This window comes from Lonchura striata, chromosome 15 (genome assembly GCF_050655825.1).
Source record: "Lonchura striata isolate lonStrDom1 chromosome 15, ASM5065582v1, whole genome shotgun sequence".
In the NCBI taxonomy this organism is placed as follows: Eukaryota; Metazoa; Chordata; class Aves; order Passeriformes; family Estrildidae; genus Lonchura; species Lonchura striata.
The window spans coordinates 10,926,126-11,166,896 of record NC_140717.1 but is presented as its reverse complement, the minus strand read 5'-3'; the positions used below and the strand labels follow the sequence as shown (position 1 = coordinate 11,166,896).

The window sequence follows — 240,771 nt, the reverse complement described above, 5'->3', positions numbered from 1 at the left end:
AGATTGTTTGTTTGTTTGTTTAGATTTCTGTTTGATTTTTGAACTTTCAGCTTACTGCATGGAACATTTTGGGATCATCTGAGGTTCTATGTGGTCTTATCTCCAAAGCACACTGCTGAAAGCCATCAGAGAGTGGGTCTGGTTTAAGCAGGAATTAAGTGGCTCTCTGGATTTTGAGATAGAAAAAGCACAGCGGCCTGCTGCTTGCATATATCATTTGCTTTGTCCAAAAGTTGCTTCAGTCTAGTCCAGGGAAAAGAGAAATTCATCTGCTTCATTCAAAAGTTTTCCATGTAGCCCAGATATTTGCTGTGTGCAGTGACACCCTGCATCCATATGCTTGCTCAACAATTGCTATTATTATTATTATTATTATTATTATTATTATTAATAATAATAATAATAATAATAATAATAATAATAATAATAATAATTCTGCCAGCCTTTACAGAAGAAGGGGGGGTAATCAGAGGAAATGCAGACACTGGTTTGCCCAGGTCAGGACCCTCACTTCTTCTCACATTTTTGGTGGGAATCAGTGGTGGCTGACAGTGCTCCTCATGGTGGTTTTTCCTGTGTGAGCAGAGGAGGAGGAAGAGGAGGAAGAGGAGGGCAGAAGCCCTGTTTGCCCCAGTGCTGAGGATGTGAACAGTGAGTCAGCCCCTGCTCACACAGAGGAGCTCAGGGAAGAGCTCAGGGCTGTGGGGCTCACAGGGAGCCCCTCTGTTGGAATCCTGGGTGCTGAGAATTTTAAATTTTCTGTGCTGAAAGGTACAGACTTGGAAGAAAGCACTGCATTTGACCTGAGGCTGTGGAGAAGACTTCCAAAATTGATTAATAGCACTGGGATTATGGGTGTGTAGTTGGTTAGAAGCATGTGATATTACAGGGTGGAAAACTTAGAGTTTAGGTTTTTAGAATAAATAAATAAATAAGAAGGAAGATGGAGATTTTAGGGTGATGGCAAGTTGTCCTTTTTCACCTTAGTCTTCCTTCTTATTCATAGGTTTGTGTGATATTTTATAATTGGACAGAGAAGTCTGCATTGCAGGCTTCAAGAGATCAGTTATTGTGTTAGAAGGGAAAATAATCTAAGTGTAATTTCTTAATTGGTACTTTAGTTTTAGTTCAGCCTTAAAAGACCTTAAAACTGCACATCTGGGGTTATTTTTGTGCTATTTTCCTGCATGCAAGGTACAGGAAAGCCCTCAGAGAGAGGCCCAAGGTGGGGCAAAGAAACCAATCCCCCTCTGTTCAGAGCCATTTCTTGGGTTTCTGGGTTAGGTGACAGGGGGAAGGTGACTCAGGTGGGTGTAAAGCAGCTCACAGGAGCAGGGGAAGGGACAAGGACATCTGTTGGGAAGGGTAATGGACTTTTGGGAGCATCATGTGGGGATCTGTGTGTAAAAGCTGCTGCTTTGCCTCAGATTAACTTCACTTGTGCTTGCAGAACTGAACTGAGCTGGGTTTTCTGCCTCATTTTGCCCTTGAAATGCTGATCCAGGGAGGAAATGTGCCTGCTCCACACCTTGGGCCATGCTCTGCTCCCAGAGGTTCCTCATTCCTGGCACCAGCTCTCCATCACCCCACAGGACCCTTTCACTTTTCCCCTCTCTTTCCCTCCTTCTATTTGTTTTCAGAAAGGAGTATTCCAGTAATAGCTAAATCACACACCAGAGAAGTTTATCAGTAGTTTAGAAGAGATATCAGTCACATATTTGCTAAAAAGTCAGTGAGGAGAAGTATATTAGCTCATGGATGAAAGTCTGTATTTTTTTCCTTTTGCTGCCTAGTTAGCTCTTAAATTTCTCTTAAAATTGACATGGAACATCAGATACCCAGTTTCTTTCTTTTTTTTTTGTCTCTTTCCCTTTATTATATATATAAAATTTATATATATAAAAATATAAAGTAGATATTAAATTATGTAGCATTTTTATTAAACATACATAGGTGATATTTATATAGAGATTTAATTTATATAATAATACAATACAATAATATAAATATACAAATATTAATATAATAGATAATAACACAATATATATGAAGAATAAGACCAAAATTATCATCTTATTCTAATCAAAAATCATTTTCCAAGGAAATGCTGCAGTTTTATCCTAGGAGTGTAAATCCAAAGACCAGCACAGAAGCAGAGGTAACAGAAAAAAAATATATAGCATATTGGGGTTTTGTTGTTGGGGTTTTTTTTTTAGCAGGACAGTAGTATTTGCATTTAATGTTTCTGCTATGAACATTTGGACTTGTCACTATTTAACCAGATTATTAGCAATGAAAAATGTGAATAAAAAAGAAATATACAAAGCAACCACACTGCAATTATCCCATTCTCTCTGTAATGATATGGCCTGAGGAGCTCCCCATGCAGTGCTCATTTCACAAACTAATTATAGCAGCTGCATTCCAAACTGCACTGTTGGTATCTGCTGGAGCAGATGAGTGCAATTGTTCCATCCTGGAGCTGCTCTGGGAGAGAGCTGCATTAGTGGGGGAGAGGAGCAGTCACAGAGGCAGTGAGGGCTGCTCCTGTGGCAGATAATTTTCAAGAGAATTGTCATGACAACTGAGCCAAGGAATTCCTTTTCCTGCCTTTGTTGCAGCCGTTGTTAGGTGAGGATGGAACCGTGGCACTCAGTTTTCTGTTTAATTTCTGTCCCTGCTCCATTTCATGCCCTGCACTTGGTACAGGCGCTGTCAGTGTGAGCTCTTGGCATCTTCCTGTGTCTGAGCAGGTTCCTCCAAACAATTTGGAGGGAAGAATCAGCTTGCCTGTTGTTGTTTTATTTTTGATGGGTTTTTTTCCTCCCCACAGAGGTGTCCTGGCACAGCTGGGATGGGCAGGGCTGTGCTGAGGGTGGTGCTGGAGCAGGGACAGGGACAAACACAGCCTGCCTGTCACTTACAGGGCCAGGGAAGCACCCTGGCACCTGTGCTAAGTAATCCTGTGGCTGGAAAGGAGATGTCCAGACTGATTTGAGAGCTGGGAAGGAAGGGCAAAGACACAGCTTTCATTTGAATAAATAAAACAACATGCCCCTGTGTCAGCACTCTGTAGCATCATCCTTGTCCACAGGCAGTCTGTGTGTCTCTTTTTTAAGGTGTTTGCTTATTTGTTTATTTAAATTTCATCTGAGGCTTCATTCTGCTCAGCTGGCAGGGCAGGGCAGGGCAGCCTGTGCTCCCCAGTGATCTTGCTGACGTATGTTGGGCTGTTCTTGGCTCACAAGCATCCCAGTGACCACAGCAACCACTGGAGCATCTGCTGTGCCAGCTGCACTGCCAGCTCTGCATGGCACTGAGCTGGCTGCCTCAGCTTCACTGTGCAATAAAAAATGGTCATTTACAGAAAGGGACTTTGCTTACAAAAGGAAAAAACAAGGTGGACATAGCAGTTGATCTCCCCAGACTCAGAATTCGGAAATCAGGAGCAGGAGATGCTTGCAGCTCATGTTGCTTTGGTGGCTGGGGGAGGCACCTCTTCAGATCTCTGCTCCTTGCTGCTACATCAGGATCTTTTGTTCTCCAGGTGCTTTGAAGCTCTCCAGAGTTTGTTTGCACTGAGCATTTTGCTCCAACCCTCAGAGGGATCAGGAGCCTTCAATGTCTGCAGGGACCAACAGGGTTCCACACTGTTCACAGCCTTGGAAAGGCAAGGAAAAATGAGGCAGAAAATGTCTTTCTTAGCCTGGAAAAAAATGACTGGATGGCTGAAAGTGTAGAGCATGATCTCGGGCACAAAGCAGAGGCAGGACAGAGAAGGAGCAGCCTGTGCCCACGGGGCTGCTGTTGGGTGATGTCCCTGGGAGCACGTTTGACCCAGGAGCCCTGAGCCAAACACCCCCAAAGGCACCCTGGCCTCCTCAGCCCCGGGGAGGATTTGTCAGAGCTCATGTGTGCAGCCAGATTAAGGGTAAAGCCAAAGAAACAGGTGACAGAAGCACAGAGCTCCAGCTCCTGCCCTTTGGTGAGCTGCTCTTCAGGCTGTGCTGCTTTCATCCTGCTGCCACTGCTGTAAATAACCTCGAGCTCCTTCCAGGCTGTGCCTCACCTCTGGCTACATCCTCCTGGGAAAATCCAGAATCACTGCAGCTCCTCTTCCCCTGAAATGTCTCCATGCTCCCAGTCTCATACACAATGGTCTAATTTTACTCTTTTAAAACTTATCTTCTTTGTTTTTAAAATAAGAATTAACTTGCTGCTCATCTTTCATTTCCTTTCCATGCTCTGAGCAGTGAGTAATTAGAGCTGCATCACACTGGAGAAATTACAACAATATGATGTTTCTGCAGTTAAATCTGCATAAGTATAATATCTTTGAAAAATAACAAGCTGCTCTAAGGGAAATTAATTATCCCATTGGGACGGTCATTATTCTGAAACAAAAGCTCTCAGTTTTCCTTGCCCACTTTCCTTTTGGGCATTTCTTTAATTTTAAGTTCTGGCCACATATTCCATCCCTTTTCACTGTGGCTGGAACATAAATAACAACATGTTTAAAGCAGTGTAAAGTCTGTCTTGGAACCCATTACAGATAGCACAAGAATATTAAGCGACTTTAAAGTTAAGTCAAAGTGCATTTTGCAAATCTGTATTGGTGGCTATATATCATTACTGTTCATCAAGCCAGTTCAGCCTCATTTTCCTTGGCTATTTTTTTTGTGAGTTGCTGCTTCTTTGAGGAACATGGCTCCATTTATCATAATAAGCATTTATTATCATCATATTGTCTACCCAGGCACAAGCATTGCATTTAAGAGAGAATTTTTTTTTTCCAAAGGGGATGGTACTGCTGTACATGGTGCATTCCTGTATTTGAGAATCCCCCTCTCCCCAACACCCAAAACCTATTATCAAGTTTTGCATGTGACTGCAACAGCTTTTGCAGTCAAGGTGAATTACAAGGATTCTTGCTGAATCCCTGACAGATACAAATACCTAGTTATCCTTGGCTTTCCTGCTGAACCTAATCAAATATATTGTTTATTAAAATCCTATTGTCTCCGCAGTGAGGAACAAGGACAAGTTGCTCTGGAGTGATTTAATACTTCCAGCAGTTCTGTGTAAAGATTTATTATGGTCAGGAGAAAGAGCAAACAAAAAATGCCTGAGTCATTACTTTTAATTTGCCACTTCTTTAAAAATATGTATACACAAAGCTAAAACCTTCTCTACAGCTCAGTGTGATCTCTTATCAGCCAGGGGAACAGGCCAAAGCACAAACCATCACCCTTCTCTTCAAACAGAGGGAGGACATAAAGATTTAGCCTTGGATTTGAAAGCAGAGCATCATGCTTCTGCTTAGACTGGTGGTTTTTAGAGTTTTGAGACTTTATAAAAAAATTAATCAATTTTAATGATTCAAACTACCAGTTCAAACTATCCAGGTGTGCCTGTGATTCTCTCTGAGGTGATCCATGCTCCTACAGAGGGGCTCAGCCCTGCAGTCAGCTCCTTGCCCCACACCCTTTGTGCAGGGTCACAGAAACTGAACTCATTAAAAGTAAAAAACTCATTTTTTTCCAAGTAATGAGCTTTTCTTTATGATTCAGTTTTATTAAGGTTTCTGGGGCCGCATCATAAGTAAAGCACAAAGATAAATGAGTGAGCACAATTAATATATGCTCACAATTAATTCAGCTCTCTGAGCTTTTAAACTGCTTATCTAATCATATGTAATCTTTATTCCCAGTGTTAGAACTACCACATTGCAACAGTTGTAATCAATTAGGAAAATGGCTTTGATGGTTTAAAGAAGGTAAAAGGCAAGGTGTGCTTTTCCAAACTGCCCGTGCTCAGGTGAGGGGAACTCTGAAAGTGATCCATGAAGGGAAGCTGCTGCCCTGTGATATGGGAGCCCAAGTGCAGCAGAGAGATGGGAGGAGAGAGCACATCACACTGTTCCACAAGAATCCAGTGGGATTTCACTGCCTTCCATGGCTGCCTTTTCTGCAGCCTGTTAAAGCACAGCAGTCAGATCACAACCCAAAACCTTCTTATCCTTCATTATCCCACAAGTCCAAGTTGGAACAGCTTCTTATTATGTGAAAGGAGTTTTCTCTCTGACATTTTAATATTTCCAACCACTGTTCCCAGCTCCTTTCTTTCTCACTGCTAAAGCCATGAAATTTACATTAAATTAAAAATAGCCAATTTTGTAATCAGATGTGTTCTGGCAGGTTTGGTCACACACCCTACACTCTGCTGAGTGCCAGGGCAGGACAATATTGATCTGAAGGAAGTTCCAAGCCTCCTCTCACATCAGGACCCCAGTGATCCTGGCTCTGGCTGCACCCAGGACACCCAACCATTCCTGGTGCTGCCTCTTGACTTCGAGCCTGAAGTTCCCTCTCTTCACTGACTTTTAATTTGCACATAACTCTTGTGGTGAGATGCTTCTGGTTTAGGTTTCATGTGTCTGCTTATTGGATTTGACAGTGTTTCCCCAGCTAATTTTCACCAGCAAGCTGTACAGGGCTGGCTTCTGCTTGACTCATTCCCAGCTGCCAATCCCCTACTCCAGGCCTGCACTGAAAGTAAAAATGAAGGCAAAGCCCCACTTTGCCTTCCTGCCTTCTCTGCCTTCCAGCAGCTACTTCTCCATTCAACAATTCACAGATTTCTCTGAGCACATGGATTTTTATTTGCCCCAGGCTTTCAGCTGCAAGAGAAGCTCTCTTTTGGTATTGGAAAAACAAAAAGACTGGTTTAAATATAAAAAAACCCAATGTAACAAGGACCACACTCTCTGTCCCAAGCTGCTTCTCTCCTTCCCATGGGTGAGGGGTCTGGAGCTGTCACAGGTGGCTGACCAGTGATGCTCTGCTGGCCTCTCCCTCAATCCTCCTAAAGGCTGAAATTTTACATGGCCTTTCAGGTGAAGGAAAAGGAAACTTGTTGCTTTGATTATGTTTTATCTTTTTGTCCCGAAAAGTTGCTTTGAAAGCAGCTTGCACAGCTGATCTATGGACACCTTTCTCCTGTAATTCTGCTGTGACCTTTTCACCATCCTTCTACAAGTAACTGAAAAAAAAAAAAAAAAAAAAAAGAAGAAAAACCCCCAAAGGGTTATAAACAGATATTTTCTTTCTTCTGCTTTCAGAGAGTGTAGGGTTTTTTTCCCCTCACAAAACATATTCTTGCTTTACAGGCTTCAAATCTGAAGAAATCAGAACAAATGGTCAGTCATGACAGCAGAAAGCTTTGGACTGAGTACCAGAGAGGTGCAGTCTCAAACCAGTTTGCACTAATGAGCAATACATTTTTTACCTGTGGAAAAGGTTACACTTGAATTTCCATTTGGTGTTGATATCCCCTGGAGAAGTGACAGATATCTGTTGGGACAGGAGTTGAAGGGAGAATATGAATATGAGTAGGAAAACTGAAAAAAACCCCGAACAATCCAAGCCTGAAAATGAAGTGGATTTTTTTTGCCAAATAGAAATGTTTTAAAATCTTCACTGCTGATGAAATTTTGAACACAAGCATACAAGGGGTTTAAGGACACTTTCCAAATATGACTGAACTATATAATATCTTTTTGGTCAGATCTGGAGGCTTTGAAATACCTTGGAAAAAGAGAGCTTGTGAATGGCATTTAATTTTCCTAAAAAATGAAAAAGTTGTATAATAAAAGCTTCCTAATATCACCTACTTTTGTAAGAGCACTTTTTTCCCTCATAGGGGGTATTTTCACATGCCATGTAAAAGCACTCCAGTTCCAAGATATTTATGTTTTTGCAGAAACACAAATCTGACCTGTATTCCATGCTTTTTAAGAGTTCAGTGTCCCAAATCTATTATGTGCCTCTAAGCCAAGCTCCAAGCTCTGGAGATGACACAGTCACTGGTATGGATAATTTGGCTTCTAAATGTTTGCTTTGTGCCTTGAAAAAACATCTTTGAGTGGTTTCTTAAATGTCATTCCTTGCAGTACACAGAGCAGGCAATAAACAATAAAATTATTCACCTTGAAGAAACCATCTGCAGTCTTTAGGGACATCACCAGGTTTTTTGTTGCTTTGAATGGTCCTCTGGGATGCTGTAAGTGTCATTTCAACACTGTTTTCCCATCATCTCCGTGCCAGCTTCATTTTGCTTCAGAAACAAAAGTGACGATGGGCAAATTAAGAAGAAATTCCACTCTCTATTAGTTCCTATATTTCATTTATTTTTTTGTAACTGCCTAATATAACTCTTGGCATTTGGAATTCTTATTTGGAGGCAGCATGAGGAGGGTGCAGTGGGTGCAGCAGGGTGACCCAGCTCTGCTGCCCATGGTGATCCTGGCTCAGCTCAGGAGAGCTGAGCTGCAGCAAGGAGAGGTTACACTTAATCCAGGCACATCTGTCACCATTTTTCTCCTGTTTTTCTCAGGGGTGGAGCAGATGTTGCCATTTTCAGTGGAAGCCCAGCTCCCTTCATCCCCTTCCTGCAAAATTTGTGCTGCCTGCTCTGATCTGCTCCTCTGCAGGGGTGACACCCCTGAGAGCAGCAGTGTGCTCCTGTGCATGGGGACATCCTTCACAGCCTAAAGAGGATTTGTCTCTGGCTCCCTCTGAGAGCCATCCTCAGGGAAAGGCAGGCAGAGTTGCTCCTGCACAAAGTCGATGTTCTTTTACTGAGTTTAAAACAAAATGCCCCTTAAAACTCCAGCCCCACTTCATAGGAGGAACCTGAGGCTTGAGATACAAGTTATGGGAAAAAACTGCAGGAATGTCCATCTCAAAAAAGGCTCTCGCTCTCAGGACATAGATTATGGGAGATAAAATCCACCTGCATCCACCTCCAGGCTGAGCCCACCCCTGGCAGAGCCCTTGGCATGGCAGGTTCCAGACAGGGTGATGCTGCTGGGCTGGGGGATGGAGCCCAGTTAAAGGTCAGACAAGAGGCTGCTTTTCTGAGAGAGCAAAGGCTGAGAGCTGCATTTGGAATGGGCTGGGAGAAATATTTTTTTTTGTTGTTGTTTTTTTTTGTTTGTTTGTTTTTTTTTTAAATAAGGCTCCATTGTTTTAAATGCTGTATTTTTCAGGATGTGCCAGCTTTCTCCTAATAAAAGCCTTCAAGAGGCATCACTGATGTAATGGTCTCTGCCTTGCAGGGTTCAACCTTAGTTAAAAGGTTGTGAGGTTTATTTCTAGAGGCTGAATTTACTGTATAAAATCTTTCCAAAAGCCAGCTAGCTAATGTAATGAAAAAGCAATCAAACTCTAAGAAAGAGCCATTGCAGCAGAGACAACCCACCATTATTAATCCAGCTAAAACCAAAGGCTAAGGTCTGTCAGCCTTAAAAATGAAATTAATTCCTTCTTAGCTCTACAACCTTTAATTATTTTCACTAATCGATGAGTTATAAAAATATAAAGAAGAAATTTCAAGCTAAACCAGGCCTTCTTCTAAAATGAAATTAAATATAAGAACAGTAGAAGCAGCCCAAGGTTGGAGTGGCACTGGTTTTGCTGTTGTGCTTTCTGATTTCAGAGCACCCTGTGATGGGATTATTTCTCTGTGCCTCACGATCCATCCATTATAGTGCCCAGATTGTAGACTTCATGTCACAGTCAACAATAAAAAACACCCTTGGCAACCTCCATTACATCCTGCAGTTAATTTGTGTTCTCACAAAGTGCTTATATTTACTATGAGTGATAATCATAAATATGCATGAGACCTTAAGTGAGGGAGAATGTGCTTAGGAGCTAATACAGCAGGAGGTTTGCCTAGAAGAGATGTCAAAATCAGTTCACTTTTGTTATATATGAGTAATTTAATTTCCTCTACAGTGTTATTAGGGCAAGAATGAAGTAACATTCTTTGGTGTAATTGAAGCAAATCCTGGCAAGACAAGAGGATAACAAAGCTTTTCCATCTCGTCATGTCAAACTCTTACCTTCTATTCAGAGCACACAGACGGGTCCTTTGTGCTGAATTAAATTATCCTGTTGAGTTTATTAACTTGTGATGTCCCATGACCTTCAGCATATTTACTGCTGGATCTTTAAAATTGTCTTTAATTTACTCCTTCACAACCAACCTCGTTTTTGTGTCAGATCAGAAATACTGGTGGCATTCAATCCTTTCTCAGCTCTTGATTTTCAGCAGCAGCATCCCTTGTTGAACCCTACAACATGGAGCATTTCCAGTGCTCCCAGACAGATTATAAACCCATCAGCCAAGGATTCCTGGGACTGGGGAGGAGATGTGAGAAGCTGTTTCTATCCTTTCCTCACATTTCCTGTAGCAGGGTGATGCTCAAAGGCATTGTGGCTGTAGCCCAGGGAGACCAGAGCCATGGAGAGCTGTGGGACAAACCTGCTGCTGGTGCCCCTCAGGAATGGTGATTTCAGTCAAATTTAATTGATTTCAAGCTGTCATAGTCTCCAAAGGATAAACTGGGGCTTTTTCAAAAGAACACGTGGATCACAGGAAAATCAGTTATCTGTAGGTGAGCCAGGCCATGGTGGCTGAACCCCTCCAAGCCAGAATTTCCAACCCTGCACTGCAACTCAGAGCAAATCCTCTGACTCCAGAGCTTGGTGGCCAAGTACCAGGGCTTGGGTTTCACAGCCCTGCACTGCAGGCACTGACTGATGGCCACTCAGCGAGATCTGCCTTTGATATTTATTTGGTACTCACCAAAATCTCAGCACTGATCCAGCCTGGCAAAGGCACATCTCACTCCTGCTGAGTGACACTTGCCTCTCCTGCTGCTGCCATCCCTCTTACCTCATCCCTAAGACAGGAATAAATGCTATTTATGCAGCTGGGTAAAGCACGTGAGAGCATCAGAGGTGAGGCACTGCGCCTGTGGCTGTGTTATTAGCTCTATTCATACAAGGAAAAGTAAAATGACAACACATAAGCAATTTGCAACACCTCCTTTTAGCACTGCTCAGCCTGGGAAGGTCATTATGCACAGTTGCTGGAGAGAGAGAAAACTCCCCAGCTCTGAGCAGAGCTTTCCTGAAGGAGGAATATTCCATACACCAGGCTCAGGCAAGCCTCAGCTCACACATCAGCTTATCTTGGCCATGCACAAGTTACCCTTTCTTCACACGACACTTAAAACTCTTCAGCTTGTACATTCCTGAATATGTGAGATAAAAACAAGTCATTGCAGGATGAACCTTGGCTCCCTAAACCTCCCCAAACAAGAATGGAATGGATAGAAGCAAAAAGAAGGAGATATTTCCCAGGTGTATTGGGTGGAGCCACATATTTGTTGCAGATGCTGTATGTCTCATTTATCACATTGTTCTACTCTTGGCTTGTTTTTAATTGTTCTCTTGAAATATTATTGCTACATACCTGAATTGTAGGACTGTTTAATTGAGAAAGGTGGTAAATGGCAGTAATTTCTGGAAGAGAGTAGTAGATAAAATAGCAAAATAAAATAGCAGCAAAAATAAAACAAAATTGAATATCAGCAAGTAAAATGAGGTTTTCTGAAATTTCTTACAGTGATAAATCAATGACAAACTCCTTCACATCAAAAGAAGGGTAAATCATGGAAATTAGGAGTAGCCTGTTACCTTTTCTTGGACTTAATGGATGGTCTACCTTTAGGTATTAGACATTTTCCAGGTGTTCAGGATAATTCAATCCTTTAGCCTTTGGACAGAGACAGTCTGCTGTCCCCTCACCCTCAGCACGGAGAGAGGGATCACTGCCCTAGAGGATATTGAAATGAGCCAGGGAGCTCATCCCACATTTAGCAAGGGAGAGTCAGGACGTGCCTGCAGCCACCTGGGTCCATCAATAATGCCTCAGTTTAAAACATACTCCTTGGTGAGCTAAAAAAAAAATAAAAATTAATTCTACCCTGTCTGCTGTCTCTACATCAGTGCCAAAACTGCTGCGCCCTCACTGTGCTCCACAAATCCAACCTGAAACACACCTCCAGGGAAATGGTGGGTATGTGTTTAGAGCACAGCCAGAGCTTCTTGGTGGGCTTAATTGAGATGGGAGAGCACTTCATGATGTGCCTATAAATTGATGCAGTGATTCTGAGCTTTTAAAGGCTAGAAGAAAATACAATCATCTAATGAGAGCTCCTGGACCACATGAGATCACCCACAGGTCAGGGTTGCTGCCTGGTGTTGGAGGAGTGTAGCAAAGGCTCCATCTGTGATTTTACCCCACTCCAGACCACTTTGGTAGAAAAGAAATGGAAGCCCTTGAACTCTGTCAGATGTGGAATAGAAAACTGTCTCCTGGCTGGTGTAGGCAAAACTGCATTAAGATAAGCTACAGATGAAATTATTGTTATATTCATTGTGAGGGCTGCTATGACAACAGATGAATGCTGCAGGTAATTTAATCACATTTCTGTCAGCCCCTGTGCCTTTCAGGAGACAATGCAAAAGTCAGCAGCATTTTCTTTTAATATTGCAGGTGGCACAGAAAATGCCAAATTCTCTTCCAGAGGGCCTAATGAGAGCATTTCACTCGAGTCACAAAATATTATTTAGGCATCTTGAAGGATCACTCACAGTTTTTTCCCAGCATTTCTGACTCCATGAGCTTCACTCTGCTCTCAGGGCTGTACCAACACCTAGAGCAGAATTCTGACACAAGCTTTCTGCACATCTGCTCACCCCACCAGAAAACCAGAATTGTGCACCCTGAGCTGACCCTCCATATCCCCTTCCTGCTTCTCTGCCTTCCCTGGGTGTTTTTGGGAACCACCACTCACTTGGCTGCATTAGTGGGAAAGAGCATCAAGGGATGGAGGTGAGAAAATTCCCTTTTTCCTCTGATCACGAGCTGTGCGGCAGAGAGAGGGAAACAACTGTTTTAAAGACAAGGTATTGACTTACAGAGCAGAGGGAAATTAATAGATATTGATTCCCACTTGTTTCAAGTAGGTCACACAGTACAGGATTGTGTTGCACGGCCTTTGAGGGTTGAGGCTAGGGAATTCTTGCCACAAGGAGCAAAGTTTTAAATATTGTTGCGTGTGTGTCATTCCCTCACACTGAGGGACAGCATTTTCCTATGCAAAAGTCCTATTTTGTGTAGAGCTGGGTGAAAACCTGCTCGGATGGACTGCATTGACTTCAATGGGTGCTGTGGGAGCTCAGCATGACTGGAGAAGTAATCTGTGTCTTACCAAGGCTGGACCCAAGATCATTCAAATAATCTTATAATTTGCATTATATTAAAGTAGGAGCATGGCAATTATCTATTGTTTATCTGAGGAAACCATCTGAGGAGCAATTCTGCCATACCAGGGTATAAACTCAGTTGCCATGTAATTAAGTCATGGCTACAGAAGCACTGAACAAATGTGCAACAAGATTCAGATAATACCTTAATGTGATAAGAAATACCCAGGCATTTAGCTGGCATTGAGGAAATTAGCCACACCAAATTAGATATCAATGAACACATTTGCTACCATGTCAGTTACCATTCTGAGCATAAATTGAAACCTAATCAATTATTTCTACAGAGCTCTTGCATAAACTCAGATTAGGAATTGAAAAAATACTGTTATTTTATAATTTTATAAATATTGTTCTATAAGTATGTGTTTTATAACACTGACAAAGATGGTGTGACATTGCTGCCTTCTCTCCTGTACTTCCCTGGAATGAAGAAAGATGAAATTACAGCAAGACAGAGTTTAAAGTCAACACTGAAGGTAGTTGACAAAACACTGAAGTCTTGGGACACCAAGACTTTTTCTCATCTCCTGAACACCTTTGTGCCTTGATTTCTCCTTTGGCATGTGGAGGTTATGATATTTCCATTGTAAGGAGCTCTGAAATGCCTCCTGATGGAAAACTCTACCAAATGACAAGGATGCACCCAAAGCTGCCCACAGCCTTTCCTCATCACCTTCCTCTCGACATACTCAAGGAAGAATTTCTTGGGAATTCTAATAAAAGCTGGTGCCTCCCTCCTGAGGCAAAGAGGGGACTCTCCTAAGGGACACACTCCAGGATCATAAGCTCAATTCCATGTGTGTTGCAGTCCTTTACACTTAAACTTACACTTAGAAGCATCTAACCCACTAGATTTTTCCATATGCATCTTCCCCCAAACACAGCATGCTCCATGTCCATATGATTATCTCCTAGCATCCCTACAAGATCAGGACCCATTTCCAGACAAGAGTCTCAAAAAATGCAAAAATTGCCCTTTAGCATCCTACCACCACCTCCCTCTCTCTGTGAGGCACAGCCTCGCACTCTGACTGTCAGTATTTACATGATTATTCATAGTGCCTTGATTCATCCTTCAGAGCTAACTGTCTGGCATCTTCCAAACACCAATTTCTCTCAGGGTCTGTCTTTTTCTCCGATGAAAAGGAAATATTTTGGTATGTGCATCCAGCCTTGCTGCTCAGACAGTTTAATGAATACATCAATAAAGCATGGACCAGAGAAGGAGAGGGAGGTGCACAGTCATTAGGATCCATCATTAGCATTTTGCACACCACCACAAGCTTTTGTGCATGAGCAATTAATACAGCAATAAATACCACAATGAGCTGCAGAAACCTCATTGAGGCTGGGAAGTGTAAACAGTGCCCTCCACTTAAAATAATTGTGAGAAGCATTTAAGAACTTTCACATAATGGAATGGCTGAAGCTTCTGCTGAAGGCACAAAAATCCACCTCCAGACATTATGGAGAAACCTTCCATCATCTTAAAAAGAAGCCATCTTAGGGATTCAGAATAAATGCTGGCCACTTATCAGCTACTGAATCAAATATCTGGAATATCTTTCCAGATCTCCATAAGCTGCCAGCCTACCTAAGTGTGAACATCAGTTTTAGAAAAGTGTAAACAGGGAGTTTACTCCAGTCAGTTTATCCCCAGACATGATTTACAGCGTCAATTGGTTTATTCTGCATGAAAAAGGACACCAAGAATTTTTGAACACTCTTGAACAATGGGTTCGAGAGTTTTTGCAAGAAAAATGTTTCTGTCTGTATTTTTGACTTGGCATTACAAATGCTATTGCTGGATTTACTGTCCTGTAAGACTCTGGCTGGAGATAAGTGTGACAGTAATATGGGAATGCCCTGTATGGCTCTGCAAGATCTGTCCCACATGGAGTCAGAATCCTTGCACTCATTTCAAACCTTTGCCTTGGGTCAATTTTTCACCCATCCATCTAAAACACCTCACAAGGTTAAGTTTGCCCAAGGAAAGCACAGGCAGAAAGAATCCTCTCCCTCAGTTTGCTTGTACACACCAGTTACCAACAACTTTGTTAATGACACATTGCCCATGCAAATTAATTCAGCTTAGAGAAACGAGTCTTGATGATTATAAAATGCTGCAATCACAGTATTGCTTCCGGCCAGCTGAGAGTAAATTCATCAAGCATTTGTTATTTAAAGCTGCTGTGGTGATAAATGCTTGCCTTCACTTATGATTGTACACCAAGACAGAGAGAAAATGGAATACATAAAAATGACTGCATGATGGGAATCCCAACAGAAACCACCCGAAACAAAGGCGGGGAGATGGAATCTCTCTCACCAGCTGATATTGAGCCACTCATCCTCCTGTAACGAGGGTCTGCTGGAACAAAAGCAGCAGCAAACACCAGTTTTGTTCAGACAGAAGTACTGAGTGTGCTCTTGTTGGCTGCATCTGATAAAAGCCTTATCATGCCAAGGTCAAGGACGGGGGACAGTGGTGTCTCTCCTGCCCAGCACTGCACACACAGCAGCTGTTATGATTATGGATGCTCCCTCCATGTGTGCAGAGCATATAAAGAGGAGGATAAACTCCTCTGAGTTTTTGATAACAGCCCTGCTGCTGCTGTGGACCTTTGCTCTGTATATGACATTACAATAAAAACAAAAGGAAAATGAATCCAACAGTAAATACCCACAATTACACTGCACTAATTGTTTTAATGCGTTTATGTGGAGTCAACGTTTCAGGCAGTGCTGCCCATACAGAGCAAGTAATTAACTCCACTGGTATTCAGAGTAATGGCAATTAAATACAATGAGCTGTTCTACTAATGAATGTGGTGAGAGCAGTGCAAGGCAGGGGGAGTTAGCTGTAACTTTTAATTCGATGAGCTCTGCCCAGCTGCCTCCTGGCAAGTAGCTGATGGCAAGTCGATCAAGCTGATGATCATGGCCAGTCCCAAGAGCATCTGAGGGTGGGGGGATTCCAGGAGATGGCCAGTGGCTGTTTTTCCACATTTGCTATCAGGACTGACTTTGTCCTGTGGCAGCCACAGGGTATCTCAGCAGGAGGATGCTGGCAGCAGCAGCACTGACCTGTGGCTGCTTGGCTTTGTGAGAGTCTTTCCAATATACGAGACAGGAAACGTCCTTGTGCAGCGTGGGGATGTTCAGCATCCTCCAACAGGTCCCATGGGCAATGCTTTATAAATTCCACCTGTGCTGTCCCTGGGCAGGGAGGAAATGCTCCTCTGGAGTGGGCTGGCACATCAGAGTCCTGGTCCCAGGTGGAGAGAAAAAAGATCTAAGGACAAGAGGAAGCAGAAAACCCTTGGACATAAATCTCTTGGCAAACTGTGTTTGCCAAACCACAGTTGTCATTTATTCTAGGATAACATCTTAGAAAAAAGAGCTGAGTTCCCATCTACGGCTCTATAAGGAAATTATAAAGCAGCTATCTACTTTTTCATTAAAATTAAATAATTGAATCTGTCCAGATTCATGTACTTTCCCCCCATGAGATATCCAGGAGAATTAAGTTTCAATTGACTTTCCAGACCTTGGTTATCATAGGAAGCTTTTAAAAAATCGGGACATTTGGCAATTTGAAATTCAAATAGGTTTCAGTCAATATGTTTACTATTGCTAGACAGGCATCTTTGTCCCCTGGGTGTTTAATGCCTCAATAAGTAATTGGTCCTTTCATCTTTTATAGGCACAGAGTGAAGAGTTTATGGCTCATACAGTGAATTGTCAATACAAAGGATCTTTGCACCAGTTTTAAATAACCCAGCTCCCAGCTCCATTAAATCCTGTTTAAAATTCCCCCCTCCCTCCACACACCCACTACTAGCCTTGAAGCACTTCTTCCCTCCCCTGATTTTCAGTGGCATCCTTAAAGTAGCTCTGCTTCACTCCCCAAGCCCAGACACAGGAAAAAAAGGAGGTGAACATAAAGAATAAGAATTTGCTTCCAATAGACTGAAATACCAAGATTTCCAGGAAAATTCTTGTTATGCCTTTATCCATTAGGTCTGAAACTCAAAGTAGCCAATGCAGTGCTGTCTAAACGGAAATCAGAATTTCTGTTTTCCATGAAACTGTCACATGATTTTTTTGTGCTCATTTTTTTTGTTTTACTGTAAGTTAAAATACTTGAGACTAATTTTCAGACCACCAAAACATTGTGTTTCAATCAAGAAAGAAATCTGTCATTGAAACTGGACAACACTTTTGTACATTGTGCACTATATACACATTCATCCCAAGTGCAAGTATTAAACCCCGAGAAAATGTTTGTTTTTTTCCTGAAGAAAAAATTGTTGTGTTAATTTCCAAGAAGCTCAGAACTGAAGGTTATCTCATTTCTTCAAAACAGGCAGTTTCATAATGTGCTTTTCTTTCAGCGAGCCAGGATTTTGCCAGAGGAGCTGTTTCCCTTGGCCAGTTTCCAGTGAGGCAGGACACCAGGGGAGGCTGTTCTGCTCTGTGGAGCCCAGGCTCTGAGAAGCACAACCAACCTTCTATATTTTCCTTTTAGAATATGGTACTACCTGCCAGTTGAGGATGTGGAGGAAGCCTAATATCAAAACTTGCATCTGGGTTTTGGGCTGTGAAGAGTTATGGGATGTGCAGAGTTTGATTTAACTTTCTGTAATGATGGGAATAATTTCTCTTCTTGTGTGCAGTTTTTGTTTGTTCGTTGGAGGTTTTTAAGTCAACCAACAAAAAATATCTTTTTCAGGCTAAGCTTCTAACTCAGACAGGTCTAAAGAGGTTTGGGTAGTCCAGTTTCTTGAGGCTTTCACCCCAAAGGGCTGCCACATGATTCTGGTCAGCCAATGCTGCTTCTGAACCACAGAGATTTTTCCCTGACTCAGTGCACAAGAAAATATTGAGTCTCTTCACAATGGATTTCCTCCATTACCCCTGTCCTGGCCCTCAGCTGGGGATTAGTAAAGAGGCTGTACTGATTGATACCACGTCTGGCAAACTGCTTGCAGAAACAGATTTGTGTTCTGTGAATGGAGGAATAACTCAGCATTACTTTTCCTTATCGGAGTGGCAGCATGTCCTCGTGGCAATGAGAGATCAAATGCATCTACAAGTAGCAACTATCTTATCCCTTAGCCTGTAAAGCCAGTCAAAATCAGAGCTCAAGTTGATCAGAATGAAAAAAGCCTTCTCTTGAGTTAGTCATTTTTTTCAGTCCATGTTTGCTCAGCCCTCAGAGGAATGAATAGAATATAAAACAACTTCCAAAGGAGCAGTCCTTGTATCAGCTAAAATATTACAAGAAACTTTGCTGGGTATTTTACCAGTATTTGACCCTGCTCTGGGACTGTGGCAGCTCTTGGCCTCTGCTGTCTGAGCAGCCACATTGTGTTTATCCTCACAGGCTGCTCGTGGTACTGCAATTCTGCATCAGCTTACCATGGTTTGGCATGAGAAATGTCTTCTCCTAGGATCAGACAAGGCAAAATTAATTAATAGATAAGGGTCCTCACAGTGGGGACTAATTTGCTTTCTTATCCAAAAAGCATTGCAGATTAAAAACTGGAGCTGAACAACTCACAGAAAAGTGGAACTGCTGGAGAAGTGGGTGCTTTCATCCTTTGCACATTAGGGAGACCCTCACCTGCAATCAGGATTGCAAAATTCCCCAGTCCAGCCTGGCCACGAATCATTCCCTTTGCTTCATTCAGAGGAGCACAAAGGGAAATTTCCTTCCCTGATCAGGAATGTGGAGAAGGCAATCACTGCCATTTGCATTCAATCAGATGTTTGTTCCCAGTGATAGAAGAGCATGAAGACTACTTGAAAGGCACTGAGAAAGTGCTATGCCATTTCACTAATTAAACCCACCATTCTGCTCTAAAATTGATGAATAACGACACAACTTGACTCATAATCCCTTTGTCTTTTATTATTTACTCTTTTTTAACAGTGATTTAGGGGAAGGTAGTGCTTTCATTATTCTTGTTAATTACCTCTGTTCTCTCCTTCAGCTTGTAGAATGTAATTGCATGAAACATAAATCTAGTCTTGCCACCTATGCTCACACATCATTAATATTATTCTGGCCATTCCTATAAAATCTTTATAAAACATAATTTTATCTGTGCCACTCAGTGCCATGTTGTGTTGAAGATGCACTAAGCATTTCCTGAGGACTAAACTGCTCTGTGTATTAAACTTCCCCATTCGTGCTACGTGTTTAAGTTTCCCTAAGGACAAAAAACCCAAACAGCATTAATTGGTCAGTGACTATAGATCCAATTAACAGCCCTCCATAAGCCCAAGCCCTGCTAAGTGGTTGCTGACATTTCTGCACAGGGAAGCAGAGGCAGCTCCATGAGCAATGAGCTCTCCTTCACTCCCCACCCCTGGAAACGATAATTTCATTGCATTCAACAATTACTAGTCAGGAGGGTAGCAGACAAATACAGCAGCTACTCACTCCAATGATTATCAAGTTTCTTTCTGTAGGTAATCCCCAAACAAATTATTTTCATTCTCTCTGCACTTGATACCTCGAGTCAGACAAACTGTGAATCACAGAGAGCAGACACCTTCCAGAGGCATTTTTTCCCCCACTGTAATTTTTTTAGTATTGCTTATGATAATATAAGGAAAGGAAAATATTGCTTATGATTATATAAGGTAAGGAAAAATCTATTAGAAGGAGAGGAAAGGCATTATCCCCAGCTTGTTGTTGACATGATATTAGCTCAGTGTTTGTCAGGTTTCTGGTAGTGAACAAGTTTATACACAGCACTTATTTCTCCAACAAAACACTTGGCTATATGAACAGCAGTAATATCCCAGCTGAGCCTGCTGAGGAACATCTTTATTATCTCTCTCAATGACAAAACCAACCAAAAACCCCCCAATTCATTTCTTGCAGATTCATCTACTGCATTATTACCTAAATGTGCATTTGGAGGTACTGGATCAGCTAATGGGAGCCCTTCAGCCAACAACTATTATCAAGTGTATTTCCATTAACTTCCATTCCCCACAATCGTAGAAAGGACAGCCTATAATACACTGCAATTGCATTTACAATTGTTAATTACTGTAAATTCAGTGTTTGAGATAAGAGCATTTGCTCTCTCCAGGTTTTCTACCTGATGGATGGTGACTATTACAGCTTTTAGCTGGATTTGCAGTGACGAGGTCCTGCCTGGGGGGCTTCTCCTGCCTTACACCAGTGTGCAAGATCCAAATCAAACCTTCCCAGCACTTTGAAAACTCAAACAACAATGCAGATCTGAGAGGCAACAGGGTGAAGTCTGCTAAATGAAGTCAAGACATTTCTCTTTTTCTATTTTTCACTGGCTGCAAGGAAAAATATTTCCTGCCCGAGCCCACCTGGGGTGATGGCATTCTCAATAATGCATTTTATCTGAGGAAAGCTTTGTAACTTGGCTACTTTGGGGGTGGAAGGGGTAGTGGAGAGTGGGGAAGCATAGAACAGCATAAAGAATATTAGTCTTTAAATCAGTTTTGTAAATCTATGCCAGACTGGGGCAGGGAGCATGAAAGAGGTAAGTCATAGGCCATGCTCACCAACAATTAGAGTTCCCAGAATAAGAAGGCAGCTTAATTTTTTTTTCCTCAAAGAAACATTTATTTCTTAAAATCAAGTCTGATATAAGCCACAAGTCCTGGGACTTCTCAATGCAGATGCACTACAGAGGTGCATGTGCCTTCTGGAGATTTCAGGCTCAAAAGGAGTGGATAAATTTCATTCCAGTCCTAATTTAAACTGCTAGAAGTGACTCCCCAGCCTAAAGTAGTAACCCAATAGGGTCAACTCTGAGACATCCAATTCCATTTTAGGCTGGTTTTGTAGGAAAGGTTGACTGGCTTGCTTCTTGGCAGCCTGTTTTTTTACATTTAGCCATCTGAGATGTCTGCTGAAAGCTAAAATTCTGCCCTGGTGGTTGAAGCCCTTCACTTGGGAATTCCATCCCTGCCTCCTGACCTCCCCACAAATGCTGCATCCAGTGTGGATGGTCAGCAAGGAAGGTTTCACCACCAGGGGCTTCTTACAGTCAGACAATGAATATATTTTCCTGCCAAGCAGGTCCCTCTGCAAGTGATTTAATTAAAACTTCTGAATTAATAAGCTTATCCTTCATTAGTAGTCAGAGTAATAAAAGCAGCATGAACTTCTCTTTAATGAAACAAAACATATCTAAAAAGCAGGAAAAGAACGTGAGGAAGCAGCTGTAACTCTGTGAGCTGCTTTTGCTGCCACTAGTGCATTAATAGAATGGTTATCAGGGAACTTCTGGGTGTGTTCTGGGGAAGGAAGAAGGACTGAACAAAGGAATGTGTGTCAGAAATAATGGAATCAGCTTTGGAGGTTAAAACCACAGGGATGACAGGAGAACTCTGAGGTCTGGTGCTGCTCAGTGTTCTTATAAAGCAAAGCACCTCAGGAGTGCAGAGGTGGTTGGTGTCAGGCACCTGATCCTGCCCAGGAGTGCAGTGGAGCAGATTAGCTAAAATCTCTTCTCCCTTTGTCCTTGTGAGGAAAAGTCATAAAAACATGGCAGATACTGAGGCCAGATCACAAGGCTGTGCAAATTTGAGAGCAAAATGCAAAGATCAGGAAATTCCATTTAGGAGGGAAAGGGGATAAAGTTTTCCCTGACAATAGAGATTTTTGACCTTTTTCAATCTATTTATTAGAAATATTTTTCTAGACTGATGAAGATTACTGTGACACTGTTTAGACAAGATGGCTGCAAGGTTGTCTTTCCTTTCTGCCTTTGTAGACAGCTCACAGATCATATAGTGAGGTACACATTAATTTTTCATAATTTTTGTTAATACACACCTCTCCCATTTCAGTTTGTGAAGCCCAAACAGACAACTTGGGAAGCAAAGCAATCTCTTCTCCCTTTGTCCTTGTGAGGAAAAGTCATAAAAACATGGAGATCCCAGACATGGCAGATACTGTGCATCCGGGGCTCATCTTTAATTCTGGGTGCATCACACATCACTTAATGCCTTTTGTCTTTTCTTAAAGTTTTCTGTTGTTTCATAGTTCTGCCCAGGTTTTACAATCTTCTGTTACAAACCCAATGTGATTGTATCTCCTGCACAGCTGGGGGTTCCCGAAGCCAGATTTCTAAAGAAAATGTGCTTTTTATCCATTGCTTCCATGAGCCTCCCTACTGAGAAGAGTTTATGCTTAGCTACTCTAAGGACATAATAAATGCAAAAGAAAAGGAGGCAAAGTGAGGATTTAAAGACCTGTATCAAATTTTATCACTGGAAGGCCTGGCAATGAACAAAATCCTATTTTTTTTCCTGTTTAATGCATTTTGGAGTTCATTTTTTTCGCAGACACCTCCACATCCACCTAAGGGATATTTTTTGTTTTTATTTCAAGTACCTAAATGGGTGAACTGGTCAGGCTCTAATTGTGTCTGAAAGGCTGCAGCTGACACACACTGGAGACTTAATTATGTAGTGTGTGGCTCCATCTGTCAGCTGCAATATCTTTTGTTACCAAGAATCAGGCTGCCATAGAAGATGACTTGACAGATTCAATTTACTTTCACAGGGATAAGAGTTATGTGGGCATTTGAATGATGCTGGAAATGAGAAGTACATTTACACTCCTTGTGTAGAAATTCAAACACTATTTACAGCAGAGTTTGTCCAAAAGATGAAGCCAAGATTGAATGGGTGGCAGTCAATGTGAAGCTGAAAACCAGGAAACAATTAATTAAAATATCATTAAATGGAGGATAGACTTCAACAAAACTGCCTGAGTAAGAATCCACATGCAGAAGAATGCTGAAGAGTGCTTTTGTGTAAAATTACTGTAAACAGCAATTGTACTAAAATTCAAGCACTTCTACAGGAAATTTGAGAGCAAAATGCAAAGATCAGGAAACTCCATTTGGGAGGGAGAGGGGATAAAGTTTTCCCTTACAATAGAGATTTTTGACCTTTTTCAACCTATTTATTAGAAATATTTTTCTACGCTGATGTAGATTACTGGGAAACTCTTTAGACATGATGGCTGCAAGGTTGTCTTTCTGCCTTTGTAGACAGCTCACAGATCATATAGTGAGGTACAGATTAATTTTTCATAATTTTTGTTAATACACACCTCTCCCATTTCAGTTTGTGAAGCTCAAACAGACAACTTGGGAAGCAACCAATGATGGCATATTTACAAAGAGAAAATACAGAAGAGTGAAAAGAATACTGTAAGGGATTTTGTTATTTGCTCTAAAATGAAGCCTTGTAATTAGGAAATGCTTTTCACAACTGATTTAATTTGAAATTGGAGAGGACCCTTTTCATTTGCTTATAGGCTGTCATATATTTCAACTGATGAACAACAACATTATTTTTAGCAAGGCTATACATTAATCACAGAGAGATGCATCTGGCAGTCTAACCTGCCATTAAATCAGTAGGCAATAAACAGTTTTGAAAAACTCCCTATATTTATCAGCTTTTGCATTCAACGGTTGTCCAATTACCCCTAAAATTGTTATAATCTTAGTTTTAGGTGAAAAGCTTTTATTGAAAATTTACTAGTTATCTTCCATAAATGTTAGTCATAAACAACTCCACTAAATCATGAAAATATAACAGCTTGTGATTAATCTGGAAAGAGACTTGTATTCAGTTCTAAATGTTCTCTCATCCCAGCACCCTACCAGGACTGATAAATTGAATTAGCTTACTTAGTGTGAGGTTTGCTGTGAGCTTCCTTGCAAACCTCCCTGGATTTTCTATTTTAGCATGCTGGCAGAAGTGTGAAAATTCAAACTCCAAACCAGATTTTCTGAAAATGGGTGAGGATCTTGCAGAATCCTCTATCTGCACTCTCCTGAACACGCCCCTAGCACTCATTTTGGACTCTGTGTCTGTACAGGTTTTACTTCCCAAAGGCCAAAGTCACCTGAAGCCAAGCAAACCATGATTTCTCCATCAAGCCCACCCTTTCTGATCAAACTGAACCCTCACCCTACTCTGAGTTTAAGTTTTCAGTGTGAGCAGTGAGACAAACTGGAGATATGAGCACAAGGGGTGGGCACAAGGACAATGTTCTGGGCTGGTCACAGCTGCAGCTCAGAGCCAGGATTAATAAAACCATGACTTTATGGACTCCACCAAGTATATGAGGATGCATTTTCCACACTAATTTGTGCTTTGCAACTACTGAAGTACATCCCTTCCTCTGCAGCAACTCATTCACATCCACTCCCTGTTGGACAAACAGTAACTGGAGCTGAAGCTGAGCAAGAACTAATTCTGGTTAATGAGAATTCACTAAACACTGCTTGGAATATTGCTCTTGTTTGCAGCCTAACTTGAGAGCTGCTGAAGGAAATCTAAGCCATAAAAGCAGTGCTGCAGGCTAAGGAAGGCATGGCTGAAGGGAGGATGCTGCTGGAGCAGCTGCACAGATCTGCTCTCCAGGGCCCTGGCAGGGAGGTGCCCAAAGGGACAGAGCCCAGGGGGCTGCCCATGGCCCTGGGCTGCTCCCAGCTCCTCCTGGCATCCTCTGAGCTGTGCTGGGGATGAGCCATTCCCTGCCAGCTGACAGAGCCAGCCTGTGAACTGACTCCTGCCAGCTGGCTGCAGCCCTGGCATGAAGGTGCTTTTTTTCATCCCCATATTTATCTTCTCAAACGCCTCCCCTTTGCCTTCTTGCCAGCAGAACCCCCCTGAGGAACCCCAGGATTGGGGGGACAGAGCAGTGGGGGATGCTGGAGCATCCCAATGGGAAAAGTGGTACCTGCTCTGCAGAGAGTTTTGTTTGGGCACCTCATACCTTCCACATGCAGATAATGTTCCTCGCTTCCCAAATGTGCAAATCAAACAGAAAAAACCTCCAGACCTTTCAATGAAATCCCATCTAACTGACACTACAGGAAGCTTTTGACCAATGCAGAGAACTGAGATATGTTTCACTTCAGTAAAATGGGTAAATAGTTTCTGCTGCACACCAGAAAAATGTAGAAGACATACAAACTTTAAACAGCCATTTGGCATTAAATACTTGTAAAAGCCTTTTTTCCTTAGATTAATATCTCACATTTATCTGCACTATACATTTTGGAGACATGGTGAAAATTGCTTATTTCTAATAAAATGCAGCAACAGTACCCTGAGGAAAAATTACTGTGTTATGAGATATTTTTCCCCTCTACCACAGCCAATTTAGTTTTCATTTAAAATTCAATAACTGCATCATACTCAGAATCTTCCATGACTGTCATAATGACTTCGAACAAAAAGTGTGCTGTAAACAAGGAAGATTAGAAAGACATTATTGAGGTAATTTCTCCCCAAGTTTCTCTCACACAGTCAGGGATGCAGAAAACGGATGCAACAGTTAGTGGGGATAGGATTTATAAATAAGTAGAAGAAAGTAAGCACTTTGTTCTGCAGATACTTTGGTAATAAAAGCATTACTGGCCCCATTTTATTTGAGATATATTTTACGGCTAGGTGGAAGGAAACACTTTGTTGTTTTCTCACTGAAATGTTGATGTAAGTGAAGAAGACAAACAATATAATATCCTTAGGAAAATGCTGCCTGCTTGCTGTAACATCTTCTTTCCTTGTTTCTCCATAGGGGCTCTGACAGCAGCACTGGGATGGATCTGCTGGGCAGGGGCGCAGCTCCAGCCTGCATCCTGCACCCTGCTGCTCTGTCAGAAGCACCATTGCAGGAGAAAAGGGGAAGATTGTTTTCCTTCTGCCCTTTCTCTTTGCCTGGTGAGTGGCTTGTACAGTCCCTTTACGTTTTAAGAAACTGCTCTTCCCTGCTCTCTCCAGGGATGCACAAAAAAAGACACCCAAGTAGCTGCTTTCTCCCCAGAGAAGGACTGAGTGCTCTTATTTAACAGAAGCATGCAAAGCAAATTAAAAAAAAAAAAAAATCTGGTCAGATTCTTTGCCTCTTGACTGATCTAATCAATGCATTTTAAAATGCTGATAGCAAATTTCTGGGGTTTGCCAGGCAATTAAACCAGAGGAGGTCTCTGTAGGCCAAACCCTGATCACATTTATACCAGACAGTCTTGCTGGTGTTCTATAGACACAGGATCATGTTAACAACATTGACTTTCTCCCCTTTTCATTCATCAACATTTATATCCCAGGAACTGATAGGCCACCTGCAAGCAGAGGTAGCTTTTTACATAGCTATGGCATAGATGTCTTAAAAAGTCCAGGAATCTTTGGACAAATGAACTATGAAGAGCAAACAAAAGTTTCAAAAATTAAAGCAAACTCATGTAAGTGAGCAAGAAAGTCCTGGTGTGCTCTCTGACACACACAGAGTAAGAACCAGTCTCATTGCACAGGGCTGTCCTCAAAAGATAATCTACTTTATGGGTTTTCTACATCTCTGGTGGGGTGGTCTTTATCAGTCACAAAGAATTGGGTGCTCTGGTTCACTCTCTGTTCAATGCTGGATCTGTGATTTGCTATAAACCCTTGTCCCTAGTCCTCAGTTTTGAGAAAGGTGAGAAACCAAATGATGGATTCTGCTTCTTCCTCATGCCATGCTTTTGTGCAAGAGCAAAACAATTGCGTGGATAATTTCCTACAGCCTGGCCATGCCACGCTGATTCAACAGTTGGGATTATGAGATAAAAGGATGCTGTTCAGACTGATTAATCAAACCCCCTTATGCTTGCCAAAGCCTAATTATTCTTTGATCTACATTAATGACTTCAGAAAGCATAGCACACCTGGTGGGAGTTCTCAATGGGGAACATTTTAGGCTAAAAAGAAAACTCCTCCCTGTGTCACAAAAACCTAATTTGCTTATATCAGTAGAATCAATTGTTTTATACAGAACTGTGTCTCCCACAGGTACTGTTGCTTGTGTGGAAAGATAACTTAGGCAGCTTTTACTTCTATTTTATCAAAATGGTATTGTTTGACAAATAGCAAATTCCATCTCGGGGTGACTTGAAAAACCGCATTGTTATCACAAACTGTGGCTATCTGCAGATTTTTATTGAACAGCCTGGCTGTAACTCACATGAAAACAGAGGTCTTATCTCATGATTTCTGTATTCTCTGGGAGATGAGTGACTGGCTCATACTCCAATTTAAAACTCAGCAAGAGATTAATTTACAATCCAGATCCAGAAGTATTCACATGGATAAGGATGACACAGCATCACAAAAGGAAAAACATATTTCTGAATAAAGCAATTCACCCCAGCTCTACTTGATTTAAAAAAATCCCAACATTGAGACAACTGAAATGTTGAAAGCATGAGGTCTGTGCTTGTGCACTGGGAATTTACTGTATCAAATGGCTCTTTATGATCATCAGACCGAAACACCTAAATAAAACAGTTTTCTCTGGTAAATCTACCTGGAACTGCATCAATATCTAACAGAAATTTTAAGATTTGCATGAATGACAGACAAACAAAGAGGTGTAGGTGAGCACCACAGACAATAATAGAACAAAGGCTTAAAGAACAGCATTTGCAACAGAACAAGTTGTGATAAACTGATAATGCCCTTAGGGATCTTGTTTTGGTCTCCTCTATGCTGCTGAGGATAACCTTGGGAAGAAGATATAATTTCCTTTACAAGGAATATATGCTCAAATCCCAAAGCCAGGAGTACAATTTCCTGAGCTTTTGTGGTTGACACTACCTTGACCACCCTCTACATTTTGAGAAGCTGATACTCCTTACAGAAAAATTTAACAAAGGAAATAAAAAAACCAAAGTTTTCATATCAGAAAGAAGGGCATCAAAACAGGTGTTGTCTATGCAGAACTCAGAGGAAACAAAGAAACCAACAATCTGGTGTTTCCCTGGCTACAGGAATATTTGAGAAGCCTGGAATAAATCACTGCTGGAGTTTTGCAACAAAATGACAGGCATGAGTTTTGTTTGCCAGATAATCTTGGAATGTATCAGTTTCACAGCATCACAGGGAGAAGAGGGGCAAATCTGTGTGGCACCAACTCTCTGCCAAACCTGAACATATCCCCCAAGGCTCCTGCACCTTATTTTAGCCCTTTGAATTTTAATGTCCTGGGCACAACCTGTTCAAGGTACACGTGTATTGTAAATGCAGGTGAACCCAATGGGAAGAAATGACCATGCCTGACTCAATTCAGAAGGCTGAATTATTTCTTTATTATAACTATGCTAAAATACATTAATATCCTATATAAAAGGAGGATACTAAAACTACATACTACTTTCTCTGACTCTCTCTCACAACTCGTGACCCTCTCCCTATAGTCCAGCCCCAGGTAGGTTGGATTGGCCACCAGGCTCAAACAATCCTCACCAGAATCCAACCAAGCAAACCACCCCAGGTAAACAATTCTCCAAACACATTCCACATAGGAAAAACACAAAGCAGAAATAGAAATGGTTTTCTCTTTCATTTCTCTCTGTGCACCTCTAGGAAAATCCTGAGAGGGAGAGAAATGTGCTTGCCACACCCGTGGACCACACTCTATGGCTGTAGGGCAGCCCTGGGAGAGATGTTTGCTATAAACCAACATTTTCCATCCACAGCCAGCAGGTTTCTAAGGACCTGCACAAACCATAGTGCATGGAAGAGGCAGGAGCCTCATCCTGGGACCAGGGCTTTAGCTGATCTCCATCTGTCAACAGGACTTCACTTGTAAGAGCAGACATTCCTGCCCTGTTATGTTTGCCTTGTGCTATCATTTTCTTCTCATCAAGAAACAAACTCAATTATACTTTCCTCTGCTCCAGGCATAACTAATCAGCGGGCAACTCCCTCAGTAAGCCCAGCCATTTCAAACACCTCCTCACACACAGATATCTCAAATAAGAAGTGTTACTTCTATACCCCTCAAGGGGTGCAGGCACAGTCATTAATCTTTCTTTCATCTCACAGAATGCTAATAAAACAATCACCTCCCTATTTCTGAATTGGGTAGGTCCTAATTAACATGCTAATTGGGCAGATCTTCCCTAATGACTCCCAAACCTCAGCAGTAATATGTTATTTAGATAGAAAAGAGTTATCTAAAAGATAGGTAGAATTAAAAAACTGGCAAGACAGAACAGAGTTTGGGTAGGCAAAATAGTGAAATGGATATTTCTGCTGTGAAAATTAAAATTCTCCACCTGTCTATGCACCTTGCAACATCAAGAGCAAGAATTATTTTGGAGGTAATATACAGCCGTAATAAAGAATATTATTTATGCAGAGAGAAGAACCATAGGGGTAACAGTGACATTTTAAAATATATAATTAAATTTGTTCATTTTAACATCTAAATAAATATGGCTTTTATTATCTGACACATAAATGTACAAGTTGCTTTGCAAACCCAGCAATGCCAGCAGCTCTGGCACTTTGTATTCATGAGCAACTTCAAGGTGGATAGTTCAAGTCTTAATGGAAGTAGTCCACTGGGGCTGGTATTGTGTTTATTCAGTTAGAGGCTCAATATAATCAAATTTCTCAAAGAGAGCATTTGCTCTTTTCAGAAAATAGGACTCAATAATAATTTAAATCCCCCGTTAAGCTAGAATGAAAATATTGGCAGATGCCATAAAAGTAATTGTTCTGAAGTTTTCTTTCATGCACACCTCATAGGTAAAAGCTGAGTTCTTCCAGTAAGAAATTAGGTTTGAATCTTAGAAAAGAAAATCTTTGATGTGTATTGCTTGAAACATCCACTGCAGGAGTCCCTGCAAACCTGGCCTTGCCCTGCTCAGCTGTGCACGTGCAGCTCCAGTGAACACCAAAATGCTCTGAAAAGCAGAATTTCTGTACATACCACACGTGCAGCCAGGACAGCCTCAGACCCCAGGCCAGGCAACTGAGACAAACCTGAAACTTGGGCCCTGAACTGTAAAACCTCAGAGGAAAAACAGAGGGATTTTTCCCTTTATGCTTTTGAAGCACCAAAATTAAGAAATACTGGCACTGGGACACCACGGTGTTATTTTGTATAACTGTCTGGACTTTAGCTCTGTTTAAAAAGCCATGAAAAGCAGTCAAAACATTTCACTGAGTTATTTTGTTTTCTCATGCAGAACAGTTTTTCATTAAAAGTTTTTTTTTTACAAACTGCCAGAAGCTAAAATGAAATGTTTTTGTCTTGTGTTCTGCTATTCTTTCCAGTTTTGATTTTTATGACCCTTGTTCATAAAACCAAGATTTTTTCCTCTCCCCACTCCTCATTTTACAATGTCTAGAAGTAAAAAATAATATCTGCAACTATTCATATGTTTTTCTTGCATATGAGATAGGGACAGGCAATGTAATTGTCATTACCCATGGCTGGTACAGATCAAGAAAAAATAAGTACAGCTGAGCTTTTAAGAGTTCAGGTCCTGTTTTTCATCATTGCAAATCTCCTCTCACTTCTGAAGGCCCATTTGACAGAGAATTTGCTGGTTTCATTTACTGGCAACTGCAGTACAAATAGTGGCTTCAGATGTATCATCAAAAGCCCTGTTAGGGGGTCAACACCCTGCTCCACTAAAGTCAACAAAGCATTGATTTAAGCAAAGCCCCTGAGCCCCTCTGGCACCTCACTGCTGCTCTTGCCTCCACATAGGCAGTTTATAACATACATTTAGATAAAATACAGAACAAGAGGCATCAGTCTGAACAGATACGACAGCCTCAGTAATATAAAATAGAGCCTAAAAGAAATCTATCCCTTTTTTATGCATGCAGTACTGAAGTGCACGGGATCACAAAGACACATCACTTTCCATATCCATTGTTTTGAGCAATATCAGGTGTTTTTTTAGGAGCTGCTGACAGAAAACAGCATTACAGTGGAATTACTGCAGCGTGTCTGGGGCTCACCTGTGTTTCTTGTTGGTGAGATGTGGCATCAGGGGGCTGGACAGTCCTTGGGTCAGCACTGCAGAGATCCAGAGCAGCCTCTCATTCCACAGCAAGCTCTTATGGAGCATTCTCAGCCCTGCCTGACCAATATCTGAGCACCCAGAACACTTTTACAGCACCACTAAAAAGCACCTGCTTATGGTGTCTTCATTCACCAGCAGATAAGGGGCCTGCCACTGATGGCAATCCCAGATGGTATTTACAATAAGTCTTCTGCCTAGTTGAATTTATAAAGCTGATTTATGCTCCACACAGGCAATCAGACATTGGGTATTTTGCCATGTGCTTTGTACCTTTATTTATTTATCTAAAAATACCTGTAAATGCATAGATACATTTTTTTTTCCTGCTATAGAACCTATTCAGAAGACAGCATCAATATTTTTGTGGCAATGGGCTGCAAAAGCTGGGCTTGAAGGAAAGGCAGACATGGAAAAAGCTCTCAGTCAGAGGCTCAAAAATAATGTAGCCAAAGAGCTTTAGGGTGAGGTATCTTGCAGGGTGTGTTTTTCTGACAGAAACACATTTCCCTCAGCTGCATTCACATCTTCTGCACACTCACATCATGGTTCAGTGATATAATTTATCCATCTTAGACCAAACCTGCTGCAGCTGTTAGACACAGAGCACTGACCCACTATGAATTTGCTCTGCTGATTCAAATTTTTTAGAGTTGACAGGTTCAGTTTTCACTGTCAGGATCATGTACCAGCTGTCTGAAGCACTTTAACATTTTCTGAGATCCTATACCCTCTTCAGCTATCAGAAAATAAACAGCAGCTCCTAGTTTTACATTTTACCTAATCCACTAGAGATGAAATTGCATGCTTGATCTGGCTCCAATCCATGTGGCTAGATGGCCCCACAGGAGCATGAATTTGGTATAAAGAATGGAGAATAACCCCCTCATCCTCTGCTGGAACAATTCCAGGGTGTATGGCCCCAGGGCAAAGCCTCTGCTCTAAGCAGGGGAGTGCTCAGGGTGGCAGCAAAAGCTCCTCTTTGAGATGTGGAGCCAAAATCATGGTGAACAGACCTGATCTGAAACCCAAAGCTGCTGCAGGCTTTGCTAAGGTGGGACCAGTTACATGAATACACTTGAGGTAATGTGGACTGTGAAGCTGTTGAAAGGCTCTTTTTGAAAACATATCCTTTTGCTCTTTGTTTCAGAATTGCTTTTCTCCCTTTTGTCTTCTTCTGGTGTTTTTCAGAAACCAGCTTTAACAGAAAGAACTTCCAGCTGCCTGGAAAGAACAAAACAAAGAGAGGAAACCTTTGATTTATAACCTTTTCTAAACAACAACAAAAAAAAAACCCATGTAAAACATCCCCTGATGAGACCTGGGTCATGATGCCACCCCTGCTCAACTGAAGGTGAAATGCTTCTAAGTGAGCTCAAAGAGAGCTCAAAGGAGAAAAGACTGTTGAACCAGCTGAGGGTCTAACCTAGGTCTAACCTAGGTCTTTCTGAGATGACCTGCTGGTTGAAGTTGCTGTGTGGAGTGTAATAGATCAGTGGGTTTTGAAAATTCACTAAAGGATGTGTGGGGTGAAAGCATTATGGCTATGTAAATGGAAATTTTCTTTCTAAAGAGTGAAATATGCAGATTTTGCTCATTGCTTCTACATAAGCAAGTGACCAAATGAAGAGAAAACTGATCAAGAAAAATGTGTGCATAATAAAAATGTGTACATGCTTCATCTAAAATTCATTGCCTCCAAAGCTTCACCATATAATTACTTAATCTTGAGCAGCTGCATGCACAATAAAATTTGCTTGCACTAGGTCTGAACAGAATTAATTTTTCCTCAGGATTGTAACATAACCAATACCCTCCAACTGTTCAGCAAGAGGCAACTGAAAACACCACTGAAGTAACTTGAATTAAAAAGAACCTGCTCAAACCAGATTGATTCTGAGCTGACATTTTCCTGGGTTTAATCATGTACTTCATTGTATAGCAGCAAGAGCCTGAAGAAAAAACAGAGCTACTGCACACAAAAGTTTATTAATGAATCAGATCTGATCCCTGCCTTGCTCTGCTCAACAAACATGAGAGGCTTTATGTCACAGCTGAAATATTTCATTCCTGCTGTGAGCTCAGGAAATTTGGGCCCTGGGCAGGAGATTTTAGATATTGTGCCTACTGCCATGTCTTAGTTTCTTCAGGTTCCCAGAAATGCTGCAGGTAGGACAAAGGGCTGGGGTCTGAGGGGGGTTTGGGGGCACTGTGCCTCGGTGTGGAAGGAAAGGGAGAGCCTCAAGAATCTTGTCTGAGCAGAACTTGAAAGGAAAGATTCTCTCCACCCTGCCCTTTCAATAAAATCACTCATGTGCTGGCAGCAGGATTTGTTTCAAAGTGCCTCATCTTTACAATATCTGTTCCCATCAAATTCCCTTGAAAAATGTTTATTGCTGGGTCACCTGCCTTGAGATGGGAGCTGCAGGCAGACAAGTGACCAGGCTGAAAAGCTGATTGCTGTCCTGGAGCACTGCTGTCCTTCAGCTGTGTCCTCACCATTCCTGCACTGCTGCTGCTGTCAGGAATTCCCTGGGAGCAGGGAATTATTCCAGCAGCCCTGTGCTTGCTGCCTGTCCAAACCACACAGGACGTGACTGACCTGGCTACACTGGAGTTAAGAGAATGTCTCCCACTGGCTGCACCAGACACCAGGCAGGTGTGCAGAAAATTCAAAGTTCCAGTCTCGTCAATATAAAGTTTAAATTCATGAATTTAAAAATTTACTCCAGTAAGAGGAGCTGCTTGACAGAGATTCAGCTCCTACAGCGAACAAGGGGCTGAGGGATATCCTGAATTTATCAGGGGTAGCTCTTCCTTACACAACCAGGCTGCCCACTGCCATGCTCAGCTGTGAAATAAAATAAATTCTACACTAATCACAGGACCAAAATCTGCCTTTCCCCTCCCCAAAATCCAAGTGAGTTCAAAATGCTTGGGATGACAGCTGACAACAGCCATAGCCAGACAAGGAGGGTAGTGGCCCGTGTAGTTTTGTAATTAAGCTAGGTTTGCAAAGTTTTTATTTTGGAGAAAAAAAAAACCTCATCAGGATCTCTTAAAATTGGAAATGAAACTAAATGAATGCCACTGCTTTTATTCTGACAGCTGAATTCCAGTAATGCTTAGCAATTGCTGTGTTTGTAATGTAAATTTACTACTGTCGCTGCACTGAAATAGATTTCTTCTTTTTCCCTACTCATCAAAGTAAAAAATTTGCTCCAGCTGCTGCTGATGAAGAACTTGGAGAACATTACTCAGACTATTAGTATTCAGCACACACTGCCAGGTGCACAAATAACTCACTAGAATCTGTCTCAACCTAGTTAATTGAATCATGTCTTGATTAGGTTCAACACACAATACAAAATATTTCCCAAGTTTGAAAAGTTTGACCTACCTTGAATGAGTAAAGGGTGATAATGGACACATCCACAAGAAAAACCAGCTCTTCCTGTCTCATCTAAATCCGTGTTCAATTTTCTGAGCTCTCTGGTTTTAATTTGCTTCCTTCCTCCTATTTCTGTTAGTGCTGGAAGACAAATGAGCTACCAGGTATCACAAAAGGTCAAAAGACAGAGAAATTTCAACATAGCTAGATTTTCTCACCCATTGCATGATTCTGCTGCACACAGATGGGATTTCTGCTCTGGCTGTGCTCTCACCCAGGGCTGCCACAGCTCCATTTGGCAGAGGAGAAGGGATGCTGAGGAAGGTATGAGCTCTGGTCCATCGAGCTGAGTGTCCTGCCTCCCCCAGGAGAGCACCAAGCACTCCTCCAGGCTGAAGTGTCTCAGCCTACAAAGCAGTGCTGTGGCTTAGAATAAGCACAGGTACTCCCAAAGACAGGGAGAGATGTTGGTTTGCCTGCTGAATTCACCTGGAAAGGAAAAAATTGCAAGGGTGTGGCAAGCACATTTCTCTCCCTCACAGGATTCTTTATAGAGGTGCACAGAGAGAAATGAAAGAGAAACCAATTTCCATTTCTGCTCCTTGTTTTTCCTATGTGGAATGTGTTTGGAGAATTGTTTACCTGGAGTGAGTGCTTGATTGGATTCTGGTGAGGATTGTTTGAGCCTGGTGGCCAATCCAACCTACCTGGGGCTGGACTATAGGGAGAGGGTCACGAGTTGTGGGAGAGAGTCAGAGAAAGTAGTATGTAGTTTTAGTATCCTCCTTTTATATAGGATATTAATGTATTTTAGCATAGTTATAATAAAGAAATAATTCAGCCTTCTGAATTGAGTCAGGCATGGTCATTTCTTCCCACTGGGTTCGCCTGCATTTACAATACAAGGGAAATGAGGGGAAGTTACAGATGAGAGAACCTTTGCTGTTGTGCAGAAAGGCCAGACCTTTTCTCAATGGAAACCCCCTTTTTAGTGGGAACAGAAGGTCTTGTGCTCCTAATTGTCCAAAGGGTTTGTGCATTTGCCAGAAGGAGCATGTAAATCAGCTGTGCCAGAAGAACACACTCTCCTGCTGTGTCTCCTGCTTTTCTTTTGCCTCATCTGACAATTCCCAAACTCCCTGTTTGCCGTGCTGGGCTGTCCCAGACCTCTCCCAGCCCAAATCTTGGGATTTAGTTTCACCTCCAGCACAGCCACAACACGGAGCACTGAAGGGAGATGTGCAGAACCCCTGCAATCTCAGCCAGATCTGGGAGTTTGAGAAGCATTGCCTGGGAAGGAGCAGGAGGTGCCAGGGCACAGAGCAGGGCTGCTCTGTCAGCACCTCAGCCCTGACAACTTCCCAATTTCTCGGTGACCTGGCACCTAACAGTGGGGATGAAGGCACCTGTGAGGGTTGGTTTTGGGCCAATGCTGGCATTTACTGCCTGCTTTGTGCTCATGTTTGACCCTTCAGACCTTTCACCACTGCATATTTTCCCACCTATCACCCCTTGTCCCTTTTCTGGGTTGCAACAGGACAAGAGTCACAGTGGCTGTAAATCACAGCACAGCTCCAGCAGAACTCACAGGGCTCTGCACAACCAATCTCTCATTCAGAAGGACCCACAGATTTTATTATTTTGTGAAATATTAGGCATTACAGATCAGGGATGAATGGGTAATTCTGACAGAGTTTGGGTAATTCTGACAGAGTTGAAGTTCCATTCATTAGCATCTGTATAATATTTTCAATTCCCTTGTTTATTGAAAATGGGGATTTCCTACATATCCCCCAAGGGTACTTTTTAAATAGATATCAGCCTCAAATAGCTGGCAATCCACCGAAACTCTATTTAATAAGCTCTGGAGTAGAGATTTCTCTTCCAAATCTTGTTCTGTTTTGGGCAAACTTCAGTGAAGAACAGGCCAGCTTTCAGCATCTAGCTTTGTTGTGTTAACAGCCATGTGGAAAAAGAAAAGGCCCATCCCATAAAAAAACAAAATACAAATCAAGAATTAAGAGCTTTCAGCTGCATTCAGTTGTCAAACAGGCTCTGGAGTATTAACAGATGGAAACAGTACATATTTTGGTGGATAAACACAGAAGAGTGATGGTGCAGAATTAAGCATCAGCTTCTGAATTAAATCCAGGTTTTATCTGCTTGACAGAGGAGTGGTTTATTTCAGCATGACTCTCACCTGCACTGCCACAGTTCAGGGTCTGTCAGCATTTTGCAGTCCCTGTTCCAGAGGGGGAGGAGGCCTGGGCTGTACCCAGCTGTCCCCATCCTTTCCAGCCACACAAGGTCTCCTCTGGGAACAGCAGGGTTTGTTCTGCTAATTATTTTTCCAACTTGTTTAACTTCCTTTTTTATTTTAAAGGAGGGTTTGAAAGGAAAAGTGTGTGCAGGTCAAATTGTGTTTTCCACAATTTCAGGCAACTTTTTACAGCTTGAGATATTTTTTTTTAGCAAAAAAAAAAAGTGTTTCAGTAAGCACAGAACACAAATGAGCTGCTAAATACTGAATATGCCCCTTCAGGTAATTGATTCTAACTCTTCCCAGAAAAGACCTTTAGGTTGTAGGCTACAAAGTAAGGACTAATTAGGATTCCTTCAGATCCCAAAGATGTCAGTGTGCGCCAGTTTTATTTGGATGGCTGTTGACTCAAAGTCAGAGCATCTTTGCAAACAGCACACTCTTTTTCAGTGTTTTTCAGGCAGGCTGGCAGCAAGGCAGTAAATAAATATAAAGTTTCTATCAGCAACATTACTCCTGCAAATTTTTGAAATGAATATGGTAATTGGAAATTGTTAAAAATTGATAAACACATGTGGATGAAAAGGAATTGCTGTGAGGCAATTTAAACAGAGAAACCATGGAACAAAGAAAAAGAAACAATAGAAATTTTTTTGGCACATAAGCAAGTTTTTCTTCTTAAAAAGTTGGAAAATTTTTCCACGAAGGGACATGTAAGATTCATCCAGCCATGCCTTTGGAATCAGAAGATAAGGAATGGGTATTAAATAAGCACTAGCAGGGAACTGGTTTTGACTCCATCAGTTATGCTTATGCTGAACTTGGAAGAAATTTTGATGGAAAACTTTAGCTTGAATTATCAGGAACCTCAGACTAAGAGGCCTGATCTGAGAACATCTGAGAGTTTGCCTGAGTGAGAGTCGTACAAAAACATCCAGATTAAGAATCTGCTTTATAAAGGGTGCTTATTTTTGACATCTTGCCCTCAGAATCAGAAAGTGAAGCCAAAAAGCTGGCATGTCAAACTCTAGAGTATCTGGAGATAATAATAAAATGAGATAATCAATAGTTAAGATAATGTATAAAATTCTTTTAACACATGAGATTAAACTGGGTATAAGGATTTAAAGAAAACCCTGCTGACTGCAGTGCATAGAGATCTTATAAAGAAAAACCTGTCCTAATTGTGGATTCAGAATGTTGGTGAGAAACTGGCACTAATCTTATGCCATGAATTTGGCAGGCTCAGACAAAAGAAAGAAAGAGAGGACATAGCTAAAGAGAAAACAGAACCATCCCTGTCACCTACAGTAATAAAAGTCAGGTGAATCTGATTTTCCCTGAGAACCAAATATTTCTGGCAAGTGGGAAGTGGCTTGGAGCAGCCTGAACCCACAGTAAATGTTGTTGTGTGCCATGAAACCCTGGAGAATCCTTCTCTAGACACTGATGGGGTGAGGGGACATCCATTTAACCATGACTCTCCTTAGGGGACTGAGGTCCAAGGACCCCAAACTGCAGGCAGATATGGATATTCATCTCTTGAAAGCTGGAGGTTTACAAACACTTAGCAGCCCTTCTGGGTAGATGCCATTTTTCATCTTCTTTGACTGTCATGAGGTCCTACAATATTTACAGCAGCTCTGCAATGTCTCAGTAACTTATCCAAGATCCAGCAACTTTCCCCATCTGTCACACTTTATGTATCCAGAAGGAGTCTCCTAAAGAAAAGATGCTCTTGAATTTTTCTGCTCAAACCACTCTGACTTAAAGACCAAACACACCCTTCAGAAATGGCACAAACCCAATTGTTTACACTTGTAAGGATATATTTATGCCAGAAGTTACTTTGGATTCTCATTCCATGTGTGATTGTGCTCATCCTTGAACAACATTTTTAGACTTTAAATCAAATTTGTTTAATCCATTTAGAAGAGGGTTTTATTCAGAAAAGGCACTCCACTTCCAAAATGAGAGAAAACAACTCACAGAGCCAATTGGGAGCCAATTATGGCTTGACATTCAAATGTAGCATCTTATTCTACACTTTCTTGAGAATAAATCTTGGCTCACCTCTTTCTCCTTCCCTTAGAGCCATCCCCTACCCAAGGCCATTTGAGAGAGATAATTCAATGAGGGGTGAGATATCACTTGCCTGAATAAAGACACTGTTAAGCCTGCTGCAGGTGCACATGGAGAGCTTTCATCCCAGCCCCTCTCTCCTGTGCTGCCACAGCTCCTCCATCAGATGTTGTCACTTTGCTAAGGCACACAAAGCTGGAGCCATCTGCTTGCTTCAATTAATTACAACTTGCTCCTGAGATTTCTGCTGGGACTTTCCTTTTGCAGGCGTGCTGAAATGAGAGCTGCAAGCATTAGGGGAATTGACCATGCTGTCCCACCTTTTAAATGAGAATAAAAACAGATGCCCTCACTAAATAAGAAAAATGTATCATTTCAGCTCCCTCAGAAGTGTCTGGAGATGTCTTTCTCTGCAAATGACTTTACCACTTGCACAAATAAGGCTGGGAAAGGCTGCAGTGTCAAGAATAGTTGAATTTTCAGCTACTTGCTCTTTAATAAATAATGACAGGCTGCACTTGGAGTTCAGCAAAGAAACTCCATTGCCTTTCTCCTGCCAGGACATCTAATGCATAATTACAGGATAGGACACAAAGTTTCCTGACACAGCAAGGTTAGTGCAGTCATGCACTTGAAAAGAAGACCCAGTGAAATTCAGGGTCGAGAGCTGATAAGTATTAAACTGCTCAGGTGTTATGCACTTGGTTTTTGACCTGCTCCATTTGCATGCTTGCTGGAGATGTGTTATGGGGAAGCTGGCCATGAACACAGTGACTTTGGGGGCTCACTGTAAAAGAGAAATGTTCATAACTCTGATAGGGACATTTTTCTAAATACCTAAGTTGAACAATAGTACTATAATTTGCCAACACTGAAGCAAAACTTCTGGCTCACAGCCTAAAAAATACCATGGTGATTTTCCTCTCCTCATACATGATTAAGGAAGGTCACAAAGCAAAAATACCCCTCACCCTTACATGAATGCTCATGTAAGCATATGATGTTACAGCTTCTATCACAAAAGTATTGAGTCATCTGCCTAATTATTTCCAAATCATTGAAGTAAAATTTCCATCATCTACTTGATCTGAACTGCTCTGTGATCAGATCTTGGAGAATAATTAGCTTGTCACCAGCATTATGACCTGTTCCAAGCACAGTTTGACATTGCAGCATAAAAAACAAACCAGAATTTTGCTGGATTATTCCCGAATTCACTGAAACCTCCTCATCATCCACTGCAATGTGAGGCTGAACATAAAAAAGAGGCTAAATCTAAGTGCTCTGGTGCTGCTCAGAGTGAGCCAGCCAACAGCTCCTTAGGGTTCCTAGCAGATTCACCCTTCCTTCCCAGGAGAATTCAGAGCACTTACGTTAGACTAGCATCTGCTGGCTCATCCCAAACCAAAGAGAATTCTAAAAGGCAAAGCAAGTTTTCAGTGTTTCAGATTTGTGTCTCTCCCTGGTTTCCAGCCCCTGCCACAGAAGAAATGAGTTACAATGCCCTGAGCTCGAGGGGAGCACAGGGGCTGCAAGGTGAAGTGAGAGCAGCTTCATTAGCAGCTCTGCTGCTGGCAGGAAAAGTGCTGGCAGTGTCTCTCTCAGTTTAGTCTGCATGGGAGAAGAGACCAGAATGGAAATCAGTGTAACCTGCTCCTTTCACACTGCCTTTGAGAGAGCCACAGCCTCCTCCACCAGCAAAACCTGGCAACTTGCTCTGAAATGCAGAGCTAGGAAATTTGGAAACTTCTGAGGAGGACTGGCACAGTTTATTAGTTTCTGCCTTTTGTTCAAAATATATACAGGCATCTGAAGTCTAAAGGGTCATAAAAGTCACTGAACAAGTGCCACTTTAAGAGATCAACTGCAAATAAAGGAACATATATCCAGCTGTTAAAATGATGCAGCCCATAAATGCCAAGAAAGAGTGAGTGTTTATAAGAGCTGTACATCTGCTGCTTCTCCCTCTCCTTCCTAGTCTTTCTGGATGCCCTTCAGAGTCTTCCTTTTTGTAAAAACAAGAAGAAGGGAATGGGGGAAAAGATGTGAAGGAAGAGCTTTAAATCAGAAACCCAGGTTCTGAACTCCCTTTTGATAGAGAACTGTGAGTCTGACAGTTCACCAGCCTGAATCCTGACTTCTCTCTCCCACTCCCAGCACAAAATGAAGGAGATGGCAGGTTGCAGCAGTAGCTCATTGAAGTCCCTTCTTAATCTATTCTTGCCAAGCAGCTGATTTTGGGTGAACTTGCTGACAGCTCTGTAAACCTTTCTAGACTAATCTGTGCCAGTGACTGACATTCACAAGAGTTAGATGGACAGATTACAACCTTGGGCTGGAACTCCTTTACAGACTCTCAAATTCAATAATCTACTGTGAACAATTTAATTAGAGAATCATCTCCAGTCAGTTTAACAAGAATGTTCTTCACTCTATGTTCTAGAATTCACTTTTCTTCAATAAATCAGGGAATTTATTCTCCCTGTCACACATCGTCTACTTGTTATTGCTTGGCTTAAATATTTCAGCAAGTGCTTTAAGAATGCTTGCTGTTAAAAAATTTAGGTGGTGAATAAATATGTCAGTTTCTTATTTCTTAAGCCCCACTGATGCCAGGGACCAGATATTAAAGGCAACACTTCTGCTGAGATCTCACCACCAGAATTATCCATTCACAGTGTTGTCAGAGGGCTTAGCACTGGATTGAATCAGTTCAGTGCTCTTAGCACATCATCCCTTTAAACATCTGTAAATGAATAAAGCATATTTAATGAAAATCTGTCATGCACTAGTCATCTGCATTAGCAGGTTTTAGAATTTTAATGAGAATTATGTTAGGCCTTAATAATAATAAAGAGCCCAACTTTGCCCACATGGAACATAGGGGAGTTTTAAATATATGAACTAGACAGCAGAACTTAGATCAGGGATGGTGATGAAAAACATCCATGGTCTAGAAATTATTCACAAAAAACATAAGGATCAAGCAAGGAGAACTAATTAAAAATATGTACAAGGAAATGTATGTACACTGGATTTATTCATATTCATATTGAAAAGAGAAGAAGTAGCAATCTTTATTTTACCTCTCATTAAAGTCCCATGTACCTAAAGTTGGGTACACCTGGACATTTGATTAGCGCTCAGTTCAGCCAAAGTAGAAATGTGAGAATTACTTCTTGGGAAAGGGCAACTCTGTTGTGGCCAAGGAATTATCCTCACTTTAGAATGGGACTTGTTGATTTTCTTCCCAGCCTCTTGGGATTTATTTCCTGATAATTTTCTAGGTCCGAGAAAAATCCCCCTCATTTGTAGTAACAGCTTAATGAGTCAGATTCTGGGGAAAAAAAAAAAACTAAACCAGAGTTTAGTTTTGAGATTTTCTCAAGAACACAAGGTGAATATTAGTGATATTATAATGAGATTTTATCAAGAACACAATGAGATTTTCTCAAGAACACAAGGTGAATATTAGTGACTTCTGCCCTCTTTACCCAATCACAAACTATCCATGGGCTGCAGCAGTGGGCCAAACCAGAACCACAAACATCTCAGAAGTCAGTTAAGCAGGGGGATGCCTTTGATGTTCTCCTTTCCTGTGGGATCAGGCAGAAGGACAGAGAGCAGCTCACTGCTGGCAGAAGATGCCCAGGCTGCCAGAGCTCTGCCCAGCACGAGCCTTTGCACAGGATGTGTCAGCCACCTTCTGAATTCTGAATTCCTGCTTCCACATGTGCAAAACAGCACTGAAAGGTTTGCTTCACTACAGAGCAGACAATGAACAGTAATTTAAGAGCCTGTCTGCCTAAACAAGACTTGCAAGAAATGAAAAATGACATTCCTGATATAAGGTAATTACTGTAGTTCCAGCCATCCAGTTAGGGGCAAGGTACAAGGGAATTCTTCCTGCATTTCATTTCCTACAAAATCACAGGTATTAATTAACTTGACTTTTCAGAAAGGTGCTGTCTTTGACATTTGAACACATGCAGATTTTACAGAGGTTTGTAACCATCTGTTTTTTGAAAATTTACCCTGGTTTCTGTGACCTGACTGAATGGCCATGCAGAGCAGCATTTAACAGCTGAGAAACAGATTTTTTTTTCCTTGCTTTATCCCAGATATTTAGCAGCTGTACTAATAGAACAAACTCTGGTTCAGATAAGTCTGCTGACTTTTCAGCAGCAGTAACAATTTCTGTGGACATTAGCCAGGGGAAGTAAATAAGGTGCACATTCAGAGCTCATGACCATGCTGGTTTTCTGATTACGAAGTAGAGGAGGTGAGTTAAATGACCAGATTTAGGTGAGTCTTTGTTTGAATAATGAAGCACTAGGGAAACTGTGATGCCATACAAAATTGGCAAACCATAGATATTTTTTCCTCCTCAAATCCTAACACTTTTTCCAAAACAAAAGCCTCTCCCAGAGTGAGAGTGAGGCTGCTAAGTCTGGCTGAGGGTTCTGCTCTTCCCAGAATCTGTAAGGCAGCATCTTTCTAAGAGCCTTGAGATCTATAAAATGAAAAAATAAAGTCTCTTATTTCAGCTGATGTCACATCCCAAGCCAAATTTTCATTTAATTATCATTACACAAAAGCAGCTTGGTCCTTCCCATGGGGTCAGGGCAGTAACTTTGCCACATCCCCATGGGCAGCAGATGTCACCCCTCTCTGAACATCCCCCCCCACATCAGCTGCTGCATCTCTGCTTAAAATTCTCTGCTTTCTGTAAGCAGGAAAATGCCTTTATGTGTCCCAGGCATCCCTGGATGAGATGGCACATTTAAAATCTGTGTTGTGGCAGCCTTAACCCGTGGCTGGCACAAGGCTTCCAGAGATGCCCTGTGAGTTGATGCAGTGCCACAGCTGCTGACAGATGTCAGAGGCAGCAGCCAGGTACCCACACACTGGAAGTTGTCACTGCACAGAACTGAATACTCCCCTGTCACTCATTAGTGTTCCTCATACTTCTCATTTATGATCTTTCCACCATACTTACAAGTGGCTGACTGTTAATAAGCACTGTCACTCCAGCTATTATGTTTCAGATAAATACATTGCAGTAATTAACAGAGAGTAACAATTTGATTTTTAAGATATTGACTATACCCCAGTATGAAAAATGACTTGACTGTCACTGCAAGCTCAGCCAGTCCTCCATTAGATTGAACGTGCAGTTCGTATGGGGAATCATACAGAAATCTCTCATCAGTAAAATTATATTCATTAGCCTGCAGTTTAGAAATGAAGCTGGTAAACCAACTTTATCTGCTCTCTGTGGGGTTGAAGAGACTTTTGATAACAGCTTTTTAATTAGATGAGGCTCCTTAGCATCAGCATGCAGATAAGTGGAACTGCATGAATTACCTATACTTTGTAGAAGTAGATCTTTTGATTTGGAATACAACAACAACAAAAAGATTTTAACATCAAAAGTACTGGGGACAAGACTGCTTGTGAGTAATAGCATCTGTATAAATTATAGCAGGAGCAGCTGCAGCAGAGATGAATGCCTGTAAAAATGAGCCTGCTAGAAGAAGCCTGTTCACATCAAAACTCAGAAAAATCCAATGCCAAGTGAATATTAAAACTTCCAGCCAGTCCCCACTTGGATGAGAGCTGCCTAACACTCACTTTTGCTTGTGGGACCTTGATTATAAAACATTTATCACATTTTCATCCCTTGTTAAATGATTTCTTCCAGGGGAGTTCTTCATTGGCAAGCATATCTAGTGATTCCATATGCCAGGCAGGCAGGAAAAACTGCAGGAGAATGGAAAGGCTGAATATTTTATTCAGTCCCTGGTTGCACAGGTTTATGGTTCTGGAGCACTCAGTACAAGAGACAAGGTTTAAATAAAGCTATTTCCAAGGAAATGGCTGCTAAGCTTCACCCTTTGCAGCAGCAAGTCACACGACCTCTCAGGTGGGAAGGAGCCCAAAGCAAACTCAGTGGTTCCCACTGGAGCACTGAAACTGGACTCCTGAGAAAACTCACTTCCTCACACTCCACGCTTTCCCAGACACCCCACATTCTCCCTTTGCTGCTCTCTGTGTAAAGACAGGAGGAAAAAACAAGATATTGGCCAACAAGATGCCTGCAAAGGCACCTGTGGAAGGAGGAAAGGATCCTGCTCTTTGCCTCTTTTGATGGAAGATTGCTTTCCATGCTGGCTTGGAGCCTCCTGTTTGCTCACTCATGGAGCTTGTCAGGCTCTGGGCACTCAGAATTAGGAAATTGCTGCATTTGTCTGTGTTTTGAAGATTTTGATGGGCACCTCTCTTTCTCCACAAGGTGAGCCTACACACTCTGAATAATGAACCTGATGTGTATTTCCCTTCAGCAGTTACTGGGCACCCCAAGCTTCCCCTAAACTTCTTCTCATCATGCCCATGCTTAGGTGCAGAGACAAAGTGCTGGGGACACTCAGGCTCAGAGCTGCCACTTCCATGGTGAGTGGCATTTCCATTTCTCATCAGTCACTCCTCTTTCCCCTGTCACACTCTTCCTGGCAGGAGGTATCCTTAAATATATGTTACCTAAGTGCTTGGGTTCTGAAGGCAAAATGTTACACCCCAGCAGCCACAAACTGGCACAAACCCTGTGCCCAGAGAGACTGGAATCTTCCTGGGTAAAGGTTGACCACCAGGTTTTCCAAGACATAACACTGAGGTGTTTTACAGGGACAGAGCTTGCACGGGGAAGCAGAGCAGCAAAGCTAAGCCATAGGCTCTATTCTCCTTTCCACGTGGTTTGCAGCATCCAACCTGGCCCAGAAACCACCCCAGGGTGCTACACGTGGCAATTGCAGCTATTTCTTACCATACTGTGTAAGAGAAAGATTATTGTCATCTAAGGAAATGGCAGAAAATGCATTTTCTAGAGGCTCCAGGAACTGCAGGGTTTCTAAGGTCCAGGTCAGGATGAGACAGGTTCTCCCCTCCTTAATGTGAGTTAGGAAGCACAAACATCCTCCTGAGCAATCACTTTTAACAGCAGGATGCTGGATAGGAAAATACCTGAGCTGTGTTTGAGCTGTGTGCAGTCCCATGGGAGAAGGGATGAGTGGGATACCTCGGATCTGATCCTCACCTTGCTGTTCCAGAGTTGCACTGTGGAGACCTGCTGCAGGAAAAAATCAAGTGTGCCAATTTCCCAGGAGCTTTTTGTGTCCTCCCAGCAGAACCCCAGGTGCAGGATCCCTCTCCTGGCCTTCCAGCCCTTCCTCCTGCTGAGGTTCAGCTCCATGAAGTTGCTGACTCCCAAGGATTTGTCCTCTCCCAGTGCACATCTTTGTTCCCCCTGAGGCAGAGAAATCCTCCTGCCACACAGCTCTTCACTGAGGCTGTTCCTGTTATCACCAAGTCCTTCTGAAAATTCTGTAATATTCCCCTGTCTGCTCAACACTGAATTTTGTGGGGAAAGGTCTTGCATGGGTTTTAAATAATTGCAGGTGAGCAGAGAAGCACACACACCTTGCTGAACAAAGACAGTTATTTTACATACCACACAGCACCACTGTAATTTAAATGATGTCAAATGTAGCTCTTAGGAACTCTCTGCTCCAAGAAATAAACTTGCAGACAGTTTTAATACCATTCAGTTGTCAAACAAAGTAGTGATTTACATAATAGCACACTTCTGTGTCTGAAAGTCCCAACTCTTCCATAAGGCTCCTTGGCATAACACTTCTGCCTCCAGGAATATTTACATTATTTTATTCAGCACAATTCAGCTCTGGGGGTCCCAGTGGATCGAGCTGTACCAAATGTATTTTCCTTGAAAATATGGAAGTCTTTTGTGCTTTTTTGACAGAAGAAACTCGATCACCTGGTCTCAGAAGATTTGCAGAAGCTCACTCTTGGCTCCAGCACACACCAAAGCTCCTGCCTGCCAGCTCAGTTATGGAAATGCCTCTCATGCATCCTCCAGCTTCTCAGCAAAGGAGAGGTAATGAGCAGAGATGGGAATAATTAAAGCCCAAATTTGATTCCTATTTCACACAGTAATTCTGCTTTGTAATCCACATCCCCTTGTGCCTCCAAATCACTGTGGCTACAGAGGTTTTGTTCAAGCAGTCAATAGGGAGGTGACAGCACTGACCACATCAGCCCCAGCTGGTAGGGGCACAGCAGGGCAGCCACACCCCAAACAGCTGGCTTGCATTACACTATCATGTAATCTGATTAATATCTGCGTTCTAAACATCCATCATCTTTTCTCAGGCTTTTTTTTTACCCCAGAAGCATAATGTGAAGAAAAATAGTAATTAAAAAAAAACAATGCCTGGAAGAGAGCTGAAATCCCCCTTGTTTTGGGAAGTAGGATTTGTGCCCACACTGTTTTTGCTGGCTCAAAGGAGCAGCTTTGTGCACACACTCTGGGAGAACTCTGCTGCTCTGAACAAGAATCACTGGGAGAGATTTCCAACAGATGATGGAAGTCAGGGGCAAGAGGAAATTGTAGGACCTGTAGTGGCTTTCTGAAGGGCACACATTCTGTTTGCACAAATTTTAAGAGTCCTGTCATCCCAGCCCATTTTAAGCAAAATTATATTTTTTCACTTTGAGTGAAGTTTTCCACCATGATATTTTGTATCTGAACCTACATTTTCCTCACAAAACCAATGACGTTCCTGTGAGCAAAGCCAATTTGAGAGATGTCTATTTTGGTGGTCTGGAGTTTTGCAAGAGAATCTTCTGTTTTGGCAGGTATATGATCTCCAAGCTGCTCTGGACACTGCAATTTCCAGGAACCTCAACTAACCTGAGTTTGAAGGACAGGCTGCTGCATTTGCCACTTCTGCAGTGTATAATGTCAGGAAAAATACAGATATTCTAATCACAGCTTTGCTTCACACAGGGCAGAACAAGGGGGATATAAACCAAAATGCTTTACCATGCAGAATGGATTTTGAATACATATATTGAATAGTATAGCAATGCCAATAACATCAGTGACTGATCTTAAGGTTAAAAAGTGTAGGACACCACCCTTATAAGGTAGAGCAGCTTTACCAAACATATTCAAGTTTATTGTATGTCAGCCACTTTTTCTCTTGGTTGCAAGTTCTGAATTGTGGGATCATCCAGCCAGTCCCAGAGCTTCTCTTTTCACTTGAATATTACATTAGGACAACTCCCTCCCAACACCCCCAACCCCCAAAGCTACATTTCAGCTTGTGAAAAATCATCTAGAATACTTCTCCAATGGTGTGTTAGCCAGCTCCACTGTAGAATTACAGCTCAGCTATCTCAGTGTTTACTTTGATGAAAATCTAAGCTTTGTTCTTGCCTCATCAGGGCTGTCTTGGCTCAGTCTCTCTGCTCTGATAACCTTGCTCAGCACACAAGTAGCTGCAGCTCACAACTTCCCAGTGTGTGTGTGTGTTGTTTTGTTAGGTGTATGCTGAGCATTTTAAAAAGTGCTGCAGTCATTAATGAACAGAATTTCAATTTACTATCATCTAGCCATTTAAATGTGGGGGCTTTTTAATTCTCTGCTGTTAAAACCCTCACGCCTCATGTTTCATGTTGGCTTCCAGGTATTATAAGTGCTGGTCTTGCATGTAGAATATTATTTTACAGTATTACATCTTGCTCAAGTCAGTCTTCAGCTGAAGAAGCTGAAGTTAATGTCCTCAGTCTGAAGTTAAATGAAGCCATATTTTAATTTTCTTCACTGCATAGACATATAACCAACTTCAAAAAAAGACATCTTAAAATGCCCAAAGGTTTTCAAAACCAGGATAAATAAAGCCAAGAAGACAAAGCCTCAAACAACCCTAAACACTAGGAATATGAAAATATTTCAGCCCCTGTCCCTTCAATTCCTCCATTACCATCAGAGCAGTGCTCTAAATAGTTGAAGTATTTATTTCTCATTTTGATAACTCCAACAGAGTTCATTGCATTTAGCACTGAAGAAACACAAAGATCCCTTGAAAGTGAACTGAACTCATGTCTCCAGTAGCTGAATCTCTCCTGTATCCCAACATGGGTTATCCATGCAGGTAAGCAGCCAAAATCCACAGCTAAGTCAATCATTTTGGGTAAAATGTTCTCTTTGCCAGGGGAGCAGGAGTATTTATTTTAGTATGACACAACTTCTTTCCATCCTTTCTGCTCTGTTTTCCTCAGAAAGGTGGGAGGTCACAATGGCACCCAGATTCCATTTTCCTGGATAAGCTTATGCATATGAAAAACAGACATTCAGAGTTCAGTCTTACTACATCAGAATGTCAGTGTTAGAGTAGTCTGCAGGGAAAAAACTCTCTAACTGTACTTCAAGGTTTTTAGCACTTTCTTACATATCTACTCTATATACTGTAGTAATGTTCATTTTTACTTTTCTTTTCTTTTCTTTTTTTTTTTTTTTTTTTTTGTCTCTCACTGTTTGTGGACATGGCAAAGGTGAAACTGATGCAATTATCAAATAAAAATTGTGGTTTAGATATTTTGCAAGGTCACCTAAACCTTGCAATAGCTGATGCTTTGGTAGAGACAGAAACAGATGAATCAACATGCAGTCATTTTTCAGAGTGTTCAGCTATGAATTGGTGATTAACCTTTGGAACATATCATGAGGGAAAGAGGCTGATTCTCCCTCTCATTGCCTTCAAATCAAAGCTGCTCATCTTCCATAGCCCAGACCAAGCTACTGTGTCCAGCACAGGACTATCTGTCTGAATTCTTCACCCCATTCTTTGTAGCAGAAGAAACCACATAAGCATATAATATTTTCCAGCTGAAACTCTGCCTACTATAGAATATCATTTCCAGTCCCCACAAGCCACTGTTTTAGTGTCCAGCTCACAACCTCATTTTATCTTTCTTTAATACTGTGTGGAGAAATATGCAGTGTGTTGGTATTGTCACATTCTAAACTCTTGAAACCAGTGCACTTGTCCTGAGTTCTGAAATTTCCTAATGCTTTTTTGTCAAATTAGATAGATATCACCTTCTCCTGGCTGGGAATCACTGCTATGGGCAATGGGTAAAAGAGAACCAGAACTGAGCAGGCATAGAACAGAACAGTGGGAGCAGCATCCAACATGGGCAGAAATCACTGTCCATGCCCTGTAAGTGGAGAGAACATTATTTATGAGTGACAAATGAATCCTATTCCTTACTGGCATTTTTTTGATTTTTGGTGTGCTTGGTCTTCATGGAAATGCAGCTAAGACTTCAGTTGAAATGAATTATGAGGACTTTCCCTTTATACTGTGAATTTTATAAGAGGGAAAAGCAAATTTGATGTCAAAATAATTCTCAATTAAGATTGTTCACTCCTCCTGAAACAAAGTTTAAAACTGTAGAAATCTTTATTAGATGACTAACCACAATATGCGGTCATGTGAGCCTATCCAGAGATGCACTAGCATCTTGCTCTAGGCTGTGCTATTGTTTATTTTGGAAGAAAAGAAGATACAGCAAATACTCCTGGCACACCTTCTTCAAACTCAGTCTTCTGGGACAGAAGTCAGTGAAGGACTTGCTTTGTGGTTGACCTCAAAGAAGGACATTTGACTTGTAACCATACTAGAAAACCAGGTTAAGAGAAGAACTTTAATGAGAACCAGATGCTGCATCTGAACTGAATTTTCATGAGTTCATGAATTATAGAAACCCCAGGGGCAGAGGTGGTATCAAACTTATAATTCAATTTCAGTTGCTATTTCAAAGTCCTATTCCAGCATATAGAGATCCAGGGGGAATCTGAACAACTTTTGTGAGGAGTTCTTTTTGTTACATTTGAATACCAAGTAATTCACTGATTTGCTTCACACCTCAGATAAGAAACCTCTAGTTCTGATTCTTCTTCAGCTATCACAGCAGGCACTTTCATACCCAAACACCCTTAATCTAGGTAGATGTCACGTTTCAGAAGTGTACACATGGTTAAAGAATTTGCAGGGCAGCTGAAAAACAGCTTGTCTTGGAAATCATGCTTAGCCTTGCTTGCAACTTCTCCCAGCCTTGCTGGAAGCTTTAAAAAAATGCAGTCAACCTACAAAATATTAAATAAAGGCAGGCACTAACAGCCTTCTCATATTTCTGTAGAAGATTTTAAAAAACCATTGCACTCCCATTATTTTAAAGATGCTGTTCATAACCACAGCAGGTGGAAAAGGCTTTTTCTGCCTGTGAAATTTGTGCTATGTAGTTTCGCTTCACTTAAACATGAGTGTGTGCACATGGAAACAAAATGTAAAGTTCTGAGCTTGTTTATCTTTCCTCTTCCTGGTGAACTGATACTGAAAGTGGCTGTTTGAAGTCAGCCCTTTTATTCACAAGCCAGGAAGGCATTGGATAAAGCAGGACCCTGTCTGACAGCAGCATTTTGCTGCTGCTCTGCCTCAGGGGCTGCTGGTGGAGAAGCAAAGGCAGCAGCGTGGAGCAGATGGCTCAATGTGCTTCAATAAACTCATGGAACACACAGTGCTCTGCATCTGCACAGAGCTCCACTTCCAACCTCAGGCCTCTCAAGCCCGGGTTTGTCTCCTAAATTATTTATTTCTCAGATCAAGCTTAACAAGAATGTGGGGAAGAATTTGGTTTTGTGGTGAAGAGCGGTTTAATAAAGCTAACAGTGTGCCTACTGTCAGAATCTGAGGTATTGATGATTCTGAGATTGTAGAAAGTCTCTGTCTTTCTGCCCCGCTGCCAAAGCAGAAGCCATAATTGGTCTGTGCTGGTTTCCAGGTTGTTTATTCTGTTTATCTCTAACATGTTCTGCTGCCCTGCCCAGCTCTGTCCTGCAGGGCAGCGTGTGGGGCTCTGCCCTCAGTGGGATGTGACAAACATTAAATACCAGAAACTCCCTGGGCTGGATTTACAATAACGTGCCAATATCTGTCACCTACGTTGGACAGTGTGTCCCCAGCCTGAACCAACAGAAAAATGCCAACACCACAGTGAAACATGGAGGGCATGAAGAAGGAGAAAAAGGACAAGACACACCCAATTTCCTCCATCTTGTCCCCTTTGAACCCCTCATCTAGAATCCTAAAATTTTACTTTTGCATCCGTGCCACATTGAATTATTACTTACATCAAACACTCAGAGCTTGTAATTCATCCTGTGAGATAGAAAACTCTTTTCCATGGGCAGAGATCACAGACAGTGCCTCTGGGGGCTCTGTCCAGGGGGGTTCCTGACCCCTGCCAGGGTCCCAGGCCTTCCAGGGCAGAGAGAGAAACTCTGGATTCCCACACCTACAAGCTTTGCTGAGGCACAGAGGTGAATGTTCTGCTGCTCTGTAAATGGTTATGAGTAGTTACTCATCAGGCATTAACCAGCTGTCATGAATAAAATCTCTGCAATCTACCAATTTCCAGACATATAATCTGGGCTATGGACAGAGGCACTACCTTCTGGACCAGGTGGTAGGAGCACAAGATGTTGCAGTTTACTTAGGTTTTGTTTTGCTGAGAAACTGGCATTCTTTTTGTTTGGATCAACCCTAATGAAACATCTGCTAGGTTTTAATTAAAATAAAATGGAATGCAGTTTCCTGAACAGGTGGAAGCAGGAGATGATATAGCACGGAGCTGAAATCCCTCCATGTGTTCAGAGACTTTGCAGAGTCCCAGCTATTGCATCCATAAACCAGTGATGGAGAGTGTCAAGAACATTTTGATTGTGCACACGAGTCTGCTTAAAAAGGCATCTACTTAGTCAGGGAACAGCAGAAAGATAATATTCCAGCAGCCCTGCATCACACCCAGGTAATGATTTCTTGCTTCTGATATACTACATGGTGATATTTTCCAGTTGTGAGAATTTGGGCTACTCAAATCACTCACAAGGAAACCTTAGACATCAAAACATCAGCCAGATATCAAAATACATAAAACACATAATGGATACCATATAAAAAAAATTGCAAACCTACCAAAATCTTGATTACTGCTCCCATCCTGTCCCCACCCTTTGCTGCAAAGAGCCACCCCAAGAGTTTGTGCACCTCAGGCCAGCTGCCAAACAGAGTGAGGCAGGATCAGCTGCTTCAGTTCATATTTTGTTTAGGCATAGAAGAGAGGTGGTGCTCTTCAATTGTCTGTTCCCCCCTGAATTTAGCATGAGGGTAGGACCTGCATGTGGAAGGAAAGGGAAGGTAATGAAGAGTCAGATTCATGCTCCACACAATCCTGGCCTGGCATAAGAGGAAAGGAGGTGATTCTGAGACATGCCTGGTAAGTGCCCAGTGGAAGAGACAGTCCTGGTGCTATCATTTATGGACAATTTAAGTTTTCAATGACATAAGAGCTTAGTGAGCTAGAAAACCTGGCCCTTTGCCAAGGAATGCTTAAAACTGATTGCTTTAAATTAGGTCTGTCCTTTAATGCTTTTATGCATCTACTGTCAGGGAGCCTGCAAATGTTCATCTATTACTAGTTTGGTGGGTACTTCCTTCTAAAACTGTAGTTCCAGAACTAATTATATAACTAACTAAAAATCACACATGAACTCTGCAAACATCTCTCATTTCCTGCTGACGAAACATGTAATGAACTTTTCCTGTTGCAAATAAACTACTGCAGAGATCCTTAGTGTGCACCATGTTAATCAGCAGACAAAATCTATTTAGTGCATGGGGTATTTAGCTTTAATAAACTTTTTAGTCTATCAGGTTGAAACGGGTCAATGGTATAAAATAATCATGCAAGAGTTGTTTTCCATACACAAACATCCACTAGTTCTTGAGACATAATACATAAAGCTTTTCTGATTTTTGCTTTCAAGATATGAAAATACTTCTAAGGACCAATGGTTTGTAAATTTTCAGTTCAATATCAAAGAATAGGGGAAAGCACATAGCATGCTGCATTTGAAGGAGCTCTTCATTTCAAATAACTGCCAGGATTGTAATTGTGTACAATGAAAGGTAACATACGGAGTTGGAAGTTTGACCTGCAAGCCCCCTGCTAGTTCTGCTTGCTCTATGTTTTGTACAGTGGGTGGATTACTGGTTATCTCCCGTGAAACAAGGACTTGTCTGACATGCTCAACTCTGTAATTTGTAAAATGTGCTTTGATTTAGAAAATAAAACAGCAGCAGTATAAAAACACAAAAGAACTTGAGTAAAGTTTTGTTTTCCAAGGGATGCCATCCAGGCCACTGCTCCCAGGCAAGGGGTCGTGAAGCCCAATGAGGCACAAGCCTGACAGAAGCTGGTGATTGAAACAATTCCAGAACTGTAAGAATGGTCTGGAGACAGCAGAGCACTCAGAAGGAAGGATGGCCTTGATATGAGCCAGGTCCTTACCTAACCCAAACACATGCTGTCTTACCCAAGGGCAAGGAAGTCACCAGACCTAATTAATTATAACAGATAATTGAGCATGTTCAAAAACATGTCTGTGAAGTTTCAGTCCATAATTCAGAAACACTTGGAAGGGGGGGTGGTTCTGACCTCCCATATTGAGGGCTATTCCCATAACTTTTCTTGCAACAACTTCATGTCCCAGATGGAGTTTCGGGTTGAGCCAGGATTTTTGGACATCCCTCCCACAAAGCAGGCTGCTCTAGCAAAGTGTTTGCATAGTTTAAAGCCATGTTTTCTTTCACTATCTCTCTGCCATCTACATTTGTAGATCACAGCTTCCCTGGCAGCTAGGGATTGATTTTCTACTGGTTCAGATGCACAAAGTAACACTTGATATGGAAAATCCATTTAACAAGTTTGTTTATTTTTTAAAATCAGTTTCTGCTGTCCTCAAATGCAAGTGATACACATTTGAACATGTCACAGTTTATTTTTGAGTGTGAATCCCATTCCACATTAAACAAGAGAAATCTCTCAAGGAAACCTTACAGGCAGTGATGAAGTATAGGCATAAAATTGCACATTTTGATAGGAATATAGTTCCTAGATAAGGATATTTAAAGCTCTGGGCCTATGTGATCCAGGTCCCTTGATACCCTGCCCCACTTGCCTTTGCTACACTCCTCTGTGCTTTGTACAACCACCGTGTTAAACCTTTGCTACGACACAGACAAAAATGCAGGAAGATATTTTTGTCCCTTTGTGGTCATTTGCTATGCCAGTTTGTGAAGCCAAATTCTCAAGAACACAGAGAATCAGGTAAAATAATAATCATGGGGCAAGAGAGGAAAGGCAGGGAGGTCCAGCAAATAATTAGACTTTTTGTGATGTGATAGCTGACTCAGAGTTCTTGTAGAAGTGAAAGCAAACACACCTGATATTGCACAGGAACAGCCACAGGTCTGGTTCATATTAGATAAGAAATTGGCCAAGGTATACAACAATGGGTAGAAATAGGAGCAAAGATGGAAAAAAGTTGAATATTGGGTCTGAATTCATTTTTATGGCAGTTGCATGATCCAAGTTCTCCAGGTAACACCTATAAAGTAGAATCAAGACCTGGGGCTTGCAAAGCAGCCTGAATTTTGGATTTTATTATGTACCATTAAAGTGGATAAACCATTTAATCACAAAGGCACCCACTGTTCTGGTCCAGAAAAAGAAGTAATTGCTACCTCTCATAACACATTAGCATGCAAGCTAATCCTGTGTGGGGTTTCAATCAGCAACCAAAAATGCTTCAAAGAAACCCAGAGAAACTCCACAGCAGACAATTATACAACACTCCAGTGGAGATAAAAGTACTTTCTAGCACAGTTAATGCCTTTTTTGCCCAGAAGCCTGATAATCTGTTTTGCACCAAACCAATTTTCTATGCAACTGAAGAAGGATTTGGCATTTAAATGTGAAAACATAAGGCAAGTTGTGTCATCAATGCTGCAGATAAAAGTCTTGTGCATTTGCACAGGTTGCATCTCTCCAAGCTCTACAGGAGATTACAGGGATAGCAAATCCAACTGGCACCATTCTCTGTGTAAGAAGAGATTTATCTGGAAGACCACTGAGCCTGGCTTTCTTGTTTAGGGTTTACAGATAAAACTATACTTGCATCATGAATTTAAATATTTATATTATTTGTAACACAGGCAAGCAGATGTCTCTGACTTCTTTGCTATATGAACTCTGTCAAGGCAGTAACTTCTCAAGCATCTTCTAAAATAGATTAATTCCTTTGCTTGGACACATGGAAAGCAGCAAGGAACACTGAATTTACCAGAACTTTTAGCAACAGGGTATGCTTCTGAATGCACATTGCTTCCATTCTGTAATTTGGTCTCCCAAGTACTTTGGATTAAAGCTCTTACCAGATTAAAAAAGAAAAAAACTTCTGACTCTCTGGTGCTGTGGAGGAAGTAAAGCACCATCTTTGGACTCTATTTGAACACAAAGTGTTTCTCTATGGGCAAGATGTGGGATTTGTGGGAAGCATGAATGGCTGGGAATATTTCACAAGTCAGGGATTATGTAAGACTGAAGTATTTTAGGATACTGTCTCAGTGAAGATTTGATTCTCCTTTCTCACCAGCTTTAATAATGACAGTAAAATGAATCCCCAATGTGCCTTGTCACTGACCTATCCTCTTAAATATTATATTGCACAGGGCCTTGAGATGTCTTTTCCTATTTATAACCTATCCCAGTCTGGGCTAACCCTTTTAAGCTTTTCCAGTCCCATTCTTTTCTTTCCAGAGATACAAACTTGGAATCTGGAACTCAAGAGCACAGGTAGCTCCTGCCTTCCCCAGTGAGCTCAGCCTGAGCTTTACTTACACCACTGCTTCCCAGCTGCATAAAAATTAAAAAAAAAAACCCCACCAAAATCTCTTCAGCACTTACAATACCCAAGCCTAGCACTTAATTTTATTAAACCAGAACAGATTGCCCTACTTTTCTTACATCCTAATAATTGTCCATTAATAAATCCTACTCCTTCTCAGCCTTATCCTGTAGTTACCCAGCACCAGCAAGATTAAATCTGAAATTGTTCCCAGGGGGACAATAAGAAGGAAGGGAACTTTTGCCTTTGGCAGATGTCAGTGGTAATGGTGAGTGGTGGGTGCTGACCTACATCCCTCTCACAAACACAGGAGCTAAAGAAAGCCTTGAATGGCAGCACTTTGATCTGCCTCTCTGCCCCAGTCTGTTCACAGGTATTGCAGTATCACAGGTTTGGAATTAGAGGGGTTTTTAGTGCCAAAAAGTGGGAGAGCCAGGGATATTTTGCTGTGTAAGTAAACAAGCCAACAGCTCCTGGGTGTCCAGTCACTGACCATTTGTGGCTGTCGAGAGGACCCAGGGTGAGGAAGGAGAGCACACCAGCATTACACCTGGAGCAAAAAAATCCCTTCACTCTAAGCCATGGAATTGTTCCCAAGCCATGGAATTGTTCCCAAGCCCTCTCGTGGTGCTCCCTGCCAGCTGCACTCCAGAGGTGTCGAGTCACTGCAAAGATGCTCAACACAAGCTCTGCCTACAGAACAGCAGCTCAGGGAAAACAGCACTTGGTTTGATCTAACCCAGAGCCTCTGTGCCCTTCTCATCTGTGGTGTTGGGAGAACAAAAGTCACAGGAGTAGCATGGCCTTGTCCCCATCCTAACCCTGAGCACCCTGCTCTCCAAGGGATGAGGCAGTCCTCTTTTAAAATTATTGTCCAACAGCTATTTAAAATTTGCTTTGCTTACAACTCTCTTCTCTTTCCTTGCCCTCCCCTGAGCAAACAATTTCTTTCTCTTCATTTGATTTCACCAGCTTCCAAAACAAAACCTTTAAAAGATCACCTCAACCTCCACATTTGTGGTGGCTTTTTCAAATACATTTTGAAAAAAAACTCATTCCAGGTTCTGTGAGGACAAATCAATTTTAGTCAACAGACAACTTAATTTTAGACTGAATTTATGAAGAAGACCCAGAATAACCCCAATTTAAAATAAATCATTTTTCCCTGAGATAGTAGAGAGCTAGGATGAAAATGGTTAAATACCACACATTCACAAAGGCAAAGTCTCCATCCCATTCTCAGTATGCCACTAGAATTTCTATCTAAATTGCTGAGAGTCCAGAAGAAAAGTTACAAATCAAGGTCCAACTGGGAAAGTTTAGCTCTTTTTATTTCCAAGCTGGAAGATGGTAATAAAGAGATAACATTTGCTTCAGGGAAAAAGCTTTGGAACAAGTGTCGCCCATTTGATCAACGTGCTGTCTGCTTTGTCTGCCTCTCCTCCTTTAAAAGGCTAATAAAAATTATTTCTTTAGAGACTGCACACCATGATAAGTGCCACAGAGCTGCAGACCTCTAGTGAATGTTCTTATCAGCCACTTACAAAAGGGCATGGAAGTGAACAACTCCTGACTTCATCAGCAAATTGGGAAAAATTCAAGCACTGAACGTGCCAGGTATTGCCACCAGCAGAGCTGAGTGTCTGTCTGAAGGCTCCCACTGCACCACTATTCCAGCCAGGGACATGCAGGGCAGAAACATTTAGATTAGCTTCTAAATTTAGCTCCCTCCACTTCCAAACAGATTTTGCAGCTCCTGCCTGCTCATGTGAGTGCACCCAGCAAGAGCAGCTGGTTCCTGGCACGAGGTTTGTCCTTCTTGGGTTGTGCTCTCTGTCTCCAGCTCACAACTGCATTTTCCAGGCATTTTTTATTATTTTACCCTGCAGCATCTACAATCATTGTCTCACATTTATATCCAGGGAGGAGGCAAAGAAACCCCTGGAAAATTAAAGTGTCTGATGCTCCCAAAGATGATCTTAAATTTTGAAGCTTTCCCAGAGCAAGCACCATAATTGCTGTGGCACTGGAGCTCACAGGACACTTTCCCTAGAAAATAGCACACAACATTCATTTAAACTAAAGATCATGCTGAACTAAATAAGAAAAATAAGCAAAGGTGATCAGTGGGAAAGTGGTACAGAGAGCAGTATTCTGGTCATCACACAAAGCTGAAGGCTGCTGTATTTATCTGCTTCTTTTCTCACTACTGAACGTCACCATTTCTAAGCAGAGCACCTTAGCAGCAAGCTCCAGGCACACATTTCCATTTAATGGTTGGAGGAGAGAAGGAAGAGGCAGAAAAATAAAAGACAATGAAAAAGTAGGAAGTGATTGTTTCTCAAAAATCAAGGTACAAGAGGGCAATCAAACCCTACAAACACAGTCATGCTGCTGTCAGCCCCACAGCTGCTGCTTTTGGTACCTCATGCTCTCAATCATCCTCTGCACATGTTCTCTAAAAAACATAACTCTGCTTCACATTTGTGTTTATTTTTCAACTCTATTTGCCTTAAATGACTTCTAGCAAGCTGATCTTGGGATCAAACAATAACTAGGCTAGGACTCATAAAACAGGTTTATGATTTATTAACCACTGGTCATGCCCCCTCAGCTTCACTGCTGACATGTCCCTCATCCTAGAATTATTCTGTGGTGTCAGTCAGGACACTCCTCAAGGGCTCTGTGAAGAAGAGTGATGTTGAAGGAGAACAAGTGATGTTGAAAGAGAACAAGTAGCAATGATGGACACAGTCTGTCTTTGTCATCCATCAGCAGAATGCTGTGCTGGGAGTCCTGTCCATGCATTTCACCCACTGCAGTTTGCAGTGCTGTGCTCTTCCCTGGACCCCAATAAAACCCAGCAATGAGAAGCCCCAGCCACACACCTCAGCTGCAAAACCAAACCTCCCTCCATTTAATTTCAGCCCTAGCCAGTAAACTTGGCTCCTTTTTCAGTGCTAAAACATGACTTTCAGGGCTTAACCTGACATTGCCTGCATTTTAAAGGGTCTGCCTGCCTCCCTTTGTATAAAATAAAACTGTCAGTCCTTCAGCTCACGGTTAATTGAAATGGCTTAGGCTTTGCAGGGCTCTGCTGAGGCAGAGTCAGCTGTGCTTTAACCACTGCAGGGAGCAGGGCAAGGCTGGCAGAGGATGTTTTATGGGGCAGTGCTAATGGATTGACACCGACCTTGCTGAGCCCAGCTCTTGCACAGCTGCTCGTGGGATTGCTGTAACCCTGGGGTAGCTGTTCCTGCTCCCAGCGTTGCCTCACACACTGCCTCAGAACTCAATTTACTGAAATAGAAAACTGTTCACCAAGCCATCACATTCTTCTTTGGGGAATTTACAGGGCTTTGGATTTTTATTTTTATTTTTTTTATGATTCAGAAGACCACAGAGCCTCAATGGACAAGAATTCCTGCCTGCAAAGGCTCTGTAAGGAAACAATGGCACTTAAAGATGTGCCTGGATAAATGTTTCACGGATTAACTCTTTTTGTTGATATTTTCTATCCAGCTCTCCACAAATGACCTGCAACTGCCCTGAAGCAGCGTGTTTTGGAAGTGCTGTGTTATTACAGGAGCTTGATTATGGCTTATTGAAACTAATGGAAAAGTTGTCACTGACAGCTTCTTTTTGCTAGGTCAGTTTTAAATGTTTTCACAATAAAACCTGCCCATTTACATAGCCTAGTGTCTAATTTTGGAAGATTGCTTTTGGGGCAAGCAATAATCAGCCAACCTCAATATTTCACAAAATCCAGTGAGTAAAACTGGTAGTTAATGCCTTTACAAACAGCTCCTAGTGCCATTTAGCTCTTACAATGGGGAAATCGGTTCTTTCTTGGCAATGAAAAGCAGAAGAGAAAAAGATCTTATAAGGCTACAATCAAAAATACAAAACACACCCTTGGCAGGAGCTGCAAAGCAGACAGTTTTTCAGGCAATGAATATAAGCCCCAGCTCAGAATGCAAGGAGCTGCAGAAAAATCAATGCAAGGGCTAAACATTTCTCCTGACACCTTCCCTTTTCTGAATGGCTCTCATAAATTAGTTTTTTAGCTTCTTGGAGTGCTTTGCTTCATAAAAGATTTAGCACTATCTGCATCCAGCATTCTAGTCACTCCCCAAAACATAATGTACTTGCTCATCCCAAAAAAAGAATTATATAGAAAGCAAATTAAAAACCGCAAGATATATCAAATCAAGCAGAGTTGGTCTCAAATATTAATGCCTCAGGTCAACAAGGTATAAAATTATAAAAACACTCCTTATGGGCAATTGAAAAAGCAGCTTGGCAAGCAATCAAGAAGACTGAGGCCATGGTATATAGGTCTGCTTGAAGTGGTTCAGTAGAAAAATGAGGCTTCTATTCCTTGGAGTACATAAAAGGGTGCATAAATCCCATGGTTTCTAACTGGATTCTGCCCTTGCTCATATGTGTTGAATCACAAGGGTGTCAGGGAGGTGAACAAGAATTTTCAAGTAGGGGCTCCAGTTTTACAGATCATTAATCTGGATTAGAGCAAAACTTTCATGTTTAAAGCAAATTCATTAGTGGGGAGCCTCGGAAATGTCACATTTTCAGTTCTACTTACTGTGTCTCATTATAAGTACAACACAGGCACAGGTTTTTATTCTGTTACTCCTTCAGTGGACAAGTGAATTCTGTTGATTTAAATCTAAGTCAAAACTGTTTTGACAGGCCACAGTGTCTTAAAGGCTTGAAGAGAGAGGCAAAAATCTGTATAACAACATGTTCCAATTGGCAATTATGCTCAACTTTAACAATAAAAGTATAAATACCCACCTAAAATGTATCTGGATTTCTTCTTCAGCTCTTTGGCCTTTCAAGTTCACTTGAAGTGAATGAAATCTATCCAAAAACCAGGAAAAATGTCAAAGTTTTGGTACCCACTCTTGGGAGATCATAATAGTGGGACGCTTCTGGGCAATGACAGTGGTCTTGGTTCCCTTTTTTGTAGTCAGCAGCAATTTGTAAAACTCATCAGGGACTGCAAGCAACACATCTGCTGAGTAAGGCTTCCTAAAATACCTTTTACCTGCTGGAGCCCTTCCAGGAAGTTGTCAGAACAAGTCTGCTACTCATTGCCATACCACCACTGACCTCAAAGTAAATTCACTTCTTCCCCCCTCAGTCAACAGTGCTGGATGAACACAGCAAGGGATTCTGGCTTGCACAATATAATGCAAATAAACAACTTCGTTTTACCCAGGGCTGAGCTGCCCATGCTCCTCCCTTCTCCTGTTTGTTCTTTATCATGGCTGAAGTTTTTTTATCTTGCCATGGATAAGTGTTCTCTGCTTTTACAAGCACCTCTCATTTTAAAAGATTGTGGTTTCACAGAGTACTTAAAAAAAAAAAAAAAAAAACAACAAAACCAACAACGAAACCATAGTGCAGTGTGCCAGTCAATAGTGAAATTATGAGAAGTGTAATCTACTCTTCCCACCCTAATGAGCTGATGAGTAAATAACTGTCAGGCCATTGCTCTGAGCTATTGATCAGGGCTTCCCACAGAGCTGATGCACTGCAGAGGTACCTGCTGCTATCCAGCAGGGATCGATACAGGAAACTTCCAAAAACAATAATGAAAGGTTTCAGGCTCTTTCCACGTGTGCTGGGGCAGCAGATGTTCATTGCAGGATCAATTCTCTCTGTTAGATCACACCTCCCACGCTGCTCCCTGCCTTTCACCTTGCAGGGTGAGACTTGTTCTGTAAATGCTCACCAAAGCATTATGGCAGGGAGTGAGGCTGAGGAGCTTCCCCTGCAGTGGGGGCTCAAGAGGGATTTCCTGAGACCCCAGCCTTGCCTTCTCTCCCCTGCCCAGCTCAGCCACCACACCACACATTGGCTTCCAGCTCTGCCAGGAGCCAAGGATTCACATTTTTACCTCCAAAAGCTTTGCAGGGACTCCTCCACTGGATATCATCCTGTGTCACTCCTGCATTTTCCACACTCCCTTCCTTCAGTATTACATTCCAGAGCAAGACTCTTAAATTCTGCTGCATTTTTCCTTTTTTTTTTTACCCTTTTGTTACAGAATTTCTGAGAGACAGAGAGTGTGATTTATGTCTGGAGTGAGATTGAGCTGCCCCTCAGACTGGGCCTGATGAGCGGCCCTGGTGGGGCCTGGGAGCCTTTGATGCAGTGACAATTCAGCTGTGGTGCAGTTAAAAATTATGTTAAGGTGACTACAAAGTAATGAGCTATCCGAGCATGAATTAGGGTAGAGCTGCAGTGTGAAAATCTGACCACCTTAAGGCAAAGGTAAACAATGTTAGCGTGCCAATCAGAGTGCCTTTGTAAACTGTAAACTATATGGAAGTGTATATAAACTGTCATCTTCTCACTAATAAATGGGAGAATGTTGCATTAATGATATTGATTGGATGTGCATTCTGTCCTGTCCAGTGTTCCTGATTTATGAGGTCCCTGGCTTTGCCCTTTCTTTTCAAGTATCAGTGGAAAATTTTCTCCCCTTCTCAACCTCAAGGTATAAAATAATGTGGCCTCTGATATTATTCCCTTGAATGGTCCAATTTTCTCAAGATTTATCAGAGCTTTTGTCTTCATCTTTTCTCTTTGAAACCAGGTGCAGATGTCAGACTTAAATGTTAATTTTCAAGTTTCCTTTTTATCTTTTTACAAAATTACATTTAACTTGAACTCTTATAATATTTATTCAAGCCCACTTACAAACACTAAAATGAGAAGGTAACATTTACTTTTTTAATGAAAAAATTTCAATTTACATAGCTCTTGTTTTAAAGCACTAGAAGGTCTGAACAATTGCAAAGACTTTATTTCATTTGGTCATTTGAAAAGCAGTCCAATCCTGCAAAGCTTTTATAAGCTGTAAAAATAATCACATGACATTCAAATCTCTCATGATTAATTCACAAACAGGTCTAACTCAAACTCCAAGTGGAGTGAACCAGATACTATGTCTAGATCAACAACATATGGAAGCCAGTTTCTCCTACCCACAGAGCAGAGAGTCTGTAAACACAAACCATAAGCTTTGTCTTTTATTTATGTATTGTGTCTCAATGACAGAAATCCTGAAATAAACCTACTGTCTTCTTTCTATGCACTGCTATCATCAATCTATATAATAGCAAACTGACCACAAAAAACAGCAAGCTTTCCTATTAGAAAATGGGGCATGTACTATTTTTAAATACTTTTGGATAGTATTTTTCAAATAGGAAAATTCAAGGAAACATTTGTGTCTTTCCAAACAAAAAACATGGAATTTTAGTAGCATGGAAAAAATTCCTTGCATAGGGAGCCCTGATGCACAGCATGTTTTCAAAAGATTAGGTACTAAGTTTTCAAAATCAGCACAAGTTTTCACCCTGACATTTTTCTGTGACAGAAAAAAGTTTCAGATCATCAGAGTTTGCTGCAGGACCAAAGTTGCATTTGGTGATTTGTTGTAACAATTCTTTGAGGCATGCACTTCTTCACCAGTAGTTCCCTTTTTCCCCAGCATTGTTTGTATGCTCTGAATATTTGGCTTCCTCACATACCCCAGAAGGACAAAATTGCAACAGTTATTTTAAGTAATGTCACCTTTTCCTGCTCAAACTCCATAATTAAAGCTAAAAACGGAAAGTGGATTGAACAAGACACTGTATCCCTTCCTTTTACAGTGCCCCAGATCATTTTATCTCAGGAAGATCCTGCAGCAGATAGGTACCTGTCTCCATTAAAATGCAGCAGAGGAAAATCTAAGAATGATCAAGGGGACACATTGGAGTCTTCATGTTAAATAAACAAGAGAATTTGATGTATAACTGTGAAAACAGGGAGTGAGAAGAAAGCTTAGAAAAGAGATCACAGAGGATAAGTTATCAAACATAAGACCTTGAAGCAAAGAATATTTTGTTCATTTCAATAAAGAACAGAAGATTATACACAAGAAGATGGAAGAAGATTATTACTTTCTCCTCTGACAGATTCATGGTTGTATCTTTTTTAAAATTTATTTTTATAGAGCTGTACTATAATCAATTCCCTTTTTAGTCTCCACTCCCAGGTTGTAGATCTCAAGTCCCAAAAGCTGGAGTGCAGTTGAAGTTACTCAGTCAAGAGATACTGGCAGCTATGACATTAAGGAAAAAAAAAAAGAAAATAAGAAACCTGGAAACTACAAGGTCTTTAAAATGAACAATGGACTACGGAGCAGGATGCACTGAAGGCTATTGCATGCAGTAGTATCTAGACTGTTAAACTTGATATAAATAACTTGCAAAAAGTAAAAAGAAAATGTATTTCTTCTTAAAAAACAATTTATTGCAATCTAGACTCCCGACCTTATTTGAGCCCTAAGTAAAGAGACATAAAATACCGTGGTATAGATCCTAGTAACATTCAGCATTGGCTGTAAGGGCTCATTTCTAAGATTTTGGTTCGTGGACTAAATGGAAAGATCCAATCATGCAGAGTGTGAACTGTGCATCTACTAATTGAGGAGAAACACACCCACACTTCAGTGAAAACAAAGATGATATATGAGCAGAGAGGATGGGAGGGACCATGAAAAATGCCAGCCTCTCCTCTGATATATAAAAAAAACAAAAAAGGCAGCTAGTGACCAACCTGGACCTTGCTCAACATTAGAATCCCACCAGGTTTCTCCTTTCTTTCCTTTGTGAGGGTCACCTTCCCCACAAAGCAAATCTCAAAGTCCCTGTGAAAGTGATAATCAATAATTCCAGGATGAAAGATGGAAAATGGTAAAGTTCTCTTCCCACCACCTTGGGAAATGGTGCTAATAGACAAAGAAGAGCTGTGATAAGTCTGCAATCACAAAAGGATAATCTCCCTGTCAAACAGAATGCCAGCAGACATCAGAATACTAATCAAGGAAAAGCTTTTCTGGTGCTCCTGGATGTGACTGGCATTATGCTGTTGATGTCTGGAGTACAATGGTTTTACTGCCATAAATCTGGAGGTGCCATGTGTTTTCATGCAGTTAGGATCCAGCACAGGTTGGATTTTGCTTGAGAGCTCATGCATAGCATCATAAGTGCATTTCCAAAAATTGGATATGCAGGATAGAACAAGAGACCCCTCTGTATATGAGGCTTGGGCTGCCATATGCCAATGCTATAGTGGTGGTAGCCAACACTCATCAGAGCTACAGGATGGCAGATTAGGGAAAAAAAAAAAAACCTACACTATGCAGGCACTTCATCTGACAACGTGAAATTAGGCTGAGAAATTCATTGGCCACTGGATGCTCATTAAGGCTGAAACCATCCATCAAAGTTGAAGGGGGAGTGGGGTGTCAGGCAATTATGCAATGTGGGCAGATGACCCCAAATCATCAAGGTCCAGTAAATCTCCACTTCCTGGTCTTAAGCCATGTGAGGCTTTTTTTAAATTTTTTTTTTAATTTTTTTTTTAATTTTTGTGACGGCACAGGTTATTCCTCCTCCTAGCTTTGTTCTGGACTCCCATGTTACAGGTCAGGAGATGAGTCCAGTAGGTATCCAGCAGGATGTACTAACTAGTTGGAGGCACAACCTGGCCATTGAAACATCCACAAATGATTCCCAGAGATCCCTGCTGACATGCTGTGCCATTGTTCCTGGCATGCCCAGGCACAGGAACAGCCCATGTCCTGCACTCCCAGTGTGACAGGCAGGCATTTTAACACAGCTGCTGCCTTCCCATGCACAGCACAAGAGCTCCCAGTGTCTTTTGCAGCCTCCATCACCCCATTCAGGCACTGCAAGCTCAGCCTGTGCTGAACCAAAGCTGGGAATCGAGGTAATGAGGTCTCTTCCTTTCCCCAGGCACTCTTGTAGGCTCCTTTCCAGCTGGAGGGATCACAGGAGAGGAAAGGTTGGTGGGCTTCTTTCTTGCAGAACTGGCTGCAGTCCACACCCAGGCATCTGCTAGAGAGCTCACTAATGCTCTTTTATAGGAGATTTGGCCAGTAAACCTGGGAACAGCTGCACGAGCTGTGCCTGTGATCCATACAATTAATTTGCAAGCCTGTCATTGTTCATCACTAGATGACAGCAATGCACTTCTGAGCATGCCTCGAGCTGCTTCTGGGGGCACGACTCCAAGTGTTGTTTCCCTGCAGTAATCACAGCTCCACCAGGAAATGCAGTGGAGAGGATGCACTTGGGGAGATAACTCTGCATGGATGAGGTGCCACAATCCCAAAGGGAGAAGACGCATCAGTTCAGGGAATAAAATAAACAGTGGAGCTCAGGATTTATCCCAAAGAAGAGGCTGAAATATTGGCTCTCCTTTCATCACCACAGGGACAGAGGAACATGTCATGCACCACTTTCCCACATCCACAGCACCAGTGCTGCTGCAATAGAGGGCAGAGACATGGAAAGAGAAGCTTCTCACCATTCCATGTAACTCCCCCTGCCTGAGATATCCATGCTGGCTGCAGAAAACAGGTACCACAGGAGGAGTGAAACCATGGAGATGGGGATGGAGGAATTAGGAAAAAAAGTAAAAAAACCCAAACAAATCAAACAGAGTGGATGCATCACCAATTCACAACCAAACACTGCTTCATCTGGAGCAAGTATCATTTAATCCTCCAATCTCCATAGGAAGGCAGCCTATAAATTTAGTTGCATACATATAGATGTACACCCACATTCACATAAATCCTTGTGTGAGAATGAGGAGCATGAATATCTGCAGCTTCAGTAATTCCTTGCCCTTCTGGCAAGAGAAGAATAATTTTTTGTTTTTTATGTCTATGACAAGCCATTTATTTACACACAGTTTTTTCATACTGCCCTTTTTCCTCCTCACCTGAAATGTTGCCTTTGCTGTATAGTTTTTACACTTATGATAATTTTTTAATTCTAAAGTTAGCTTTAGGGTAGACAGTCTTACAGAATATAAATGAAGCCCTTGGCCACTTGAGGTCATTAGATCCTCCATGACAAGAAAATTATTTATGAGCAAGAAAACTTAGTTTTCTGTACCTGTAAAGAATAACTTGATCCCTGGTAAGGCGAAAAAACCCCACAGAAACCAACTAAACATAAAAATTTTACCAAAATCTCCCCCAACAACCCCTCAAACAAATACAAAGAAATACCACCCCCTTCCAAACCAAAACAGTAATAAACAAAACAAAACAAACAAAAAAACCTCCAAAAAATAATCCCCAGCCTAGCTATAAAAGTACAGGGATAGGTTCAACTGAGAAAAAGGAAAGACTTGTGTTTGAATTTCTTCTGAAATAAAATTTTTCTGGATTTCCCACTCACAGCTGTCAGGGAACCAAGCCTTTTTTCTCTCTCACTTTAGCATAATAATCTATGGTTATTTCCTTCTAGAGTGGGATCATCAACTAACAAGCTGGTCATTTTGTCCTAGTGGAAGCCATCAGCCGGAATTGCTCATCCCGCATAAAATATCTTTATAGAGTTCTCATTACTACAAGAAGAAAATCTTCTTAAAAGAGCTTATTAAAGGAAACTGCCAGTTCAGACATTCACCTTCATGACTCTCATAAAAGTCCCTTTTTTTTTTTTTTACAGAAGTGAGGGAAGTGGAGAAGGCAATAAACATACAAGCAATATTAATGTAATGAGTATTGATGACTGACTGAGAAGAAAAAAAATTAACAAATTTCAGCCCCACAGTTCATTGTAAGGTCTAAGAGGACCCAGTCTGACTTCCCACTAGGCAAGGTCCAGAGATCAGAAGGCAAAATGGAAAACAACAGTGCCTGCTCCAGTAGAGAAATGCCCTATGTTATTTTGGCTTTAATTTCTCTAGCTAGGCAAAAAAGAAGTGGGCTGTTTTCTTCAAGAGAAATAAAATGGGTTTCCAGAAGTTGAATCCTTGAATTCTTTCCAAAGCAGTGAAAATTATTTTCTGTAGGATTAGAAGATCTTAAAATTAATGTCATCCTAGAATAGCCCTGCCCTCTTCAAAATGAACCTAATTAGTTCTTCAGTAAATGAACACAGGTAGCTTTCTGTTGGAACTCAAAATGTCCCTCAGACATTTTTGGATGTTCCAGGCTCAGGTCAGAAGCATTTGAGACCCTGGCAGGCAGCTGGAAACAGCTGTGATTTTGGATTTGAACCATGGAACAATTTACCTACCTTGCAGGAAGAACAAGAAGTCACAAAAGCTTAGATATTATGGTAGAAGTAGTCACAAAGTAAAGGGAAGTATTTTTGAGTGCTGTACAGGGGGGTTTTTGGTTTTGTACGTGGGGGTCAGAAATTTTAAGATGGAGGGATTTGGGCCTGCCCTGTTCTCCCTCTTTCTCCTTCCTTACCTCCATGTTCTTGGTGATGTTGGCACTCACAGATTGGTTTAGAGTAGAAAATCACCATTTAATATAGGTAATATGCATGGGGAAAAACTGTAACCATGTAACACGTAGTGTACCATATAAAAGATAGAAAATCACCATTTAATATAGGTAATAGGCATTGGGAAAAACTGTAACCATGTAACACGTAATGTACCATATAAAAGATAGAAAAGCACCATTTAATATAGGTAATAGGCATTGGGGAAAAACTGTAAATATGTAACACGTAATGTCCCATATAAAAAACAGCAGCAGCCCTGGGCGGGGAGAGAAGAAGCAGTCGGGAGTCGGAGAGGATGTCAGGGTGTGTGTGTGCCTCTGCCTGAGCTGTGAGCAAACCACAGCAGCCCGAGAAGAAAATCTTTTAGATAACTTGGAATAAACTGCCTCAAAACCAGACAACAGAAGAAAACTGAGCCTTTTTTGGAAGCTCAGCTTGGAGGAGAGACTTTTCCACCACATGGAGCCACCCCTGACCTGGGGTGAGCTCTGGAAGCTTTCAAGTCATGATATCTTTTCACACTGAGCACTCTCCTCTGATATATGATTGTGCACAACTTGTGTTGCTTTATCCATCAGTGCAACACATGATCCTGCAGCCCAGTACTCCACTGCAGAGCTGCCTCATGCTTTCTGTGCACTTCCATTCTCCCTCCTCGTGTGAAATTCTCTGCCTCTCCCCACCAGCAGCTGCATTTGCCCCTTAGCCCAGCTGCTGGTCTGCAGGAAATCTCTTTTCCAGCAACTTGCTCCCACAGCCCATTCAGCACCTTGAACCTTGGAAAATGAAGTTCCTTGAGAAAACAGGAGACAGTGTCACTATGCTTAAAGGATGCTAATGACTGGTAAGGGACTGACTGCTCCCTGTAATGAAAGGCAATGTGGAACCAGCCTCAGCTTTTGCAGCTCTGCAGGGAAGGGTTGTTGTTTTCCCTCTTTAAATAAATTTTGAGCAGACGACAGGTGAACTCTAACTGCAACTCCCTCTGTAGGTAATAAAGCATCTGATGGAATTTCTGCACATCTGTGAGTGAAGTGATATGGATTAATCAACATATATCATCATCTACATGGAATGTATTAAAGCCTCCCCTGGTCTGCTGTGCAAGTACATCCTCTTGACATTATTTTGATATTCATATCTCAGCCTTTATTTGTTCCTCATCTTTTGGGGTGATGGATGAAGATTAGAAAAAACAAATCTCAGGGAAGAGTTTTCATTTGAAAACTATTTGCTCCAACCTTGCACACTGTATGGCAGGGCTGATAAAACCAGATTAATTTTCTCCATTGGTTTTCATTCAGGGGATGGTAGGAAAAACTGGCTGGTCATTTCTTGACATTTTCCATCTCCACACCTCCAATTGGAAAACAGGTAAAAGTGACATTTCTTTTCAGAGAAAAGGTTTGATTTACCATAAAAATCTCCAATAAGAGCATTGCAATTAGTAGAAAGTTCCTTTTTACTTACAGTGGGAATTTGGAAAAATGTTACTGCAAGTTAATTTTGCTAATGTGAAAATGAGATCCTCTGAAATGGTATAAATTTACAAAACAGTGCCTTCCAAACTTCATTGGGGTGGGAAATTCAGCAAACATCAGGTTGTGGTTTGTAAATTTGAAAAGATATAGTTTTTAATCCAGTAGAATACATTTAAATAAAAACTTATCAAAGATCACAGAACTATAGAGGAAATATCAATAGAGAAATATTGATCTTTCCAGTTTCCCTATGTTTAATCAAATTATGTCTCAACACAGACATAATTTGATTAAACATAGGGATACTGGAAATATCAATGTTGATTTATGCATTACTCTTTAAAATTTTGGCTTTAACAGCATCTCCCACTGAGTCTTGAGACAGTCTTGCAAGTTTTGGAGGACTAGCTTCAAAGAATAGCAGCCTGTTCTTTGATGTCACATGGGCTTTTCTGTCTCAGACTGATTTCAGCCAACTTTCTCTAAAATTCAGTTTTGTCAAAAAAAACTAGCCAAACTGAAACACTCAATTTAAACAATGGTATAATAGTAAGTCTTCAAATTTCAGTCTAAATTTATCCAGAGCCAGTTTTCACATGATTTATTGTTTTCTCATCAACACAATTGTCCAGCTCAAATAGCTATGTCTTGTATTTGTAGTTCCTCCTAGATGAATCTTCTGCACCTTAAAACTACTTTTCAGCCAACCTGGCTAAACAAATGGGCCTATTTATCAACTTATCCTCCAAAATGTTCCCAATTATGAACGTGGTTCAAATGCCAGATCAAATCTTTCTAAATAAACCTCCTCATCAATCTTTGTGAGTAAACATCTGTCACACACCTAAGTAAACTGAAGGGAAAAGGAGATTTGTGGCCAGACAGGTCCTTGCTGTTCTCAATTTCTCTTCCTTGGTTCATCCCTCTGGTTTCCTGCAGCTTGGCATTGGCATGAAACACGCTTGTAGCAGCCACCTCTGCATTTGGGAAGGTTTGCTAATGCCCTTTTTATGGCTGCACGAGGACACAAAGTCACAAGGGAGGTGTTTTGAGACAGAAAAGTCAAATGCCACCAGCAGCAGGACACGCTGGATAACGAGGATGCCCAAGTGAGAAGAATGCCCAAACCTAGCCATGATTAGAGCAACTCAAAGAGCTGGTGAAGGTGTTTAGCCCTGTCACAGAGCAGCAGCCAAGCCCTAACAGAGAGCTCAGAGTTTAATTTCTGCAGGTATTGCACTGCACCAAGGGCTGCAGGTACCAGAGCAGGTGGTGCTACCAGTGCTGGAGAGAAGCCACTGGATGCAGCAAACTGATCTTTGACATGACAAGCTCTTACACAACTCCCTCAGCCACTTCTCACATGTACTTTCCTGCTAAAATCAATGGCACAATGAGGAAGGACTTGCCTTGTGGTAGGATTGTGGTTCACTGGTATCATCTGAGAGAGAAGAAGAAAGGAAGGGGCATTAAAGCATCTTAAAGGCCACCAAAAACCTGCAGCTCCACCTCAGCAGCTTGCTTCCTTTACACTGGCAATTCACATTTCTACCACTTGTCAGCTACAGAATGAAACAGGGCATCTTTAGCAGCAACAATGTACCCTAATTAGAATTTTAAAAGAAATTACTTGCTTAAGAGCTCACTCAACACTATTAGGAAGACACATTACTTTTTGTTATAGAATAGGAGTGTTTTGGTAGTGACAGCCTCTTTTGACTAAATTTCTCTCTGCATCCTGACAGTGTAATGTTGATTTAGCACTTTGCCTGTCAGTTATCTTAGCATGATAATTCTGTCTTCCAGCTGGGGAATAAAGCTTTAATAAAAATATTTATGGAACATAGATTTTTCTTAATGATGCCTAACTTGGGCAGGCTCAACTTACAATAGCTAGACAAAATGCCACCCAAAACAATTACAATCAATTCTTTTCAATCTATCAGCAGTTACACTTGAAGCATTAACAAATGCCAAATTGGGAGCACTTAGAGCAAAGTCAGTGAAATTAAACCAGTATCAGGGAAAAAATGTACTAATCAGCAATCTGAAAGGACTATTCTGCAACTGCTTGGACATCTGCACCCTTAATGCCTTATGCTGCTTTGGTTGGGTCTTTTTGAATCAAATGCTCAAAAAGTCACTGCTTGGCAGTTCCCAGAAAATGACATTTAAAAGTGTGGTCAGGGGAAATAAAGTGAAATACAACAGACAAGGCTCAGCAGAAAAGCCCATTCATCTTTCACAAATGAGCAGGTGGAGGAAGCAGGGCAGACTTACAGCACAGAGAAAGGAGGAACCAACTGAGCAAACCAAGAACATATGGTCCAGAGTTGCCACTGCACCATCTGCCTCCATTTGTGATGGAAATGCCAGAGATGGGAGTAAATCCATCTTTTGAGCAGTGGCTGGGCAGCCCCTCATTCCACAGGGAATGCAGCTCCCTGAAACAAGACATTCCAGGAAGAACTATTCTTGTTTACTTATGAAAAGCTTATGTTTTAACTTTTGGCTGCTCTTAAGACTTTCTATCTTGCTTCCATCCAAATTGTGCATCTCACAAAACATAACTGGCAGCCCTAAAATCATGAATAGTTGCTGGAACAACTGAAGTAATCTTTGTAGTTGGTTGAAAGTCATCTGAGACTTTTTACAATATTCACAGAAAGGTCGACTAAACAAACCCAAAACAAACTAAAAATCAGTTTCATCAGCAGTAACATATTTACAACTTAAATGTTTTTATTTATCCAGGAACCAGTGAAGAAAATCAGTGAAAAGGATGAAATGAAGGCTGTTCCCCCAGGGCTGAGGCTATTTTAGAGGTAGATTATCCAACTTTCTCCATAGCAGAAACTAAAGATGATAGCCAAGTGTGATACCACAATCCTGTTTTGCAAAGTGGAAATACTCATCAAAAAACTTTTGAAAAAGAACAGCATTTTCCTGGCAGCTAATCAAGCAAGAACTACTGTTTTTCTCTAGGAATGACCAATTCATTGTTTCAATGTCAGCTTTTATTTGGGGAATAACCACAGTACATCAATGAAGATGTGCAGGCATGCAAACTATTCTTTCTGACAACTGTCATCTTCAATTACTGTTTTCCTGCCTACCTCAGTCTTCTTGTCTTAACCTGTTGTATTGAATTCCAAAATCCCCCTTGGGACCCTGCCATCATGCAATAGTTCCTGGCAAAAAGGGATTCCAGCCTGTCTCAATTAGATCTGTGACTTGATGCAGTCATTACACAATTGCACAGGAGCAGCTGGAAAGAGTGAAAGTAGTATAAAACACACATGCACAAGTGCAGCCCAGAGACACATTTCTGTGCATTTGTAAGCTGTATTCCTGTAAATTAAAAATTATGTTTAAAATTACTCCTGAGTTTTTAGCCAGCAAGCAAATTCAGCACAATCTCACCCAGAGATATTAAAAGAGGCAGCAGTGGTTCCACTGGTGGAAACCAAATGAGGGCTAAGTTTTGATACAATAGGAGCACACATGGACTAGAAGCAGAGACCAGGCAGCTACTATAGCACTGAACTAACCTCAAATTCCTGTGAAAAACCCACTGGGAATGAAACAACATTAATCCATTTTCAAGTGCTTGGAAATCAATCAATAGATTTGTACTATTGGCAAGGCTCAGCCCACACCTTCTGAAAGAGCTGCTGATCTGCTTTGGAGAATAGCAGCTTTGTCTTTTCAGGAGAAAATTTTGTTTAGCTGCAAGTCCAAGGAATTCCCTCTGAGAAAAGAGATCAGCTTGATCTTCAGCCAGATGTCTGCCATTAAAAGACAAACAGGCACTTCCTCTCTATGGAGGTCATTGGTACACCCAGAGGCTCAGAAGGGTTTCCACAGCAAGGCAGCTCAGTTTTAGTTCTTCAGGTGATGCAATTCTTGTGCTTCTTGCAGTGTAACCTTGAGGAGTCAGAGCACTTTTGTTGGAAGAATTTTAATACCCTTAAGTATTATTATTATTATATAATAATTATTCCAAATACGAGCCTGCAAGCTGCTGTATAAACATCCCCCAAAGCCAGTGGGACAATATGTGATATACTAAGTTGTCTTGAATCCCAGAACACAGGAAAATGCAAGAACTTTTAAGCAGCATTTAATTATCTTTCCTTCACACCTAAATTGCCTATTCTGTTTGAGAACAGATTGCTACTTTCCCAGTTTCTTCACAATAAATCTTCATTACAATCTGATCAATGCATGACCCTTGTCCCCTTGCAATCAACTTTGCCAATAGTTCCAGATGTATGATCAATACCTGTATTTAAGCCTTTCCCACTTTGATGTAAGTTACATTTGTAGCACACCTATTCACTCATGTTTACAGTACAATAAACAAGTTACTGATGTAAACTTCACACACATCCTTCCCTACAGGATCTCATTTTTCCCTGGGAAAGGTGATGGCTTTATAACTGAGGAATTCTTGAGAATATTATTGTCTTCACAACCATCAAAACAAGTAGATTCCATGAAAATATAGCTCCGTATGATTTTATTTAAAAATTAAATAAGAAAATCAGGAAAATTGTGAGACTGTACAGTAATTAAAGTAATGAAAAGCTTTCATATTCTTATTTGTTACTTTCCTAGCTTGCCTTGGTCACTAGGAAGTTGTAGTTACACTGCTTTGAGTGGCAGCTTCCAGTACTCATTTATTTATACACTGTGCACTGACACACTCACAGGTGTGATACTCTCTGCCTCTACCAGCTGCCTTTTTTTGACTCAATAAACCCCACCATAAATGGACCTATTCTGTCTTAGTTAAGGCAAATCTCCTGCCTTACGGTTATCACAGGCAGCAACGTTTAATTACCCACCTGAATTGATTCATTTTCATTTAGACCTACTGCACCTCCAGCATGCTGTGACTGATGTGGTCTAGGAAGTAATTTGCTCTAAAGAAGAGAAAGAGTCCTTGGCTTTTGTAAGGCAGTTATCACCATCAGGTGCTTTCACTGAAATCACAGGGCAAACTGCTCATTACAACTGCAATTCATACCGAGCCTAATTTCCAACATGATGTAAATTCAATGTATCATGTTGGACTGTAGAAGAATACATTTGCCTGCCTGGTTTCAAGGTTCATCTTCGTTAGGACTTAAGCTCCACAATAAATCAGCTCTACTAAAAAAAGGTTCTGGTAGCAGCAGGTTTCCAGTCTTTGTTTCAAATCATCCCTACCTGTAATTAATGCTTCATCATTGTCCTTGAGGGAGAGCATCTGTTTTCACAGATCATGCTAATGCTTGGTTAAATACAACCGTCTTTACTGTTCCCCAAAACATATTTGTCAGATCTTAAAAACAGATTGTATCAGCTTTTTCAGGAGGTTTTTACAACTGCTTTCCTAGACACTTTATCATTCCCTTTGCAGTCTCAAGCAGTGATTTTTTCTTTTCATTAACTGACAAGGAATTCCATCCTCCTTCCACTGCCTGGAGTCAGAGCTGCAGTACAGACCAATATCATTATTATGTTATCATTATTCTCAATTACAGTAAGCCACAGTCACAAACAGTGCAGGATATGACCATTAGCAGCTATTAGTCCTGGGGAACATAAAGGGTGAAGATAATTAGTAAAGGGATACCAAAACTCACAGCAAACACACATTCCTAACACACATTCCTCAGTGTAAATATTTCAAGCTCATTCTGTCCTTGGAGAGACCTCTGCCTGCAGACACAATGCAGAAAAGGCAGTAACTCCAACCACACTTTGCTTAACTCCTTCTATCCCTTACCAGCCCAGCTCAGCAGCAGAGACAAAACTCATGGTCAGGGATCACATGTGATAAGAGATCTCAGTGCCTTTCTTTTTTTTTTTTTGTAGTTGTGTCTACTGCTTCACCACAAAGCACAAAAGACACACCATGGTCTAACAGGGCAACTCTATGCAACAACAGCAAAAAACAGATTATTTTCCCACTGCTGTGTGGGAAAACAGCAGCTGGGACACTCCAAGCTTATGGCACATGGCTGAGCTCTCATGAGCCTGAGGTAGGAGCACAAATGCAGGGCAGGCTCTGACACCCTCTGCAGGAACAGCTGCCTGGGCTTCAGTGGCTCACACCACCTTTCTGCTTTCCCCATACTGCAGGCAGAATGGGGATAAACAACAGGGATGTAACAGCTGTGGGGATGCAACTCCTGCATCCAGCCTAAGCCTGTGCAATGCTGTGAACACATCATAAAAATCTCATTCATTAACACAAATTGCAAGTATTTGCTTGGCCCACTGTAGGTAGAATAAGGCTGGCTCAGAATTTCATTCCTCTAATGGTTAAGAACCACTGTTTTGTTGTACATTACTAAGAGAAGCACTGGGACTGTTACAGATCTGCTGAAATAAAAGAAGATATTTAACAGCCAATGTCCCATGTTTCTGGGAGATGCTTAACACTCACTTCCCATCATTTCACTCTACAAGCTGTGGTACTTTGAAGTAAGGTCACAGCACCAGCGCCTTCAGAAAACTCCCAGCTTAGACAGATCATAAGAATGCAATATGCTTGAGATGTTTTAGTCTCACATAGGATTAAAAAGAGCATAGACTCCAGGAACTGTTAGTTAGGGCATTGGGGTTGAGCCAACACAAATCCATTGTCAAGACAGAAATTATGTTCTAACTGCAAAGTGAAAGAGGATAATTCTAATGATCAAAGATTACAAAGGCAACAGTCTTAGAATCAAATAATCGTCTTGCCAGCAGAACCATTTTATGGAAAGTATAGCTCATGATAGAGTTTGATAAATAGCACCTCATTAGCAGAGACTCAAGGAGCCAGAGGTTAGTGGGAGTTAGAGTCCAGCCAGATTTGTAACATCGTTTTCAAATTAAACCATTCATTTAAAAAAGCCAGGCAAGGTAAAAGCTGAGTTCTACAGTTCCTGTACATTTGTTACCCTAATCAGGTACCAGCCATCATTTTCTCCCCAGTATACTGCAAAAAGAATGATTTTCCCATTCCCCCTTTTACATTGGTACAATTGCCTGGTGTTTTCAGGTAAAAGCTTTAATTGTCAGTACGTGGCAAGTGTAACAATGGGCGAATTTGCACATCTGATGTTCCTCAAACAGGAAGAAGGCCTCCCAATCCAATTAGCTGCCTTTATGGTAGCTTTAATTTCTAACCTTGGGTAAAGCTCTTTCATGTAAACCACTTTGTGCTCTGATCTCCCAATGTGCCTGGCATTTATTTGTCACTGCCAAAAAAAAATATAATACCATAAATATATTTTAACTCTGAAAGTTAAAAAGTAAGAGTATTACAAATGCAGCTGATAACAGCATTCACAATCCCATTCCAAGCTTCTATTGGATTAGCCATTGTACAGAAAAGAATAATTGAGCAATCATATGACAGGGATTTCTGTTAGGGGAGAGTCTGTTATGAATTCAGACACCCAAAAAAGAGCAGGAGTGAGCTAAGAAGATTCTGAGTCATCCCAGTAAGAAAGCAAAATAAGCACCAAGTGATCTCCCACCAGTGGTCCAGCTCCAGCAGACAGAAAGACAAGTTCATGCTCTGGAGCCTCAAACTTTTGTCCAACCCATTGAGCAGAAAGTGACAGCATTTAACTGTAAGAGCATAGAGGAAGGAGAAAATTAAGCTGTTGTCTCCTTCTAACAATGACATTCAATTGATTATTACTTCAGAAATTGTGAAGGCAATTTCTGTTTAATTCTTTCAGAAATTCCCATCTGGCTCTGAGTTACACCTGCAGGTGAACTCGTCTGAAACCTCTGAGGCAGAGAAAAGAGACTGCACAGACACCAGATCCTGGAGCTACAAAGCTCCTCAGTTTTTTCCTGAAAGGCTTCACATGACAAGGATCATATTCAGCACTCACACATCAAAGACTGCCCCAGCACCAGGCACAAGTTTTAAAGCTTACTGCAGCACATAAATACCACCTACCTCCCATCCTGGCATCTTAACTTTGTCTTGAGGCTTTGAATCCACTCAGGAGTTTCCTCTTACTTTGATTCAAACAAAGCAGTAAGGGCATATGTACTTTGCTACATGAAATAATCCTTAGCCTTTTATCAAATTAGGCTTGTTTTATTGTAAGACTCAGTGATCCTTAAAGAATGAATAAGCTTTTTTCCTCCCCTCATAGACAGATGATACATCAGGTTAATATTTGGTGCAGAATTTGGTCCTAAAGCAACGAATTGCAAAAGCTATCAAATAAAAAATAAAATAAACAAAATAAAAGACCAGGCAAAAAAAATTATAAGGGAAAACAAAATGCTCATAGCCCTTATGAACTCACCAGTACAAGTTCCCATGTAATAGAAGGATAATTCAGTCCTCTGCACAGCTGACAAGAGTTGCCTCAAAAGCAGTCAGCAACTCTCAATGTTTTTTATTCCTGGAAGTTCTTCCTATTAAAGTATTTTACTTGTAAAATAAAAAACTTGTAAACAAAGTCAAGAGCACTCTTACATACAACAAGAAAAGAACAAAAATAATTTCCCTTTCTCTATAATTTCAGAAGACTTCTCTAAGCTCTTAACAGACTTGAAAAACAGAGCAGCTCAACCACAATCCTTTTGTATTGCTAAAGGCACCTGTTTACCAAACGCTAATTGAGGTTAATCAGACATCAGTAAGGAGAGGAGGCATTTTCACCTTTTCAGATCAAAATCCCCAGCAGCTCTGGCTTGTCCAATTACCCTGCTCTAACTAGAGAAGAAGCTGCCTGTCACTGCCTTGCTGACCATTTCAATTCGTGGCACAGAGTTGGCAGCCTGTAGTTTTTGACTTGTCTGTTGCAGTTACAGAATTATCTGTGTACAGTTTCTCTAGCAAATTCCTCCTGGTTAGTATTTTATGAGTAAAACAAACATATTTTTGAAGTAGCACATAATTTTACTAAAATATTCAGTTAAATCAAATGTAATTTTTCTAATTAAAATGCTTTTTTAGTGAGGATAATTCCTCTTTGTAGGCAAGTCCTTCTTTTTAACCATGAAAGGGAGTTCTTAACAGTGTGTATGCTCTCATAAATATTCTTATATTCCTTCTCAGATATTTAGCAGCATTCTTGTTCACACTTCATTTGTTTGCACTTTATCAAAACTGCAGTGGAAGCTGGCCTGCTGCTATGATCCATATCCTTCCTGGTCTTTCTCGTCTGATAAAACATTAAATAATATTAAAAAAGAAGAGAAAACAAAAGGAAGGTTTCGTTTTATGAAGCCATCCAAACTTTAAATTTTCAATTTTCACAAATAAAAAGACATCCAATTCTGGAATAAATAAATATTAGCTCATTATTATAAAGATAAATTAACTGTAAGTGAATAATGTTGATATCATGTGTGCCTGATTTGCAATAATTTACTCATTGAAGAACTGTAAGCCAGACAATTTGCATTAGCATGGTTAAGTACCTTAATTCAATTATGGAATTACTATTGGGTGATTAAAGACTGAGAACAAATAACAAATAAGTCTGAGTTCATTTTATTTATCTACTAGCTGCTAACTACATGACTTAGCAAGCAGTTTAATTAAACTTGTCCCTATGGGAATTTATCTGGTATTGCTAAAAGTAAATATGTACAGGAATTCACCAAGGAATGACCTTTCCTTCCTAGGAATGGTTTGGGATTGGGAAGCAAGAACTTGTCTTTTTTTCAAAACCATTGGGACAAAAATCTTTCATGAACTTCAGGTTATAAAACCAAGAAGAAATATCCCCACACTCTCACTTGGGACTTCTATAAATAAATCCCTACAAAACTGGATGGAACATAGAAGAAAATAAAAATTGAACCATAAATCTGTGGCTGGCTTCTCACTCAACATGGATTTACAAAGGAAGAACAAATGCCTTGCTCGTGTGCAAGGATTTAGATCAAAGTGAAAAGTCTTTGCTATCTGTTGGGAACCTGGCTTAGTTAATAGGTATTTAGTGAGGTTGCAGGTTCCTCTTCTGGAAAAAGAGGATTTCCTTGCAGTTAGACACCCAGCTTCATGAACAAGCAACTCATGCTCCTTTGGGCTCCTCCTGGGCCCTTAACACTCCCTGGCTGTGCTCACTCTTGGAGAAATGAAAACTGGAAGTTGCTGTATTCTACAAAGAGGCCAAATTGTAAAAATCTCTTTATTTAATATACTCATCCTCTCATTTGTCCCTTTGGCACTCCAAGGTGATTGTTAATGAAAGTCACAATTCTGCAAAGTATTATTCAATCTGCTTAATGGGCAGCAATTTGCATTGAATGTGTGTGTGTGGTGTGAACACTCACATAAATCCTCCAACACCAGCAAGTTATTGTTCAAGTCTTGGATTACAGTTGTGCTTTTTGGCATGCTGAAGACCACTTGGTAATGGCTGGGAAGCTGGAGTGTTTTGATCACTAATTATAACTCTGTCATAATGGCATTACCGGGTTATTGACTTCTCTCTCACCCCATCTCTTTAAATGAGTCTGTCATTACAGCCCTGATAGATTTTAACAATTTTTTGGGGCATCTGCCTTTCTATAAATGCTCTGTACAGCACAGGCTATGATGGGCCTGACTCCTCTAGTCACACAACAGACCAAAAAATAAAAAGCCCAGAATTTTAATATCAGTAATCATTAGCATACAGTTGTATCCCAAGGATAAAATATGGTCCAATGTATATGTGCATTCAAACCTGGCATTCACAGTATTTTCCATTAAAAGATGTTGGCAATTTAAATATTTCTGGTCATTTGCTCTTATTGTACCAATCACATTTCTAATTTTTCCCAGGCTCTTCCAAGAAAATGATTTAACACACAGTGCAGATCTTCCATGTAAAAAAGACCAGAATTTTTTAATTACAGTAGTTTCAAAGGATCTAATAGCAATAAGGTTCCCATAAATGTGCAGAATCTAACAAGCTTCATAGCACTTTGCAAGGAGAAGCAATCATTCAGCAGAAATGTTAGAATGCCCTTTATTCCCTTTCTCTATTTCCCAGCAAGTATCCCAGGAGAATCATGAGGTTTAAATTTGCTCAGGCATGAAGGGATTGTGCTCCCCTTGAGCCCTTGTATTATGATAATGCATACATAAAGGTAAGTTTTATTAATTGGAGATCTATCCACAGGGGTTACTGCAACAAAGGAGGCAGGGGAAAGAGAACAGAATGGAAGAAGGAATGACCCTACTGTGCAATGATTCCAAGATCCAAAATTCAATCCTGATACACTCCCCTTTGAGCCTGCACCTCTTTACTTGTGCACTGATTTAATGTGAACTGTTCCAGGCAGCACTAACTTTTTACAACTCACTCCAATTTATCATCTTAAAAAAAAAAAAAATCAATACTCCAAACTCACCTTTCTACTTATCTTAAGAATTGCTCCCAGGCAAGATTGGAATTCATTACTGTAGCCTTTGCATAAAAGTACTGTGAGTTCATGCTCTGTGCCTCCCTAACAGCTCTCTCTGCCTTCTTAACACCAGGAGCACAGATGTGATAGATTTCTCAGTATTTTCCTCATTGCTGTCAAATTACATTATATTTCACTCTTTCTTATTTGTGTCATATCTGTGACTCCTCTCATTATTACTTTCTTCTTATTTCTTTCCACATTTTAATAGCTGAGGGATACCAGGAAGTTTTGGTGGTGCCAGACTCCTTCTCCCATGCACAAACATGAGTAACCTGTTGCAGATTTTTCCCCCCATCCCCAAAGACTGAGCTGTAGGGGTGAGCTTCTGCACTTTGGGAAACAAAAGCCTCCATGACAAATGCCTTCTTGCTTTCCTATCAGCTAACCAGGCTTTAGAGGGAAGGAAGAAAATAAAACATGGTGTCAAAGCTGCTCTCCTGCTCCATCACTCAGCGGCTCCAAGAGCCAACAAACTTGTGCTGTGAAGAGAATCTGTGAGCTCTGATTTGGTAGTGGGAATGTCATTGTGAAAATGCTCCATATTCACCAGAGTAAATTAAAAAGGCACCTGCATCCAGCAGATTGCCCCAATTATGCTCTCATAGATTTTTAGTGGTTTCAAGTGAGAACCCCTCAGGGCAGAGGCTGGTCCAAAGACAATAAATACTACAAAGAGCTCTGTCATGTATCAGTGCACTTGAAGAGGGGACAGGAAACAACTGGCATAGGTTGAGGGCATACAAATAAGCCTTCAGACATATTTGGACAAGAGATGTTCTTTAGGTAGCAGAAGACATTGTACTTTAGGGGAAATAAGCAGGTTTTAAAATTTTTAATAGCTAAATTCAGTGTTATGTTGAGAAATCACATCAATAACAAAATTCCTTCTAAATCAAGAATACTTGTGTCAGATTTTAGCTTGGTATGAAAAGCTAAAGTGTGGCATTCAGGCAAAGCTGAAAGAAAATTTGTTTCCAGTTTTAGCCACCAAACATACAAACCCCCATTATTTGCTTGGATCTTCTACAGAAGTCAAGATATCAAATATTCTACAAAGATCTCTTTATACCTTATTTCATATCAGTTCAATGGAACAGCAAATAGTATGATCAATAAAACCGAATGCTTTAAAGTGTCTGCAGCTTTTTGGGTTGTTGCTTCTGTCTGTGATGCTTAAGCAGAGTCTTTTCACAGTTAAAAATTAAAACACTTGAGGGGCTCTTTCCTCTGTTTTCTGCTGGAGACTCATTCTCTTTTGAGCTAAAGGGCACAAGCAGCATGCAGCTAAAATAAACTTTGTAGGATCTTATAGCTGACAGCTGCAGTTTTTAAGATGAGGTTTGACAGGCATTTGGAAAGGCATACAATGACTTGAGGAAATTCAAGCAGAATCAAAGAAGGCACGAAATGGGCCTCGCTCTTCCATCCTGCTCTGTGGCTGGCCCATATGTTCTGGGTATTCCCAAAGCTGGCTCTCAGCAGAGGATGCCCTGAACAGCCAGCAATGTTTGTGCATCAAGCTACAGCAAAGGCAGCTGGGCACTTTTCAGATCCCTGCTTTGCAGGAATTGAGCAGGCTTTGTCCCCTCCCTCCATTATGTTCTTAGGGCATTCTGTGCCTTGGAAATAAACTCCATGTTGTACAGCATATGAGGGCTGGGAAATAAATCTGACAGCACCAAGTAGAGCTTGAATCAGGGATGTCTGTCTCATTCCACTATCAGCCTGGCAAAGATGTTGTTTTTCATATCATGCTCCCACACATTTGTCTCAATGGCATCTGAGCATCCTTGTCTCCTCTGCATTCACCTGTGCACAAAGCAAAGTATTTAACCTCATGTCTCCATTTAGCAACACCCTGACAATCCAGCTGGAATGGAATCATCACAAGTTTTCATTGAGCCCTCCCACACCTGCCACACATCAGAAAAATAATAACTTATTAACAAAGGCCTTGCATAATTGTTATCTCCTCAGGTAACTCCAACCCCACTGGCCCTCTGAGTTACCTCAGTGCTCCAGCAGAAAACAATAAGCAACATTCCATTTCTTAACCTGGCAAGTAAGGACAAATTGACTTAGAAAGTTTAATTACTTACAAAAACCCCCCAAAAACGTATGGCATTGGTTGCCACGGCAACACATTCTCATTAGGTGGCTCAGAAATGGCAGTACTGAAGAAACAGACTGTAACTGCTAGTCCCACAATAAAATATGATTATTAACTGTAAATGCTTTTTTTCCTGTTTAGAACTGCAAATGCAACAGCCAGGGATTGCTTTTGCAGGTAGTGCTACAGAAATTTGTGTGCCTATAGCCCTGTGAGCTGCTGCTGAGGCACTGGGAAAGAACAAACTCTGTTTGTGTAGCATATGACAAAAAGGATGGGTGGGTTTGGAGAATTGGGAACAGCTCACCATAGTACAAAGTTTGATTATGCAGAAAAATATTCATATGAATGTCTTGGTCTTAGTCTTTCCTTAAATCTTGCTTAAAACATCCGGGGACTGCCAATGCTTTAGGGAGAAAAGTAGTAAAGCAAACCAATGAATAGGGAGCCTGGAGCACAGATTGTTGCCAAAGGGGAAGGCAAGGTCCAATCTTCTGCTCTCATGAATGTGGAATCCTCACTTCCTTCCCCAAGTTTTCCTCATTTTCTGGCTCTTCACACTCTTTCTGTCATTTTCTCTCAGGATTAAAGCTTAGGTTAAAAAATGTATCCTGGAATAATCATCTTGGGAACCACTGACAAAGTGATGCACTGTCTTAACATAAGCACTTCCTTTTTGTTTAAATATTTTATCATTTAATTATTAATACAATTTTTTAGAGTAGAAAAACCCTACAGTTCTTCTTGCACCATCTCAGCTCTGCCCTTTAATAAACTTGATAGGTATACATGAAACATAACTCAATTCTCAATTTTCCCTTTTCTACTCTTCTTTCCTTTTCATCCCCCCTCCCTGTCTCTCAGTACCCAGCTGGTATATTTTTGCTGGCTCAAATTTGGTTTTATTTCATGCTACCTAACCCTTGTTTATTCCAGAATATTTAATTTTGAGGGAACTTTCCAGGTCATAATAACCAAGGTGAGCAATGAGTTCTTTAATAGCATATGTGCTACTTTTTCTTATAACATTTGCAAAAGAAAACCAAGAATAAATCTGAGCTGCAAAAACCAAAAAACCAAAACAGAGGTTCTCTCAGTAAATATATATTGTGCAAAACAGTTTCAGAAGGAAAGAAATATTTATGTGAAGTGAAATAAAAGATAATTTTAACCTTCTAAATTATGTATGCGTTACATGGCATAACAAGGAAGCAGAATTTTCTTCCTTAGTCTTGATAAGATAAAAAGATACAAACTAACCCAAGTTTTATATTACCATCCTCTCTTTTAGCTAACATTTCCCAAAATGACATTTTGCTGTTAAAAATTCATCTAGTAATGCTGAAACCTTGCCCTTATCAAACAACACATTGGGATTTAACACAGCTGAAAGATTTTTCCCTTGCTGTTATCCCTGGATATTTGTATTGTAATAACCAAATGAAAGAACATATGTATAATGAATATATGGCACAAGCTTCCCCCCAGCCTCCAAAAGTGCAAAACACAGCACTTTATGAGGCTTTTTTTTTAGCTTCTACATTCCAAAGTCTTGAAATTCACAAATTATATGCATTTCCCCCACTTTATTATTGACATACACCAGGAAAAATTTGTAGGAAAAGGTTATGGAGTAGTTTTCCACAGGACTTAGTAATTTGAGCCTGTCATAAACAACGTGATGGGTGGATTGAAATTTCTAGAACCCAGCATGTAGCTTCTGCAGCACAGAGCAGCTGCAATTCATGCTTGGCTTGTGCCAGCTGCTGCTCCTCATGAGGGGCTGCAGTCACTGCTGCACCAAATCAGCACCTCCAAGCAGCCAACCTGCACCAGTGGGGAAAGGCTCCCAAGATTTCTGTATTGTTAACATTCAGCTACAATGAGCATAAAGAAAGATTGATGCACCAACTACATTTTGGGCTGATTTGATAGGAATAAATAATCTCTTATCAGCTGGACCAGTGCCAGCAGACCACAGCAAAGCACAGTACCACCTGCCCACGACTCCTCAGCAGCTTCCCATTAACTAATACCTATTTAAATGCTCTTTAACACATTTTAAATGTTTTTTAAACAGCTTTTTAATTTCATTTAGGTTAGTTAAGTAGGGTTTGATAATTGTTGTCTGTCCTGGGGAAAGAGCAGGTGCCAGGTGTGGTGTGGTGCTGTCACACTGCTCCTCACCTCTGTTGTTCTGTTGGGCTGACCAGTGCTAGATCACAGTGACAAACAGACCATGCCTGACATTTATCTCCTGGAAATCAATATGGTTTTAAGATCCTATCCAGAACAGCATAATAACATGCAGAGCAACTCAGGAGATGGAAAGGATGAAAGGAAAATAAGTGGGGTCACAGCTGGGTATTGGAGCTGGGCCACCCAGAGGTCAATCAGGTCCCTTGCCCAAAGGAGTCCATGAGTCAAAATTTACAAGCAGAGTTCAAACACAATGAAGAAAGCAATGGAACTGTGGGATGGGGGTTTCAGCAGAAACCTGTCAGGACCCTATTTCTTTTCAGCTGTTAATGCTTTGAGGTGTGGAAATAATTGAGAAATTTTATGTCATATTGTTTAAATATAAAATCTGGATTGCTCATAACAATTTGTAAAATTACAGAGCAGAAGAAAACAATATTTGTTTTAAGATTGAACAGATGGAAGGAAAAAAACTCCCTAAATTTTATCGTATTGATTTTGCTTATTGAGATCATCAAGATCCTTTATCTTTTTCTAAAGGAAATAAAACCACTATTTGCAGCTGAGTACTGGGGTTTGGAAAGGACAAGTTTTGCTTTTGTTCTGTCAATATATTTCTGAGAAGCTCTAAGAGAGTCTGCCTGTAGGTGATGATTTTGCAAGCAAACAAAATAAACATTTCCAAGTGTCTTTCAAAAGCTGACCTGGAATCCTAATGGTAAGTACACATTCAAGGTATAAAGTTATCCTCCATATAAATGGCTCTGAAATATTCTCCACTATCAATTTTGAAAAAAAAAATCTCAACAGCGTATATAACAGCAACATGATATTTCCTGTGGAAGGCATTACTCTCCTATTTGTCATCCAGCATTCAGAAGAAACCTCACTGGGTTTTGCTTTATATGAAGACTAGGAAAGAGCTTGTCATGCTAGCACAGTGTGGAAAACACAAATGGATATTGGATTGTTCCTTTAATGCAAAGGATGAGCAGATAGTCATGCAATATTTATCACTGAAGGGCAGAAGGGCAATCGATAATGGTTTCCCATGTGGGCCATTTTTCTCATCACTTTATAGAACAAATCCAGGTCTCCAAACATGTGAAGCATGGAAAAAACTCCCCCCTGCAGTCAAGGCCATTGTTTAGACTCATGTGTTTCTACTGCCCTGACTTGCAGTCTGAACTCTTGCACTGGTTTCTGTTTTGCCCAGCAGGTATCAATTACCCTGAAGCAGAGCCATGTACAAGCTTCTGAATTTCACCAGTAAAAAGGCTTATGTAGAAAAAGATATCAACGCTCAGTGGCTTGGGTTAAAAAAAGAGAAAACCAAACCTGAACATACAAAAATACCCCACCTACACCTTGACTTGCAAGTTGGGAATAGTCAGTCTTTCTTACCTGCATTAATCTCCTTACCTCCTACTTCTCATTCTTTCCCTTCTTCCCTTCCTCCTCAAATCCAGGTAGAGTTATTCTTGGTGCTAACAAAATTCACCAGATTCACCTAATTATTCCAAATATAAAACAGGGGAAGGAAGGTCTAGGAAAAGAGATGAAAACACCTAAACAGGAACAATAAGAAATAATTATCCTTCATATTTTTTTAATGGCTAGGATTCTTAAAGAGCCAGAATTGATTTGTATGGGTTTCATAGCATGCACTGTACTTAAAAAAAAAAATCAAATAAAGAAGTTATCACATAATTTGAATTTATGTCTTAATGATAAGTCATTAAGAAAAATTATTTGACAGCTATAGGAAAGGAGAGATAAATTCAGGCTGCCTGCAGTTCAGCAAACAGTTGTTCTCACCCTCAGAATGTATATTGAACCACACCCCCGAGATTCAGAGTTTAGCAAAATCTCCAGCTTTTCTTAACACATGAAAAATAACATTTGCAAAATGTCATAAGCTCACTTTATATTGCTGTTTTGAGGATTGCAACAATAAAGGTATTTTCTTGAAGTGTCAATTTAATTAGTTTCACAGTTCTTCTCATACCTTCCCCTATTGCCAGCAGCCTTCGTTCTTGAGCAAGCAGTGAACTCCTAGAATGGAAAAACTGTTAATTTTTCTAGTTTTTAAAGAAGCAAGCAAGAAAACTTTAATTTCAAATGCTTAAAAAAAAGCCTGGCATTATTTTTCACTCACGTGCATGAGCCTAATCTGGTTTGATCACAGCTTTAGGAATGTTCAGGTTTGAACATTACATTTTACACCTTGACTCAGAAAAGATCTTCTTGTCACGTTTTCTTTTGTTTGCAAGGTCAAGGTGAGGACATAGCCTGTTTCCCTGTTTAAAATCCTTTCCTGTGATTAAAAGCAACACGACAGAGCAAGGAAATGGAGTGGAAAGAGCAGATACCCAGCCACACATCATTACATTACCCAGCCCTTTCAGGAGGCAGGCAATGACCAGCAGTCACCCCTCCAAAGGGAGCATCCCGAGCTTTGATTCTGCTGCTCCAGAGCCCACGAGACTCCAAAGCCACCCAGCCACTCCTGAGCAAACCCATTGCTCCTTCCTGCAGCTCCAGCACACCCCGGAAAAACCCAGCCTGCAACCTTGCTACAACTGGAATTACCTTTAGCACAGCAAGCTGAAATCATTATTTATTTATTCCCCGGCAGTGTAGATGGATAATTAGCACATAATTTGACGTTTCCTAGGCATGACAGCCTGCTCTGATAGCTGCCCCTAGCCCTGATTAAATCTCGACCTCAGATCTCCCAGCAGCACCTCATATGAAAAAATTCCAGTCTGTCAGAATCAGGTTGCTGTCTCAAAGTTTGAAACCATCATGAATGTTTGGAGAGAGGGAAGAATTTTAGGAACAATTTAATTTTATTTTATTTTATGAAGATTTCTGTCACTAAAGGTTGCTTGGCATTCAAAGAACCTGTAAGAACACGGATCTGACTGGGGAGCCAAAGGGATATTAAACCTGAGACCTTAAAATAGCTTTGGGAACAGAGACATGCACATGGAATTGGAAAGGAAAACAAGTTTATCTGAGTGCTAGAAAAGCTAATTCAGTGCATTAAGTGCATTAAGGCTGCTCTAGCCCACACCCTATGGAGAATACACAGGAGCTGTTATGATCTGTGGACACATTTTGTGCCTCCTGCACTGCAGTGCTCACCTTCCCAAGTGTCCTGGACTGAGCAGAGGCCATTGTCTGGCTCGGTGGTGCTGGTTCTGCCTCCAGGGATGGAGAGGATGGGCAGGATCCTTCAGTTTTCCCAGAAAGCAGCTCAGAGCTCCTCATGGCCACCACAGGGTGTTGGCCACAGCTGACACACATTAATGCTGACCCTTTTTGAGGTGCACGTGGGACTGTTCCTCCAGCCCCTGAGGAAAAGACTTTTATCCCATCCCTCTGAGGCCTGAGGTGGCTGGGAGCTCCTGGCCCTGCTCCAAAAGTGTCCTGGTGGGATCTGTTCCACCTCCATGTCTGCAGGCAGCAGCCATCGGGGAGGACAGCTGCAGCACACCAAGCTGCCCCTGACAGGGACACGCACAGGGACACACAGGGACACACACAGGGACACACAGGGACACACACAGGGACAAAGGGACAGTGGCAGTGTCCCATCTAAGGGCTGTTCCCAGGCAGGACACAGCCCCTCCATAGCAGGAGAGGGCCTCAGCAGCCATTTGCTTGAAGCCTGGTCACTGAGGGCTTGTGCTGTGCCATGTCCCCAAACCTTGGGGTACAGCTCTGTGTGCCCACTGTCCCCTCACCCCAGGGCAGCAGGATGGCAGCTGTGCCTGGGGTGAATAAGGTGACACTTCTGCAGATGGTGGCAGTGCCAGTCTCTGTCTGCAGCGCCCTATTGTAAATGCAGGCAAACCCAATGGGAAGAAATGATGATGTCTGACTTAATTCAGAGGCTGAATTATTTCTTTATTATAACTATGCTAAAATACATTAATATCCTATATAAAAGGAGGATACTATACTACATACTACTTTCTCTGACCCTCTCCCACAACTCGTGACCCTCTCCCTATGGTCCAGCCCCAGGTAGGTTGGATTGGCCATCAGCTCAAACAATCCTCACCAGAATCCAATCAAGCACTCACTCCAGGTAAACAATTCTCCAAACACATTCCACATAGGAAAAACACAGAGCAGAAATATAAATTGTTTTCTTTTTCATTTCTCTCTGTGCACCTCTATGAAAAATCCTGAGAGGAGGAGAAATGTGCTTGCCACAGTGGCCAGATTTGTTCCCTCCTTGGGAGATCAGCAGCTTTTCTCCGTGGGGCTGGAAAGGTCACGGCTCTCTGGAGTCCTCAGGCTGCTCTGCTGTCCCCTTCATCCCTGAGCCACTAAATGCCACTTAGCTCAGCGGCCTCAGGCAGCAAATTAAAACCAGTGGGATAAAATGGACCAGCATCTCAGATGTATGAGTAGGGTTCTGTGCAGATATTTACTTAAGGCTGTTCTGCTCCCATGAAATACCTGAGTTCTTACTGATTTTTTTCTCCGTGCTGCTGCTCCTTTTTTGTTCTTGTTTTTTTACTGATGGTGCTCTGCCTGAGAGCGCAGGAATAAAAGATGGCAGAGCCCAGCCCAGGGGCTGCCTGGGTCCCCAATTTTCTGTGGCTCACCAAGTCAAAATTCCAGCCCTGTGAGCCTTTCTGAGTTCCAGGTGATGAGCATTCCAGGGGAGAGAGAATCTGACCCCCGTTTCATGCTCAAAACAAGGAAGAAAGGCAGTGTCCAGCCACTGCTCATGCCATTAGGCTCCAGGGGAGATTATTACTATTTTTTTGACATTCACAATCTCTTCTGAGTGTATTTGGACATGTCCAGAAGTGGTAGTGGAAGGTAGTTGTGTTATTGATCTGAGATCTCCCAGGTTTCACACAGAGGTCTTTCCTGAGCATCTTCACAGCACAGGAGATGCAGAACAGCTGTTCTCACCTTCTCTGTAACCCAGTCTTGCTCATACGGGGACCAAAGATCTTCCCTTGGGTACATAAGGATTCTGGCAAGTACATTGCCTAAATCCTTCTGTGGATATTGATTTGATAAAGGCACCCTTGACAAAATTGGTTTCTGGAGGCCAGTCCAACACCTCAATCCGTACATGTTGAATAGATGTCACCCCAAACTCCCATCCCAAAATATTACCTCTCAACATCTTAATAAACACACTTTTTTTCTTTTCTTGGACAGACCCTTTATTACATTTCAGGGGCTAGCTTGCAGAGGACAGGTTCATTTGCTAATACATGAATCATTATTGCTTTGAGCCTCTGAGCTAGCATTTTTATGAGCATATTTCAAAATGTATTTGATTGCTGTTAGAAATCATTTCAGTTCACGCTCGACAACCAGGCCAGCCTAAGCCAATATGCTCTGCCTGGCACTGTGGAAGGATGTTGTGAGAATTTAATTACTAACTGAAAGTTACTGTGCATATGGCAAATTTTTAATGTAGTAGGGTTTTGTTTGTTTGGTTTTTTTTTTTTTTTGCCTCCAAGATAAAACCAACCAGTTGTTTAACTCCAGCTTATTAAGATTTTTATCTAGCATTTCTGATAAAATTGTTTCAGATTGTACACCCTACAGAGAACAGCATGCTGCCTTTTCCTGTCCATGAGCTGCTTGCTGGCCATAAATGTCATCCAAGCCAAAGTGAGTCCTCTTTGCCCTTCTGTAAGCCTGATTTGAGCGTTAGAGATTAGATTTACTTCATTGTCTTCATGTGAGAAAGCTTTTGGAAAAACATTTGTTTTATGTGATAAGGTACAACAAAACATCACTAGAACAGAACTTCTTAGTTCTGGCAGCAAGAGATTCACCTTGGGGAATGAGAGGAGGGAGGGAGGGAGGGAGGGAGGGAGGGATGATGGAGGTGTAGACTGTAAAAACACATTTAAAATAGTTTTTACTTGTCATCTCCTTTTCCACTATTATGATGCTGTTGATGCTCTTCTACTGTTTGGCCTCTGTGTGCCATAAGAGCTCTGTAATATATGTCACACTGATATTTACAGACTAAGTGAGTCAGAACCTTATCTTGAATCAGACTTTATCAGCACATTATCAAGAGGAGAAGTAGTTTTTAGAGTGTTATTTATTTTAGAGTGTTTAGAATATTAATATATAGATGATATGTATATATGGCACATTAAACCCACTGGTTTTTATGAAGACCTCAGGCCTGGCACAAATTAACTGATTAGGAGCCTCATTTTTCTAAGCAGCCAGCATTTTTCTATTTAAGCTGAATTTTCAGAGGCTGTATCAAAGAACATTTCTGCGAGACATAATGCTGTGTGCATTTGCCTCAGACTAAATTTATCACCCATGCATTTATCAATGCATTTCAAAGGAAAAGAAAGAAAGACAACCTAAAGGTCCACTGTTTTGACTTGTGCTCAGGCAAAGAACTTAAAAATTTACTTCAAAAACCACTAGAATTGTAAGGTCTTGAATAGGTTTAATAGTTACACAGAGTCATAAAGAGGAAGAAAAGCCTTGTGTCACCCTGGCCTGATGGCTAGAAAAAAGGGTCTCTGATTCAGACTTAAGAAAGATGATTTGGCTCCAGGATCAAAACATGAAGTAGGCCCCTAAGAGATGAAAAGTTCATGACTTTTTTCCAATAAGGCTGAACACAACACAAATCCCTCACTGCCCCTCACTGAAGCTTTGAAATTCCTTTCTTTTCAGAAAAAGAAGGCACAATGCAGTATCCTGGGCCTCAGTATTATGATAGCTTGAGACTGTGAAGAAAAAACATGGCTTTGACATGCTAGGATGTATTCTGAGTAATTGAAACAAAATTTCCAACGGGGTTATCATTCCAAATGTACCTTTTCAAAGAAGGAAAAACATTTTCAAAATACCTGTGCCACTTTACTGAACCCACACTCTGCTCTCAAGAGTGACTCAAAATGACTTGTACCATCTAAAAAGAGAAAAAGTGGAGCAAAAGGTTATTTAGGTCCAGATTCACAAAAACATTTAACTACTTAATTGTGATGAGTTTGGACCTCAACTGATCTGTTGGACTTGCATTTGCATCCTTGATGGAGATTGTAATTTCATAACTCTCCTTTGGTCAGCAAGACCAGAACATCCAGGATCTGCCTAGCCTTGACCTCCTCTGCAGGGTGAGAGTGGCCAGGTCAGCACCTCACTCAGAATCACCCTGAGCAGCCCCAACATCTTGCTAATTGCCATTTTTAATATAAAACAATCAGCTTTGCAATGAAAATAGAAGTTTCGCCAGTTTGAACACTTCACTTTGGTATTTAATTTCCTCCTTTTTGATGATAGGTGGCACCAGCTTCTCCTCAAAATGCCAGTGTTTGAAGTACACAGAAAATTTCAATAGGTTTTGGCAAATGTTTCACTGCTAACACATCACAGCACTGACCTGTGTGTTTTGGAGCTCTATCAACAGATTAGGCAGATTTCGCTGTAATAAACTGAAAAAGCAGAAAAGTCTTTCCTGAATCCTGATTAAAATCTCTTTATTAAAGCTCAGTTATTCATGTAAAGAACCCAGGGCCTTATCTCGAATTGCTGTGTGTCAGTTCATGCTTTCCAAGTTGGACAGTGTAGCTCAGTCTTGCTTTAACTCCCATTTTTCCAGTTCAAGGGAATCCTGATGTGCCTTGTCCTTCCCTTCCCATCCCATTACTGGAACTCTGAGCTCCTCAAGAATTTTTTCTGCCAGCTGGGGCCACCCAAAGAGTCATCTTACAGCCTCCACTGTCTGCTTGGCTTTTTAAAAAATAATTAATGTTGCACACATAGTCCAATGAATGCCACATCACTTTGCCGGTTGCAGCCTTACCCCTGAGTTCTGAAAATGACAGAATTTTGTTAGTAAGAAGGCTCTCTTTTTTTTTTTTTTTTTTTTTTTTCCCCAGTGCAGATTGTCTACATCAGTAACACACCTGAAAGAATGATAGAAAATGTTGAATCCTAAAAGGAAAATTGTAGGATTTGGTTAAGGAGTAAAAGTGGGCTAATGGTAAGAAGAACAAAGTCCAGAAAAACCTTGCACTAAATTTGCATGAGTTTTGTTTGCTGGTTCTTAGGATTTCAGTTAATTTTAAACACTGAAATAAACTCTTGGATTAATTCACAAGTTAGGAATGTTTCATAAATTCTAGAATAAAGAAAGGGGGCTTTGTTTGTTTGTTTGCTTTTACCTCAGCATAACAAACAGGAAAATACCTGTCCTTGTTTCCTTTCTTTAAATTCCAGATAATGAGTCAGGATGCAAAAGCAAAGCTAACTAATAAAGGTGCTCAACTACATTACAGTAACAATAGACAGCCAAAACAAAACAAAACACAACCAAGCCATTATAGGCTGAAAAATCATTATCACTTCCAGTCAGTGCTCAGTTACAGGCACATATTAATGATTCACAGTCAATTCATGAAGATTTATTGAACAAAAGGGTGGCTACATCCACGGAATACATTCTTCACAGTGAAAAATCTGATGCTTAGAATAACTTCTGCAGTATGAATGTTGTCAGATGCAGCACTGCTGACAAAATATTTATACAAACCTAATATTGCCGGATATTATTCACAAAACATTCATTCTAGCAAGCATATGGTACCTTCAAAGGTGATGTTTCTCTTTCCAAGAAATGCTGGCTTGATTACAATAGGAAGTTTGGTCTACAGAATGCCTTGGCTTGAAGCAGAGCAGTGTTTCTACAGAGTCCTCAGTGTGGAGTTACAACAAAATGGGAAAGAACGCAAAGACTGATCCTGGGGATGGAGGTAAATTTGCCAAGGCTGTATCAGGTCATTCCTTCTGAGCCTGGTGGTATTGCCCCCACCTGAAGACTACAGCCAGCCCTACCTGCTCTGGGAAAACCAAGGAATCAACAGCTGCTCCTCAGTGACTTAGGCAGTCACTGTCCTTGCAGAAATTGGGAAGAAAAAAGCTTGGGCATTCAGGTGTCACCCAGCTGATTCAGCTGAACCAGAGGGGTGTAAGAGAGTCAGGAACATGGGCACATGTCCCATCCTGGTCCCTCAGCTGTAATCCTGGGTGCTCCACAGCCTCCTGACAGCAGCAGCAGCAGGGCAGGGAAGAATGAAAGAAGGACTTGGATCCTTTCTCAGATGCTCTATTCTCCTTGATCACAAATTGCAAACTTTGTCATACACACTGGAGAAACAGCCTGGCTGAGATCCAATATCAATGTTAAAACCAGCAATGTATGGTTTTCCCACTAAGCAGCTCTGGAACCCGATGGGTTCTCACCCTGCTATCACCCAGCACAAGAGATGACACAGACCATCTGCTTGTGCAGTTACAAAGTTGTTTGCTGGTGACACCCACACAAAAAAAAGACAGTTCAGAAATATATTTTAAAACAGGATGACAGAGGTCAAAGTAAGAAGGGTGTTAAAAAAGAGTTGGCAGCAGTTATTCACAGCTTTTCACCATAAGAGACCTACAGGGCATCCTATGGAATGAGAGGCTGTGGTGCTGACTTACAGCAACTGTGCTATTCATTACAGCACGATGTTGTGATATCCAGAGCTCTGAGTGGATTGGATACAGACAGGTCCAGTGTGCTAAATCTAATGGTTGGGTTGGTGTGTAGAGCCTCTGGCTTGGGAAGGCCTTCCCCTGAGAAATTAGGGGGAGATATATGGTGAAAGAATCATTTTACATTTTCCCTGCATCCTATTTCATTCTTCTAAACACCAATTATTGGCTGTTTGCAGTGGTGAGATGCTGGGATGTGTAGATGACAGTTGTCTGCACTGTTATCAGTCCACTTTTGGATGTGCACCCCCAGGGCCAAGTCTCTTACAAGTGTGTGGTGACTGCCTTTCAGAACACAATATGTACAATTTAAATTTTAAAATGCCCATATGCTTTGCTATTCTAGTTTTCCTTTGTGTGAATCTTTGAATTTTAATACATGTGTCCAAATGTACAATGATAAAACATGCAGCTCATGTCAGCAGTAAAATGCATAGTAATTTATTAACTTTTTCAGTGTGAATACAAATTGATTTGTTGATGTGCCACATAATGAAAAAATATTTGCAGTCACAATTTGCATTCTAGTTGCTGCATTTTTAAAAATTAAACATTACAGAGAGTTTGAAAACTGCACAACACTTGTTAATGGCCAATAGGAAACACTAATACTATGAGAAGTAATCAAAGCTTCTACATGTCTTTGAAGATACACTTGATTCAGAAGTTGTTTTTCAAAATAAGATTGCCATATATCGTTTCACTGGGTACTTGTAAATATTCTTGGCCAAAACCCATTGTTTTTATTTAGGACAACCACTGAACTCAATACCTTTTAGTTACATGCCATTAATGCTTTTGTAATGTAAGTCACTGTGTTTTATGAAGCCATTCTGAAATCCATTATAGTGTACTAAAGAGGTAACTGTAGTTTGGGATTCTTTCCAAAGATAATTTTTGGGTATTAATTTTCCTGTGGTGGCATCTAGATCTAGAGACATATGAAGATCTGATCATTCCTTGGTTTCTCTCCAGCCTGTTAGCTAGATTTTCTAATTTGCAATATCATCTTTTATCTGTGGTATGACCTCTACCATTGACTTTGATCAACACTAAGAAGGAGGTGGTCAAAATAGCAGCAGGAAAAAACAGAACATCATTGTTAAAAACGCCTTCAATTGAGTGAATTCTTGCAGTTGTTCTTCCTCCCAAAGCCTCTCATGAAAAAAAAAAAGGTATTTGTGCTCTAACTGAATACAAACATGCTAAACTCCCTCTGAACTACAATATCTATTGCAGTTCTTCCTATAGCCCAACTCCCTGGATCCTGAAATGGCCCATAATGCACTTTTGTATGGCTGGTAATGAACCATTCCAAATGAATACTGGATACTGAAGGAATTACATGCTGTGTAATTGATCTAAAGAACAGATTAGGACTGGGGCTATTTCATTAAATCTCACTAGCTCCGATTTAAATACTTAAAATTGCAGCTATCCTGTGTCAGATAGGTTACACTCCTTGTCACATGGCAAGTGAGGTTTTCATCTACTAGATCCCAGTTTTTTAAAAGGGACATGCCAATGAAAAGGACTATAAATGAAGGACCATGAAGGCTTCCTCTTCAGACACATTGAGTCCCAAATTATTCATTCAGCTGAGAGAAATACTTCAACACTTTCAAAATACGTATGAAAACCTGTTCTATGTTTCCATATTTTGGTCTTAGATCATTTCTATGGAACACGAGTTTGGTTTTTTGCATGTGGAACTGCCCCAAAGAGTTCTGGTGGGTGAGCACAATAAAGATCTTACATGATTGCAGGGGAATCCAGTGGGTCCTTCCAAAGCATCAACTTTTCTCTTGTTTCCTTCCCACTGGAGCTTAGCATGCCTCAGGAACCTGCAAGCCAGTAAGGTTAGAGGACAGTTCTGGCTGAGGAACAAATATATTCAACCAAACCAAAATAAAATTCAGCTTGGAAAATAGTTTGTAGCTCTCAAAAAAGAAAGAGCTTTTATTACCTTAGGACTACGGCTAATTTTTAGGTGCCCTAACATGCATAGAAAAGAATATTTTTTCCTGGCTTGGCTTTCACAACAGTGCTAGTCTTTCTTACCTTCAATTCTTTTGTCCTATGACCTAGTATTTAGCTCCATAATCCCCTAAATCAAACAAAATAGCATAGAAAGCCTTTGATCTGAATTTTCTCCACAAGGCATATTATACTACATTGAATATTTTTCATGAGATCTAGAATGCTGCACTGTGGGAAACAAGACTGAAAATTTGAACACCATTAAGCAGGATTTCAGATAATACTAAGGGGTGAAATACTGACAAAAGAACCATAGACTTTGGTTAAAACAGATAATACTCAAGGCTTTTTTTATTATTATTCCTTTGACGAGAGAATATTTAAGACCCTCTCAACATGCAGAGTCACCATGTTAGTACCACAGCCAAAGCAGTGGTTCATACAGATAAATAATAAAGTAAAATTAATCCAACAGATGTGTTTTGCAAATATAAGAAATTGTTCCAGCAAGTCTTAAAAAATGACAATCACATAAAATACCAACTCCACCTTTTAAGAGTTATTTGAATTCTTTTATATTTCTTTTATATTGTTATGTAAATCTCAAAGCCACTTATCTACCATAAAAACCTGTTTACCTTCTTATACCCTAAATCTGGTTCTTGCAAGCCCCTGCAGCTGGTGGCCTTGGCACTCAAACCTGCCAGGACTGACCACTGTCAGACAAATGCTCTGCACTGAGGGGCCAAATCCCAAAACACCCAATTCTTATTTTTCATGGTGGTGTCAGAGTGAAGGTTTGAAATCTCCTTTGAAATCTCTGCCAATAAACACAGATCTATCTGGTCCTCTCAGCTTCAAAGCTCCTAAACTGCCCATGCAAGACTCCTTTTAGCAGAGTAGATTTAAACTCTGATATTCTCCTAAATATTCATCTTTCCTTTTTCATTTACCCAGGGTTTGAAAGGCTCACTTGCCCCACTGCTAACCAAGGATCAACTGTAGATTGCTAATTCAAGACAAGGAAAAAATAAAGGGGAAAAAGAAAGCACATGGCATATTTGCTTCTGTTCAGTACTGTGACTTTTTACTCTAATAGGTATTTACTAATCACACTGATATATAATTAATTTCTACTTCCTGCCATGTTCACATAAAACAGTTAGCACTTATTGGAAAGACTAAAAATGGGTGTGAATGACCTGTTACTCCCCCAAAATCTCACCTGGCAAAACCATCTTTTCCTTCTTTTGCTTTCCCATCTCCCTCAAGGAGTAAAACTCCATCAGAGCAAACAAAAAGAGAATACAGCTTTCATACAGTTTAAAAGGTGGAAATTGTATTAGGAGAGAAGATGAAAACTCACTTACAAACTCATTCCTGTACAAAGCCTTCAACACCTGATGCATAGATGGTAAATATAATTTTAAATTGTCTGGTAGTTTAAGATAAGGAGGTTAAATGGAGGGTAGCTGTTCTCAATCTATATTTAGCCTGAAGTTTCCTACCTCTTTTGGACCTGCAGGAAGACTTAAATACTGAGATTGTCCATGATTTTATACAGTATTGCTTGATTTATTAAAGATGCTATTCTCCCTGCAGGTCTTATTACACTGTTCAAAAGGTTGTGTACAACTTACCATAAACACAGAATTTTAAGTATTTTTGTACCTAGAATCTCACCAGAATTATTCTTTTGTTTATGTTCATGTGCAACCTGGTCCATGAGACATGAATAAAGATCAGCAATTAGCCACAAGTAAACTCCAGGAGAATTGGCCTTGTATTGCATCTTGCACACTCTATTTCAAGAATAAAATTGGGGCAAAACACAGTGTTATGCTTTCTAGATACTAACCAAGCCTTGACAAGACCTGATGGATTTTGCATGTTAAAAGTAAAAATTTTATTACATATCATGCCCTTGAAAAATTAACTTTGTTTCCATTAAATTCTGTTCAGCATGCCTTGAAATAGGAATGGCTAAAGTTATTCAAGGAACAGACCACCAAGATTCACAGCACTACAGTGACTGCAATTACCTATTTTCCTGGCTCAGTAAAACAAAACATTTTTTTTTTTTAACTATAAAATATTAAACTGTGAAATTAACAGATACCATCTCTGTCTCTCCTTCAGTATGACTGAAATAATCTGTACAGAAAAGCTGTGTGCCATGGACCCACATCCAAAAACAGTGGTCATCAGTTTTGACTGCCTTTTGGATAAGGTCTTGTCACTGCTCTGTCCATATGCACTGACCCTCCATGAACTACCGGACACATTATTAAATTCAGGTTTACAAAGATGCTGCCAATGGGTCAACCACAGTAAATTATTTATATTTCAGAGTAACAGTATTTATATATGCTCCCTACCTCCTGCTCTAATTTGCCTTCTTATCACCAGGCTTGTTTTTCAAATGCTGAAAAGACTTTGTTGGTTTGTTCAGGAAATTTGTCTAGACAGTGCTCACACAGCATATTTGCTCACATTTGACATTTTCACAGGATGAGAAACAAAATGGAAGATCAGAGTTTTTAAGCTCCACAGATGGCATCTAAGCCAGTCATCTTGTTATTTCCAGAATAAGGAGGATTTGCAGTATTCTTGTTCCAGGCAGTCTCTGAAACAACACAACAGTGCCCTGCAGGACAGGACACACACTCAGGGCTTTGAGACCAGTCGAGGCCTCCTGAAATCCATCCATCCATCCATCCATCCATCCATCCATCCATCCATCCATCCATCCATCCATCCATCCATCCATCCATCATCCATCCATCCATCCATCCATCCATCCATCCATCCATCCATCCATCCATCCACCAAGTACATTTACTGCCTCAGAAGAGCCAAATATCCAAGTGCTAAATTGTGATGTCTCTACACACAACAAATGTAAAATGTGGCAATGTAACAGAACATGTGGCTATTTTACCTATTCAACATTTATCTGTGTCTAATTAGAAGAGGTCTCTAAAATGCTGCTTGCCAGCAGCTCAAAGGTTGAGAACCACCTGTAAACATTTGCAGAACAGTCTCTTTCTAGAAACAGAGACTCCTAAACAATCAACCTTGAAATGTACCATATATTATAATATATTTCCAATGTTATTTACAGATCTTGTTTAGTACAACGAACCAGACATGCTGAAAAGGTAGGATTTTTCTAGTCCTCTTTTATACGAAGTACAATAAAAAAGGCACATAATTATTCACCGTAGGAGTTGTGCACCAGTCCAAAACTTAAAGCTAAAAAGCTACCCATCAGAGAACTCTCTTTATGAGGCAGTATTAGGATGTCTCCTTTGAACTCAGCCTAGAAAGATCTGTGTGTCAATTCCTCTAGGAGAGCTTAAGGAATCCACTTTCCTGTTGTGTTCTGATCTTCACAAGATTTCCAAATCAACAGAAAACTCTCCTTAAGCTTCCCACATCATCTGCTGGAGCAAGGAAGAGTCAAACAGGGCATGTGTGTGTCTGCTTTCCTTTTTCTTCTTTCTTTCCTTGGAATGCCCAATGATGGAGGACTCTTGAGAGCCAAGACCTCTTCAAACTAATTTGCTTTAAGACAAATGCCTCAGGAGCTATGGCACACTGAGCAATGGGCACCAGCAGGAGAGGCAGCTCAGCCCCACAGTCAGTGCCGACCGTGTTTGATCCAGTTTCTGATCATCCATTTCTGCCCCGAGCACCTTTGTACAACTAATCTGAGCCCAAAATTTGCATCCTTGGACATTTCCACTTCTAGACAACGGCCTGTGTCTCTGCTGATGATAGGACCATTCTGGGAAAAAAAAAAAAAAAAAAAAGTAGGGGAAAAAAGGATTAGAGAAAGGAACACAAAAAGAACAGACTAAAAAAAAAACAGCGCTAGATCTGTAAATCCTTAAAAACCATTATAAAATGTATTTCTGTATATATCAAGTAATAAATGCCTCAGAATGTGCTAGAAATTCTTAGGAAAAGCTAGCTAATACATAGAAAGTACCGAAACAATTCCTTGATAGTTGTACATTTAAGAATTGCTGGGAAAATCCCCCCAAATCACAAGAAAATCTCTAAAAAGCACTAGTGAATCCCTACAGAGCCCAAGAAATAGGAAATCCCAGAGAGTGTAATAATGCTTTTGAAAGTCTTAAAAATGAAGATTCTAGACCTTAAAAAATGCCTGTAAAGGTACTAGGAAAAAAATCCAGAAAGTTCTAAATGCAAAAACTCCTGGACAGTAAACAATTACAAGCATGTTCTTGACAATCAGGCCAGAAATTGAGACTATTCAAAGACAGGATAAGTAAAAATTCTTAGAAATCGTACCCCAAGATTTCTAGTAATAATGAAAGAATATTCCTGGGTAGCACACAATCTGTGGAAAACACATCTGACTATTTCAAAAAAGTACTGGGGGAAATTCCTAGTATAACCCTTCAAAGACCACCTTGGCATCATTCCTTTCTAATGCATCTCTTTAAGGTTTCCTCAGCTTTTCCACACCTGTGTGAAATCCCAGAACCTCTGCGCTGGCCTCAGGACATCTTCACACTTCTTGAGGGTGGGTGTCCTGCCCTTGCCATCGTCCACCAGGCATTTGGAGTCGGGCAGGAAGGCGGTGGAGCCCAGCGGCCCCAGCTGCAGGACACCTTCCGAGCTGTAGCGGACGAGCTGGGGAGAAAGGAGAGTTCTGAGCCCTTTGTGCTGCTGCACGCTGCTCAAGGGCAAAGCTTGGCACTGCTGGTGTTGGAACTCAAAATGTCTCTCAGACATTTCTAGAGGTTCCAGGCCTTGGAAGCATTTTAGACCCCGGCAGGCAGCTGCAAACAGCTGTGATTTTGAGTTTGAGCCATGGAATGAGTTACCAACTTTGGAGGTGGAACAAGCAGTCACAAAGGGTTAGATAGTATAGTAGAGGGGAGAATTTTTTAGTATTGTACAGGGGGGTTTTAGCACCTGTACAGGGGGGTTTTTACTTTGTACATGGGGGTCAGAAGTTCTAAGATGGAGGAAAGTGGGCTGATCCTGTTCTTCCTTCTTCTTCTTCCTTGCCTCCATATTCTTGGTGATGCTGGCACTTGTGGATTGGTTTAGAGTAGAAAAGCACTTTGTAATATAGGTAGTAGGTATTGGGGAAAAACTGTAAAAATATAATACGTAATATATCATATAAAAGAGAGCAGCAGCCCTGGGCAGAGAGGGAGAAGAAGAAGGCACCAGACAGTGAGGGTGTCAGGTGTGTGTGTCAGCGCAGCCTGAGAAGAAAATCTTTTAGATAATTAGGAATAAACTGCCTTGAGACAGGACACCAAGAGGCTGAGGAGTTTTTCTTTGGAAGCACGGGTTGGAGGAGAGACTTTTCCACCACACGAGACCCCTGACCAAACCCGGGGTTCTCACAGTTGGTAAAACCTAGAACACAACATTCCCTTCTCCCACACTTCTGCTCCCCACCCACAATGTCCCTGCAAAAAGGGCAATCAAGGAAGTGAAGTAATCCATATGTAAATCGTGCCCACTCAGCAGGAGTTGATTTAACAAGGACACGATGTCAATTTTGTCATGCAGTTTGTTCTTAAGAGCTCTGGTAGAGGCTATTGATAGCAACAAGTCTAATTAGTTTTTGTAAATAAACATTACTGAAAAAAAAAATCCAACCATGCAAACAGTATCCAAAAATATGAGAGGAAAAAAAGAAACCATGAGGGAAATGGCAGTAAATTTGCTAACATATGCTTCAGGCCTACATAATAAAGAATGACACTGTGGTATTTCAGTTTTGTGTAAAGCACATTAAAGTGAAAATGCACAATGCTAATTTGGCAGCAGGCCAACACATCAAATCAGACTTATCTACTTCTCACTTCTGTGCTTAAACCCAGAGTCATTAAACCAGCATAATATTTTGCCCTTCTTACTCTGAAAGTGCAACACCCAGGTGCCAAAAGACTGCAGAGTGGAGCCAGCTACGTGGCTTGTGTGCTGTCAGACTGGATGCTGCAGGGTGAGGATCTGAGCCACCAAAGAAATGCAATTACCACCCAGGAAATTCACTGCCTGTCTGGTCCTGTTGCTGTTATATGGCTGAAATTACTTAACAAGAAAGAGAAGGAAGGTCAGAAGTGCCTGCCATTTACTGGATGCCACTGACCAGTGTGTGAGATATCATTAAGAGTCAATCAAAAAAACTCAAATTAGAGTCTGGCTTTCTACTGCCATCCTTATTAACCTCAGAAGAATCATGCTGTGAATAATCATTTCTTGCTGGTGGCAAAAAGAACATGGTCTACTTGCTCCCAGACCAGATGCTCTTTGACATAGTATGTGTTCATTTTCCCACCTGCCACTTCTGTTCAGAGCAGCCATGTGAAGCACAGAGGTAGAGGAGAGCCTACATCAGAGAGATAACCACATGAGGATGCTCTGGATATTAATGGTGTCTTTGTCATGGGCCAGTCTGTAAACACTTAATCAAGACACTTTTGGGATTTTTTTCCACTCTGAGGTTAGGAGTGACATATGTAAAATAAACTCAAGCAAGCAAAGTAATTCAAAATATGAAGGGACTGCCAGGTCAGACAAATTAACTTTGTTTTTTCACATAAAAAGGAGCTGGGGAAAAAAAAATACAAATCAAACATAACACTTCATCTTTTTTTTTTTTTTTTTTTAATAAAATCAGTCTGTATATTTCACACTTCTATTTAATGGATTTTCAGCAGAATCCAAATTAACTTCAAGTATGGCTGAAACACTGATCAGAAAATGTATTCATCTTGCATTCTTTATTATCTCTCTGTAGTCCCAAAATACTGCCCCACAAGCTTGTTGGCTTTGCCTGAGGTAGATAATCAGAAGCACTGTTTATAGTGGGCTATGTGCTCTGTAGGATAGGATTGATTTTCTTTTTTGAGATGAGCAGCATTTTCTGTACTGGTATTAAAATGGTCTAAAACATTCTTTATCATCAGTAGGCAGAGTTATATGTGCTCTGTAGCACAGTGGCCATGCACTTGGTCACAGAGCAGCCTGTCAAAGCAGAAAGTACCAGTCCAGCTTAGGCTTTAGAGGTGGAAGATACATTAACTCTATTCTAAACTATCTGCAGTATTGAAAGTGGCAGTTTGTGTCACAGCTCAACAGGGTCAGGGATGGCTCGGTGCAGGAAATTGTTATCTATACAATCTTGAGACAAATGGAACAGCATGGGCCTAATTTCCTGAATTTGCACTTTCTGTCAAGTTTTTATGGCTGTTCCAAACTGAACTTAGGCTTATTCCACAATAAAATAGAAATCTAAAAAACCCACCCACAAAGAATTATCTCAGTTCAGACCATATTACATAGGAAAGCTGTAGAGCCTGCTTCTGCGAAATCAGACCAGAAATTAAGGTTCAAGAAACTACTATATTATTAATAACATCTCTCTCCAAAGAATTCATATCTTAAATTCCTAGAGACAATATAAGCTGTGAAAATAAAATTAGCATTAAAATAAGTTGCTTATTACTATAGGCTAGAAAGCAGGAACTGGGATACAGCCAATTAAAATTGTACCTCTTGTGTTCAAACTTGATCTTAAGTGTCACTAACATATCCACAAAGAAATAATTCCTATTTATTTTAGGACTGTGAACATGAGACACCATGTCAAATCCATTGCCAGTGCCAACCAGCCAAAATCAAATTACAAAGTTCCCTTTGTTACGAAATATGAAATCTTATGAATTAAAAAAAAAAAAAAATCTGTGCAGGCTTTGATGGGCTGAGATCCTTAGATATCCACACACTCCAAATTGCCAGCTGCAGTACAGAAGCACACTTTTATACATCACATTGGGATGGACCTTCACTCAGCTTTTCTCTTTCATCTAGGAAGAGCTGGAGGATTCAAATGACACTGAAACTAAGAGCTTAAATACTCAAGATCTAATCCTGATACCATCTGCTATACTGATGTATAGGAAAGTTTTCCCTTCAACATTCAGAAATCTGAGCAGAAAGCAAAAGATGCAAAAGGTTGTTTATCAAAGCCACCACACCTGAATCAAAAATAGTCAGTGCTGCTGCCTATGGAATATGATCCTCCAGGAATATTAATGTGGTAAGAAAATGGCAGCTTTAAACTGGAGGGTTTGACTTCAAAAACATTTATTCCTGCTAATTTCCAGTCCAGTGAAAAAAAGCACCAAATGATTGCAGGTAATTTTTTGTAGGAAACAGTTTCTAGGATGGGCCTGGTAGCTTTGACACTAAATTTAACCTCTCTCTCTTACTCTTGTTCTCCAGGCAAAAGGAAATCTTTAGTGGTTCCTCAGTCCTGCAGTTAAGGCAAGCTGTCAGCTCACACAGGAACAGCGAGTGATGCAGGAATCCCAAACACCCTACATCTCCAGAATACCTGTCCCCTCAAGGCAAACAAAGATCACAGCTTATCAAACTTCCATGATTGTTCCAGAATCCCACCCACTGCTTCCTGCAAGTGGAGAAACCACCTGTGCATCCACCCTGCTGCCCTGCACACAAATCTGGGCAGCCACAGCTCTACCCAGCAAAATGTGAAATACCTGCCCTCTAGCAACAGTTTAAGCAGAGCCTTTCATCCTCTCTCACTCTATTTGTGTAGCTGCAGCCCCAGGAATGCGAGCAGGGAGCTCTCCCCACCTCTGGCTGTTCTCAATGCAGAGGGAATTCTCTCTCTGACAGCTGCAGGGCTTCTCCTCTCTCTGCTGTGAGAGGGAAGGGAGGGTGGACAAGGAGGCTGCTCACCATTCTACCCCAGGAAGCCATTCCATTACTTTCCCCTCTCTTTCACACACCATATAATCAGCCCCACATTATGGCATTCAAGGCAGACTCAGACAGGGAATATTTCCCCTGGGGCTGTGTAGTGTTCTCAGAGGGCTCAAAATCTGCATGTCCTATAACCATTCTATGAAGCTTCCAGAACAACATGTTCTACTTTTGGGGGCATAGTATCTGTCCTCACAACCCCACTTTTTTTTTTTTTTTTTTTTAATTTTTTTTACAACAAATGTGTATAGAATCACTGGGCTTTACAGCTGATTGTACAACGGAGGCCACACACAGAGGCAGAGCAGTTCAAGACTCCAAATATATTCCTTTATTTACAAATCTTCTGTAGCACTCGACTGTTTCTCCCAGTAGTATTTGCAAACATTTTTCCCTGAAAGCCATTAGACTCAAACTCCAGATCCAATGAACACATATAAAAAAGACAGTGCTGTAAAATGGGTTTTGAAATCAGCTCAGACTGATGCAAAACCTTGTCTGGATATTCTTAGCTGTTAGCTTACAATGACTTAGTTCAAGTCAAACTCATTAAACTAAATTGATGTAAACTCAGGCGAAATGCATTCCAGAGCATCCATAAAAGAGCTTGTCCCTGTTTGAATAAAGAAATTTAAAAGCTGATATCATTAGAAAGATCTGATTTATCATGGTGAAAACTGATCTTGAAAATACACATAGGGAAAGGCAGTCACAGTGGAGTGATTTTATTTTGCCACTGTAATGCAGGACAACAATATCCAAGGGAAACAGAAGAGTAAGACATAGAGAAAAGAACATTTTATCATAGATTAACAGTAATCTTATTCCTAATTCAGCTTTCTTTAAACACCTGCCTGACTTGGGTGGGTTTCAGGGGAACCACGTGTACACTAAAATGACTGGCAATGTGTTTGTCAGAATTGAAGAGTATGAAAAACAAATAAGGCTGTAGCTAAACAGGGAGAGGCCTTCACACTGGTAGGACATATGAACACCAGTGATAACCCTACTGGGGAAAGGGAGCTCCATATTTATATGAATTTATATTCAGTAGGCATGTACAAATAATCTAAATCTCGGCTCAGTAGGGGTATTTTATGTTCTATGCTTGAGATGAAAAATGTCAGAAATGGAAAGCTAAATGCAGCAGACAACTATGCTCACCCAGGCTGATTCAAAGAGGGGCTTTAAAAATGTTTATTTAATATATTAAAACTCTTGCTGTCAACACCTTTCATGCTATGTGCTTGAATATCCTTGATTACGGTTTGTGCAGCTGTGGTTCTCTCACTGAATTAATTTTGTAAATTGTGGTGAGATTATAGAAGTTTTCCAGCTGTGTAATCATTAATTAACTTGGCTGCATTTGAGTGGCTCCAACTCATGCTTGTCTGTGAAATATTCAACTTAGATAAAACATCACCTCTGCCTTCACTTGGTGTTTCTTGCAGAATGAAAATTCTTTTCCAGTTTTTTTGTTGGTTTGTTTGTTTTAAATTCACTGTAACTTATGCCCCCCTCTATTTTCTTCCTGCGAAGCCTACTCTGTGAAACAGGAATAATGGAGGCAAACAAGTAGGTTAAGGACTTAAATTGCAAAATAAATTACAGTCAGAACCATTTATTTCATTACTCTTCTAAGTGCTGGCACACTATGATAGAGATTAGATGTTGCTAAGGGACTTTCAGGAAGGACTTAAATTTGCAACTTTCTGTTCCGATTAGGATGGAGCAGGAGAGCCTTGACATCTCTAATGAGAGTCTTCTTGAGAAGCTAATTTACATCTATTTAAGCAATGCTATTTTGTTACCTTATTCACAGGCTGCTCCTTCCACCTCTACTAGGAGAGTGTCAGTCAAATACTCCATAATGACCCTGCCAAAGGTGGACATTGTGGCAGTAGGAATTCCTGTCTGTCTCACTTTGCCTCCATGGTGAAGCACAAGCCAGGGCTCCCAATCAATATATCCATGACTGAACCTCAGATAATTGTTAAGCCTGATAAGGTCAGAGTTTATTTACATGTGAGAATGTTCATTAATATTGTTTTGATTCAGATGCTACTTCAAGAGAAACAAGAATTGCATTTCAGAAAAAGCTCAAGTCCTGGATTTAAAAAATAGTCAACTTGTGTAAGTAAAATCACTATGAGCATGGGAAGAAGAAATGTCATTTTTAAATCTTCAGACATCTGAAAGAAAATAATAATATGCACAGTGACTGACAAAAAAAAGAGAAGTCTTCTATTTTAGAAAAGTCTTGGAGGATATTCTTAATTCCCTTTGAAGTTGATGTTAAATATGTGCTTAACTTTTATGCCTACTTGGGGCATCAAATCAGCAGCTTGATAAATAATTTCTGCCCAGGAGCCTGTTGGACCTAGGAACAGTTAAATTAAAGAGGTACCATGAATAACTCATGTCATAGCAAGAACTGCTCACTCACACAGACTAACTAAATTAATTAATCTTCAGTGGATCCCTGTTATTTAAACAAAGTAACGTGATACTTCTGATTTCCTAACCGGCAACTTCCAAGTATGGATTCACATGATGGACAATCTTGGAAAAGGCACCTGACAAGACTGGAGTAAGCCAGACAATTTCCTTGCAGCTCAGGAATTATACTGGCAAACTCAACCAAATACATCCACTTACTTAATTTCTTCTGAATATTCTCTAAATTCAAGGTTTCTCACTCATGATGGGATTTTCACCATTTACCTGGGAGGACATTCCATGGCATGGATAAAGGATGGCTTTGTCATCCTCTTCAGCCCCCTGGTCCAGGCAGTAGCCACTGGCTTTGCTGTTCCGCACCTGTAACCAGATCAGAATGAAAACACTTCAACTGGAAATAAATCCCTATTTTAGCTCAGTCCAGCTAAATCTCAGCTGTGCTGCAGCTCCTGAGAAAAGTACTATGTAAAACTGCTCTCTGAGAGACACATTCTTCTCCTTCAGCTGTGACAGGGTGCCAGCAGTGAATCTGCTCCAGGAAAAGACATTATTTGGACAACCTGCTGTCTTTACACATCTTGGGTCACAGGTCCATTTTTGGCAATTACTCAAGGATTAGAACTTCCTAAAATTCACCCTAAGAAAGCCAGGCCAAGTTTTGCTCCAAATTGCCAATGTACAAACATAAATTTTGACCCTGTATATTGAGAATGTGGCTTTATAAACAGAATAGGAGCTTCCCAGGACTGGTGTTGGATGTGACATGCTTTTGTTTCTTCCTATTGCCGATATAAAAAAAAAAAAAGCATGTGAAAATTTTTATCTGAACTGAAAATATAGTACATTGTTATGTACAGAAGTGACATAAAGCACATTTTATGAAAGGGCACAGGTTCAGAGATCCAAGGAAGTAAAAAATTTCTGTGCCTCCCTAGACAAGAAGAATTTACAAGTCTATAAAAACTGTGATAGAGCTCTTGTGCTCTTGTGAAAACCCTTCCAGCCTTCCTCTTGAGGCTGGAAGCATTACACGCATATTTTGAACATAGAAAAGCTTTAGAGATATCATAAACAAGAAGTTATTTAGACAGACACCTCAAAAGACTCAGCAGGTCAATTTTGGTTTAGACTGTAAAGTACCTGTCTGGCCACCCCCATAATCTAGAAACAGCAGCAGCATAAGGTGTCAGAAAAAAAAAAATCAGTATCTATTCCTTCATATTATCATGTACAAACATAACAGGAAATCCAATTGGATAAGGGGGCCCACTAACAACTAAATTTCAGGAGGTTTATTTTATTGCTTGGGTGCTATAAAGGCTAAAGAAGATGAAGACAGCTTTATGAGATGGCTTTTAAAAAATGGGAATTGAGTCACTAGGAAATATATTTTTACTACTGTTTCAATCTGTTTCACATCTACTCAATACATTTATTTTCCTTGAAACTCACAAAGATCCAGACATCCTTTCCTCCAGGAAAATAACCAGAAGAGAAAGTACTTTACAACAAGCTTGATGTCATTAGAATGAAGCCTAAAACCTAGGTTGGTTAATAAAAGGTAAATACCTTGTGTGGCTCTATTCTATTAAAAATGTTAAAGAATTTGGTATTTGCATCACTGAACTTCCTGTTTGACTCAAGAACTTTCTATGTGGCAGTTCAAGAGGAACAAAATTTATTTTAGAGCCCAGATTGCTCAGGGTCTGGTAGAATTGACACAACATTGGCATTTCTGCCAACGTTTTTCACTGTTAATGACCTTCTCAGAGCTGACAGATACCAACAGCTCCTCTTGAACTTACTCAATGTCTTTTCTCAGTTCCTGATGGGGATAGTTACATTAGGATGCAAAGTGATATTATGGAATAAAACTTGCACTTTGTATCAATGTCTCAAGTGCCTGACTTATTTTTATATGAAGTCAATCAAATGGAAGAGAAAGGAACAGTCTCCATTTAGTTGTCTTATGGGAAAATACATTGCCTTCGTATTTAATTATAGTGCATGTAGACAATTATTTGAGCTCTGCTGACCACTGAGGCTTTCTTTATGATGTCTGTGGCATCTTGTTTGTGGAAATGATTGCCTCAAACTTATGTCTCAGTGTTTATTATGAGAGCCAAGGAGGTTGTGTGTAATTGTCAGTAAGGACAACTTCATCTGTGCCACAGCACATATCGTAGTTGAGATGGCCACGATACACAGTCACTATACAATTTCAGAAGGCTTTTCGCATTTGCCCAGAGTAACATCATATTACTTGAGAAGTCTGCAAGCATCTGCCCTTCTTGTTCTTTAGCCCAACCTTTTATAGCCTCATGTTCATGTTTTACACCTGTGTGCCCTCTGCTCCCTTTGGTCAGCACACCTGGGCACCCCATGGCTCACAGCTGTGCCCACTGGGGGTGAGGCTGGGCTGCAGCCCCGCTCCCACTCACCACAAACTCTGTGCCTACAACCTGCTGTCCTCCCACAAAAGGAATGAGGCTTCTCAAAGCTCCTTAGTGTTGATTACAAGGAGAGGAGAGCATTTTTGTTGCCACTGCTGTGCTGATGTGTAATTGCTCTGCACACCCTGATGGGCAGCTCTGAAGGCAGAGTGCAGCTGGGATGTGTTTCCAAAGGCATGCTGTACCTCTCCGTAAGTGACTGTGTTATTGTAAACCCTCATCTCAGGGTACACGTTCTCCAAGTACCACTTAAAGCTCCGGCACTGCAGTCGCTGTCGCAGAGCGATTCTTTCAGAAACATCTCCAAAGTCAACTCCAGGGTTCTGCAAAATAAAAAAAGAACTCTCACTGCACTGGCTTTATGGTTGCTATCTTTACTGAAATCAAACTGGAGTTAATTTTGTATACCCAGCTGTATACAGCTTGTATAATTTTGTATACCAAGCTGTATTTTCCTCTTTTTCTTCTTTTGTTGTAAGCAGCAGCTCATGAAACAGCTGCTGTTGAGTGCAGACAATAAATATTAATGAAAGCCAGTGGAAAAAAGGAGCATAAAGAACAAGCAAAACCCCAAAATAAATCAAAATAATAAGAATACAATAAGAATGTTGTTACTTACAGCAGTTCTAAGTGTTTGCAATCAATCCTGAAGCCTTTGCTTTCAGATTCATTTAGAATTTAGGCAGTAATTCTGATCTAAAATATGGCAGCTTGGTCATGCTTTACTCCAGTAAGAGATTTGAGTATTCAGTAAAGTAAATGATGTCAGAACAGATCTGTTAAAACTTCAAAGCAAAGCTGCTTAAAAATCATTAAGCTCCACTAAGCATTCATATAGCCCAGCATTCAGTTTTCACTAGAACTGGAGCTCATTTGCAGACTTGAGCTACAGAATGCCATTAAACTCAAAACCTTTATAATTCTTCTTCAGAATTTAATTCATATTTAAATACAAATCCCATGAAAGACACAAACTGGAAGATTCAAGTTAATATGAGCAAAATCAGCCATTTAAAACTGGTGGGTCCTGAGTTAGAGTCTGTTGATTTAAAGAGTTATAAATCATCACAGTTCAACATTAAGACAGTAAGAGTTACCTCATGCAAAAACCTTTTCTGACACTATATTAATCAAATGGACTGCAACTGGGGAGTTTTGCATGAGATCTCTCTGAAGTGCCTTGTGCTTTTCCTCCAGAAGAATATCTGTACATTTTACAGATTGTTTCTAATGCAGGGTTCCAAGACAGCAGCAAATCTTAGCTCAGGGTTTATTAAGATCTCCAACAGATGCCTGGTTTTCAGGAGAGAATACAAGTGTAATACTGAACAGGTTTTCCTATTTGCCACATAAAGAGTTCGCTGTGCTCACTGCTGCTTGCTGATGCAGGCTCTGTCAGGGGCCCTCAGTGCAGCATCCATTCAAATGAATGTTAATTTACGTAGTACTTGAGGCTGCGTGGAAGCAGAGCAATCCTCTGAGGCACTCAGTGCAATAAATCATCCAATGTAAGATTCCTTTATCACTAAAATTGTCGAGGAATAAATCATAAGTGGGGATGTACCAAGTATTTGGTTAACTGGAATAAAGCTGTGCTGACCCGCTGCTGAAGGTTATAGGAACATGATCTTGCAGGTGTGCCCAAGACCATCTGCTGATCTAGAAAAACATTATGCTCACATTCTCAATTACCTGTGAGTTGTGAAAAAGATGGTGGGGAAGAAGAGTTTATGTGGAGAAGAATATAAGTTACAGAAGAGTTAATCTGGTTTTGTGGTATGGGAAAATGCATATGTTTTACCTGTCTCTTTTCTGCCCCATTTTGAAATGAGGCAATACAGTGCCTTTTTTGCAGTGCTGTTTCTACAAAGCACAAGAGCAGCAATGAAAACAAATTGAGCTGTGCTCACCCTCTGTGCCAGCTGCAGTCACCATGGAGAGGTTACAATGTGATGGCACAAGAATGAGGTGTCCACAGGATTTACTTTGTGGACATATTCTCTTTAACCAGCTAGCAAGGTTTCTAGTTCCCCTGCAGAAGGCTTTTGTGATGGCTTATGCCAAAAGTACAGTACTTTTGTCATCTGTATTGAATACTACAGTGAATAATGTAATGAACACTAACAGCAGCTTCCTTTTCCTGAGAGCTAATAGGCTTTTTTTATGATGCACATTTTATCAATCAATCAATTTATTTTATGAAAAAAATTTTTTAATGTTCAGTACTTCTGCTGATTTTATGTCTTTTATTGTAGATATGCCTGTTTTTTTTTAAAACCTCTGCTGCATAGCTCAGTGCAGAAAACTGCATCAATAAGTAATCTCAGAGAGATTAAAGGAAATCATGTTTTGGTGTAAATGCTTATTTAAATATCATCTTTTCCCAGAATTCATTTGCACATGTCATAAGACAAGCAATTTTACAGAGGATAGTTTTTCATCTCCTAATTGAAAACTGACCATTTTAGCAAGTGTATTTTATGTGTGCAGACAGGGCCAAAATGCCCATAAATTTTTAATGGACACTGCTCTGTCTTCCTCCTACCGTCACAGAAATCTTGTGTGGGAAAAGTGATGCAGTATTGCCTTTTCTTAAGGCAAAATAATTCTCTGCAATTACCTCTTGTGCCAAAAGAAGTCACCAAAAACACATTTCAGAAACCTTACACAGTGTGTCCAATATTGAACAGCAGCGAGTGAATTTAGAGCTGTGAAAATATCTGGCATATTCAGACATCAAACGGACAAGGAGGAAATGCTGCTCCTCCAGGTATGTGTATTCTAAAAACTGTAAGAGGAAAGAACAAAAATGGGGTTTCATGTATTAACTAGGTACCAAAATACGAGTAGATGGTTAGGACAGATTAAATCTAATGAAGCCTTTAACAAGACTCCATGACTTTGATGAACTCCAGGTCATAGCTGAATATTCCCAGACACATCTGGGTTTGTGTATTTTCCTGTTCTGGTAAGAACATTCCTGTTCCTGTTTGCTTCAGCTCTGGGCAAACTCCTGCTGTAAGGGTTAACTAAACCATCCTTACCTACAGATCAGTGTATGTTACCCCTCAGCTGCTCTCCCTGTGCCCCTTCAGGTGAATAATTTGGATGCAAACACAGCCAAGGAACACAGCAACAGCCAGCTTCCACCTGGCTGGGATAGAACATAAAACTCTTTCCTTCAAGAATTATTCTCACTGCAGATGTAGCATGTGGTATACTTATAGAACAAAGTGACAAATGGAACCTATAGTTTATCTAATATTTATATGACATGGATTCCTAGAGGCCCCCACACAGCATCTACAATTTGTATGCACAGTGAGAAGCAGAACGTGCCCACATTGCACCTCTCAGCCTGTGGACAATAAAGCTATTTAATGTCTGATTTTTTTATTGCATACTTCGTTTTTTATGCTGGTAAGGTCTACTGAGTCCCACTATGAATGATGATATTTATTTATGGACATTTCTGTTGTCCCCACCGTTGTGGCATATGAACACCTCAGAGTTTAACGGCGCCCCAAATTAACGACTTCTGGGGGAGCACATAAACCTGAGACATTTTGCTCTGGTTAAATGATAAATCTGTGTCACTGCATACAACAGTCAGGACTGAGTGCACAACTCAACTTAGACTGAGGATGGCAGATGGCAGAACTCTCCACACTGAGCGTGCAACAAAGCGCTTTCCCTGAGCTTAGCCCACTTCGTGCAGCTGTCGGAACACCCTTCACCTCCAAGAGCTAATTAGGAACAGCTTCGTGTTTCTGCCTCTGCTCAGGACAGAGTGTGAGCTGTACTTACTGCCATGGGGATGTTCCAGGCCATGTAGACGTGGGACTTGAAGTCGTCCATCCAGACCTCGGCGGCGCGCAGGGCGTTGCGCTTTGCATAGTAGTCGATGTCGTTGTTGTAGGGCTTCTTGGTGCGCTCGATGTGCGCCACGCGGGAGCAGGGCAGCACCTCCATGCTGCCCCCGCACTGCCACACCTGGGGGAGGCACAGAAAACAGCCCCGTGGATTCTTTTGCCCCTCCAGAAGCAATACAAGTGTCTCTTTGGAGGTGTTGAGTGCAGGGTGTTTGCTAGTGGGAGGTGAGGGCTGTTGAGCAGTTCAAAAGGAGCGCCCAGTGCTCCTCTTGCTGCACGTGGCAGGTGGGTCTCAGGGCATGCAGATGGCTACATTAGGTACATAAGTTTAGAAGCCATAAAGAGACAATCCTTCACCATAATATCTCTGTTTTCAGGCCAGGGACAAATTGTGAGGTATCAACCTCTGCCATGGGTGCTATTTTAATCTAATGTTTGTTATTGAAATTTCAACAAAAATCAGCTGTGCCATCTGGCTGTGTTTGACACATGAGTGGGGTAGTGGAAAGAGCTCTAAGGTCACCCCAGAGCCTTCTCTTCTCCAGACTAAACATCTCCAACTCTCTCAGACTGTCTCCACAGAAGAGGTGCTCCAGACCTCTCATCATCTTATCTCTGTACCCCTGAGCTGATGAAGAGGGCTAAAAGGGGCTGAGTGCAGACTGTCACCCAGCCTGCCCAGACACCGTGGAACCCACACTGTGCCATTTTCTCCCTGCCAGTTGTTTACTGTCTGAACTCCACGGCAGGGGACAGTGAGGACTTGTCTCTTTGCATCAGCCAGATCTGGAGTGATGCAGGGTGAGGGAGGCTTATGGATTCAGCTCCCTCAGGTCTGCACCTAGTACTAGAGTCTGAAAATGAAAGATATTAAAATATAAGCAATAATTCAGTACTTTCCAAGGTTGCCTTTTACTGAGAATAAAAACACATTTCCATACAAGATGCATTCCAGAACTATACTGGGGCAGTTCTCCACCTAACCTGCCTTCTCAAGGACAAAGATAAAGTGCTTGGGAAGTGGAAAATAAAATCTCTGCTCTAGCTTTTCTTTTTTTAATACTTTGTTAGGTAATATTTACTTGCTGCTTTCCAAACAGCTCTGTAGTAAATCACTGGCCACTGAAATTTACATGTGATAAATGGAATACCCCGAAAAACACACTGCTCATAAATCTGGACTGACGTGTGCTGAGGGTTTCCAATGCAAAGAGGAAGTGCTACTAAAAAAAAAAAAAAAAAAAAATTAATTGATTTTCACAATCAGAAGGAGAAATGAGCAGTGAACTTTAGTATACTGCTATTTGCCCAACCCAGCCTGGAAGTCAGCTATTTAATGCATAGCACATTTTTCTTTCTATTGATATGCCTAATGACCTTGTAACTCTTATGTAAGTATTTTGGTACCAAGGGCAAGTACATTATCTGAGCGACAGATTTATTTCCTTTGAATGCCAGTGCTCACACAAACGTGAAAACTAAAAGGTACTAAACTGCAACATCAAAGAAAACAGTTTAGCTCATCTGTAAATTCAACACAAATAGTTATTTATCAGTGATAACTTCTCCACAGATGAAATCCACAGGGAACACAGACGCCTGGCTTTGAAGGAAGCACAATAAAAAAGGCAGCAGCAGCCTCAGGCCAGGTAACTCTGCCTGATCCTGAGGCTCAGCTCTCAGTAGGGTCTGCCTGTGGGTCACACCATAATCCCTTGGACTGCTTTCCACTGACACTCAGTCACTTCTTCCCTTTCCCCTGAGCCCGATTTTGCTCTTTAAAGAACCAACATCTGCTGAAGAGGAGGAAAGAAGGATGGAAACAGCCAGAAAATACTCAAGGAAATTTTTCTTTCTTAGAAGATGCTGAAATTTACCCCAAATTACTTGGTTTTTTTCCTGGAATTATGTAATTTTTAACACCAGAAGGGGCTGTTTCCCTGGATAAAAATGGTATTTCCAATCCCAAAGAAACAGAACTGGATGTAGAGCACAGGGAGCAAGTGTCGGAGTCCAGAGCATCCCTCCGGCTGCCCTGGATGACTCGAGCCCCTGACAGGCAAAGAGTCAGATATCTGTGTATCACCAGGTGAACATCATCATGCCACCGTTTCTCCACCTCCCAGACAAATGTCACAGCTCCTCAGCTGTGGTGATTTCTTTCCAGGCCACACAAGGTCTCCTGTTTCACTTCATGAGGATCAGGTGCTGTTCAGTGGAGCACAGACACAACTCAGTATCCTCACACCCTTTCAGCACATGGCAAAGTGCAGGGTGAAGATCTTGTATCCTTCCCTTCCAGCCCAATAATTACTTAAACTTAGACTAAACAGAAGAGTTTCTGTAGTGGAATCAAACATGTGCATCCAAAACTGGGCAAGATCCCAGCAGCTGAGAGCCATCATGTGAGATTTGGATGAATACTCGAGACTTGTGCTTGAAGGAGGAGGATGGGATGTTCTCACCTTCTCTCTGGACACAGACTTGAAAGGCAGAAAACCATTCCCTGTCTGCTTCTAACAAAGGGTGAAAGATTGAGAGAATTTTACTGTATGAGTCAGGTGAGAGAGAGGTGACTCGGGCTGATCCTGAAACGGGTTGATTCTCCTCCTCTTTTCATTCTCAAAACTGCACTTAATGACCCATTCTAACAGTAGCAGACAACACATTTATTTCCACATCAAACTATGAAATTATGCCAGGAAAATAATTACATGCCTCTATAAAGCATTTATCAAGCAGGATCCTTAAAGTACCTTACTGGGGAAGCAAACTATTTCTAACTGTGAACATAAAATGATGCCCGAGGCCCTCCAAAAAGACACATTACAGGCAATCAGAGAAAACTGCCTTCCATATCTGTGGCTCATCTTCTGGGATAACAACACATTTCCAGCCAAGTTACTCCTCTCATATGGAGCTGCCAACAGTAAATGTGTGTCTTAAGGTCCATTTGCTGAGCTGGTGGAAGTGTTACAGCCTCTGAGCTGCTGCCCACAGGGCTGCACATTGCTGAAAATCCCACTCCACCTTCTTTTCCCACGTGGAGAGACAAATCCCTTAGAGCAAATTTTTTTTTCTTTGGCTTCACAGCATGAACTTATCAAACCTGTACTGTGGGGCAACAGCCCAGGCTCCACGGAAGGCCAGGAGCAGCAGCAAAGCAAAGCGTGTCCTCCTTGACTGGTACAGCTGAGCAGCCCAGGGACTCAGCTTTGCCTCCATGAGCATCACACTGTGCAACATTTTAAGACATGATCAAGTAATTCCAAGAGACACTCAATTTATTTGCTAATTGTAGCTAATTTCTAATTTCAGCACTGCTCTTTAGGCTGCTATAAACAAAATTGATGGCAATTTAAATGTTACCATAGCCGTGTTACCTTAGCATTTTTACTGCTAATTATCTCAATCAACTTTTCTATAAACAGACATATTAAGTATTGAGAAGAACAAGTACCCCCATCAGGAGTAAATTACAAACTGAGTGATTATGTTTGTGGCTTGCACTATAATGATTTACTGACACCAATTATCAGCTATTCCTGTACACCTGAGGTGTGGCTGTCCTACAGGAAAATGTTTATTTATGCAGCAGCCAGCTGGACATCACCTTTTATGCATCAGAGAAAATCTGACATGAGGCTGTGTCTTGTCTACCATGGCCTCAACTGTGCATCAGCAAAGTTCTCTGAAAGTAGGTTGGGTACATTATTTAGAAAAGCTAATAAGGTGCTGAGCTTTAATTCTTGCCAAACAAGAATAAATTTTCCAAGGAAACACATTTTCCCACAAGTACCTTCTGCTGAAGATTGAAACCATCTTTATCAGGATTTTAAAAAATTAAAGGTAAAAAGAGCTAAACAAACCTGGCCGCCACTCAGTAGGAAGCAGAGCTGGCCAGAGTGCTGGACTTATCAATTCCTAAATCTTGGCAATATACATAGAGAGAACATTGCTGATGTGTTCTCCTGCCCTGCAGGTGAGACCTGCTTCCAACAGCATCATGTCCTGCAGAGAGAATGTCAGAGCTCAGAAATATCCTGGGATTTAATATTTGCCATTTTTAGCATTTTAAAGATTATTCCTGGGATTTAATATTTGCCATTGGCAGGAGAGTGGCTGCAGCTCCCAAGAGGCTCTTCCCTCTCTATGGACTTGCTGCTCTGTAAATTGAATATCACATTATTGTGTACACTGAAGTGGCTGCACAGGGTTATTTAATTTGGTACAGATGATCTCACTACAAACAAAATCAATAGGTAAAAATAAAAAAAGGCATCAGTATGAAGGAACAGCTGGCGAGACAGTTTGAACTTTGAAAACCTAGACTGGAAGTAAAGATTGTGGTCCTTAAGAACTTTGTACCTCGCTGTGAATTTTGCAGTTTAAGCACCCTGGAGCTCAGTAAAAGAGAAAAAGAAAAGTCTCAGATTCTCTGTTACAACTCTTTTTCCATCAGACAGACCTTTGATTTAAGCAGCTGGAGAGATGAGGTATCCCAGACTGTGTAATAGTGGAAAGGACACTCCAGTGTGTGGGGGATTTGCCTCCAAATAAAGACTCTTGCCCAACACTTTTGTGCTGTCTTCATAGACACACCAGTTCCAAACATTCCTCTCAACACCACAGGTTTAGAGATGCCAAAGCAATTCCAATAGAGTGTGACCCAGGCATTTACAATATGTTGGTCTCCACCTTTCTTAAAACCTGACTTTTCCAAGAGAGCTGGGGTTAGTCCACTTTTCTAATAATACAGAACATTGAGGAATTAATGAAATTTTCAGTACCCTGAGGCTTTGAGCCCGTTTTTTATAGGTAGCGATCTCTCTGAAGGTGTCACTGCACAATGTGCATGGGTGCTGTAGCAGCTTTGTGCTTTCTCTGCTTCCAACAACTTTGGACATTTCAGTGACCCTTTCCTGAAAGGAATAATCACAGTCTGCATCTTCCAGCTGGAACAAAATGGAAGGAACCAGCTTCAAAACACACACATGGCAGCAGGGTGCCTCATTCCTGCTATACCCAGCAGAGGATGGCACCTGGCACTCGTGCCATGGCCCTGCCAGAGGCAGCATTTCAGATGTGGATGTTGTTCTGCACATCCTGAAACAAAACCCTGGTGCTGGAACAGGGCTCTGATGTTTTGTGGAGCAGTCCTGAACTCCGCCTGAGCAGCACTTCACAGAAGTAGCCCTTCAGATTTCAAACTTTCTTTTCTGAGTGAAAGCAGCAGAAGAGTTGGAGGAGTTTTAAAAGCAGCTCAGATATCCCTGTTTTATGATATTCCACTGTGGGAATTCTAAAAAGTCAGGGATCTCAGGCTTTCTTTGATTTACAAGGTAAAGACTACCAGAAACAGATTTCTTCTAGACTGCCTACACACACCTACAGCAGGATTGGAAAGATTTTTCTATGATGAAAGAATTTCCACATGTTTCAGAAATTTTGTTGGCCTAGTTTTCAAGAATAACATCAATTTAAAATGTTTTAACTAACTGAAACACAAGCTCTTTGTTATATCTACCTGTGTTCCCCACAAAGGTTTTTCTGAAACTGAGTAACTGATGATTTTCAGAATATCTGCTTGGTGTTAAAAGCTTTTTCAATGTAAGATTTTATATATATATATATATATATATATATATATATATATATATATAAATCTGAAAGGTCAGTTTAAACTGAAAACACAAGCCTTTGTTATAAAAATAGAACAACACAATCTTTTGATAACATTAAAACCAGTATTTGTTGTCTAGAAATTTTGCCAAAGCACAGAGTGTTCAAAAGGAATATTTTTGGATCTGACAGAGGGATCAGATTGTGGTTCCTCGAGGTGACAAAAGTCTGATTTCTGACAGAGGTTGCAATACCTGAAGGGCAGGAGGACACGTAGTAAATTCACAACAGCAGGCACCACTGAGCCCTCTCCAGCCCCTGTAACAGCACAGTGTAAAATAAAACCCACGTGTACTGCAGGTACAGGAGAATTCCTACTCTGCTGAAGTCAAACAGAAAGGTAACTTAATTCTTAAAAACCTGCAGTTGTTTCAGTCTCTCTCTCCAGCCAGCCATGAACCAACAAGGTCTAAATCAGAAGCAACTCTTCAAAGTATATTTGAAAGATGACAATAAAATCCTTTCCCCTCTGAAGCATGGGAGCTCTGCACTTATCCTCCAGTCCTTAAGAGATGTGCCAGCTCTTCTAGTGCCCACATTAGAAATTGAAAATTAATAGGAATATAGTACATTTAGTGTTCTTGCATGTCTGATATTGATAGTTTATGTAGTTCACTGAAAACTGATCTTTCAAAGTAATTTACAGCCTGACATTTTCTTGTTTTCTAATGGAGTCTTATGGATATTCTCTCCTGCACATATTCTCAGAGCTGCCTAGAGAGTCATATTTAATCAGCTGGGCTAGATAAAGTGCTCTCTCTCTGTTTTTCACTTCACATAGGAAGCTGTTAGAGACTGGGGAGCTGTCATAATCAAACACATCATATGGAAAAATTAATCACATGGTCTCGTTTTGTTCATCAACTGCATTTTTATCACCATCTTTAAAGGCAGCCATAATTATGGTTTCAAAAAGTCCCAACTGTCATTTCTCAAAATAGCCAGTGCTAGTTAATGGTGCACTTCTAGAGCAAAAATCTTTCCATGCTGGGACAAACCAGCTTACATCAGAGAAACTTTTAGCTGCCAAAAAGAGACTTGAACAAAGGAAGAAATCACATCTCAAGACCCACAGATCTTTGTTTTGTCAGATGTTTCAGGATAAACTTCTGACCTACGCTTTCAAATTACAGGACCCAAAAGGGTCCTTGGTTGACTGATCCTGACATTGACTCAGTGACAATCCTTCCTTTTTGCTCTCAGCTGCTGCTCAAAGAAGTTTGCAGATAACCTGCTCATAGCAGATGCAGAGGGAGTGTGACAAAACCTCAAATATGAAAGCTGATTCTGTTATTAGGAGTCAGTACCCATCCTTTACTCCTGCTGCCCTGGAAGGCTGGAAACACAGAGCAGTGATTTTGGATTAATGATTTTTGGAGGGTTGAATTTCACCTGGGGCTCTCCTCATGGTTTTTTTTTTTTTTTTTTTTTTTTTTTTTTTTTTTCCCCTGCTCAAACAGCAAGAACTTAATTTGAAGAGAGAAGAGATATGAAGGATAGAGAAGTGTAGCCATACAAATCTTCAGGATATGTCTGGCTCTAGCATTACTGCTTTATGATTATTATTTTTATCAATATTTCAGTAGTCCCATTGAGGAATACTTGGAAGCTTGCTGCTTTTCCCACAACTATTATAATAGAGTTCAAGGGTGTGCTACAAAATCCTCCTGCAGAGTTGTTTAATGTGAATTTCATGGCAGACTCAAAATGATACCTTTTCTTTATAGAAAAGTAAAAGAATTTTTTTATAGGTACTTGATTAGCCTTTAAAATTTGTTAGCATTTTTTGGAGTTTGACCTCTCAGCTTTGATCCCTTGGGGTTTTCTGGTATTTACAGATGATTTGCTTTCAGAAAGAAAAAAAAAGGCAGTGGAACAATAACATTCTTGCAATGACATTCTCAACACATGCATGTTTTATATTTGTCTGGTGGCTCTTCAGTAACAAATTTAGAGGCTGTCCTTCACATGTTTCCTAGAGGTTATGCAGAACCTCAAGCCAGTTAAGATCTCGGATGTGACAACAGCAAGAAGATAAAACTCCTCTGTTAACCCTCCTAGAGAGGGAAAATAGATAAGCAAGAAGAAATTGAAACATGTTCTAGAGAAACTCACAGTCAGCAACTGTTATCTTGCTGTAAAGATAAACTTTGTGTGTAAAGAACTAGGGTTGATAAATTAATAGACTGGCTGCTATGCAAAGGACGAGGTAGGATTTAAAATGATATTAAAGATGCCCCATATGCTTTAACCACTAATCCCATCTCCATAAACCACTAATCCCATCCCATATTTTGCACAACTTTTGCAAAGGGTACTGCACTTCTGAAAAGAGCATGTCTGGGGAAAAAGCAAATCTCTCTTCTGCAAGGAAAATTCCAGACTCTCTGAAATGCCTTGCTGGTGAGGGATGGAAATTACAAACCCCTTCAAGGTGAGAAGGGCAGCCTGACCCTGCACAGGTAAGATGTCCCATGCCACACTGGGCTTTGCACATGGACTTCAGATGGCAAAGAATAAAATATCTTAAGCTCCAAAAGGTGGTGGTGGGTTCAGGAATTCTTGTTTCCTGCTAGAGAAGCTCAGTCAGTGCAGTGATGCTGGACAAACTCCCCCTGCTCCAGTCTCCCTGACATCACTGCTCAGGGTCTCACAGGCAAGCAAGCACTGAGGAATGGGAGAAGGGAGAAAGGACAGTCAAAGAGAAAGGTTTTCATTTTCAAAGGCTTGTTTTTCTTAGCAAATTAATGAATGCTGGCACCTCAAAATGCTCCAGGAGATGTTAACAGCTCCTATCATGTAAATGACAGGCGTAGGAAAGAGACTGCTTTGAGGCAAACCCTCAAACTTCATAGACTAGAGATAATAACTCTATTTTCTCTGAATTCTCCTCAAGTCTAATCTTTTAGATTAGGCTGATTTAGATTTAGATCTCTTCTGGTCTAGTACCACCCATATATGTTGTGTTTTGCAAGCACAAATCATTTTTCCGCTATAAAGTAAATGAAATTTGGTATCTCTAATGTAGTTTGCTAATTGTCCCAGGCAGATGCTTCTCATAATGTATTCTTTCAGAATGCATTTGATGAGAATCATTTTCTGCTTTCTTACAAATGTACTCAACTTTTTCCCAAATCAATAGGATCGCTGTCAGTTATTTCTGTAAATATGCCAGCACAGATTCTGTTTGTACTATAACAGTTAAAATTTAACAAATTTACCTTGGAAAAATACAATCTATGTGGGATATATGAAACAGCATTAAAGACCAGTCTGTTGTTCTTCACATCTCCTTCATGTGATTGCTTTAGGTTGTTTCTCCTCACTTATCCCAAAAGACCATGGAGAAAATCTCCCTCTAAGTTCAAACCCCAGCAAGGGATAAAGACTTATATACACTAAGCTTACATGAGAAAATCTGCAGCTGAGCTCCTGCAACATTTAAGTTCTCAGGAAAATACCCCTTTTTGCCAGAGAGTGCTTTATTAACCTGCACAAAGCACCAGGCAATGCTGACTGGTCAGCTCAGCAGCCGGAACACAAGAACAGGACACTCACTGCCACAGTCCAGTCCACAGAAAATGCCCAAGATCAGATCAGCTGAGCGTGGCAGCAATCTCCAAACCACCTTTAATCTCTGGCAGATGCCAGGGGAAGATCAGCAAGAATACCTTAGGTCAGAGTAGGGATGCCTTGCTTGATATAGAGGTGTTCCCATGACCACAGAAATTTCTTGAAGAGCACAAAATTCACCCTGCAACAGCATCTCCCTTCAATTGTCACCTAAGCTAAGCCAGAGGGAAAATAAAAAATTGAAACTCGTTAAACTTTTTCTTTTTTCCACCAAAGTGAGTTCCCAACTTTCTTGTGCAGTACCAGTAGTTCACACTTTCAGCCTTTTGCTAATGAAATAGTACTTACTGTGTGCTCAGCCTTCAGGAAGAAGGCTGAAAAATGATAAAATGCTTCCTGACATTTTAGCTGAGACCACAGGGAGGAAGAATAAAGAGTGGAATTTATTGATGCTTCAATTAGAATAAAGTCATTCTTGAATGAGAAAATATTGAAACAGACTGACTAATGAAGTGATCACAAAGGGTCTTTTCAAAGGACCCTAAGTGGAGTCATCCTCATTTGTTTTCTCTTTCCACAGCAGACCCTTAAATGATCTTTGCATATTGTCTATACTAAATCCTGCAGGGTTGCTATTTCATTTTAAAGAAAAAAGCTTTTAGGCTGCAAGGGATTCATTCAGTGAGAGCTATTATGCTTATTGTGGCTTTGCTGCAGAGCCAAGGGATTTACTATATGCTCATTAGATCCTGCTTTGTTCCAAAACAATCTTTTACGATGCAAATTTCAGCATGCTGATCTACTTAAAATAACATTTTCAAAAAAAAGAAAAAAAAAGAAAAAAAAGGCTATTAAAGTAAAAGCTTCTTTCAAGGCAGGAAGACTACAAATTCAGATTAATTACTAATATTTTAGTCCATGAAAACATCTGATGTCTCAGCTTAAATTCAGCTGTGAACATGGTTACAAGAAGTCCCAAGAAGTTGGTGTTAGGGGCACAAAGCAGTGACATGGATGATCAAACAGAGCTCAGAGGCCACATTATGAAGCCATCACAGATGAGGCACATTTGTCACTTGGCTGCTTGGTGGCTGAAGCACAAAGGTTTGATTTATTCAAGCTTTGGCACCCAAAGCGTGCACCAGCAGAGATGTTCACTCACCAAGACCCCTAAGGAAGACACACAAAATGAGAGCTGGGAGTTCTCCACAGCCCTGCTCCATAATGATCTCCAGGACAGTGCTGACACAAAAAAAGGAAAGAAAGTGAGGCAAAAATGGGGAAAATGGCAGAAGTGAGGAAACCCACTGTCCTCAAGCTGGATGTGTGGCACTCAGGGAGCTGTGGCAGTTTCCATCTCTTGTCAATGCTCTTTAAACTCACCTGCAGATGCACTGAGAGTGAGGGGGGCACTCCTGTTCTTCAAAGCATTAATTCCACCCTGTTCCCCCTCTGTGACCTTCCTGAAGGAGCGGTTGTACGAACACAATGATGAATATAATCATCCAGGAGATCTACCTGATAGCTCATCCTTAATAGTTCTATAAATCTTGCTAAGTCTTAGTGCTTTAGGTGTACAGCACAGATAATCCTGCTGTAAGGAACTGTGTGAACTCATCCCTCCCATGCACAGAGCCCAGCCAGGCTAGTGACACCACATTAAAGCATTCTCCCCTCTGCCCTGAGCAGCAGAACTCAAACTGGAGCTAGAATTTACACTGATCTCTGTGAGGAAAATTAGTAAAATATCTAAGATGAGCAATAAGAAAAAGATCAGTTTGCCAGTAGGAATACTAACAAATCATTACAGTAATTCCAGGCAGCCCTTTCCACACTCCCATCCTAAATTAGATCAGCAGATTAAACATGCAATTTATACTTAAAAAACTCACAAATCATCACATGCTTATAATGGACAGGTTCAGCTAGAGCACCTGCTCTAAAGCAACACATGATTACTAAATTCAGCTGATGTCCTGTTTTACACAGGAAGTGCCAAATCCTTAATAAACATTAGATGCAGATGTGTGTGAGCATGGCTTTCACTGGGAATGCTTATTTACCTGGGATGGCAAACCCATGATTAATATTCTCCTGCCAGGGCTATGGGAAAGTGCCAGAGGAGGGGCAATACCCATAAATGACTGGAATAGGATATTTGAAACATGTCTGAAACCTGGAAAATGCCTCTGCCTACACTGCACTCTACCCAGGCCCCACCAGCCTTGGCAGGTACCTGAGCTGCAAAAAGAACATGAGAAAATGCAAAAATCCCCCTCTGGTGAGTCTGTTACAATATGCTTTGACTTTACTTTCCTATCAGACAGCAGATGTCTGCAATGGCTTTTGGATACCTCAGAGAAAATGCAAAATGGCACAGAAAAGGAACTTTTAGAGAAGAAAGTGCCATTATCTCCTAGTGATTCACTCTGCTTAAATGCTTTATTGCTGCTATCAATGGGCAGATATTAACATTAATCACAGGCTGTGAAATGAGTGACAAACGAAGCTGTTTCGTACATCACCTAAAGAGCTGGTAAGGGGATGCAATTTGGGTAAAACACTAAGGAAAAAGGCTGCTTGTGATTTTGATGGACAGCTCCCTAAAGAGTCTCCAAATTCCAGGACTGCAAAGTAGGCTGTCACATTTTCAGATCTGTAACCTCTCCAGGGAAATTTGAAGTGAGGTGTATCACCAGACAGAGCCTTTTACTTGTTATTTAAACTTCATTTCTTCAAGACCAGTTATTCCCATTTACAAAGATTTAGATTAGGGTTTGCTTTAGCTGACAAATTGTTTTGTTTGGTGGATTTTCTTTTTGGTTGTATGTTGTATTGTACAATGAAACCAACAGAAGTTTATGAATGGTGACATGTAAAAGACTCTGCTAGGCATGTTTTTATTCTTTAAGTCACCGAGGCCACATTCCATCGAGCATAAGGATGTGAAAGTACACACACACATCTGGCAGTATTTTTCCCAAGAGTCAGAAGTGTCCTCACAATTGAACTCTGCAAATATTAGCTTCAGCTTATTGGGAAGATAGTGTCCCATATTATAAAAGTGCTGAGCAAATAAGGGATGTTCTTTGTTTGCCAGAAATTTCTAGAAGTTAAATATATAGAGATACCAGATATGGTTTCCAACTGAACCAAAATGGTGCTTGACATTTCAAGGTGTTTGACAACTCAAAGTATGGAATGAAAGTTCATTTCAGATCCGGCAAAATATTTTGTTTCAACAACTTCTGCAAGTAACCTTTTTGAGGATGTATTATAATGGTTTCTCCTTTCTCAACACATGCATTTAGATACACTTCCTTGCCAAATCTATATTCTTTCTCAGATAAATTATTTGGCAAATTAATGTCCCATTATAGACAAAAATATCATTAGTTGATTACAAAAAAGGCATTAACATTTACCTTTTACCTTTTCACAGCTTCCCTAATTAAGTCATTCATCACCATTCTTCACTTGTATCAGCACAAAACTTACCCTAAAAGCACATCAGATGTGACCAGAAAAATCCTGCATTAGAATAAATACAAAGCTTACATGGTGACCCACAGCATTTTATGTTCTCAGTCAGTGCCTGTACTTTTACATCAGAATATACACTTCAGCTTGGCTAAAATAAATAACTAAAAATCCACTCCTCTGTTGCTCCAGTAATTTTTTGTTTCTGTAGAATGGCAGTAACCATTAAATGCTACTTTGCCTCATTAAAGTCTGAATTTCCAAGAACTGAAAGAGAGTGTGCCACAGGGTTAAGCAATTCTTTCATCACATGGCTGATGTGTTTTATCCCTGCTGGGTCACAAGTCCTCTTCATTTACTGAGCTCCAGGTTTCATCCAACTATTTATTTGTTGAGCCTTTGTTGTAAACATTCTAAGCTGCCAAAGAAATTATCACGAGTCTTTCTTATTCAACCTAAATACAATTCTGTCAAAAAAAGAAAAAAAGGTTTTCTGGTAAAATGGGATGGATGATAAAAAATAACCAAACCAATAGAACAATTACAGGGGATGCATTGTGTTGCCTATCATCTATAAGAAAATCTGAAAAAAAAAATACAGCTTTACATCATTTTTATGAAGGTACTTTTGTGGACTTGCAGATCATTTAATTTTGCCCTGGAGCACGTTTGCTGTGAGCAACACAGAGTACAAGCCACTTGTCTGTCCTCTTGTCTCTAAATAATCTCTTTCCATCTTCTCAGAGTCAGGCTGTCACAAGCAGCTAATACCTCTACAGAGATAAAATAAGACAAAAGCAATAACCACAGCCAGGGCCCCTGGGGATTTCTTCTCTAGCTCTAACTACAGCGTCCACTCTATCAAAATCCTGCCTTGTTGCCCTGTGTCAATGTTTACATGCTCTGCTGCTTCTACCACTTGTGTTTTCAGAGGGATTCCAGCCTTATCAACTGCTCTGTCAGGTGATGGCAACAATTATTTCCTTTCCCCATCTCCCCTGCTGCCAGCCAGCACAGGTAACAGCTTCTGCTCTACCTTGAACTACACTGAGCAATTCCACTTTTACATCAGGGATGCTGTGTTTAAATGAATAATTTAAGCACACTATAGCACAGCAACAGAAAGGGCTTTGTGTCCTTTCTTTGTGTCCTGTGTCCCACTAGTCAGACTAAACTGGAGGTTGGTTGGTTTATTTTGGCTGAGCCAAGTAAAGACCTGATCCCAGAGGTGTTTGTGCCAGTCCTGGTTCATTCCCTCTGCCTTCCACATTCCCCCATCCCTGCTGCTTGAGCTGGCTGTGCAAATGCTCCAGAAGTTGGGTAAATTATAATTCAAGATGACACAGTCTAGTTTAAACAAATAATTAGATATTGCATCATTTTGACATTTTTGGGAAGGCTAAAAAGCAGCTGAGGTTTAAACAATGGTAATCTCTGTTTCAGAATGAAGATGGAGACAATATTTCTGGTAGCTTTGCTGGAAACAAAATGCCAACTAACAAAATGCCAACTATAATTTATGTTGTCATTGACCTGTTAAAGGGTAAATTTCAGTTTTTTAAAAGAGGAGTACTGTGGCTGTTAATGTGGCAGCAGTTATGGAAGCCTCAATTACATCCAGATGCATTTTAAAATACCAGGAGCATTTCATCCTCTGAAAGATGGTCATAGACAGAAAGAAATATTTCCTCCGATCTGCCATAGGAAAAAAAAAAGAATATACAAAAATAGAATGTCTTATTCAAAGTCAAACCTGAACCTACAGCAAATCATGAAAAAATGAATTCAGGTTTCCCAACTTTTGAAAATCTTCAGCCAAAAAATTATCCTAACACAGCCAGCTGTGGTGAGTCTCTGGAACAGGCAGAGAGCTGTTACTCATTAGCAGATCTCTGCAGGAATTCTGGCTAGAAAACATCAGTTCTGCTCAGTATTTCAAAATTATTGTTCAGCCCAGTCTTTCTCACCTTTCTTGTTTAGAAGAGAAATCCCCCTGGTGCTCTGACAGGAGCTGAGAAGCACTGGCAGCCCCAGATGAGCCAGGCTGGGGCCCCAGTGAATTCTCAGCCTTTCCATGAGTTTCCAGGGTCCCCAGAGCTGCTCATGGAGCATCCAAAGGGGCAGCACCAGAAAACTCTGCAGGGAAGCCTGTCCCATGTCTGCACTTGTCAAAGTGTTCAAACTTGTGCAAACAGACCAGGAAAAAGTCCTTGTCTTCCTCTGACAAATTAAGTGTATTTCACTGGTGTTCCTCCTGAATAGCAGAAGTGTGTTTTTTTAACCTCAAAAACACTCAAAAATGTGAGTGAGATGTAAAAAGCCCAATCTATTTTCTGAGAAAAGGCCAAGAGACAGTTTAATAAGCAGATGCATGGGAAGAAATTCTTGGTTGTTGCTCTTTAGCATAGCAGAAGACGACATAATGAAATCTAATAATTTGTAGATCATGCTAGAGAAATTCTGACTTCAGAATAAATTGGAGCTTTTTAAACATCAAAGATAATTAAACATTTAACAGCTTGCTGACCCACTGTGGCGAATTCTCTACCACTTTGAAAGTTTTTGCAGACAGAGTAGGCATCCTCTAAAACCTACCAAAAACCTCAAACAGAAATGATGGAGTGCTCTGTGCAAGCCGCTGGGTCAGGATCTTGGCCCTAATTAAAGAAGCCTGATGGAAGTTGGGGAATTTAACCTTGTACATCAAATTCACAGAGTATTAGGGAGGAAGAAAATACCACAGCTCAAAAGGAAGTCCATCAACTGGCAAACTTTACTTCTTCAATGTTTATAAATTATACAAAACTTTTCTGTAATAAAAATTAATCAGGCAAGCTTCCTAGACTGGCCTAAATTCAGCCTAATGATCCTTTGATGTAGAATTGGAGTTTTCTTCTTTCCCCAAGTTTCTCACACTACAATTGCTGTAGTTACAGGGCAAGAGATACAGGTGGAGATTAACAACTCCTTCACAAGCTGAAAAATAATGAATGCACAGTGCATCAACTTTTGGTAATCCAAGATACAAAAGAAGAACCTCTTCCTCTGCTTGTCATGGCTAAGGATGTGCAGCAAACCAAAAGTTATCAAGCAGAGCACACTTACTGCACCTGTGAGTGGTACAGGTGTGGTTTTACATGAATAAACTCAAGAGTAGGCAGCAATAACAGCTATTACCAAACAGACTAACCAAGGCCAGGTCTGAGCACGCTGTGTGTTGGAATCTGAGGTACTGATGATTCCCAGATTGTAGAAAGTCTCTGTCTGTCAGCCCTCTGCCAAAGCAGAAGCCATAATTGGTCTGTGCTGGTTTCCAGGTTGTTTATTCTGTTTATCTCTCACATGTTCTGCTGCCCTGCCCAGCTCTGTCCTGCAGGGCAGCGTGTGGGGCTCTGCCCTCAGTGGGATGTTACAAACATTAAATACCAGAAACTCCCTGGGCTGCATTTACAATAACGTGCCAATATCTGTCACCTACGTTGGACAGTGTGTCCCCAGCCTGAACCAACAGAAAAATGCCAACACCACAGTGAGACATGGAGGGCATGAAGAAGGAGAAAAAGGACAAGGCACACCCAATTTCCTCCATCTTGTCCCCTTTGGATCCCTCATCTAGAATCCTAAAATTTTACTTTTGCACCCATGCCACACTTAATTATTACTTATATCAAACACTCAGAGCTGATAATTCATCCTGTGAGATTGAAAACTCTTTCCCATGGACAGAGATCACAGCCAGTGTCTCTGGGGGCTCTGTCCAGGGGGGTTCCTGACCCCTGCCAGGGTCCCAGGCCTGCCAGGGCAGCCAGAGGGAAGCCCTGGATTCCCACAGCTGTGTGACAATACCTCAGAAGCAAATGTTCTGTAAATGTCTTTCTCCAGTAGAAAGTGGAAGCTTTATTTTGAAGCTGGCCCTTGGGACAGATGTTGTATGATGGTAGGTTGAAACTGAAGTAAAAAAAAAAGTATCAGTAGAGTTCCTGGGAATTAAGTAAAAGCTAGCAGCAGAGTAGTGAGGTGCTCCCGAACCCACCCTCTGCAGCAGCAGAGCAAAGGCACCTCCCAGCCTGTCAGGATGACTGCACAGGACTCCCAGGGACTCTGGGGTGTCTCTGCAGGGCAATCCCAAGGCAGATGTCAGGACTTTCCCTGCATCCCTGTGTGATTATCTCTACCTGGACCTTACTTCCAAACTGCTTTCTATTTTTAACCATTATATTGTCCTTTGCCTTTGCCTGCCTACATAAGGAAAACATGCAAAGAGAAACTTTTAATATCCTTGGAGATCATTAGGAAATGATGCTTGGCTGCAGCTGCAGCATGGCCTTACTGAGGACAGGAAAGCAATTTGCAATTGCCTGTAGTTCCAGATCCAGCCAAGCACTTGACTGCTTGCCTAACTGCACAGCCCTGTGTTATTCCATTGACTAGAGCAGGACCACTCACACAGTTAAAATTAAATGCCTGGTTAAGTGCCTTGTAGGTTTTTGGCTTGTTAACAATTCACAGCCAATACCTCAACCTGCTTAGGCTGTCTCTCCTTCTCACTGCAGTGCTCCTCTGGAGTTTAAAAGCTCCTTTTAACTCCAAATTGAACAAGTGAATGTGCTCCTGAAAAAACCCCCGAGAAGATCTACTGAAGAACCTGCTATCTTTCCAACTTATGTAATTTTTTATAACAGATCTGTACATCACACTTATCTCATTAGCAGTCATCTCCTCAGGCAGTACATACAGTGTGGGTGGGTTTTCCTTTTTCTTTTTTTGATTTACCTAGGATATCTTGCTGTCTCTAATTTTCCATGAATCTCATGAATTGCCACTGAAATCTTTATAGCTACAGTAGCCTGGGATGTAATGTACTAAACCAATTTTATACCCAATAAAACAATTTAATACCTAATAAACTTTATGAAGAAAGTGGCACATTTCTAAGTAGTGGCTCTTACTAATGAAATCAAGCCAAAGATCTTGAGGGAGAAAAGCTCCATGTCTTTGGGCAGCAGCCTCAGGTGTGTGCTACCACTCAGGACATCAGAGACCCCACAAACCAACTGGTACAATCTGATTGCCCAAACAGATTTGGCAAAGCTCTACCAACAAGTTCAGCAGCGAAGAATTACTAATTCTAATTACAACAGGCATAACTCCCCAAAGTGTTCCACTGCAGGTATGGAGGGGGAGTCAAAATGCAATAAAGTCCAGTGAGGGGGCAAGGAGAGCTCCTGCCACTGTGCCCCTGACAGGTTTTACTTTAGGGAACTTCCCAAAGGCACAGACTTGGCTCCCCAGAACAGCGAGGCTGGAAAAGGCACAGAAACAGTCTCTCACCTTCCTAGTTCAGCTAAAGGCTGTAAGTGCCTGAAAACCACCACATATGTGAAAAATGAGAGTTAGTCTTGCAAGAACTTTCTGGAGCACTCACACATTGACTACCAAAATTCTGGGAAGAGATGGTTTTTGGGTTTCATTTAAACAGAGAATAGCACACGTAACCTCAAGATGGAATTGGCATTCTTGAAAACAGAACTTCACTTGGGAGAACAGTCTCATCATTTTGCTCCATAGAGCAGCATGTAACAGATCTAATCAAATAATTGTACTATGCTGCAGCTAGAAAGAAGGGTAAGGAAGAAAAACAGTGTGTAAAGGAAAAGAGGATGGGTCACAGTAGCAGCAATGACTTATGAGGGTTATTTCTCACATCTGAAAGCCCAATATCTTACAAATACCCCAGCCATAAGTGAATTATATGAGCCTTTTGTGCAAGTAAAATTTTCCATTATGTACCTAGTCTGGTGCACTGAAACAATTTGTCTCTTTTCACAAAATCATAAGGGATATTTCCCAGAGAACATCAAAAGCCACAGAGGGTAAAAAGCTTCCTTGCCTGAGAAAATGCCCATCATCAACACTGCTCTACATTTAAAGCTGCCTCAGTGCTCTCTTTTGGATGCTCTCTAGGGGGTGTGCCCCACAATACATCATTGGCATGCAGTCTGTATCCTCTGTTTCCTTCTCTTTTTTCCTCTGGCACTAAGACTAAACTTCAGTTTGGCTGCTGGCAATTTGCATTGACTCATTGACTGCGGGGAAGTTACTCTGAATCTATACCAGCCTAAAGGCAGCAGCTGGCCAGAAGAACAGCTTTTGTAATCCCCTCCTGCCACCTGATTCCTTACCACAACTGGACACAACATGGGGAATGCTCCATGATTTCAGCATATTAAAAAAAGAAAAGCCAACTGATAACAAAACTAGTGGCATATTTCTGCAATTTGCTTTATGGACCTCTGGGAGTAGTTCAGCTGCTGTGCTCAGCTACCTAGTGAGCTGAGCATGTTTCTAAACTTACCTTAAATAAAATGAACTTTAAAATGAAATTTCTGCATTATTTTTTATCTTATGGAGAAGCATTGTAGAGGGTGATCATGTGCTTTCAGGAAAATAGTACAGATAATAGACTTTGAACTTCATTTTTCATTTTCTCAGCTGACACTTCCAGGGTTTGAAGAAAAAGTCCTCAATGCCATCATGACTGTAGAGATATAGAGACCTCTGAGTGACCTCATTCTGGACAGAAAACTGCTCCAGTTCTAACCTCTGACTGCTTCAAAGGCTAATTCAGAGCAGCAGTCACTGTTATCTAAACCAAACTGGAAAATGCCAGCCCTGGTTCTTCACTCCAGCTCAGAATACTACAACTTGAAGAAACCAATTTGTGGCCCTGAGATACTCAACCTTGGCTAAATATCTGAAGTCTGTGCTTTATACTATGGTAACAAAATTTGCACATTCCTTCCCGTCCATATTCTGCTCCACCATCCATTTCTTCACTTGGAAAAGAAAAATGAAGAAACAGATGGGTGCACAGACTTAAACACATGCAGAGTTTTAAGCATTTTCCCTGGGCTGAGTGGGAAGTTAAAACTGTGCTCAAAAACCTCTATTACACAGGAATGGAATTAAATCTGCCCTGGGTGCTCTTGCATCTCTGCGAGATGGATCTGTGTAATCATCTTCCACTTAATCAAAACACAATGCAGCAGAGCTGTGATTACACAATTTCAGATGACAAGTAACAGTCCTCATCATTTGTTTTGATGAATTCTGAGTTCTCTATGTAGATAACATGGTTAATTTGTTATTCAGATATGGCATTTAATCACTGAAGGACATTCTGAGTCTGACCAGGAAAAAAACCCAAACAAGTCAACAACCAAAGTAACAACAATCTAGAAATATTTGATAGATGTTATATGTTTTGAACAATTTTGTTTAAAGTGTTGAGCTTACCAAAAGCAGGCTAAATTAGCAAAAAATGTACTAATCAATAAATGGAAACCACCCCCCCTTTGAAATCCTGCCTTGTTTCACTTCTCTGATATTTCACATCTGCAAGTTGCTGCACAGGAGGCAGGTTTTCTTTTCCTAAATTACAGTAGTTTTGTATTCTGAACAAATTCACTTGCTCAGCAAGAGAAATGACATTAAACTGCTGACAAAATGTACAAAGCAAAGCTGGTTTCAGATATTCATGCTTTAGACTGTGTCAAAAGCACTGCAAACATTAATATCAAACCATGACTACTTCTAATGGGAACTATGAAAGAAGCCAAAATAAAGTGTGTTTTCTAAAGCAAGAAGCTGAAAAAAAACATGTCTCAGCATGATAAAGAGACAGTGGAAAATTCAGGTACTGATTTCATGGGTATTAACTATGCACAATATACCTGTGTAAGAAGGCAGCATAACCTTGTGGGTAGGGCATTTTTGTAAGCCTGAGAAGAGGAGCTGCCTGGAATCCTTGGCTCTGTCAAAAGCAGACGTTTTGAATAAGACACCCTACTTTTCAGTGTTCTCCATGTAAAGGGCAGATAATGAAATTGTCTTCTGTTGAAGACACAGGAGAATCAGAAGCTGAAAAAATACGAAGCAATGAAAAGACCCTGGTGTGGTTTTTTTTTTTTGTTTTTAAGACATTGACATCAGAGCTTTAAAATGCTGACGATTTGCTCACGTATATTTAGGCAGGACTTTCTGTGTTGACTTAGAGTGAGGGTCCTCCAGCTATCCCTGATTATTGGTTTGCACATGGCAGATATGGGGCTCCTCAAAGTCAACAAATGCATCTCTTTTTAGCCACCTGCAGTTATTCCCAATTTAGCAGCAGCAAGAAGATGCTGGCTGAGCAGAGTGGCCCCCTTTGTGCTGCTCCCTACTTCAGCACACTGTGCAGCACCTCACTCCTGTTGGGTGGATCATCACCAGTGGAATGCCATTAACTATAATTGTCCCCTAACTGAAGTGTCATCTGTGAAATGGCTGCTACTCCCAGCAATTTGATCAAGACACATATTAGGACAAACCAGTATTTTATGTCTGCAGTGAACGATATCTACAACAAGTATGAAGTAAATTGTTCTTCTTAAAGTCTTTGATCTTTAAGGGCAGCAATTTGAACCATTTATACACAGTGAACATTTCAGTGTATACAGCTTTCTTCATTTTCAGCCATTTTTAGGCACAGAATAGGCCCTGTCTGTACAAAGGTGACTACTTTCTTCAGTGTTTCCCTGAGCAAAATTAAAAGTGGCATCAGGTACTGGGAGAGCAAAATTTGCCTCTCAAGTAGGTCCAGAAGAGGAAATTCAGTGAAGCTTGAATGAGAAATTATTTAGTCTCCAGCTCTCCATCCCTTTTTGCAATCCTGGAAAGAACAAAGCATTTACACCCCAACTGCCTGGTGGTCCCCTGGGTAACCTTAGCACCCAGGGTAGGTTGGAGCACTCAGAGTTCGCTCCAAGTTGTATTAGTCTGGCCCATCTGTTGGTGTGGAAAATGTACCTGCAAGCACAGAAGCACTGGAAGTGCTCGGCTGTGCCATTAGTGAGGTGATTCGTGGCACTGGCACACTGTCAGGCAACTCTTGCACTCAGACAGAAACAAAATTCATTTTCATCAGCTGAAATACAGAAACTGAACCTATAAACATAAAGCATCTGCTTTGGGAAAGTGAAAGAGGAGAAAAAAACAAGAGAAGCATTGTGGCTTTAAAATGATAAAAGCTCTTCTAAGAACCACACACTGCATTTCCTGAAAAGTCTGCAGCATCATTTTTCAGCTATGAAATTTTAAAATGAGGATCTGAGGGTACTGAAGATGAAGTAGGTGCATGACACTGCTCTGTTCTTTGGTGTCTGGTGTGGGAATCCAGGACTTCCCTCTGGCTGCCCTGGCAGGTCTGGGACCCTGGCAGGGGTCAGGAACCCCCCTGAACAGAGCCCCCAGAGACACTGTCTGTGATCTCTGTCCATGGAAAAGAGTTTTCAATCTCACAGGCTGAGTGTTTGATATCAGTAATAATTAAGTGTGGCATGGGTGCAAAAGTAAAATTTTAGGATTCTAGATGAGGGATCCAAAGGGGACAAGATGGAGGAAATTGGGTGTGTCTTGTCCTTTTTCTCCTTCTTCATGCCCTCCATGTCTCACTGTGGTGTTGGCATTTTTCTGTTGGTTCAGGCTGGGGACACACTGTCCAACGTAGGTGACAGATATTGGCACGTTCTTGTAAATGCAGCCCAGGGAGTTTCTGGTATTTAATGTTTGTAACATCCCACTGAGGGCAGAGCCCCACACGCTGCCCTGCAGGACAGAGCTGGGCAGGGCAGCAGAACATGTGAGAGATAAACAGAATAAACAACCTGGAAACCAGCACAGACCAATTATGGCTTCTGCTTTGGCAGCAGGGCAGAAAGAGACTTTCTACAATCTCAGAATCATCAATAGCACAGATTCCAACACTCTGGAAGCCTCCCAGTGTTTTTAGCACAAGCAAACAGGGATGTGGTGACTCCACATGTGGCAGGGACATCGTGGGCAGTGGCAGCAGCAGGTGGGAACCTGCTGAGTGACATTAGCAGGGACAAGAGTGACAACATTGGACATCAGAGCACATGTCAGGGCTTGCTGCTGAGGAGGGATCCATCCTGCTCAAATCTCTGCCACAGTGACACCAGCACTTCCCACCAAGGTGCCTTCTTCTCCCATAACCACCTCAGTCCTGCCACACCTGGAAACTGATGCTTCTACCAGCTGCTTTTCAAAACTCAGCTAAAAATGCAATGAATTCAGGAAAACAAGATCTGATATTTCTGTTTACACTCTTTAAAAGCTGCCCAAGGCTGTAAAACTTTGCAGGAAACATCACTCTCATTTTCTCCAGCTGAATGATACAAAACAAATTTCACCCCTGCTGTAAAATGATGCTTAGTGGTGTTAAAACCATGCTGTTTAGGGACAAAAAAAACATGAAGAAATGTCTCTGTGCTCAAATATTTCATACTTTTTCTATGCATGCATGCCAACTAATAAAACATATTCTTCCTATTGAATACATGACTCCCTGTCTGCTTTAATAAGACTGTTTTCTTCTTCCACAGCAGTGGTTTGGAAATCCAGTCAGACTCACAGACCTTTGTACTTGGCACTCAGAAACAAAGATCCCATCAAATCCCTCTCTTTTCATCCAGCCACACATCCTGGCATTACAGGGTGACACCACAATGCAAACAGAATCATAAATACCATGAGTGGGAATCCAGACTCTTGGCTCAGCCAAGTGCATAAGAAAGACACCACATAAGAATTTAAACCAAAATTTGTGGTTGAAAATCCCAGAAACACCCCAAATTTCTTATTGCTCTGATATAACCTGAAGGGTGCTTTAAAAGAGAAGAGTGGCAAACTCCACAAGGAATGGCTGTAGCAATGTGGGTAAAGTATTTTGCTGTCTGAAAAAAAAAAAAAAAGTTTTAAAGAAAACAGAGCAGGAAAAAGGTCTTTGGAGAAAACTGCCAGAAACTGAACAAGAGTTTTGCCTGGCTGAATTCAAAATACAGCCCTGCTCAGCCTATCTACTGAAAGACAATGTTCTAAAAATTCCAGCTTTTGTGAAACTCTTCAGAAGACAAACATGATTGACTTGTCAGCAGTTCCTTACTGTTCTGCAGTTCCAATAGCATATGATATGAGAATCAAATATTAATAACTTTGTTTCTCAGGAATGCTTCTGGAATGTAAGGAGGTGTCTCTCATGAACCTGTTGCTTAAAATGATTGTGATTTTTCATCTTAGATGAGCTCTGAAAACCAGCACCACTAAGTCAGAGGGGAGCAGCTTTTGCAACTCCTTCAAGTCGTTCAGAAAAAATAAAGCAGAGGCAGCATTTGCTGATTTGAGTCACTGAAGAGCACAAGCTGTAACTGTTCTGCTTTTTAGAAGGTGCATTGGTTCACACCATCACTCCTGGCAGTGCAGCATCACACGAGGGCATCATTGCACTGTAAACACACTGAAAGGAAACCAGCTCCTACCTCAAATACTCACTGTCCTCTCAGACAAATAAAAAAAAAAACAGATGAAAAAATGCAGGAACTTCTCTAAAAGCTCAGTTTTTATCTAAGGAAAGAGACAGCAATGGAGATGGTGCACGTATTTAATAACACTTCCCAATCATTCCTTCCTTCCTCCCTCCCAGTCAGCACCCCCTTCCTCACTGTTATTCATTTTCAGTGGAGGACCACGATGGTTTGAGCAGCTCCCTGCTGCTTTCTCACCGATTTCTTTGTGGTGTCTTTGTGAAAATCAATGCTACAACACTTTTCAAATGTAACTGTTTGGTTTGAGGCACTCATTTTTGCAGGATAACAAAGACAGGACACCTCCCAGCTCCCTTGCATTCATCTCCTGCAGCAAAACCCTTCAGCATGTGCTTAACTTTAACCAGCACTCAGTTCCTGCTCAGTTCCCCATCAAGGGGACTTGCACAAGTGCTTCACTGATGGCACAGCCCCAGTGATGCAGTAGAAGTTTGGGTCTGCTCAAATGGTGCAGACTGGTGCACCTCCCAAAGCTTCTCCAAGTTATTTAATGAAAAATCAACATAAACACAAACCACTGTGTTTTCCTACCCAGAAAATCAGGTTAAAAAATTTGAACTATTTTGTTCCTATTGTTGTTTTTATACATGAATCCTTTTATTACTACATGTGAATCATCAAGCAGGCAAACAGGCTATGGGTGCTCTGACACACTATTTAAATTTTGGGAGCATGTTTCCTTGTCAGTCATTAAAATGACATGGTGGTTACACATATTTTGATACAAAATATTAAAATCACATAAATACATGTATAATTTTAGGATATGGTGTATATACATATATGTATTTGGGATAGATATACACACTCTTGGCATCCTTCCACAAAGGGTTTTTGCTTGAGGGAAAATGCCCCACTGCTAAGTTCCAGATCATTCCAATTGAACAAACACCTCAGCAAAAGTAACACCACAAGTATGAAATTAAGTCTGAGGTGTGCTACAGTACTGTAAGCTCCCTGCAGAGAGGATCTGACAGAACTACAGCCAAAGTGTTACCAGGGAAATTTTCAAGTGAAAATTCAATGGGATTTTGACATCCAGGTCATCAAATATCACCCTTTTTATTGATTGTATCTCAAATCAGATGCACACTGAGCTTTGTAAAGAAACAGAAATGTGACAGCACATGTGCTTGGGAAGGGGGAGAGGAAGGAAAAGGCACCTGCTAGCCAAAATAATATTTATTATTACAATTACTTTATTGCTTCCACTCCACTTGATTTTTTTGGGCTAGCAATCAAGTCCGAAGGATTTACATTATCAGAGGACCTGGCTCTCATTTTTCTTTGGAATTGTCTCTATTGGCTGCATGTCAAAATAAATATGTCTTGGGCATTTGACAGGGCAAAGAGCCAAGATTGCAGGTTCATGTTTTTTTTTTGTGGTTTTTTTTTTTTTTTTTTTTTTTTTTTTTTTTTTTTTTTTTTTTTTTTTTTTTTTTTGTGATTTGTTAGTTTTCTTAAGCTTATTTTGGAAAGGTTTAGTGGTATTTATCTACTGCAAGCAAGTGGGCAGGGCTTACAAGAGAAGCTTTGTTCAGCAGGCTTTGATGTCAGGGAGGCTTGCTGCCTTATTTGAGTACCTCTCCTTTGTGTAAGGGATTTGTTATTTGTTTGTTGTCAAGATGCCTCTGGGCATTAGCCCCCACTTCTTATAAAGAGATTATTTTTCTATTATCTTTCCCGCTGTTCCCCCTCAGCAGTTTCATCTGCTGTAACACTCAAGGATGTTCCAACAGGCAGGCGGATAATGGAGGGACACTGAAAGAATTTAACGCTGTGCCTTCAGATTTTCTTACCTAACATAATTTTCCTTTGAAGTGGCTTCTCAGTCCCCAGAAACTGACTCTCCTTTCCTTACCCTGCTTGATCTCTACTTTAATACAATTTTTTAAGTGCTGCAGATTTACTTGTGTCCACATGGCCCCGTACTACTACTACCAGACCCTGCAAAATAAAGAAGGATCAAGAAGCCTACCCCTTCTGGCAAGGTTGACCCTGGAAAATGAAAAGCCTCTTGGCATTTTGATGGAAGTCATAAGGACTTTATTTTCTACAGAACAGCTAATTTTCTTCTTGAGCCACTTACCTGGGAACTGACCCAGTTTCAGCACCCAAGTCCAATTCCTGTGCTGGATCACACAGCCCTTCACAAACCCCAGTGTGTCTGGTCTTTAAAATGGGAAAAAGAGGTCACTCTGGACAGGAGGCTTAATTTGGAAATAAAACTCCAAGTCAGCAACATGGGAGATGCCATTAGGGTAATCTCAAGGCAAGAATATGGGGAAGAACAGGCAGACAGGGGAAAAATTAATATTACAAGGCCCTATTTCACATCTCAGCAGGCACAAGGTATGAACTTGACAGGTTTGTCCTCTGAGCAGCTGAAGGAGCGAATCCCATACATGGAGCATGAGTTCCAATGGCATAAGGCATTTCCAAGCTGTCAAAAAAACCCCCAGCACTAAATTCAAGCTGTTCCGATTCACTGGTACATGACTATAGAAACAGTGAGTCTGGCACCTTTCAGCTTTCTTCAGGATTGCAGTTCTAAAAGGATGATGTCTGGAAAAACATCAACAGCTTTCAGCTTGCTAAGGCAGAAACATTTCACACAAGGCTTTTTAACACATTTGAGAAATAAATAAAATTTAAGTGCTACATGCCTCTGGATCCAGTACAGCTTCCTGGTTTATACCCTGAACTGGTGTGGACTGGCATCTCATTACCAATTTCAAGGAAACCACACTCGTCTGTCAACTGAGAATGGGACATAACCCCTTTTTCACTGGCCATTACCAAGCTTTAGGACATATGTCAGAAGTTAAAGAAAATGCAGTATCAGCAGGTTTACACAGGGCAGATAAATAAAAGCCTAAAGGAAGTGATGGGTAATACAACTTGTACAAAGGGGGTAGTTGAGGTGCATGAAAAAGAAACATTAGGCTGCTTCACAAAAATCAGAAACACCATTCAAAAAGAAAGTTATCCTCAGACACTCCACTAAATCTAGTGATGGATGTGCTGATAACTCAATACTTAGCTTTGTGTCACCACTGTAAATCAGAGGCAATTTTTCAAAAGTCTGAATGTTGTTCTTTCTTAGTCCATCTTCAGCTCAGAGTTCTCAGCTCTAATGGCAAGAACAAAATTTATAGTCCAGAACTTTGAGCTGATTCTTATGCTAGATGGGAGCTTGTCTCCAAGAGGTTAAGCTAACATATTTCTTACTCTCACAAATGCTTGAAAGTTGTTAAGGAAGTCTGAGATTGACAAAAAGCGGAACAAGATATAGCCTAGGACTCGGGGAAGAGATAAAAATCAAATTTTAAACACTTTCTAATCTTTGCCATGCAAATTCTTTTTCCTGGAAAGGTTTCCTTGTTCTTCATGACCAGACCAATATTTTTGAGTCCTCAGATATTTATTTTCATGCCTAATATATGTATTTACCCATGAACAAAAGTCACTGAGCCCAGGGCTCTCCCACCAGCACAACATGTGGCCCTAGCACAACAGAAAATACATTTAAGGTCTCAGTGGTGCAGGACACAATATAAAACTTTTCCTTTTGATCCAGATACTTTAGGGCTTTTCAACACAAAGATAATTAAGACTGGTTAATTGATAGATATCAAAGTGAACGTGTATAATTAAACAAACATAGTGGGCTACTCTGAAATCTCGAATTGAGGGGGAATTCTCTTTACATGGCAGATCTGGGTTAGCAGTCTAAGGCAACTTTGCACACAGATGTTTCCTTCACACTTAGAATTGATTCACTCTTTCTGAATCAAATCAGTAAGACATTAGTTTCTTTGACATCTTCACTGAAAGGATGTGTCAAATTCTGAAAACACTTTGAAATTTGTCACAGACATGTAAGTGAGAGAAGTGATTTAGTCTTCAGTGTTGACATGAATAAGTAGTTTAGTGGCACCCTTTTGAAACACTGAAGAGTGAAACGCATTTATGTCGGCTGGAGGAGCAATCTAAAGCAATCTGAAACTGGAGTTGGTAAACACAGAGACAACAGACAAGAAGGAAAACAACCTCACAGATGCTTGGAACAAAGGGAGGGAAAAGCCCTTCACACTGCCAAGCTACTGCACCCCATACAGCTTTTTGTTTTTGGAGTTTTTTTTTTTTAATGAAATGAAACCCCCATGACCATGCAAACATGGCTCAGCACTGACCAAGGCTGCCAGATGTGCTGACAGCAGCTCACACACCTGACCAGACCAACTGGGCTGGAGATTCTGTCCACAGCAGCTGCTTACAAGACATGCGAAATGTATTACTGAAAACTTCACCTGGAAAACAAGGTAACATCAGGCTCTGATTTAGATCTCATCACTGAAACCATTGACATGGATCTATTTAATAGATCTTTTTTTTTTTTTTTTAATAGGCTCATCAGCTGTACAACCATCTTCTCCCACTTGCACATGGCAAGGAAGTGTAAGGCACTTGTGATAACCAGCTCTGTTCACATGTCTGAATCACTCAATTAGCTTTTTCCCCTTTGTGAAAAAAGAGCAGTGCAGATGACGCAGCACACGCTGGGAAAATCCATCTAATGGCTTCATGGATATCTCACACTGGAAGAAGTGGTAGATTGAGCCCAAGATTTGTATTACAACCTGACACTGATATTTTAAGCAGCCTTTTCTAACTCACTGATTGCCTTTCTAACCCTCTGAACAGGGTGAGTTACAGCAACAAACGCTGCCACTGTGTGGTCAGTTTTTTTAGCATTCAGGTAAACACAATACACTTTTTGTTCTTTATTCCCTCTCCTCAAAGGGGAAACTGAGAAGCAAGTTGATTCATCTTGTCCTAGTGATAACCTGGATGCAGGAATAAATTCAGGCTTAAAGTGTGTTTCTCCAATACCAGCACATCCCACTCTACCTGTGAGTGAACAAATCCTAATGATCTGCACACAGAAGCAAAGATGAGAGAAACACAGCTAGATGTGAATAAAGCAGAGGAGAAGGACTGAAAAAAACTGATTCTTTTTTTCTTCTGTATCATGGGGATTATTGAAATGCACTTTTCAATAGAGAAAAAACAAATTACAGAATGAATCAATGTTTGAAACCTGTCCCATTTCAGAAGAGAAAAACAAATACATATTTTAAATTACATTGATAATGTGTTATTTCTTCTCATCAAATTGATTTGCACAGTATTAAATATTGAATTAAAACACAACCACTGAATTGTTTCTCTGGAGGACTGGGAATCAGGCAGGACAGGAGGGCAGAATTGAGGCTCAAACAGCTACAGCACCACAGCTTCACATCTGGCCTTAATCCCAAGCAGCTTTCAGGGTGTGAATCACTGAGATATTCTGTCCAAGCAGGGCACAACTAACATTTGCCCCTCTGTGATAATTTATCTTCTGGTCCAAGCCCACAAGGCCAACAGACACAGTGCAATAAACAAATGTTAATGTGGCTCATTCTTGCCAGTTAATTAATAGCTCTTCTCAGAAACCATTTAGTAAATTATTTGGATGATGCATAGTGCTTTGAAGGCGTTTTGCAGTTACTAATAACACCATTCTCCCTTCTTATTCCACAGCTGGTTTTATTAATGGAATCTTTTTATGGATGAGGGCTGATCTGCAAGAATATTCACAAAAATAACACCAGAAATATGTTCCATATAGGTTGTTCTGAATGCCTAACCCCCAAGAGGCACAGCTGTTTCAGGAAGCCATCAGTTTGCTGGCTGAAGCTGAAGAGCCTGATTGCTTTCAGGAACTCAGAACCTGACATTCCTGTGTGAGAAGGTGCTTGCTGTGACTTTTCTAACTTTCCATAAGACACCAGAGTTCCTAACAAGGAAAAATTCACTTGCTCCATCCCTTATTGAACTCTACCAAGTCTAATGGGCTCTACTGATTCATTTTCACTTAGTTGGCTCTAAGATGCTACCTCATTATTAGTTCAGCTGCAGGCATTCACACCATCTTGGAAAGGTAAATTGGACCTAAAATCAGGGAATTACTCTTTTAATTAGGTTGGATTGATCAGAAAGGCTACAAAGATCACCTGTATTAACTACAAATCAGCAAATGTGCCCTGCTTAGAGTCAGGGAGTGACAAATGACCACAGAGGCCCTGTCTTGTAGCACTCAGCAGTGTGAGACCAAGCTAGGGGATGTTCCAGTAAGGCCATCCATCCAAGGGGCCACAGACTGCAATCAGGCTTAGCTGAAATTTGTTATTGTAATGAACTGAACCTTCTCAAAGTAGCAGCTGCCAGGAGGGAAGGATGTTCTATGGATTTCCAATACCAGCCAAACAGCCTCAATCTTGGAGCCAAAATTCTGTCACTCTGATGCTCCGTGGAGTGTCTTGTTTATGGACTTTTATTACTTATTCAGCTTTGTAAACCACTCATTCCAGAGCTCCCCATGGTATCAGCAATTTATCATCACTTGCCATCAGCTGTTGCATATTATGTACATTAGTAAAGTTCCTCACAGAAGCACAGAACAACAGAAGCAGTTTGGTTTATTTTCCCCAGCAAGAAGAAAAATAAAATCAAGATTTCCATAGAAATAAGCTTGCAAATATATAAAAATTAATAACAAGGCACTAAATGTTTCTGTGCCAAATGAGAGAGTGGGCAATGAAAAGCTCTTCATTGTGGCTAACCTAATGCACATTCTGGGAGGGATTTTAGGAATTACCTCGTGCTCCTGTAAGTGTCCTTCTTCAATGACATCTGTGTCACAGCTGCTCAGGTGATCTTAAGGATTCTCCCATTTTAGCACCCAGCCTCTGCCATCAAACATCTCTCAGTAAGAGCTGAACCACATAGGGGGGCATGCAGAAGTCACTGCTGCTGGGATGGTGTCAAAATGTATTTTAAGAAGATTCCTGTTGCTTTATTAATTTCAAGTTCCATTGAAAAGCAGCCCTTAGTTACAATACAGATACCCCTGCTTGCAAAAGCTCATAAAGCAATCTTGGTTGCATGCAAAACATCTGTACTCTATGTGCTGTTATGGCTATAAATCTGTATTATGCTCCTCTGCACACCAGTATTTATCTTTGTTGTTTAGTGCACCCCTGCACACTGGAGAATTCATTAGGAAAACGACAGAGTCATGCAGTGTGGCTATAAATTAGTGTGCTGCTGCCTGAAGAAATGCTATTGATTTTGCATGGTACTCCTGGATTTGCATGTTTGCCAGTCAGCTTAACCATAATACCATCATGTGTATCAAAAAATAGCCTCAAGAGTTGAGTCTGCAGCCCAGCTAAAGGTACCTTCTGGCAGAAGGTGGAGCCTTCACAGAATGCTAGTGTGCAAAAAGGCCCTCAAAGCAATCAACTAAGTGGCTTAGATTTAACCAAGCATGGAAAATAAAAGGGAATAAAAAGGACACTGCTACACCCAGGCCAAAGGAAAAAAGCCCCTGCAGGACTGCTGGAAAAGTGTTAATCAGGAGGTGGAAGACAGGGAAATCCAAGGAGGAACATCTGTTTGCAAGCCTTGGTTTGTGCTCTCCATGAGCTGCAGCTGCCTTGGCATTGTCACCTGTGACAGGGACACCCCCGTGTCCTGTTGTCACTTGGCTACAAAAGCTGTGAGTTGGCTTTGACTCGTTGGCAATCAATTATAGCAGGAGAGCCAATTGATCACAGATCATGATTAGCCAGATAATTTGCTCCATATTTCCATTAACAAGCCCAACGGGCATGATTAATTGCTGCAGGGGGTAGAATTTCAGCATGGCTAGTGGGGAACTTGCTTTGTAATATTGTGAATCCCATTACTGTTAATGGAAATTTAACAGCAAAATCCCCTGTGGATCACTTAGTAAAAATTACCCTTTAAGGTTAAAGGGGATTTCATTAATAGTATTCCAGGGTGCTCTGATTTAAAAGTACTGTCACACAGAAATATGCATCCCACTGTTTTTTGCATATCCCTTGTTATTATATCTATCACTTTACCCTTCTCAAATGGAATTTCAAAACATAGCTCAGCCTATTGAAATGTAAGGCACATTAAGGGTAAATTTTCTAAAAGTTATTCAAGGAGATTTATCTGCTAAATTCCTATTAATATTAATGGAATTGCCCAGACACTACTCTGAAAATGAACCCCAACAACAATTTATCAATTTCCTTGGTTCTTGATGCCTACAGCAGAACACACACCAATTCCAGCCCAGATTTGGGCTGGAAATCTGGATACCACGTTGTCACAGCTGATGACACCTAATGCTTCATCTGGCACTAATCTGAGATGCAGACAGAGTCTTATAAACGACTGTCTGGAGCCAACACATGGATGTCACTTGAACCTAGCTAAAGAATATGTAGAAAAATGTTAAGTTGTCACTCTAGAGTGCCTTCCTGACTGTCAATCACTAAGAAACACCAGAGACAGAATGCTCCTATTGTTGGGCAGTCAAGTTGATAGAGAGCCAGGCTCTCCTGAAACACAAGGCTTATGTTCTCCAGAAGCCAAAGCCCATTAAGACAGACACCCAGAGGAGTCACCTCCTAAATACACATAGAAAAAAGCATAACTGCAAACACTAGGCAGTGTGTCTCAGACTGATGACACCAATCCTTTAGATTAGATTTGGCCATTTGAATGTCAGCAGTATTGCAGTGTTTGCAGGCTCACTCATTTAACCTCCACCATGACCATTCAGTGAAAACACAGCCTTCCATGCAGGCTGATGCATGTGTACATCTATTTGATAGGGTGTTCAAATTGTGTGGCATTGAACATCCATGGGAACTGCTCCCTGAGACACCCTCCAGTAACATTGTACTGATGCAAACCAATAGAAATCCACAGGTGATTGCTTAAAAAAAAATTAAAAAATAGGTACTTTGATGTTTTGGTTCGAAGTGAGAGAAAAAACTGACTGGATCAAAATTCATCAGCTGGCACAGTTAGTGTCAGCCACAGCTTGATGCCACCACAGCCAATTATTGGCAAAACCCCTGACTAGTTTGGGAATACTCATGCACATAACCTGAAACATCCAAATTAATCAACCAAAATAACTTGTTTATGATATCAAGCAGTTATGAGCATTAAAACCATCCCTAAAACAATTTGGCTGCCCTGGATATGAAGAGGGATTCCCCTAGCCAAAATTTCCAGGATTTAGTGATACAAGGCACTGTAAGGATTTAAAATTTGTTTTCTGTTCCACTTCTATACCCCACGATTGTTTTTGTACTAAAACTGTGTCCATATTATGCAATCTGCTCCTTGTGCAGTGTGGGGCCTCAAGGTCTGTTTTCATCAAGTGGGAGAAAGGCAACATTGGATTCTCATTAGCATGAGATAATTCTGAGCTACTTTGTCCAACTACCTGAGGGGAATGAGTGGATGAAAAGAAAGAAGGCAGCATTAAAAAACAAGCAGCCACACAGAGAAAGAGAGACCAAAGGAGCAGAAGAGACAATCAGGCAAGAGATAACAGAGGTAAAAGGGATACAGCAGACAAACCTCAGAACAGGATTCATTCCTGAGACCTTGAGGGTTTTAGAGACTTGTCCCTGTGCATCTGAGTCCAGCCCTCCTTCAATAATTATCAGATTCTATTTGTGTTCACCTCCGTGTTCATTTCCTGAGGTCACTATTTCAAATTTTACTTTCAAACGCATAACACCTCTAGAAGTCTTTACCCCACTATCTTTCTACAGTCAGAGGGGATGTCAAAAGAAAGCTCTATTATCAACAAAGGCTGATTTCCCTACAAAATATAAGCCTCTTCCACTTTTCCTCTGGATTAATTTCTGCTCAAACTATGACATTTCCTTTACATTCTCACTTCATGTCACAGACAGAACACCTGGTTAGTTGTTCTTGCAATTAAAAAGGCATCTATATTTTTCTACCTTAAGTAATAGTAACCTGAGAAGGTTTTCCCCTTCTCATCTAGTCTAGGCTTCTCCTATTAGGCAAGAAAACTCCTCAAACCTCTAATGCGTCTCTTACTTTGAACATCCATTGTGAAAGACATTTATGAGCTTTCCTGGGAGTTGCTAAGGTACTTAAGAGGTCTGGTGTCCACAGCAGCACTGAGCTCATAAGTCATTGGCACAGCTAGAGGAGAATGTGGAACATTGTCTGGTGGAGCTGAGCCAGGAAAGGCGGAGGGAGGGACAGAAAAGTGATGAAATAGAATGACAAACATTGGCAAGAGCAGGAGACAGAAGGTGGAGAAAAAGTCTAAAGACTTGCCAGAAAGAAAGGATTTAAGACTGGGAAAAAAGCTGAACCAAGGTGGGAAAATGGTATGAATTTTCAACACAGCCCTTGGACAGCTCAGGATGATTTGGTCCTGGCCATTTGTCTCACACACTTCAGTGCCTCATCTCCACCATCCCCACAAAATACTTTGTTGTCAGATCCATGTGCAAAATGCAAAAGATATCCAAACCTCCATGACTGCCTTAGAGAGGATTTAATGAGAGCTGCTTGCACACCTCACCTGCCTGCCAGGGCTGAGAACTGAACAAAGTCAAACATGTACCTCCCCCTGCATCTCATCTTCATGGTTGCCAAGCTGGTGCCCGTCACACAACCAGCCTGGTTACATCTACACCTTCCTCAGCCCTGCTTTGGGTCTGTATGTTGAAGCTCTACCAGGCAGAACTGACAGCAGATCTGTGCTTAGCCCAGAGACTGTTGTGAAAGCACCTAGGGATAAATAGGGATGTGGCTGACACTCAGCCCTTCACATCTAGATTCCCAAAAAAAACTGTCAATGCCCCACAAGGTATGCAGAATGACAAAATTTTGTGTGAAGATCTAAAAAAAAATCTTAATAAGTGTGAGAATTTGCTATATTTTCATGTAGGAACTGCCTTTGACATTTGACATGACAGGAAACGTTGCTCCAGCAAGATGGACAACAGGGCTACGCCTAATTAAAACAGGCAGAGGGAATGGAAAGGGAGAGAAAGTAAGTTATAGCACACTGACACATCACTGCATCTTCCTGAAGAGATACTGAATAGGGATTAATGAGGAAAGAGAAAAATGAACCACATTTCCCTCAGCAATTATTTTTGCTGTGCTACCAGCTGGAGACAACCACGAGTAACCTGTACGAATGAAAGCACCTACAATGCTACAGAGCACACAGTGACACCAGCCTGGGTCTGAATCAGCTTTCCAACATCCCTTCCCACTTCTTCTGCCCAGGGAACACCTCAGCACAACCCCAGAAACAAAACACATTGACCCTCAAGTTAAAAAACGGCCTAGGGAGGAGATGGGAAGAAGGAGGCAAGGTAAAGGAGGAAAGTTAATGGATTGATTCAGTTTATACCAGGTCTGGCTTAACATTGAGAGGGCTCATTGAAGAACACTGGCCATGGCTCCATGATCTATTATCCACAACTCCATCCCCTGCAGGGATGGGCCAGGTTCATTTCAAGCAGCTGGTACTACCACAGATAATTTCTAAACTGACTTTACTAAAACTCCACCTCTCCTCTCATGAGGTTCCTGGCCAAGCTTGGTTTGACACAGAATCAGAGCCATGTCCCACTCTGCTGCCCTGCCCCCATATCAGAAAAATAATGGGTATTGTCAGTGGAAACAGGCAAGGGCTTTTGTAGGAAAGCAAAAAACATCCTTAATAATCTCTGCAGCCTTTTTGACTGAAGATCATTTGACTCTTATGAGCAAATCCCTCCACATTTCATTTGGCATGTGTTCAAGAAGCCCCAGTTCTAGCAATACTAATGCTTCTCTCTTATCTATTTACTTTAACAGCATTTTTTTTCTGCCATTCCTAAGTCTGGCACAATACTTCCCTGGCCCTCAAAATATAATCTTTATTCTCCTCCCTATCACTTTGTAAACATTTATTTTTACTTCCCTCTAATACCAGTAATCAGAAAAGCACACATTTTGAGGCTTGGAGACACCTGCTTGCATTGGCTAATCTTCCCAGAGCTCCTCTATGATTCTCAAAATCCTTCTTGCTAGGCAATTTGCTTCTTCCCACTCAGCACCACGGCTGACCCCTCCTTTCTGTCACACACCCATTTTCTCATCCCTGTTCTTAACACCATCCTTAGCCCTGTGTGTGCAGGATACCATCCATCTGGTGAAGATCTTGTCTTAGGAAAGGACCTTTCTTCTTCCCAGCCTTTTCTGTCTACCCCACCTTCTTTTTATATTAAAAAAGGTATTTCTATACAGGTAAAAATCCCTTTTAGTAACTCCTTCCATGCTAACACTACACATGTATTTAAGATGGATCAGTTCATCAGAGCACCCAAACATTCTGGCACATAAACAACAGATTTGTAACAGTCTCTTTTAGATTATACATATGTTATTGATTATGTGTATTAAAGGGACAATTTATGTACAAAACTGGTGGCTGTATATTTATAGTTAAGAAAATGGAGTGATGCAGAACATTCACAATGAAAATTTAAAATCCAGTGAATTTTAGACTCTGTTCTGCTTTCATTTTGAAAGACTGATTGAGGCAAACGCAAAATTTCTCTCTTTAATTCTCCTGCTACAAAATATAGCACATCCATATCTTTCTGCTTTTGGAGAGAAAAATGGTTCTGCATTTGAAATTGTGCATTTCAGATTAACTGTACTATGAAGTTCAGCATCTCACCATAAATCCAAGTATTTCACAGAAGCCCTTCTGAGGAAGAATGGCCCAAAATGAACACTAGTCCATGATCTCTGCTTACATATAAATATGTATACACAGATTTATATACACAAACACACAGATGAGTTATCAAGATGGAGAGACAGAATGTGTGCATGATGCTGCAGAAAGAGGGCATGCTTAATTAAAGGATATCAGTAAAAGAACAAATTGATATGTCTGTGACAAAAAAATCTGGCTTTGTGATCCGTCTGATGTTGGAGAGGATTACAATATTTGATTGTAGATTTAAGAAAACTGAAAGTTCTTAGGTGGAGATATATGAAATAGGAGCAAAAATCCCCCAACCCTATCCTCAAATTCTTTTCATATGCCCATATAGCAATCAACAAAAGAGAAAAACCTGTTATTAAAAATAAAATTACCTACTGATTGGAACTTCTAATATTCTGCAGAATAGGGAAATGAAGCATCCCAGTTACGTTTTACAGGAAATCACAGAGAAAGAAAGCATGTACTCTGTGTCATGTGAGTTTCTCTAAATACCAGCATTGGTTCCTAAGTAAAAAGACCCTGCCAAGCCAAGATATGACATGCAGAATTCAGTTGTGGCTTGACAGTGTTCAGCACAGTATTACAACATATCAAGAGACACTTCCAATGCCTTCTACTTCTGTTTTACTCTAACTAGAGATCTGCTTGCTGTTTGGGACCCAGAAAGCATGAGCCCAGGCCATTTTAACACCCCTGGGAGGGTGGGAGGGCAGTGGGTGGGACAGGCACCAGACCTCTCTCTCTTCACAGCACACAGCAACCCAAACTCCTTCTGACAAAGGAAATCAATACTACAGCCAGAGATGTGCCCTGGCTTGGCACAGAATCTCAAATGAACAAAAGGCCTCCTCCTGCCTGAAGATCACCCCCTGAGCACTGTATCAAAACTCACCTCATTTAATGCAAGCATCTTGCAGAGGGTATTTTCCCCTCCAGGCCTTCCACGTCCTTCTCTAACATTTTCTGTTTGAGATCAGTAGTCTATACAATTTATCGCACCTGTCAAAGCTAATTTATTCATACAATCTGGCAGTAATCAAAAAGACTGAGATCGATGTGCCAGCAAACCCTGACATTTATTCATATTTTAAAGTCCTATTTGACCTTGAACTGCAGCTAAGTGGGAGCTGAGCTGTCAGCATCTCTCTGAGGCTGCCGGGGTCTGGCAGATCGGCGCCTCTCGGCTGCAGGCACCACGTCAGGGCAGCAGCAGGACAGGCTGAGCCACGGACACAGGGAAGAAACACAGCTCCAGTCACAGCTCAGTGGTCACAGACCCACCAGCCAGCCCAGCACATGCACCAGCGCAGCTGATGCCTTAAGATTTTTGATTTTGTATTTTCCAAATTCTATAGTGCATCAGTGCCTAGCTCTAAACTCCATGGGAAGTGTGGTTAATTGTATTCACATTGTATTTAGACAAAACAATTCCTCTGGGCCTGTGAGCCAAGGACATGCACACATTCTGTCTCCCCATCTTGACAACTCATCTGTGTGTTTGTGTATATAAGTCTGTATATACATATTTATATGTAAGTAGGATCATGGACTAGTGCTCATTTTGGGCCATTCCCTCACAGCCTCAGGCCCTGAAAAGTACAAACAAAAGTAAATTGAGGAAGGAGCAAACTAGGAGAGTGACTTCATTACCTGAGGCTGTAACTGGAGAATTAATGCCTGATATGCAAATAGACCGCACTTATATCTGTCTGAAAAACTTGTGACCATTGTCCATCTTGGATGTAGCCTCTGCAAGGCTTTTGGCTGCCCAGGGTGTATCTTTTGAAGGCCTTTGATAGATAAATACCCACTTTGTCCTCCGAACTCTGTCTAGCCTCTGTTCTAGGCAGCCATTCCAAGGCATCGCAGCTTGAGACTCATTGCTGCAGTACAAGTGTTTGGGAGCCAATGGATTTCTTGATGCGGGATAAGAGGGGTGAGGGAAGGGAGAGAAGAAGGAATATGATGTGTGTGCACAGGCAGGATGCCTGTGACGTGGTGCTGCCACACTGGCCTCAGCAGAATGCTGCCAGACTGGCCCCAAGGGCTGCTCTTGCAAGTGGAGGGGAGGCAGAGACAGAAAACGACACCACCTCTCCTCCCTCGGGGATCAGGGACAGTGAGGGAGAGCTCAGGAGATCACAGAAGATCCATCAGAAACTCTGCAAGCCAGCAGGAACCTGCCAGCACAACATGGCAACACCAGCTGGAAACAGGAATGGGAAAACAGATCTCAAGAGGATTGCTTTGGATGTGCTCTCACACTCCTACTCAGACCCAGAAATTAGGACTCACTCATTCCTTCTGAAGTCCATCACCCCTATCCATTCTTCACTCAATCAGGCCCTAAAGAGCACAGGAATTTCAAATGCAATTCTTATAATCTATGCAGGTGCAGTAATCACGTCAGGTTTTAAATTAAGACCAATTAGTAGAGAAATACAATAAAGTTTGTTTTAAATAGTTTCAGCCTGGCTCTGCCATCAGATGACTCTCAGACATCCCATGAGGACATCTTTGGAGCCTTCTGCCTCAGTTTCCCCTTGGTTAAATGAAACCAAACTCATTTACCTGCTTCCTCAGGGCATGCCAGGAATTACAGACAGGACCTGCTCTGAGGTTATTGAATCATTTGCTTTTCTTCTGATAGGAAAGTATTTGTGCAAATGAAATTCTCTCAGAGACACAGAGGAAATCTAAGTGTCAGCTTAGGTAGAAATATGCAGCTACAGTTTTACTAAAACACGTGAATAAATTATTTTATCACAGTCAAAACACTTGACTATGTGATATGCAGTTGCACCCAAAGCAGATTTTGCAAATGGATTTTGTTGCTTCTCTGGGTTCTCCTTGGCTGCGTTTCTCATGCTATAAATTCTGTACGTCATATTAAATATGATTTTTCAGTGAGATCTGCTTTTTCTAACCCTAGAATACAAATAGAAATGACAGTTGTGTCATTTTCTGTTTGTTTTCCTTCTCTTTTAAATAGCTAACACCTTTCTATTATGTTGAAAGAAAGCTACCAATGGAAAGCAATTGGTATTTTGACCAATGCTTTTGTGCACATTAAATATATGTCTAGCACTGCCATAAAATCTAATCTGATATTCATGGAAGGGAAACAATGACATATGAGAATGCAGAGGGAATTTATCTATGTGAATCTAGCCTGGCTGCAGCACACAAGCAGTGAAACTACACACAGAGCTGTGTTACAATAGACATGCTAATAAAACATTTCAGCCAACCTGTTTCCCTATTTTTCCTGTGTAGAAAACAAAATTTAAGAGCATCTTGAAATTTTGTGGCTATAAGCATTTTAATGAAGTTTTATTTCTGTCTGTGCTCAGCCAGATAAGGATCTGGTTTCCTGTTCTGGTTCCTCTAAGAGGAGGTGCCAGGTCCCACCCTTCTGGGAGCTCTTTGGGGGAGAAGCACCAACTCCCCTCTCACTGATGGCTGATTTCCTGCTGCCTCCTACACAAAATGCTCTTTCAAGCCCAGAGTTAAGCTGCCTTTTTTCCATGTGTTACACACAATGCAGATAATGATAAATTTGGCACCAAGGAGTGGACCTTTATCCAACAACACAGCTACATGCATTATTCCTTCCCTGCCCCTGCTCCTCAGCTCAGAGGTACTTGTCACACAGGTCAGCTCAACGTGCTCTGCCTTATTCAGGTGACGCTACTGCAAGGATAATTATTAGTCAGTTAGAGATTTCTTTAGCAAATAAAAAAAAAGTACAGCAAGAAAATGTCACATCACCCCTCGAAGGCTTCCAGGCAGAATGAAAACAGAGCCAAGCAAACCCAGGCCCCACAACTCTTAACCCTCCAAGCCTACAACTCTCAAAGATCCCCTCTGTTACCCTCATGCTCCCATGACAAAACAACTTCCACTTGCCAGTGGTGACAACTTAAAGGTTTAACATCATAAATTAATGGTGACCTGTGCATCCTGCAAGGGGAACATCCCAGCTGTACATTTAAACCTCTACAACCCCACCTCCAGACCTGCACTCTGCCTGGAGGAGCTCAGCCCTAAGGCTGGACAGACTTTCCCAAATGAGGTAATTCACCTGCAGGTACCTGGGGAAACCAACACAACCACACATCAGCCCTGGTCACTGCCAAGGGAAGCAGTTTGGGCTGTGACCCACACATCCACTGGCTGCTCCCCCAGAACTTCCCAGGCTGCTGGTCTGGGTTGGGACAACCACACAGGACACTGCCCCAAGCCAAATCTTTGCTCCAACTGCAGAAATCTGGGCTGAGAGGACTCCTCCCATCTTAAAAGCCTCTTAGTGATTCCTGATTAACCTCTCATCCCCCCCAAGAAATGAGAACCAACTGGAGAGCTACTCAAAAAGTCAATTAAGAAAGGGGCATCCCCTCTCTGGGATCAGCTGGTATTCTGGATCACTTTCATGGTTTGTTTTTTTTTTGTGTGTGTGTGTAGAAAAAGGATGCTTTCAACAGAACTGTTTTTCTCTTTTTTTTTTTTTTAAGAATTCTGAGAGAGATTCAAAATGGTTCCAGAAAAACTCAAAAAAAATCTTTTGCCAGGTGTGCTGGGACCAAGCTAAAGACTGGCACCTCTGGGTACAAAACAGCCCAAGCCAAGCTTTCAGTAATCAGCATCAAAATTGAGAGCTCTACAGACCATTTGGAGTTCTGGATGAGCTGTTATTTTGCAACACAAAATATGTTGTATCAGAAAGTTTCTGAACAGCTGTAGCTCATCTCTAGTGTTTGGTTCAGACTCATCATTAGGCAAGTGAAACCTATTTCAATCTCAATTAACACTCTCCTCTTCATTTTCCCCCTGTCTCTCTCTCCTGCAGTTCACACTTGCCTCTGAAGAGGAACACATGTCAGCTTGAGATCAAACCTGCAGGAAAGGGGCTGAGAAGAAAGTGGAAAAGACTAAGGAAGCAATTTTTTCCCCTCAGTTCTTTTGCTGTTGATCTCTTTCTGAAATTTCCAGCCCTGTGCTTTGATAATGTCCTGGTACATGAAAGAGTTTGTAACATAAAATGTTACACTCGATGGAGCATGATGTGATACTGGAGCCAAATGGCCAGATGCTCTTTTCTGAGCTATTTCCAGTGCTCCCACTTTAGAGAGTGTTTTTAAGGGTACTCACAAGCTCCAGTCCTGTAGTGTGCTGGCAATTTCATGCTAGAGCACCATTGTGCTGTGTTCTGATGAAACCATTGTTCCTCATGCAAGCTTAAAGTTATCATTATTTTAATAAAAAGAAAAATAATGAAGAAAATAAAAAAGAAAATAAAAGATGACAGTGTGGTTCAAAGAAATTGCAGACAGGTAGGGATTTGGGTTTTGTCCCCAAAACCAGGATCATACATCCCATTAAAAGTACAATTAAGTCTATATTAATAATCTGTTCAGAGAAAACTATTCTTAACTTCATCAGAAGAAGCCCAGGGCCACATTTAAGCTGTTTGGCTTTGCTTTACACTGTTTGTACATCCTGTTCTTTCACGTGAGGAAGACCCTTTACAGAAGAAATCCTCTGGTTTGAAATGTGGCCGAGGTCAGACATTTGAACCCTGTCCCCAGTGCTGGTTATCACTGGAATCAGCCTGTCCTCACCTGCTTTCCCACCATCTCCCTGGATCTGTTCTGGGCTGGGATCTGACCTCAGAGCTGGGGTCAGATCCCTGGCACTGCTGGCATCTCCCTGCCAGCTGTGAACACAGATATTTGCCTCTGCAGCCCATGGAACTGGCCATGGGTGACTCTGCGTGGTTTTTGGTCACTCTGGGTGGTTTTTGGTCACTCTGGGTGGTTTTGGACACTCCAGGGTTCAGCAGGCTGGGGTTTAACACCTGCAGGGGCTCCTTGCCACAAAGTCTGTCACCTTTTCCAGAACTGCTGGACACAAATGCCAAGCCTGATCCTGTCCTGCCTGAATCTGTGCAAGTCCAGTGGAATTAGGAGCTGCTAAACCCTTGGATCTACTGGGGGCCTGGCTCATCACTTGTGCACATCAGCACAGAACCAGCTGCTCCCCTCCCTTTCCTCTGAAGAAGGAAGGGAGTTGGGAATTCATGGAAACCAGGGAATTCATGGAATCCAGGCACCAGGACTTGAATCCTTTCATGAGTTCTTAATTCTTGGCTCCACAAGCTTTGCATTCTTTTACCTTAGGAAATAGCAATGAAGCTGCTAAAGTAAACTGGAGATGGAGAAAGGGGACACCTTTACTTACACACTTTATCTGGAGGGTGAGGCCTGGGAGATTTATCACTGAGATCTTTGCAGCCTAAGCACTGGGGCAACTTCCAATAACAGAGATTACATCACTTACCAGGATTTTGCTTAGGCAGTGTAGAACTGCTCAGAAACGTTTTAATAGCATTTAATTTCATGCTGAAAATGCTGATTTATTGCACTCCACTGTGAATAGGCATGTCTAAGCACAGAGCACACTACTTTTCTGATGTCAGCAACTGTGGGGTTTTGTTAACATCGTTTAAATGATTAAATGTTTTTGAACTAAAAGGGTTTAAGACTTTTAAGTCAAAACTGAATTAATTTATACTACAAATTACAGCTTGGGAAGGGTCAAAATAAAAATGAAGTGTTTTCAGATTCACCATAATAAGACACTTTGATTAACCTCTACTTTTTGTACAATTTTCACTTGTATTTTACCACAGCACGTGTGAAAAAATGCTGGAAATTTGAGTAACTCACCAGAACTGAGTTTCTATTTAGCTCTAAGACTAGGGATCTGGCCCCATGAATCATACAGAGCAAAAAGCATTGTCCAGAATTCAGAATTAAAATTTGCTATACATAAACCTTGTGACATTTTCATTACAGCATACCAGTCTGGAATCTGCATTTAAAACACTGACTGCTCAAAGGAATCTAAATCTCTTTAGCTAAAGGTAATAAAATGAGGTCAAAAATTCACTACTCAACAATCTACCATTAGCATTTCTGCTCAGAAAAAATGTAGTTCATCTATTTTTAAAGAAAGTAAAGGCAGGACATATAAGTTGGAAAGTATAATGATTTTCTTGTGTATGGAAGTCGATTAGGTAGCGAGCTGTGTTTCCTCATAAACAGATTTTGGTGCATCTGCATCATGATTTTTTTTACAGTACACACAGTACTTGTGTAAGCCAGAAGTGGGACTGCATTTGTGTTTACACAACCCACGGTTTCATCACCACCTCCATCACATCCAACTAAATCACAGCAGCAGAGAGCACACAGGGTCTGAGCTGGATCCTGCCTGGGGTCAGCTCTGTTCAGTCCTGGGGGTCTCTGTGCTCCCAGAGACATTCCACTGACAGTGGCCACAGAACTGCCCAAAGGCACCTGGGACACACCTGCTGGTGCTGACCCAGTGCTACTGAGAATAAAGCAGCCTGATGCTGGCCATAAAAGAAAAGGAGTTTTACTTGCAGTTATCAATGTGGCAGCATATTTTTTTAAATTTAATTTGTTTGGATTCTTAATGGTGGAAGCAGAACTTGATTTCTGCTGCAGTATCCTTTAAAATAAATGCTTGATCTCTTCCCACCCACCATTACAGCTGATGGGCACAAAATAAAAAGAACAGCAATTCATTCACCTTATCACTGGAGCACCAGAGGAAGCGAGGGATCCTTAGTACAATGATTAATGACTCACCATAAAAAGATGCATCATAAACTGCTTGTATTAGGTTAAATCATAAACTAGGCTTTTAATGTTTATATGATCCCTTTCTAAATAATTAAGTGTGTAGCTCCCAGTAGGAATGGAACTCACATGATGCTTGCAAAGCACAGTTTCTTACAGGGTGATAGTTTGGGACCCTCATTTAAGGGACCCCTGTCTGCCTCCATATTCAAGCACTGCTTGAATTTCTCTTCCTATTGGAACATTTCTCTGTATGACAGGTCAGAGAGACCATTTGATGTTCAGGAGCAGCAAAGATGATCTACCCTGAATTTAGAGTGTCTTCTTCAGCCTGTGCTCATGAAGGGCAGCTCATCCACAGAGGAGTCAGCCAAGCCTGGATGCTGTAATTTCCTGTGTTTAGATGCTAATAATAACTCCCAGCAGCTTCAGCAGCTGGTTGGAGAACAGTGAGAGAATAGCACCATTTGTCCTAACAGCCCCCCAAATTATCCACCTTGTGCTGAACCTGCCACCTTTAAAACATAGTACAAGGTGACATTATGTAAGTGCCCATCCATTTCCTTACTATCACAAGCCTGCAAATGTATCCATCTCCCTTTTATTTCCCAGAACAGCTGGTGCTTTTTCTCAACCAAATCTCCCAGAATCTCCCTCTCTTGGCAATCAGACATTGGCTTCAGTGTAAAGTCACCCCATCAGAAGAATGTTGCAGCTCTAACCAGTCTAAACACCATTATTTACTCAAAAAATAACAGGAGTTTGAAAAAGAGCTGCAGACCCCTAAATACTTTCAACAGGCATAGTAGGTAGCCCCAGTCTGTTGCTGCACTGCTTATTCATAGTCAATACAGAAAATCACTTAGGTTAATTACTTAAATATTTCCATCTATGGAATTTAGAAAAGGGCAAAGCCAACAGGGGAATACCCAAGATCATTATTTTTAAATAAACAATAGATTTCATGGGAGTTTGCTGGGTTATCAAACAGTACCCTCCCAAATCAGCTCATTAGTTTCACTGTTTCCCTATTTCACTTTATTAAAACAATTTAGACAAGGGTTCACTAGATGCAATGTAATCTATTTCAGACACTCCAAGACTAATCCCTTTTCTCTTAGCAGTTACATGATAATAGTTCTCAAAAAGTTGAAAAGTATTATTGCTGCAGCTATTTCAAATAGGGACTGTTTTCAGTGAAGCACAGGCCACCACTTTCCCTACATCTTATTATTTATTAGTATATTAATTTTTGTTCTTTACTTATTCATTCATTTATTCCTTCCTTTTTCTATCTTACATTGCTTCACACAAGCAGTCACACATGATCAACAGCATCCTCTGTGCAGGTGGGGGGATGCACCAAATATCTGTGCATGGGTCACCGCACCAGGCCTTAGGAAAGAAGTGATTTTTTGCAATTTACTTGGAGGTTCTGGAGTTAAAAAACCCCAACTTGGTAAATTCACAGTGGTTTTATAAATAGCCTAGAGAGAAGGGAGAAAGTTCCCATGCATTTTCACACTGTTAGTTTCTGACAGCTCTGATAGACTCACAGGAGGGGATCACACATAGGATTTGCAAATTAGGAGGCAGAGACTGTATGTTACTTTCCAGGCTGGAAACACAGAGTAACAGACCTGTGCTATGGACACATGGCTTATTTCACAACAAACTCATACTCTTGTATTTTCATAAAACTTTTTCCAAACAGTAGAGTTAGAATTTCTTATAGGGCAGAACAAAACCCCAGCCAAAAAAAAAAAAAAAAAAAAAAAACAACCCAAAAAACCCCACAACCAAAGAAAAAGAGCTGGTTTCTAGATCCAAGCTTTCTGCAGGCTTTAACAGGTTCCCTATCCCTGAAAACCCATCCTCACTCACCTCAAATCCTTGTCTCTTCAAGTAAGTGCCATTTCATAATCCTATTAAAACCTTTGCCTCTGTTTACCAGGAGCTCTAATCGTACTCAGCAAGTTCTCCTGGTCTAAGGAAGAGTGACAGCTTTCAGATTTCTTAGGAGGCTTATTCATCAACCACGCCAGAGTTTTGCCAGAGTGTTCAATCTATTCTGGGAGCAGCCATGTGGAAAAAGCTTCAAACAGCTCAAAGCCCTGCACAATGATAAAGGAAAGCTCACACAATCCTGGTAATAGCCTGACCCTCTTAAGGAAAATTGGATGATTTGTGGTAGCAGTTTTTCTGTCCCCTATGTGAATTCTGAACCTTAAAGTATAAGCAGTGTATTCACACAGTCCCATTACAAACCCCATCCCTCTTGCAATGCTGGAATAACAAATACACACCCATGTGTGACAATAAACTCTTACTGCAGTGACCTTCCTCCTCAGTCCAATGGTGTGAAGGAGTTTGTAGCCATTTTAGAAAAAGAGAAGAGCCAGATAAAGAATGGACTAATTTGATGTTCAATGTTTCACCACGAGCAGAATATATGCTTTAATGAGCACATTACATGCACCAGGGACATGTTACTGGGAAGCAGGGGATAAAGAGTAAAAGGAAAATAATTAAACAGTCAGCTTTATAATGAGGAAACTCTGCTCATGCAACATTAACCGGCCTAATTTTCAAATGCTAAGCAAAGACATTTTCCTTGGGCTTCAGGAGGACTTGCTGGCAAGCACCACCTTGAAATCAAGGGTAAGAGATCACAGGTATCAAACCTCCTTTAGGTTCAGGCCACAGGGATTGATATTCCAAAGTCATCTGTCCACACTTCACACTGACCTGTCCAACAGGATTGAATACCTGCACCCTGTATTACTCTAAAAGGAGGATCCTTAGAGTGGTGAAACATCCTAGATTCATAATGTGTGTATGATGAACATTACAACTGACTTCTGCCAGCCTGGCCTTAGTTTTCTGTGGGTATTACATCTGTCAGACCACAAATGTACAACCTCAGCTAAGGGCAATGAGCACATGGAGACTTAGAGTGGCTGTTTGCACCAGGAAAGGTACTGGGAAAAGGGAAAACCTTCCTCACTGGGTTCATGCCAGAGCTCACCCCTAGGTCAGGGGTGGCTCTGTGTGGTGGAAAAGTCTCTCCAACCCGAGCTTCCAAAGAAAGGCTCAGTATTCTTCTGTTGTCTGGTCTCAAGGCAGTTTATTGCAAGTTATCTAAAAGATTTTCTTCTGGGGCTGCTGTGGTTTGCTCACAGCTCAGGCAGAGGCACACACACACCCTGACATCCTCTCTGACCCCGACTGCTTCTTCTCTCCCTGCCCAGGGCTGCTGCTGTCTTTTATATGGTACATTACGTGTTACATGTTTACAGTTTTTCCCCAATGCCTATTACCTATATTAAATGGTGCCTTTCTACTCTAAACCAATCTGTGAGTGCCAACATCACCAAGAACATGGAGGTAAGGAAGGAGAAAGAGGGAGAACAGGGCAGGCCCAAATCCCAAATCCATCTTAAAACCTCTGACCCCTATGTACAAAACCAAAACCCCCCTGTACAGCACTAAAAAATTCTTCCCTTTACTTTGCGACTACTTCTACTGTAATATCTAAACTTTTGTGACTTCTTGTTCTTCCTGCAAGGTTGGTAACTCATTCCATGGTTCAAATCCAAAATCACAGCTGTTTCCAGCTGCCTGCCAGAGTCTCAAATGCTTTCTGACCTGAGCCTGGAACATCCAAAAATGTCTGAGGGACATTTTGAGTTCCGACAGGTTCAGACACTGACAGGGTGAGCCAATAAAGCATATTCCAATAAAGCATATTCAGTTCTCTCAAGGCCCACAAGGCCATGAACATTAATTTGCTGGCACTGTCACTTCCAGAGTGTTGCATCATCCATTACTCCAGCATAACAGCCCATCAGGCAGACAGCAGCTCTGCTGGCCCACAAGCTCCCCAGCACTCTTTGCACATGCACAAAGTCTCTTGGTTACTCACTCTCATGCCTAATTCGATGTTTTCTCCTCCATAGACCTCCATGCCAGGGTCAAGCAGGCCAATCTCGCCAAAATACTCTCGGTCCACCACAAAAGAGCATCCAATCATGGCTGGTGTCCTGCACAGAGAGATCAAAACAAAAAAATTAAGCCATTGATTAGCTCTTACAGATCCCACCTCATAACAAATTTACACAGATTAAACAGTTCTTAGCATTCAAATTTACATTCTAAATTTACCAATTACCATCAATCACATGGCACTTCAGGTATGCAAGAAATTCCAGTACTTCTCTATTTGCTGCTGTAATTTCTGAAGACTTTCTGTTGAATCACAAACAAAACAAAAACCACACAGGTTTTTGTAGAGCTTTGGGACCACTTCTAACTAGAGAATGATTCAACAGAAATTGATTCATTTGAGACCACTTCTAACCTGGATACTCCTGCCTGGGCACTTACATCCTCTGGTGATGCATATATTTATACACCAGGATCTCTGCATCTATAAATTCAAGTTATTTGATAAAATGCATCTTCCTGATTTTATTTCCCAGAGCCAAGCCTGGAAACAGATTTGCCTAAAAAAGCTGAGAGCTCTCCTGTACACAGGATGAGAAATATCCTATATACATCTTGATTTCACATTTTGTACCACTGAAAAGCATATCTTAGGCTAACAAGGAATAAATTTGATATTGGAACTAAAATGAAAGAAAGATACAACCAAGGTAAGGAAATTCAGAACCTTTGCAATGAAATAAGCCTTGGAGGGGATATTTCAGGTATCTTTTTTTAAGTTTTACCCACGATAAAAGAGAGAAGGAGATTGGGGGGAGAAACACACACCACTTTCTTCATTTTTCTTTCCATGCATTCAAAGCTAAACATGGGCTTCACTGGATCAAGGCATCACTGCTTTGCAAAACTGAGATGCTAGTTTGGGCTTAGACTCGTTCTTTTTCCAGCCCCATCTCCCCCACAGAAATCCTCTGGAGGCAGCTCCTTACAGCAGCAGGATGTTCCCATGAAGATATCTCCTCCCTTTCTAATGAGGAATGGTACTGTCAGGCTTTGCAGACTGCTCTCAGGTGCTGGAATCTTTCTCTCTCTGGGGATGAATTGCTGCAGCTGTAGGCTCTGTCCATTAAACCCCTGAGTTGTTAATTGAATGGGGGTGGGAAATACATTTCAGATGCAACTACATAATCATCACTCACAAACAAATGCCACTGAGTCTTTGCAACTCCCTCTCTCCCTTCCAGGGTTTATTTCTTCTCATTATATATATTCAAATATAGACTTCACAAGCTTTCACAATTTTTTTGGGGAAAAAAAATGTTTTCAGGAGTGAAAAACAATACCAGAACAATGACAGAAGGAACAATATCCAGCTTTTATAATTTTATACTGGACTACAGTGTCACACTGACATATCACAAAGACTTTTCAAAAATGTGCTTGAATTAAGCTCAAGGCCCTCACTTGGCATTAGAACTGGGTTTTTCCTGTACCTGAAATACTCCAGTACATCCACCACTTTTAGTGCAGAGCAGCAGTTTTATTTCGGAAGCTAGAGATGGCCACATGAGCAGAAGCAGCTGTGTTAGCACCTCTTACCCACTGCTCACTGCCCAAGGGGCAGCACATGAGAAGGTGAGTGCCCCCAGCACTTCACAGCTTCAGAGCACAAGATATTAACCTGCTTTATATATAACAACCTTTTCCCTCAATCATGCACTCTCTAGTAAAACAGAGCCACTTCTAGAAGGAGAAAGCAGCAATTAGAAGTATACTATTTTTTATCAGCACCTCAAAGGTGTTGTGAAACTTAATTGATCTGTGGAATATTCTTTGACACAATGGAGGATGTTATAAGGATTAATTATAATCAACAGCAGCACTCAAAGGATAATGTGGGAAACACAGCAAAATGGGTTTTGCAGTTAAAAGCTTAAAATGCAGCCTAGAATTGCATTGATTTTGTACTGGAGAAAGATACAGCATGGTCAGTTTGGGGGAATGATCTGACAGCACTGCTGTAGCAAGGGAGACATGGGAGAAACATTTCTCTGGGTAATACCCTGGGAAAGGGAAAGCACAGAGAGGTTTCTGGGGGTGAACTCTCCCTCCCTCCAGCAGCAGCAGGAAGAGAGGCCCTGCATGGGATGGGCACAGGGAACAGAGGGCACGCTGCCCAGGGAAGAAAGGCATTGCTGCAGGACTGAGTCAGGGCTGGTTTGTGGCAGTGAGATCCCCAGGAGCACAGCTCTGCTGCTAAAATTCCAGCAGGTGCTGACACCCATTTCTCCAGCTAGGTGCATCCCTCTCCTTCCCCATACTGAAGGGAGATGCCTGAGGACTTCACCAAGAACCAGTGAAAGAGAAAAGGATGGCGACTAAACTGCACATGGCACAGTCAGTCTTCCTCTGCCTTATGCAACTTTCTCTCCTGCCTTAAGATCAGCATATATTTTTATATATTTATTTATATATATGTATTTATTTATACATATGTGTACAATGCAATCAGGTCACATTTGAAACATTTTCCTGAGCAGCCAACTGCAATTTCCAGGAAAACTGACAAACACTCACAATGATCACATGAATTCAAACACAAATAGAACCATAAATAAATATATAAGCATGAATGTATATATACAAGTATAATGAGAGAGACAAAGAGTTTCAAATGACACATCACACATCATATCTGAGCGTTCCACCTCTCCCAGCAGGATGTTGCTTTGATTCAGGTTCTTAAACATCACCTCAGCCCTCGTCTGACATGTAGGTGGGGAAACCTGCATGGTACCTGCAGAAGCATTTCTATTTTTCTTACAGCTCAAGAAAGGGTCACACCAGGCCCTGAGAACAGAACTCAAGGACAGATTTGCTGCTCAGGAGATCTAGGGGAAAAAAGACAAGATGGCAAGCTAATGCTCATCTAGAAAGGCAGTGCAAATATGGATGCAGAATAACTCTCTGATGCCCTGTGGAAGTAAATTTTTTTGAATGGGCAGGACACCCATCAGAACCTGGACAAATAAAAGCAAAACAGCTTTGTTGCAGGCTCCTGTGAACCAGAAACTGAAAAGATGGCTATGGACAGTCAATAAACAGTCACCAGTTTTATTATTACATGGCAGCATGGTTTATAATGGAAGATTTTACCTCCTGAGCTCAGGTACACAGGTGGATTTCTTCCCAGAGTAGTGAGAGCTCAGATTGGCTTCAATTGTTACTGCAGAGCAGCACAGGGCCTGACTTGCACGTGAGATGGGCACACACAGTCTCAGATAGAAGCAGCAGCACAAAACACTTCACTGGGGGCACATCAAACTCGAATTTATGTCCATGAGCGAGGAACAGGAGCTCTCTGGAGCAGCTGATGCAGTGCATGTACATACACATCCCCACTGGTACCAAGCTATGGCATATTAAAGCAGTAAGTGAGAACATATGCAACAATGAAATGCACCAGTGCTGCTGGAGGAAGATAAAATGGAAAGCTGTGCAGCTTGGCTGGGTGAGGCTGACTAATGACTCTAATATTAGTGGCTGCTGATCAAGAAATCAAATGCAGAGCAGTCCATCATAATCACAGCAGGTGAGGGAAGACAAGTCAGAGCCAGAGTTCAGAATACCAGAAACCTTCCTTGCTGTTCCAAAACCCAGGGAAAAAAAAATGCAGCATGCATTAAAAACCCAGCTTGTTTCAATGCATAGTCAAATTCATTAGAAGCCTCTGAAATAGATCCTTTGTTACTCAGTGTGTTGCCAGATGATAAGGACATTTTTGGGCAGCATGCTCACAGGAACACGAATGGAAAATGACATGATGGACACAGCGTGTCAAAATAACAATTCTCATTTAAATCTTCACGTTACAGACATCTTCCATCTCAAATGTCAAACATGTAAAATGGATTGCCTGCAGAAGCCAACTCAGGGAACATCAATTGTTCTGGAGTTCAGAGTATTAACGTGGAGGGGAAAAAAGAACCAACTTTAAAGTGCATCAGAAATCTTTACAACATCTGATACCTTGTTCTTGCTATTTCTTCACCTTTGTTAGCACTTCAAGGCCACGTTCCCTTTTGTCACTTAGCTCACAACAGCTGATGTGACATTTTATGGTGCATACTTGACATGACTGCCCATGAATGACCCACTGGTGTGAGGGACAGTTCCTGCTCTTTCCCAGCAAGGCTGAGTAGAATCACACCACTGTCATTGTTCAAGAAATTGTTCAAAGGCAAAAATTCTTAGGAAAGAAGCACATCTGTTGTGTAGTCCCAGAAAAAAACAGGAATTGGACTGTGTTTTCCAAATGCCTCACCCAATTCTGCAATGGATGATATTTATTCATACAGTGCAAACATGAAAAATGCCAGGGCTCTGATCCTCACTGATACCAGGGTACACATGTTCTTTAATGCTGAAAATCTCTAATCCCTTTGGAGATCTGGCAGAAAGGATTTGGCTACACCAACCACAAAACCAGTCACAGGGTTATTTGTTACCAGTCTTTTCTTTCACAAAATACACAGAGGAACAGACCAAACCCACTACTTGCTGAAAACTCTGTCAAAGAAAGCTTTAAGAGGGACAGTGGTAGCAAGGACTAAATGGACTTCCAGTTTTCATGCTGATGAGCAGCTTTGCAATCTTATGATGCACTGGACAGACACATGGATTCAAACACCAGCAAAGTGCACAGTTTCTGTCTTGCAAAGTGGACTGAAACAGGAATCATGGTTCCAGTGTGTGATTTGGAAAGCTGGTTACAAAACCAAAACCTGCACCAAACCAAGTCACATCTGATATTTTGAAAAAGCTTGCTCACTAGCCTGACTTTGCCTTCCTGTTGAAAACATACTTTAAATATTCCACAGCTAGTAAGTTCCCACCATGACCACTTTCAAATCTGTCTTAAGGACAGACTTCCTAATTGTTTTCATCAATAACACCCACACAGTCACTCTTTCCACTACCATAATTACACTGGCATGTCACTTAAAAGCCACAAAATCACATTAAATTTCCACAGGCAAGAACAGCACAACACCCAAATGCTTTAGCAAATCCATCCAGGTGCTACAGCTTCTGAGGCCCCTCAGCACACCGTGCAGTGTGGCCATAAAGGGGATGCTCTGCTCTCCTCCATCCCTGCCCTTCAGAGAATTTGTGCCCAGGGAGACGTGGAAGTATTGCTGCTGAGTAAGACATGACACAGATTCACTAGAAGGTTGGTTTGCACAGCAGCAGTTTTAATATGAAAAGTTCTCTTTTTCTATAGATAGTTTTTACACATTCTACTTGATTGGTTAATTAACAAAAACATCTTTCTCACAAACAGTTTTTGAGAAGAACAGAAAAACAGAGTAGGAAACACCACTTGCAGGCTGTTTACACTAACAGGTTATTATTGTTTCTCTATAACTCTCTAAAAAGTTTCACAAGTCCACTGTGAGAAAACGAATCTCATTTTCTCACTCTCTGACCAGGCTGTCACATCCCCATGGAAGTGTTCATGGTTCCATGTGGATGTGTCTGCATTTTTGGACATGGGATTGTTAATTTGCAGAAGAGATGCTTAGGCAGTGACAGTGTGTTAGTGCTCCTGATATTTGCCAGCAAGGGTTGGGTGTTCTTCTCCTTGTGCTGCTTGTCTCATCTGTCTCTGGGCAGTTTATGCACTGTTGAATTCGGGTTCAGAGTAAAATTACTGCTCTTGGGAGCCAGCTACTCATGTGCATCAGATTTTAACACTGCTCAGTGCTTGACTTTGCATTTGTTCACTTCTGTGTCAGCCCGTCAGTGCCAGCGTGGCACCAGCAAGAGCCTGAATGGAAATCTGAGGGAAGTTCTTGGGAAATCAGGCCCTTTATTGCTGAGGTTTAACCTCTTAGTTCACTCTTATCTGTTATGTGATCATTGTCTCCAGAACAGAAGATACTAAAATACTGGAGCAATCCATGAGAAAATTACTACAGTGATTTCACATATAAATTGTGAGTCATGAAGTGCACAAAACCTTTCAGGAGTGAAAGCTTTGGATGATTAATTTTCTTTATCAATAAACTTTCTCAGGGCTGAGTGAAAAAGGTATAAAACATCTGCACTTTTAAAACAATGTGAGGCAAGCAGGGCATGTTATCCAGGAAAACTGATTTCCTAAGTAATTACTTCCCTGCTTATTGAGGTTTCAAGCCCAGCAAAAGGTCAGTGATGATGGACTGTGCTGTCCTGCAGTAAATAAGGTTAATATTACTGTATAGTGCTGTTTTGCAGTCACGAGGCATGAGAATGAACCTGAGTACAATTTGCAACACTTGGTCAAATACAGATTAAAATATTACTCTTCACGAGGGAAGGATCCTGTGAGGTGCTCACATCCCTCTGACCACTTAGAAATGTGATCAGTATGTCAGTGTCTTTTCACTTCCAAAAGATTACTGGCTTTTTTTTTTTTTTTAATGTGGGTGTGTTGGAAATGCTTGGATAAACTTTGCAGGGTCTGTCAACTCAAGATTTGCACTGGAAGGGAAGTACATCAGCTTCTCTGCCACAGCCCACACTGAGACCATGCAGTAGAGTTTTAGCTTACTTTAAAAAGAAGCCAATATACATGAAAATGAAGATGCTTTTAAGCTGGTAATTTGTGTCCTTCTTAAGAAGTCTTAAAAATAAGAGCATTCTAAAGTGCATACTTAGGCTTCACATTTTTTAGTATTTATTTCTAGAGTTGGTAACAGCAGTACCCTTATCCCAGCACAATATGTCCCAGAGGAGCTGTTAGACAAGCATCTGCACTGGAGATGAAAGGCTAGGAGATGTGAATTTTCAAATGAAGGGGAGAGAAAGCCCTTTTCACACCAGTTCCAGTTTTCCCTCTGTAACAATTCACACAAATACCTTCACAATTCCTGTAATGGCCTTTCCTCAGAAAATTCCATTTCTGTAATGTACAATGTTCTCTTGTAGGGAAAAGTAAATGGATACACTGACTACATGGTCTGCTGTGGGTTAATTTTAAAATTCAGCCAATAGGAAAACTCTGAATATGTGCAAAGTTCTCAAAAAAAAAAAAAACCAAAAACCAAAAAACCAACAAAATCCCCACAACCAACCAACAAAGCCCAAAACAACAAACAAAAACAAACTAACACAAAGAAAAAGCCCACAAAGAAAAGCAAAAAAGACCAGCTCTCAAACACAGCTCCCAGTGGTGCTCCAGGGAAGCTCTGGTTTGGCCTGATGACCAAGACTGCTGCTCACAGAACAGGAGTGAAACCAGCCTCTTTGCAATCACACACACAATTCCTTTGTTTCTCATGCACACAATGGGCCAGAGTCCACTGGAAAATAAAAGGTTAGATGAAAAGGATCCTGCTATCCTACTAATGACCAGAACACACAATTCCTTTGTTTCTCATGTACACAATGGGTCAGAATCCACTGGAAAATAAAAGGTTAGATGAAAAGGATCCTGCTATCCTACTAATGGCCAGAACACACAATTCCTTTGTTTCTCATGTACACAATGGGTCAGAATCCACTGGAAAATAAAAGGTTAGATGAAAAGGATCCTGCTATCCTACTAATGGCCAGATCACAAACTTGAAGCACACGCCAAGAGCCAGAGTACTCATATACATTGTGGGGCAGCTCCGAGAGGCAGCACACGCATCCACAGCTTTTGTGGAGCCATCAGTTTTCTCCAGGCTCATTTTGTAATTCCTGCACAAAGCCTGTAGCCTCGCTCACCTAAATTCCCCCTCGGCAGACGGCCGAGACGGAAACGCCACTCGGCCCAAAGGGACAGCACGGGGGAGATTTACCTGATGGGAGCTGACTCATCCCCTTTATCCAGCCAGTCCTGTGGTGGGATGATGTACATGCACCAGAGCCCCCAGTTGTAGCCGTGGGCGGCGTTGGCGTACTGCTGCACTTCAAAGGTGTTGTACTTGATGTTGTCGATGGCGGGCAGGATGATCCGCTTGCGATCCTCCTTGATGCGGGTGAGCGCGGGTTCTGCCCTGGGAGCAATGAGAGCAGCACAAGGTTTTACAGCCATCCTGTCAGCCCAGGCCCTGCTTTGCAGGCTGGTAAAATGAGATTCTCTAATCCAGTGCAGTGAGATGGAAAAGCCAGAGCAGGGTAGAGAGGGACGGGGTAGAGAGCGCAGCCACACGCCGCAGGACTGGTGTGGGGCACTGCACACCTGCATGGGAATTAACACCTCTCTCAAGCTGGGCCAGAGCCTAACAACACAAAATTTGACCAAATACTTATTCTGAGGCCTGGAGACTGTTAATTCACTTCACAATGGACAAATGTTGAGAGACACAATCACCAATAGCAGCTAAATGTTCTCCTACTGGCTACATGACCAGGATTCCTGGCAGCAATTAAATACTGGCTGGCATGGCCTGAAGAACTAAACATACACTGCAAGAATCTGAAGGTTACTCAAAGATTTTAATCCTGTTTCCCAAGACTGACCTCATCACATCTAGTTTGAATGACAAATGTGGCTGCATTATGCCTTCTAAAACCTCTTTGGTGATGAGAAGATTTCAGGTGCCAGATGGTGCAAAAGCAGCGAACTGCAGGAAATGTTCAACCATTTCAAAAGGCTTTAAAACATCAATGTGCTTTCCACAGAAGCTACATCCCAAAAGGAAAGTAAAAAGCTTCAGTGCAAGCACTCATTTCTGACCAAGATAGACTGAGTTTGCTATGAATTTACAGAGAAACTGATCCAAAGAGGTAGCAGACTTACATAAGGGTGGAAATCATTCCTCAAAGCAGTATTAGAAAGAGCCACTGGCTCACTCCTTTGTGTGTTTCCCCTTGAAATGTGCTTTGAAATTTTTGCAGAGCTCTCACATGGATCTTTAAGGGAATGGTGGTTTGCTGCGACTCACAGAGGTAGGAGGATTTGAACACTGATCTTTTCTCACTTTTCTCTTGCTGTCGGTCAGAAGAAAATTGCTCCTTAGAGGTTTCAAGTTTGTTACCTCATATTTTGTTTGTTAGCATAAAAATGTTCTTTTAGGCCAGCAGAAGATACTGTACATGGTTCAGACTCTCAATTCATGTGGGTTTTAGGCCACACTTGTGCACCCTCATAGAGCCAGTATGACCTACCAGATCTGGATAAGCCACTTCCCTTATCAGTATGAGATTATATATTATATCAAGTGTCCTAAAAACCAGTGAGTGGGTAGCAGAAAAACTCTTGCAAATCTGACAAAAGCAGGGAAAAATGCAGAAAAGTTGAATCTGCTTTGTTCTTTCCATCATGTTATCTCTGCTCAGCAGCAGAAGAAAATACAGAAGGATGGATGCCATCACTAGTCTGGTGACTCCATGCCCAGACACAGGCATAAAGCTCTCCTTCTCCCTCTAAACTCTGAAACAAAGGATTTCCAAACACCAGACAACAGGCACAGGTGTCACTAATTGTTTGCTTGACTCCCATGGCTTGAACAAATTTATTATGCTTGGGTCTGATTTCCAGACCTGCCCTGCAAAGCAGGAAAGCTGCTTGCATGCCTACTGAAGCAAAAATCTGCAAATGGGTTTCCTTTGCAAGAATCAAACTCTGTCATTCATCACTGTCTGATTCTGGAAACAGGTCTTTGACAAACAAGGAAAGACTGGAGTTTTCCAGAATACTTTTATCTCTCTTGGTGGGAGTTCTTTGATCACCAAATCCTCAAGTCCTCAATTAATGTCATGTTTATATTGATACAAAGCAAGACTGTTTAACCATCATACCCAAAACTATCCTGAAGGTTTCATGTCCCTTCTACAGTTCCTCCTGGGGTGCTCATTTTTCAAGTATTTTACTTTGTAGGGTAGATTGAGATTGTGTAATGGAAAAGCTGAAAGAAGATAGGGATTTTTTTTCTCCCTTAATGTCAGATACCTGCAATGGACCCCCCACAGGCACAGTAATTGCCTCAAACTTTCATTCTCAGCAGAGAGAGGCAGAGGCTGGCACTTTTATAGTCAGATGCTTCTCATAATAATGTAGACACTGAAACTGGGTGAGATTAATAATGTTCCAGAGGAGCCTATTTTGAATATAAAGGGAATTTAGCCTGCTACTTTGCAAGACATCTTAAAATTGAACTGCTGAAGTGTATCCCAAATAATGGTTAGAGAAATAATGTGAAGAAAATATTCAACAGTCACACTGGGTTTTAGCCCTTAATCATATTTGTGATTGTGTTAATCCAATACTTGAGTCTTAGAAATGCTAACCTGGGTCCTCATTTTCTTCTTTACATCAAGAACAATCTATTCCCTAGAGCTGTTCTCACACAAACCATTACCAAACTACTCCTGTCACTCTACACCTGAGGAATTTCTGTGTTTTCATATTTGTGTGGCTCACATTTATTAACTCCTGACATGATGTTTTGCATCTTAATGGCACAAGGGGGATCTTTGGAGTGTAATACAACAGTTGGGGTCAAAATGCAGGATGAAATTCCATTACTCTGTCAACCTATTAATGTGAAATCACAGATTCTGAACTTTCATGAAATCTGAGGCATCTGTCCTCATGGTGGATGTTCTCTTTAAGTCTCCTGCACTCAAGAAATGTACATAGTTAAGATATTACTGCTTCAACAAGAGTTGATTTCTCTACCCTCAGGTCACAAATGAAGTCAAGTGCCGTGCCAAGGTTATGGAGTCAATTGGTATGAAAGCAACTGCTGGAACTTCATCTTCTAAACCTCCCATCTCACCCATGGAGGTGATTTCCTAGCTCTCTTGGTACCCAGATGTGTGGCAATCACATGTGTTAGGAACAGGAAATATTCAGTATCTGGACAGACTGCGCAGCTACCTAATTTCAAAATATTTTCACACCCACAAGTAAGAAAGTAGGCTCTGAGTCACAGATGGAAAGAGAAAATCCAGGACAGAGCTGTTCTCTTAGCAAAAACGGAGAATGGAGAGCCTTTTAATTAAACATTGCATACCTGAGAGATTTCACAGCCTGTCCTGCCCTATAAAAGACAGCAGAGAGAGCAATGGGGTATTCAGAGGCTCATCTCATCTCTGTGAGATGTGCAGGAACACTCCAATCCCAGATCCTGCCAGAGCCCTCTCACTGCTGACACTGCTGGTGGGCTGTTTGTCTGCCTGCCAAGATCCCCAGGTAATGGCCAATAAAGGAGGACTGTGGGTTTGAACAGGACTGGAAATGCACTGTGTTTGCATTGCTTATCTTGAGTAATCCATGGAATATGAGAGGCTTTCATTGCTATTCATGGCTAGAAAAGTCCAGCCTCAGAGTTGCTCTGTAAAGCTGAGTTGAGCTGCACATTCAGCAAATCCTTTGTCAACCTTCCTGGTCACTCTGGCTTTATGTAATTGCTTCAGATTTTAAAAAGAATTATGATTAAATCGTTCCAAGTAATTTCTAAATTTTTTTTACTAATTCCAAACTGCTACTTTATTGTGTAAATTTACCACTCCTCTTTATAGACACCAGCATTCTTTCCATGTGTTTTTTTTTTCCACTTTGCCTTGTTTTTTCTGCTGTCCATCTGCAGAAGTCAGGTGCTTCTGGCAGCTCACAGGAATGAAAGGATAAGAGGGGAAAAGGTTGCTGAAGTTCAAGGATGTCCAACACACTGAGCTGACGAGCTGCAATACATGCTTGGAGGATTGCCTTGCCACTTGGCCACTGCTGGCAGTGAGCAGGATTCACCCCTGCCTGATGAGGTGCATAAACCAGATGTGGATTTTGGAATCCATCTCCATTTTTCTTAGGTGCAAAAATATTAGGTTCCTAGTTTGCATCTGATTCAAGGTACTTTATGGGCAAAGAGCAGCATGCATTGTTAATGAGTTATTTACTGGAGCAAGAGGGAAAGTTCTCCCAGGCATATTCACAGACATGATGGATTTCAGTAAACTAAATATAATCAAAAGATTCTGCTTTAAAGGCAGTGCTTCACATCATCCAAGTAGGTTTTTTGCCACTTAATAAAAATCAAGCAGACAATTTAGACTGGAATTTGAGTGACATATGAAGATCCTCTCCCTTCCATCCTCTCTAAAACAATGTATTTGTCAGTGTCCTCCTCTCTCTCTGAATAGATTGTTGGTGAACGGATAAAACCAGAAGAGAAAGGACAATAAATTTAGTTCTCTTGTAGACTCCACTAAGCTAAAGGGTATTTTCACTTCAATTTTATTCAGTTTGATTTGTCCAAGTCTGTTGAGCACATCACTAAACAGAACATGCATTTGATGCTTTTGCCTACCAGTGGAAAGATCTCTTCATTAACAGCGGATTTTCCAAGGTGTTGAGCACCCATGATGACTTTATTGGGAGTTCCAGTAATGTTGGTTCTGTAGGATTCAAAGAATAAATGCTCCCAAGATAAACACTAGAGGTAAGAAAAGAGTTGGAAGGCAGAATGTAAGCCAGAGTACAGAAAAAGCCTGTAAGAAGATTGAGAGCAAAGGCAGGGGCCATACTGTGATCACACAGGCCTCTCTAATCCTATTGTAAGTCTATCTCTGAACATATATGCATTCTGTATTTAACACTGGCTTGATTTAGAGCAGCTCAAACCCCACAGGAAACCACAGCAAACAAAAACTCTGTGTTGTCTTACATCCTTATCAGATTGCTGGAGAATTCATGCCAAAGGGAAAGCCTGATTTGTCACAATGCTAAAAAGAACAGCTTCTTCCAGATAAAAAACAGATAAAAAGAAGTTAGTAATGAGCTCCTCAGCGCACATGATTGTATAATTCACCTTTTTAAATATGTAAAATCACCTGCTGACTTCAAGCAGACTTTGAAAAAGGCACAACATCAGAATAAATGCACACGATCCAAGGGAATCCACATGCATGCCGCAGGCCAGATCCTCTGCTGCCCAACTCTGCCACTTCAATGGCCTTCACAGCTTCAGGGATGCTTTGCTGACATGCAGCATCTGAGAAGCAGACCTTACCTTCCAGTTCTTACTTAGAATGGCTGTACAAGGCATTTGTCAATAAATTCCTCCCTGCAGCCCAAATGTCACCTTTTCTAAATTTGTTCAAAAGTAAATCCTTTCCTAAACGACTGCAGGAATTGCACTGGGAAATGTCTCTCCGATTCTGCCCTATCCCAGGTGGGTACCCACATACCCTGATCCCTGGGCTCTTTTGAGATAAACATGCCTGTTTTGTTTTTTTTTTTTGTTCTCCACCATCACTACGCTACTCTTCACTCCAATAAAAAAATGAAGAACTAACATTAAAAGAAAAATCCAACCTTCTTTGTCCTCCTTTCACAAATCAGAATTTCCTCTTCTTGCAAGCAGTTAGGGAAGAGTTCTTATAAGACATAAATGAAAGACAACATGGTCTCATCTGCTAGATTTTATGGCTCAGTGGGTTTAACACTGTATTTTACTCTGGCTCTACCACTGTCAGGTACCATGAAGTATAAACTTAACAGAGAAATGTAAGGAAAAAGAAAGCTGTATAAACTGAAAGCTTATTTTGCATGATTTTACACGCTACCTCACATTTCACTGACAATATACATTTATCAGATGCAGACAAGCAGATCTACTGACATACATAATTCTTCACTGAGGCCATCTGCAGAATATTTAATGTGGAATGCCTTTCCTGTAAATAAGTGTTCAGAGAAGTAAAAAAGAAAGAAATTTCATTCTCTCTTCCTCGGTCTCTAAGAGAACTTCCCCATCTGTCCTGCCTGACGTCTCTATCAGCATTCCCATGTTTGCCCAGGGAAGTTTCAGACCCACAGTCCCCAGCTGGAACAGAGGGAACTCAGCACCAACGCCTGCTGGAGAGTTAAAGATCAGCTCTTTGGCTCAAAAACTTCAATGGCTCTTTTCTGCACCACTGAAAAGCAATGAGGGTGCTTCAGTGAACATTCCAGGTTGTTGAGGTAGATGAATATTGAACCTGCTTTTCTGGTACATCCTCTGCGTGTAGGCTGGCACCGTCCCATGGATCCCAAAGGCTCACAAGTCAGTAGAAGATTAGGAGGAAATCAACTTCCATTCTCCTTTACACACCTTTTTGAGGATCCATTGCTTATGGCCACCACAATAAACTGCATTGCACCTTACAGTATAAGGTGGCATCTGCAAAGTATCATCCACAGGCCTAGGGATCTTGATCTTTAGCTCTTAGTTTAGTAAAACACCAGTTTTGTATATTTTTAAAACAACATCAACTTCAGGGATAATCCAAAATGATGGGATGTGTGTGACACAATCTGATATTTAACACTCAACTTATATTTCATGTTCTCTTTCTCGTGTCAAGCTCTGTCTGGCTGGTATGTTGAAATCTTTTGATTAAATCCTCTTACTTCACTGCTTCCTTATTGAAACTCACCCTTTGTCTGGCAAAATTTTAATTACTGCAGGACTGCATAACTCCATTCAGTGCCCTGATAATACCTCTGTGATAGGAGCAAAAGCAATTCCTAAGATAGACTGCAACTATAATACTCTATCATTATGTCTTCTTTTACGGCTCCTAGCACCCTCTTTATGGCTGCTAATATATTGTGGTTTCTGCCTTTCAGGTACTGATTTCTGCTCTCCTTCACTCAATGTGTCCTTTTTCTCACCCAGAGAATTAACACCCTATCTCTGCAATCTCTTTCCTGCTCCCAGACATAATGTAGGGAAGGTCTCTTCTCCTTGTCATATTATTCTTTCCCATCTCTCAAAGACAGGAGTTTATACAATGCTCTGCATGTTCTGCAACACAATCAGCATCCAGGATGTGCTGGTCTGCTCTCAGGAGGTGCCTTCAGGCATGCTGGGTGGACCTAACCCAAAAGTCAGAGCAGGAATGCTCTAATCTTCAGAGGACTGAAGGAAAACTGAACTAAACAAGCTTAACTACACCCTCAGAGAGGAAAGCACAGCAGCTTTTCCTCCCTCTTGGTTCTGCTGGGTTGCTGACTCCCATTGACATCAAGTAACCATTAAAATCAGACCAGCTTCTAGTCCAACAGGACAGGTAGAATTTTAGATATGAAATGTACACATACATTACCCTGTAATTGTGATTTAAAATTCCATTTGAGAATTAATAGCAATGGCCTCCCTTTCAGGCAATCGTCTCCACTCCCACTCTCAGCTGTATTGGCTCACACTTTCAAAAGCCTTAAGGGGAACAGGTCAGTCGAAAATCACTGCTCTGAGATAACATATTTCTACACCTGAGAAGCCAAAAAGCAGCAATTAAGCACAGCAAAATAAATAATTCAATAGCTAATTTGACCTGCCAGGTTGCAGAGTATTTTTTTATATCCTACCAGATTGTAATTTAGTTTAGAAGAAGTGTCCCTGGAGAGCAATGCTGTGAGAGCCCATAAAATGCTATAGTATGATATCAGGCAAAAAGCCACCTGTAAATGGGCCACTATTGTTTAAAGAAGTTGGTTTTTTTGTTGTTTTCAGTCCTGCATATTTCATGAGAAAGTTATGAAATCCTTCTTTGATTCTTTACGAATTAATCTGCCAACTGATTAGGCAGGTAAAACAGTCATAGACTGGGAAACTAAACTGCACTGCAGGCACTTGACTTATAGATGGAACACAAACCAAAGAGAAAGCTAAATGCTCTTTTCTGTGGTAAAGGAATTGGCTTCTTTTTAATTGCCTCACAAATAATCCATAGACAGCTTTTAGTGGGAGCAATCCAAGTGGCCTCTGAATACATAAATAAGCATTGAAAATGGGGGGAAATATTCATGCAAGGTGCAACTGAGTGGGAGAATAGAACAGCAGAGCTTTAACAAGAGACTCCCACCTGATTCCTGAGTTTATAGAGCTGTGGGGTGGGGGCAGTGCTAACCTGGTGGGAAAAAACAGAGCAGTCCAGATGGAAAGACTTCAGTTCCTCCCAGCCAAAGGAGATGAGGTGAAAATGGAGACGACAGGCAACCACAAGTGCACAGGTGAGCAGAACTAAAACAGGAGGGGGTGGGCGGAGCAGGGTTTGAGATGGCTCTGAGAGCCACAAAGGTGGAGGGGAACAAGAGGAGAAGAGCAGCAGGGAACACTGTGAGCCCACAGGTGCAGCTCTGAAATGAAGGGGCACAGGAGGCTCCTGGGGCACAGGAGGCTCCTGGAGCACGTTTCTGTCCCCGTTGATCACCGAGTGCCCCAGAGCAGGGGCAGAGCCTGGCTGAGCTGAGCAGCTGAGACCTGAGAGCTCTGCTGGAAGGAGGGTGCACCAGGCAGGGGCAGAAAACACAAACCTTTTCCCTTGGACATACACACTCATTTACTGAGCATTCCAGGTTCTTGCTATGCTGATCTCAACCCCTTCTGACATTAATGCAAAGCAGCGCAGTAAAAAAATCAAACCCTAACAAACCCCAAAGCAACCACAAAGCCCTTTCCTGCTTACTGACACCATTGCTGATCTTCCCTGGCAAGAGTACATCAGTCAGATCTCAATGTCCTTATAAAATGATAACAAATTCTCCTCAAGCCCCAGAAAATCCTCCCCAGCTTGGGCAGGACAGGCACTGGGGACAGCACCCAGCGCATGCTCTTCACAGTCCCTCATCCTGCCTCATAGCTGATATTATTCTAAATGAATATTTGAAAAATTTTGAAATATCTACTTGCTTTAAAAGCAAATAAACAAATTAAACCAGCTCTTAAGCTTCTAGAAAAATATTACAGCTGCTATTATAGTCTAACATAGTCCTAAGGAAAAAAAATGGGATGAACATAAAGCAGGTGCACTACAAGACTTATTTTATTGCATCTTCCATTTTATAAAGATATTCATGAACATATAAAAATAAACACTCTACTCCTTTGCAATTAAGTTTCTCTCTAGTTGTAAGTACAGCTATTTTTAGTTTTAATTTGAGGATATCTCCCAGAATTGCAGAGCATAATAATTTCCACCATAACTCTGCATCATCATTATCAAATACCAGCCTATCTTTGGAAAATGCATGTTTTACATGCCAAAGGTCCCAGAAGTCCTTTTGCAGCTGATGGTACAGATTAGTTCCTACAGTCCCAACTTCCAGTAATGCTAAATATTGTCCACCAAGTGGTGCTGCAAAGGTTTATTCCAAATGCATTTCTGGCCCATTAAACCAAAAGGGGATGGGGAAAGGCATGCTAATTTCAAGCCCTTTTAAAAGAATGCAGGCAATAATTTGATGTTTTCCTCAGTTGTAAAGGCAAGGAAATTTATGAGGAAATCAGAGTGGTATTCAAGTTTCTAAGAAGAAATGATAGAAAATTACAAGGAGGTAAAAGAAGCACTTGAAATCCTCCAGCTCAGAGGCTCCTTAATGGTGTCTCCCCATGACCGCTTTGGGATTTCACACCCATTGTGGTTCCCTGTTGCAGAATTTCTCAGAGGGCAGGATTTATGTCTGGAGCGAGAATTGACCTCCCACTCAGACTAGGCCTGGTAAGCGGCCTTGGTGGGGCCTGGGAGCCTTTGATGCAGTGAGAATTCAGTTGTAGCACAGTAATGAGCTATCTGAGCATGAATTAGAGTAGAGCTGCAGTGTGAAAAGTCTGACCACCTTAAGGCAAAGGTAAACAATGTTAGCTTGCCAATCAGAGTGCCTTTGTAAATTGTAAACTATATGGAAGTGTATAAAAACTGCCATCTTCTCACTAATAAACAGAGAACATAGCATTAACCATATTGGTTTGATCTGCGTCTGTCCTGTCCAGCTTTTCTGTTTTATGAGGACCCTGAGGTCAGTTCCCATTCTCTCTCCACAGAGCCGTGCTAGACCAGGCACAGCAGCTTTTTTTTGGGTCTTGCAGCCACTGCAGGAGCCTGTCAGCAATGGTGCAATAATTAGGAACACAGTGTGTGGGTCTCAGATTCAGTCAAAGACAGAAACTGAGAGTTTCTAGCCAGGCAGAGACCTGGGAAAGAGCTGGGAAAGAATGTAAATAATTCTTTATCTCTCTTGTTTTTCACATTGTTTATGGTTAAGTTCTATCATTGTGCACCAAGCACTTTGCACCAATGGTGTGGACTGTTTTTACTTCAGAACCAATGGATTTGGTCCTTGCGAAGCTCTGTATAAAAGAGAGGTGTATTTTGAATAAAGGGGGGTTTTACTCTAAACAGCCTTCTAAATCAGAGTCTCTTCATTCCCGTCCTGCCTCTGCAGCGACAACAGTGCTTGCTGATGAGATGCCAGCAGCTGTCCCAGTGCCACTGTCCCTCTGGGCACAGGCAGCACTCACCAGCCAATGTTGAACTCCACGTGGGCATCGAAGAAGCCGACCACGGGAGATGTTGCTGCTTTCCAGCCCTGGATCCTGGCTCGGATCAGCCCCTCGCGTTTGTTGTTGCGCACGATCTTCACCAGGCCCGGGTACCTCTTATGGACGTACTGGTCCAGGTTAAACTTCAGCTCAACTGCAGGGCACAGAGAAAACCCACACACACTTTTAGAGTGAGAAACGCCCTGCAATGATGTGGTTTATTCTGTAACAGAAAGGGAGAGGAATCCTTAAATATTCCCAAACCCTTCATTGAGTCTCACAGATAACAAACCCTGAGGTATGGAGCAGCTCCAGGGGTTTCAGCCCAGAGAAATTTCCCACACACCAGAGACGTGCCCAAATTTAATACTGCCTGATGGATTTGAGTATAGTGTTGAAGAGGTAGTTTGTCTACATATTTTTAAAAATTTACTATTCTGATTCTCTGATGATTTGCATTAGGTTACAACCAGCCTTTGGAAGAGCAATTCTGACCATAAACAAGTGTAACATGTCAATCTGGTGATTTATTTTTTCTGATTTATGCTGTTCTGTAGGAATTAGAAAAATAACCTCAATGGATTTGGGTCAAGATGTAATTCAGATCACAATTAATTTCCCTTAATTTTCAGGGTTTTCCCTTAAATATAATTAAGATTCTTCAATACCAGGCTTCTTTCCTTTTTAACTAAATGGATATTGAAGATCTCAAATAGACTTCTCTTTTGTTCATTTTCAGGCATTCAATCACAGATGGAGGAGAACTCATTCACCCTTTTTCAGCTTCATTTCAAGAGGCTTATAAACAAGCAAATTACCAAAATGGTCTCCCTATTTTTTAAATCAATGTAGTTTGGTAATTCATTTACACTGAAACTTATTCATAAAGTGGCTTTTGCCTAAATATATTTATCAGAAAACTAGCAGAAGCTTCCAGGACATTAGGAGCCTCATTTTTCTGATCTATATTAGACAGTAGAATCATTATCATTAGAATCTAAGAGTTGATAAATCTCCAGTTATTTAGAAGAGTGGCAGAGAAAAGCCATATAAGAGTTCACTGAAAAATTATGAGTTCAATTCTCCTCAGGATTGCCTTGACTCAAACACTTTTCAGCCTCACATAATTACTCCACAGGTTACACTGCCATAATTGAAATCTGAATTGCATAGGCATTTTCTTAAATCTATAGGTTCTGGAACTTATTTTCTTTTGAGTTATCTCTTCTCTCAGCTCTCCCTTCTCTTTGGGATCTTGAAAAGTAAGAGCAATGTAAAACTGAAAGAACTTAGAGCTGTTTATCTGAGGAGGAAATGTTAAATTTTAGGCTTATTGGAAATAAATATGACTTTAGAAGATGAATCGGTTCTAGAAGTGTAATGTACAAATTTAAACACAACAACACCAGTCTCTTATATCCTGAGAATCTTTAAACATGATTGCATTGTGAAACATGCTGATAATAGCACCCTATATGCTCACCAATATTTGGATTTTGGATTAAATAATGAAGAAACAATGTGCTGCCATATAAAAGAGTGGCATGTATCTTTAAGAAGAATCTGTAGCCTCAAATATCCTTGGAAGCAGAATTTAAACTTTTATTCTATTGATGATGATATTCCTCTGGATCTGAAAATTTGGAGAAAAGTGTCCTGTTGAGATTGCCTACATAAATACCATTCATTCTGTTAGGATTTCAATGAAATCAACAGGCTTTATCCACATAATGTTTATTTGTTCTACAAATAGTCAATATTTACTCACAGCTTTGTGCAAATGGCTCAATCAACCCTCTCATCAACAAACACATTTACATTTCACACCTAGAAATCACACGGGGCACCATGTAAAAGGGTAAAGTGACAGAAGCTCACCGTTGTCACTGTTGTCATCCACCAGGATGATCTCCTTGAGCAGGTGGGATGGGGTGTGGTTCACCACGCTGTGCACGGAGCGCAGGATGACAGAGAGAGCCTCGTTCACAAATATGAACACCACAGAGATCTGGGGCAGGTCCTCTGGGTAGGTCATCTGCTTGCACCTGCAGAGAGGAAAGACACAATTAAAACCCAAGCAGCCACTGCAGGCAAAACAGACTGAAGAGCATCCTCCTCTCCTTGCTCTCCATCTGTGTAGGGATTTGCAGACTTTGTCCTTTCTTAATGACTCAGGTTTTAGCTTTTATATTTTTCAGATTCTGTGCTGCTTTGGTGTGTAGTTCTGAGCTTCATATTAGGGGATGGTGAGCTCTCTGCACAGAGTAGGGAGACAAAACAATTCCTGCTCCAGCTGGGGACCAAGGACAAATGATCCAAATCTCAGGCCCAAGAGCATAAACAATGTGGACTGAAGAGAGAAAAACAAGAAGGGTGGGACTTCATGGGCTAAAGGTGTAATTGGACAATTAACTCCAATATGCAAGTGGACCAGAACTTATAAAAGTGAGAGATCCCAATGACCAGTTGTCCATTTTGTGACCATTTTGGTTTATCTGGGGTGTAGCCCTGGCTGGCTTCTTGCTCTACCCAAGGTGGACCCATGGAGGCCTTTGAATAAATCCCTATTTTATTCCTTAACTCTGTCTAATCTCTGTTCTAGGTCAGCCTTCATAAAGCATCATCTAATCCCAAGGAGAGATGTGGCAGAAGCTCAGAAGAATCAACCTGGTTAGGAGCAGCACCCTGTCCATCAGCCCAGCATAAACACAGGGTGTGTGCATGCACTGATTTGTAGCACCGCTCATTCCCTGTGAGGTTAAAAACATCTCTTGAAAACCAAAGGACTTGGTCTATATCGAGTACATATCAATGACTCTGCTCAGAAACAACCTGGAGAAGGCCAACAATGCCCCACCCTGGCTGTGCTCTGTGGGGAACCTCCAGCAGCTCTGCTGCTAACTCACCACTGCATCAGAGCTTTAAAACCAGCATTGGCTCAAGCAAATTTTGCATTTGCCCATAGCACTTGCCACCCTTCCTGACTGTGCATTTGTGCAGCAAGAGCAAACACATGGTGGTTGTTGTACAGGCCTGCACTTGCTGAATTATCTGCAAACAGGTCTGCTCCCTCTGAGATGTCACCTTGTTCAGCTGTTACATCCTCATTCACAATTTCCTTTTGTGCTGCTCACCGATACATATATTTTACCACAGACCATTTTGAGAAGAAAAACTGAGGCCTGGAGAAGTTGCACAGCACAGAGCAGAGCTCCTGGTTCCCAAGTCCTCGGCCCATGCCCCTCTGTAACACCACACTGCTTTATTTCAGTGGGATTCTCTCCCATTAGCAAAAAGGGTAACTTTAAAAACTACTTACCTGTTCCCACAGTCAAAAAGACATTCAGAATTACCATAGCAATTGCTGAACTTGCTCTCTAAAATACTGCTAATGATATCACAGAAAATGACTTCTCCTGCTCTTATCAAACTTTCTGACCTCTCTGCTCATTACTTTGGCATAACAATCACTTTTTCCCCCACTATCAGCAATCACAGGGATAGGGCAGGTGACAAATGCTTGACTGCTGAGTAACCTCTGCAAGTCAGTTATGAATTTTAGTAAAGTGTATTTATTCATAATTCCTGATCCCAGCACTATTTGCTCAGAGACCTGAGCACTCATCATTGATTCCAGTGCTACCATAGCTACTTACTGGCAGCTCGCTGGTGGCCTGTGCCACACAGAAGACCACTGTGTAAAACTTTTGGCTAAGCAGCATTCTTACACAGCCTAAAAATATGCCTGGAACAAGGAGAGAGGTTTTCAGGAGGCATGAAGGTTCTGACACAGCCCTCATTTTTGAATTTCCTTTTTGAATGCAATTTTCCTCTTGAGCACACTGATGTATAAAAGAAGTGCATCAGGAATGCTGCAGTAACAGGAAAGAGCCATCAGCTAAAAACATGGACCTTACAAGATTTCCTGTGATGAGGGACATTTTTTACCTGACAGCAATTTTCTCTGGAGTCTCACTTGTATCAACACATCCCAAATTGCACCTCAGGAAATCAGAGCAGTCCCAGGGAGTGGGTGCATGGCTGGTGCAGGTGAGGCAGAGGAGGGAGCCCACCCCAGGCTATGCCTCCTTTTGGGGTCCTACAGCAGCACTCAGAGCTGGCAGGAAAGGAGGGAGGGAAGTGTGAAACCCATCTGTGATGCCTCAGGTTTTAGCTTTTATATTTTTCAGATTCTGTGCTGCTTTGGTGTGTAGTTCTGAGCTTCATATTTGGGGATGGTGAGCTCTCTTCAAAGAGTAGGGAGATAAAGCAATTTCCTTCTCTAGATGGGGACCAAGGACAAATGATCCAAATCTCAGGCCCAAGAGCATAAACAATGTGGACTGAAGAGAGAAAAACAAGCAGGATGGGACTTGATAACCTAAAGCTGGAATTGGACAATTAACTGCTCTATGCAAATGCACCAGAACTCATAAAAGTGAGAGACCCCGTGACCATTTTGGTTCATCTTGGGTGTAGCCCTGGCTGGGCTCTTGTGCTGTCCAAGGTGGATCCGTGGAGGCCTTTGAATAAATCCCTACTTTATTTTTTAGCTCTGTCTAGTCTCTGTTCTAGGTCAGCCTTCATGAGACATTATCTGGAGACAAAACAAGAGGCTGTGGCACAAGAGGAGGAATTACAGCAAGAATGAGAGGTCATTCAAAGCAGCACTTACTAGAGAAGGGACAAGCAATTAAAGGAAAGGTGGGACCATCACAAATGGCCAAACTAGAAAGGCATGTGTGGAAGGACCAAAGTTGCCTAGGAACAGACAGGGAACCACTGAAATACTACAAAATCTCTGAGAATTAGGAATTTTGCTGAACATTTCTGAGTAAAAAGTATTTGTTTTATTGGCAAGTGAACTGAAACACCTGGACACGCAGCCACGTGTTCCTGGTCAGACTGATAGGGTAACTACAAGTGGGACTAATTCCTGTGCTTTTCTGCCATCCTCCCACTTTCATTCTGAGAAAAAAAAAAAAACCAAAAACAAAAAACTAATTCTAGCTTTAAAACCAGCACATCTAAACCATAACCTCCTAATTTTTGATTTATTTGTTCTTCATCACATTAAATCAATGCATTATTGTCCCAGGTGTGTCTCTCTGGCCTTGCTGGTTCACAAGACTTTTCATGCCTTAGTTCTCAGTGATTACTTACACTGTAGGGCATTAGGGACTGCTTTAGATAAAAAAATTTTGAATTGGTTTGAATTTCTTGTTCCACCTGGATGAAGTCATGCCTATCACTTCTCACTGCAACATTTTGTCTGCTAGTTTTTTGCTTGTTTTTCTACTAGGACATAGTTGAAAAAATGCATTTTGACTGCATTTGGAGAGAGCACTCCAAACAATATATATTGGAATATCTTTGGTACTGCCACTGCAACAGGAACACCTAGATGGGAAAAAGCAAACCTCAGAATTTAGCAGTACTTTAAAAGCTGTCATAAATTTATTTATTGCAGTGAGGATGAAGAACAGCAAAAGCAGCTGTCCAGCTAAGCACTTTGCAAAGCACAGCAATGATTTAAGGGTTTGTTTCTTGCAGATTTCAAGTCAACCTTGAACTCCCAACTCCTTAGGTCACTTCACAAAATGAGATTGATGTGCTGAGGTAGTCAGGAGAAATTACTGGTCCACTACCAAACACTTCTGATGATGTTTGAGAGCATGAGCAATCCCAGTTAAGGTGTCTTTCCTTAAAAATCAGTGGGTGCTTAAGTGCTTTGCTGGATTTTTGCCCGAGTTCTTCCCAAAGTGTTCTCTAATTAGACACCAGCCACAGCAATTTACAGTTAATACTTCCTTCATTCCAAGAAACTCTAACCAGAGTTTGACACTCCTGGCCAAGCAGTGACATTAGCAAGCCTCACACTGCCAAAGCACACCCATGGCTGTCACCTCAGCTTTGCATTGCAGTGGGGCAGCCAGTGGTGCCTGCAAGCAAGGGACACAGAGAGTGACAGAGTCCTCCTTGCAGCAGCCCTGGACTGGCCCTGGAGGAGGCAGCAGCAGGGGACAGATCATTAAAAGGGAAAAGGAAAGGCTGTAAAAAGCTTGTTGACTTCCAACGAGCCAAAGGGCATCCTTGCAGAAAATGGCTGGAACAGCAGCCTGGACACAGAGGAGATCATCAGGCAAGAAACCTATGAGCTTAGTACAAGACTAGCCACTTTTATTATTTCTTTTGAGAAAAAAATTACCAGAATAGGAAGAAATCAAACTACGAAATGCACTAGCAAGGCACACCTTTATAATCCTTCAGCCCTATTGCCAACAGAACTGTAGTAAGAAATTTGGAAATTATCCCTTTTTCAGCCCTGATGCTGTGCAGTGCCTGAGTGTTTCAAGCTCCCAATGCTCTGCCAGGGAAGGGAGCTGGATCCCACCACAGTCTCCACTTCTCTGCACCAGGTCTGACCACACTGGGAACTGTGTGAAGAACAATTTCAGCAACTGGCAGCTGAAACCTGGCCTCGTTAACATCCAGCACTCCTGAGTTTGGGAAGAATTGAGTGTACATTTGACCTCTGTGGTAGCTAAAGATGGTCTGAGCTGGGCAGGCACAGCTTACATTTAATATTCCTGTGATTTAATCAGCATTCAGAACTGTCAGCAGGTCCCACGGAGTACAACCAGCAGAGGAGCCCAGGTCTGCAGGGCACACAGGTACCTGGGCAGGGACACACTGCTGGATGCTGCAGGAGTAGGGATTGCAGCAAAGGCTGACAATGCCATGGCTAATCACTTCCAAGGGCCAGCTGAGGATGGATTAGACCTGATATGTGAAACAGCCTCACAGGCACCTTTCATACAACATGCCAGGCAGCAAACCTGGGGCATCCTGCTGTTGTCTTGTCTTTGAGTGTTCTCATTCTGTATTTGCTACTGCAGACCTTGGCTGGCAACCCAGAGTTATTTCCTTTCAAATCATTCTTCTCCATTCTAAAGGTGATTTTCACTCATTCATTCCCTTACATTGAACTGGTCCCTTAAATGAACATTTCCCAGCCAGCCTCCTGAGCCCAACTGTGAGAACTGTCTTGCAGGCACAAGAAAACAGGAAAAGCTCTTTGGCTGGCAAATCAGAAACCTGGGGAAAAAATCATGTCTAACATAAAAAGGTCATAGATCAGAAACTGGGACATGAGAAAACAAAAGGTACTCAGCTGCACATGAACCTGCTCATGGCAACCTCGTAAGCTTGGAGGCATTAAAGGGAAGGAAATTTTCTTCTGCCTGAACCTTCATTCCCTGATAGATGTATTTACTCTATTTGTATCTGATCCAAGAGAAACATGTGAAGTCCTCTATTTATCAGGCTGCTCTTACAGTCCATTTGGGTTGCACTATTTTTCGTGAAGGACTGTCACTGCAGCCATGCAGGTAGTTCAGTGCATTACCAAAAAAAAAAAAAAAAGAAAAGAAAAATCTTCCCTGCTCTATTTCCCCTGCCCTTTTTTTCCTGTCTACAAACTTGCTAAACTCCAAAAATGAGTTTTGCTCGCAGACCTTAATATACTGAGTTTGGAAATGGATTAAGCAATGCATTTAGAGATTTCTGACAGCTTTACCCTTCAGGAAGAAATGCAAACAAAATTAAAGCTGCTTCATGAATCTTTAAAGTGTTTAATACAAGATATGTTTTTCCAATGAACTACTGGGATGGAGATGACTGAAGGTTTCTCTCCTTCACAAACTTGATGAAACTGCTGTGCATGAAGAAACATCTGCAGTTCTGGCAAAAAAAAAAAAAAAAAAAAAAACCAAAACCACTCCTACATGCTGTGTACCTTGAAAGCTTCAGAATGATTTGTGTTCATGTTTTATAGCCACAGCAGGAGAACAAGTTGGAACAACTCCTTATTTGGTACACGATCAATGAAAGGACAAAGATAAATATTTTAAAAGATTATTGAACTCTTTCTCTTTAATGCTAACAAATACTGCTTTTAATCATTAGGTCAATATGTATTTTGAGCCCTGTTAAACCAAAGGCTCAGACTAATCTTACCTACATGGTTACCTTTTAGCACCTAAATGCTACTGTAACTCCTATAGGCACAGACGATTTACCACAGCTAAATCACTAAATTTAGTGTCTAGCTCAGTGCCTGATTTCTTTCTCCAGAAACCCACTGAGGCTTTACAGCTAGTGCTGGATGCAATAGTAACTTTTGAGCTGCAGAAATAAACTAACATTACCTTCCTCTTCCACACTGGCACAACAGAGGAGACGTGACAAGCTGCAAATGTCTCGCTGCCCAGCATGGGATCCAGCTGCTGACCAGTCTGCAGCAAAGCAGTGACAGCCACAGAACTGATTAGCTTCATGGATCATGAATCTGTCAGCCAGAGGCTCCAACTCCTGCCTAATTAATTCTCCTTCTCAGCAGAGGATGTTAACTGTATTATGGCACAACATTCTGTTGAGGGTGGATTTTCCCTATCCAAAAACCCAAACAGAAAATTTTTGAGATCAAGGCTTGCTCTTACCTTCTCCCCCTGTTTTGCAGCTCAGGGTCAATATTTCCTAAGAACACATAATATAAATTAATTTCCTATATATTAATTATATATTCAAATATATATTAATTACCTAAGAACACATAATATAAATACAGCTGTGAACAAGAGAGCAGTGGTACAGAATACTGATGCTCTGTGCATCTTGAGAAAAACAGCACATTGTGTTTACAAGTAAGGTAAGAAGAGAAATGAGCCATTTTCAGAAAAAGCCTTGAAATTATGGTGATACCAGAAGATGCCTTCTTCACAGTCTGTGGTCCTTATGGAACAACCTCCATTTTGAAATATCTTACAGCAAAAAAATCAACACCTTCTTCCTGAATTTGTTTGGAGAACTGCAGGTACAAGATACAGTGCAATTCTTGTTGGTGCTGTAAGTCTGAGGAAATCCACTAAAATAACCTTTCCTCCACATTTTCTCATATATAGTGATGCTGATTATCATTTTCTCATAAAATGAGATCTTAAATCTACTTCATACTGTAGGAAATCCCACCAGTCTTTTTCACATTCTCCTTGACATATTTTTTTCTTATTTTGCATCCAAAAGTCTAAGAAAGAAATCCCCTACATCACCAGAACAAAACCAGGTCAAGTCCTGGTACCTGAGCTAACCTTCAATACCTCCTGTATTCAGGAAAAATGTCATTTCATGTCAACCACAAACAAATGACTGCAGTGTGCAATGAGTTTTCCAGAACACATCTGGTCATGAGAATTTCCCACATTCCCAGGCTGGACAATTGAATCTGATGTCTGTAGAATTTTCAAGCTGGACACAGGTAGGTTAAAACTCCCCATCAATTTTCAACACCACACAATGGACAAGAGTTCCCTGATAATCAGAGATTTGTCTTTTGTTCTTTTTCCTTTCTTTTAAATTCCAGGCCAGTACAACTGTGACTAATTGCTCTGTTCATAAAAACCCAACACATGTTTGTGCCTTTTGTTTTATAACACATTTGCTCTATTTGGTTTAATGCCTCCTTTCTCTAAGCAAATTATTTTTATATTTATAGTAGAAAGCCCTGAGAACTGCCAATCAGTGATTGATAGCACAATACATATGCATAGTTAACATATGCAGCAAGATGACTCTACTTGTAGAGAATATTAACCCTTATATTTAAGATTATTAGACTCTTCAAAAGTAGCTGCTGCACACATAAAATAAGAGGCCTTCTATTTCAGTGAGCTATTTCTGGTTTTCCTCAGGCAAACAATACCAGAAACATGCCATTATGTCTAATACCCTTATTGATTTATACATATAAAAGTGCTAAAACTAGTTTCAATCACTTTTAAAACAAGCCTCTTTATTAACATGAAAAATGGCTCAAAGCTCATACTCGCATCTTTCTGTAGTAAAAAGTCTTTGCTTTTTTTTTTTTTTTTTTTTTTTTGTAACTTAACTTGAGTCACTAATATGTTTTGAAATACCATCTGTAAAAAATTTCCACTCTATCCCCCAGTGTGCCTGTCCGGATCTGCCTCTGGCTGTATGCATGCTGCATCACAAAGCATTAGGCTCATTGGAAATTAATGGAGAGGCTGAAATCTGCTTTCAAATGCTTTCCAAAAATCCTCAAAGAAAACAGATCCCCTGTGAAAGTTTATTTTTAATGGTGCTGCACTTAAATTTAAGGAGGAGCTCAGCTAAATTCCAAATGACACGTATTCTGCCTCATTTTAGGTGATTAAAACAAATGGCTTGTTTAGTGATTCTCAAGATTTTGCAAATATCTTTGCCTCCGTTCCAAGGATTCTTAGCTTCCTTTTAAAGTAAAAACTAGAAAAGAATTGTCTTTTAAAAAAGCCATAAAGGCAGTTTAAAAAATTCTGCTTTGAGATTGGAGGGCTCTTTAAAGTTAAGCGAAATATAAAAATTGGTGAAACTGATGAAATGAAATAAAATAAAGGCCAAACTAAAGGCATTGTGTAAATTTGATTTGAAGATCCAATCATCACAATACATTCAGGAAAATACTACCTTTTCAGCAACTATTTAAAAACTTAATTTTGGGAACCATATTGTCTGTGGGGAAGAGAGAATAGAGAATCTCATTTCAGCTTTGCCAAAACTAAGATCTCGTATTTCAAATAGGGAAGGTTCCCAAAGAGCCATCCATGAAACCAGAAGATGTTTTCCAGAGTGCATTCACAAAATTGGCTGCTGCCCCATGGCACCACTCTTTGTTGCTACCACCAAGGGTCATTGCTCTCCAGCAAGCCACGTGAAGCCATTTAGCTGCACTTCCAGCAGTGCCTCTTTGCACTTTTCCCATCAAAGAAGTACTTTTCCACTCAAGGTGATGCATCAAGATCCCAAAAAGGTTCTTTGTGGCAAAGGGATAATTAATCCCAGCATGTCTGCAGGGAGTGAGATGGTAACAGCCCAGGTAGCAGCAGGTTACACATCTAAAGGTACCACCTTCTCTGAAACTCCTCTCCTATTGCCCACCGAGCCCACGCCAGACATAAGGAAAAAGCAGTAGAATTGATGAAATCAAAGGAATTATTTCAATAAATAATGCATAAGAGTAAACTCACCCTTTTCCATTTGCACAGAAGAGTTTGCTGTTCCCTTGAAGCTATTTGTTATTCAGATAATAATATGTAAATACAGGAAGTTATCCTTGACTATTAAAAATGTACTGCAAGTATTTAACATTAAAAATTCCAGGTACTTTTGTTTAATTTTGACTATCTCTCTGCCTCAGCTGGTGTTGCTGGTGCTGGACAGAGGCTGAGTATCACAGTGTTACCTGGAAATGTAGGGCAATAAAAAAGTTTTCAAGGTAACTGCTGCAGAGCTCTTCATGAATTTCATTAAGGGTTTGCTGTCACATTGCAGTGTAGTGGTAAGGAGGAGAATAGAGGAATGCAATATTTTTCCACTATCACTTCAACTAACAATGTTTTTTATGGTCTTGGGAGGATATACAACAACATTTGGCAAACAATCCCTTCTTTAATAGGCTCCAGTGTATTTCACAGACCAGCTTTAATCTTTGGTCAAATTCAGTTATGCAGCAGAATGTTTCTTTCTACCTATGTACAGATACAGGTTAGTTGGAGGAGTAAACCACCAAATGGGAGGTCAGCCATAAACTGGATAAACTCCACCACTACCTGCCAAAATTGTAGTGACAAGTTCTTTAATCCTGACTTGTCCCAACTGCTGCAAGGCTGGTTGTAGCCCAGAAAGATAATGCTCCCCTGGTGATCACAGCACTTTTCTGAGGTGCACAAGCTCATTTGACTAACCAGCAACAGCCTTGAAAAGTTTGAACAGTAGTACTTCCTCCTACTTTAAATGATCAATTCCTATCAGAGTAAAAACAGAACCAAGTTTATGGTATGTGGGAGGAATTATGGTTCAAATAGAGCAGTGTTCCAAGAACAAATGCATAAAGAACATTGATTTAGCACTGAAAATGGGAGTATTAAATCCACGATGTTTAGATGCTTTATATGGGATTGAGGAGAGAGCCTGGTGGCAGCAGCAGAGTGTTTATCAAAAGTCTGAGTCAGGCAGAGAGGACAAAGGAAGGTGCACGTGCTGTGTGTGGGTAGGAAGCTGCCTGACAATTAGATGATGGAGCACATCCAAAGCTCTCCACGAGCTCTAGGTCAGGATTCCATAGGATAAATCATTAGGCAAGAGCAGCCAAATCCTGAAGGGCAGCTGGGACTTTACTCGTCCCTACATCTTCCCCAGTGGCACTTGCAGGGTTCTTCTCTATGCATTACAACTACTCTGTGAAATGTCCTACTCAAGGAAAGCACCTGAGCTTGTCTTAACTTCACTGAGGTTATTCATATACTTAAAACTAGGAACATATTTAAGTGCTGCGTTGGACTGGAGCCTAATTACACTTTTATAGCTTTTGTTTAAATTAAAGGCTAGTTAGAGGTGAACAGCACAGTATTCGACAATTTCATGCACTTAGAAGTTAAATGTTAACAGCAGTTCCCTTCTAACTATTTATAAGGCATCAGTTTGTATAACTTGAGAAAACTCTTGTGTTTTTATTTAGCTTTGGTTACATTTAGAAATGAAAAAAGTTTTCAAAAATCCAGCCACATTTACTGTCTAGCACACAGCTAACACCTAGAGCACACACTTTATAGCAGCAAAACAGTGCAATGCATGGGGGTTTTTTATATTTATGAGCTCTTATCCTAATTTAAAGAAAAAAAAAAGGTCAACATGTACTTGCTTTTCACTCAGGTTGACAGAAATTGGGCACAAGTCCTAGACCAGGCAACATACTTAAATAAGGCTGTGAATCTGAGCAGGCCAAGGACACTCAGAGCCTCTTCCTGGCTCTGACATTTGGGCATTGCAACACTTCACTGTTCCTGCCCAAACCAGCCTGCTGAGAAACTACTTCCCTCTTCACTTCATCTCGTCTGGTATCTCTTCTATCTTCTCCACAGAGCACAGGTGCATTTTAAATTCACATCCTCGGTGTTTGCAGAGTTGAATTAATTTGCTATCACAGAGAAAGGCAGGAGTGAGTAGCACTACCTGCATGCCCAGCAGGTAGGTTCTGTTCACAGTCCTGCCCTTCCTCATCCCTCATCTGCAGACACACACATTCAACCAGACTCTTCCAGGCTGTTTGCTCAGAGCTGCACGCACAGAAACTTTCCCCCCAGTGCTTCCATAGATTCCCAGCTCTGTCAGGCAAAGGAGGGGAGTGCTCCTCTCTGAGCAAACAGAGCACAAATTCCCTGTCCCTTGGTACATGGGTTAATAACTGCAAGGCAATAAGCCAATGGAGTAGCTAGAGGTCAAGCATTTGTTTTCAGGCAGTGTAGAAAATACAGGAGCAAAGCTTCAATGTCATTTTTATCTTGGGTTTAATGTAAACTTCACCATGACCCTCTGGGAGAACTGTGTCCTAGTGAAACATCCATGGCAGGGATGAAAGCTTACTCCAGTCACTGAATGAGACAACTGTTCACTTTGTGGATGGAAATAACTAAAATTTATGCCTTTCCTCTGAAATTTTAGGGGTACAGACTAACTTAGTAACAACACCCTAGGGTATTTTAGTGCAGAGTTTTAATTATTATTGCTGCTATTAATATTCCACCATTAATCAAGTCTGGAGGACTGTGTCTGCCTGAGAGGTGTGTTTCATACCACCCCAGAGGCCAGCCCACTGCTGGGGCCTGCAGAAGACAAAATGCATAAATGCAGACTAACAGAAGTCTGGTAGCATAGAATAAATAATACACTTACCCCCTGGAGCAAAGAAGAAAATAAACTAACTAAGGAACTATTTGACAACCTGAAGGCATCTCACACAGGTAAAATGCAATTCCAGAGGGTTTCTTTTCTAGAAGCAGAGAAACAGCAAGCTTGTGCAGAAGTAGTAGAGATGGCATCTCCAGTAATTTAAAACTGCCTGGAGCCTCACTGATAAATCCTGACACACCAACACCACCTGAAATTGTGGGTGCACTTAGACCAAACTCCTTTGGTGCTGCATTCAGCAAGGTGACCTAGGTTGACTGTGGTTTGGTTTTGAGACCACAGCAGAAGGTCTAGAAGCAATGCAACAGGAGACAACAACATTTCAGAAAGCAGCAGGAACAGAAAACAGGGTCCTCACACTCCAATATCATAAAATCTTCAAACAGCAAAACTGGCAGGTGCTGTTTCAGAGAAACCAAACCTTGGAAAGCATCTAAATCAAGCTAAGCAAGACAGGGAGCTAACATTGGCCAGCCTGTATCTGTCAGGTATTTCTGGCTCTGGCCACTTTTAAGAGTCTCTCACTTTTATTAGCACTAAATTCACTCAAAACAGGAGACACAGGCAAAACAAGCATGAACTGACACTATTAAAATGAAACACTGCATCAACCTGGACTTCACAATTCAGTTTTATTTCAGACAGAAGAGTAATTGACATTTTGGCCTGTTCATGTTTTTATCACAAAGACACAAACAACAACAACAACTAAAAACCCTTGAGGTTATGTGACCTGAAACCTTGACTTTCTTATACTATGAAACCTATCCAAATAAAATAGGAATAAGAACTTGCTAATTTTTAAAGCTACATCAGAAAGACATCTGGAGATAATAGAGACCTCACTCTGTCAGCAGAACTAAATTTGCAAAAACCTTTTAAGAAAGAAATGGGAAATATTATTTCAAACCATTAGAATGCCTTCAAAGCCCTACAAAGAATCTCAGGTATAGTGTAACAGATGTACATGAAAGGAAACATAAAAGGAAAAGAAATACCACCCTGAATTCATTGCCTGTCTTGTTCTGTTACTTCTTTTTATGCTGTAATGTGATATCATGGAGTGTAACATAACATGACAGTTCAGAAATTTACAGGAATACCCTTCTCTCCCTGGAAGTGATAGCAGGCAACCACCAGCCATGGGCTCAGGGGAGGGAAATGAAAGAAATTCTAAAATGCCAGCACACAGCTGCAAGTCCTGGCTGGATCTCAGCAGTGCTTCTGCACTACAGATGTGCATTTACCTATGAAAGAACAGCTCACAGAATTTGTAGACAGCATCCCACCATTGCTCTTCTTTAGGAGGAAATACACTTTCTGCCATGGAAATACTGTGGCTTTCTGGTTTCGAGTTCAAAAAATTACCACAGTCTCTAAGGCATACTTTAAAAAGAAAAAAGAAAAAAAACCCAGTGGTGCTTAAGGTGAATGTGCAGGTCACACGAGCCACATTTATTCTGAGGATTGATGAGAAAAATTGAGGGATGCAAACCAGCTTTTTGATCATTGTTTCTTTTCCTCCCAGCTGACCAGGCTGCCCAGGCTGGCAGGTCATTCTTCAATGAGTGCTGCTAGAACAGAAATCTGGTCTGGTTTCTGCATGCCTCAGAGCAGGTAACACTTTGGGCTGGATTCACCTGCAATCCTGTTCAAGCTGGCTGCCCATGGCTCCTGAGGGGGGACTTGCAGGGGACATTCCAGCCTGTACATGACAAGCAATGCTGCCATGGCATCTCCATCCTCTACACAGGCAGCCAAGTTGATCACCCCAAATTAGATGTCTAATTTCCAGTCACTGTTATGCAACCCTCCTTAGGTAAACTATTCATGTATTCAGGAGTACATTCTGGTGCAGACAAATTGCAGGGAATGGCTTCCAGCCTCGCTGCATTTAAACACAACATTGCAATCAGTTATTTTTCATACTCCCTAGTTAATCAAATTCAGCCTTCACTAAATCTACATTTATTAGTGCTGACAGTCATGCAGAACTTGTCTTCAACAATTAGTATACACAAAGGCACTGCAAAAATGTAGAACAGGAAAATTACTGCATTTGAACATAAGGTGGCTTTTTGGAAAAGGTTGTTCATTTTTATGGTTCTTTTTAATTTAGCCTTTCTGGTGCTCCTTTCATCTCACGGGTCAGTGTTAATAATCAAGACCTATGTTATACACTTTGCAGTATAATTAAAGTCACTACTTAATTGGAAAGCCTAGCACTAAACAAAAGGGAATCAATAATGAATCTAATGGGAAAAGCCAGAGAAAACATCTATCGAATATCAGAAATAACTGTGAGATACTGCCATGTGTCCAGCATTGCTGCTATGGAGACTGCATGGAACCTGGTGATGGGGAGGCTCTGCTCATGAGCTATGTCCTGCAAAAAACTGTGGTACTAGCCTCAAAAAGGAAGATTTCTCAATATCTTTTTTATTATTATTGAGAAACACAGTCACTGTTCCTTAGTCTTCTCACTGGAGTAATTTAACATTGCACAACTAACTAAATATACAAAGACCTAAAAGGTGACCTGGGATTTGGGAGACCGAGGTTTGAGCCCACATTCCACCTAATCAATCATTATTTGTGCAAGGTGAGCAAAGCTCCAGCAGAGGTTGGGAGAAGACCTGAAGTACCTTCCTAAACAGGGTCAGGTCACGACTCCAGGACCCAGCGACAGCTACAGAGGGACTGTGCTGATACAGAGCACTACCTATCATTTCCTCAGAGTTTTCTTGCCCAGCCAAAGAAACAGGTGAGTTTTTTTCCTCTCCTTTGAGGGCTTTGCACAGTTCAGTGTGAGCCCCTTACAGCCAAGCACGAAACATTTCTCAAACTGCAGTGACAAGCCCGTGGCGTACACAGGGATACGCAAATAAGCACAGCTGGCCCAGGGGTAGCAGGATGAGAGAATTGAGGTTGTCAGCTGATATCCCAAATGATCCGAGTCAGAACTACAACACCAAATGCTGAGGAGGAGCTGGTCAGAGCCCAGCTCGCTGCAGAGGAAGCAGCACAGGGATTTGCTCATTCTACACCAGCTCCTCCTGCTCTTGGGCAAGACAAGTCAGCTGAAATTGGCTGCATCTCCAGTTGTCCACACAGACAATGTGCATGCAAAGGTGCTGGTTGTGGGGGATTCACAGCCCAGCCCATGTAACTTGACAAAGCTGCATAAACTTCCAGAGCATGTGTCTGCACCCCTCCCCTTAGCCCTGCTCAAAATCCACATCTGGACACTGATTTGGGATCTAATTAAAACACTTCAGTTAGTTTCATCTCTTACTGAATTTCCCTCCAATAAACAATCTTAATCTGTTGCCCAGAGGTAATTCTGTCTGCTCCATTTTCTCTCCCTGTTTTTCCTTCTCTCTGCTTCAATTTACGTCATATGTTCAGAATAGCAAAAAAAGGATTTTTCAGAATTTTACAGTGGTTTTTTAGATTGATTGAGAGTGGGTGCAAAAAAAAGTCAAATGCTTTCCTATAAAAAATAAAGCTAATTGAAATCAAAATATCATGCCTATACTTTAATTGTGAAACACTGTTCTGCTTAAAAAAACCAAAATGCTTAATTTCAATTATGTTTCATTTTACTGACATGATATTTAATCTGAAAGTATTGGTTGAAGCTAGTAATGGAAAATTCATCATTTAAAGAGAGATTTTTTAAATGGGAAACTAAAGGTTTCATTGCTCTAAACACTTTGTTTAAACAGACATTTCACAGAAGATGTTCAGCCTAACACAAAATATTTTTAGGCGGTTTTTTTTTTTCTCTTGTCATTTTCTGATAATCAGAAATTCTGATTCCTGGAAAGCTCTGGACTTAAATATTCCTAGTGAAAAGCCCCATTACACTGCACTCTGGTTAACCTGGAAAGAATCCTAAGGGTCTGTTTGAATTTGGAGTTTCTTGTGTCATTTCTCTAAGTGGCTTAAAGAACACTCAGCATCCCCAGAGGATCTGAAAAATGGGTCACAAGGCAGAGCAAGCAGCAGCAGTGGGGAAAAACAAACAACCCCAGACCCAGCCTTCTCCAATGCACTGATCCAAAAGCTGTGAAAGCTGCCTGCCTTGGAGCCCTGCTCCTGCAGCCACGTCCAGCAGAGGATGGCAGGGCTGTCTGTCAGAATCTGAGGTATTGATGATTCCAGATTGTAGAAAGTCTCTGTCTTTCTGCCCCGCTGCCAAAGCAGAAGCCATAATTGGTCTGTGCTGGTTCCCAGGTTGTTTATTCTGTTTATCTCTCACATGTTCTGCTGCCCTGCCCAGCTCTGTCCTGCAGGGCAGCGTGTGGGGCTCTGCCCTCAGTGGGATGTTACAAACATTAAATACCAGAAACTCCCTGGGCTGGATTTACAATAACGTGCCAATATCTGTCACCTACGTTGGACAGTGTGTCCCCAGCCTGAACCAACAGAAAAATGCCAACACCACAGTGAGACATGGAGGGCATGAAGAAGGAGAAAAAGGACAAGGCACACCCAATTTCATCCATCTTGTCCCCTTTGGACCCCTCATCTAGAATCCTAAAATTTTACTTTTGCACCCACGCCACATTGAATTATTACTCATATCAAACACTCAGAGCTTGTAATTCATTCTGTGAGATTGAAAACTCTTTTCCATGGGCAGAGATCACAGACAGTGTCTCTGGGGGCTCTGTCCAGGGGGGTTCCTGACCCCTGCCAGGGTCCCAGACCTGCCAGGGCAGCCAGAGGGAAACTCTGGATTCCCACAGCCATCCAAGCCCAGCACTAAGAAACTGCAAACACACCCGTGATGGGGCTCAAGAGAGCTGCTGACTGATGGCTGAGATATCACAGGGACTCCACAGAGATCTGCTGCCAACAGAAAGGGTCAGAGGGAAAGGTGGTGGTTCTGCCTTTGCAGACAGCTGGAGCTCCCTGGTCACTGAGGACCATCTCTGACAGCAGGGCTGCTCTCCTGGCCTCACTCGAGCTGCTGTTATTAAACCTTTGAATGAACAAATCACAGGTCTATTTACCAAGCCTGGCCTCTTGGTAACACTATTTGATCAATTCCGGAATTCTTTTTGATAGGTAATTAAAAAAGCTTTTCCTTAGGTATGGAGTGGGTTGAACCATTAATTACACTTCACAGCCCTAGAGATGCAATTTTTTGCTATTGTGAAATGTCGATGGCAAACCACAAAAAATGCTTGTCTCCATAAAAGAACAGAATAAATGAAAGCAATTTCCTCAAGACCCAGATTTCTCTGCGTTTTATGGCTAAAGACTTGAGTTGCCACAGCATTAATAAGTTTGTTCTTTAGGGCTGAATTTTCTCAATACAAACATCCATGACCGTAACACAAAGAAATATCTTCTTTGGCTGATAGAGCCAGCAGACTGAATCCACATATTAATATTATTGTTATCACTGGACTGCCACAATGCACTGAGCATCCAGTTGCACAAAAAAAAAGATTGGTTAAATTAAAGATCCTCACCAAGCAGCGACGATTTTGTGTAAAAGCCAATTTAGCCATTATGGAAGCTGCAGGATCATATTAACTTTTCTCAAAAGTATGCATAATGCATGACAGCAAGTGGTTTTGACAAGTGCCTGAGTGTGCTTGTCTGTGTGTGTGGATGTGTCCTGCATATAAAGAAACCCCTGAAGTTATTTAAGTTGCAAAGTCAAGTGATAGAAAGATAGGAAATGCTGAATTTACAGGTGTTGCACCTGTTCAGTTCAACCCCTTGCTATCCAGCCTGTGCATCAAAAAGAACAGGGGAATTGATGTTATCCTGAGAGAAAATGCTTATGTCTGAAAGCATCTGGTTAGCTGACACTTCGCAATTTTCCAGCATGCTATGCTGTAAAACAAACAGCTTTTGTAAGTTTGGGGGCCTTTACCCCTGTCTTTGAATGACATTCCCTAAGGTTTTGGGCATCTCTACTTTCTTTAACTTTGCTAAAGTCAAAATCTACTGTCACGTGGGGCTTCAGCACCTCTGCATGATTACCTTCATGCATGATTGGGAAGGGCTGAGTCTGATCCTTTGTTATTTAGCAGGGGCTGATATTTTGGCTAGAGCTGGCAGCAGTGGAGGCTGTTATCCCCCAAAAGGGCAGGAGGAAGAATTCTGCCAGCCTGTTGTAGCCACACAGGGACACCTGCTCTCCTCTGCCCAGTGCCTGCAGGGCTTTATGTGGCTGACCCCGGGAAGTGCAAAACCTCCACTAAAATCTCAGCTCTGTTGCTCCAGGTCTGGTTTTGCCTATTCAGTCAAACATTTTCCCTTTGACATTATGGTAAGAGAGGCATGGACAGAGCCCAGCAGATTTTACAGCATTTCCAGGGGCAGGATTCTAGACAATTCTACACCTAGACATATTGGGAGGGATGGCTGACAGGAATACAAGTTCTTATGCTTTCCTACACACAAGGTTCATTGGCATCAGTAGATTATTTTCACTTAGTGCTCAGGTTTTTTCAATTACAACACTCATTTTATATATGGAAGAACATATATGGAAATTACTCCAATAACACTTCACCATCAAATAGCACTTTTCCCAGAGAACCACAGAACAAGCTCTAGCTGAGCCCTGTGCTTGCAAAACAAAAATAACCTGTTCCTTGCAAGAAAAGCTTCTATTTCTTCCATTTCATAGAGGAAATAAGGTGTGTTAGTGAGGGCTAGGAGTCCTCACTAATAAAGCTAATACTGCTGTGAAGAAAAATCAGGACATTAAACATTCTGAGTTCCCTGCAACATATTTTCTACAGTAGTATAGCCCTTGAAAAACTTCAAATATTATATTATTTATACATCTCTGATAGATCCTTAAAAATCCCTGATATTGAGAGAAGAAGCTGAGATATATTTATCATACCATGCTCGACTCAAATGGTAATTTTGTAATTATTGTGTGATTTGTGATCACAAGCAAGAAGTTTACTGCCATTGCCTCTATTTGGCACACAAACCCAACATGCACAGAATTTCCTTTTGTCTCCTGTACCAACAGAAATTTGTATCCTAAAGAAATGTTTCTGAGCTAAAAGGAATAAAAGTAGTGGCAGCAGCAGGTAGGAAAGCAGAACAAAATGTGAGAAAAGCATCTTGAGGGCAGGAGTACCCACCCAGGCTTGAGACTTTGCTGCAGTGGAAGGACAGGGGGAGGTGACTCCAATTTAGGAGCCTTCATGGTCATGTTGGCTGACTCTGCACCTCTGTAAAGCAACATATTTTTTAATTTGCTGCATGGGGATGAAAATACTTCCTGGAAAGCAATTAAACTGCCAAATGTTTATGAACCTATGCTTGTAGATGGAATAGAAGGCTTATTCTATCAGAATAAGAGAGTGGACAACACTAAGAGGGGAGTTCAAATGTACTAAAATACAATATTTCTCATCAAGCTTGGAATATTATAAGTCCTGAGTTTGCATACTGAAATCATGTTTACTTTCATAAATTGTGCCTGTGCAGTATAGACTTGAGTATAAATTCTCCCTGTTCATATCTTTAATAGTGGTTTGAGAAAATACATTGAATATTTCAAATGGAAGCCAGAATGGGGAGAAAGCAGAGTTTAATACTTTGGGAATGCAAATTTGGATGTTTTTATTCAGACTGGCCATGGACTTTGTATATGGCCGTGGACATTGATTCTACCTTGCCCTTCAATTTAAAAGTGAAAAGCCTTCTCCTGTAAAAAATGAACAGTTCTGGGAATGACAGGAATATAAAGCACAAGCAAACTGACAAGCTCAGCAATGGAGAGGGGAGACCACTGAGCAAGTCTGCACACAGAGAAACTGGACAAGAGTGGTATTTCAAGGTCTGTCTCAAGCTCATGGAGGTTCAGTTCTCTCCAAAACATAATTAGAGCAGATTTTCTAAACCAAAGAGTCCAGCTCAGCTTTGGTACATGTCCTCCTTATGCTGGGGCCTGCAGAGCTGGATGCAGTTCCAGGGGGGTCCCAGAGGAGTGGAGCAGAGGGGCAGAATCCCCTCCCTGCCCTGCTCCCATGCTGGGGGATGAGCCCAGGACACGTTTGGCTTTCTGGACTCTGGGCCATGCTGAGCTCCATGTCATCCAACACCCCCAAATCCTCCTCCTCAGGGCTGCTCTCAAACCTTTTAAGTGGGAAAAATCTTCTTACACAAAGTCCTTCTACCTTCTCCACGCTCTCCTTTTCCATAGCAAATTCAGTCTGAAGGGTTTTCCTGTGACTCATCTAGAGACAAGTGCATCAATTGCAGCTTCTAGATCTAACTAGAACCTCCTCAGAAGTGTCAAAACGTGGCGAGGAAGGCAGTTCTCCCAGTGACACAGATATTTAATCATGTGGCATGGCCTGATGAGATACCCACAATGAGAATGTCAAAAAGCTCATCTGAATGACTCATCAAAGCTTCTGAGCAAAACTGTGGGAGAGCATCATCTGAAGTGAAACATCACTGCACTGCAAATGGTCTCATGCCTCTGACAGCTGCTGAGCTGGATTTGAGCTCTGCAGCCTTTGCTTTTGCATTTCCTAGCAGAACACATCTCATTTATCCTCATCCCCCTGCCCACAGCAGTGAGTAACAGTCAGACCTCACCGACCTTCATTTGGGAAACTTCACTTTGACTTTAGGGTCTCTGGGGCAGATCTGATGCACAGCTCCAATATTTGCATAACCACAGACTCCTCTTTCCCCAGCATAATTCCATGATGGAATTTTATGACACATCAAGAGAGGAGGGATGAGAGCATTGAACAAGTCAATGTACTTGCATCAAATGTGCTATCAAGGCACTATTGTTTTCTTTTTGCCTCTTCTGTTACCTAAATTTTGTTTTCTGTAGCAAGTGTTTGATAAAACAAAAGGTGAGTCAATACTTCTGAGATCAGTTTAATATGTAACACAGCTAAAGAAATTTGTGGTTAAGCTGAAGTTCTGTTTTTGGCAGCTTGAACTGCCTAAAATCCTAATTCAATTGCAATCTACTCACAGACACAGCTGTTTAGCTTGGCTAAACTTTTCTCATAGCTTAATAAGATATTTTTTATTTAACTTTCAGTTCTTCCTAGGAGCCCCAGTGGGTCTTTTAAAACAGAAGATTATTATTAGAAATTAATTAAGTATTCTTTTCAATTCTGTCTCCTGAGAGCAACTAGGCATTGTTGCTGATCTCCTCTGCATTAAGACATTACTGATTGTCATTCATGGGATGATAGTGTGCATGTCTCATCTGGAAAATATATAACTCCATAAAGATGAAAGATTTGAAAGTTATTTAATACAAAATATAATAAATCAGTGCAAATAATAAACATGTAATTGCAATGTCAAGCATAGCACAGGCGTGTGAAGACTATAAACACTGGAATAAAAATAGACACACATTCTAAAGACAAAAAAACCACCTTACTGCAATTACAGGACCCCGATGGATTGCACTTAGTCCATGTTTCAGCACACTGCAAACCCTGACTAAACAATTCTAAGAATATCAAATGCAATTAAAGACAATTGATTTGATAAGATGGGGGTATTTTTTAAGGGAGCAGTGACTATGAAGTGTTTGTTGCACTGCCCCCCTCCCACTGCACGTGACTACAAGAAGCACAGACTAAATTTGTCACCTCTGAAGGCTTTTTCTAAATGAACCACACCTCAAAAGCACTGATATCCTGATGTAATTTTTGATCTGAGGCCTTGAACATGCATATTAATGTACTACTGACAGAATTAGCTATGCATTTAATTAATGAAGTTGGTCTATTTCATTTGAACTCAGCTCAGGGGTTTCTGTACAAGTATCTGCTGTCATATTCCAGCCAGGAAGGGGTGTGAAGAATGCCACCATGGATTGATAGTAAAAGGGTTTTAAAATCATGGGGATTAAGGGTTAAAAGGAAAAATAAGCTTTGTAGGCCCTGGAAAAATAAACACCCTAAGCACATGGAGAACTTGTACTTGCTAGAACTGCACTGTGTAGCTAGTACATGATAATTGATATAATTGTTAGATGTGATGATTGTTTATTAATTAAATATAATTGCTGTTTAATCATAAGAATAATCATGAGAAACTGTGGTCAGGGACATAAGAAAGATCATGAGAAACTCATGTCAATGTATACAATAGAACAATATAAGTTTAATAATTAATATGTAAGTTATATAACGATAGAATATAAAATACATTCAGCTCAAAAGCCATGTCAGATTCAGATTTGGGTCTGTACCCCTGATTCCCAGAGCTCTTAACAAAAGCACCTGCAGATAATCACATCCCGTGATTATGTGTGTTCCTGAATGCTAACAGGATCAGCAGAACAACAATCAATCCCTTACTCCAAATAATAATGCAGAATTCAACTTACTTTTTAGGTCTGTAGTCAGGGATGGACCTGTCCAGTGATATCCTGTCACTGAGCTGGGCATTGTAACCATATTCTTCATACTTAGTCTCTGATTCATGGCTATCATCTCTCAGCGTAGCAGCCATTCCCCCCTGGCCCAAGCCTCCTGGACCTTCAACTAATCCCATGGGCTTTGCCAGACCTAAATGAAACAGATTAAAAAAAAAAAAAAAAGGAGAAAAAAGAAAATCAAAAATCAAATTATTAATATAAAGGATATAGACAGAACCTCTTCTGTGACAGAGAATGTTTTCAGATAAATGAGATCTGAACTCCCAGCTCTTAAACCCTCATGGCTCTGTGGAAATTATCCTCAGCTTCTCAAACCAAAGTCCAAATCAACACATCTTGTTGTATCTGTGCATAATGAGCAAACTATAAAGAATCAATTAGCAGCATCTTTTTCCAAAATGGCTAATTATTGTTAAGATAATTAAGAAAAAAAATTCCCCATTAGAACTGGAGGGTTTCCCCATGTAGCCCATTAAAACTTCATTCAGTTTAAGGGAGAGATGTTGAATTTCTACCACATGTGGGTGTGCCAGTTTAACTCCACATTAGTGACAGTTCTGAACCTGCTCTGTGACTCAGGACCACTGCAGCCCTGGTCAAGGTTTGGTTCCTGTGTTGGGGACACAGTTATGGACTGGTCACCAGCTTCTGCTGGGTAGGAAATACAGGATAAATCTGATTTCACTGCCTGAGTCAACAGATGAGTGATCTGGACTCAAATACACACCCTGCCCAGCCTGTTGCCACAAAGATGTGCTAAAACTATTTTTAATGGAGCTGACAGTCCACCTGGGAATCACTCCAGATTTCTCTGCACTTCACATCTGACAAATGAAATATGTAAGATGCTCAGCTCTGTAGAGCTCACAGCAGCAGAAAGTTTGGACACTCAGTAAGTGCTGAGAAATCAGCCAATTAACAATGCATTTACAGATTTCATTCACTGCTCAACTCAAAAATAAAAGTAAAACAAAACTAAACCAACGTAAAAATGCTCATATGATCACATCACCAGGAACCTCTTCCATGGCAACAGGCATTTAATTTGGTGCTGAATCCTCATAAATAAGCTCCTCAAATATCCTGTGTTTAATGTCAAAGCTGTCCTTTCCAAAAGGCTCACCATCAACAAGTCATTATAAGTGACAAAGTTATTTAGAATAACCCTGGGAACACCATACAGGAATGTGTGACTCTCCCCCAAATCATTTACGACACCAAGTAAAGCAATTAGAGCTTGACCCGCTCAATTTTTTGCAAATCAAGACTTTTTCAAGAGGAAGATGCCATTACTTCAACTAAATGATTAAAAAGAAAGAAACTGTCAGCATTTGGTAGCAACAAACACACATGGCAGTACAAATGTGGGACTGGCTTCTCCAAGTCCCATTAAGGAGGGCAGTTCAGACCCTTGGGAAGGAATTCTCTTCCACCTCACTGCAAACAATTCCTTACTTGTTATAGCTCCATCACCATCTCTGTTCAATCACAGGACAGCCCATGGCTCATTACTGATCTGAAAGAGTAAAATTTTGCATTTTTTCCTGCAGTGCTTATGACAAAATACTGTGCTGAGGTAAAGTGCAACAATACAAACAGTCACAAATGAACATAAAAGGGATTCTGCTACTGAATTTCAGACACTGCCAACAAACACTGCAGTCAGTGGTCCTGAGTCAGGACAGCTCTTTCTTGTGATTGTGTCTTTGATGCCTTCATGCTCTTCATCATCATGTACTGAAACATGACTAAAAATCAAGACTGGTCTGGATTTCAAACCTGAGAAATTCTTTTAGTTTATTAAGTGAAGCACTTCAATCCATGTTCAATATTCTGAAAATATTTAAAGGAGCTTCATTTTGAAGAAAATGATAACATTTGCCCTTTTTGTTCCAATTTAGGACAGGAGGCTACTTGGCACTTGGACTTTCCTTTGGAAAAATTAGAACAGAGAGCCCTGCATGCCTGGCCTGACAGTGATTCCTTGCTTGAGTAATTACAGAAATTATATGTCTGAGATTCTTCATCTCTCCCCACCCAAAAGGAAGAGCAGAGCAGCCTAATCTTCCTGCATGACACAGTCTTAGACTTAGACACCAGCAGCAGTGATGCTGCAAGCTCTGCCTGACATGCCCAATATATGGAATCTAAAAGGGGCTCAGTTTCTCAGAAAAGTCAGCAGTTCCCTCAAAAAAACAAAAAAACAAAACAAAAAAAAAGACACACAGAAAAGGAGAAAAGGAGTTTCAATCCAGCAGAAACTTCACAAAAATAGGTTGGTATCAAGATGGTCAGGGGACAGGTGATGGGAGGAGCATCCCCCAGCCTGGCTGAAGCAGAGCTGCTGGTGAACACCTCCCAGCACATCCCCCAGCCCCTCATCTGAGAGCACTTCTCTGTTTTCTTCTTGTTCTGAAGCTCATTGCAGACTTCCAGCTCCTTCTCCTATCTTTGGGTTACTCACCTGCAGACCTAACTCACACCCATTTTTCCACAGCATCAGAAGCCAGTGAAGGCAAGGCACAGAGCCAGGGCCAAGGATTGACATCATGGGAAATGGGGATGTGCAGAAAGGGGATGCCCAGTGAGCAGCTATTTTTAAAGCTGTCTTTTCTTTAAATTTTCTAGACTAAAAATATCTGCAGCTGATACACTGGGAATGGTCATAGACTGTTCCATGCTGCAGATGACAATGAGGTCACATATAATTAGTGTCTGTCATTCATTTCAGATTTATTGCTCCCACTGCAGAGATTTCTGTGTAGGCCAGAAATTGTTGGGAGAATGGAGAGCAGAACAAGCCAGCCTTAGTTCCTTAACCAGATTAATTACTCCACAGGATGCATCATTTTCTAGGAAGAAAAGAGATCTTCTATTTTTCATCATAAACCCAGTCACAATGGGAAAAGTACTAAGGAGATTTATATGAGAAACTGTGGCAAAGGCTAGATCAGATTATGGCTGTGATTATTTTATTATAATTTTTTTTCTTATTTGCAACACAATTACAGGCAGCTGTAAATCAGGTTCAGCCAAGGTTCTCAGACAAAATTAAACTTCTGACAAATCAAAATAAAAATAAGTGATTGAAAATAATAATAGAATGTCATAATACTGACAGAACTGCTGCAAATCTCCAAAATGTCCTTGCTGGCCTGTCTCAGCCCCAGCTTGAGAAGGGCTTCAAAGCCAGATTCTGAACTTTATCTACACTTACATCATCTGCACATTTGAATAGCTGCAGAAGATTATTTCAGTTTCTAGCACCTTAAAAAGAGGGAATAAAACATTTCCTTCTAAAACTCCTGGCACAGGTCAAAAAACCTGACATAGTTACCCAGCAATTCTACCTGTGTCTCCTGAAACACTTCTGTCTATTAAACTGGAAACATAAAATTCATCAGCAAAACAGCTGTTTCCTTCCTTCTCCAATTATTATTTCTCACTTGAAAATACCACTGCATACCATGTAAAGCAATAATCCTAGCTTTACCAAAAAAAAAAAAAAAAAAAAAAAAAAAATCAGGGACAATAGCAACTCCACATAGATTGACAAAGCTGACTTTCAGCATTTCCAGTTACAACTTTGCAAAGAAAAGAAAAAAGGTTCAGAGATTCTGGAATAGGTTCAGTAACAGCTTAAACAAGACTCAGCTTACAATGCCTTTTTAAGCTATTTTTACATAAGCTCACCTGTTTAGAGGCAGGAATTAAAGCAGTTGCAACTATTGAACCAGCCCTAATGCTTCCACTATGAATTACTGTATTGTGCTAATTTTGTGCTCTTGTTCTGTTGCAGCTAGAAACTTCAGCTGAAGGTCACAGCCTCACTGAATGGCATTTCAGGAGGCATGGAGTGAAACACTGATCTTCCTCCTTCAGGAGCTGCATGTCAGAGTGAAGCAGATGCACAAGAAAAGCAGCTGGTTGGAGGAGGAGGAGGAAAAATGCAACACAGGTGAGCCATTCAACACTGAACTAAAGGTCTCAGCTCACCAGCTGTTTATAACTTCATTTTAGTGATCCCCAAAAATAACTATTAGCTGTTGATTTCTGAAAGAACATGCTCACACCAGAGAAAGGCTCATGTTGTAAGCAGCCCCTTGCCTCTCACACACACCCAGCACAGCCCCACTGGCATAAAGTCAGTGAATGCATTGGCAGTTCACTGCACCAAATTAAACCTGAAAAACTAAAAGCATTTTTCTGTTGCAAGCATGAGGATCAACAATATGAAGAAAAAGAAATATCTTATTTGGAATGATGTCCCTATTTGACAGCGTTTCAGCCAACTTTGCAAACAGCAGCATGCAGTATAGGGAGCTGCTGGTGTCCAACTCATGATTCAATCTAAATGTTAAACAGAGCCTGGCCCTTAATTTCTGCATATCCCAACTTTCCATATCCCAAACCAGTTTCTCCCACCATGACCCTGAAGCAAGCCTACATAATATGTAAGATTTGCTGCCCAGAGAGCTGATCTGAATTTTGCCCATATCAAAAGGTGTTCACTTTCTGAGCTAGAAGGAATACTGAACGTGGAGATTTATTTTACACACAGCAACCTTCAGCAAATCACATCCCACAGGGATACAAGCCCCAACTTTTGGAAATTGGAGAGCAACAAACAAAATCCCATCTAATTTAAGTGACTCCAGCATTTCCATTTATCTGAAACCCAAAATACAGTCTTCTTTTTTTTTTTTGTAGTTGTACTCAAGTTAGCTGTGTCCTTGGTTAAAAAGTTTATGTCCCCTGGTGCCTGGTATCAGCCCCAAGTATCTCTGCAGATATATCAGGGAGAAGACAAACAGCATCCTGCAGCTGATGGCTTGAAAAGGAAAATACAACAACTTGTAAAGCTGAAGCACTTGATATGCAACTTTTTGTTTCTAGAAACAGGAGGTGCAGTGGTTTTGTAGCTTAACTTCCTCTCCAGACCCCAGTGGAAAGCCTGAGGCAGGATTTCTCAGTCTTGATGCCCAGAGGAGAGGCAAGTCTGTAAGACATCCATGTGTGAGAAGATGAATGATGGGGAAGGGATGAAGTGTTTGGCAGCTCTGCCTGGAAGGGGCTGCTCCTTTCCCACCCCCAGCACCAGTCAGGCAGAGAGCGCAGAACCAGGAGCCTTGGAAAGTATGTGGATTATCTGGAAAGAGGACTAATATCCAACCCCTTGTGTGCTTTGCCATATGTTTCTTCTTCAAAACAAGGACTTTTCCAGGTTGCAGAGAGCACTCTGAGACACAACATGTGCATATCTGTCAAATGCTTAAAATACATTTTATGGAAAATTCCATGAAGATGCCCAGGGCTGTTCTCAGCAGCTGGGCTGGAAGCTGACCCTTATTCCCTCCTACACACTCTGCTCCCACCATATTGATTCTTTAATCCTTAAATCCTCCAAGGTAACTCCTACCAGGACAGGATTTGGCCAGAACTATTTTTTTCCTTAGAATTCCCATGGCCTGTAGTCCAGACTCAGGATATCACTGCAGCAGATGCTACGTGAGCCCAAAAAGACAGATCCCCTCCCAAAGAACTCACCATCAATAACGACAAGAACCAGATGCAAGAAAGATAATGAAGAAAGAAGATATGAAGACAATATAACAAGGTCAAGGTGTTTCTGAAATGATCCTTTTTGTAGAAAAGCTGTGATAAGAGCTCCCTAGTCATTCAGGTCATTTTGAGATGAGGAAAGGTGGCAGTTCTGTGTCTGTAGAGGGAAGGGGTTCACCTCTGGTAAAGTTGCCCCATGCCAAATGCAAGACTGAATACTCTGAGGAAAAGGAGAGGAATATTGAGGAAATAAAAAGACTGAGGGCCAGGTGTAGAAGACAGGCAGAGCAGGACAAACTGTGTTAGTCATCTTGGCACAATGTGGAGAGGGATCTGCTTCATCAGTGTTGACAAAAGGCCTGCTGGGGACAAAAAGGAACAGGATGTCCTTGCAGAGCTCTGTTCCCTCTGAATCTGCTTTTCAGTGGGGCAGCACACACCACTGCCCTCTTACAGTTGCCTAATCTTTTGTTCCTTGGCTTCACAGAAACTGCAGCATTGCATAGGCTAGTGCATCTCTAGACACAAAACTCATTAGTGCTTCTTAATTGGAAGAAATACTGTGTTTTTATGTACAGATATCTAATATCAAAAGTAATTGCTTTTATAGAACACTCATTTGGAGCTGGTTACCTCTTGAGATGAGAAAATGTATTCTAATTACAACAGATAATTCAGGAGGAGATAAACAGATTGACGACTGGAAGGACCAAGAAATAGCAGCTGTACAGTCCACTGGAGATGAAGATAAAAGCTCATTTGTGAGGTAGGACACTGATCCCAAATTTACAGATAATAAGAGAGGTGCCAGAGTTTTGCCAGAAACTTGGTATAAACAAAAAAATAGATCTCCTCCCTAAGCAAGGAAGAGCTATATAAGGATATATTTTGAGAGACAAAATAAAAAGCCCCTACCCCAGATGCATAATTTTAAATTATGTGTGTGACTCTAATTTTTTTTTAAATTTTTCTTTCAGCGATCAAAAAGTTCATTCACAGAGGAAGATCACTTTGTTATCTTTAAATAAATAACAGATGCCACGATTCTTCTAAAAGTTTTTAAATCCCAGATGACTCGTGGTTTTTGCTGGTGAAACATAAAATGTATTTTTCTTTTCAGGGATATGGAGAAAAGCCAGAAAACTCCTCTGGTGATGGCATAAATCTGGAGTTGAGGGGGAGGAGCTGAAATGTTGGTGTATCTGCCTGGCAGCCCACTGATATTAAAAGGAGACAAAATCTGAGTGTCATCAGTTTGGCAGCTGTCCTCTGGCAGTGGCCAATACCTGAGGCTTCAGAGGAAATGAAATACAAACGATGAAGCACTTGGCCAATTAAACTCTGCACAGGCCCTGGAAGCAGAGTTCCCTTCTGAACCCCATAGGCAGGTAACTAAAGCCCTGAAGCATAATATTAGATTACCCTCATTATCTTAACTCAGACAGGTAGAAACAGGGCATAAAACCACCCAGTGTCCTTTAAAAGCCCAGCCACTAATATTAGATTCAATGGGCTCCTGCAGCAATGAATTCTCTGGTACTGTCACGGTCAGAGTGTCACCAACTCACATGAAATGGATAATCTGTATCAATATATTAGATTTTCTTTAATTTTTCCAGGGAAACAGAGGTGAAAACTCCTGGCTGAAGTGATCATTAAAACAATAACAGACATTCTGGAGGAAGGGAGAGTGACCTCTACTTGAAAAGCTCCACAGTGCAAGAGCTAAAACTTTGGGGCTCTTTAATTAGATCCAGGAACAAGCTGGTTCAGCCAAGTTAAAGGGTTTTTATTTCATAAATGAGGAAAATATATTTTGAAAAGCAAGGAGTTTGCTTGTGTTAGTCAAAGGTAGGGAAGGGAAGCAGTGGACCATGGTGGGAAGGGAGTTGTGACCCAAGGTCTGACAGGATGGAGCCACAGCTGGAAAGCTGCTGTTGGATGCAATGACATTTCCTTGACCCTACAAAGCTGACTGCACTCCTCCAATCACTAAAAATACCCCTTTGACTTCTGATGCAATTCTAGATGAGAAGTCCCTGACCGCTCTATTCTCAGACCAGCTCCACTACAACAGTCAATCCCACAGGGGGAGGCTGCAAAAGGGAAAAAAATAATCTTTAAACACAAGGAACCAAAAAAATAAATCGATCTAATTTCAGGTCCTATGCAGGTTCATACTGTTCTAGACCCCATTGTGCTGATAATAAAGTCCAAACTCATCAAAGGCCCTACCACATCTGACATTGCCCAACCTGCCAAATTACTGCCTTTCAGCCCAGGATTCACCCTCGGCTCTCTGTCTCAGAGGGATTTTGTCCAAGGTTAAGGAAGATTCTCCTCTCCTGCTCAAGGGTGTTTGGAGAGCCCTGACAAGGGCCAGACAAGCCCATCTCCTGCAGCATCATTTTGCAATCATGCTCCACATTATTTGCAGACACTCATACGCCTCCCTGCTCATTTACCTAAACAGCCTGCTATTAAATTAAACGAACATAATCACACAGATAGCTTTCCCAACAACAAAGTCATATAGAACACTTTGCTATTTGTAAAGCTGAAAAGCTCCTGGTTGTTCAGCTCATTTTGCACAGCAGAGGATGGCAGCATTAAACCCAGACGTGGGAGCTGCTGGAACTCAGAGTCACATCGTGCTTGAAAGCGGATCTCGATTTTCCACTCCTGTGAAATTAGTCACCGAGTTCACCCCTGGCAATGCCCCCACAATAAAGAGCCAATGTTAACAACCACAGACCTGCTGGCTGCAGCCACTGCTCTCCTTCCGTGCTCCAGAGCACTGCCTGCTCTTCCTATTGGCATGGAGAATTAAATGAGCTGAGAAAGTCCCTGGGTTTGTCAGAGCAGGGCTGGTTCTCTATCTGCTGCCTCTCCATCTCATCACTGGACATTTCTCCTTGGGAACGAGTGTGAGAAGACATCAGCTGCTGTTGAGGATGAGAGACTTCAAATACTTCCACCCAATCTCTTGGAAAACAGTTAATTTGGATATTGGTTTTCTCAGGAGCCAGAGAGAACCTTGATTCCTCCCCTTTCCTTTCAGTGTTGTATTGCCTTAAAAGCTCTGTAAGGGTGACATACTTTTTTTTTTTTTGCATCATTGCACATTGGTTTCAAAACATACTCATTTCCCTGACAGACTGTCTATTTTAGATCTGTAGATCTGTGTATTTTTCTTGACCTGTCTTTGTATTCTCCTTTCTCAGGCACATCTTTGACACCTCTCAGGGAGCTTGGCTTGGGAATTTGGTTGAGACACAACCTGCATCTCTGCTTTTCCTCCTCTTTCCTGCCTTCACTTTATTTTCATATCTCATGTCAACACACACCACAGCTGTGCCTTGCTTGTCAATGCCAGGCTTCAATGCCTCCTTCCATCAACCTCTTAATATGTGTATGATTTAATTTTCTGCCAGCAGGACAAGTCAGCTCAAAACCAAACACATTTTAAACAGCAAAAAGACAATCTTGAATCCAGCACCTAAACAAAAATGCTTACAAATTAACAAATTCTGGCATATTTGAAGCTAAAATGGAAGAAGTTATTATGCAGAGTCCTTCTAATTGATGAGATGAAGTGACAGCCACATTTATAACAGATCTATCCACAAGAGGATGTGCCCAACTAAAGGTCTGAGTCTCTCCTGCTCACAAAGGAGGAACAGAAGGAGTCCACAGTGCTGAGAATCTTACTTGGTTTTGAAGTGCCTTGCTATTGTTAAAGGAAATGCTCAGTCTGGATTTGGTTTTGGCTCTAGAAAGGAAAGCTTTAGCTCTTTATATTCATAAAAGAAAGCCTATTTAAAAGTGAAAGACACGATGTTGCATGGATAGCGTATAACATACAATTAATCAGGGATTTATCAAGGACAAATAAAAAGAATTAGGTACCACATTCTCTGGGGGAAGCAAATCAAAGGATGAGATAGCTTTGCAAAAGAAAGGAGAAATGAAGATAAATAGCAATTGCCAATAAATTTGAGAAAATAAAGATGTAATGTTAGGGGGAAAATATTGGCACAATGTTTTATTTAAAAGCGATAATAAAAACATTGCTTACTTTGATTTCTGCCCTTTCTGGTTTATTGTTGATATAAAGATAAATTGACTCAGACTTCCAGGAGCGGGAAAGCTACAATCTACTATTACAGGCACTGTAAAAACCAGCCCTGCTATAATAACTGATTCATTATTAACAAGATTGGCTTCATTGCATGTGGGTATTTGTAGGAATTGACTGTGACCCAGGGCTGATTTGGGCCCTGGCAAGCCCACAGCAGGACCCCTGGGCTTGCCTTGGAGAAGGCAGGATGCATTTGGTAACAATGTGCTGCTTTGATCTGCCTACAGAGCACGTTTAAATTACCACACATATATAGAATTCAGATCATATATAAAGACAATGGCCAAGTTTTTGAAGTTGTGGGTCAGCTATCTTCAATTTACCTTCCTAATGCCACTGACTGCAACAGTGCTGATCTGGTTTTCACCAAAGCAATGTAAAAAGAAATTCAAGTTTTCAGTCTCAATTTTTCTTCAAGTTTTTCTCTCCTTTGTGCAAAATTCCATGAAAGAATGAATGTCTCTGTCCCCTGATGTGTCTCTGGTTTGTACTTACAACTACATTATGAGGTGTTAAATTACACAGTAAAAAGAGAAATTAGGACAGTGACAGAAGGTGCCTTTATACAGGAGGAGATCATCCTTCAGTGGAGAGACTGGTATGAATCAAAATTTGAATTCCAGGACCCGGATTTCTGAGTTTACAGCTTGGGCTCATCACTCCTCAAGGACACAAAGCAGATGTGCTCCCTGGTCACGCTCAAACTTCAGGTCACACCCACATTTCTCCAAAGCAGCAAGAGCTTCCCAGCAGCTGAGCCCTGGGATGGGATGGGATGGGAAGGGAAGGGATGGGATGGGATGGGATGGGATGGGATGGGATGGGATGGGATGGGATGGGATGGGATGGGATGGGATGGGATGGGATGGGATGGGATGGGATGGGATGGGATGGGATGAGCAGCAGGACATGTGTCACACTGCTGAGCACAAGGCACCAGGATTGCTGCTCTGCTTGCTCATATTTTAATTATTCGCTCTGCTGAAAGGCACTGAGACAGGCTAGTGGGACCTGAGCCTGCCATTTCAGCAGGCTGAAAATAAGGCAGGCTCTCCTGCAGTACTGGTGGAGTGTCAGGGAAATGTCATGCTCCTGTAGTTATTAACTGAATAAGGAATGTAGAGAAAAAAATGCTTGTGCTAACATATTGCCAATTAACAGAGCAAGCAAAGAAGTTCAATGTGGACATCCGAGTCTGGTTCCTTTAAATGCTCAGAGCTTAATTTGCATGATTGTGTTTAAATAAGTAAAAATCCCACTTGTCACCAATATGATTTTTAGCCTGGTTTACTAAGAAAAAACATTTTGTGGGATCATACTGTCTCCATTTGCCTATCAGTCTGCTTCCCTCTCCATACTCTCCCTTCACTCTGCTTGTTAGATATCAAGGACTGCTTCTAACTTCAGCCAAAGCTTGGCAGATAGTCAGAGGTCTCCAAAAATTGCATTTCTGTGAGTGTCACAGAAACTGACATCTGGGAAGAAAGTGCCATTAAAATGTTCCTACTGAGAGAAGAGGTTTGGTGAAAGATCAAACACAAGAGACCTGTTGGAGCTCTTAGAGACCCCCCAAGAATTCACTTGTGGGATGCCAACCCACAAGAAATTCAGCTTTCTAGGTTTAGCTTCTCAAGGAACTGAACAGATATTTTTAGGATTAAATGTGTTAATCACTGGGTGTCCAGATCTGTTAGATGTCTGGCTGTTATATCCACCAATTAACAATATCACAAAGTTAACCTGAGGACACAGATAAGGGGAGGGGATCAGGGGAGCAGAGATGAGCTGTCACCACAGCTAAAGAGCCCAGGACAGACCCCTGGAAATGAAGGCCAGGTCTCCTGGGTATGGGACTTGTATTTCAGCAGTTTCAAATATTGTCTTCACCCCTTCTGTCCCTAGTTCCAGTTTCTGGGAGCTCACACACTCTGCTTCTTGTCAGGAGTTAGTGGCAATGATGGGAACCAGGGTAAGTGATAAGAGTGTGTTTTCTGGTCACAGATCAGGGGATTCCTAATGAAATCGTGAGGATCCCATTTAAAACTACGTGTCCATACTATAGAAAATTCCCATGGAAATGCCTGACTCACTAGATTAGCACTTCTACCCTTGGAAAGGGGGAACACAGGCTTAGAGGTGCTGCACCCTGACAGCAGGGCACACCACTACATGCAACTCTGCCTGTTTCCCCTGGAATTAATTAAAATATTAATCCTTCTGATTTCTTATGGTAGGAGTGCTATTCCCTCCCCACCTTTAAAAGGAATATGAAGCAAGTATGACCCTAAAACCGACAAAGCCTCATGAGCAGAGGAGCAAACAAAACATCTTTTTCTCTTTTTAACAGGGAATTTGTTATTTCAGTTATCTGTCAGAATACTTTTGAAAATAATCAGCCTCTAGTTTCAGAACCATATGCTGAGGCACTGAGGAGCCACAGGCATGCAATATCACCCATCAAACAGATTAGAAGCATCTTCTTCCAGCTCAGGGACAAAACCAGATCATACACTGATTTCTGCTTCTAAAATGAATTTCCATCCTGAAATATCATTTTGCTTTATGACAGTACAGTGTGTCTCAGCCTAGTCATGCCTAATTGGTGCTGAGCTTTCCTGTCCTCTGGGCCTGGCTCTGACTTTGCTCTTGGTGCCATAAGGAATCCACACAAGAGCTTTTCTCTCCCAAAACTGGTCCACAATAACCATCAACACTCCAAGTTAAGGTGCATTGTCAAACTGTGGTATGGCTGTCCCAGGGTGACCTGTCCTGCCATGGGGAGCTCCACCTCTCTTAGGGCCAGAACAGTTCTGCCATGAGTTGTGCACAGACCCTGACCCCAGTTCACTCACCCCATGAGCATTTCCATTGACTGGAATAAGGAAAATTCATATTGGCTTCATCCTTCCACAGGCTCCACTGTGTCTCAGACTCAATTTGTGCTCCAGCTTCTTGTCAGGCTGATTAAAGGCTGAGAGATGCCTAAACAAGAAGTCCTGTAGCATATGCAAAAATCCTTCTGCGATGATCATCTCCTTCTCCAAGCCTGCATCACTCAGCCCGTGTCCCTTGGCACGCTGGGCTGCTCCATCCCAGCTTCAAAGTCAGGCCCATGTCTTTGTTCCCTCATAAATATTTCTCCTCCATTTAAGCACATCTTTTGTTCACTCTTCTCATTGTGCGAAGAAGACTGGAAATTCTCACTTTGTGAACTTTTTAATGTGTGACAGAAAGAGGGAGACCAAAGAATCCAGTTATTAGGCAGATCAGGTCCAGAATGAATCACAGAAGAAATTCTTTATTCTGTGATCTCATCTGAGAGGGCTCTCTGCAGCCTGGCTTTGAGTTATGTGGGCCTGGAATGGGAACGTAGCTGTGAATATGGGGCCCATACCAAGCTGCCTCTTTCAGGAAACAGAAGGTTTTGCATACAACCCCACTGGATACAGGCATTATAAAAGGCACTTCTCTTCTGGAATTAATTTTCTGTTGAATGGGAATGCATCGAGCCAGATGGATCTATTTCAGGAGGAGCATCATGCTGGCACAGGTCTAAAATCAAAGATTATTAGGTTTGTGTATTCAGAGCTGGAATGGCTGAGGGTGAAATGTTCAGTGCAGGTGCTGACATGGTTTGTGCCTAAAGGAGCACCCCACGAAGGATGTGTTGAGTGAGTTTGCCAAATGTTAAATTGAAGAAATATGTGAAATTTATAATTAATACCTGCAAACATTTTTACTGCTCCTTGTGATACTAGCAGTGAATAAACAGAAGACATTTTTCAATGCTGAGAAAGTTGCAACTTCTGGCAGATGCAAAAGTTCATTAAAGAGTGGTAGAAATGACTGGCCACCTGGAAGAAAGGTGGCTCCAGTGGATAATTTGGCTGCCCACATCCCTGTGATGGTTTTGGAAAGTCAGCAGCCTAAATGCACAGATCTGAATCCTGGGGACTCTCCAGGTGACACACAAATTATGTAACAGAACTACCTAAAAAAAAAGTGGTTTCCAAACCCAAGGCTAGCACCCAAGGTTCACACCCAAACCACCCAACCACCCATTTTTCCACCTCAAACCCACTCATTGCTGTGAAAACTGAAAGCATCAACTCTTCCAGCAGCTGGGCAGCTCAGCATTAGCTGTTTAATAACTCAAACATGCTCAGCTCGCTCTCCCCTCATGCCCCACTCCCATCTGTTACATGGAGCCACCTGCAATCCATCAGCAGCTTTTAGCATTAACAGCTCGGTGCTGGCAAATCTGCTTTTGCTGCTAGAGGTGTGAACAGTGCCTGCTCCTCAGCTCAGTGCTGGTAACACAGGCAGCACTCACCCCCAGCTCACAGCACAGAAATGGGTGTCAGCACTGGCCACCAGCTGAATTCTGCTCCTGGAGCCACCAGAGGGGCTGAGTTTTGCAGATACAGAACTTTGCAGCTATCAGTAGCCTCATTTTGCACATGGCTGCATGACCAGAAATCTGTCTTACAAGGAACCTATGGAGCAACTGCAAATTTTCATCCCCAGGAAAACTAACCTTTGGGTTATACAATGATATTTCATTTGGGGATATTTTTAGTCTTATCATTGCCTTCAGTTCAGCGTGCACAGGAAAGAATACCACCAGTCTTTGCTACAACACAAGGCTTGCTTGAAAATGAGTAAATATAACAAAAAATACATTTTTATTTACAAAAGCTGTTCATCCTAGAGGCATATGAGAGCTGTAGAAAGAAATAAACTCAATTTCTAAAAGGGCAGTAAGGCCCCATTGCCAAATAAAATACAAAACCAGCATAAAAAATCCAAATGAAAAACAGCCAATTAACCCTACCACCCAACCAAAAATGCTAGAGGGAAAAAAAAAGAAGCAGCAAACTTCCCCAGTATTGCAGCAAAGGCCTTTCCAACTGTCTTCATGGATATCTTCCAAGAAAAACAAAATCCTGTGCAACAAACCCCTTTTTCTTTGCAAATAGTCCTGGAGTACCACAGGCAGTACAGCCACCATGAAGTGCTAATCTGACCTGGTCTGAGAGCTTCTTTTTGCAAAATGCAAACTGGAGCCAAACAGCACAAACACAGGAGCAATGAGAGCCCCCAGAATTAGGAGTCAGAGGTAAAAAAACCCACAAAGTTCACCAGACCTCTATTAGAAAGGGGAATCCTTCCAAAACCTCCAAGGAGGAAGGGCCCTGTTCTCATCCATTCTGAAGCAGTACAGGGACACAGCAAGGCTTAATCCTTTGTGCTACATACACATCATCATGGCTCCTCATCCTGTGGCAAAAATGCCTTCACTTGGCCAAATTTACTTCTGGAGTTATTGTGCTGATCACTACTGACTGTGCTGATGCCTCTGGACCAAGAGCAAAGATTAATTTAGGCACCTGATTTCTACAGGACGAAGTGCACGGGTGAGCTGAGAAGAATTTGAATCATTGCTGCAGGGACAAAAACCTACTTGAGGCAGTCACCCCGTGCAGGCAGCAGGGTCTGTCACCCCCAGGGCTGGCAGCACCTGCACTTTGCTTAGAAAGCAGTGTCACTTTTGTACCTGGCTTGGATTCCCAGCTGAACACAGCTGCTGACTCAAGCACAGACATGGACACAGCTCCCCTGGAACAAAATCCAGCAACACCCTGGTGGGAACAAAAGAACTCCAGTCAGAAGGCTTGAGGAATAGAACTCAACTGAACTGATTTATTTCAAAAACATTGCTCTTTTGATAGAGAGCATCATGCAGACCAATTTCATTGTTCTTAAAGTAAAAACAACTCACACCATTGCTGTGCAGTGAATGATGCATGGTGGAAGAACATATCTATGAACAATGTGAACAACAAGAGAGATAGAGAATTATTTACATTCCTTTCCAACTTGTTCCCAGGCCCTAGCCTGGCAGAAACCTCTCCTTTCTCTCTAGCTGAACTGAGAATACCCTGGGAAACCCAGAGAGATCAGCCAGCTCTGTGCTGTCGATCCTGGGAGCCACAGACCTTACACAGCTTCTTTCCACAGAGCTGTCCTGGCTTTGCCCAGGGGAAGGAGGTCCAGGAGCCTGCTGGGGGAGCAAGGCTTGGGCCAGGGCTGTGCCACCTTACAGGGGCTGCTCAGCCCAAGGGAGAGCCTGGTGTTGCAGCAGCCTCTTGGTCTTGTTGCTCTAAATGTGATTCCAGACACTGGAATTCCAAACATTATGCTGTGAAACAGATAACGCTCTCCTGTAGTACTTTAGCATCAAATATCTCTGCCTGACAGAGCCATTTTTAAGTAGCAAAAAGCTACTAAAACAGAAGCTCTTTCAAAAACCTTCTCCCTGGTTTAGTTTTCTTCATCACTGCCCACTCTCCCAGGATGACATGCAAATTACAGCTCATGTATTAAAAGTATAAATCAGACCAGTGGCAAGTGAAAGTGCTTCTAGAGAATGGCTCCATGAGAGGTGATACAGGGCTTAAGATACTCAGAAATCTATAGTCTCACCTTCTCGAAAAACGTTTTGCTCATTTACTTCAACTCTTCAGCCCCCAAGAGAACTCTGCGTCCACACTGCGCATGATGACAAAGCAGAATCACTCTATTGTCTCCTCAGCTCTCTACCCTGCTGCTGCCCTCAGACTCTCCTTCAAAGCCAGTAATCAAGGACACATTTGAAAGAAAAATGAAAAAACAACAAATAAAATTGGGCCTTTTACCATTTGTCAGGGATTCTCAAGACCAGCCCATTTATGCTGCATTGTTCCATAAGGACTGCCCTCAACAGGGATACAAACCAATTCATGGCCCCAGACTCATCCTTGGTTTGTGAGAAGATCCCTCAGAACACGTCAACCAAGTAAATTAAACACAAACAGAGTTGTTCAGGAATGAAATGGCCTGACAAGTGCAGTAAGAGGGGCAGGGAACTGGTGTGAGAGCTCCTCTGGAACACCCATTCCACTGTATTCCCCACAAAAGGTGCTGCTGGACTCTTTCCATCCACAGCAAGGAGTCCAACTGAGCTGAACCAGCTGAAATAAAACATTAGTGTGAAGAACAGAAAGCAAAGTCCCCTTCCCTCACTGTGGGAGGAGAACATCAAACCAGAAGGGTAAGAGAGCAGAACTCAGCTCCAAAATACCACTTCCTTGGACACCTAAGGACGTGCACACGCTCACAGCTCACTTCATCTGGACCTACACCAGGTCACGGGTGTGACATCACTTCAAGAAATAACAAATTGAAAGCCCAACAGATCAAACTGAGAAATAACCAACAGAACCAAGGGTGTCACCTTTATCCCCAGCAGCACTACTGTGTGTTTAAACTCAAAGTAACCCCAAATAAATCAGAGGGCCCTAGACCAAGTTGAATCATTGCTGCCTTCTGTTGAGTAAGTCAAGAAATCTTGGCTCAGGAGATGGCCTTACACTCTTTAATCTCCTACAGGACTTGCTGAGTAAGCAGTAAGTGCCACTTGTGCTGTATCTTTCTTCAATACTGTCTGAAGAGCCTAGATATTCCAGAACACCTGAAAGGATAGAAACTCTAGGGCAGAAAGAGTTTTTAACCTGTTTGCACCTGCCCTGCTGTCCTAGAAATGGGCTTTGCCTCCACCTCTGAAGCTTTCAGATATTCACAGGCATTTCCATGGCATCACAGCTATGGGTTTTAGGAAAAGCAGACACATCCAATTAGTATTTGGCTGGTTTAGCTCTGTGCTCTCAGGAGAAGATGACTTTGGGTCACTGGGAGGATCTTTCTGGTTTTTGCTCTCAGGAACTCGAGGTATCTTATTTCAGAGGACAGTTTTGATCAATAGGACTACAACAAGGTTGGAAGCTGCTCTGCTGTCACTGGCTCTCATCCTTCCTGTTATCCATAACATCACAGACTCCTTTTATTTTCTACTTTTTCTTTTTTCTGTCCTTCAGTGCACTGACTTAAACTAAATGTTGGTAATGACTACCAAAAGAAACCCCCCAAACAACAACAATTATTAAAAACTATGCCAAGTATGCTGAGAAAGAGAAACTGAGTGCCCATTAGTAAAGTTAGAGAGGAGCATTTAAAAATGGCAGATTTGTTAAACATGACTCATTTCTTTTCCTTCCTTTCATAAATCTTAGTACTTCCTTGGATAAGTGCCACACACTCAGTGTCTGGAACCTCATTCTAAAATGATGCTCCTGGTGTAACTGCTACCTGCTTTATTTACTAAAAGATCAAACAAACAAACAATAAAACCCCCTGAACTCAAAAACCAGCTTCACCTCTTTCTATCAAGGGTATTAAGTTAAAGCCAGGTTTTCTAATCCTCTAAACCTGTGCAGTGGCTGTAGGTGTGCAGCCACCACACTGCAGCTCCTCTCTGGGAAGATGACAGACCCATATTTGCTTTTCCAATTCCAGCTAAATGTACAAAGAAATGGAAAGATACTGAACCAGAATACAGCTGAAAAGGCAACAAAACTGACACCAGGCAAAGGTTTCCTTTCTGCCTCTGTAAACATTGCTTTTAATCTCATACGGTACAAATGATTCAAGTTCCACACAAATGAGTCAATGATAAAATTACCACATGATTTTTTTTTCCTGTCAAAATAAGCTTTCTTCCCAGCTACAAAGGCAAAAAGCAGAAACATTACATAAAAAATAGTTTTACCACTATATGAAACACAGAGTACAACTTTAAAATCACTGATGTGCTGCTGGAATGGAGACATAATTTTTTGTATTTGTCAATATTTTTGCAGAGCTGAGTGCAATTTTGTCTGTTTTATAAAAGAGAGCTGCCTTCTTTTTTAATTAAACTTTTAGAACTTTTCTTCCTAAAGTGCCTAAATAGAGTAATTCTATTTCAAATATTACCTTATATTTATATAGGAGCTCCCAAATATTGGTTCATTACATTTTCCTTCTGTTATTTTGGGGAATAAAACCTTGACCTTCCTGAAAGCACTGATTGTGAGTTCCCTCAGCAACATAAATCAATACTAATACAACCAAACCAAGTGGGATGGGGAAATTGGTCTGTTGGACTTGACCATCACTTTGCAATACAGAAGGTCAGAGCTGTAGCAATGGTGACTTACCCAAGCTTGAGAAAATGACCCAGCACAATAGAAAATACTGTGTAGTAAACCAAGAAATGGCAGCCTAACTTAAAAAAAAAAAAAGTTAGCATTTTTCCCTCCTGCCTTCATGTGAACCAACCTTGCACTTCTTTAAAAACATCCTCAAAATGAGACCACGTGAAGAGAAGCCCATCACCAGAAGGAAACCACATGGCTGAGAGCAGAGCCCACACGTGAGCTGATGTTTCTGGAAATGTTTAGGTCCTAATTTAGCCAGATGTATGTTAGCAGCATAACCACATAAAATATAAATAGTTCTAAAACATGTGGGGATGAGAAGTTTCATTGGCACAAGGCTGCAGTCACACTAAACATGACCCGTGCATGTGTAGCTTTACCTCTCTCCTCTGCCAAGGAATTGCTCTTCAGCTGAGAGCTGCCAGCTGTAAAAACTTCTTTTTGACAATGTGGACATGGGATGTGGACATTCACATTACTCTCTTGCAGCCTGTTCCCAACCTTTACTTTCAAATGTGGAAATTTGGACCCATTTTCAACCAGTCCAGAGCTTATGAAGAATAAACTGCCCTTTTAAAAATACTACTGTAACTTTTACCTATGCAGATTGCCAGGCTGAATTGTAAATGCAATCACTTGGCTTCCAGTGCACTCTAAAAATCAGGAGTCCCAGTCAGCAGGAATCAGTGCTCTGCACCCAGGTCCTGCTATTTCCATCAGTTTAAGCCTCTGTGCTGCAATTATGTGAATTGTCCACTTCTTCCCCCAGCCTCCTCCATGAAATGCATATGTAATGTAAACCCCATTTATCACACTGAAAATTGCTATTGCATTTAATCTTCCCAAAGAGACCAAAATCAAATTATGATGTGTAACGAATGATAACCTGTCAAATTCAAGGGAATACTCCCAATTTATCCCTCCACATCTAAAATAGAACAGGTCAAAGGGGTCTAGTGTAGAAGACATGGGCAGGAAGACATGATGTGAGAATACATAATGAGAAGATGAAAGCTCTCTAAATCTTTGCAGATTGAATGAAATCTAATTACATGCTGTATTGATTGTTGTGTATTACTGGAAAGAGACAGTGAAAAGGGAAAAAGGCAATTAGACTGAAACTGTAGTCTGACCTTCAATTGCTTTTGGCATGAAAGGTTATGCTCTACTTGGGGCATCAAAAATTCTTTATCCTCTATGTTGAATCATTAGCTACAGACTTAGATGCAAAACTGATTAGGGAAAAAAAAACAGTCAATTAAATAATTTTTTAAATTTTCCTCTTTAGAAAAAAAGTAAAGGTAAAGGAAGAAAATATGAAGGTGTTATCATTATGACATTTAATGAATTGCAACCAAGTCTAGCTGGTATGAGTTCTGTGTTGAATGACAATAAAATATATCCATCAATAGCAATACCACAGAAAAAAAAAAAAAAAAATATATATAGATTGCTCAACTAGGTCTATAATAACTCTGTTTTTCAAAATAAACATTGTACCCAAGGTCAAACATCAGGAGGTAATACAAAGTCTCACCAAGAAAATTCCACTGACACATTTCATTGCTTTCCTTTCCCTTTACATGCTCCAATCATTTGCTTCCACCAAACCCAGCAGCAGCTGAGGGAAAAGAAAGCTTTCAGAAATACTATTTTTCCCAAGTTGATAAAAAACCAGAGCACGAGCCAAATGAAAACTATTGTTTGGGTGTATGTCTGCACGACTCTGCACAGGGAATCATGGCAATTCTCATTCATCCCATTCTAAAAACTCTTGTTCTGCCAAAGATAATAGCAAGGACTGGCTTCCTCCTGACTTTCATGCACTGTCCTCTGTGTTCTGCACACACCTCCACAGGCACTGCACTCACTGATTTCATTCAGACTGAAAAGTTAATGAGTTCTCAAGTGATCCGTTTTGGATTGCCTCTTTATATGTTTGTAATGTTACTGCCTGTGTTTCTTTTCCTTGCAGAAGGTACACACTTCTAAATATAATTTTCCTGATTGTATGTAAACAAATACGTGTGACAGAAACAAAATTCTGTGCAGCTGCAGGGCTGGTCTCTCACAGAGTGGCTTTTTATTGCACTGGATCATCAACAGAGCCCCTAGAAAATCCAGATAGGTTTTACGAGTTCAGGTCTCATCCGAACAGAAGAGAAAAATAAAATAAAAGAACACTGAGATATTACCAAAACATACTTAATAGGCAGCTCTAAATTTGCTGATCTCAAAGGGAAAGAACCAAGAGCAGAAAACTCAAATACTGAGCTGGGCTGACCTGCTGCAATGATAGCACTGAGCTGGACTCAGTCTCCTGCTGCTTTGAGGGGTTCTGGGTATGCAAGGAACTCGTATTCCTCCTGAATAAAATCTGTCTACCCGTGTCTGTCTCTCCACATAGAGGAGACTTCGACCCACCTCATGACAAAGTGACATCCAACACAGCCTCAGTTGGCTCTCTAAGCTTGTGATCAGGCAGCATGTGCAGGACAGGGGCTGAGAAGCCTTATTCAACATGAGGAGAAGCTGCAGAGTGTTTGTGTCACAGCAGCCCTGCCGTGTGACACAGCACAGCCCTGTCAGACTGGCTCCCCTGGATCCCAGGCTACCTGAGCAGCAGTGATGCCCCTTAGGACATGAATACTGAGTCATGGGATTACAAACAGAACAGCACTGAGCAAACCCAAATAGAGATGCTCGGTCCTGATTTCACTTACAGCAATGCAACTCTGATTATTTCAGTGGAGCACTTCCTAATTTCTTAGGAGTTTTTCTTTTTGTTGAAACAAGATGGGGGGAAAAAGTATTTTTTTGATAATGATGATGAAAGAATTAATCCACATTTACGTACCACTGTGTAATAATAAGAACCTCAACAAGCACATCAGAGAAAAACTAAGGGGAAATAAATAGGAAATTTGAACAGCTGAACTTGAAACTTTCTGTATTTTTCTGTGTAAGAACTTCCAGGAAAAGAAGACTGCCTGCAGTGTTTGATATGACCTGAAGAAATAACGCAACACTAAGTTCAAATAATTTCACCATGAAGATGCATATCCAATAAATGGAATTAAAGAAGATGAAGAAAACAGTTCCCAAAAAAGAGGCTTGCTTCACAGAGAACTTCCAGTCATTGCATGCAATGGTGCCTGCCTAGCACGGTAAGGACTCCTGCTGATTCTCCAGGGGATGCTATGCTGAGATGAACACAGCACAGCAAAATCCTTCCCAAAGTCTCCCCTGTGAAGAACACCAAGAACAAATCATAGATTGGGCCAAAAAACCCCATTCATAGAGCTGTAATGGATAAATCTTGCAGAGCAATCTGATTTAGTTTGGGAACTTTGTGGCTTGATGGAATTCACAAGAATGATTTTCCTCTTAAATCCAACATTCTTCAAAACTGTTCCAAAATATGGTTAGAAAATGCAGCCATTTACACTTTCCTTCTAATTCCTGAATGTGTGGGTTTGAGACTAGCACCCCACTCCAGGTTCCCCCTCTCTCTGCCCTGTTTATCCAGAGGGGAGCATGAGGGGATGCCTGTTCCCTAACACTTGCTGGCACAAACTGCACATTACCATAACAGCCTAACTTACTCAGATTTATACATTCATTCACAAGGTAGTAATAGGAAACATACTTTATGCTAACCCTCCTATTTGTCTGCATTTTGAGGCTACAGTAGCCTTCCTTAAATCAATGTTACAAGTAAGATTTCCACAAGCAGCCTAGAAGCACATATTAAACGTACTTATACTAAAAATTGTATTTGTTGCAAAACACTAAATGTTACATTTATATTATAATCTTATACAAAAGTTCACTCCTTCAACCTTTTCTTGTCCAAAACACTGCTGTACTTAATCACATACTTATTTATTTGATGTCTCACACTTAGAACTTTACAAATCTATGCAAATACAAATGCAGTCATTTTGAAGAATTAGTTTCTATATGAAATGTTATCTGTCCTATAACAACTTTGATGGCTTAGCCTGTTTTAACTAACATGGGAGGGTTCTTTTCTTACCTACCAATATTTTTCAAGGCTGGTGAATTAGAATGGTAAGTCATAAAAAGAACTGGTGGATGCTTCCCTTCCTCGTCAATGAGTATAACAAATTTAAAAGGCAAAATCATTAGGGAAACATATGGGTGCTATGTTTAAACAGACCATTGATAGTGCACAATGTAAGAGCTCAGCAGAAGGGTTTTAAAGTAGTTCTGAAACCAAGTATATGACTTCCAGCTATAATCTAACACCGTATTTGCTATACAAACAACTTCCTATGCAGAGTTAATATATCCAGGCAAACTGTAAAACCTGGTCCAGTTTGTAGGGACTTGCTCTGATCCCAAAACCCCTGAACTGCATCCTCCTGAACTTTGCATCTATTGAGGAAGTCCTGACTTTGGACCAAGAGTTGGCAGACAGGCAGGGTGGTGGTGGGAGGCTGGACAAACCCCTCCAGCAAAACCCTGCACCACTTCTTGCGCTCGGTTTTCAGCACTTCAGCTCTGGGGTGGGTGCGATCGGTGCCTGGGCTCCCCTCCCCGGCGCGGGGACACTTCGGGGGCTCTTGCCCATCCTGCAGCACCTCCCGGGGCACAGGACATCCCCTCCCCGCCCCTCGTACCATTGAGCTGGTTGTAGACCACTTCCTCCAGGTGGTCCAGGCGCTGCAGGATGGACTCCCTGTCGGCCAGGCTGCCCACCTTGGCGCCGCGGCTCCTGGCCCGGCGGTCCGCGCTCCGGACGATCTGCACCAGCTCCTGGGAGCGGTCCTGGATCCTGCAGTAGACGGAGAAGAGGATGATGCCCACGAAGACCAAGATGTTCACCGTCAACAAAGTTTTGATTTTCCGTGCCACCGCCATGGGAGCCGCGGGCGCGGTGGCGGGGGGCGCATCCAGGCGCGGCGAGCGGCGGCCCCGCGGCCACCCGGCGAGGGGCGCGCCCGGGGCGCGGAGCGGAGCCGGGGCGAGCGGAGCGGAAGGCAGCGGAGCCAGGGGGAGCGGAGCCGAGGAGAGCGGAGCCAGGGGGAGCGGAGCTAACGGGAGCGGAGCCGAGGAGAGCGGAGCTGTCCTTCAGCACCGCCGCGCCGCTCCCCGCCCCGCGCCCGCCGTCGCCCCGCGGGGCCCGCGCCGCGGCGGGCAGGGCGGCATGGAGCGGCGCCGAGCGCTGCTGCTCCCCGAGCCTCCTCCTCCTCCTCTCCTCCTCCTGCTGCCGCTGCTCCCGCTCGCTGTCCGCCGCCCCAAACGCAGAGCGCCGGTGCGGAGTGACGTGCTCCGGGGGATCTCATCTACATGCACACGGCGGAGCCGCCCGCCCGCCCCGCCTCGCCCGCCCGCCTCCGCGCCCTGCGCAGCGGCCCCGCAGCGCCGGGGGCCGCATCGCGGCCCTGCTGCCCACCCGGAGAGCGCCCGTCCCGCCCGAGCGGCGCCGCGGCACCTCCTGGGGGCGGCAGGGCCGAGGTGTCCTTGGCTCCCGCAGGGGAGGCGATGCCCCACCCGTCGCAGCGGTGGAGAAGAGATGAAACAAGTTCGCACGCTCCCAGCGAGAGAGGGAGATGGTAACGCACCCAGCTCCGCGGGTTTCCCAGCAGCCCGAGTACGGCACTGGCTTGGGGTCCTGCATGGAAAGGACATGGTTAGCACCTCATCCACGGGCAAGAGAAGTTCTTGCCAAGCATCCAGAGAAATATAGACTCATAAAATAGTTTAGGTTGGCAGAAATGTTGAAAAGCCCGTCTGCTCCAAGCCCCCTGCTCATTGCAGGGACAGCTTCAATTAGTTCCCAGAGGAATTAGGAATTCAGTTAGGTTTCCCAGAGCCCTGTCTGAGCTGACCTCAAATATTTCCAGGGATGGGGCACCCACCACCTCTCTGGGCAACTTATGACAGCATTTTACCACCCTCATCAGAAAACATGTATTCTTTACATCTAGTTCAAATTGATAATCTCTCAGGTCATAACTATTAACTCTTTCATCTCAATACCTATGGGCATTACATATGGCCTTTCAAAAGCTTCTCCATTTATGTTCACAGTGATCCTCCTTTTATACAAAAAGATATATCCATGTCACTTAGAGGGTTGCATACCCTAGGGTATGTCTTGGTCCTGGGAATTTTTCTCCTTTCATCCTTCCTCCTGGTTTCAGAAGCAAATGTTACAACCTCCCCGAGTTCATTGAATCTTGACAAGTCCTGCTCAGGGTTTACTGAGATACAAATTCTCCACTGCTTCTGACCCTCCTGCCGCTCACCTTCTGCAAGACCCCTGGGGGTGCAGTTTCTTTCCTAGAGGAATTCGCCCCTGTTTTTTTGAGGATCACCAGTGAGACCTGTGTTGAGCAGAAAATACCTAAACTGGAGTTTCACCATCATGTTATCTTATCCCTGGAAGAAGATGACACAAGCTTCTGCAGTGTCATCTCTTCCAAGTATGGAAATATATACAGGATTTAGCTATTTCCTACATTACTGGATTCTTAAACACAAATAATGCCTAGGTGCTGGATCAGATCTTTCACTCAAGCTGTAGCAAAACTCTCTTAGTCACTCAGCAGAAGCAGCTCAGAATCTGAAATTTTCCAGTGCTTTGATTATTTCAGTAGTATTCTTATTGCAAATCCCTCACAGCATTACATTTTCCTAACATATAACAATTTGGTTTAAGAAAATATTGAACTAATACTCAAGTACAGCTTATTTGATGGCTCCACAACATTTAATATATTATAGCAACACCTGCTGGTCTTGATATGGTTAAGAATCTATTACATCCCTATTTCCATTATAAACTCCAAGTTCACAAGCTGGCCACAAGAATTCAGATTGGATTCTGACACGAGTTTATAGTTTGTCCCAAGGCTTATAAAACACCTTCAACTTTCTCAGAGAATTTACCAAGTTTTGATGAGGATTTTTTGCACCACTGCAGTTTTAAAGTGTCTTTCACAGACATGACTTCATCCATGACTGCCTTAGCTAAAGGAAACCACTTTTTGACCTAAGTAAATTCCTTTAATGGTCAGCTTAAAATATTCTCATATTCTTCTGTACACACCCCAGACTATGTTCACATGGCTGAAACCTCACCCAGTATCACTCAAATAATAGCGAGCTCGTGTAGCTCACTGTTCCTTCAAACAACTCAAAACAAGTTGCAAAAGAGATACTAGAGCTGACTGAAGGACAGCAGAAATGTTTCTGGACAAATTTCATGACCAAATGATATTTTATATTTTCCTTGGAACCAAACAAAAAGGCACTGTGATATTTTCACACAAACAGCACTTGAGCTGAAGCCGCTGTTTCCCTGCCCAAAATGGTCAGGTTCCAATTTTAATTCCCACAGAAAATACTTATGTTGCCAAAAGAAAATTTGATCAAAATCAATATATGTAACAGCTGGATTTCAGTGAAAATGCTCTACCTGAAACCACGGGAATCAGCTCTGATTGCTGATCCATTCTGCAGAGATCATGGGAAGGCATTGGTAGCTGTTCCCAACCAATGGATCAAGCCAGAGGCAATGCTGGGATTCCATTCCAAACCACAAATCCAGTTCCTCTCGCTGATTTTCACCCCTATTCATCCCCAGAGGGTTCCTATTTTCATTCATCATTGAAGATGGATCAGGAAGATGCTGTGAAGGCACACCAAGACACCGTGCATTCCAATGGCAGCCCACAGGCGATCACACTCCACATCCCTGTGCTCCCACTGTCCTCGGCCAAGGAACGCCTGGATGAAGGACAGCTGGCTGCAGATGTGGTGCCAAACAGCCAGAGGTAAGGACTCTGAAAATCCAGTCAGCTCTCTGAAATATCCACCTGCCACAGGCATCTCCCCGAAAGCAGCAAAGATGGTTTATTGCCTTGGGGCACTTCTGAGCTGCTACTGGGCTGTCAAACAGCTGAGGCTGTGATGGTAACAGCAGCATGTAAAACCAAACCTTGTTGTTGTCTGGGGTTCTCCTTGCAGCTCTGCTTGGTCTTGTGCAACGTTGACCTTACAACAATTATATTTGCTTCTGTTAACTCTTGGTTACTGCAGAACGCTCCACCTTGGCATGAAGATGTTGATACAGAGGAAAACTTCAGCTGCTTCTGCATTTAAAATCCTGTTCTACTTAGCTACTGAGCTATGAGACAGAAAATTTCACTTAAAATAACAAGGAACTAAAATGTTTTGAAGAACTCTAGTAAAGCATCAGTCTTACAGCTATTATGTACAGAGCCTATCATGCAGCTTCTCAAGGCAACAGACTCCAAGTCAACCTGACCCAGTTCATTTGGAGCTACAAACCTCAACCAATACACAATTTATGTTTTTTTTAGCCAGCTACTGAAATCTGTAGATTGTACAATAACTGAGTATGAACATACCCACCATCATCTGGATAGTTCTCAAGTTGAGTTTTCCCAAAAAGTGCTCAGAAAAATATATTAAAAGAGATCATGTGGAAGTGCCATCCCTACAGCAGAACCCTTGGAGGCACCACACCTTTAGTCCCAGGTGTGGTGAGCACATGCTTAAATAACCAGTGAGTTTCAATTTTCTATGAGGTGTCTTATGTTGAATTTAATTTTAAATGAGATGAAGGAACTGGCTGATGAAACAAAAATGTAAGATTTTACTTTTGAGAAAAGGCAAGAAGAGGCTGATTAAAAAGTTGCTTGAAAGTTTTTTGAATTTTAAAAAGCCTAGGTTGAAAAAAAATATTGAATTCAAGTTAATAACCATAAAATCATTCCCAACCACTTTTCCAAAAGGACAAGATTGATTCACCATTTCTAAAGAGACATACCTTTCTGATCATCCTGCTGCATGATATGAGACATTTGCAGGAATGAATAATGTGTAGAACGGAAGACTTTGATGTTTCAAGTATTTGAACACTATCTTTAAAGAAAAAGACACCACAGACAAAATATTATGCCAGTGCTGATCTGCAACTGCAGATTCCAGCTGTAGTTACTCACACACAGACATCACCTACCGTTTTCCCATGAAATCCCAACTGCATTTGCTAGGACTTTGCTTAGAGTTTTAACACAGACTAATATTTTTCTACTTAATTTTCTACTTATTTAGAAGAAAACAGCAGCAAAAGCAGCCAGCAGAGTCTCAGATCTGTGGAGCACCCAGACACACAGAGCTGAGGCCCTCACCCTGTTGCAAAGAGGCACTGCAGCCCCTCAGATACTGAGATGCCTTAAAATCTGAACACACATTTCAGAAATTATATATATAAGTGTGTGTGTGTGTGTGCGTATAACCATTTAATTCTGGCTGTAATTAATCACTTAATAAGTCAATAAGATTACACAGAAGTTTCATAAATGGAATTTGGGATGCTTCCTCTAAAACTGCAGCAATTCCCACTTGCACATGGGACAGTTCTTCAAATGTACAGCTCATGCTGTGTTCCTCCACCTGTGGCTGTGACACAAATATGCACTTCTTTTATATTCCCCCTGCTGCATTAAAGCTACAGGTTGACCCTGCAGAGTGAATTTATAATAGACAGCACAATTGCCAGCAGATCTGCTGCTTTCAAGCCTGTGAGATTGTGCTGATGACCACCCTGTAGTAAAAGCACACAGATAAAACTCAACAATTATCCAAACGTGCATTAAAACCCCCAATAAACCTGTCATTGTAAAACCAGAATATAAATAATGCCAAGACTAAAATATTCAGCCCACATACTTATATTTTACAAAGCTCTAATTTATAAACATTACAGCTCTCACCAATTTTAATAAGAATTGAGTGGAGCTACCTTTTTAAAATCCAATTGCATAGTCCTCCATCCATTTCCTATTGTTATCTCCTACTGTAATTCCTGAATAGCTGCTTGTTTGCTAAGAGAGGATTATCACCATTCACCATGATCAAAAATTTCTTGAAGGCACTTAGATTTACCCATGCAACAAGAGGAAAAGCTTCCTTGAGGCCCTTGTCTCCCCAAGTGACAGAGAGCTCAGCCCACCAAAAAAAGGGAAGGTGGCTGGGACCTGCCTGGCAGCTGCTGCCCTGCAATTCCAAGCTGCAGATTGATGTTTCTGATCATCCCCATAACTTATTGCAAAGAATTTCAGAGTTGCTGTGATAAGATAGAGACTCACACTGGAAATAAATCAGGGAAGCTTTCAAGGACAGCTTCTATGTTTATGAGAGTTGCAATAAAGAAAATAAATGTGCAAGAGATATATAAATGTAACTTAATATCCAGCTATTACAGATATAGAAATTACCTCATTATACTCATTGAAATCCATCTTTACTTATTCCTGATGCCAGAAAACTTACAAAGCCCTAAACAATGGCTAGGCTGTTAGCATGCTGAGACTTCTACTTTTCACACTGTCCAACATTATCTTCTGGTTCTGCTGTTCCTTCTTCTACTGCTCTCATGCACTGCACAGGCTTTAAAACAGAGACTGCTTTTTTGATAGGGCCGTTTTTAAAAAATGGTTCATGAATGATGCTCCTGATTCCAAGAGAAAATCAATTTTCAGCTCTGTCTGTGACATCTGTGGATTGTGATCCTCAGCTCTTCCTTGGAATCCATTTGTCTCATTTCCACTTCTACTCTTAAACAGCCAACCTTATGGTGGCACAATTTCCTGTCAGGTCTTTTATTAGTTTTTGATCAGATATTATTTTAGGAAACCAGATCAAGTTTCCTGTTCCAGCATGTTTTTAACACAGCAGTGCTGGCTTTGGGGAGAAGCCTTTTCTCAGAGCCATGTGGAGTGGAAGAGCTCTGCACTGGCACTAAAAAGGAAGGATGGAAGGAAGGAAGGAAGGATGGAAGGATGGATGTTGCTCCCTGTCCAATGCAGCTGAAAGCTGGTGAAAAAGCTGAACATTATCCCTGGCTTAGAATAGTTAAAAATGTTTTGCTCCTGGAATTGCACTGAATCCAATAGGGCATATTAATATTTGGCCATCATCGTAGCAGTCCCAGTTCTGCCAGGAGGAACAGGCTTGTGGGCATGTGCAGGTATTTGTCCAGGCTGATCCTCTGGTAGGAAAAGAAGCTCATACAATATTCATTACTGACTCATCTCTGTCTTGATGCACATTATTAAGAGCTGCCTGGCCCTCCAGCAACATCTTCACAACAAAATTAAGAAACACAGCCAGGCATCATGTCAAAGTCCTAAGAGATTAAATATTCTAAGTGCAGCAGCAGCACCAGGGTAAATTAGTATTGTTACCTCCTGACCCCCAGAGCTGCACCCAATGCTGGCTTTAAACAATAAAAATAATGAGATTTTTAGATTCCATTTATTTTGAAACAACAACTGGCAGCTTGAGAGAAGAAAACATGTTTTGGCAAATAAAGTTGACATTGACATTTTTAGTAAAGAATAGCTTTATGGTGCCTTGTCACTGGGCAAATCTGAAGAATCACTGCTGCCTCTGATGTATGATGTTTTTCACAGGGACAGTGTATGTATGAGTAATAAAGAACATTTAGTACAGTTTGTATCTGCCTTTAACAGAGATGTTCAGAATATTTAAATAGAAACCAAAACATTTCTAGCACTGAAATCTTCAATGTATTTTTAAAATATTTCATCTTAAAGAAAAAGAAAAGTTAAAGGCTGATGCATAATAGAATTCTATCCTAAAACTATGCCAGTGAGAAGCCTTGACAGATGGAAGTAGGATGACAAAACCACATTCATTTAATTGGGTTGGATTTCCTAATATTCCCAGTGAAGGGCAAAGTCCAATGTAACAGTTTTGGAGAGAGTTTTTGGGGGGCTTTGTTTTTTTGGTTTTTTTTTAATACACTTGAAAATGAGCCAGTCAGTAGGAAAAGAACATTTAAGACTATATTAGACTATGCAAATGTTTTCAGAACTGTTCTGTCTTTTCCTGCTCCAGACCACAAAGCTTCTCTAGCTTTCAATTTCTCCTGAAATTTTTCTGAAAACAGGGGACAGCTTGCCACAAGGGAAGTGACAAAATTTGCTTTTATTAATCTTCCTGTCAATTGATTTGGAGACCATATGGAGTTTAAAACACAAAGAAGTCCAAACCAAGAAAAACAAGGAGAACCAAGGGATCTATCAGGAGGCAGCAAAAGTGCAATGGTGAGGGGTGCTGCAGGTAGGCAGAGACATGCAGGTATGACATGCACACATATTCATCACCCTTTTAGCTCTAGATGCTGGGAAGACATTCTCTATTATTCATTACTTCTGTGGTGAGCAGACAGATTAAGCATTTTTCCCTATTAATTAATCTTGCTCTGGGCTATGAAATTGAAAAGCTTCATTTATTTATATATTTACTTATTTTGAGGGAAAATGATTTCTCAGCAAAGCCCTCCCCAGGGAAACTGCAGCATCAAAGCCTGTGGCCAGGCTCCCAAGCATTCCATACTGTGCCTGCCTTCAGCCACTACATCATGATATATAATTACAGACACAGATCACTCACTGCTTTGGATACTAAATACTGGGAGATATTTTACACTGGGGGCTTGATTGTGATACAAAGGACAGATCACATCCCACTGATATAAAGGAAATGTGAAATGGATCAGGTCTGAAGTATTCTTTATATTGTTTAGTATTATATACTATATCCAACACACATCCAGTGGTATCAGCTCACCAAAAAAATCATGGCATTGAATCCTTTCATGTCCATTGAGCTGCTTTTGATTTGCATAAAGCAAGGATGAGCACTAAGCAGTGTGTGGGCTGAGCAAGGGTGTTATTGGTGGTGGGTGTTGCCCTCCACCCCTGAGGCACACAGATCCCAGGAGGACATGGCTGGACTGAGCTTAGCAAGGAGCTGCCTTGGTCTGAAATCCTGGGCTTTTAGCTGCTGTTTCACAGAGTGCTGCAGGGAGCTGCACTGCTGCCTGTTAGCACACTTTGTTCAACACAATTAGTACAATTCCCTGCCAGGGAAAACACTGAGGGATAGCTCGGTGATAGACTGGGGTTATTCAACTCTTGACAAAAGGTTAGGAGAATTCTCTTGAACCAGTAATTGTCTGTCACATGAAATACTGCAACTTCTTGAGCACAGAAGGAGAACACCATAACATGAAGTGGATTAGGGCAGGAGGAAGCTAGAGGCAGGCAGGTTAATAGAGAGGAATCCAAATGGACTTGCCAAAACAGTCTAGGGAAGAATAGACAAAAAAATAAAAAATAAAAGTCATTAAGGACCTCAAATTTTTCTGATGTTTGTAGGTAAAATAACTGAAGCTGATTTCCTTCCAAGTCTTTAAGATTTTTGAGGTCACTATGTGCACAGGGAACTTCTATGGTACTGCCCAGAGAGGCCGCAGAGGACTTGGCACAAGAGCCAAAACAAGACAGAATGGCATAGAAAAAATAATGTATTTCTTGTGGTGACAACATTCACTACACTAGGAAAGGAGACTCACATCATAAACACATCATCCCAAAGCTCCAGAGCCCAATCCAGACAAGGTGCCACTGTTCCCTGGCTAACTGGAGGCAAGGGAAGGGGATTGCCTGCCCAGGAAAATGTTCTGCAGGTTTGGTTTGAGGAACGAGATGTAGGGAGCCTAAAGAAGGGGCACACCCTTTTCAAGTACATGAGTGCACATGAGGTTTGGAACAGAGGGTAAGAAAGGCTTGAAGTGAAAATTTATAATTTAATCTTGTAATGGAGCCAGAAGTGATGCTCACAGCACACATTTTACTACATTTAACTGGTCACAGATCCATCTACTGATTACCACTAAATTAATTCTGTTGATAAATCTTTCAGTATGTATCTTACAGTCCTCTTTTCTCCCCAAGGATACTTTCCTAAATTTTTTGTTCTCAATGTCTGCAAGAAGCATTTATCTACAACAAGACCCTGGTCTTGACTGGGACAGGGAGCTGCTTCCACCTATCACACACAGGACAAGTGAGAGCAGCAGTGTAAGAACAGAGCATCTTCATAACACCCACTCTATGTAGGACATAAATGAATACATCAGATTATTCTTTAAATAGCCTACTCTAAAATTAGATGAGTGAATGCTGCCACGTAACACTAATGCTAATGGAAATGGAAGAGCTGGATACCAGGAGCAGACAGTTGAGAAAATTTGCTGCCTTGAAAATGTTAATTCATTTAATTGCCACTAATTGTACATAGCATCAGTGCAAATTCAAGAACGAGAACTGAACAAGCAGTTCTGAGCCTGACCTTTGCCAGGTAAAACCTTCAGTTTAAGGAAAATCTGTCTCAGAATCTGCAATGTATTCTCTTTCATGCCCACCCAGCTTTCCAAAGCACACTGCAGGTGTGCAGACAAGCCCAATACTAAGAAAAATGTAGCCCAAATTAATCTCAAAGTGCAACTTCTGTGGCACACACAACAGTTCTGAGCCACATCTTCCATCACCTTGTTCCTCAACTGTATGACTGTGAACTTGCAGCAAGCCTGGTGGTGTCTTAAAATGGCCAGAGAAGGAGCATTTCTATCCACTCCTCTAAACCACAGCAAATCCTGCAATAGATAATTCAGTTTTATGGTTGGACTTTTCCAACCTAAACCATTCTATGATTCTATAAAAATTCCTACCCAATGGGATTTTGGGGTACAGAGAAGAGAGAAGACGGGGCCCTTTTGTTTTATGGAATGGAAAGCTGAGGTCTGATAGCCAACAAGACACTGAACAGTGCCATGGTGGACACAATTTGGTATGCTAGAGGAAAATTCTCGAGTCTTTTGGGAATTTATTGTCACAAGCCAGCTGCTTATACTGGATTAGAAAGGGAATTAGAAAATACACAACCCAATTAAAAAGTAATGTTTGTTTGCTTGCTTCTTGCAGTTCTTTTGCTCTTTCATACTAATTCCTTCTCTTTTTCATTTTTACTGAATTCAACATTAATATTGATATTCCCAAATAAATCCCAAGATTCATGTCTTTTTAAAATGCCTCTAGCATTTTATCACTCCATGGCCTGATCCTGCAGCTGTAAATGGAGCTGCTGCAGTTTCCAGCAGCTCAGGAACAGCCCCAAGCATGCCTTCAGTGGGAGGTGACCTCAGAACACAGTGACCTTTCCACAGCATCAGACCAAAATGAAAAGGTGCCCCAGCCTCTCAAGCAAGGACACTGAGAGGAATCAATACCACTTTGCACAGATTTACAGCAAAGCTGAAGGAAGGATCATGCTGAAGGCAAAACAGAAGAGGAATTTTTCTCTGTGTGTTTTTCCATTGGCAAAAGTTGGAAATGGAGCTGGCACCTAACAAATGCTGGTAGTTAACTCTGCTACCCTCTGGAATGGTCCATTAAAATAACAAGGACAATAACAGGTTATATTTCAAAATAGCACTGAAATTCCAGCAAACAAACTGGACTGACTGTAAATACCCTGCACAAACTTAAAAAAAAATATCCATCTCAGATTTACCAGATTTGAGGGTAAATTCCCATTTTCCATCTAAGCAAAGCAAAATCAAATTACACAACTCCTTAGACCTATGAATTCTCTTTTGCTTTTAGATGTAAAAACAAATTCTTCCTTGTTGAAAAGAAGGAAAAAATCCAGTAATTTATTAGGTTCCTTTAAAACCTGTGAAAAAATTTCAGATAGAAAGCTTGTGGCGCTCTACTTATTTTTACTTTCATGAAGGAACTCACATGATTAGAAAAGAAACACAAACATTCCATACTGAGTTGAAAGAAAAACTTCAAATAAGAAAAGAAGTAATAGAAAAAATAAAACCCTCCAAAATTATGGTCTAGAAAATTTCATTAGTCTTCAGATGAATAAGATTATAATATTCAGATG

At 41.3% G+C, this 240,771-nt stretch overlaps 1 protein-coding gene across 6 annotated transcripts; it reads right to left on the bottom strand.

Annotated features, from left to right (window-relative positions):
• Positions 1-100,670: 100,670 nt before the first annotated feature.
• On the bottom strand, positions 100,671-230,616 carry GALNT9 (polypeptide N-acetylgalactosaminyltransferase 9). 6 transcript variants are annotated; one of them, XM_085593130.1, is made up of 12 exons: positions 230,366-230,616; positions 229,590-229,744; positions 206,113-206,293; positions 183,819-183,985; positions 181,920-182,094; positions 171,489-171,686; positions 163,640-163,757; positions 115,104-115,289; positions 111,482-111,619; positions 109,108-109,203; positions 102,094-102,261; positions 100,671-101,386 (listed from the first exon to the last, which is right to left on the bottom strand). In XM_085593130.1, the coding sequence occupies exons 1-12, from the start codon at positions 230,599-230,601 to the stop codon at positions 101,240-101,242; spliced, it is 1,965 nt and encodes a 654-aa protein (XP_085449256.1). In that variant the 5' UTR covers positions 230,602-230,616; the 3' UTR covers positions 100,671-101,239. The 6 variants fall into 6 exon arrangements, with proteins under 6 accessions (XP_085449256.1, XP_021400151.2, XP_021400149.1 ...); XM_021544476.4 differs by having other exon boundaries at positions 111,543-111,619; XM_021544474.4 differs by lacking the exon at positions 230,366-230,616 and having other exon boundaries at positions 229,590-229,955.
• Between the last annotated feature and the right edge of the window lie 10,155 nt (positions 230,617-240,771).

What these genes read in the sequence shown, in the direction of transcription:
- GALNT9 (XM_085593130.1), bottom strand. Translation starts at nt 230,601, where the DNA reads ATGTCCTTTCCATGCAGGACCCCAAGCCAGTGCCGTACTCGGGCTGCT. An exon ending in GCGGGACGGGCGCTCTCCGG is followed by an intron (nt 229,745 to 230,365) that starts GTGGGCAGCAGG and finishes CGTCTACTGCAG; the next exon opens with GATCCAGGACCGCTCCCAGG. An exon ending in ACACAGTCACTTACGGAGAG is followed by an intron (nt 109,204 to 111,481) that starts GTACAGCATGCC and finishes ATCTGGTTACAG; the next exon opens with GTGCGGAACAGCAAAGCCAG.